Source organism: Cryptomeria japonica, chromosome 1 (genome assembly GCF_030272615.1).
Source record: "Cryptomeria japonica chromosome 1, Sugi_1.0, whole genome shotgun sequence".
Lineage (NCBI taxonomy): Eukaryota > Viridiplantae > Streptophyta > Pinopsida > Cupressales > Cupressaceae > Cryptomeria > Cryptomeria japonica.
Window position 1 is genome coordinate 472,981,295 of NC_081405.1, and position 288,358 is coordinate 473,269,652.

Genomic DNA, 288,358 nt, shown 5'->3' on the forward strand with positions numbered 1-288,358 from the left:
TACAGAATTAACCTACTAAGATGTTACCATATTATAGTGAGTTCAATTACAAACATAGCAATCATACTATAAAATGGCTAAAAATGGAGCCTTTATATCTAACAACACTTTATATAATAAGGTTTAACTTTTTATCAAACTACCTATAAACTTACTTTATAACATTGAAAATTATCACTAGTAAACTAGATTGGGCCAAAAATGTGTTAGCAATGCAATTTTCTTCTATATGGGCAGACAAGCTATATATGAATAGTGAAAATATTGTTTTATCTATATTAGTCAATTGAGTTCTACATGAGAAGAAAAAACAAAAAATGTCTATTTGGGTGAATAAGTTCTATACGAACAACAAAATCAATAGATATTTGTTTAGATGAATTCCTATACGAACAACAAAATTATTATTTATCTATATGGCAGAAGAGTTCAACCCATAGTTTAGTTGCTACTAAGTCTTTATATGGTAAACTTAATGATATCATCATAATAATTTTAAATAGATCAATATCTATGTTTATGGATTTGACTTCTTGATACAACGATAAAATTAATGCAGTTTAATCATTCACTATTCATGCAATCGATTATGCCTATTTGTATATGTGCATGCACATGTGTACACATATACACATATACATATGTTAAATTTGTTTAAAATAATATAGGAATACTAGAGAGTACATATGTGAATGAACCATATATTGAATATTGAAATGAGCTACCTAATACAAATGGAAATGAGCTCTAGTAGCAAGGTAGTAGTCAAATGTGTTCTTAAAAATATTTATGTTCCTTAAAGAAACATAGTCTTTATCCTATGATATATTTTATCTATTTTATATATATATAGAGTATTATACATATAAATTTCATTTTTTTTCTCAAACTAGAAAAATATAAAAAGGAAGTATCCATTTGAGTTGTTAAGAATTACATCGCCCAACTTTCCTTTCCTCTCCTCCTCTTTTTTCTTTTCTAGGATCCTATTCGATCCCCACTGATGAGTCATGCTCCTTTTTCCCTCAATTTTTTCTTATTAATCCCCTTGATGTTTAGTTTCTCCTTTTCCTCTCTTACTACACCACCTTGATGCATGTCATAATTAACTTGATTCGAGTTATTTCCCACTCCTGCTTCAAATTCTCCCCTTCCCTTAAAGCTAAGTGAGAAACCAATGGAGTGACAACAATTAAGAGGAGTTTTAATTATTTGTGTAGGCACTTCGTCATAAAAAGGTTCACTCAATTTATCCATGTGTGCATTTAAGCATTTAAGACATAAATACAATATATGTAGGATTTAGTGGTTAGTTATTATATAACCATTTCAAGTATTACATTCTTATTAAAGATTATTGGAGTTATCGACCTTGAAGTGGATTAGGAGGTTGCCCCATCAACGTGGCTTATTATTATCAATTATTTTCAACATATTTCCTATTATATTCTTCTACTGTGCAAGTTGTTTTATTATAACTTATGAAAGAGAACCGCTAATACCGAGTAAAATTATATATTTTCTCAATGTTTGTGGCTACAATGTTTGATCTTGAGTAAGACAAAGAGCTCATAGAGAAAATCACCACAACCTTGATTACAAGTTAGGTCTTAGGAGGCTTGTATGATGCCCTTATGAAAGTAGTGCATGATGTAAGATTACCACCCTAGATGGGACATTGATAGTAAGTAATAGAGTGTTTTAGGCACAATATAGACCATTCATATCAATATGATAACCAAATAATGAAATTAAAAGGAAGAATAATGCAAGAAGATCATATTTTCTAAAACAATGTAATGTCCCTATTTAGTAAAAACCCTATTTTTCCCCCTAAATCACCATTTCCATGTAAAACAATAAATGGAATAGGATGCATACTTAATTGAGGTCCCACAAAGGGTTAGGAAACCATCTAAATGTATATGCTTAACAATAAAAATCAAAGAAAATTAAGAATAAATTCTCTATACTTAGGGTTAGGAACATTAACTTAACCATGTAGTTATGTCTAATTCCTTATCAGAACTCAATCATAAGAGAGTGGGAGTAAGGAGGAATGATAAGGTGTCGAAGACATCCTCCACCCTAGGCTCAAGAGAAGGGTAAAAGATAGAGCTCCCTTGGCCTCATGGGACCATTAGTCAATTACCATGAGGTGGTCTACCTAGTGAGGTATGCTGTCATCATTCTCCTTGATCATTTCCATCCTTATCGTTCTTCTTGTGATTGAAATTCCCCTCTAAGTCCATTTCTCCCAAATTAACCATGTCTTGTGGTGTTAGGTAGATAATGTAATTGGGTTACTTGACTCTTCCATGTAAGAGCCCTCAAGGTCCTGGATGCCACTTTGATCATTCTAGAACGACCTACTTATGATCCCCTCGCCACCCCTCCATTACATCTCACACCCTTCCTCTACAAGTATATATTTCTAATATGTAAGCATTTAAAGATGTATGTTATACATTTATGATGAATGATGCACATTACATTTAATACATTAGCATGACTAACTAACATAGCTATGATGCATAAGATAATTGATTCAAACTAAGACATGATTAACTCTAATTATTGTTACTATAATCCAACCTAATTTAATAATAACTCTAAACATGTTCAAACTTAATGTTGAGTCAGTAGTGATGGAAGGTAAATTCAAAATATTTACGTTACTTAGAATGTTGACCAATTTCTAATAACAATGATGTTGTGATATGGATTACTTCATGAATAGCATATATATTACCAGTTTGATCTTCCCGATTTGATGCAGATTCCCCTTCCTTTCTCTTGACTGGAATTGTTGTTGTCTTATGAAGTTATCTCTTACTGCCTTTGTGGGTTATTTGGATCAGTTTTCAAATTTCTTATGTTTAATGCTTTTCATCCACCACCATTCGATGGTCTTGACAGAATATGTGTCCACCTTTAAATAGGATGTGAGGAGGTATGCAATGAAAGGAGATGTCTCTTTACACGACCCTTGCCCATAACTCCTCATTTGTACTTTTTTGACTTAACTAATATTAACGACTACTTATCATTTTCATAGATTAAATATATTTCACTTGTTTATTATTATTTTCCTTTCACCAGTTGGGTAACATGGATATATCCACAATTGATTGCCCTCTTAAAATATATTCCTTTAGTTTTGATCAGATGTTTCTACTTGCTAGTTTGATCATGATTATTAATAAAGTCATATTACTAATATTATAGTGTTAAGTATATATTACACTTGATCATGGGAAATATGAAGGTTAGGAACGAGGCATGATAGTTTGTCTGAGATAAAAATTGTGATCTAATTGATAAACAAACTATAGTCTATTCTGATAGGGCTATGACAAACAAGTCTTAAGGTTGAAGGAGACATAAGACATAGCTTAACTCAACAGATCAATATATGAAAGCTTTGGTTTGAGAATGAATAAGAGATATGAACTTATGCTAGTTAAATATATAATTGATTTAAATATAAAACATCTAATGGATACTTGAATAAAGTAGACACCAAATTGATAGAAGATAGATAAAATAATCTATGAATATAGACAAAAAACCAGAAGTTTTTTAATGTAATTCCTTCCACATGTATGAGAATAATAGTCTTTCCAAAATATTGTTAAACAAATGAATATTTTAAGATATATTATAATTTAAAGAAAGCAACCCAAAACTATAATTTACTGATTTAGAAAAATAAAATAAAATAATTCTCAAATAAAATAAAATAACCCTAATTATAATGAAAGCAACCCAAAACTATAATTTACTGATTTATAAAAATAAAATAAAATAATTCTCAAATAAAATAAAATAACCCTGATATAACTTTTCAAATGTATGTCATTCCGCTTGGACTGTTGCATAGCGGAGGCCAAGAAAAGTTTCCAAGAGAAGTCCCTTCGTCCACTGTCCACAAAATCACCCATTTAAGAAACGTTTTCACAGTTTGTGGTTAAAAATAGAACTCACTGCATTTCCTGGTTATCTTGTGGGATGGTGATGGGTATCCGTGAGGTTCTATGGGGAGCTACTCGCGTACTTGGTACGTAATTCATCTCTCCTCTCCTCTACTGATAAGAAGGGATACCAATCACACTAGTTGCCACTTCATACTGCATTGCTATATAACGTATCTGAGACATTTTTAGAGAAACCAGTCACTATTATCAGGAAGATTGAAAATGTCCCATATAAAAATATCACTTCGATCTGTATGATCATTACTGGTTTTTAAATTTCTGTCCTTTGTAGAGTGGCAATCAACAAGTGGCATTCATTCAATACATAAACGTTGCAGCATTTTCTCGCGTGGAGTATCATATTATAGAACTTCAGCAGATATTGTTAAAGATCGACCTATTCTAGTAAGTTGGTACTTTATTTGGGAATGCCCTAGAATTGGGTTCATCGCTCTTTCGAAGTTTTAATCAAATAGTCTACTTTGTTACATAAGTTTTTTCATGCAACATTTTGTATGATTTTGCAGGTTAGGGAGTTTATTCACTCTGCATTATATGATCCTCAATTCGGGTATTTTGCTACAAGACCCGGTGTAGTCGGAGTAATAGAAAATTCTATTCAATTCAATACATTAGAAGGTATGCTGACTGAATTATAATCCTGCCCAAATAGGAGAACTATGCCCTTATATTTGTAGCTGTATCCGTACACTAAACTGCACTACATTGTTCTTTTTAAGTCTAGTTTATTTCATCGCAAAGTTTTATATATATCCTTGACAATTTCTTATTCTTTTCTATCTTTTTTGTTTATAATATTGCAGTTCTGGAGCATATCTCCACCCAATTGTTTGTACATGTTTCTTGAAACGAACTATTTCCAGTTTCGCCTTTGTGACACTCAAATTATTCAATAGCTTAGCCAAAAATAATTATGAAAAGTCAAAAGTAACAAAAGAATTTTTTTTTTTTTTTTGGCCCTGCATACCAGGACAACTATAGCACTTAAAGCAGAAGAGAGCAAAAAACTTAAGCAATATTGGAGTTGGTTGTAGATTTATTACTGAAAAGTGAAAACTTACCACAACTGCATCAAGTAAATTTTATATGAGCAAAGTCATGTTCAAAGCTTACTAAGATCAATAAACAAATGCCGTAATACATGAGAGCAACCTAGTAATAGAAATGGATAACATGGACAACTGATTTGAATGCAGGCGAAATTATATACTATAACAAAAACCCAAAAAGGCACTAGAAAAATAGTCAGAGAGAGAGAGGAGGAAAGAGAAGATGGCTTTACCTAGATAAACTGGATCAAGTTTTTAGAATATTCATGACATTTGAGGTAACAAAGACTCCAATGTACTTGCCAATGATGTACTCAAATAGCATCGTGGTTGTTATACTTAGATTTGGCTTGTACTTTCCAAGGTGAAGAGTCGAAATTATTTCAATACTTGGAAAACCATTGCATCAGCATTTGATTTGGGACACAAGAAATTAAAAAATCTGTGCAATATTGGATTTCCCCAAAATGGTTATGAGGTTTGAGATTGACCAAGTTTAGTTGAGTTTTCGAGGGCTAGTGAGCCAAGTCTAACTGAGTCTAGCTTATTTAAGCCATGCTTTTGCAAATAAGAGGACCTTAACTATTTCTTTGGGATAAGTTGAGTTGGATTTGCCGAGTCATGATGTGTCCTAGCCAAGTCCCATGACTATGGGTAACATTGTAACATTAAAATTTTTAAACCTTTTGATAAAAGATAAATCAAGTGACTATTCTTTGTCTCTATACATCTGAGAAATGCCCTATAAGCACCTCAAAAAATCAGTATTATCTGTTTAAATGCACAATCAATAATGTTGAGTTAAAATAGGAGACTATGCTCTCTTTTTATAAAAGTAGGAGGTGTTCATGAGTTCTTAGTACCCCATGTTTGATCTTGTAAGCAATGTTTCAGAAATGACAAAGAATCTTATATTCTTTGACAAAGCACAGCAGGGAAAATATCTTGAAATTGAACAAAGAAAAAGGCATCAGCATGATCTAATTCAAAATAGAATTTGGTGGATGCAAAGGTACAATGGGCCATCCATCATAGAATGTTGAAGCTATAAAAGAATTTGATGAATGGGCTACCCGAAAATCATTGAGCTACATCAAGTAAATATGACAATCCAAAATGATTAGAGGGAAAAACTTTTATGAAGAGAAGGAAGAGTGGGTCCCAAACGACGCAACATATTTATATGAAGTAGAGGCACAATGGGCATGCTTTACTATACTTATATAGATAGAAATGGCTCTTGGGCGATACATTTTTATTAAATACCAAAATGAAAAGTACAATACATGCGTTGAACAACCCCATATGGTCTACCACATGTAGTAGCTAGCATGCCACAACTACTTATTAGCGTTTAAATTTGCACCCTTGAGTACAACACAAAATGAACCATACTGTAAGGATAAACCTTTTTTTTAATTAGAAGGGGAAGTTCCCTTGGAATAGAAAACAAAATTGAACCCTAGAATTTAAGGAAATGATCTATAGCTATTTGCAATATGTACAAGTTAAATATTGGGGTTATGGAGATTGATTGTGAGCAAACTAAAGAAATTGCCCATGTTTTGATTCTTAGGCAATGGCACAAGGCATATCAACACCTTTTCTCAAGATGAGAAATTTTTAATATCTTTTTTCAAAAGGAAACAACCTAAACAGTTATGAAACTCTTTCTAGCTTGAAGGAGAGACTTAAAAGCACGAGGAAAACACAACTGAGAATTGGATTAACCACAAACAACATTTAGCAAATTAATTGGATGCTATCATATGCAATGGTATGATAATTTCTTTAGTGAAACCTATAATACGAAGTTTGCACTTTGCAAAAAAAGCTATTTAATATGACAAATGAACAAACACAAGATTACACAAGATAATTTAAACAATAATCTAGATAGAAAATAGCTGTAAAAATTACCATTTCATCCAATCTAAGTGCCTAAAACACTTATTTTAATGTTTTTACAAAGTTTTGCATAAGAAATAGTAAAAATGCTAACTAGAACTTATATGCTATGAGTATTTTGCTTGCTCACAAAGTAAGCTTATTATACAATTTTGGTCCACAAATCTAGTACCTAAACAAGGAAATCTTCAAATAGATTTTTGTTAAGGATAACTATAAATAGCCGTTCTAAAAACATATTTCTTAGATTATGATATCTTCTAAAAGTGATGATTATTAAAAGTAGCATGGGCTTAAAATAGCTAGTTTAATTTCTAGCTTGTGGTAGTGATTTTGATGCAGCTTTTCGACTTTGACCATTACATATCCATTGAAGAATGCGTGAAACCATAAAGATTTATCTTGGTGTGTTGAATTTGAATTCGTTCCTTGGAAACTTGTGTGAATTGTTGTTTAGTACAAGGATTTTGTTTGTGAGAAAGCAAACTATTAACCTTTGAAAAACTATGATGAAACTTAAAGAATTTGCTAGTCAACAAGATACCGATAAACTTGCTTCAATGGCATCTTTTTGCAGATTTGGAGCTCTCTGTGTAGAGGGTGTGCTTTTGATCCCTTCTTGCACCTTTTGTTATAATTTGACGTTCACTTTGTCATTTAAGTGTCTTTTCTTTTTGTGCACCCTTTTGGGCCTTCGAGAGCAATTTTCACATATGTTTTTTTTTTCAATTTTTCATTATCCAACCTCCTAGGGGTGTGCTTAAATACTTGGGAGCACTTCCCCATGTTTTTGTTATGGTAAATCGATGTATTAAACAAAGAAGACGAAGGCTCCTTTAATAGATTTACAAAGATGATGTTTCTAAATGAAACAATTGTGAACTGAAGACAGAATAGAAACTTCCTAAGGCAACTAAGATGACCATTAAAGAAACATTACATTATTTTAATACTTTCCCTTAATGGTCATCATTCTAACTACCCTACAAAAGGCATAATCTGCAGGCCTTTTGGTCACAAATGCAAAGAAGGCTGCCCCTTCTCTTTAGAACACTTTGCGACTCTCCCTGGATCTGCAGAATGTTAATGACCACAAACTAGGTATACTGAGTTCAACTTCTAAAACTGAAACCACGAGTTTTAGGAGAAATCGGTAAACTGGTGAGGGAGTCAGACCCAGACCGGCTCCCGCTCTGATACTATGTTATGGTAAATCGATGTATTAAACAAAGGAGACGAAGGCTCCTTAAATAGATTTATAAAGACAATGTTTCTAAATTAAACAATCGTGAACTGAAGACAGAAAAGGAAACTTCCTGGTGCAGGAGCACCTAGTTTTGAGTGCAATTTCTTCATTTTGGTGTGTTTGTTCATAGTTTGGTTTTGGATGGTGAATAAGAGTCCTCTCATAGGTCCTCATATGTTTTGGAAATGCTTTGATAGGTTGAATGTCTATAGGACAATGCATTTGCTCAATTTTGGCTTGAAAGCCATTGTAAGCCTAAAATGGCATAATCTTGCATTTTGATGTAAAATGTCTTGAATAGCCTTGTTTGGCATTGGGACATGTTAAAGTAGTGGTTTTTAGTCATCCTAGATGGTTTGGAGAAGGAAACAAAGCATGTAATGCAAAAATGCACCTTTTGGTAAAAGTTGTCAAAGTTGCTTGACTATTTTTTGCAATGTTGAGCAACTTTTTGCATTTTTGAGCAAAGGGTTGGTTAGGAAACCAATGGAGAGTTAGTTAGGCCAAAAATGGCATATAAATGCCTTGAGCATGAATGTAATGAGGTTGGTGAACGCCTGGAGCAGATTTGAATACAATTTGAAGACCATTTTTGAGTTTTTGCCATGTGTTTTCTAAAAAGTAGAGCAACAGTCCGTACCTAATGGATTGATTGCATTACTGTTCTTTGCTCATTGTTTTGTACATGTTCTTGTAGTGCTCAGGAAGCATTTTGATTAGTTTTAGTGCAGATTTGAATTGAGTTCTTAATTTTGTAAGCTCTCGGCCTGAGTAAGGGTTTGAGAGGCCCAAACATGGTTCCAGCTTGAAGTCCTTTGAGTTCTTCTCAATAACCCTTGGGACTCAAGCCATGGAACCATTGTACAGTGTATATAGTCTTTATTTTCCTTTGGAGGTCATTGAAAGGCCAATGAGCATCATTTCCTAGGCGAGCTCAGTCATAGCCCGGTTAGGAAATGAGTGAAATTATGCAAATGCTTGTAGGGATGAGCAGGGTTGGAGTTGCAGAGTAATTGGAATGAACAAGTGGGGTGTGGCAGAGCATATGTGTGAGTTTGGAGGTGAGGCAGATCAAGGAAGACACCAAACCCTTGGAAAAAGACCAAAACAAGCCTAAAACCCTCTAAAACAAGCATTTCTCGGGTTTCGTACTTGTACGGTCAGACTGAGTTTCCTCATTTCACAAATTGGAAAGTACTTCCAAAAGGGTACTCGGATCACCAAAGAGTTTGTGTCGGTTTTTGTGGATTTGTGAAGGTGGCCAAGTCTAGATTGAGAGGAGCAGCATTGACTTGGTGGAAATTTATCCAAGAAGAGAGGCAAAAAGAGAGCAGCATTGACTTGGTGGAAATTTATCCAAGAAGAGAGGCAAAAAGAGGGTAAGAACCCCATAGTTACTTGGAAGGGCATGTTAGCCAAGGTGAAAGAAGCATACATCCTTGAAGATTATGAAATCCAGTTGCACAAGAGGAGACAAAACTTGAGACAAAGAGACTTGGATGTGAGCAGTTACACTGAGGAATTTCAGAAGTTGTGTTTGAGATCCAAGGTGGTAGAGGATGAGAGTATCAAGGTAGCTAGATACTTGAATGGCTTGAGATGGAATATTCAAGAGGAATTAAGCTTGTTAAGCCCCAATACTGTGCATAAGTGCTATCAACTGGCACTGAAAGTGGAGGAAAAGAGCAAGAAGAAACAAGAACAAAGTAACAGAGGCAGAGGTAGGGGAAGAGATGGCAGAGGTCAGAGAGGTAGTTTTGGTGGAAGAAGCATAGACCAAAGATCCCAAGGGGAATCCAAGTTGGTTGAGCAAAGTGGGGATTCCAATAGCAAGAGCAGCTATAGAGGAAGGGGATCTAGCAACTCTAGTAGAGGAAGGTCTAGTGGATCAGGAAGAGGGTCCTATTTTGCCACCATGAAATGCTACAATTGCCATCAACTTGGACACCCGACCTATAGATGCCTTGAGAAGTCTTCTTCATCCCAAGGAGGTGAGAGGAGAGTAAATTATGCTCAAGAGGATGCAACAAACATGAAACCATCATAAGTGAGTTTGGATTTAGAGGTTGGAGAGAACCTCATGATAAGAAGAGTCTTGATTAAAGAACCAGTTAAGGAGGAACCTAGCCAAAGGAGATCCTTGTTTAGAATAAAATGCAAGATCATGGGAAAGGTATGTAGAGTGGTAGTGGATTCAGGATCCACAAACAACAGTGTCAAAGGAAGCGGTGAGTAAGCTCAATTTGCCAAGAATACTACATAGTGATCCCTATAGAGTTACATGGCTCAACAAAGGGCAGCATGTTCTTGTGAACAAACAAACTTGGGTGGAGTTCACTATAGGAGGCTACAAAGATAGAATCTTGTGTGATATCTTACCCATGGATGCTTGCCATCTTCTCTTAGGTAGGCCATGGCAGTTTGACAGAAAAGCAATACACCATGGAGAGAAGAATGCTTATATCTTCCAAAAGGAAGGAACCACCTAGAAAATCCAGCCCATTGGAGACCAAGTAGAGGGCAGATCCAAAGGTTCTAATGTGCTGCTAGTTGGTGAGAAAGAGTTCATCAACACACTCAAGGAGGGAGAAGGAGTGGGGTTTTCCATTGTTGTAAAGCCAAAAGAGGACAACAAAGAGAAGAAAGTGTACATTCCTAAAGAAGTGCAGCAGGTCCTAAGTCAGTTTAAGGACATCATTAGTGATGGAACATCAGCTACATTGCCTCCTCGACGTGCCATAAGTCACCAAATTGACTTTATACCTAGAGCTTCTTTGCCCAATAAGGCAGCTTATAAAATGACACTGGATCAGAACAAGGAGATAGCCAAACAAATACAAGAACTCCTAGACAATGGACTAATCAAGAAGAGCATCAGCCCATGTGCAGTACCCACCGTTTTGGCTCCAAAGAAGGGAGGTACTTGGAGACTTTGCATTGACTCTAGAGCCATAAACCGGATTACTATTAGGTATAGATTTCCCATCCCAAGAATTGAAGACCTGATGGATTGTTTGGGAGGAGCTGAATACTTCACTAAGATAGATCTCAAGAGTGGTTACCACCAAATCAGAATAAAGGAGGGTGATGAATGGAAGACAACCTTCAAGACTACAGAAGGACTCTATGAATGGCTTGTTATGCCATTTGAACTCACAAATGCCCCTAGCACATTCATGAGACTCATGAATGAAGGACTCTATGAATGGCTTGTTATGCCATTTGAACTCACAAATGCCCCTAGCATATTCATGAGACTCATGAATGAAGTACTCAAGGACTACATTGGTAAATTTGTTGTTGTTTACTTAGATGACATCTTAATTTTTAGCAAGTTTAAGATGAACATCTTAAGCATATAGAAATTGTATGCAGTAAACTATGTGATGAGAAACTAACCATCAATCTGGAGAAATGTGAGTTTATGAAACAGGAGTTGGTGTATCTTGGGTTTGTAGTCTCAAGAGGTGATTTGAAGATGGATACCTCTAAGGTGGAAGCCATAATCAGTTGGCCCACACCTACGACAGCAAGTGAAGTAAGAAGTTTCCATGGCTTGGCTCAGTTTTATAGAAAGCTCATCAGAGGGTTTATTGAAATATGTGCACCCATGCTTGAGACAATCAAGGGAGGTATGAGAACCAAGTTTGTATGGACCAAGGAAGCACAAAGGGGATTTGATACTTGAAGACAAAAGTGGCTACTGAACCGGTACTTATCCTACCAAGCTTTGACAAACTCTTCACCATTGAATGTGATGTAAGCAACATAGCGGTTGGAGTAGCTTTGAGCCAAGACAATAGATCGGTTGCCTTCTTCAGTGAGAAGATCAATGATGCAAAGAAAAGGTATTTCTCCTATGATTTGGAATTGTATGCACTTGTCCAATCTCTTAGGAAATGGAGGCATTATTTGCTGCCTAAGGAATTTGTGGTTTATATTGATAATCAAGCTCAAAAGCATTGGAGTGGAAAGTTTCAAAAATTTGTATGAAGAAGATGAAGACTTTGCTGCTGCCTACAAGGTTTGCCAAGAGTTTGGAAACCATTTTCATAGTGAATATGCAGATTACACCTTGCAAGATGGCCTTTTATTCAAAGGAGGACAGCTATGTGTGCCTAAAGGGTCTATGAGAGAAAACTTGATGCAAGAGAAGCACAATGGATGCTTGAGTGGACATTTGGTTTGAATAAGACTTTGAAACTTGTCCAAAGGTTTTACTATTGGCCTAAAATGCAAAGAGATATCAGGAGATATGTGCAGCAATGTGTAGTTTGTCAAAGAGCTAAGGGTACATCTTCCAATGCTGGACTTTATCAGCCTTTACCTATCCCCAACCGGCCATGGGAGTGTGTAAGTATGGACTTTGTTGTTGGTTTGCCTAAAACCAAATCAGGATTAGATAGCATCTATGTTGTGGTAGATAGGTTTAGTAAGATGGCTCATTTTATTCCATGCAAGGTCACTCATGATGCTAGCCACATTGCTCACTTGTTTTTCAAAGAGGTTATAAGAATACATGGTTTACCTATCAACATTGTGTCAGATAGGGATGCAAAGTTTATTGGTCATTTTTGGAAGACTTTGTGGCAAAGATTAGGTACTAATTTGTCTTTCAGTTCAGCTTATCATCCCCAAACGGATGGCCAAACTGAGGTGGTCAATATAACACTTGGAAATCTTCTTAGATGCCTGACAAAAGAGTATGGTCAAGCTTGGGATCAGATCATCCATCAAGCTGAATTTGCCTACAATGATAGTGTGAATAGGTCCACCGGTAAAAGCCCTTTTGAAATTGTGTATGGCATTCATCCTAGAGGAGTTTTGGAGCTTAGAGATGTGGGAAAGATAGGACAGCAGAGTCGACATGCATTAGACATGGCTCACTCAATGCAAGAGGTTCATGAGCAGGGTAAGACAACCCTATTGGACACTACTCAAAGGATCAAGGAAAGAGTAGATGAGAAAAGAAAGGACATCCAATTTGTTGTTGGTGACATGATGATGGCTCATTTGAACAAGGCAAGGCTTCATAAAGGTGTCCCTAGTAAGCTTCAGATGAGGAGGATAGGTCCTTGCAAAGTTTTGGCCAAATATGACAATAATGCATACAAGATAGACTTACCCGGTGATATGGCCTTATCACCTATTTTCAATGTGGTAGATTTGTTGCAATATAAGGGCACACTTCTAGCAGAAGCTAGTAGAGTCTCAGAGGTCTCTCAAGCACTTCCAGACCTGCCCTTACTAGCTGCACCCATTCCCCAAGCCAAGAAGGTGTTAGATTCTAGAGTTTTGAAGAAAACAAGGCATACCGCCTATATGGAGCACTTGATCAAATGGCAGCACCTTCCAGCATCAGAGGCTACTTGGATACCTGAGGCAGACTTCTCTAAGCATGGAGTTCCCCTTTCTTTGCTGCCTCAAGGAGTCACTTGACTTCTTTTCATTTGGGGGAGTATGGTGCAGGAGCACCTAGATTTGAGTGCAATTTCTTCATTTTGGTGTGTTTGTTCATAGTTTGGTTTTGGATGGTGAATAAGAGTCTTCTCATAGGTCCTCATATGTTTTGGAAATGCTTTGATAGGTTGAATGTCTATAGGACAATGTATTTACTCAATTTTGGCTTGAAAACCATTGTAAGCCTAAAATGGCATATAAATGCCCTGAGCATGAATGTAATGAGGTTGGTGAACGCCTGGAGCAGATTTGAATACAATTTGAAGACCATTTTTGAGTTTTTGCCTTGTGTTTTCTAAAAATTAGAGCAGCAATCCGTACCTAATGGATTGATTGCATTACTGTTCTTTGCTCATTGTTTTGTACATGTTCTTGTAATGCTCAGGAAACATTTTGATTAGTTTTAGTGCAGATTTGAATTGAGTTCTTAATTTTGTAAGCTGTCGGCTTGAGTAAGGGTTTGAGAGGCCCAAACATGGTTCTAGCTTGAAGTCCTTTGAGTTATTCTCAATAACCCTTGGGACTCGAGCCATGGAACCTTTGTACAGTGTACATAGTCTTTATTTTCCTTTGGAGGTCATTGAAAGGCCAATGAGCATCATTTCCTAGGCACGCTCAGTCATAGCCCGATTAGGAAATGAGTGAAATTATGCAAATGCTTGCAGGGATGAGCAGGGTTGGAGTTGCAGGGTGTTTGGAATGAACAAGTGGGGTGTGGCAGAGCATATGTGTGAGTTTGGAGGTGAGGCAGATCAAGGAAGACACCAAACCCTTGGAAAAAGACCAAATTAAGCCTAAAACCCTCTAAAACAAGCATCTCGGGTTTTGTACTTGTATAGTTAGACAGAGTTTCCTCATTTCACAAATTGGAAAGTACTTCCCAAAGGGTACTTGGATCACCAAAGAGTTTGTGTGGGTCTTTGGGGAAATTGTGAGCAAATCCACAAAAACTGGTTAGGTAGGGGTAATTGGGGCTCTAGGGCTACTAGGCCTAGAAAATAGGGAAAGGAAGGAGTGATGGGGAAATGGATCAAACCCCTACTCAAAACCAGTTGATTACCCTTGGAAAACATCATGAACACTTACTACAACCTCTGCAAGCATTTGTTAGGAGTTTGAGAGTGTAAGGTTGGATTTACCCTTGTGAATCTCAACCATGCTTGAGCAAACAATGAGCACATCTTGATTGGGAGCACTCCTAGAGAGTTGAGGTGTCTAAATTGGTTAGTAGACCACATGAACAATGAATGGAGCCCACTAGGACAACACTTGACTGCCTTTTAACAAAGGATAGACTCTCTTTGAGTATACCTCCCCATCACTTCCTTAAGCAACTTAGATGACTATTAAAGAAACATAACATTATTTTAATAGTTTTCACTTTGATATTTTGACATTAAGTGAATTCAGGCACCCCAAGAGGTCACAATGTACTTTTTCTTTTAATTTCCTATTGGCAACTCAATATCCAACCTCTTAGGGTTGTGCTTGAGCACTTGGAAGCACTTTTTCATGTTTTTACTTTGATATTTTGACACTTCAATAACAATTGGTGTCCTTAGAGGATATGGTGCACTTTTGTCTTTTTAAAGCAAGATTTTGACACTCAAGTGGTTAGGTGCACATTCAAGGGGTGGAGTGTGGTTTTTGTTATGTTTTCTCTATGACACTTTGAGGTAAGTCATCTGTGCTCTATTTTTCACTTAAGTTTCAAGAAGTTACCTTTTCATTCTAATTTGATCCAGAGTTTATCCTTAAGTGAAAAAATGCACTTGTTTTCTAATTCATTATTGATATTTGCCACTTTTCTGAAAAAGTGCTTTTAAGTCACTTAAATGATTTCATTGTTCATAGATATTGAATAGTGCAAGAAATTGACGACTTAAGCGAATCTTTGCCTTGCAGCATAACAATAATCCCTCTAGGAGTGTGGCCAAGATGTTTGGAGTCATTTCATGTGACTTGCTTTTTTTATTTGAATGGTTTAGAGTTTAATAGATCCATTGCTGCAAGGGGTTGTCAATGATGTTACTATAATGAAGAGACAATTGCTGCAAAGTATACCTATTCTTACAATTTTGGCATGCTTGAAAAACCCCTCTTGTGAGTCATGCATATGTGTTACTAGAATTGAAAATAACAACATTGGCAACTATTGATAAGGTCTGGGAATTGGCTTACAATCAACAAACAAGTCTATAATTATGAATTTGACTCAGTGTCAAGAAGTTACCTTTTTATTCTAATTTGATCCAGCATTTGTCCTTAAGTGAAAAAATGCACTTGTTTTCTAATTCCTTATTGATATTTGCCACTTTTGTGAAAAAGTGCTTTTAAGTCGCTTAAATGATTTCTTTGTTCATTGATATTGAAAAGTGCAAGAAATTGATGACTTAAGTGAATCTTTGCCTTGCAACATAACAATAATCCCTCTAAGAGTGTGGCCAAGATGTTTGGAGTCATTTCATGTACCTTGCTTTTTTTATTTGACTGGTTTAGAGTTTAATAGATCCATTGTTGCAAAGGGTGGTCAATGATGTTATTATAATGAAGAGACAATTGCTGCAAAGTATGCCTATTCTTGCAATTTTGGCATGCTTGGAAAACCCCTCTTGTGAGTCATGCATATGTGTTACTAGAATTGACAATAACAACATTGGCAACTATTGATAAGGACTGGGAATTGGCTTACAATCGACAAACAAGTTTATAATTATGAATTTGACTCAGTGTCAAGAAGTTACCTTTTCATTCTAATTTGATCCAGAGTTTGTCCTTAAGTGAAAAAATGCCCTTGTTTTCTAATTCCTTATTGATATTTGCCACTTTTGTGAAAAGTGCTTTTAATTCACTTAAATGATTTTTTTGTTCATTGATATTGAAAAGTCCAAGAAATTGATGACTTAAGTGAATCTTTGCCTTGCAACATAACAATAATCCCTTTAGGAGTGTGGCCAAGATGTTTGGAGTCATTTTATGTGACTTGCTTTTTTTATTTGACTGGTTTAGAGTTTAATAGATCCATTGTTGCAAAGGGTGGTCAATGATATTACTATAATGAAGAGACAATTGCTGCAAAGTATGCCTATTCTTGCAATTTTGGCATTCTAAACCCCTCTTGTGAGTCATGCATATGTGTTATTAGATTTGACAATAACAACATTGGCAACTATTGATAAGGACTGGGAATTGGCTTACAATCGACAAACAAGTTTATAATTACGAATTTGACTCTGTATGATTTTTTTTGTATGGGTACAATACTACTAATGGTGGGAGTTTTTGAATACGAGTTGAAATGATAATTTGATGTTGTTCTAACAAAGGAGACGAAGGCTCCTTAAATAAGCAATTACATGCAAAGTTTCTAAAACAGAAACAAAATACCCAAAAGAAACATTCTAAATAAGAACAAACCACGAAAAGGAAATATCCTAAACCAACTAACTAACCAAATGACCATTATAGAAACATTACATAATTACTTTAATACGCTCCTGTTGACGTGTCTAAAATCGCATTGCTACGACTCTATCCAGCCAACACAGAATAGAATGTTCTCGTTGAGTATCCTATCCTCTTTTGTATAAGGAATCCCTAATGCTGTTTTTAATTGATCAAAGGGGACAACCTCAAGGTTCCAAATGTCAGTTCTTGACTGCGGGATAACTGAACGGTTGATGTGTTTTGCTGGGAGCACAAGGGGACTTAGGTTTTGCAACAAGCTGGTTTGCATCTGATTCTCGAGCTGGGAAATAAAAGCAAAGGAGAAGGGTATAGGAGACCTAAAATTAATAAGACTGGTGTGTAGGTAGACAAATTTGACATAACCAATCCCTGCTTGGCTAGATTAACTCACAACCTCACAAGAAGGGTGCAATCTTCAAGGGGACTTAGAAGTTTTTTAGACTGTAGGTGCATGGCTAAGCACCCAATTCTGGCATAGCTCAGACGGACACCTGCAATTGAACTAAGCACGATTTTTAAGGCTCAGACTAACCATACACAAGGATACACAATCAACATATCCTCAATGGTATGAGCTTGAATCCATCAAATACCTGCACACCAAAAGGATTTATCTAAACTGCTGAAGGAAACCATGCAAACAGATTAAAACCAAGATGATAAAAACCAAATCAATGTCCATTATATTGATTCTAGCTGCTATTACAACAATTTCTGCAACATTTCTATGCTACTACTAACTACTAAATTCTAACCTTCTAACAATCTAACCTATTCTAACTGTCTACAAAAACTCTAACCCTTAAAATCTAACCCTTTACATTGAGAGACACCCTGCCTTTTATAGATTTTACAATTCGAACCGGTGGCCAGGATTGACTGCATCCAAGGGCCCCGATCTGCCTTCTAGAAGCTTGGTAGCTTTAACCCATGCCCCATTCAATTCTCAGTTATCCCTTCAACCACATTTTCAACTGCCTACCACTATTTGGCATTAATTCGGTCAATTTGGTAGCTGGAGATAACTAACCTGTGTCCCCTCACTTTGAATCCACTAGACAGGGTCCACAGGCAGCTCTCTTTTTACAATAAACAATTTCAGTTTTTTAATCTGATTTTCTGGAATTTCTTCGAGAAGTGTATTCTTCTGAGAATGCACATTTTGTAGCACTCCATGTTCTTTGTCTTCGGTTTGGCTATTGGACTTCAACTTTTTGGTTTGGTGGTGTGCTTCCCCGTGCTTGGTTTTTTGATCCTGCGCTCTGCAGCGCGTTCCTCATTTTGCGTCCTGACGTCGCTCGCGGTCGCGTCTCCAATTTGCGTTTTAGGTGGACGCCTTAGCCTCTCTCGATGTCGTTGATTTAGCAAGCAATCGATTTTGACTTAAATTAAACATTTCGAAAAATTAAATAAATTAATTTATCAAACATTAAATTTTAGGTGATGTCAAGCTTTGAAAACGAAAGATGAAAGACGTTCACTTTTAAAATATAAGTCCCCTCCTTTGCAAAATTAGGGCCTTAGGATTAAAATGCTCGAGTTCTCACTTGGTTGACTCTTTGGCAAAACTCGATACTACATTGAAATGGACGGATTTCATTTGACCTTTAAAAGCTCCCTTATAAAACTCGACATCTTTGGCTCGAAATGTGCGATTTGGGGGCTAAACGTCTTAACCTTTTCGGCCTATTGAGCCTTTTGGTGATTCTACATTTGAAACCTTTTCGGCCTATTCTTCTTTTTGTGCGCTTTACCTCCTTTTCACTTTTTTGGGCAAATAGGGTGAATTGCACGATTTTGATCTTATAAGTTTTTCGGCCAAACGAAGGAAAATGCATGATTTTCTATTTCGAACCTCCTTCACCCAATGATTTTCGGGCCATTTGAGGAAAATGTGCGATTTGGATTCTTAGTTCGGCCCTTTGAAGATTTTTGCGCGATTTTGTTTAAGGCATTTTTTGACTTGGTCGAATTTCTTACTTCTTCAGTTCATTCTCAGCCTTTAAGGGGTATTTGTTATTTTCGGCTAAATGGTTCGAAATGCGACTCTAGATGGTCTTGGTCAGTTTCGGCCTTTGAAGCAATTTTGGAGTTTAGAGCCTTTCGGCCTAAAACGTTACTTTGCGAGTTTGCACTTTTGTAATTTTCAGCTTGCAAACCAATTTTGCAAGGTTCTGATTTCACTTTATATTTCGTCCTCATAATTAAATCACACGACTTGGCCCTTCTTTGCTATTTTCGGCCCCTTGCTTTCCTTTGCGTGATTTTGCTTGGTATTTCGTCCTACTAAGCCGATTTTAGAGTCTTTGCTTGCATTTTGGCCTTAGAGGCCGATTTTGAAAAAGTTGTTGGCTTGTTAAGTTAAAATGCAAACTTGATGTCTTTTCCCCCTTTTCGGCTTATGAGACCATTTTGATAGACTTGCGCGAGCTAGGGTTTACCTTTCATTTTCGGCTTTTTAGCCGATTTTGCGAGTTCTGAACTTTTCGGCTCGAAAGACTTCATGCGTGACTTAAAGTTTTGTTTCATTTAGACGCCCTCTTTGATTTCGGGTTTTCTGAGTTAATGGCGTGATTTCAATTCTAACTTTACAAAAATCACATTTCGCTCCTTCATTGATGATTTTCGGATTGATGGGGCTTTTTGCACTATTTTCTCCTTCTCCTTACATTTCGGCCCTATGAGCCGATCTATGAGCTTTTGAACTTTGTCTCTATCCATTTTCGGCTTGAAGGCCGAATTTGCGATTTTGAAGCCTTCCCAACTTCTTTTCATTGGTAGCTTTCTCCTACAAGGGCAGACAAACATGGGGGTCCCGTCAAGATTGGGGTGTGTGCAGAACACACAACACCTCCCTTAATGGTCATTTTACTAACTATCCTACAAAAGACTTGACATAATCTGTAGTTCATTTGGCCATGAATGCATAGAAGGCTGCCCCCTTCTCCTTAGAACGCTTTGCGACATGAGCCTGCTGCTGAGACCCTCCTTGGTTTTGCAGAACTTCTGGATATGACCAAGTTTACCGCAATCCTTCCAACATGATTTTGGGTAACAAAGCTATCCCTCCCTTTATCTAGAGACACCGAGATTAGCTTCTAAAAAAACTTAGATTTTTGTTGACAAAATAATCGACAGAAAATCGACACCACGATTTTGTGGAAAAGTCGGCAAACCCTCCACCATGATTTTTTTTGGAAAAAATTAGAAAACCTACCACCATAATTTTCTACATGCAATATATCTTTGTCTTTAATTCAATGTGAGTGATCTCGACCAATGATTGCAGGGTTTATAATTTTAAGACAAGTTTTCTCTCATCTTTCATCACTTGAGAACTTAACATATATTAAGATAAGGATTAGAAGCATGACACAATGCAATATTCTTTTCTAAGTAAATTCACTCCTCTTTGGTTCATTCTAGTTATTCTCATATCCTAGATTGACCAAAAATAGAAATCTCACGATGATAGGAATATGTTTATAGTAATCATAGATACTGATGGAGTCGACATGCCAAACATGGAGCAGACATGCCAAACATGGAGCATACACATAAAAACACGAAGTATACACATGAATATATGCAAACATGAAGCATACATGTGAATATATGCTTTGCTAGATCCCTTCTCTTTGACTAGAATGTATCTATAGATTTATCCTTGTATCCAAACACATTAGGGTTTGGGGAAGGAGACATGATAGGTCCGCTTGAAGCCACTCCTACATTAAGCTCAAGAGTGTGCAATCTTTCAATCATGGCAGGTTGCTTGTTATCCCATAAGCGGTAGGAATGTCCAACTATGACCAGTTCCATCCCTTGGGGTAATCATTCTTCCACAAGTGGCAGGAACGTCCAACTATGGCCAGTTCCATTCCTTGGGGTAATCATTATTCCACAAGCCGTAGGAGCGTCCAACTATGATTAGTTCCATCCCTTGGAGTAATGATTATTCCACAAGTGGTAGGAATGTCCAACTATGACTAGTTCCATCCCTTGGGGTAATCATTATTCCACAAGCAGCAGGAACGTCCAACTATGACCCCTTCCATCCCTCGGGGTAATCATTATTCCACAAGAGGCAGGAATGCCCAACTATGACTAGTACCATCCCTTGGGGTAATCTAACTTGCTTCTTATCCCACAAGCGACAGATCGTCTAACTATGACCAATTCCATTTGTTGGGGTAATCTATTGTTTTTGATCCCACAAGTAGCAGGAATGTCCAACTATGACCGTTTCCATCCCTTGGGGTAATCTAACTTGCTTCTTATCCCACAAGCGATAGGAACGTCCAACTGATTAGTTTCATCCCTTGGGGTAATTTATTCGCCTCTTGCTCAACAAGTGGCAGGAACGTCCAACAATGACTAGTTCCATCCCTTTGGGGTATTCTATTCACCTCTTGCCCTGCAAGTGGCAGGAACGTCCAACAATGACTAGTTCCATCCCTTGGGGTAGTCTACTTAGTTCGGTGGAGTCGGTAAACCGCATCTCCATATCTTATTTCCTCCAAATAGGGTTAGGAACATTAATTCAATCATATGATATATCTAATTTCATTAATGGTGTTCAACCATAAAGTGTTAGGATAAGGAGGTAGGATACACATCTATGTTTCTATGGGGAAGTTTCAATTTGACATGTTACAAATTTTATCATGTAGATCCGTTGGATAATTTGTTTCTAGATTTTGAGGATGCAAGGGTGCCTTAACCACTAGATTTGTTCATCCACAAAGCTCCATTTGTTTGTTGTCCTTTCTTCCTTTGATTGGATGATTTTAAGATCTCCTTCATTGTACCTTATTTTCTTGTTTGGGTTTTCTTCTCTCTTTTCCTCTTTCTCTATTGGAAATTGCTTCTATATTATGGGCTTGGCTTCTTTTCCCACATATATGCCTTGGTTCCCATTTTTCTTTACATTTGAAACACAAGTTTTTCTTTTTATCTTTTAGATTACAAATGCATCCATGTCTCCATTCATCTTTGCATTTGTAGCACACCTTTTTCTCTCTACACTTGTCTTGCTCACAAATATGTCCAAGCCTCCATTTTCCCTTGCATTGGAAGCAAAAGTTCTTGCTTCTTAAGTCATCACAGTCATCTCTAGAGATAAAAGCTCTTTTATGCCCTTCCTTATCAAATAAGGTTTTGTCTTTTGATATTGTGTGTTTAGAGTATCCCTTTTTCCTTGTTTGGGCAGCATCAAGTCGTGTGGCTTTTAGGATTGCCTCTTGGAGTGTGGTTGGGTCGAAGGCACTTACAAGGCCACAGATTGTACTTGATAACTGTTGTCACAAAAGCTTGCACCCTTGCTGAGCTATCAACTCAACAACCTCGTGAAACATGGAAACAACCCCGAAGTGTGGGACCTTGCGCAAGGGGGTTGAATCTTCGGAGAAGGCCGACTTCCTTCTCAAACCAAGTGCAGGTGTTGAATCAACTCAACACTTCGAATCTTACTTCTAAGCCTATCCTAACAACTTGCAGGGGAAAAGGGAAGAGAGAAACGCTTAAAATGAAAGGAGGTGATGCACCAAGATAAGAGATGTTTCTCTCCCCACTTGAAATGGCACAAAGAATCAACTGAAATACCCAGGATATGCACAAACTTCAGTTGCATGAATGACCTCAACTCATGTATGGAGGTTAGAACTTGCTGAATGTCAAGAGGGGAGAAGGTTTCCCACAAGTCACACCCAGAAACAGGTTAACACAACATATATGTGAAAGAAAGCCACAAACATACACTTATAATGAAGGTAAGAACACATACACAACATTCATAAATTGAAGGTAGGCAAGAATGATGATTTCAATTCATTATAAGACCAATGGCCAAACTTATAGTTGCAGAAATGCAAGATAAATACAAGTTTTTAAGAGAAGTGAAAGAGCATAGAGTAGCTCAAGCTAGCAGGGAGAGAACCCTTTACAATGAGGCCTAACAGCCTTATATAGAAAACTCGTTGTAAGGAAGCAGAAGAAAGGAACTTTGGAACCTCGGGGTTATGGAGTTCCGGGGAAGAGAAGAAGAGAAGGCAAAGGGAAGAAACTTTGGAACCTCGGGGTTTCGGAGTTCCGGGGAAGAGAGAAAAGGAACCAAGAAAAGGAACTTCGGAACCTCGGGGTTTCGGAGTTCCGGGGAAGAGAGAAAAGGAAGCAAAGGAAAGGAACTTTGGAACCTCAGGGTTCCGGAGTTTCGGGGAAGAGAGAAAAGGAGGCTAAGGAAAGGAACTTCGGAACCTTTGGGTTCGGGAGTTCCGGACGAAGGGACTTCCTCCAGACAAGACAACACTTCACACTTCATAATTCCATTGCTTCTCTCCTTGATCAACTGGGGCAGCACTGGTCCATGGAACATATCTCTGATCGGTTCTCACTGATGGACCAAGGATGTCATAAAATGACAACATTTTTGACGACCTCTGCGAGATGCTTGCCTGCTAAGCATGAAGTCCAGAAGCCTTGAGCATCCATTGGGCACTGAGTCATTGAAAAGGCCCAAAACATGTGTGCACCATCACTTGGAGGGAAACTAGAAGCTAGAGCTCACACCCTCTTAAGGAGAATGTGGCAGGTGTGCAAGCACTTATGAAAGCAGACCAACTTCTAGTCTAATATTTGCATAGTCGTCAACACCCTTTAGAAGCAGGGCTTGAGATGAATCCCATTCATTGGGATTGGAAGAACTTCGCCATCAAGCTTGGAGAGATGAAATGCATTGGCCTCCTTGCAACTAGTGATGACATATGGACCACTCCAAATAGCATCAAATTTGGAGTGTCGCCCAGCTTTGGCTCTGTCTGCATCCCACTTTAGAACTAGATCTCCCTCTTTGAAGACCCTATTAGTAGCCTTTTTGTCAAAAACTCTCTTGACCTGTTCTTGATGAGTCTCAAGCGTATGCATAGCCTAATCTCTAACCTCCTCCAGCTCCATTAGCTCAACTAGCCTTACTGTCATGGCATCATTCTCTGTCAATTCCAGCTGATGTGCTAGTTCAAGAGAGGGCAACTCTAGGGAAGTTGGGAGTCTTGCTTCTTTCCCATATACCAGCATGAAAGGGGAGTTACTGATCGCGCTCTTGGGTGTGATCCTTTCAGCCCATAAGGCTGTCCTCAACTTAGTGTGCCACGACCTCTGGTTGTCTTCAATCGTCCTTTTGATTATCCTGATGAGGTTCTTGTTGGAAGATTCAGCTAAGCCATTACCCTGAGGTTAATAATTAGATGACATCTTCAAGTATACACCATGCTTCACTGCCCACGAATTGATTTGGGTTCCAACAAATGCCTTGGCATTGTGATATGATGGTGGAGGGGACACCGAATCTTGTCACAATTCCATCAAGGAATTCCAATACTGAGGCCTCAGTCGCATCCCTCAATGCAACTGCCTCTGTCCACCTAGTGAAGTAATCGATTGCGGCCAAGATCCACTTGTGGCCAGCACTAGAAGGTGGATTTATTATGCCAATGAAGTCTAAACCCCATTGCGCGAATGGTTGATCTGCTCGGATAGAGTGAAGAGGTAGGGCAGCTAGTCTTTGCTTTCCAGAGAAAAAGCACATTTCTTGCAATTTTTCACCCATCTATGTGAGTCATTGAATAAGGATGGCCAGTAATAACCAGCGCTCATTATCTTGATAGCTATAGTCCTTGCAGAGAAGTGGCCCCCTGAAGAGCCATCATGAAATTCTTCTAACAATCTGCTGACTTGATTTTGCTCGATACATCTTAACAAGACTCCAGTCTTTTCGAAAAAGGGTGCCATCCACTAAGACATAGGGGATGGATTGCAACCTGAAATGCCTTCTTTTGGTCCTGTCCAGACCTTGGGGGTATCTACCTTCCATTAAGAAGGTGGTCATGTCACTTACCCAATTGAATTGAGTGTTGCTGTTAGTTGGTTGATTCTCTTGTAACACAAGGGCGACCTCTGAAGTAGTCTCAAAAGATGAGACAAGCTGTTCACATAGGCCCTTGCCTCTTACAAGCTTGGTGATCTTGATGTTGATGTCGTATTCCATGACCCTGGTTATCCACCCAACCCTCTTCTCATTGATGTCCTTGTTTAGAAGGAAGTCCTTGACACTTGCATGTGCAACTAAGAGCTGGATCTTGTTGTTAGACAACATGTGTCTGAACTTTTTCAATGCCCTTACAACAGTGAGGCCTGCTTCTCTACATAGCTATACTTAAGCTCATAGTCCTTTAACCCCTCACTAAAGAAAGCAATAGGTTGCTCCAAATTATCATCGTTCAGTTGTGTTAGGACAACTGAGATGCTGGATTCTCCTTCGAAGGTATAGAGGATAAAATCCCTTTCATAGTTATGGTTGACAAGAGTAGGGGCCTCAACAATTGCTTGTTTATTCTCTTCAAAACCGGCCCTTCCCTCCTTGGTCCAACTGAAAACCAAATTTTTCTTCAACATGGAGGTGAGGGGTTTTACCATGGTGACAAGGTTGGGAATGAACCTCCTCACAAAGTTGATCCTACCAAGGAAACTTTGCAATCCCTTCTTGTGACTGGGGAGTGGGAGAGAAAGAGTAGCCTCCACTCGCTCTGGATCAATGGTCAAGCCCTCCTTGCATACAATGTGTCCTAGCAATCTTCCTTGATCAGTAGCAAATACACACTTGATAGGGTTCAAGGACACACCATACTCCCTGAATTTCATGAACACTTGCTCAAGATGACCAAGATGGTCAACTGCATGCTTTGAATAAACAGTTATGTCGTCAAGGTATATAAGCACAAACTTTGCTAATACACCCTTGAAAGCCATGTCCAGTGCTCTTTGAAATGTGGCACCTGCATTGGTTAGCCCAAAAGGCATCTTACAATAAGCATAGGTACCCCACTTAGTAGTAAATGTAGTCTTGTATTGGTCTATTTCTTGGACTAAAATTTGATTGTAGCCTGAATACCCATCCAAGAATGAAAATCTTTCGGAGCCACTGACCCTTTGGAGCATCTGCTCCATGGAGGGAAGGGAATAATGATCCTTGAGGGAAGCTCTATTGAGGTCCCTAAAGTCTACATAGTCTAATTTCCCCATTCTTCTTCCTTACAGGGACAAGGTTGGCCACCCCTGAGGAGTGCTTGGTAGGGAAGATGATATTGGCTTCTATGAGCTTGGTCAACTCTGTTTAGTCCTTAATGTAAGGTTGGTGAATGAACAGATAACACAGTGTTTTCCACACGTACCAAATACTTATGTAACAAAACAGTCATACATCACAGCATAAATAACAATGATACCAGTTAGATCAGAAGAGTTATATCTTTATTCAAGTGTCTAGAATGTCCATACATAATCTCCCTTGCCGAGGTTCCAACCAAACAATATATAGACTCGACGGTTGGTCAAGTTGCCAACCGTCACCAACTCCCGACTACTCGACGGGAACCTCTCAGCGACAAACATAATCATAAACACAACATAACACACTTATAAATATTATTCTTACTAACATACGTTATTTACCCCTAACAATAGCATCCCCCCAAAACGTAGTCATCTTCCAGACGACTAAGACAAGAAAAGATGAAATATATAAAACATAACTAGGACCGAGAAGAGGGAGGAGGCGTCCCTGTAGCGGCCGCAGGAGGAGGTTGTTGTCCGGCGTGAAGTTTCAGGTTCTTTTCTGTCAGCAGCTGCCGTTCCCGTGCTTTCTTTACCATGTGAGCCACTTCTAGTAGCTTTTTATCTTTTTGTTCTAGCTGTGAGGTGAGCTTTGCCACTTGGGCCGCTAGTGCCTGCGCCTCCTTCTCCTGTATGCTGCAACGGGCCTCATAGGTGGTCATCTTCATTTCCATCTTCCTCAGGTTCCTTTCCACTGTAGCTAACTGTGCTTGCTTTTCGCGTTCCTTCTCCAGTGTTGTTATGTGCATCTGCTGAGCTTCTTGCTCCACCTGGTGCTGCCGCATTTGTAAGTACACATCCCGGAAGGCCCTCTCCATGCTGCAGAAGGTGGTGCCCAAGGTTCCCATGCCTCCCACCAGGTGCCTGTGGGTCCAATTTTGAATCATCTCTGGCGTACTATGGTCCGGCCACCCTTGCTGCTTGAAGTGGCGCGCGAACTCATCCGTACACCCCATAGTCATGAAGTGACACAACTGTGTAGCGTCGGCTGAATTGCAGGCCTCCATCTGTCCAGTAAGCTGTGCCATGCTGCGTGCAACATCGGAGAGCCCCTGTAGCTCTCCCAAGAATCGTCAGAGTGAGCCTGCTGGATCACTCGGATTTGGTGGGGTGATGTGGAGCCCTGCGAGTGCTCCCTCCGGTCCATTGCTCTGCTTGTCACTCCCTGGGTTCTGATGCTCTTGATCAGCGGGTCTCCCTCTGTCCAGGTCTGAGATAGTAATATCTCTGTCTAGAGTCATGCGCGCCCCAATGGCCATGTTATGCGGTGCAGGGGAGGGGGGAAGGTGCGGGGCGAGTGCGAACTGCCCTAGCCATCCATCCAGCGAGGCGTCTATATCTTCGTCCGTGAGAGTATCCAGTGCTGCCATTGCCTCCAGGTCATCCTCAGTCATCCCTATATTCCCTGTCTCCTTCCTTGTTGGAGTTGTACTAGTACCTGCTGGGGTCGTACCAGTATCTGCTCGGACCGTACCAATATCTGATGAACCTGTACCAGTGCATGTACAGTACCAGTTCCTGTTGGGACCATACAGGTACATGCTCCTGCTGGTACCGTACCAATACTTGCCAATGTTGTACCAGTACCTGTTGGTACAGTACCATTGTCTGTCGTACCCAAGTTTGCCGTACCAATGTCTGTCATACCCTATGTGGTTTCTGCTGCAAGTACGACCAAGTTGATCTGTGGTAGTGATACCCGTCGCTGTGCTGGTGGTTCCCCTTCGTTGATTTTTCGGAACAACACCCTTACTGGTCGTACGTCTCCCATGGGGCTGGCCACCGCAAGCGCTTCCTGTGGTACCAAGTGTGTCGAGGATAATTTCAAAGGTGTGAACTTTACCCTTGTATTTTTCCATTGGGCCCGTAACCCTCCATGTTGTTCCTTCTCTTCCTGTTGCTGCAACTCTGTTTCCCCTTCCTCCTCTACAACTGCGTGTCCTGCCAGATGGGACCCCTCGTCACCACTTTCCTGCTCCTCAGTCTCTTCCACCTCCTCTGAATCCTCTGCGTTGCTGACATCTTCGACCTCTATAGATGCATCCAGTTTTCTTCTCTTTTTTGTCGGTTGCACGGTGTCACCTAGTGTGTCCAAGTGGGTATAGTAATACATGGTAGTTTTATTTGGTTCCACCCGTCTGCACGGTTCGAAGGTTCCCCACATTTTTGGTGGTACTTGCTGGCGTACGGTGTCCAGAAATAAGCTGATAACATGATGGCACATGTAGAACGTCTTGTGTTCCAGTCTCAGAAAATCATGGATTCGTTCTGCCAGGAGTTGCCCCCAATTGTACACCCTCCCACATTTAATCCCATTCATTAATCCTATCATCTAGATAGCTATGTCAGATGCACGACTGGCTCCGGTAAGGCGACTTTTGACCAGGTCCATTAACATCCTCCATTCTCCTGGTGCGATAAACGCACGCTTCATTCCTCTGCCGTCGGCCTAGGCACTTTTCCACTGTTCCTTCGTGAGATCGTCTCTGCATACCAAATCCATCAACAATTTCTTTTTTTCCTTGGTGAGTTTTTTGGTTGGTTTGGCCACAGATGCCCCTTTTTCGGGTATACCAAATACCCTCCTGAAATCCTCTAGTTTAAACGAAACTCGCACTGTGCACCCTTGTAACTGAATGATTGAAGCTCGTTCCTGTGGGTTGTATCCGGATACCATGGTACATAGAACTGCTCGAAATCCTTAATGCTGAATGTGGGCATTTGGATGGCATGGTCGACCTGGGCCTTCCTGAGAGACTCCTTAATCACATGGTCCGAAGGGGTTTCTTCCCACCAAGTACGACATTCACTGCCGGTGACACTTTCAAACGCTACATTCTTTGTTGTGAGCTCCTCTGGATCCTTCTGAGCCTTTGATCGGTTCCTGACTTTCTTGCTACTGGTTGGTTTTGCAGTCATGGCTACACTGTAACTGCCCTGTTTTACTTTCCGTCCTTTGACCCGTTCATGGTCGTTATTATAACTGTCGGAAAGAGTGTTTCGCCAGTTTGTACAGCGCATTGTACCACGCATGGTTTTCTTGTAGTACAACTTCCCTAATGTGCTTTGCCAGACGACCCTCTTGCTTCTTATATCTGCCTTTTGCCTGCTTGTACGGACTATTGCGTACTGGTCTTCGTACGATACCGTATGGTACTTGTTTTCTTGTTCGTACGACTTCCTTCTTCCCTGCGTCAGCCGCCGAACACTGGTGTACATGCTCCTTAGCTGACTGTACGGTATGTGTTGAGCTCCGTATGGAATATGGCACTGAGGTTGTCTGCTGTACGGGATACTTCATCGACTTTGCTGCCCATCGTACGAACCAAGTACGGCCACCGTACGCCGCACACCTTCCCTCTGGATGCTCCCCTTATACCCTACACTGTACGATTTATTCGATAGACTGCTTTTCCTTGTCGCATCCGTATGTGTAGGCCGTACGTCGTACGGTATAGACCTCGATATGCTTCTCGTGCACCATACACCGTACGGGTTATGCAACAATTCGTCTTCCCTTGTCGCGTTTGTACATTGTACGGTGTAGACCTCCGACGCTCTTGCTTGCCAACTCGTGCAACCCGTACGCCGTACGGACTTGTCACTACTTCTCCACCCGACTTTGCATCTGTACGGTTAGTCCGTATAGTGTACTGACTGAAGTTTCTTCCTCTGCTCAGCCGTACAGTTTTTTGCCTCCGTCCTCTCAATTCCGCCTGGCTGTCGGGTTCACTTTGCTACCTTCCCTGCTCTGTGCACAATGGGGTTTCTTGGAGGTTTTTATAATCACTTATCCTTGTCAGGGTTAGGGTTAGGTGCAAATGTTTTATTAACTTAATATAAAATAATTGCCTTTTTAGCAGTCTTAATTTTTCCATAGTGATTTTGCTTATATTTGCCTGGCATTTCGATTTTTTAATACTCGCCAACTTTGACTTTTTTTCTTTCTCCTTGTATTTCTCTTCCTTACCCTTTAGTACCCCCTTCTTTAACAATAGTTTTACTTCCTTTATTTGGCAAGGCTTTTTAAATATCAGTCTCCGTACCTTTAGTTTACCAAGGTATCCCTTGGTCAGGTTGTGCCTTCTAATTGGTCTTCTGGGGTCCATTGGCCAGTTTATTGCGTCTGCCCTTGCTGCTGAATGATCTTTCTGCCCCCTTTGTTTTCTCCTTGTTGGCCAGATACCATGCTTCTTTTTCACCTTCTTCACTGTTCCTTTGTTCCTCGTCCTGTCTTCCTTCCATTTCTTGTTTGGTTCCTGTTCAGTGTCTTCATCCCCATTGATTTTCCTCTTCACCCCTGAAGCATCGTTCGACGTCTTCATTCTTATCTCCGAGTCGTGCAACCACATACATACGTGTGGGAGTCTCTTATAACATTCTTGTGCACAACATGTCCCTACGTACTCTAGGTCCTATATCTTGTCCACCAACGGAGTGGGTCCCACACCCTTGTATCGGCCATCAATGTAGCGATCTCCGTACTGTTGGTACCATTTTACTTTCTCTCCATCAACCTTCGGTGGCCCCGTGGGGTTAGGGATCACTCGGTACAATGAATTGGGTCCGGCTTCTACCTCGCCTGACTGGGTGGCGATGACGAATAGATCTTCTGTTTTCAGCACCGTTTTTAAACAGGGACCTAGGGTTACCCCATATACCTCTAAGTCGAGTTCCCCCTCCAGATCCACCAGTTCCTCTTTATTTGTGTTCTCCACTCTCCTCCGGCTTCCGCTTCTTCATCAATATCATATGCTACGTACCCTTCCCGAAGTCCTTCGTATGGGGCCGCTTCCTCCAATGTCCTGAAACCTGCACCCACACAGTTGGGTCCCCAAAATACGCATTCGTGAGGTGCTTGTGGATCTTGGGAACCACCACACCTTCCACCCTTTTCGGTTCAAGTCGTTCTTCCATGGCCACCAAAGGCTTCGCTCGGTCGTCATCTCTTCGGTAGGGTTCTCCTCTCACCACTGGGTCTTCTTCGACTTCCTTGCTCTGGCCAATGGTCTAGTGCCCTCTGGTGGTGTATCCCACCCAGCATGTTAATCTAAATCACATGTTTATTCCGTTCTTTGTAGATTTCAGCTTGGAATCGTTCACTGGGTCTCTGATCGGATTGTTGTCCAGAGTCAAAAGCTTTACTGCCCCGTTCCTACCGACCTCTCTGATCTTATAGGGTCCGAGCCAACAGACCTTGAACTTCCCTAGTCGAAGTTCATTCTGACCATTATACTTCAAAACTAACAGCCCCGGCCGGAAGTTGGCCCTTCGTAGATGCTGGTCATGCCAATTCTTCCGTCGGCGTTGTGCCACCATCGTTGCCCATTGTACCATCAGTCTTTATTCATCCAGTTTTATTAGGCCACCAAACCTTGCATTCAAGCTTTCTTCGTCCCCGAGTCTGTTCTCCACCGCCACCTGAAGGCTCGGTACGACGTACTCAGCTGGTACTACTGCCTCCTGCCCGTAGATGAGCTGGAACGGGGTATGCCCGGTAGTGACTTTGTATGTTGTATGGTACGCCCATAGCACAGCTGGTAGTCTTTCCTCCTAGTCTTCCTGTTCCACCCCACACGATTTGTAGATTATTGATACCAACACCTTGTTGGTTGCTTCTGCCTGTCCATTAGCTTGAGGATAGTACGGACTAGATAGGTTATGGAATATTTTAAATTCTACGGTCATGGTACGAATTACTTGATTGACAAAGTGCACTCCCCTGTTGCTGGTGATTTGAAGGGGTATCCCGTACCTTGTGACAATTTGTTCGTACAAGAACCGTGTTGTACTCAGAGCCGTGTTGTCTGGCAAGGACCTAGCTTCTCCCCACTTGGTGAGGTTTTCTGTGGCTGCTACAAAATATTTACACCTGTGCATGTTACTTGGCATCAAAGGTCCCACAAAGTCCAGACCCCACCGTTCGAATAACTCCTGCGGCTGCGAAGGAAAGAGAGGCATGAAGTCCCTCTTGAGTGGTTTTCTTGCCCGTTGGCAAGTGTCACATGCAATCACCCACTCTCGAGCGTTGGTGTGTAGAGTTGGCCACCATAGACCGGCCATAAGCACTTTCCTGGCAGTTGCATTTGGTCCCATATGTCCCCCTGCTAATCCGTCGTGTGCCTCCTTCAATATGCCGCGAATTTCCTCCTCCATGACACACCTCCTCAGGATCTGGTCAGGACCCATTTTATATATAAGCCCATTAATTAGCTGGAAGGTCTTGCTCTTCAGTGCCAGCTTCCTCCGTTCCTCTGAAGGCATCTCTTTTGGAAATGTGGAGGTAGATAGGTACTGGCCTATCTTTTCATACCAGGCTTGTAGTATTGCAATTTGGAACAAGTGTGCATCTGGAAAGTCTTCGTTCACTCCCCCGGTTGGTTCCCCTGATCTGATCCTTGAGAGTTGATCGGCTATTACAAGGGACTTTCTTGGCCGTACGATAATGGTGAAGGTGAATTCTTGCAGGAGTAGTAGCCATCGACTTACCCTACCTGTTGACGTGTATTTTGTACACAATCATACACAGAATAAAATACCCAAGGGTACCTTATCCTCTCTTGAATAAAGCCTCTGATTGCTGAAGATGTCGCAAAAAAGGATCAATCAGGGTGACTCCAATGTTCTTTTATGTAGGGTCTCTACGTGTGGATAAGCACCAGTGGTCGTTGTGAATGCTGTTTCATCAAGGGGCCTTACGTTTCCATTCAGGAACAGATTTTCCTAAAACTAACAAGTTCTCAAAAAGATCAAAAGGTAGGGTTTGCAAGAGATGAATTCTAATCTGATCCTAGGAATGACTCAATGTAGGCTGGCTTGGTAAGATTCTACCAATTTCAATATTGCCATGAAATAACAACCCAACTGAAATTGATGCGATCTTCTAAGGTAACAAATGATTTTTTCAATTCATCAAGGGTCATAGACACTACCACAAAGGCACATATCCAAAACTCAATGACAATTGAAGGTTTAAGTAATTCAAGTCTCTCCAGTTGACCACACAAGGTGTTCCTACAATCAGTAAGAAGCTAGTGGTTTGGAACGTGAATCTCACCAAAATCAAGCCCAACACTTAGTCCTTCAAACTTAAATACTACTTCGACTGAGAATGATTCAAGAAAACAAACAACCATGAAGATAGCCACAAGAAATGCAATAAAACACCATAACTTCAATATTTTATTGATCTCAAAGCCAAAATAGACAACAATTGCTTGAAATTCTTTCTTCAAAACTCAATCTTGCTACAAAATAACTTTCTTCTCTCCAAAAGCTCTAATCTTCTAACTATTTCTTATTGCTCCCTATTTCTAATTCTAAAATGAAAATGAATGAGGGTATATATAGCATCCTCAATTACAATGAACGACCCAGCTCAAAAGAAGATCAACGGCTGAGATTCTGACACCTAAACCCTAATTAGGGTTTTATTACAAAAGTTCCCTTTTTATTGAACAATATTAAATGCATAGCCAAATATTTAATTTGGCACAAAAATCTAGGAAACATAGACCAATGACAATTAAGGTGCCATGTCATCTATAACAACCTCTCTTCTAGAACCTTATTCCCTTTCCAATGCTCCTTTTTAGCATATGCAATGAATCTGGACACGATTCCTTCAATCTCAGCAATAGGAATCTCGGGAAGATTCCTCATTCGTTCCTCTAAGTGAATAATCTGATCAAAGGCCTTGAGAAGAGCTGCGTCCCATTCAGGTTCGAGTTCCTTGATTTTCTCAATCAGGAGCATAGTAGCAAACATTTGATCTCTTTGCTCATCTGTAATAACATTCTCATCTTTGCAAAAGATGACCTTGACCCTTTCTTCCAACTCTTGAAGATCCACATCTGTCTCAACTTCGATCCTTCTGCCAAGAATAGTACATAACACCCCAAACACCTTGTCCTGGATTGGATGGATGACCTCCTCCACTTGATTACATTTGGCGCTGGTGTCCTCGAAAAGAACTTCCTTCATCTGAAGTAAAGTAGACCACTGGAGTAAATTATGAGCTCCTCCATCCATTATCTTTTCTTGTGCTAAGGTCTTCCTTGGTGTTTGCCTGATTACTTGAAGAACAGGAATGATAACATCTTTAGTATGAGCAAAGGCGGCTACTGTTATCATTAGGTTGTGGATGATCTCAAGGACCTGGATAGCCCGATGGATGGTCTGCATCATTCTTGTTGCAAACTCAACGGCAACTGTATGGGATTTGTCAATCCAAGAGCTCATAAGCTGGACCAAGCTCTTAACTCTATCTGCCTCACCAACTGATTCGAGGGGAAGTGCTTGCACAGGAGATACTGCGGGATCCTGACGTCTCAAAGGCTGACTGAGGTGGCTAAAGTTGCCTCTCCAAGCACCTCTCTCTCTCTCAAGTTTTCTATTCTTTTCCATTTCTTCCTTAAGTTTATCTTTAAGTGCCTCAAATGAATCAGTGGCCTCATCTAGTGTCTGCTCGGCTGTGAGTGGACCAAGCTCAAATGTTTCTACATCATACTCTTCTGCAAGGATTTCACCTTCATATTTGTCCACTGCCGGTGTAGCTATCTGCAACTTCCTGGATCCTGTCTCATCTCTGATCATCTTGGACATCTTGGTAGCCTTCCTTCTCTCTGTCACTTCCTGAGAATTTCCAACAAGGCTCTCTAAGTCAATTACATTATCTTCATCCTCAATCACAATTACCCTGGTTAGTCTCTCCTTCAACCAATCTGGAATGGCGGACCTTGTCTCTCTAACTTGTATTTCTTTAGGTGATGGCTCTTCTTTCCGGAGAGGAGATGTCGCTTCATCATCATTCTTGTCTTCATGCAGTTCATTGACCTGGGGAGATGGACTTGATGAACGTTGAGATGCCTGTCCTTCTTCATGTTTATCATTCTGAACCATTGATTCCATAGATTCCTCCACTTCAGGTGTCCTCTTCTCTTGTCGAGAAGATGTGCCGGATGAGCGATCTCGATTGGCCTCTTGCTTCTTCTTGGAAGATTCTCTTTTCTCAGGTCTTTCCTTCCTCTTCGCACCTCTAGGATGAGGATTGCCTTCACTTATGCTTCTGGGGTGAGGATTGCCTTCGCTTGTGCTTCTAGGATGAGGATGACCTTCACTCGCGCTTGCTCCTCCTTCTGCCGACCTTTCCTCCAAAGTAAAAGTCATAGGTGTGTTTTGCTCTCTCAACTTTTGATGTTGCACATCAACCCATCTGCGAGTACAGGACAAAACTGGAGCCATCAAAGTCTTCAAGTCCACAACCTCAGGCTCGTTCCAATCTATCTTCACTGCCTTGTCCTCTCTATCATAAGAGGACTGGAGGTGCCTGCCACTGTCCTGAGCTTGATCGGCCACCCTGTAAACTTTGCATTTCCTGATAAAATCCAAAGGCAATCTGGAATGCATCTTTCTTTTCACCTCTAAATCATCTAAGAGATTCATCCAAAAGTCCTCTACCTGACATTCATGCTTGTATTTTCTACCAACTGTCTCTTCTATATACCCATAAGGATCAAAATTCTCCCTCAATGAAAAGAATGAAAATGAATATAAGGCCAACTCTCTTTCTGCATCATCTAAAGCTGGAACATTAGGACATACTTCAACTGAATTCCCTAGTATGATAGGTACAGGAATCCCATTTCTATGCCTGTGTCTGAATGCCTTCGCATAAGCTGCCAACTGCCTAGTCACCTCAAGTAGTACTATCCTGTCTGTCGGATATCTTGGCAACATATATGGAGGTGAAGGACACCCATGAACTCTAATATATGTAAACTTCTGGAATTGGATAAACCAAGCACCATACCTCTTTACAAGTTCTTGTGCCTCTTGAGATATCCGATTGTGAATCCCGCCTTGTAGTGTCCTGGTGATGTTCATCGTGAAAGTATCATTGACTAGCTTGTAGTTGCTTCCTGGTGGATGATGCAAATGAACATAAGAATCACAAACTCTGACTTCTCCAGGCCCTCATCCAATCACTCCTCTGTGAGGTAGTCCTGCATACTCAAAACTCCTGATCAAGGCATACATGATGTACGAGCTCATGTGGAAGGATTTAGTAGCCTTCAGTCTTCTCAACTGTACGTCCAAGCAATGGCTAATAATTCTAGCCCAATGAATTGTTCCTTTTCCTTGAACTATCACTTGGATGAAGAAGAACATCCACTTCTCAAAATAGAAGGCTTGAGGAGCCCCTGTAACTCGATTGAGTAAGGTTATCAAATCTCTGTACTCCTCCTGGAAGTCGATCCTATGTGGTGTGTTGGGAATCTTGCTCAGGCGAGGACGACTTTTGAGTAACCAATTCTTGTTGATGATGCTCAAGCAAGTGTCTGGATCATCTTCATACATGGATCTAGCTCCTTCCAAGCTTTTGTAAATCATATCTTTATGTTCTGGTAGATGAAGAGCTTCACTAATAGCCTCATTTGAAAGATAAGCCAAAGTGTTTCCTTCCTTGGACACGATCGATCTTGATTGTGGGTCATAATGGCGGGCACACTCGATCATCAGCTCATGGCACTGGATTGCTGGAGGGAAGCCGGCCGCCTTGATAATGCCACTTTCAATTATTCTCCTTGCGACGGGTGATGGCTTTCCAATATAAGGGACCTCTCGAAACTTCTTCACACTGAAGTTTCCCAAGTTGGTATCTCCAATGTTGCTCCATTTTGACACGATCTTGGTCTCCATTTCTTCATTCCTTTGATCTTCCTTCATGAGGGCTGGACGACTGGTGGATGGGGGTCGCCATCTTGACACCTACACAACATTTCATAATGAGCAATATACCTTGGAACGTAGAAATATAGACTGGATTTAAGTTTTAAATTTAGGAAACTTCATGATAAGTCTTTGAATTATCATTTCCTAAATATGACTATGCAATTGGAAATTCAAAATTTGAAAATTTGAACAAGGAAGATCTTGCCATACCTCTCTTTGAGAACTAGCTCTAAAAAACGATGCAAGAATTAAGAAATTCGCTAGGCAAAATGAAGATCGAAGTCTTCTAGCAAATGCGCCTCCCTCATCAACTTCACCACCCTTTGGGTCTTCAACGCCTTGAGGAAAACTTGCTCCTTCTTTAACCTCCAACAAAGTTTGCACTCCTCCTTGGATTGAAATTCGCACTTCTTCTTGGATTGAAATTCGCACCTCTATTGCTTCTCCAAATCGCATTTAAACAATGATTGAATGATGGATTAAAAATGCTTCAAAATACCTTTCTTATATAGGCGCTCATGCATTGCAATTCCCATAGGCCGACTTGGAAAATAAGCCTAAAATAAATAAAAATTAAATAAAAGAGGAGGCCGACCTTTATAAAAATATTAAAATAACATCCCAAGCGCTCTCTTTTTTTATTTAATTTAATAATAATTAATTTAAATGCCTTTGCAATTAAAATTTTGATTTTTTAAAAGGCTTAAATCACTTATTAAATGCCCATGCGTTCTTATTAAATGCCAATTTTAATTAAAAAATATTTCAAAGTCTTAGCGGATTTAGCATTTAATGCAATTTGAAAAATCTTGGCGCCTAAGCATGGGAGGTATTTGGGACATCAACAACATCGCTCTGGTCCCTGGGTGAGGGACAGGAGCGCCCATGCATTTTAGCCTTGTATTTCTCGCTTTTCACGTTCAAAGTCTTATCTTGGACGTCCAAAATGGCCTTTTCGCTTGGAATCTTGAGTTTGATTTATTCCATCTTTGGAAGGATTGTATCTTAAAACACTTTCGCCCTAGTCCCTTGGTGAGGGACAGGAGCGATCCCACCTTTTGCCCTTGGTCCTTGTCTTTTCCAATCGCCAATTCATGTTGCAGGGCAATCAATGATCTTCCTTGTTTGTTCTACGCATGCCTAACTCGCTTCTCCGAGACAAAATGAGATCTTCCAAGGATATTCGCCCTGGTCCTTCAGTGAAGGACAGGAGCGATTTTTGCTTTTGAGCTTAAAATTGTCGATTCTTGAGGTTAACTCCTTGTTCATCGTCTTCCTAAAGACATTTTTGACTTTGCATGACCTCGCCTTGACGTGGTTTTGGAAAGGAATGATTGATTCTATAGAAATCGCCTTGGTCCTCCAGTGAAGGACAGGAGCGATCTTTAGTCCATGGCACAAATCCTTAATCATATCAATATCTAATTATCTTCAAGGCGTAAAACATTGTTCCTTAATCCATCTTGAGTCTTGCAAACGAAAGTGGCACTCCAAAATGTTAGGCAATCAGGCAAATTTGAAGATTTCGCTCTGGTCCCTTGGTGAGGGACAGGAGCGCCTTAGCCAATTCCATCAAGTTTTGTGGCCTTTCGCAACTTCGTTCTTCTTTGAAGCATTCCAAATATCATCGCCATCGTGTGCCTTGGCCTGGATTCGACCAAATTTGGGAGGGAAGACTTGATAATGCATTTTTCGCCCTGGGCCTTGGGTGAGGGACAGGAGCGCCTTGGCCATTATAGGCTCCACTTGTGTTTTGCAATCTTTCAAAATTATCTTCAATGGAGCGATTATGCCTTCCTTTACTCATCTCAAACGTAAAACTTGCCTTTCCCTTGGCAAAAACTTGTCTCTTGAGAAAATCGCTCTGGTCCCTGGGTGAGGGACAGGAGCTTCCTTTAAAAAATCGCTCTGGTCCCTTGGAGAGGGACAGGAGCGCTTTAGTTACTTAGGTTGATTTTATTCATTGTGGTCCATTCAAGTTATATTCAATGAATAAAACATACTTCTCTTGACCTCCTCAAATCGTGAAATCACTCAAATCCTGTGAGGACAATGCAAATTTGAAATTCAAGCTCCGGTCCTTCAGTGAGGGACAGGAGCGATTTTGCAAATCCAAGCTTATCCGTCCTTTGTTAGGCTTCCAAACTATCTTCAACGGGCTAAAAATACCTTCTTTCATTCGTTTCAATCACAAAACTACTTCGCCCTTGTAAGAAAATTGCACTTTTTAGAAAATCGCTTTGGACCTTCAGCAAGGGACAGGAGCGCCCTTTTGCAACTTGGTATATTTCCTTGCTTGTCGACTACTCAAATTATATTCAATGGACAAAACATGCCCTCCTTGATCTCTTCCAATCAAAAAATTGTCTTGGTCCTGCAAGGACAGTGCAAATTTGAAAATCAAGCTCTGGTCCTTCAGTGAGGGACAGGAGCGCCTTTGGTCCTCAAGGTCAAGTCTTTATAATTTTCATCTCAAATTTCCTTTGCTGGGGAAAATACCATCATTTTGCAAGCTATGAATAAAAGTCCAAATCCAAAAATGTCCAAGAAGGTGTGCTTTGAAGAAAATCGCTCTGGTCCCTGGGTGAGGGACAGGAGCGAACTTGTCTTGCTAGGCCCAAAGTTCAATCTTTCGTTGCCAACGACGAAGTCTGGATACTCCTTTATGCTCATTTCATCCTTAATTGCGTCCTTGATGCTTCAGTTCGATCAACCAAGGCCCAAAATGATCTAAGAAAACCATTTCGCCTTGGTCCTTCAGTGAAGGACAGGAGCGATTTGGTCTTAAAACTTTAAAAAACTTGTCATTTTTGAGTCTTCAAAATCTTCAAAATCTTCAATTTACGTCCAATCGTATCCCCTGGCGACCCTGCACAAAACAATCAAAACAAGTCAATAACCAAGATGCACCAAATATCACTTTCGCCCTGGTCCCTGAGAGAGGGACAGGAGCGATTTTGCCCTTATAAGTCAAAATATCAAAAATTTAGGTCTTCAGATCACTTCATCATGCAGGTTTAGGTCGTCTTCAAGTCCAAGAATCGGTTACCTTGCTTCCAAAATTTGGTTAAAGTTTGCCCAGACAAAACGTATACTTTAATCATTAAAATGCTAACACTTTAGACCTAACTTGAATTTGCCCTCAAAATCCTGACTGGACCCATCCTGAGACATACTCAACTTCCTGACAGACTCAAGTTATTTCAAAATTGCAATCCTCGGGAGGATGCTTAATAATCTTTCAAAATTTGACCGGACTTCGGCTTGAAAATATCAAAAGGAAACTCCTAAGGCTTAACCCTAGTCCAGACGACTCACTCACTTACTCAAAACCCTAAAAGCAGAGAGAAGAACAGGCAAAACAAAAGCAAAAGAGGGGGTCCCCATTTTAATGGGGCGATGTGTGAAATGGTCACAACACTACCCTGGATGATTGGTTTATTTACCAGGTACATTAGTGCGTGATGGTCCACATAAAATGTGAACGGTGTAGCCAACAGGTAGTGCCGGAACTTCTGTACCGTGTACACCATCCCTAGTGCCTCTCGCTCCGTTGTGCTGTAGTTCCGTTCAGCCCTTGACAGGAGTCTGCTTGCGAAAAAGACGGAATGGTCTAGTCCTTGCGCCCCTACCTACGCGAGGGTAGCACCAATTACAAAGTTGGAGGCATCGACGTATACGTGAAATTCTTTGTTCCAGTCCGGGTATACCAATATCGGTGCACTCACCAGCCGATCTTTCAATTCTTTGAAGGCTTCTTCCTGCTCCGTACCCCACACGAACGGCTCTCCCTTCCTTGTCAGCTTATCTAAGGGCCAAGACACCTGCGCAAAGCCTTTGATGAATCTTCGATAGTAGCCGACATGGCCCAGGAATGATTTCACCCGTCACATTTGTTGGGCTCTCCATGTTGACAATCCCTCCTATCTTATTTGGGTCTGTCTTCAGACTTTCCTTACAAACGATGTGGCCTAGAAGCTTCCCTTGTGGTACCATAAACTTGCATTTCCTTGGGTTTAGGGCTAGCCTAGCCTTCCGACATCTTTCCATGCACTCCCCCAGAGCTTTCAAATGGGTGTCCTAATCGCTAAAAATCGACCAGTCATCCAGGAATGCCCTGAAGTTTCCTACGGACATCTTGTCAAAAATGTGCAAAATTATTCTCTGAAAGGTTGCAGGCGCATTGCACAGTCCGAAGGGCATGCGATTATAGGCATACACCCCTTCCTCCACCACAAATGTGGTCTTCAGCTTGTCTTCTTCCGCAATACTTATCTGGTTGTACCTGGAGAATCCATCAAGGAATGTGTATATCTCATGCCCGACAACTTCTTCCAGGATGCTGTCAGTAAATGGGATTAGAAATGGGTCTTTGATGGTTACTGCATTCAGGTACCTGAAGTCTACGCATATCCTTATCTGATTGGCTTCCTTCTTAAGAGATGACTATTGGGGAAACCCAGTCACTAGTTTACACTTTGAATATGATCCCTGCTTCTAGCATTTTATTGATCTCCTCATTTACTTTGGCTGCGAAGTTTTTGTTCATCCTATACGGCCTCCTTCGTACTGGTTGCGCTCTTGGTACAAGGGTTATGCGATGTACGCATAGCTCTGACGGTACCCCCTTTAAGTCCTTGTAAGTCCGGGCAAAGATGTCCTTATATTCCAGGAATATCTTGAAGGCTGCTGCCTTTAGCATGGGGTTCGAGTCATCCCCTACAAGTATCATCTGTGGTTCTTCCTCATTGCCGAGATTAACCTTCTTTACTCCTCTTTCCTCGTACTTGATGGGTTTATCTCAGTCAAACTGGTGGGCTGGCGTGTCGTCCATCCGTGCCATTCCCTCCTGGTACCTACCGTACTCCAGGGGAAAGGATTGTTCTTCCATCCCGCCACTTGATTCTCCTGTCTCACATATTTGCAGCATGTGACACTTCGGGTGGAAGACCTCATAGTCCTCCATTTGCCAATGAAAGAGTCCGACCAGTGAACTAGTTCCATCTTCGAAACATTCGTCGAGTTCCAACTCTCCTTCCTCGTCGGGCTCTTTCCCTCCTCTGTCTCCTTCAGAACCCCACTCCCATCTATTTGAATCTTCTGAGTCGGAGTCGGATGACGCGAGCTCTTCATTGACGGACTGGTTCCTTAGATCGATTACATACTTATGACCATCACTCTCAATTGAGAGCGTATTCTTTTCCAGTTATGATTAGCTCTGGCCATGATCAACCATCCCCTTCCCAGGAGGGCGTCGTACACTTTTCTTTCTAGTGGGATGACTATGAAATCCAGAAGGAATTGTTGCTTCCCGATTACCACCTTTTGTGCCATGAGGGTACCGAGGGGTTTGATACCGTGTTGATCTGCACCGACTAGGTGAAAGGTTGGTGGCCAGAGTGTAGGCTTGTCGAGGCTTTGCCAAGTTTCCTCCGGTAGTACGTTGACTCCGGACCCACCATCCACAATGGTGTTTGTGAGCTTTTGTCCCATTATATCCATCTCTACTACTGCCGGCTTCCGTCCAACGCTTACCGCGAGTAGCATAGGGTTCATGGCGTCCCAGATCCCTTCACCGGGTCCTTACTACATGGTTCTGTCATCGTTTGGTGTTCCTGGCCGAGGGTAGTGTCCCCGGTGACATTTGTCAAAGCCATCCTCAACTGTGGCATGGTCTGCAGAAGGTCGGATACCCGTACGGGTACTATGGTTTGTAACATCTGCTTAATGATAGTTATCTTTGGTCCTGATCGGAGTGGTGTACAGGTAGCCAGGTGCGAGGCCCTTCGCTCTTTTGCCATCACTTGCTCGATATCCGCCATGGCTTCCTGAAGCCTTTCGTTTTTCGTGCGAGGGTCAGGATACATCGCTTTCTTGTTTTGCAATCTTGTGATTGCCAACACATCTTCTCTCGGTCCTTCCACGTCTAGCATATTCACCCCTTTTTGCTTTGGGCAATCTATGTCCTCGTGATTTTTTGGGCCGCACCATCTGCACAACAAACTTCCTGCATCACCCCCGTTTTGGCATTCCCGCGCAAAGTGACCCCATTCGTTGCACTTCCTGCATTGAATCATGGGTCGCCCCTTCGCGTCGTATTGAATTCTACTCCTTGGTGTGTTATTATTGGATCTATTGTTACCTCGCCGATTGTTTCTGTACCCTCCAGGGGAGGCGTCAAAGTTTGCTGTTAGCTTTAGAGGTGTCACCGGCGGTGTGGTTTGGTCGGGTTGGGCGTAGAGCACTTGTGTGCTCCGTGCTTTCAAGTTGTACGGGCATTCCTTAGTGGAATGTCCCATTACTTGGCAGATGTCACATAAAACTTTGCGGGGACAACTTCCTTTAATGTGTGCTTCAGTCTTGCAGTCGGTGCACCATAGTTCTTTTCCTTCCTTGCTACTTTCCTTGTCACCCTTTAATTCCTTCATCATCCTCATCATATCCTTCCGGAGCGCTTGCATGGTTTTGGACCCCCCATCGCTGTCTTCATCTGTACTGTCACCGTCGCTCATCCATCGCTTCCCCCGGGATGCCTTGTTTTTACTTTCAATATCCATCGGGCGGTTGTATGCTTCATCATACGATGGCGGAGGGACCACTTTCATTGTCCGTCTCAGGGACGGTACCAATCCTTCCACAAACCATCGCTTCTTGAGGCCATCCGCCAGCTGGTTCTCCATTTTGTTAAGTAGTTCCCTTAGCCTTCTGTTATATGCGCGTATGCTTTCATTTTTTCCTTGTTTGGTGTTGTAAATCTCCGCCACAATTTCGTTGTCATCTCGTAGGAGTTTGAACTCTTCCTCGAAGGCCTTCTTCAGATTGCTCCAGGACGTTTTATACTGGGCATCGAGGTCCATATACCAGTAAATGGCTATTCCTCGCAGAGTGGCTGGAAATGCCTTCAACCAGTAATCCCGATCGTCCTGGCCATTTGCCTCCCAATTGTTCACGCATGTCTTACAATGCCGTACGGGGTCCTTTGACCGGTCGCCCATGAATTTTGGAAGTTTTTGCTTCTCCGGGGTGTGTGCCATTGTTCTTGTCTGGATGGTTTTATGTAGTGCTTGGAAATGGCTATATGTCGGGTAGGTATTATGTGTCCGGGAGGTACCGTACGCTCTTGGTCTGGTTGGGCCCCTGTCAGCAGGGCTTTGGTCACCCTCGCTCCTATAGTCCTTCCTTCCCGAGGTTTTCGGATCTGACCCTCCTATTTTGATACCCTCTGATAAGGACAAATTCTTAATGCCAGATAATGTTGCTTCAAAAATAGTGGCGATCTCTTCATGTAGGTCTCGTACCGCCTCCTCTCCTTGTTCAGAATATTCTGATGGGTTGCTTTGCAACTCGGCTCCGGAGTCCTCTTCACTTGACGTCGAGTGTGGGGCCTGGTCGGCGAGATCTTCCTCCGCTACGTCTGGAAGTGGCAGCTTCCTGGCGGCCTCGGCCAACTCCTTCCACGTACACGGCTTTTGCCTCTCCCGACTACGACTTCGACTCACACTTTGACTTCTGCTGTGTTTCTCCGGACTCTTCGAGTCGGCAACCTCCCTTAGCCGCCGTCTCCTTTCGGCCTGCTCTTTTATGCGGAGAGATCTCCATACAGTTCCCTTGGCTACTCCTTTGGTGGTAGTGGAACGTTTGTCTTTGTTTGGCCGTAGGGGCATCAAGTGCCAGAGGTACGGCGCCGACTAGCCTCCCTCTCCTCTTCCTCCCTACGGTTCCGCTCCTTGTACCTTTAGAGTACTTGTTGCCGCCGAAGTTCCTATGCCGTCTCCTCCCTTCGGTCTTGGAGTGCAATCAGATTTCTGGAGAGTAACCTTGGAATACTTCCGAGCAGGTCAAAGACGGGGGTGCTGACTGTGAGTTCACCACGTACCGTGCCTTCCGAGATGGCTCTCTCCTGAGCCTATATCTGCATGTACTGCATGACCGACATATCCCACAACTCCACCAAGTCTGCCGTCAACTGATCCTCTCGTTCCTCTTCCTTGGTACTCTCTTCTTTATGCACCTAAAGAAACCCGCCTTCACCTCATCATCCCGAATCGGTGTCACTCTACCTAGTCTAGCCTTGTACCACTTAGGATTCAAGGCAAAGGCAGCAATATGCTAAGGAGTGTTCAACTTTTCCCATCTACGCTGAATGATAGGCCGGATTTGCTCATTGTAGAATGCTAGAGAGGGGTCCTTCACTCGCACAACAACCCTCATCTAGTCAAGCATAGAGTCAATGCACTCATACACCTCTCCAAGGTTAGGTGTATACCCATCTGCTTGCAGGAGCACCTAGGACTTAGGCTAGTGTGGGGCCTGGTCGGCGAGATCTTCCTCCGCTACGTCTGGAAGTGGCAGCTTCCTGGCGACCTCGGCCAACTCCTTCCACGTATACGGCTTTTGCCTCTCCCGACTACGACTTCGACTCACACTCTGACTTCTGTTGTGTTTCTCCGGACTCTTCGAGTCGGCAACCTCCCTTAGCCGCCGTCTCCTTTCGGCCTGCTCTTTTATGTGGAGAGATCTTCGTACAGTTCCCTTGGCTACTCCTTCGGTGGTAGTGGAACGTTTGTCTTTGTTTGGCCGTAGGGGCATCAAGTGCCAGAGGTACGGCGCCGACTAGCCTCCCTCTCCTCTTCCTCCCTACGGTTCCGCTCCTCGTACCTTTAGAGTACTTGTTGCCGCCGAAGTTCCTATGCCGTCTCCTCCCTTCGGTCTTGGAGTGCAATCAGATTTCTGGAGAGTAACCTTGGAATACTTCCGAGCAGGTCAAAGACGGGGGTGCTGACTGTGAGTTCACCACGTACCGTGCCTTCCGAGATGGCTCTCTCCTGAGCCTATATCTGCATGTACTGCATGACCGACATATCCCACAACTCCACCAAGTCTGCCGTCAACTGATCCTCTCGTTCCTCTTCCGTGGTACTCTCTTCGTGCGTGTCGCTGTCCACGACAATTAATTGCTGGTTGAATGGCCGACCCATTAATTGCTTCCGCCTGCTACCATAGTTATCTCCAGGTTCGTTCAGGCAACGGCGCCACAATGTTTAGTCCTTAATGTAAGGTTGGTGAATGAACAGATAACACAGTGTTTTCCACACGTACCAAATACTCATGTAACAGAACAGTCATACATCACAACATAAATAACAATGATACCAGTTTGACTAGAAGAGTTATACCTTTATTCAAGTGTCCAGAATGTCCATACATAATCTCCCCTGCCGAGGTTCCAACCAAACAATATATAGACCCGACGGTTGGTCAAGTTGCCAACCGTCACCAACTCCCAACTATCCGACGGGAACCTCTCGGCAACAAACATAATCATAAACACAACATAACACACTTATAAATATTATTCTTACTAATGTACGTTATTTACCCCTAACAAACTCCTTCCTCATTAGTGGCTCAATCTTGGGGTTTATTGGCCTTTGCTTCTGTTTAACTGGCTTTGATAATGACTTTCCACTTCCAGTGATAGGTTGAAATGTCACTTTGATACACTCAAACCTGCCCATACAAGCCACAACCAGCTATATTTCTGTCCAGCAAGTCACCACTTTAAGTCACCCAGTAGAAGCATACTAATTGCCCATCGCAAAGGGTTCTTCAATGCCTGTGAGGTTTTGTTTACACCAGATATTGAATGTTTAAATATTCGCCCAGGCAATAGTAATTCAAATGCCCAACTATCATTCATTATGACACCCAGCTGTGAGTGTGGTAATGCTAAACTGCAGAAAATGCTCATATGCCAGCAATTAATGTTTCAACGCTCAGCCTAGGCAAACAATCATGCCAAACCAACTCCATAGATCATGGTGTCCAATCTGGAACAGTCATTTGTATCAGTCACTCAGCAGATACCACTCTCACATCCCTCTCAAAACTGGTTTCTTCTTGCATGAAACTCACGACTAGCACTTCTCGTTCACACGCCTAGCATAATATGGTAAAGATGACCAGCATTGAACCTTTGAATGACTTCCAATCAAAGCACAACTCCGACACCCAGCTTCTCAAACTTCCACGCCAAATGCACAGAATGTAGGTGCCCAACAAAAAGAAATATCCCTCCTGAAAAGCTTTCAGACAATACTTACAAATGTTCCATCAATTTGTCTTGCCCGCAAGATTTCACAAATTGTAAATCTTCAATCATTGAATCTCTTGCATGAAACCTACGTAGTTCCACCTGTAACTAGCTAGGGTAGATATCCCACTACTGAAACTGATTTCTCTTCAGGTTTCTGTCCTAGGGTTTTTCTCCACAAGAAGCTCTAAACTCGCAATAGAAATAAATAATCATACCAATTGAACTTCAATTTCCTTTTTTAATTTTCCTTAGAACATTCCAAAAGGGATTTTCAACTTCCACTTAAAATTATTCATTAAAGCACATTTTCAATGTGACTTTTAATATTTCCTTTTCATTTTCACTAAAGTCACTTTATTAAATAAATTAAAATAAAACTATCCATAAAATTTACTTTATTGGACATTCAAATAATTAATTTAATTTATTCCTTTATATCCTGAATTTAGCCTACGAAATTTAAATAGGATAAACAGGCCATTTTCGACTATTCCTTGGAAGGGAACATTACATCAACTTATCTAGGGTATAAACTCACATATAAAGATCAATATTAACTTGTAAGAATAATCTCAGTATCCTTAAGATGTTAGACACATAATTGATAACCGTTTCAATATAATGTCATAACAATTTAATTAATTGTCAACACACATCAAACATGCTAAGGGGAGAAAGAGTAGCGATTGAGAGTGTATGCCATAAAAGCCCTTTGCAAGATCAATCTTAACAGCATAATTCAGGTACTTCCAAATGATTAATGTCAAACCAAATAAATATTTAGTGAAATGCATCAATTATAGAGAGAAGGTATCAACCATAGAAACTTCCTAAAAGTTATGATACGAAACTATGGGACCTAGGAACATGAGGATTATTGGGCAAGATTACATCCTCCTCCCCTGTAATTAAACTACAGCATAATTATGCAAGAAAATATACCAACTAGACCTCCAAATAGGAGACAAGACTTACCACATTAGCCAATGATTTAGGGGATCCAGGAGGCCCCAAATCAAAATCTCAGCTAGAGAATAGTCCACTACTAGAATAACTATGATATCCACACCAAGGCAGATTTAGATGAACATGATCTATTTATTATAGGGCTTGACTCTAAAGTAAGGTTCTCTTCAGTGTTCCATGGGTGTTGGGGACGGGGGGACGGGGGGACCAAGGGCCTATGTTTGGGGACGACGGGGGGAGGACAGGGGGGTGGCGGGGTGGTGGTGCTGATATAGTTATACATATACATATAGTACTTGAAAAACTAGTTTTGAAAAGATGTATGACACTATAACAATATAAGAATTACATTTCAAATTAAACTATAGGAAATTTGAAATACTAAATCTAAATACCAAGATTTCTTCAATGCGAATTGCTAGTTGTTAAATAAAATTTGACAAATGAAATTGTCAAATTGGAGATTTCTATTATATCGAAAAAGGAAAATATGAATATCTGATGCCATTGCAAAGTCTATAATAATAAACATGATTACATGATTCATCATTACAATGAGTAGCCAAATACAAATACTAATAGAAATAGCATTACAAAAGAGACTACAGTCAAAGACAAAATGACAAAACTCAAAATGTAGCTAATGGAGGCCTCTAATCATTTGCGAACTCCTCCTCACTGGAACTGCTGGACTCCTGATGATCAAGATCCCTCAAGCTCACACCAACTAGCCCTGCATTTGAAGTGGTAGGATCATCCTCATCAATCTGTGAAGGCTCCTCTGGCTCTACATCCCATCTTGCCGCTGGACTCTCCTTGTACACAAGTGTCTTGCGATCCATGAGATGCAAATCACTGTGGACGGCCCCCAAGCTTCTCTGCTCTCTTAGAGGTAAGTCTTATTCTCTTAAGAGAGTGGATGAAGCTATATGTAGACCAGTTCCTCTCAGTAGCTGAAGAACTGGAAACCTGGGATAGCAGACGGATGGCTAGAGTGGTGGTCAAAGATTTCGGGCCATGACAATTCCACCACAAAAGTGGGTCCTCCTGTGCCATAGTTTCTATATCCATCTTTGCTGCATCTGAATAACCTCTAAGAGTGGCAAATCTTCCCCACTCAGTGCGAATGGTGCCGGCATCTTTGGAATCAAACATCTTCTTTATGCACCTAAAGAAACCCGCCTTCACCTCATCATCCCGAATCGGTGTCACTCTACCTAGTCTAGCCTTGTACCACTTAGGATTCAAGGCAAAGGCAGCAATATGCTAAGGAGTGTTCAACTTTTCCCATCTACGCTGAATGATAGGCCGGATTTGCTCATTGTAGAATGCTAGAGAGGGGTCCTTCACTCGCACAACAACCCTCATCTAGTCAAGCATAGAGTCAATGCACTCATACACCTCTCCAAGGTTAGGTGCATACCCATCTGGTGCAGGAGCACCTAGGACTTAGGCTAGTAGTTTTCTCAATTTTGGCTTGTACTGACCCTAGCCAAGTCAGGTAGTGAATAAGGACTCCAGGAGGGTCCAAGTGTGAGTGTGATGAGTGAAATGTAGGCCTAGTAGAGTTAGTTTCTTCCTAGGTTTGCATTTTGTGCATAAATAGTGGTTTGAATAGGTAGTTGACCTTCTTGATGGTCAAAAGTGTCAAAACTTGGTATAAGCATTAGGGAGGGTTAAATTAGTCTTAGACATGTTTTAAAAGTCATGTGTGATGACTTAGAATAGGCCTCATAGGTTGAGAAGGCCAAAAAGTGAAAAAGTGCAAAGTTGCAAAAAGTTGTCATGACAACTTTTGTCCTAAATTGGTTAGCGATGGAGTTAGGGATTGTCCAACGCCCTAGGATGACTCCACACGTGGAGAATACTATAAGAACCCTCTCCTGCACGGTTACCATGGTTGGAGCTATTGTTTTGTAAGATCAACAATCTGAAACTACTCATTTTTCAAACTAGTCGGCAACATTTTGGCTTGTTTTGTTCATTTTGTAATTGCAAATGGATTGAATCCATTGATCCAGTAATGGATTGAGTTTCTTTGGTGTGTTACAGAGTTGTTAGTTCCATTTCAAGCTTTGTAGATAGTTAGTATTAGTGTTTTCTTGTTTTAGTTTGCAAACAGCCAGTTTTGGCTTGTATATAGCAGTTTTATGTAAAATGGTTGCCCCATGAATTCCACATGTGCTACCATCACAGCCTGTTGGGACATGGAAGACAACCACTTGTACAGTGTACATATGCAGGGACAAGTGCTGGAGATGACATTTAATATGACTGTCACCTTGTTCTAGGCGAGTCCAGGAGCAACTTGGCTAGAGGAGACAGGGTGAAATTGAAGTGCAAAGTGCAGGGGTGAATGCCAAACCACCAGCTAAGCTTTTGGAGGGGTGTATGAAGTTAGTACAGAGTTGCCAATGCAAGGGGAAGCCTTGACAAAGTCATTTGTTGCCCAAACACCAACTTGACCAGTCATTGCCGGTTAGAAGGCCCAGAAACCCTTCAAAACCCTCATTTTGGGGTTAGGACATTGTACGGTGGAGTAAGGAACCAAAACCACAAAAATCACTTGAGGTTAGATGAGTCATTGAAGAAAATCCAAACTTGCTATGGGGTCTTTTGGACCGTTTTCACTCAAGCCCTAAAAAACCGGATTTTGGAGGCCTAATAGGGCTAATTCCTTGTAGCCCTTTTCTAGGCAAAATATTGAAATCGGTAAGAAAGCTAATGATTGCAAACCTCAAATGGACCCAAAAGCTATTCAAAACATGTTAGAAGCCACCTCCACACCTCTGCATCAACTCATAACAGTAGGAGGTCAATTTGACAAGTTGAAGCCAAGACAACCATGATGAGCACATGGGAAGCATTGTGAATTGGTAGGGTTCCTAGCTAAAACACTTGAAGCAAACACCTTGGAATGGTTAAGAAGCAAGCCTTAGAAGAGAATGAGAAGGACTTGGAGGTCTAGAGTGCAATTAGGCCTGGAGAGTTGGTGGAATTGAGCAACACCAACTAGGTGAAGTGTTAGCAAACTAGGTGAACCCCATCACCATCCCCATATCTGATCACCTGGAATACTGGAGAAATGATGGAGACAATGTATTTCGCATCAGTCCAAAACACATCACTCTTCACTATCTCCTTCACCCTTCTCCCCTGTTTTGTCTTGGCCTCAGCCCACCTATTCCACTCATTAGTCATAACCATGAGTTGCAATGTCTCTTGCAACTCAATCATTCTCTCCAAGAGAATGAAATAGGATGCATATCTGGTCTCAACTGGTTTCAAGAACTCCTTCTTTGCGAAGGTCCTGAAGAGTGCATGTGAAGTGTGGTGGTTGCAGATAAACATCTGCACATCTCTCGCATCGGTGACCACTCCTCTAACCCAATCAATCTTCCCCATGTCCTTGAGTGCATTGTTCATGGCATGCACACAACATGGGGTCCACCAAATGTGTCTATAGGCTGCCTCAATGAGTCTCCGTGCTGCTCTACACACATGGGCTGCATCTGTCACTACTTGGACCACATTTTGTGGCCCAACCTCCTCAATAGCTTCCCTGAGGACCTAAAACTGGAAATCAACATCTTTATGATGCCTTTTACAATCAATTGCTCTAAGGAAGTATGGGCTCTTTGCACATGTGACCATGATGTTGATGAGTGGACGATGGCTAATGTCCGTCCATCCATCCATAACTATGCTGCACCCCAATGCCACCCAACATGCCTTCATCTTCTCCATCAAAATATTGATCTTGGAATAGCATATATCCAAGATCTAGGTCCTCATTTTTGTCTCCCTTGGTGGCACATAAGATGGTCCTCCCTTCGCCACCATAGCCATCATCTCCCTATAATAAGGAGACCGTGTAACATGAAATGGAATGCCATTGGCAAAAAAGAACTTGCCAATGGATTCATCTATCTCATCTCTTAGCTGCACATTAAACATATCAGCAATGGGGTTACTCTGTGGTGTCTGCAACCTACGTTTCCTTGCTCTAGTGGCACTAGAAGTGGAAGTGGATGCAGATCTAAACATCATTCCTCCCGTCTACGAAGCATGAGAAGTATGTGGCGGATTCTGGCTGTGCTAAAGGGCTGCCCTAGCAGACAAAGTAGTAGGCATTGAAATATTTGTGTCATCTGGAACCCCCCAAAGCCTGTTAAACTCAATTTTGTACTGTATATTTTTAGCTTTCTCCAAAAACTTACAATGTCTCACACCTTTTCCTCTCCAAAAAAGAAAGTGTGCATTCACCCTACTAATGCTACCAGACCATTCAGTGTCACAAATGTTGCACTTCCACTTCTTTGTTCCCCCACTTGACCGTGATGTGCCTTGTACTGATATACTTGAAGCAAACTATTTGAGAGGAGACTTAGGATCAAAAGGACCCCTAGCATACGGTGCCAACAACTCTGAAGGGCAACCTGTACTAGTTGGTGCACTCGCCATAGAACTAGATTGGGCTCCAGGATCAGCCCCATGGTCACCCCCCTCATTTTCAGGTTCAAATTATGAATCATTCTCACTATTAGAATGGATTTCCATCTCATCCTCACTCATGCCTTGGGAGCTCATTGTGAAATTGACACTGCATTTCACAAAATAAAAATAAAAATAAAATCAGCCTAGTTTAACAAATAAATTTATTTTCCTATTCATCTCAAAATGAGATTTGATGTTGAATCTTGAGGGCAAAATGATGCCTTCAAGATACAACATCAAATTTTATTATTTTTATTTTTATTTTTAAATAAAAAAAATCATAAATTGTAAATTTTATTTAAAAATAAAAATAAAAATAATTAAATTTGATGTTGAATCTTGAGGCTAAATGATGAATTTTTAAATAAAATTTACAATTTATGATCCTATTCATTTTGAGATGAATAGGAAAAAAAAAAACAAATTTAAAGCTAAACAAACAAAGAACAAAATATGACATTGAAAATCAGAAAAGAAAACCAAAAAAACAAGAAAAACCCTACCTTGTGCTTGAAAAATCTCTCCAAAACCTTGAAAAACAAATTTGAAATTTCAATTTTGAAAATAAAATTTACAATTTATGATTTTTTTATTTAAAAATAAAAATAAAAATAATTAAATTTGATGTTGAATCTTGAGTGCAAAATGATGAAATGATTCATTCATCATTTTGCCCTCAAGATTCAACATCAAATCTCATTTTGAGATGAATAGGCAAAAACAAAACAAATTTAAAGCTAAACAAACAAAGAACAAAAGATGACATTGAAAATCAGAAAATAAAACCAAAAAACAAGAAAAACCCTACCTTGTGCTTGAAAAATCTCTCCAAAATGCAGTAGAATCTTCTTCCTCTTCTTCTTCTTGCTTCTTCTCACTCCTATCACACTCACCCCTTCAATCAGTCTTCTACAAGTTTTTCCTCCTCTTCAGCTTGCTGGAAAAAAAATCAGTCTTTCAAAATGACAGTGAAATGAACAAAAAACATGGTTTTGTGTTGTTTTGGGGGAAAGGGTGGGGCCCACGTCCAATTAGGGTTACCCCTTAACCCCCAAAAAAGTCAATTTTTTTTATATTTTCACTTTAGGCCAAGGAAAACACGTGTGGCGACATGAGACGTCTGGGCGTCTTCCCGTCCCTCGAGAGACGTCTGCACGTCTCTCGACGGACAGGGAGACGCCCAAATGTCTCCCAAGGAGATTTCTCCATGTCTCCTTGGGAGACGCAGAGACGTCTCCCCGTCCCCAACGGCGTTTGGGTGGCGGTGGCGGTGGCTGGACGGCAGGGGACGTTGCGTCCCCGTCCCCCCATCCAGGAGACCTCCCCGTCTCCGAGACGTGGCCAAAAAGGGGGGGGGGGTGCGTCACGGTGAAACACTGGTTCTCTTTCACACGCAAAGAGAAAAGTAACTCATAGCTGAATATAATAAAAAGAATAGGTCCTTTTGTTAGAAAATTGTATACAATAGAAATTAACATTTATAACATTTGCAACAATTAGCCTTCCAATCAGTACATTTGTCATTTTTATTAAACAGACTGTCACTCAATGGTTTACTAAAAACATTACTTCAAAACATTTACAATTACTCATCATTGGGCTATTGCCACGATAACTCTTGCTTTCCTATATTGGGAGGAGACATATTATTGTAACATTTTTCTACAGTTTGCAGGTGGGGGTGGTATCATATCTTGTCATTCTTGTCCCCTAATGTTTTTGCAAGATATTTCTTTTTGATACTTTTGTTTCTTATTAGTTGTCTTTGTGTTCAACACATTTAAAAATGTTGATATACTTATATGGAGAACGTTTTGCTCTTTAAGTCATGTAACATATCTTTATGTAGAAATACTAGATCTTAAGACGTTTGTCCCTTCCTTTTGCCCCTGTATTATCTTGGATTTTATTTGAAATTGTACAATAAGTAGCAATGTTATCAACTAGTTATCATAACCAAAGGAATTCACTATCATAAATAAACACAGTAGCCTCTGCTATAATTTAGAAAATATTGTCCTACAATACAAAAAGAAGAATATTTTGAGAATATATGCCAATTCTATACAAGAGCAGAAGGCTTGAGATGCTTCTGGAAGCTTAGTTCTTACATAAATGTTTGGCCTTTCCATTGGTGATTCAGGGAGGAATGCATATATGCAATACTTAGATTCTCTGTACAAGAAGAGCGATACGGCTTGGTTTACTCCTGTTGAAATATTTAAGGTGAACATTCTTTAATCTTGTTTTCTGTACTATGAGAATCATACCTCCTTTATGATAAGTAATGGTAATTCAATTGATAAAAAAACTGATTTCAAATGTAGCAATAGACCATGGTGCTAGTGAATATTCAAGGGTTCTGGAAGTTCGAACTCCTTTTGATATGACTCCAAACTACTTTGATAGGCTCCTGAATTAACCTCAAATAGTTTAGTACGTGGAAGTACTGTTAGAATAGTTAATATAATGGTCATAAATGTAAATCACATGTACTTATATCATAAAAGTGCAACTATGGAGGAAATTAATGCACAATATCAAGACTTAAGATTGTGCTTTATAAAATTAATCAATAAGCTAGGCTCAATCTCATCAGATTAGAGCATTTGGTTGCTCGTCTTTCTCACTTTATGTATTTTCTATTTCATTTTCTGAGGGAATGAAGGAATAGCAAAGCCAGTCTTCTATCTCCATTTTCTGTGTTTTTCTCCTACCCTGTTTGTCTTTCTTTCTAATACTCTGTATAGTGATTTAAAGTGAGCATCACAAAAATTTGTATTGAAATGAAAATGAGCCAATAATTTCTTTAACCATAAACAAAAGTGCCACTTATAGCATAGTAGTGCTCAAATTTCCACATTAGTTTATGTTGATTTTCAGTATAGAACTTTTGCATTTGTATGATACACGTTAGTTCCTAATTCTTTGTACTTAGTAATTTCTGTCTAACCATTTTGAATTGATGTGTTTATGAACAAATTTGGCCTTAGCCATGGTACGGCTACAGTATTGCAGAAGCTATATTACGCACAGCCAATTTATCAGTTCCACTAAAGGTAAGAAGCTTTATTGATATGGTCATTATCATATCTAAGAAGTGTAAATAATCGTACTTTTTATTATATCATTTCCTCTCCTTTCTGGTTAAATGTATTGTAAACAAATGATTCAATGCTAGATGGGTTAGAGCCAATGGGGCAGATGTCCACACAACAGAGCAAATTATCAGCTATATTCACTAACTAGACATTTTTGGATTGATGCATGGTAATATTAGTGTCCATATTTATGCAATTGGATCACCATTGTGGAGATTCTAAATTCTGGCTGCATATGAGGGGCTGGCAAGAACAAATGCTAAGTCTTACATACTCAGAGGCAATTACTTTACTAACAAGCTATGCTACTGGATCAGAAGTGTGAAACAAACCATGAAAAAGGAATAGTATGATTTCAAGATATAAAAGATTTTCCCCATCCTGACCTTCCCCTTCACAATCCCATCAAATATACCTATATATATGTGTGTATATATGTATGTATGTATGTGTGTGTGTGTGTGTGTACAATTCTTCCCCTCATAAGGGCTTTTTTTTGGACCCACACACAGATTCCCACATTGTCCTCTATCCTGGATCCTTATGACATCAACGTTTTTAAAGAATGGTACTGGACTGCCAACATGAAGAATGACACAAAAGATACCATTAATGAAGAGCAGGAGGAATGCGAGGAAATTTTGAAAAACATGAGGGATCTTGGTGGAAAGATCCTCCGATCAAATGGTTCTAGGCTGGAAAAATAGTTTGTGCGATGATCAAGTACAACCAGATTGGGAGGATAGATTGAGAATTGATAAGGTCGCATACTCCATAGAGGACCTAGAATTTGTCAGTGGGTTGCATTCGGACATATTAAGTTTTGAGGCTCATCGGTCCGACTAGACGGATGGGTTAAAGCATGTAGATCACCACTTGGAGGGTATGCAATATAAAATACGCCATCCTCCTATGCCCCAAAGCATGGTGCTGTTCCAGCTATGCATCAGATTTTAGGAATATGTTTGGGCAGAGCGTACAACAGGTTGCGACATCTGGAAGGAGTATTTGCACAACAAAGATGAATTTTTGGAAAAAGGGTCTACATCAGTAAAGGAGAAAGTGCTTTCCTAAAGTGCAAGTTTCTTTTTAAAATCTTAAAAAACACTTTTTAGGCATAAAGTTCATTTCTAACTGCCAAAACAGTTGTAAATCTTGAGCTCCGTGCATGTGCACTTTTGGAGCAACTTTTTGGGTAGTTATTGATTACCATTTTGGTAGTTATTGTTTCTCCTTTTGTTGTTGCTGATATTTTGCCTCCCATTTATGGGTATGGGCAGTTTTGATAGAGGATGAATCTGGCCCACTTGTTTAAGTTTAATTTTGGCCATTCATCCATTTTTGGAATTCTATATAAAGGAGTTAGTTCCTCCTTTGTTAGGGAGAAAAAAAAAGATTGTTGCAAAAACTCTGGCGAAATACATACAAGATTTAATGGATGTTAAAGCTGTGTTTGTTTTACTGTGAGTGCATGGTCCTCTTCATTTATTGCATATTTCTGCAACTGTATTTAATTTCAGACAGTTATTTATGCATATATTTGATGGAAAATCTTGGTTCATACCATTAGGAAATAGTTGATTATTGTTTCTTCTGCATGGTTAGTCTGAACCCTTTTGTGCTAAGTTCGGTTATTAGATTTGGATGAATGGGTGTAAGAGTCCATTGTTCGTATCTAATAAACTTGAAAATTCAAAAATCCTTAGATGATTGCACTGGTTTTTACCTAGTTGTGCTAATTAGCTGGCAAAGTAATTTCTAGTTATTTTGAGATTTCCGTCTGTGTTGAAATATGCTGTCTTAGTTAAAACTAGTTAGTTGTTCTTATTCACTCTTCATCCTTATCCCTCCTTTTTCCCTTTTCATTAAAGAAACCCTCCAGTCAAGCTGAAATAACATCAATTAGAAGCAAATCAGATGATATAGGACTGTAAAACTTTAGGGAACCTGTACAAAACCAATTCCGTCTAACCGTAAGTCCCCTTTGTGTTTCCAACAAAACACATCAACTACTAAGCTATCCTACAGTCAAGACCTGACAACCAAAACATTGAGGTCATCCCCATTTTTCAAATTCACACAGCATTAGGGATTTCCTTATCTCAAGAGAGGATAAAATTCTTAGTATTCTATTCTGCGTTGGCCGGATGAAGTCGTAGTTCCGCAACTTTAGACACGTCAATAAAAATGGGGCTAGAAGAAGGGCAAGCTGGAACAAATTGGATCCTTCTCTCCGGAGAGATTTGAAAGAGTCCTGAAGTCCAGCCCAGAACGAGAAATATTCGCTGGATTTCAATTCTCTAGGCGTAAAAGTTACCGTATGGTTGCAGACCCCAGTGAGCCCAGTTCGTCAGACCAACAGTTTGCTGTCCTAGAGAGCACGGTTTTCACGACCCCAGTTGCTACAACTCCAGTTACCCCTTTGGTTCCATTAATTCAGCCACAGATGGTGCATAATCAACCTGCTCCAAATGGTGCAACCTGGTTGGTGGACAAGCCGTCCCCAATAGTTTTCACTAATTACCTTGATATGCCTAAAAGTCCGGATAGGTTCTGTTCGATCTTTCACGTAAATGATTTAAACAGAACAGCAGAGGAGCATATCAAAATAATTGAAGATGCGTTGCGTAACAGATGGATTGAGTATGCAGACGTTGCATGTAGACTCTTCCCTTACTCTTTAGGAGAAGACACATTTTACTGGTTTATCCACTTGCCAGTATCGTCTATTGATTCTTGGGAATAGCTGAAGACAACTTTTACAGGAAAATATGGTATTCCCACAACTCCCACTGAGCTATACAGACAGTTCGTGGAAGTGAAGAGACAGGGCCATGAGCCAATTAGTTCTTTCAATAACAGATTTCACAAGGCCTTCACTCGGTTGCAAGATCCGTATGTGGTAAGTGATGCTTTGGCAAGGGAGATTTATTATTCAGCTGTAGATAATCTGACAACAATGTTTGTCCGACTGTCCCAACCTGCACCAACTACATTAATAGGGGCATATGCTTAGGCCATGGAGATCAGTAAGGGTTTAGGCCAAAATATTGCGGGACCATTGCTGCAATTAGGACCCCCCGCGATTCCCAATCAAATTCAAGAGATTAGTCAGGCCTTGGCCCACCAAACGTTTATCATGATTCCAATCCCGCAATTGGCATATCAACCCTCGCAACCTGCAAATCAGGTGGTGCTCCATCCAGGACCACCTATATCTCAAATCCCTCCTAAGCAACCCGTATATCTGCAAAATACTGCAGTATCTTCTCGAACGCAGGAGGAAAAAGATGAGATGCGAGAGTTGACTAATCAAATGAAGAAGCTTTCCTCTGAAGTTACTTATCTACTAAACCAGAATAATCAATTGCAGAGTAACCAGAGGAATCATCATCAAGGCCAACACCAGTATCAATATCAAAACCAAGGTTATTAGAGGCCTAATAGAACATGGAATACCCGTCCTAACAATGGTGGAGTTCCTACTCCACTAGATAACCCACCAGCACCAGAAAGCAGGCCGACAGACAAGGTATTTTTGGCAGAGGCAGCTCTATCCAATTGGTGCAGGTTACATAATACCAACCAACACTTAGAGCTGCAGTGTGATGAATTTCAGGTGGCAGCTAACATATTCCAACGGGAGGTTGAAAACACAGTATCTCAACCAGCGCTTCCTCCTACCGGATTTGAGATAGTTCCGTCACCTAGGTATGATACAACCCTTGTTCTAGAAACCTACATTCCGCCCTCCTTCCCTAATCAGGACTAAAATGAATTGGCAGATCCAAACCAACCCGCAGATGTGAACGCTTTTCAACAGTACTAATGCGGCAACCGGGGGTATTATAACAATAACAATCAGAACAACAACAGTGGCCCATATACTATTTCCACGCCTCCAAAGGATATTCAAGTTCCCCTAGACCAGAACGCTAATAATAACCCAAGTTATCCTAGGGCGCCGTAGTAATATGCAAGCCAAGGTCAGCCGCAAAAGGCGCATGCTTCCCCAAAGGCACCTATTTTTCCGAATCCACCAACTACTGCTGCAAACCAAAGCCCAAATAGTAAACCCTCTCAAGTAGAGCAACCGTCCAGTAATGCAGAAGTTATCAGGCTAGGCCAATTGGTGGCGGATAAATTCAGGAAGGTCAAAATCAGTTTGTCCCTTGCTGAACTAATGAAGGTTTCTGAGGTTAGGGATACGGTCTTGGGCAGCCTTAGAGAGTCATTGCCGGCTCAATCCAGGGGAGGCGATGAGAACTCGGGACAAAGAGCTCCACTAGAACAACCCCAGAAAGTCAATAACGAGGCAAGAGAAAGAGGACTGACAAATCTTGGAGGTGCAACAGTGAATTATGTTGCACAGTCAAAATCCTCAGTTAGTCAACCCATGGAAACTGGTTTTGGAGTATGTGCATGGGGAAGAGCTTAGGATATTTCAATAATGAATAATGATACAGTCCCACTAGAACCCACCATCAATTTGTTCACGGAAAAGTTGGAACCTGTTGACGTGTCTGAAATCACATTGCTGCAAACTCCATACGGCCAACGCAGAATAGAATAGCTGACTGATTATCCTACTCTCTCTTGAGATAAGGAAGTCTCTAATGCTGTTTTCTAAGTTTGATCAAAGGAGACTACCTCAAGGTTTCTTTTGTCAGGTCTTGACTGCGGGATCTCTCAGTGGCTTGATGTGTTTATGCTGGAAACACAAGGGGGCTTACGTTTGATTGGCAATTCCATGTACGAATTCCCAGGGACTTCTTTTGGTTTTCTTTCAGGTGATGTTGGTTAATTTGAAGCTGATTTAGCAGGACTGCAGATTTCTAAAAAAAGGGGATAAAATTGGGAGGAAAGAAAGGAAGGGTAGGGAGAAAGAGAACTGTAAATGTTAACTAGGACAACATATTTACCCAAGCAAACAGACACCTCCAGGAAACCAAATTAAGCATCATCAGTCATTCAGACACAATGTTTGCATAAACTTAGTGCAATCTTCAAAGGAGAAACCAGATTTTCATATTACCAAATACAATATTAGAACTTCTACATTCATGATATGTATACATTTGATAATCGAACTGAATCATAAAATAGCCCAGATTAACCATGCAGAAAGGAAAAAAGCAATCAGCTATCCTCTAATGGTATGGACTGTGAAGGTTCTGTCAGATGCTTGGTAAGAACTGCTGTGCAAAATGAACAGACATAATTTAAAAGCTTTCTAATTTAAATGAAGAAGGAGACCATGCACTCACAAGGAAACTTGAAGGTAATTTTAATCCATTGTATTAATTCCTGCAAAATTTCTTCAGAGCTTTCGCAACAATTCAAGAACTTCCTCCCAAATGAGGGAAAACCAGTCCCCTTAAATAGGTTTCCAAAAATGGATGAATGGCTAAGATCTAATCTAAACAAGTGGCCCAGATTCAACCTTACAAAAAGAGGGACCCACACTCATAAATAGGGGGATAAATATCTACAACTATCCCAAAAGGAGCAATAACTACCAAAGGATAATTACAACTTTGAAATAATCCAAAAAGGGGAGGTGCACAAAAAACTTTACAATATGTTGACCAAAAGTCAACTGTCACCTTTTGGGACAAAAGTGCACTTTTTAGGACTTGGAGGGAAAAAGGCATTTTTGAGAAACTACTTTCTCTATCCTGGTTTCACATTCCTTTTGCAGAAACTGGTCTTCGCCATGCAGGTATTCTCGCCATAAATCACGACCTGCTGCTCGTTCCTCGCGGACATATTCCTGAAACTTGATGCATAATTGGAAGAGGGGATTAAAAGGCGGCATGGGAGGGTGGCGAATTTTGTATTGCATGCCTTCGAGATACTGGTCCACGTGCCTTAAACCGTCCTTCCAGCTGGAGCGATTACGCTCAAAGCACAATATGTCTGAATGGAACTGACCAACAAAACTCAAGTCTTCAATGGAATAAGAAACCTTATCTGCTCCCAATCTTTCCTCCCAATCCGGCCGGATTACACTGTCGGACAGGTCATTTATCCACCCCGAAACCATTGATTGGAGGATGGTCTTGCCTAGTTCTTGCATGTTCCCCAGAATTGCCTCACATGCGTCATTTTCTTTGTCAATAATTTCCTGGGCGTCGTTCTTCATGGTGACGGTCCAATACCATTCCTTGAGAACACTGATGCTATGGGGATTCAGGATGTCAGGCAGTGTGGGAATTTGTGTATGTGTCCAGAAAAGAGCTCTTAGGAGGGGAAGGGTAGAGGCCGCTACTTCATGCATGTGAAGGGATTCTCTCTTTACTTCCAACAGCCTGACAAGAGTGAGCTCTCGAAGGAGAGCCATTTCCTTTACTTCTTTGAGGATCTGTTCTCCCTTTTTCTTGATGTCTTGCACCCATTCCTTAACGGCCTTTGCGGTATCCCGGATTCCTTCAAATTCAGTTGTGGTCCTCTGCGCCAATGCCATTGGGGGAATATGGGATTCAGAGGGGTTGTGTAGTGGCCGTAGGAGCTTATCGATGTATCCCTCGGCTTGTTCAGCACGGGCCCGATACATATCCTTTTCAGCCGTGACTTCCTTGAGCTGTTTGAGTATGTTCTGCACTGAGTCCTTAAATTCCTCCTTTTCTTGCTCTTTTGTAGCTCGTCCGATGGGGACAGTCGTAATGCTATAATCTGCCAGGGTTATTTGATCTGCTGGCTTGTTTACGGGCGGGGTAGCAATATGAAGAGTGCGGTTCCTTTGCCCATCCTTGGTTATCTTAGAGTATGTTCTTGGTTTCTTCTTCCCTTTTGCTTTTGTTTGATCCATTCGTGAGAAGATGTCTTCAAGGTCGATGGGCGCCTTGGTGGCGGCCCTGCGCTGAGCTCTGGCGATCAGCCACTCTTGAGGCACTGTCTGGGTTGAGGATAGGGTTAAGTTAGCACCTTGTGCTCCCATGCTTCCAACTGGCTGATCACAAATTAACAGCTGTCCCGCCATCGGAGGGGTGGAAGAAGGAGGAAGCTCCTTGTTTGCATCTGAGTTCTCCCCTATCTCACTGAATAATTGTCTGACATCTTCCTGTGATGGTGGCTCCTTGGTTCCCTCGAGCTCATGGATCTCGTCTGTTCTTTGTTCCCCTTCGACAGTTGAGTCGTCCTTGGCTGCATGGAGGAGTAGTAATTCATGGCGGCTCTGCTGGGTAGGTTCATGCACTTCGATCCCCTGGGTGGATGGGATTTCTCCTTCCTCTATCTGGTCACCCGGCTTAGTCGGATTGGGGCCCTTTTGCTCGGTGTCCGGCATATCTGGAGCAGGAGGATCACTGGCTTGGAATGCCTCTATGTCGCTCTGGGAAGGAGGAGCAGGTATGCAATCCAAATCTATGGCGTCGTCGGACGAACTGGGGTCCCTTGAAGATGAAGTGGTTTCTGGCCTTCTTATGGGAATCTTCTCCCTCCTTGTTCTCTTGGACGTCCGAGTCCCTCTGCAAGCCTTAGCTTTCTTCCTTTTCTCTGGTTTTTCAGCTGATGTCCTTTCGTCTTCGGAAGACTGAGAGTCGAAACTGCCCATCAGATGGTAAGTAAAATGGACCCCTTCATGGACTAGCCTCTCGATCTGGTGTTGTAACCACTGATCTGTGTATCTTGCCGGTGCTGCCATGACTGCTTCGAAATCCGTGATTGGGTCTTGAGACCAATCAACGCCTAGCAAGAGATGCCTTACTGCTTCGAATTCCCGGACTTGGAGACGGTTCCCCGAGTCTATGAGCTGATCCGGGACCCGACGGTACTCAAAGAGTCGCATTTGCTGCACACTCAATCTAGAATATTCCCGTCGCCTGACTTCGTAGTCATCGGAGCAATTTTTCCAGTAATCTTCAATTGACTCCTTTGCTCTGTAGCGCCTACCGTAAGCTCTCTTTGCCAAATTGTCATGATCAAAACATTTTCTTGGAAAATGTTCCTGTAGGCCATAGGAGGCTAGCTCTGCAAGGGACTCTTCTGCTAGGGTGGGAGTTCTCAATTGGACATCATGGTTGCCTATGATCATTGGAAATGCGAATCTAGCTTGCTTGCTCTCTCGTAACAATATGCCGACAGGGCGTGATTGTCTTGCCACCTCCATGAGGACTACTTTATCGGTCGGGTACCGCGGAAGTCGAAGGGGGGCACCTTCAAAGCCAGCAATTCGGATGTAGGAGAATCTTTGGAACTGAATAAACCAGGCCCCATACCTCTGCACTAAAATGGTAGCTTGCTCTGAGAGCCTTATGTGTAACCCTCCCTGCATTAGCCTGACTAGGCGCATTGTGAAGGCGTCGTTGACGCGTTCGTATTGTCCAACCGCGTAAGCCGGACTGCTCTTTTCCCTTTGAGCTATATCCTGGTAGTGCAGCTGCGGGTAGCAATCATAAACTTTTACCTGACCAGGCCCATTCCCGATCCCTCCTTTCATTATTAATCCTGGCAGTGGCTGGTTCTTTGCGAATATATAGACCAAATAGGAGGTCATGGTGAAATACTTCTTTGTCTCAAGCTCAATCAGCTGAGCGTGGATGTTATCACTTATGATCTGGGCCCCGTCAAACTTAGACTTTCCGGCAAAGACCTGTTCTGTAAAATAGAACATCCATTCTTCAAAGTAGTTGGACTTAGGGAGTCCCATGACTCGACTAAGTAAGGTGACCATATCGCCATGTTCATTATGAAAGTCACTTCTGGGGGTCTTTTTCACAATCCTGGTGCTTGAAGGCCTTTTCTCTTTGAACCATTCTTCGTTAATCAATGCCCTGCATCGGGCTGGGTTCATATCATATGCCCCCTGTGCCTCGTCCATTGTTGTAGCTATGGGATTATTTGGAAAGGGGATATCAAATGCATCACCGATAGCCTCAGGGGAGAAGTCGGCAATAGTGATATCTTCCAGAAGCACTAATCTGGACTTTGGCTCGTAATGCCGAGCAGCTTCCACTACTAACTCATAGTTCTGGATTGCTGGAGGAAAACCTGCCGCTTGGGCGATGCCAGTTTCTAGCATTTGCCTAGGCCTGCCATATGCATTGGGTGAGAAGACCCGATCCCTGAAATCCTGAATATCAATATGGCCAAGGTCGGTGTCACCAATGTTGTCCCAGATGCTCTGGACCTTTGACTCTCTTAACCCTCCTCTCTGGTACTGATACTTCATTCTTTCAACTTTCCGTGGGACGTCTGATTTGGATGCTCGTGAGGTTTCTGCTGCAGCGGGTGTTTTTGATGATTCTGCCGCTGATTTAGGCATTTATCCTGCACAGCCAGACATGGATTACAAGGTGATACGAGAATGACGATGCGGGTTAGATAATAACAGAAGTGTTTCAACAGACCGAGATTAGTTTAAATATCATTCTGGGCTAACAATCTGATTTACTTCAACAGCATCATATTCCTGAAGATTTATGACTAAGCATTCTTACTCTCGAATTTTTTGGATTAATTTTAACAAAGGCAAAACATGAGAATTTTGAAAAGAGACGCAGTTTCCGGCCAAACCTTGGGAATGAGTCCTAAATTTTGGATGTTCGAATAACGAAGATGCAGACTCTAAGCATTTCAAATTTTGCGTATTTGCTTATTTGATTCACACATTTTAAATGACCGTACGCGATAAGGCGTACTTACCTGATCGGAGTGAATGATGGGTGATTGCCCGACCTTGTTGCGGTGGGGCGAGCGGATGACCCTGCAAAATTTGAATCCCAACGGTTATCCTTCCTGTTTAAATTTTCGCAGTTTGGAAGATGAAAGAGGATTTATCAATTTCACATGGTTCTGTGCCTAGCAACCTGAATTTTAAATGGTTGATGGGAGGACGATGCAGTGTCTTACCTCCTTGTTTTCGGATTTAAGAGTTCCTTTCGAATTTTGAATCGGAGGTTTTCGAATCTAATCTTCTTTGCTCGTCCTAACCTCCGCGTTACACACTGTGCCTTCTGCGTTAATGTTTTGCTTGCTTTTTGGACTTCGTTTTTAAACTTTCACCTTGGAATTTCGGACGCTTAGGGTCCGAAAACGTTGTTTGCCCGACCTTGTTGAAGTTCGAACGCAGGGGTCCGAAATGCGTTTTGTTTGCACTGCGTTAAATCTTTGCACTGCGTTAAATCTTCGCACTGCGTTAAAACTCAACACTGCGTGTCGTTCGGAGCTTAGGGTCCGAAGTACGCATCTTAATGTCGCTTTTAAAACCTAACACTTGGTCTTTTTCGGAGCTTAGGGTCCGAAGTGCGTTTTGATATGTTTTAAAACCTTAACACGCCCTTGTCATTCGGACGCGGGGGTCCGAAGTATGCATTTCGATGTTGCTTTTAAAACCTTACTTCGCCCTTTTCATTCGGAGCTTGGTGTCCGAAGTGTGTGTTTGATATGTGTTTTAAAACCTTACGCTTTTTCTCCTTTTCGGAGCTTAGGGTCCGAAGTGCATGTTTGATATGGTTGCTTTTAAAGCCTTACGCTTTTTCTCCTTTTCGGAGCCTAGGGTCCGAAGTGCGTGTTTGATATGTGTTTTTAAAGCCTTACGCTTTTTCTCCTTTTCGGAGCCTAGGGTCCGAAGTGCGTGTTTGATATGTGTTTTAAAACCTTACGCTTTTTCTCCTTTTCGGAGCTTAGGGTCCGAAGTGCGTGTTTGATATGGTTGCTTTTAAAGCCTTACGCTTTTTCTCCTTTTCGGAGCCTAGGGTCCGAAGTGCGTGTTTGATATGTGTTTTTAAAGCCTTACGCTTTTTCTCCTTTTCGGAGCCTAGGGTCCGAAGTGCGTGTTTGATATGTGTTTTAAAACCTTACGCTTTTTCTCCTTTTCGGAGCTTAGGGTCCGAAGTGCGTGTTATAATGTGGTTGCTTTTAAAGCCTTACTTCGCCCTTTTCATTCGGAGCTTGGGGTCCGAAGTAGGCATGCGCCTGCGTTAAAACTCAACTTTCACCTTGGTTGACATTCGGACGCGGGGGTCCGAAGTGGGCATTCGCCTGCGTTAAAACTCAACTTTCACCTTGGTTGACATTCGGACGCGGGGGTCCGAAGTGGGCATTCGCCTGCGTTAAAACTCAACTTTCACTGAAGTTCGGACCTAAGGTCCGAAATGGATGGGTAGTGTTATGTTTTTCGAAAATTTTAACCCTTTGGAAATTTCGGACCTAGGGTCTGGAATGCGATTGCCACCTTATGCTTTCAAAATTTTGAATTTTCACCTTCGGACGCTTAAATCCAAAAGGGGGAGCACATAACGTTTCCCTTTTACCTCAACTTGACTTTCGCCAAGTTCGGACCTGGGGTCCGAAATGTTTGCATTACGTTAAGCTTTGAAATTTTGGAACAAACTTTCGGTATTTACGCCCGAAAGCCAAATCAGTCAAGAGGACTCATTGGTTCATTATTCCAACGTTGATCAGCTTACGAACTGATCACGAACTCGCTCGAGGAGACACGAGAAACTCTGCTTCGATTCTCGGGATGACGATCAAAAAACTCAAAACTGGAAAGGGGGGACCCTGTCGGCGACAGGGGGCGTGTGCAACGCACAACAGAACCCCCACCTTTCTTGCTGACACTCAAAATCTTTGGCAAAAATCTACACAATTGTCTTATAGATTCCGGAGCTTCAGCTAATGTTATGCCTTTGTCTGTATGCACTGCTTTAGGCCTAACCCCCACCAAGACTAATCGGAAAGTGACCCAATTAGATAAATTTGAGGTAAATGTGGTGGGTGAGTTAAACAACATCCATATGCAGCTGACAGCAGACCCGCGCATCCAGATGTACATTGATATCCAGGTAGTGGACATTCCAGGAGCATATGGTATGTTGCTCAGCCGAGACTGGACCCTCGTCCTTAACGGCTGGCTGCATTCAAGCTTTACCCATATGTGGCTGCCATGGAGAGGAGTAGCGAACCAAATCCGAATTGAGTCTGAACCTAGGCTTAAACTAATGATTACTGAGTATAACCAGACCAATGAGACTCTGTTTCTGGAGTTTGATATGGGAACTTACAAAGCTGACATAAGTTCCATGAATGAAGTTTTGTTGGTTCAATGCTCGAATCCAGTTCTGAATCTGGAAGGAATTGCAGAAGATCATGATGATGTGACACAATCACCAGAGGAAAACGAGCTGTTTAGCAGCTTCAGAGACTTTTTCTGCAAATGTGCAAAACAAATACAACACTTAAACTGCAAAATTTTCATTGAGGACTTGCTTCTACCCAACTGGTGCAGGGTCCACAATGCTGCCCATTCTGAAATAACGTGCTCATTATGTAGAGCAGCATTAAACCAAGTATGCAAGAAACGCCCAGAGGTGTTAGGAACCCATACATCTAACCAAGAAGGTATTGCTTCGCCCGTAGTTCCTGGAAAGGAGGTCCCTAAGCAAGAAAAGAATGGAATGACGAGCCCAAAGATTCCAACCCGTAGGGTGACTGACCCAAATCAGACTTGGACATTGAGGTTTGATGGTTCGAAATCCAAGCGAGGAGCCGGGCCAGGAATAGAATTAATAAGCCCTACTGGCGAAATTTATTTGGCTGCCTACAGACTGCAATTTCATCGCACTAACAACATAGCAGAGTATGAATCTTTGGTTCATGGATTGCTGTTGGCCATTAAAAAGCGCGCCCAAATACTACATTGTTTTGGGGATTCAGAGGTAGTAGTCAGACAAGTTAGGAAGTAGTACACATGTCATGATAAAAGACTCAATGTTTATCGCAATCGTGTGTGGGATATAATGGAAAGTTTTGATGCCTTTAACATCAAAGCCATTCTCCGATCACAAAATCAGGTCGTTGATTCATTGGCGCAAGTTGCAAGCTCATTAGAACCCTTGTCTATGCAGAGTTTAAAGAAATTCACGGTTGAGTTGACATCAGTCCCATCTATTTCGGACAATGTCACTAACTTCCAGGTGTTTGATGACGACAGGCACATCATCGACTTCATCACAAGCTTAGATGTGTTTGCAACACAAATTATCGATGAGGAAGAACTTCAGGAAGCTGAAATTAACATCGAAGGCGTCTTGAATGTCAAGACAAATACTATTCCTAGGGGTATGGTGCAACTGGAAAGGATCTTTGACTGGGATCAGCTCAAGTCTCATAAGGAAGGTAATTCCGAAGGAGGCATCTGTGATAAGATCAACATTGGCATGAAAGAAAATTAGAAGAATGTGTTGATTGGGAAGGTGTGCACATCTCAGGAAAGAGATGGAATCCTCAAAAATATGAAGGAATTCCCAGATATTATTGCTTGGGGGTATGAAGACTTGAAAACTTACGATACTTCAATCATAATGCATACTATACCACTAAGGCCAGACTCAAAACCATTCAGGCAAAGGCAACGACAAATAAATGCCCTCCTAGAGCCTCTGATCTATCAAGAAGTTAAAAAGTTACTGGCTGCTCCTATTATTTTTCCAGTAAGGCATTCTACCTGGGTAGCCAACCTAGTTCCAGTAACGAAAAAGAGTGGTGAAATCCGACTATGCGTAGACTTACGCAATTTGAACAGAGCATCAGAAAAGAATAACTACCCACTACCTTCGCTAGATGAGGTCTTGTAGATGGTCAATGGATCCCAGATGATGTCTTTTCTGGACGGATACTCCGGGTACAACCAGGTAATGGTTGAGTACGAGGACCGGCTGAAAACTGCATTCACCACTAAGTGGGGAGTGTTTGCTTACAGAAGAATGCCTTTTGGTCTAATCAACGCCGGGGCAACATTTTTGTGGATTTTGCCATTTCGTGAATTGCAAGGGTCATCAAAATTTCTTGGATTTTACAAACCCATGGATAAGACTTGCATTTCATTACATTTTCATGGATTTTTGCATCTCAAGGAAAAAAATTGCTTCCTATGAAAAAGTCGTGGATTTTGGTGAGTGAAGGACTTATTTGAGGCATTTGTCAATCCATGATTCATACCTTTTGAGCCTCAAGTTACTTTTGTCGTGGATCTGGTTAAGAGGTGGACAAATTGTGCTTTCCATCATCAAGTCGTGGATTTTGTTTGTGTGTGGATTTTAGGAGGTCGTGGATTCCTTGACATCATGGACAATTTCAGTTGCATCATCAAAAAGTTGTGGATTTTAGCCCAACATGGATAAACTTTCACTCCTCTCCCCAAGTTGTGGATTTCAAGAGGGCGTGGATTTCTTGACCTCATGGAATTTTCAGCTACACCTAAACTTCATCTCTCATGATGTCGATCTTTGTCTTTGGTGAGGGTTTCACCCTTGAATTTCCTTTCGGAAATCCAAGGAAAACAACTCATACTTCACTTGAAATCTGCTTTCATTCATCTCTCATCTTCACTGATATTTGATCGATACTTGCTTCATCTCCCTATCTTTAAGACACCCTGCTTGCTTTGAGGATTATTCATCTATCATAGAACTCATGTCTTGACATAGCCTAAAGGTTGCATTGTGAAACCTTGCTCAATGAAGATCTTTACTCCCATCTAACTCTTGAGCACTAAAGCTGAGAAGAGTCCAAACTAGCTTCACTGGAGACCTGATTGTTGCCCAACTACTTGAGACTCCTAAGACTACTAGAAAGGTGGGGGTCCCCATTTGCAACGGGGCAGTGTGTGATTACATCACAACAGGTTACAAACCAAAGCATATCGAAGTAGTTCAAAGATACATATATAGCATAAGTTCAATATTGTCAATTACCGTTTTTATCAATCATTATTATTATCGTTATCACTACCAGTATCCTGTTCATTATCATTTTGTTCTTCATCCACCTATTACTCTTTTCCTTTTCTTTCTTTTTGGCTTGGATCTTGCTGAGCCGAAAGGAGTCTACTCCCGGGAAAGATCCAATAAGGGGTGAGATCCATTTCCAATTGGAGCATTCAAATTTCTGGTGTGTAATTTATGTTAGAGTAATTAATTACTTATTTAATGGTCATTTAGTTTATTTAGTCGTCTTTAGTTTTCTTAGATAGTTGCTAAGTTAGTTGTCAGTTGACGATTATTTCGTTTAGAAACATCGTAATATAAATGCCTATATGTAATTCATTTCTATTCATTAACAGAGCACACATTTACCATTTCATACCATCAAAGCCAATTTTATTTTTTGGTGAATTTGGTGGGCTATCCTAAGCTTTTTTTTTGAAAACCGTTGAGAAGTTTTTTGGCAATTTAAAATAAAAATAAAAATTGAGGGCTTGTTTTCATAAAATTTGAAGCTTCGTTTTGAAACATCCAAGGGAATTTTCTCAAGGTCGTTTTTTTCCGTTAAAGCAAGATCCTTTTGAGCAGTTACAAGTGTTTGGAGATAGGTTCCTATTTTTTAGAGTGAGTCCCTACTTTTTAGGAGGAACTGTCAGTTGGCTTGCAGGACTCAGGCAACATCAGTGATCACAGTGCTTCAAACGCAATTCAAATGTGAGTCGCGGATTTCATTTTATGAATAAATTAATTTGGATTAAATAAATAGTAATAAAGTGAAATAATATAATCACTTTATATTAATAAAGTGGCCCCTTGGCACATTTTCTTAGAAGTTATAACTTAAAGGTTATTGTTGTTAAATATGGATTGAAGAATAATGACAGCGATTCTGGAAGACTGATTGCCGTGAGTTATTGATCGTCTCCATCATTGAATCTGGTTTAAATACAAGAGGAAAGGTTGCCTACGTAGGGACATGTCCATACGTGGCAGTTGCCATGTATGGACATGTCCCTACGGAGGCAACCGTTCATAACAATTAGTTTGTTTATGTTTAATTTCCAAACTGTATGCTCTGTTAATGTATCACTCTCCAGATAATAACCGATTTATCATTAGTTAGATTCATGAGGGCTATATCTTAACACTCCCTCTTAGCAGGAGTGGATCTAAGTAATTTTCTTGGGAGCATATTCTGTCATGACTTCGACACAATTCGGGACAACATTTAATATAGTCTTGTCATGACAATAAACTCAATATCATGATATCTGGCTCAGTCCGGGACAATCACTTAAGAAGTCAATCATGAGATGATCACATACTTTAGGATCAAGATATCCGGCACAGTCCGGGACAACAACTTAATGTAGTCAATCTTGACACTTGGTCAACTATTGTCAAGATCGTCACCTTGAAATAGTAACCTTAAACATAAGAAGATCGTCATCTTCTTGAACACAGTTAGAATATTGTAATATACATTTTATTTATTTAATCATGAACAAATTACACATGGTAGGAATTTCATCCTAATAATCTCAATTATAATCTAGTCATACCAAGTTTAAGTTGTATCATCTGATTGTGGGTAAGGTTTCCCATCGTGGTTTTTTCCCTTTTTTCCCTTACAGGGTTTCCACGTACAAATATATGTGTTATGTGTTGTGGATGTTATTGTCTTTATGTTTCATACATTAATCTTTACCGGTACTACAATTAACTATTAAAACTATCTATCGACATAAATTTTGGTTTACCGGTATTAAGCATTATGTTTGGTTAAGTTAGTTTTGGTTTTAATTTATTTGATAACTGATTCACCCCCCCCTCTTAGTTGTCTCCAGGACCTAATAATTGGTATCAGAGCTTAGTTCTTTTTTGTAGAAGTTTAACAGCTTGAGGAGATCCTATGGCTTATAACTATTTCAGGAAGGACAATCTTAAACTTGATGGAACTAACTATGGCATATGGAAGATCAGGATGGAGACACATTTGAATTGCATTAGAAAGGACATATGGGAAATTACAAAGAATGGTTATGTTTCTCCTACACAAGGTCAACCTAATCCACCAACCTTGGCTAAAGATGAGGAAAATGATTGCAAAGCAAGAGAAGCACTTTTGAGCCCATTATCAAATCAGCAAATCATGGGATTATCAGATAGATCTACTACTAAAGCTATTTGGGACAAATTGGAAACATTGAATGAAGGAGATTCCATAGTCAAAATTGCAAAACTTGAATGCTTCCAGGTCAGGTATGAAAATCTGAAAATGGAAGAAGATGGAAGGATTTCTACTTTTATGGAGAGTAAATGAAATTGTTTTAGGTATAGAATGTTGTGGAGGAACCTTAAGTGAAGATGAAATTGTTTCTAAAGTTTTAAGAGCATTTTCACCAGCATATAAAATGAAAGTAACTACTATAAATGAATTGAGAAAAATGCCTAATACATCAGTATCTAGAGACACTTTGGTTGGAAAACTTTCATCTTTTGAACTTGAGGAATTTGGTCTTGTTGCTACAATTAAGACAAATCTAGCTTTCAAGGCATAAACATCATCTGCAACATCATCATCATCATTTGATAAATCTGATTGGAAAGCCTTTTATGGAAGAGAACTTGAAGAAAGCAGGAGAGAAAATGAAAAATTGGAAGAACTTGAAGCACTATTTGCAAGGAAAATGCCTAAAGGTCCAGTTGGAAGTAAGTTTGAAGGTAAAGCACCATTTAAATGTTTTAACTGCAATAAAGTTGGTCACATGGAATGTAGGTGTCCTGATAGACATGTAAGATTGAAAGAAGAAGCTAAAAGGACATATAAGCGTAACCATGATTATCAGAGATATAAATTTAAGAAGAATAGAGACAAATCTTGTTACTATGCTGATGAAGGAGTTATTGATGATTCTGATGAGGAACCGGTAGACAATAGATGGGATTTTGTTGCTATAACAAAAGATCAACCGACACCTACTATTCAACCAGTAGAGCAGGACCTGACAGCTAAAATTGAAGATAAGGATGAATGGATCATTGATTTAGGATGTTCATATCATATGACGGGTGATAAAAGTAAATTCTTAACCTTTCAGGAATACAATGGAGGTCTAGTAAGAGTTGGAGATGATAAAGTTTGTTTGATCAAAAGAAAAGGCACTATATCTTTTGATGGTAAGCACAATACTGATAATGTTTACTATGTTGAAGGTTTGAAGCATAATCTTTTGAGTGTTGGCCAATTAGTTGAAAAAGGTTTTCAGTTACAATTCAAGAATGACAAATGCACAATCATGAACAGAACTAGTTTGGAAATTACAACTGGTAATCAGACTAGAGGTAGTATCTTTCATTTGAATAACTATGAGAAGGCATGCTTGATTACACATATTGATGAAAGTTGGTTATGGCATAAGAGAATTTGTCATGTAAATTTTGATTGCATTGTGAAAATTAGTACAACTAAGGTAGTAAGTGCTAGGGTTTCAAGCAGATCTGAAGCAAATATGAACTAACAATTATATGTAGATTTAAATACAAAAGATAAAGGAGTAAAACAGGACACAAATAACACAGAGATTTAACGTGGTTCATCTAGAATGGGTTATGTCCACCATACACAGCTGTCCAATCTTTCTTATTATCCAGCAAAAATAGTACATCAACCTTACAATGCCTTAAGCATCCCAGCCGCTTATAACATGCATTTTTAGGGCAAAAACAAAGTCGGCCTTTTTAGGGTTTAATTACAATGTCAATTTTCATAAAAAAAAATGCAGTAGTATCATCTGATTGTGGGTAAGGTTTCCCATCGTGGTTTTTTCCTTTACAGGGTTTCTACGTACAAATATATGTGTTATGTGTTGTGGATGTTATTGTCTTTATGTTTCATACATTAATCTTTACCGGTACTACAATTAACTATTAAAACTATCTATCGACATAAATTTTGGTTTACCGGTATTAAGCATTAAGTTTGGTTAAGTTAGTTTTGGTTTTAATTTATTTGATAACTGATTCACCCCCCCCCCTCTTAGTTGTCTCCAGGACCTAATAATTGGTATCAGAGCTTAGTTCTCTTTTGCACTCTGAGGGCTGCCCATTACTCTATTCAGCAGTAAAATGATATCACCATAGTCCTCGTTGAAGTCAGTACGAAGCAATTTCTTCAACACACTCTTGAGGGTGGGCCTTGGCTTCTGTAGCCACAACTTGTTGACATTTGTCATGCAATGCTCAAGCTGGTCTTCATAGAGCCTTTTGGTTATTGATCTAAATGGGTTTTTCCAAATAATCCAAATAATAACTTTCTTAGCCATACCGCTTCACGAGCTCCCATGGAGGCTGCCATATATTCTGCTTCGGTGGAGCTTTGTGCAACTGCTGACTGTTTTCTACTGAACTAAGAGATAATAGCAGAACCAAGACTGAAGCAACACCCTGTAGTACTTTTACGGTCAGTGGTACTTCCGGCCCAATTAGAATCAGAATATCCTTCAAGTTGAATGTCAACATTTTCATACTTTAAGCCAAGTCCGATTGTGCCTCGTAAATATCTTAGAATGTGTTTAGCAGCCATTAGATGTATCTTCTTAGGTTCACACATGAAGTGACTTAATACATTTGTAGCATAGCAGATATCAGGACGAGTATTTACCAAATACATGAATGAACCGACGATTTGTCTGTAGAGTGTGGGATCTGTAGGTTCTGAATCTTCTGCCTCAATTTTCAGCTTGTGCAAATTAGTTTCCATTGGTGTAGCTAATGGCTTACACTCCATCATCCCAAATCTAGTTAGAATATCTGTGGTGTACTTTCCTTGATTTAGGAAGATGTTTTTCTTCTGCCATACTTCTAATCGCAGAAAATAATGTAGAAGCCCTAGATCCTTCATATCGAATTTTGTTGCCAGATCTTGCTTACATTTCTCAATGAGATTATCCTCTTCTGTTATCAAAAGATCATCCATGTAAAGGACCAATATAATCATATTGCCATTTGAAGCCTTGAAGTAGATGTTGGGATCTGCTAGGTTCTTGGAGTACCCTAGTTTGGAGAGATAGTTGTCTATCCTTGCATACCAGGCCCTAGGTGCTCGCTCATGTACACGCCCTTAATTTTGTTTTAACACATAGAGAGCTTTCTTTAGTTTACAAACATAGCAATTTTTATCACGTATGGTGAATCCTTCTGGTTGTTCTATATATACTTCTTCTTCAATTGAACCATTTAGGAAGGCAGTCTTTACGTCCATTTGGTGAATTTTCCATCCTTTGGATGCTGCAATTGCAATGATTGTTCTTACTTACGTATACCGGGCAACTGGGGCAAATGTCTCTTCATAATCAATTCTTGCTTTCTGAGAGAATCCCTTGGCCACAAAGCGAGCTTTACGTTTTTCAATGCTGCCATCAGATGCATATTTGATCTTGAATAACCACTTGGATGAGACAACTGATTTGTCTTTTGGTCTAGGCACTATATCCCAAACATCATTCTTTAGTATAGATTGATATTCTTCAACCATAGCATCTTTCCAAGCCTGTATTGATAAGGCTTCTCTGACATTTGTTGGTTCAGAATTTGTGAGTTCGGTTAGAAGTGTAGCATAACATTTTAGAGTTCTTGTTCTCTTATTTTCTTTGGAAATTTCATTTGATTCTACATTATTCTCTTTAATCATTTTCCTTGCCCATAGAGGTCTTTTCTTGTTATTGAGTGTTTCAATATTTTCATCAACAAGAGGTTCAGAAGCTCTTATGATGTCCTCCCTCTCAGTGTCTGAAGGTTTGGAATTTTCTATGATATTCTCCCTCTCAATCTCAGTTATGTGATCTTCTTCTTCTTTAGTAATGTTATCATCCCCAGGGTCTTTGAGTGTAGTGTTTTCTTCAAACTTTACATCTCTACTTATCTCAATAGATTTTTTCCCTGGAATGTAAATGCGATATCCTTTAGTATTTTCACTATAGCCAATGAAGATACCTCTTTTTCCGGATGGTTCTAGTTTTGTCCTCTTTTCTTTAGGAACATGTATATATACGAGACAGCCAAATATCCTTAAATGACTTAAGTCTGGTTTGTTCCCTGTAAAAGCTTCTTCAGGAGTTATGTAGTATAAGGATCCAGTTAGGGATGGTGTTGACATGGGACCGCATAGGTCTGAGTGAATTAGTTCTAAAATAACTTTTGATTTGTGCTCGCTTGAGGGAAAAGAAACTTTCACATTCTTTCCCAAGGCACATCCTTTGCAAATGCCTGTGTGTTCAGATTTTAGTTGGGGCAGTCCTGAAGTAATCTTCTTTATGTTGGATAGAGCACTATATTTTAGGTGTCCTAATCTTTTGTTACATAATTCATTATTATTTGAAACTTCAAGATTTAGTGCTTCTTTTTTGATCACTGCATAGTTTGTATAGGCTACCATCTCTTGAACCTGCTGTTATGGCATTTTTGATATTTGTATTTTTAGGCCAGAGTAGAACTTTATCTTCATTGAAGGTAACCTGATATCCTTGATCAGCTAGGCCTGAGATTGAGACTAGATTTTTTTTTATTCTAGGTACAAACAGAACATCCTTTAATTGTAGAGATACTCCATTTCTTAGTTTGATAGTACAGGTCCCAATTCCTTTCACAAGATATGTGGAGTTATCTCCAATAGTAACCTCTTCACTTGAGTGCCCGTTAAGTGTTTCAAACTGATTTCTGAATCCAGTTATATGCTTGATGCTCCACTGTCTATGATCCAAGTGTTTTTATTTGTATTTCTTTCGCTTGATAGGGCTAAGAAGAAAAGTGAGTTTTCTCCTTTGACTTTGGCTAGACTAGCTTGTGTTTTCTTCCTTTCTGGACAATTCCTGTGAGTGTGCCCATATTTGTCGCATTTGTAACACTGAATTTTAGACATATCTCTTTTCTGATGGTTTTTATTTCCTCTCTTCGGTTTGGAGAACTTTTTCTTTTTGTTGAAGGTATTTGTATTAAGTGCTTGGATTTCTCGTTCTTTATTTGTCCCTAATCCTCTTGAGATTAGTTGAGATTCCTCTTGAATGCACTCATTCTTAAGTTGTTCAAATTTGGGTAAGGGGGGTGTTCTGTTAATACATTGAATGTAGGATTCCCATGAAATTGGTAATCCTCTAAGGGCTGTGAGAGAGATTTCTTGATCATCTACCTCATTTCCAATAGTTTGTAATTGGTCTTTTACTTCAGATATCCTTGAAAAGTATGTAGATATTGTATCATCTTTATTCATCTTTATGTTTAAAAGTTGTTGTTTCAAGGTTAACATTCTGCACGCATTGTTAACTTCATATGTATTTTTAATGGTTTTAAATACTTCATATGCTTTAGGCAGTCTGGCTATAGATGGAAGAATATGATCTTTGACTGAGTCAATAATTATTTTCTTTGCTTTATTATTATGCCTTTTCCAGGCAGATTTCTCTGGTTCATCATTTGGCATGTCTAGATTTTCTTCTATGTAAGACTCTAATTCTAGTTCTTCAAGAATGGCAATGATTCGTATCTTCCAGGAAACGAAGTTGGAGGCTCCTTCGAGTCTATCTTTCACTCTCATATTACTTGACATTTTGAATATTTTCTTAGTTGGATATATCCTCTGCGTATATAGCCTCTGCGTTGATTTGTTATTTACTTCCGATAAATGCTTATGAGTAATATGGCTGTCTAATTTATTCTCTTAATATGCTGGCTCTGATACCATGTTGTTAAATATGGATCGAAGAATAATGACAGCGATTCTGGAAGACTGATTGCCGTGAGTTATTGATTGTCTCCATCATTGAATCTGGTTTAAATACAAGAGGAAAGGTTGCCTACGTAGGGACATGTCCATACGTGGCAGTTGCCACGTATGGACATGTCCCTACGGAGGCAACCGTTCATAACAATTAGTTTGTTTATGTTTAATTTTCAAACTGTATGCTCTGTTAATATATCACTCTCCAGATAATAACCGATTTACCATTAGTTAGATTCATGAGGGCTATATCTTAACAGTTATAACTTAATAATATGACCACTTTTAATGAGGAATTAGACCCTCAATGGGTCAAACCACTTAGGGGAAGTATTTTTTTAATAAAAATAAACATTTTAACATGTTTTATGATGCCAAAAGTTCAACCCTAAAGCCAAATTCGAATTTAGGGTTTGAGGAATGTTAAAAGAGCATTTGAGAGTTCATTTGTGCATTATGTTTTGATGAATTTTTGGAGAATCCTACTTTCAGCAGGTTTGCGGCAATTTGGCAGAATTCTGGAGCAGATTTGAAGACGAAAACCTTCAAATTGCAGGTGTAGGACAAAAACCCTTCCACCTATCATGATATTGATCTTCATTGGAGGCTCTTTTCAGGTCATTGGGGCCAAATTTTAGAGCAAATCAGAGAATTCAGCTTCACAGGGGAATAAATTTCAGATTTGAGCAGAGAGGTCACAATTCCAAGCAAGTTTGTAACCCCAATCAGCAGATTGTACCTTTCCCAGGCTAGCTGTACCACCAAATCTTGCCTATAGTTTTCAATATAATAAAATAAGGGGTTTAACGGTAGTATTTCTGTTCAAAATTTATTGTTAGCAGTAAATAAGAAGAATCCCGATGTTTATTTGGTGAAATTGGTTCATTCTGGAGCTACACGAGAAAATTAGTGGGTAGCGTTGTCCATATTTTTGTATTCACAAAAATAGACAATGAAAATTTTACTCTGAGGCAAATTTTGCTTCGCCCTTGGATTGGCTTAATCCTCAGTCCATCCTTGATCCATGTTTCAAATTTCATTGCATTCTGAGTTCGTTTGCTATATTTTTTCTTCAATTTCAGATTTTTTCTTCCTGACCACAGGTGAAAATTTTTCCTTTGATTGCAAGTTTTATTTTTCTTTTGTTTTAGTGTTGTAGGGAAATTTTAAAACAATTACAAGTGCACTTCATTTAAAACTTGTCACTTGTAACTTACTTTTTATTTCCCTCTTGTTTTTTATGTCTTTTAACTTGTTGTAGGAACTTTTTGGACAAATTACAAGTGAATTTAAAATTATAAGTTTAAAAAGAACTTGTAATTTCTTTCAAAAGTTCCTACTTAAGTGATTTTGAGATGTAAAAGGGATTTTATTTCCCTATTATTTGTTTTAATGTTTTTGGTCATTTGCAAAGGGGATTTTATTTCCCTATTACAAGTTATTTTGACATGTCTCCTTGTCTTTTGTTCTTGCAAACCTGAATTTGCTTGGGAGATGAAAAAAGTGAGCAAATTAAAAGATGTAAAGGGGTTTTAGAAACCCGATTACATGTCTATTACAAAGCATTTTAAACTTGTTTCTTTTCCTCAAGAACCTGACTTGCTCTTCTCTCTTTAGAGTTCGATTTTGCCACAACTTCTAACTGATTTTGGTGGAGGAATCTATGGGATGAGGGGGCATTTTGAATTCAATATGAATTTGATGCTTTTAGAAACACGTTGCAGCTTGTATGGTTGCCATTGCATTGTTCTTTGACTGCATTTTTATCTTCATTAGCCGTTTTTTGAAATGCCATGATTTGGAGTTTTGGTTCCTATTCTTCCTACGTAGGTTTTCCATGAGGTTTTGACCTATTCTTCCTCCATATTGAAAGCTGTTTTGGCTGCAATTTTGTTTCTCCTCGGATGTGGCTAGGGTTTCAACGATTTTGTTTTGCCTTCTATTTAAGGAGTTGATTGTTTCTTCCAAAGTTATTCCATCTCTTTGGAGGGCATCTTGATCAAGCAAGGTATGTTTTTTCTGTTTTGTCTTTATTTTATTTCTGTTGTTTTGAAATTCCTTGATTGATCATGATCGATGTTTGTGTTGTTCTTCTTCATTTTGGGTTTGAGAGAGATCTTCCCATTTCTATCCAAGTTTTGAATGTAATTTAAGGATTGCATTGTCTTTCCCCTTCCATTTTTCCCTCTTTACTTGCATTTGGGTTTTTAAAATTCGTTTGCAAGTAAGATGAAAGAGTGAGTTTTCCCCCTTTGGCTGAAAAGACTTCATCATCTTTTGCCAAAAGTTCAAGTTTCAAAGTTGTAAAAGCTTGTCTTTCCAATTTTGGGTTTTAAAAACCTGATTACAAGTGAAGATTTCTCCCATTCACTTGAGGTTAAAATGAAGATGATCTTCCAAAATTCTTTCCTTATTAATCTACTTTCATTACCTTTGTTCACACATTCCATGTAATGCCCCGCCAGGAACCCTAAAGGAAACAACACAACTAGGCAACTAAAGGGTTAAATCATTTTTTTTTAAAGACTAAGTGCACTAACTATAACCATTGCACGTTTAATAACACAACAGAAGTCTAACATCTGATTTCCTAAGGGTTACCAACGAAGATTAATTCATAGATTACATTAACACCATAGTTAATCCAATTGTCCATTTACTTAGATAAATTAAATACTTAAGTTCACAACTACACATATATCTAAATCTTCATAATGAAAGAAATCAAAGTATTCCAATGCATTTAATTATCCATATTTCATTTATACATAAGATCAAAACAACTAAATCAACATACATTCCACTGACATAATATTACAATATCCATAGCTACATGGCTTCCAATGATGCCATAGATTACAAAGTTACACTATCAAGGTTACATAAAAGTCTGATACAATGACCACAAGGTCGCAACTGAACAATGATCTCGAACAAGAGTTGGTACATAAACCACGAACCAAAAAACACCAGCGAAGCCTTTCCTCACCTGAAGATACAATCCAGAACATCCGATGGGAAGTGGCACTACCACCCGACCATGTGATCCCGAAATGGAACCACCCCACCGTGCTAGGAGATAGTAGAAAACCCTCAAGCAAGCAAAGTAAGACAAGTACGAAAGGACTACAAGACTCCGCAAACATCCATGTAACTCAACTCACAAAACACAAGTGACTCTAAGGAGAGAGTGTCATCGCATGTCTTATGGTAGATACCATGGTACAACCTCCATAGGTCCCGGCCCCCATCCTAGGTTTCTCCTGGTAACCTCTCCCGAGCCTGCGGTTCCAGCTAAGTCTCATGCGGACCCTACCAATCCTTTCGTGAAGACAAGGTGGTAAGTTTGCCATTCCAGGCCTTCTCGTAGCATTATGAGCCCTGTACTAGCACTACACCTATGCACGGGGTACATTATCTTAATTAATATTTATCTCACTCCCCCCCAATATATTATTAGGTTATCACTTTTTAACTGACTTTCGACGGGTTATCCTGTCATCCACTTCGGGCACCGCCCCCGCTCGAAAGCCACTCTCTCTCATAGGACACTAACAGGAAATCTCTCTCTCTACGAGAACTCTATGGCGAAACAGACAACCATAAACAATCTTGACAAAGCACAGGTGAAGGATACATAATCACTAACCCAAGATTGACCATTTGGACAAACACACACAATGACTCACATCAATAAGGTTTTACAACAACACCTGACCAAGGAGAAATAATAACATAGGACACAACGACAAATCAACCAAAATTGCAATGAAATTAAGCTTGACTAAGAACACAATATACGCAAGATCCTATTACAAGCAATCTTTCCTTAAAAACAGTCAAAAGCATAAATAACAAGCAATTTAAGAATTTCCAGATAACAAGAATTTACAACCATTTAATACATAAACTTGTCATTTGTCCAATAAAGTTAAATAAATTCACATATGAATTAATCTCCTAATGTATTTCCAACATGAATATCGAATTTAAAATTATAAGCTTTTTTTTTTCTAAAATTACTAAATTCTAAATTCTTTATTCATATAACAAAATTTTTTAAATTGATAATTAAAAATAAAACAAATATATATATATAACACATTTATAATTATTTAATTATTATTTATTTAAAAAAAAAAAACTAAATAACAAATAAAATTTAAAAATTAAAATTAAATTAATTTTAAAAAAATAAAATAAAATAAAAAAATAACAAACTAACTACCCTAGGGTAGCGGTGCCACCATATGGCAGCCAACGCTACCCTTGGGTAGTGCTGCTGCCCTATGGCAGCAGCTGCTACATTTGAGTACTGCTGCTGCCCTAAGGCAACAGCCGCTACCCTTGGGTAGGGTAGCGCTGCTGCCCTATGGCAGCAGCCGCTACCCTTGGGTAGCGCTGGGCAGCAGCCACTACCTAAGGTAATTGCTGCGTGGGTAGAGGCATAGCCTCCCCACATTTTTTAATATTAATTTTTTTTTATATATATTTTTTTAAAGCATTAAAAATAAATTCCCCATTTACTAAAAATTTCTGACAGCAAAAACATAAATTTCCCCATATCAATAAAATTCATTTCACAGAATTTTATTCTAATTATATATTTTTTTAAAATTTCAGATAATCCAATAAATTTAATTCCCAATTAAATTTATTTCTAAAGTAATCATATAATTTCACAGAGACGCCATTATTTAAAAGACTATTTAAACAAGAGAGAATAATTTCCCTCGTAAATACTATTTCTCTCAACTTCTGCAATTTTTCACGCAATCATGAGGATCTTGACTATTTTTTTTTCTCCATAATAATTTTTCCTAATTTTCTCCAAATTTTAATCTAAAAATACCCAGAAAATAACTTCTTTTCATAGGCCAAAAATTAACTTTAGGAATGGACTTTAGCCAAGAACAAGAAATAATCAGACAGGATTTTAGATTTGACAAACATCTTAACACACACATCATTCAGAAAGAAGAAAGAAATAAAATATTTTTTTAAAACAACAATCAAAAGAAGCCATCCAACCTGGTATAGCTTTCCTGGAAGAAATCTGTAGAAGAGCTCTAATCCTTTCAACAAGCTTCCAAATAAATTTCTTCACCTAAATCCTTGACCTGTTTCCTGTGTGTCCCTAAAATAAAGACCTATTCCCCTTTTTAAACTAAAATTCTAGGTTCAATAGCTTTTTCTCAAAAACCTAAATTTAGAATAAAAGTAATTTTATTTTATTTTCTAATTTTATAACAAAAGATAAGCTAACATGCAATAATTAAAAATCATTATTCTTTCTTTTCTTTTCCCGTGCAAATTAATTAATTTTCAAAATAAATAATTAAAACAATACTTTAATTCTAATTAATTCTTTTATTCATTCATTTATTTATCCTTTTATTTATTTATTTATTTAAAATTCTAGGAAACAATAAATATAATTAATCTAATTAATTTTTCCACTAAAATTCCAATAAAATATATTTCTAATATCATGCAGCTTGCAACTTAATTTAATTATTTCTTTTAATTAATTAAATTTATAATCTCAATGCATAAACAATTCAACTATGAGACAATTCCATAAACTTAATTAATTAATTAATTCAAATCCACAAAAACACACAACTGAGCAAATCAAAGCAAAGACTCATAAGAAGATCAAACGACAAAATACGAAGGCCGAACTAATTGACAGGATGACCAGCTGACGACACTCACACGAGTGTAACTGAGTAAAATAGGGTCAACTACTATCTCCTCCACTTCCATCAGAAAATATAAGGCACGCTCAGACCTGTGAAGCCAGGTGGAGACGATACCCCGTACCTGCCCGATATTTGTACCTGCAATATCCTGCATCACCGAACCACACATGCAAATATACAATATAGAAAACACGGCATACACACTGATGAAGGAGAATCGCGACGTTCCCTGTCTCACCGAAATGAGTGAAAGAAAATCGTCCCCTTGCATCCAATACACTCGTAGACACACAACATGTAATTACACATTGCATAGATAAAGTAAAGTGTCAGTACATAGTAATAATCCATAAAATGCTATAAATCACAAGTACTGAAATACTGCAAATAAATTATGCATATCATATCCAGATAAAGCATGAAATAATGTCATAAAAATCTGAATAACACATCATGGTAATGTATCTTCTGAAAACAAATAATAATAAAATATGAGTCTAAAGAGTTCAAATGAGTAGGGGTAGTACATTCCATTCCCATTCTCTTTTCCATGTCAAAATTCCATTTTTCACACATCCTTCCATTTTTCTTATTACAAGTATACTTGCATTTTGGTTTTAAAAACCCGATTGCGAATATGTCCTACCCCACTTGCATACTTGTAACACATCTCCCAAGATCCAAAATTGACCAAAAGCCAAGTTTCAAGTGTTCCTATTTATTCACCATTTTCCTCTCAAGAGGGATAGAGTTTTTTCCCATTGAAAAGAAGAAATTTTTTTCATTCGGCTGATCTTGATGTTGCTTTGACACTTCTAGATCTTCGTCGCATCGTGCCAGGCTCTTGTTCAATGACTGATTTACCGTCATCTTCCTCTCAAAATAAGATGAAGTATAAATATGATAAGTACCAAAATGAGATCTCTCCATCCCAAGTTTCCACTCCCATGGAGCACATCAAAGATACGGAAATAGGGCATGTTGATATGTCAGAGTTCGTTAAACGGGTGGAGGATCCCAAGGATAGCAATATGCAAGGCCTGTTGGACAGCCACATTCACCATGCTTCTTCCTTTCCAGTGGCTGCCTTAGAACCTGAGTTCGTTCTTGCTTGTGCCAATCATTTTGTCAAAGAAACAAGAACTATTAGGAATGATGATGGGGAAGTGATAATCCGTCTTGATGCGGACACTATTGAGAAGGTTTTCAGAATACCACCAGCACCTGTGTACATAGAGATCTCCAAAGACATTGCTGCTGAGCACTATGCTTCAAGAGAAAAGGATTGCAAACGCCATATCAATAGATGGATCAGTAAGCCACGAGTTGTTTTTACAAGGTGGACAAAGTTGTACCATAGTAATTTCAAGTGGGAAATTAGAGACACAATCACTCTTCTCAGCAGGATGATGGGTTTAGAACATTCTAATGTTTATGAACCATGGATGTATAAGTTCATCATGCTCATAAGGCAGTCTCAACACATCTCTTGGGGCGAAATCATCAGTGATACCCTTTGTGAACAACTTGCAGCAGTTCCTTCCACCATGACGTTCTACATGAACTCATATGTGGTGTATATAGCAGCATCACTCAGACACTTCCCTGGTCTTTCTACCAAGGGTGATCACTCACTTATACCAGTGTGGTATTACTATGACCAATTGCTTTTGAGACCCAGTAGATTGCACTTCAGGAGGGTCTAGGATGCCTTCTTTGGTCATTATATGTGCCTGTTTGATAAGACATTGAAAAACAAAAGAGTGTCAGATGCCACCTGGGAGAAGGTGAATGAATATGGCTGCTTATTCCTTCAATTCCCAACTTTCACTTACATGAGAGTTGGATGTTATGGCGGCCAACCATATATGCTTCCTAGATATCCAACTGATAAGATCATTCTTATGGAGTTGGGAAGACAGATCATGGCTATTCATGCACATCAATCTGTGAAACATAAGGTTGGAAGGGGAATTTCTACAAATAACGCTGTTGGAGTGCTCTACCACTGAGCTACTGGCCCTTCTTGGACCAGTCCATCGTCGGTCCAGGTGTGGCTTATTTCCAACACCAACAACCTGAACTTGGTAAACATTCCTGAAGGAATGATTGCTGATGGAGAGATACTTGATCCTGAATATGATGAAAAGAGAGTTGATGAAGCACCACTTCCATCAATTCAATTGTCGCATAAGGAATGCACTTCCATTCTTGATAGATTTCAGCCTATCTTAGTTAACACCAATACTTGGCTCAAGGGTAACGGTGTTAGACTCCTTAAGATCAAGGTTGGAAAAGAAGATGATTCTACAGGACCTGTCAGACTCAAGTCTGAAATCAAAGTAGACAACAAGGAAGGTGCATCATCTTCAAGCGCAAGAATCAAGTTGAAGGTTAGCAGAGCAATGGAACTACCTCCTGAAGAAGTGATAGTTCGAGGGAAAGAAAAGCCTCGGATTCATATTCATGTAATTGATGCTGAAGATCGAGAGGAGGAACTACAATCAGATAATGCTCCCGAGTCACCCATTTCGGAGTCACCTCATGAAGTTCTCCCTCAAATTCCTCTAGAATTACCTATGGCTTCTCTTGACGTGAATGTGGATGCTTTTTCCACTATTCATATTGTTCTTGTTTCAGTGGGTCAATCTCCTCAGGGAGTCATTCCGATTTCAGCAGCAGAGCCATCTCTTGATCATCCTCAAGGGAATTTGATGAATATCTTTGAGGATAATCCTGCATGTGCCCCTTTGTCAGAGATTGATACTTCTGCTTCTAGTTTTGATGAGTTCATGATGCAGTCATCAGGACCTTTGGTTAATGAGTAGTCTATAGTTGCTGTTCAAACAGTAACTTCTTCCAGGATGACGACTGTTGTTCAAACAGAAACTGCTTCTCCCTCACTTTCAGCCATTGCTCAAGGAGAATCGATGGCTTTACCTCCATGGCTTAGTTTTTTACACCTAAAAGAAAGAAGCAAGAAATCTCTTCTGACATCTTTGATTTGCAACATCTCAAGCAATCAAAACCCAAGGTTGCCAAAAGGGCTAAGACGATTTCAAGGGTAACAGTTGATAGTAACAAGATGAAGGTGGCTGAAATTGTTGAGCCAATTGTAGACAAGCCACATGAAGAGATGCAAGCTGCTGATTACAGAATCACAAGGGTGGAGTTGAGCAAACAAACGCATGAAGTGGTCAGACATGATGCTCAGCATTCTGTAGCCTCATTGGTGCAGCGGTATGATGAACTTCTAGAAAAGAAGGATAAGCTAGAAGAGGAAAATGTGCAACTTGTTGCTGCAATTCAAAGGATCACCAAGTCTTCTAATGAAGGGGACAATCCTTTAACTTCGTCAAATGCAAAAAAATCAGTCCAAGGAGTTGAAAGAGTTGCTCAAAAGGTACAAGCGCTGGATTCTTGGGTAAATCAACTTCAGGATTTATGTACTCAAGTATTGAAATATGTGTACCAAATGATGATCAAGTTGGAGACCATTGAAGAAAAATTGAACCAAGCTTCTGATGTTTTCAAACAGAACCTGGAATGGGTTGAGGCAATTTGACGGTTTGGCACAAGATGCCTCAAGAAAAGTTGAATGTTCTCCAAGAACATGACATTATTCCTTCAAGAGTGATGTACCTAGAATTTAAAGAGCTTTTGGAAAACAAAGTCCTTGTTCTCAAGTCACTCATTGAGGATATTGATGATGCCACAAAATTACGTACTGAAGCGTTGCGAGATGTTGTTTCTTAATGTGAGAAAGCCTCTTGTAATATTATGGATCAGAATGGGGAATTGTTGCTAGAAGAGGAAGTTCTCTCAGATCTACAGATGAAGATTCACTATGAATGGAGTAACGAACAATTTTCAGCTGTATCAATTCAAGCTTTGGTGAAATACCAAATCTTATTGCAGGAAATCTAGTCGTCTCTTGAGAAGAATAACATCATAATTTTTCGTTGCAGCGATGTTGTTGTGAAAACCATGATCGTTGCAAAGAATACTCACGAACGGAATGCTGATAAATTGCAAATGATCATCCAGAAGTTTGAAGGGTTCATGGCCAAATATGTTGTAACATAAGTGTTTTTCAACACTTAGTTGTAGTCTCAAAGTTGTAATTTTAGTTTTGTAGTTTCCTTGTTCACAAGTTTACTTGTGAAAGAAAGCAATTTTGTAAATTGCAAGCTAAGTCATTACTTGCATTTTTGTAATTACAAGTTGGCTGATTACAAGTCAAATCAAAATAGAACTTGTAATTTTGAATAAGTCTTAGTAGTTGAATAAGTCATGTGGTTGAGAGAATTTCTCAAGTTAGTTGAGATCCTCCCACCTTTTTCTCAAGACTTCTCTCTTATAAATACTTGAGGGGGTCTATTGTAATCTTTATCTTTTGAAAAACAAGCAAGTAAAATCTGCTAAAATTTGCATCAAGAAAGACTTTGTGCTTTTTATATGTAAATTGAAGTTGAAAGAAATAGAAGGAGATTGCTCAAGGATTGAGACTTTGTGCTAAATATCTTGAGCTTGTGTTCAATATTATCTTTCTTGCTTGTGTTTCTATAAGAGCTTAATCAATTTTGACTTGTAGACTTTGTGTTGCAAGTATTGGAGATTATTATCAGTTAGATTAGATATTCTATTGAGAGAAGCTGTAGGACTTTGTGTCTACACTTGTTCTTGAGAGAAAGTAGAAGTAGATTTTGTGATAAGAAATAGCTGAGAGACTTTTAGCTCACACTGGTTCTTGTTGTTTTATGTAGAGAAGAATAAGATATTTCAGACTTTGTGCTGCCATACTTTGTTCTTGTTATCATTAATTTATAAAAGGGTAGATAGGACTTCACATATTCAAGACTTTGATCTTGATATTGCTGTCTCGTCCTGAAGGAAGTGACGGAAGTCTTTGTCCTTTCAGGAAACTTCATTTCCTTTCTCTCACTTTGTTTTATAAGTTGTTACTGCTGTAATTTTCAATTGCTACTTTTCTGTGAAGAGAAAAATATATAGTTTTTCTTGAAGGAAGAAGAAAAAACTGTTGTCTCATCCGTTTTTAGTTTAAGAATAGTTTATAGGTAGGGGGAGGCTTCCCTTAATTAGGAGAGTATCATACTCACACGTTGTGGCTGAAACCACAATTTTGTACATTCCCCAGGTGTACAAAATTTTCAACCAACAGGTAGGAAGCACACCAAATTGGAGTCTCTCCTGGGAATAGTTCTGGAATTGCATTGGAATCAGGATTTCTTCACAAATTTGTTTTAGATAATTATTTAGTAGGTGAATAAAGCTCATTGGAGCCATTAGTTGCAGCTGGAGGTGTTTCATTCAATCTTTCCACTTGTTCAGGCCAATAAATCACCTTCAATTCCCAGCACTGGACTCCTGGTAGGCCATTATTGGCTTGGGTTGTTAAAAATAATCATTTATTTCCATTTGTTCTTTGCTGATAAATAAAATTAGAAGTCTGAAATTCATTTTCAGTCAATTATTTTATGTATTGCTTTGGTTATTCATTTTGCATTGTCAAATTCCAAAAGTCAATAACACACAAGTTATCCTAAAAAACTGAAATTGCATTAAAAAAATCAAATTCCAACCGCTGGTCAAAGAAATCAGATTCTGAAAAACATATTAGATTATTCCAATCAGCATTCGACATCTTTCATAATGTGGAATATGTTTTGAATTTCACTGAGCCCATCATGAGCATGATTAGGTATGCTGATACTGATTGCCCATGTTTGGGTGAGATTTATGATGGCATGGATTGCATGGTGGAGAAAATAAGAGAAGTAATAAAAAGAAAAGTAAATGACCCAATGGAAGCATTTTTCAAAGTTGTGTAGAATATTGTTGTTGACCGTTGGAACAAGGTGACCACCCCCTTACATCTCTTAGCATTTGCTCTGACGCCAAATTTTATAGTGCAAAGATGCTTGCAACACCAAGGAGGGTACCACCATATAGAGATGCAGAGGTTGCTTCTGGCTATATGTGATCGTTTGGGTGCAAAGAGAGCTGAGGATTTGGTCTACGCACACTCCAACCTTCGTTTTTTGTCACATAAGGACCCTGAATATAGTGTGGGTTCAACAAGGAATTGGGATCTAGCCCCTGAGTGTGGTGATTTAGATGCTACAGTTGCACAACTTGCCCAAGTCTCTATAGATGAGGCAGCTATGGAACTTGAGAGAGACATGGCTAGTGGGAGTAACATTCCAATTGGTAGTGGTTCAATGGATGCTGAATTTGAACCACTTGATGACCTTGGGCTTGGGTTGGATGCTTTAGATGAAGATGAATATGGAGTTTAAATCCCATAGATGGCTTGTAATTTGAATTTTTATTGTGTCATGACATTTTCACATTTTGAAACTTCAATCAGTTGAAAATTGAATATTATTTTTTTTTTGCAAATTATGAATATGATATTAGTTATTACATTTACGATATATGAATATTTATTGGCATTGACAATTATGGATTTATGATTTATGTATGGAAAGTCACATTGTATATTTCATATATGTATGGATTGTATCATTGTAAATTGTAATAATCAATAATGGTAGTGATAGTTTATAAATTATATAATTATATTTTATAATTTTGATGCTTGAACATACATATATATACACGGACATACTTGTATCCGTACCCAAGGAGTTTTTTTTTGTCGAATCCACAAATCCGTACCCGATTCTGTATCCGTATCCGTATCCGTACTCAAATTGGTAACTTAGATTTCAAGGCTTGTTTTCCCCCACTTGACATTCTATACGAAAAAATAAATTAATATTAGAACCGTTTGACAAATCAGAACCACAGTTTCAAGTTTTCATTTTTTGTTATTTTTGATTCTTTGAATTTTGTCCATATTAAGTTTAGCAAATATTTTTCATCCTGAGAATAATAAATACATGTTATTTTATAGTCTAATTGAGGGAAAAAAACAGCAGAAAAAAGCAAGACAATCATTCGATTCATCTATAAATTTTAGTTTTATTTGACTAAATTTTAGATATTAATGTCCACTAGTTACCAGAAATTAGAAATATAATTTATTTAAGCTTTAATGTGCTTTAGCCTTTGGCTTTTCCTTTAACTTATTCTGAAATCTAGTGCATTCATAGAATACAATCCTGAATCCTTATTACAATCATGAAATGTATTAAGAAAATGAACTATGATTGAAAATGAAGGCAATGATTCAATGAACTATGTTTGAAAATGAAGTTGAACTATGCCTGAAAATAAAAAATGTCTGGGTGTCTACAAAGGAAGACAAAATCTGAAAATCAATAAAAATCTGGCAGTTTTGATGTCTTCCTTGGCGGCATTGATGGCTTCCTGCTGTGGGTAATTGCCACTTAAAGCATTTAGGTTTTTTATGTTTCACCTTTTTAATGCCTTTGTGGTTGGGGTACTCGCGGGAGATGCCAGGATTATTGGCGTGAGATGAGACATCGAAGTTCTTCATTAAGCAGTCTTCTTTGCAATGTGATGTTTTACTGGAGACATGTCTCCTGGTTACCTTGATATATATATATCACATTGTTATTATCTGAAAGTTGCAAACTGATATATAAGAAATGCAAATGGTTACAAAATTACAACAGCTTAAACTCCCTCTCATTTAATATTCAGAGTCAATGATTTCAGCATACTGATAACAATGACGCATGAACACCAGATTGATTACACTTCAAAAGATCATGAAGCCCTACAAATGTTGGTACAATAGTATTTTGATTCAATTGTGCAATGCTTTTATTCGCTTTGTACCTTAATGGATAGTATGAAAGCCATCATAGACCAAGGAATATTCTGTATGCAGCAATGACAGCTTACTCTCAATACCCAGCTGTTAAATAATTACTGGTGACTTGATATTGGAAGACTGTGGTGGGCATGAAGCAAACAAATGCTGCCTCCTGCGCTTCCAATTCCTTAATAACAGAAGTTCAAATAATATTTAAGGATGAGAACACCATGTGGGACCCAAGTTGAAGCTGTGGTAGATGCTGTTTCACTTAATATGACTCACAAAATAATAAAATATCCTAAACCATAAATAATATATGGCTGGCACTTGTTTGGAAGATCATGTGTTGGTCCTAAATAATACTAGGTTGCGTTGACATGTTGTGACTTGTGAGCCCTCAATAATCATCAGCAATTTTCCTCACACATCATTCATAATTTGCAATGTCCATTGTACGGATTACAAAAAGACTGAAGCGGTAGATATCAGAGATTGTCCCATTTAAAGGAAGCAAAATGTATAATATGGGCCCCACTAAACAAATTCAGACTTTATTTCCTTGTCTTTTGTACCAGCAGCTTATTAACAAAGATGGAAGTAGTCCACCAATGGTACAATAGGACAATGGTACGGCTATTATTTGTAGCCAATAATAACAACTGTCAACTGCAATTTACCTCATATGAACATAATTCTTTCACAGATATGCAACAATAATACATGTAAATTGCAAATTCAACAAATGAGATTCGAACCAGCGACCCACACCAAACCTTGGATCTCCAATATCTTCATCAATATCGCTGGTATGAAAATTTGCTTGCAAATCCAAATTGTTTCGGCACAATTGCGAATCTAGAGTAGAATAACCCCACAATGAGCAAGAGGGTTTTTGTCCTCAAACTCATGATGGAGAATTGAAGGATTTTCATCCTTGAATGCACCAAAACTCCAAATTGGCAAAAAAATAAAATGAAATGACATAATTGGATGATTTTCTTTATTCTCTTGCCTACTTTTTCTAGTTCTTTTTTTTTTTGGCCCGCCATTGTTTCGTTTTAATATTAATGTTATTTTCCCTCTGGGGATTCGAAAATACTTTTTAAAATTACATCCAGTGGCCCCTTTTGAATTATATTTCAAACAAGCATTTTAATAAGAAAGTTAAACATTAAATAATATTTAAGTGGCCTTGTTTAGAAAATGAAGTGATCGGGCCCTACTTAAAATATTATCATTTTTTTATTTTTATTTTTATTTTGAAAAATGGACATGACAAAAGCAGCTTCAATGATTCAATTTTGTAAGTGAGATAGAGCATTCTTTCATATGTGTGATGTTAAGATCTTTTCTGATGTTGTGGGGCTAGACAGTTGGGAATGAAATCCTTTGAACTAATGCACATGTGCTTTAATCCAGATATACGAAATTGGTGGGGGTTCTGGAACCTGTGCAAAGTGTATATTAGACTACATGATGCTGCATGCACCAGCAAAGGTGTACAATAATATGACTTACACGTAAAACTCTTAAACTCAGTATACTGATTTTTTTTTGGTAAAAAAGATTCATCTTATGCTAAAACTAAGTAGTAGTTTTGCATTGAAATTATAAAAATTTGGATTCATCACAATTTTTTGATGGCTTTTTCTGATTTTTTAAATGAATTCATTGTTGCTTGCATATACAAATAATTTTTTTTATTTTAACCTTTTTTATGGAATAAAATGTTCTAGTCTTTATATTTTATTAAATTTTTTACTTATTTAAACTAATTTATATTAATTTTAACTATTTTATGCCAATTTTTAGTGATTTATGTTAAATTTAGGTTAATTTCTTGTATCTAAATTTTAAAATGTTGTGCTTTCATTTTGTATGTGTAGGTTAAATACATCATATAATGGCAAATAGAGAAGCTTCTAGATCAGGTCAGCCATAGGCTCCACCCCATTAGTGCAGCCACCGATTATAGACACTTGTCTTGTTGGAGTTAGAGACTTTTCTTGGAAATATGGTGTGTAGGGACCGGATCCTGGGTTAGTTATCTGCAAATGTCAGAAGCTATATTATGGAGGCATAGTTTGCCTCAAATACCATCTTGCTGGCATTGCTCATCGTGATGCCAAACCTTGTACCAAGACTAGTGAAGAGATAAAAAGAGAGATGTACTTTCATTGGTAGAAGAGAAAAAATTGCAAAGGGAGAAAACATGGGCAGCCATAGCTAGTGGTCATGGTCCTCAACTGCAACCAGAATTAGATGAATATACGACACGTCAAGGCATAGTGGGCTCTCTTCGTGGCCCATGCATCCAAAGCACATTGACCTCCATTTCATCTACTTCAAGTAGAGTGCCAATGCCTACACCTACAACATTCCACAGTCTTTTGTGTCCAAAAACACACTTGGAGCACATCTATCTTTGAAAGCTGCAGGATGGAATAGGGAGGTGCATGAACATGTAGATATGGCATGTGCCAATTTTTGGCATATCAACATTCCTTTCAATGTGGTGAATAGTCCTTATTGGGAGAAATTGGTAATTGCATTGACAATTGTGCGGAAAGGCTGCAAGGCGCCTTCTTGTAAAGAGTTGAGAGGGAGGTTAATTTATACTTACAGTAATTTATGTTGAATTTTAGGTTAAATTTATGTTCAATTTTATAGTAATCTATGTTGAATTTAGGCTTTTTTTGGTATTTAAAAATAAAAATTTTGTACTTTCATTTTGTACTTGTAGGTTCCTCACAAATGTGACCTAAAGGGCAAGGCTAATAGTGGGAGAACAAAAGAAGCAATGGAAAAAATATGGCTGAACTATTCCATTAGATAGGTGGACAGATGGGAAAAATTACACCATTATCAATTTTTTGGTAGCTTTTGATTTTTTTGAAATTGATGGATGCCTCTATCAAAGTCAAATTGCAAAAACATTGTGTCTAAATGTTGGAAGAAGTTGTCATGGAGGTTGGTGTAGATAGTGTGGTACAAATCATAACTGATAATACAACATATGTGGCAGTTGGGAGATTGCTTCAAAACAAGTGTAAGACACTTTTTTGGACACCTTGCATAGCACATTGCCTTGAAATTCTTTTGGAGGACATATGAAAAACTTGAATGGGTAACATCAATTGTAGATGATGCAAGGAGCATAACAAAATTTTATTTACAGTCACCCTTGGGTTCTTAATTTGATGGGATATCGCACCCAAGGGAAATAGTAGGTAAAAGATAGACTATCACAAGGTTTGCAACAACTCTCCTAACGATGCAAAGTATTATTGGTTTGTTGACTTCTTTGAAATAGATGTTTGTGATTCAAGCATGGCTAGACTCATCTTTTTCAAAGAAGCCTAAAGGAGACATTATTGCAAGCATAATCTTTGACAACTTTTTTGCACAAAGAGCTAAAGAGATCGTGAAAGTAACTTGAAAACTTTTAATATAAATTCAAATTGAATATTTATTTTATTTTTTAAATTTAAGTCTTTCATTATAAATTTGTAACTTTAATCTTCTGTATTTGTAAATTGTAGGTGTTGGGGCCCTTAGCTAGAGTTCTTCATTTGGTAGATGGGGATCAAAGCCCAATGAGGTATATATTGAGGCCATGGATAGGGCCAAAGAATCCATCAGAAATGATTACAAGGTGGACAACCTCAAATTTGATCCCATTTAGGAGATCATTGATAGCAGGTGGAACAATCAACTCCACCACCCCATCCATGCAGTAGGGTACTTCCTCAACCCCTTTCTTTTAATTCAAATAGCTTCTCAAATCTTAATGGAGAGGTTATGGAGGGCCTCATGACATGCATTGAGAGGATGAGACAACAACTTGAGGTGAGAGACCTCAATATCCAAGAATTGGAAAGTTACAAGGTTGGAAAGGGTAGATTCTTTTCTTTGGAGCTAGCTACCCGAGGAAGAACCACCCAAAGACACCAGGTATAAAATTTGGAGTCTTTATATCATATGCATCTTAGATGTTACAAAATTAAAATTTACAACTATTGATAATTTGATAAAATGTGTTAACTTTTCTTTCTAAGTCATCAATATTTTATTTTGTGGATTCTTGGTGGACAAATTGGGGTACAAATAGCCCAAATATTCAAAAACTTGCTTGCTGCATTTTATGCCAACCTTGTTGTGCATCTAGTTTTGAGCGCAATTGGAGCTTGTTTGAGGCCATCTACATGAAGAAGACAAACAATTTAGCTAAAAAATGCATCAATGACTTTGTCTTTGTGTAATACAACCTTTGGCTGCACACAAGGGCAGAGCAAAAATTAGAGGATCCCATTGATTTGGATGAGATAGATCCTTATAGCGATTGGATGGGGCGGGATGAGTATTGTCCTTTCTTAATTGAAGATGAGCTGTGTTATTGTTAACTGGGATAGAATACTTTGCGGTGGAGATGCATTTGAAAATTCATTCTCGCCATGGTTTGAAACCAAACTTCTTTAGGATTAGTAACAAGAATCTATAGTAGACTTGATCATATGCTTTAATTATGTCTAGTTAGACATACTTTTTTGTCAATGGAGATGATAGAGTGGACAACTTCATGGGCTTTTATTATTTCAGCCATGATTGTTTTGTTTAGAGTGAAGCTACTTTGTTCGTTCGATATTATCATAGGAACTAATAATTTTAGCCTCTTTGCAATTAGTTTGGAGATGATTTGATACATATTATTTGCGTTATTTTCATTTTTTTGTCAATAGTCATTTGAGTGGTTTTGGCATAGTTGGGACTCTCTTCGGTATTTTTTCCAAAGTCATTTTGTATCTTATTTTGTTTAATTGATTTTTTTTCTTTTTTTTAAACTTTACTTTTCTCTTTTGCTTAAGTTGGCACATTGGTAGAACTTTTGTGGCTTTTTGCTCCTGGGTGAATTTTTCTAAATTCTGATTGCACTTGTGGACGTAAATTGAAAAATGGGTTTTGCTCATAAAATTTCATAAAAACATTTGAAAATTGATTTTAGCATTTTGGTGTGTTTGAAGGTGATTTTGCCACATTCATATGCTGTCATTTTGGTTACAAAACTCCTCCCTTTTCCTTCATTCTTGATTTTGTATTTTAATGATAGCGAAGATATTTAATGGCATTTATTTGGCGAAGATATTTAATGGCATTTATTTGACTTTAAACACATCCAGATTATAATCACAATGCCAAAGGCATCCAAAATGGCTGACATGAGGGGAAAAGGAACTAGTCACAAGGGTGAACATGGTTGTTTCAGTAGGGGTACATCACTCTATTATTTATTCCATACACTGGCTCTTCAAGAGCTTGCTTCTATAGAATTGCATTTTTTATTGAGATAATAATCATTAGCATTCTTGGACGTTGTGTTTAATTTATTAACTCTGTCTATATCCTCGTGAGCTTTTGATTTAATTTTTATCCTCTATTTTGCATTCTATTTTAAAAAATACTGGGGTCATGGGTTAATATGTTTTAAGTTCTCACTGAATTGCTTGATAGGCTATCTTGCAAAGAATAGTTTTGAGGGTTTGGTTATTGCAGTCTGTTTTTAGATTGGTCTATCTAGTTTAGATGTTGAACTTTTTAGTCCACATTGTTTGCAGGTCTGTAGAGATTAGTCCAGCTTTGGCTAGCAAGCAAGTTGAAAGAATTGCTGAAGTGAGCAGTCATTTGAAACGATTTAATGTTGAATGTCGAAATGCAACTGACAAAAGTGGATGGGGTGAGTATAGAGTTACTTCATCCCGAGTATATGCTATTTGTAAATTCCCAGATCTTTGACTTTAAGACAAAATTTTAGCCTTTATAAGGGTATTACTCTGTAATTGCAATATTTTCAGGGTTATCTCAAATTATAAGGATAAACTCCGTGAATGTGATCCTATCTTATCTGAAATAGAAACATTAGAAGCAGCAATTTTTGCATGTATATTCCTAGTTTTGGTGTATTATATTATTGTGCTGAAAGAAAGTGTTTAATTTTCTAAGAAGGAATTTTGCATTTGGGTTTTAATGAGGCTGAATGGTCATTCAACTAAGTGGATTCAAAGGATTTTAAGGTATTTTTAAACATCTTGGATGTATTACTTCTTGGATCAGTGGCCCTATGACTTCATCCCTTGAAATGATATTATGAACATCTTGTGGTCCAGGCTTGCTTAATGATGTTAATAAGTTTCCTGTGTTCAGCAAGTTGTCAAAGAAGGTTTTAGTTATACTTCTGTAGATTCTATTTGAATTCATTTGTGCTTTTGAAAGAATGTTCAAGTGATAATTCTAGTGTAGGAGTGCTGGAAATTGGTTCTCGACATCTTTTGAATCCAGAGGAATTTTTAATTACTCTGGTGTTACAGAGAATTTTCTTCAATGTCTTGTGTAAAATATTTTTATCCTTATGGCATATCTTTTTCACTAAAGATTCAGGCATTTTTCATTAAGGCATAGTTTAGTCAAATCTGAAATGGTGACTGTGGGCATATGGTTTTGCTTTTAGTTCAGATAACAGTGATATGGCAACTCACATCTGGTAACCGTAAACCTTTGCAAAACTTTCATGAAGATCCAAGGTTCAGATGGGTAGGAATAATATTGGAATGAAAAATTAAGGAAAAAATAATTGATGTGCACTGGTTTTCTTTTCTATAAGGAAAAACCTTTTGAGCTGATGAAGATATTATGCCTCCTCAAGATATTTGGCAAGATCTCGCTACTACAACATATCTATAAGGATAATGATCTTTACCTATTTGGTCGGGTCCTCCACACCCTTGAGGGTCATGACTATTGCATACTCAACCTTGAACTCAGTTTAAAGTACCATCCTTTGGGACAAGTTGAAGATGTTGAAGAAAAAATTTAATCACTTGATCTTGACTGTCCAATTCTATGGTGGGTATTGATTGTGCAAATTGTGCTTGCAACACTTGTTCGACATTTTCCTCCATTGAGTTTTCATTTGATAACTCTCCAGGTTTGAAATTTCAAGCATATCATTATCAAAGTATGCGTGTTGAAGCAAACAATCATCCTTGGTCACAAACTTTGCCATTCATCATTCCATAGTGGTGGACCTTGCACAAATTGGTGAGAATTGTCGTCAAATAATATACCCTTAAGTAGGAGGAAACAATTACACTTTATTAATTCCACAGATACTATCTTCATTGATCAACCATTTTTCTGCTTCAGGCATACCCAAACCCCGCGTTAACTAAATGACTGCTATCAAATGCTCAATTCTTGCTTCAGTATTATTTTATGCAAGTTCCTCAATTAAACTGAAAAATATAAAGAGGAACATTTATGGTCCATTTTCTTATGTTGCGAGTCAATGCATTGTTTCCCCAAAAACGTTACTAGATTCTAATCATGCACAATAGACACAGGAGATTCTATCTTCTTTCACAAAACAAGTGATATGTTGTTTCTTCCAACATAGGAGCTTTTCTTCCATAGAAAATAGGCATGTCTTGAGAGCTAGACAGGAAATCTAGCAGTTGCTCCTAATTAGCTACTTAAGGAATAAAGATAGGCTTTGAAAAACAGGTCAGTTGGTGGCTTTTCCAACAGATATTCCTTGTGTACTCTCTTCCTTGCAGCTCTTCACTTTTAAAGCTGTTTGATTCTATGAATATGTAGAATCATTAAATTTATTTACTTTTTCGGCACAAACTAGTTGATTGTGAATATATCTTGTCATAGAGTTGCTATTAGGCTCATCTCAAAGATGTTAAATGTTGCTCAAAAACCTTTGATAATCTAACTTGGAGGCTGTCATGAGCTATATCATGCAATGCATTTTGGATAATGTTGAGCAACGTGGTTCTTGCCTCATTGAAAGAACCAAAATGTTGTAGTAGGTGCCCCCAAGGCAAGCTTGTTAGATAGAGAAGGTAGTCTAAATTTATCACTTCTGTTATTCCTTTGAAGATGCCACTAATATTGCTGCATTGGGCTATTTTGCTGAAATTGCCTCTTCATGTTTACTATATCTATCACTAGTTTTTAGAACAAAGGATCAATGGAAGCTGGAACCATAGGCTTGATGGAAACTTTTTTGGTTTCGTTGGTAGTGATTGTGTCATCCTTTAGCCCGATTGCTTGGGCTTGGGCTTCTTCAAGCTCATCATTTCACAAGTTTTGATTAGAAATGAAACATTTGATTGGTTGTTGATGGTGTTTTTATGCATGATCGAACACAGAATAAAGTATTGAATGCTCTATCCTCTCTTGAACAAAGACTTCTCAATGCTGAATATGGAAAAGGATCACTTGAGACAACTTGAAGGTTTACAATGTTAGGTTTTGATGTGTTGGATAGCTTCAATGGTGTGATGTGTTTGCTCTTATCAATTCAAGCTCAATGAATGCTATTCTTCGAATGATATTGCAATATCAGTCTTTCCTACGATTAATGATTTTTGATAAAAAAAGTGAAAAAGGAGCAAGGTTTAGGAATGCTATGCTAATGCTAAGAATGCAAGACAATGGACAACTTCAAGCGAGCTCAACTAAGCTTTGCTTTAACATGCTATGAACATCTCCACAACGCTAGTGCAATCTTCTAATGGTAGGTAGCTTGATGATTTTCAAATCACTTCCACAAACATAGATACCTTCAAGATGAAGCATATCAATGATGGATAGTAATTGAAGTTAAGCTTTAGCTATAATAGGTTCAATTGACTATGTAGGATACTTCACCATCGATGGAGTACTAGTAGTATGAACAATGAGAGCTTCACTATCAATCATGCATATGCATCTTTCATTCATCTAAAATACTTAAAGAAAATTCTATTCTAATCTTGTTTGTCTTTTCAAATATTAAGTTCTCTCATAAAAGGATGAAGAAACAAGCAAATGGTCCAAAACACAATAAGTCACCAATACTTAAATGATTTTTTAATTTTGTAGTATCGAGCAACAATTCTTCGAAACTCCTCTAATCAATCCTTTACAAATGAAATGAGTGGAAATTATATAGTGCTCCCAAATACAATGTGTTGACGTGGTTAAAGTTGGATAATCGACTCCTTCCGGTCAACGCAGAATAAAATGATTCTTGCTGAGTATTTCTATCCTCTCTTGTATAAGGAAATCCCTAATGCTGTTTTAGCTGATCAATGGGGACAACCTCAAGGTTCCAAATGTCAGTTCTTGATTGCAGGATAGCTCAGTTGTTTGATGCGTTTTGCTGGTAACACAAGGGGCCTTACGTTGACAACAAGCTGGTCTGCATCTGATGATGCTGCGATTCTCAAATGGCAAAATAAAAACAAAAGAGAAGGGTTTAGGGATCCTAAGTGCAATGATAGGAATGACTAGTGCTGCGGGTAGATAGATTTCCATAAACCAATTCTTGTTTTGCCAGAGACACCCTCACAACTCGGCAAGAATGGTGCAAGCTCCAAAGGGATGAAGGATTTTCAGACTATGGGGATTCATCTAGGCACCCAATTCTGGTGCAGCCTAAAAAGAATACCAACAGTTGAACTAAGCACAGTTTTAGGTTCAGACTAACCATGCACGGCGACCTACAATCAACATGGTATGAACCTGAAATGCATCAAATACCCCCCACAATTCGCCATTAAAACCATTGAACTCTACTTCTAACAAGCTGGAAGAAAACCATGCAAACAGAATAAAACCAAAATAACAAACACCGGATCAATGTTCATATATTGATTTTAGCTGCTATTACAACAATTTTTGCAACAGTTCTATGCTACTCCTAATAATCTAACTACTAAAATCTAACCTTCTACAAAAACTCTAACCCTTTACAATAAGAAGCATCCTGCGTTTTATAGATTTTACAAATAGAACCAGAGGCTAGGATTGATTGCATCCAATAGCCCTAATCTGCCTTCTAGAACTTGGCAGCTTTAACCCATGCCTAGTTAATCCTTTGTTATCCCCCCAACCACTTTCTCAACTACCTACAACTGTTTGGCATCAATTCAGGTCAATCTGGTAGTTGGAAATAACTGCCCTGTGTCCCCTCACTTTAAATTCATTAGACGGGGCCCACAAGCAGTTCTTTACATTAAACAATTCAGTTTTGCAAACTGACTTTCTGGAATTAATTCCAGCTGTGCGTTTCTGAGAATGCATAGACTTGTAGCATTCTGAGTGTTCTTTTTGTCTTCGGTCTTGTTGGGACTTAAACTTTGCGGTTCAGGTGATGACACGCTTCTCCGTGCCTCGTTTTACGCTCTGCGGTGCGTTCTTTATTGGTAGCGCCTGGGACTGTCATTTTGATCTTGCACTTTGCATCCTCTCTTCTCAGTGTCAATTATGATCAAGTCTCCAATTTGAGCTTCCTGTTGACGCCTTAGCTTTTCTCTACGTTGTCGACCTGCAAACAATTAATTTAAACCAGGATTAATTACTTTGAAAAACTAAATAAATTAATTTAACAAATGTTAAATTTTTCACGATGTTGGGCCTTGGTTCGGCAAAGACTAAAGACGTTCGCTTTGAAAACAATATAAGTCCCCTCCTTTGCAAAACTAGAATTTTAAAAAGCGACTTTTTAAACATGTACGCCAAGATTCATTTTAAACATCGCTTTGCCTTTAGCACAAAATTCGGCCAATTGTTGAAGGATGTGCGATTTGTTTCTTTAAGTAAAAACGTCATTCTCACTTAAAACAAAATTCGGTTGATTTGTGCAAAATGTGTGATTTTGTTTTAACGTTTTAAAATGCCTCTACATTCAGCCATAAAATTCGGCCCTTTAAACAAAAATGAGCGACCTCTCCCTTCTTGTAAATTTAACAAAAATGCCTAACTTCTGATGATTTGATTTGTTGCTTTTGAGAGGGTTTGGAGAGAAAATACAAAAGAGATGCTTTGAAACGCCCAAGCTTATAATGCCAAATTCGGGTTTATCAAGAGAATTGCGCAAATTTTATTTTATTGGCTTCAAATACCCTCCTTTGATATGAAATTTGGGCATTCACATTAAAAAGTGCGATTTTTAGTTATCACTTAAAGTGCCTAACTTTGGCTTGAAAAATTTGGCCATTTCTTATGGAATTAGCGAATTTCCACCAATTGCATTTCTACTTAATGAATTTCGGGACTTTTCATAAAATATGCGATTTTGTTTTACCAAGTTTAACGCCCCATATCATTGAATGAAACTCGCGCTTTACAGGAGAAATGCGCGACTTTGGTCTTTGCCTTTGAATCAAACTTCGGGCATTTAGGCTGAAACCCGCGATTTTCCACCAAGTGCCCTCGCGATTTTACATTTTCGGCCAAATTAGAGGTTCTATGCGATTTCGCGAAGGCATTTTGACATGCGATTCTCACTTGGTTTCAAACAAAACTCGCGTATTTAGGGAGTTTTGCACGATTTTGCGCCTTCTCTCTTGTGCTTGAAAACGCGCGACTCTGTCCCTTCGCCAAACTTTCTCAGATGTCTCACCAAACTTGGGTGCTACTTAGGGTTTTGATTATGCTCGGGTATTCTAGGTGAAAAACTTGATTTTGCTTCTTGAACGCCCTTCACTCGATGATTTTAGGGTTTTTGAGTGAATTTGGGTGATTTCCTTTCTTTTGTTCGCCCTTTCAACAGACTTACAAACTCGGGCATCTTAACCTACATATGTGATTTTGCTTTTCTAACTTCTTAAACACCCATTTCATTTTTGTGAAATTCGGGAATTTCTACGTTTTGTGCGAATTTTAGGCTTCTTGGTTCTGGTTTAGAACAAACTTCGGGTTTTGATACTTAATGCCTAACTTGCCAGTCAGGCATTTTGATTTTTCTGAGCGATTTTCTTTTTTTTGGTAATGCATGGTAGCTTATGCAAGATAAGATCTTCCTAACCTTGTTCTGTTATTTATCTACATGCTTCATGTCTGATTTATATTGCATATGATTATCGGATTGTACAAATATTGCTTATCATTATGCTATTGGGCTAACAACCCGATAGCATGTTAATGTCAATTGTTAATTGGCATTAATATGCTATCGGGGTATTAACCCGATAGCATATTAAATGCCATAAGTTATCGGGTTAAATTCGCTGATACATACTTGCTATCGGGTGCATAAACATTGGCACCGATTCACATCTGTTATCGGGCTTAATTATATCAGGTATATTTGTTATCGGGTTTAATGAATACACCGCTTCATTTGGCATTAAAATTGGTTAACAAATGCATCGGTTGGATTATATACATCGTGCACTTTGAATCATCGGTGTTTATATGAACTGATTCATTATATTGATCAGTCATTATATTATGATATTACAATATGCTATCGGGGGTTTTTGAACTGATAATCAGCATTGTGTTAATGGTATAATTGTAAAGGCACCAATCAATGGGTGCATTGATCGGTCATGCCTAAAAGGCATGACCGGTTAATACACCAATTGACCGGTTGCCTAAAGGATATATATGCCAATTGAATTCATTTGGAGAAGACATAGAAAATATTAAATGATCTCTCTCCTTCAGACCTACAGATAAAAATCAGAATTATTAGACATTGACATAATTCCTCATATCCATATATAGCATTCATAGTTCATAACTTGTTCTTTAATTGAAATTGAAATAACTTTACAGTTTTGAGTTTACAAGTCTAATAGTAGACTTGTAAACTCAGGTGTTTGGGCTTTGACGAGTTTATGAAGGCATGAAGACGAACAAGGCAAGACTTTCTCTCCTTTATAAGGGCAATTTGGGGGTCCCTGTCAAGGGTGGGGTGTGTGTGCAAAACGCACAACACAATGAATGGCCAAGATTAAATTAGAATCAAGGGCCAAGATTATGCCACCTAAACCCTAATTAGGGTTTGTACATCAAAACCTAATCAAACCCTAATCTTATTGCAAATTAATTAAATACTGGCCGATGGGAATGTGACATCCATTAGGCACAAACATCGAGGAAAAATCCTTCAATAAGAAGAATGATGCCACATGGGATCTTAACAAATTCTCTTCTAGAAGCTTGTTTCCCTTATTGTTTTCATTTGTTGCAAGCTCAACAAATCTAGACGTCATGAACTTAATCTCAGTTATTGGAACTGTGGGGAAGTTTTTCAACAGTTCTTCCAGGAAGCTCACTTCATCTAAGGTAGAGGCAAAGGTTTTCTCCCATCCTGGCCCATAATCTTTAGCCTTGCTGGCAAGTACAATGAATGCATGTATGTCATCCAGCTGTCTCTCAGAAGGTGATTTGTTTGTTCCAAAGAATATGATCTTCACTCTTTGAACTAGCTGATTGGCATCTATATGAATTCCTTCATTCATCTCCTTCTCAAGAATGATCTTAACTACCTCTACAATTTTGTCATGCATCAAGTTTATTGCTTCGACTTGGGTGTATCCATTGTTGATATCTTTAGAAATAACCTTCCTCATTCGGAGCAAATTACACCATTGTTACAAATCAGGCGACTGTCCATCATCTAACACCTCCGTTCACCAAAGTTTGCTTAGGTAGATTCTTCATCGCTTGCAGTCTCGTCATGGCATAGTCTTTCGTGAAAACGAAAGTGTCATAGGCTGCCATGATGATTTGAGTTCTTTCAAGGACACTTACGATTTTATCAAATATCCTCACTACTTCCTTCAGAAATGCATTTACTTTCTTGAAAGTCTTATTTATCCAAGTCTCCATCAGGTTTCTTGAAGTTCTCATCTTTTCCAAATTGCCAATTGAGTTTGGAGGAAGCAATGGTGGTGGTGTAGTTGAAGGATCATGTTGCCTCAACGGTTCCTTGAATTGTTGGAAGTAACTTCTCAATGCACTCACTTCTCTTTCCAATTTCTTGTTCTTTTCTACTTCTAGCTTCAACATGTCGTGGATTGTCTTCACTGTGTTATTCAAATCTTCCAATGGTGGGAGGACCTAAGTCAATAGTCTCTAAATCATACTCTTTTGTTGTGATCCTGCCTTCTGGCTTATCTACTCTTGGAGTGGCAATCTGTATCACTCGAGATCCTGTACCATCTCTTGTCATCTTTGACATCTTAGTTGCTTTCTTCTTTTCAACAGTCTCTTGAGTTCTATTCAGGAAGCTGTCCAAATCAATAGGATCTTCCTCTACTATTATCATTTCTTTTGTCTACCTCTCCCTGAGCCATGTTGGGATAGCAGATTTCTCTTCTCCTACTTGCACCTCATTGAGCTATTGATGTTCTCGGGGTGGAGAGGTTACTTCTTCATCTTCATTTTCAATGTCCAAATATACATCTTTAACTTCCTTGTTACTGGCTTGCTTGTGTGGAACTGAATTATCTTGACCTAGTGGTTGCTTACCTTTGTCTGTTTTCTTGCAGGTGCTATTCTGGACTATAGATTCCATGGATTCATTCTCTCCGTGATCAATGCTCTCTCTAGGTGGGTGACTTCCCTATCCAACTGCTTGATTCATCTCCACTTCGTGTACAAAAGAAGTACCAGTGGAAGGGTGGCCTGAACTTGATTTATGCTTCTTGTTTGATGGCTCTTCCTTGTGACTTTCTTTTCTCTTTGATCCTCTGGAGTCAGCTGACTGGGTGGCACTTCCGCTTACACTTGCACTTTTTTGTATCTTCATCAAAGGATTCTATCTCTCTCTTCAATTCGGAAGTTAGTTGTGTATTTTTGCTTGTTAACTTTTGGATCTGGATGTATACCAATCGTTTTGTATATGCTAAGATTGGCTTCATCAAATCTTTCAAATTGGTGATCTCTATGTCAATCCAATTGACTCCCACCTTCTTGTCTTTGTCTTGCTCATATATGAGCTGAAGGCGTTTTCCACTATCTTGTGCTTGATATGGAATGTCGAAGACTTTGCACGTCCTGACAATGTCAATCAGTAGTCTTGAGCACATTCTTCTTATCTCGAAACCATCTTGAGCATTCATGAAATGATTTTCCAATTGTAGCTTGTGTTTGTGCCTTATTTCATTAGCTGTTCCAATATTGCCACAAGGATCAAAGCTATCTCTGAAAAAGTATGGGATGAGAAGGTGAGATTTCAATTCTTCTTCCACTTTCTCCATTGCTTGTAAGGACGGACATAGTTCCAATGATTGCCCAATTGAGATAGGAAAAGTAATTCTAGTCGTGTCTCTTCTTCTACACTTTGTTATATGTCATTAACTGCCTCACCAATTCAAGCAATACTATCTTGTCAGTAGGGTATCATGGTAGCATGTAGGGCGGACAAGAGCATCCTTGGATCCTGATATAGGTGAACTTAGGCAACTGGATATACCAAGCACCGGATTTGTTTATCAACTCCTTGGCTTGTGGGGATACCTTGTGATGAATGCCACCTTGTAAGGTTCTTGTTATGTGCATGGTGAAGGCGTCACTCACCCTCACGTAATGTGCTTTGCTAGGATAGTGCAGCTATGTGTATGACTCGCATGCTCTCAACTCTTCGACTCCCATTCCAATTGGACCTCTATATGTCAATCCTGTGTACTCACGAGCTTTTGCAAGCGAATATATGATATATGAACATCCAATTCAGCTATTATTTCCATGAAATAGAACATCCAATTCTTGAACTGGGATGCTTGAGGGGTTCCACAATTCGGTTGAGCAAAGTAATCAAATCACCGAATTCTTCCTTAAAATCAATCCTGTGAAGTTTGGTCGGCAGCTTGGATATGCCGAGCTTGCTCTTCGATAACCAATACTTGTTAATTATACCAAGGCATTTGTCGGGGTCATCATCATAGAACGCTTGGGCTGCTTCTTTGCTTTTGTAAACCACGCTGTTGCGTTCAGGTATGTGGAAAGCTTTGCTGGTAGCTGTCTCAGATAGGTGGGCAAGTACTTTGCCATCAGGTGCCATTATTGTCCTTGTGCTAGCATCATAGTGTTTGGCACACTCAACAATCAACTCATTGCACTGTATAGCTGGAGGGAAGCCTTCTACTTTCACTATCTCGCTCTCGATCATCATCTTTGAAAATCCGAAAGGCTTGGTAGTAAACAAGGAACCTTGGAACTTCTTCATGTTAATTTGGTCGAGATTGGTGTCTCCTACATTGCTCCAAAACGATGTAAACTTGGATTCTAGTGCCTCTCCCTTTGAGTCTTCCTTGCTGAGGTCCTACCGTGTACTTGTTTCCGTCTTTGGGGCTGCCATGCTCTACCTGCAAGAGTTGTCTAAGTTAGGATTTTCATATGATTTCAATGTCAACAATGTTCAAAATGCATATAGGTTAGTAATTCATTCTAAAAAGATTATATAATCATCGAAATGATTGATTGATTATTAAAACCTTGGCATATAACCCTAGACTTGTCTAAATCTGAAAAATAATCATGAAATTAAAATGCATTGCATTCAAGCATACTAGGTGATCAAAATGCAATAAAAGAAGCATCTTGTGAATGAAACCTCATAAACATAAGGAACCCGAAGCTGTACCAGCATCGAATTAAGGTATGATTTTAATGGAAATGATGAAGTAAAATCTCATTTAGACCTGCAAACAAGTTCTAAACTGGCTGGTAAATCAGATTGCTTTCAATAAAAGAGGCAAGTTGTGTTGAGACTTTGCGCCAATTCAAGTTATGTGATGACATTTTTTGGAGTTGATTGTGAGTTTTGTTCTATTGTAAAAGAGGGATTTAAATTCAATCTTGCAGACTTTGAACTGCTAATTGTATTTAGAGTTATATTTTTGGTTTTCAGATTTTATCTTGCAGACTTTGAGCTGCTTATCATATCTGAAACTAGTGTGGAAAGATAAAGTGAGAAGATAGCTTGTAGACTTTGTGCTGCTTCTATTTTTAAGACTTGTGCATGTAAGGTGAAGTGCATCATGTAGTTAGACTTTGAGTTGCTACATATTGTGCTTAGTTAGCGGAAAATCATCTAAAAAGGTTGATAGGAGAATAGATAGTTGAAGTCTTTTAGCTTTCTTTCCGTTTTCCCGTCTCGGGAAAGTGACAGAGGTCTTTGTGTTTTCATGGAAACTTTGCTTCCCTTTATGTTCCAAATCCTACAAAAAGTCTCATTTCTATATTTGTTGTTATTTATTTCCAATTGCTATTATTTTATTGTGAAGAGAAAATAGTATAGTTTTTCTTGAAAGAAGAAGAAAGACTATTGTCCCATCCATATTAGATTAGTTTAGTTTGTAGATAGGGGGAGCCTTCCGTAAATTAGGAGAGTATCATACTCACACACTGTGGCTGAAATCACAATTTTGCACATTCCCTACACCGTATTAGAGCGATTTGACTCCAAAATCTGGCGACTTTCAAACCGCCAAAATGACCAAGGAACGAAAGGACTAGCTGTTGAAGTTGGTGTATCGGAGCAATTTGACTTTTGCTGAATGGAAAAGTTTGTGGGCAAGCAGCAACAGCCAAGGACTGAAACGTTCCTTCATTGCCACTCGTGACTGGCGGATGCTGATGGACCTGGTGAAAAGAAGGTTGACAGGGGCAAGCAAGGCTTCAGACATAGCCATTTGGATGATAAGCCTCATGAATGGACTCAAACTGGGCACGTGTATAATTGGGTGCAATTGCTCTCAGATAGGATTAATGACTTCTTTGCCCTGGAACACAAAACGTTCTACATGTGCCACCTCGCATCAGCTTGTTCCTGGAAGCTGTTCGTACCAAGGTACCCTCTGAGAAGTGGGGAAGGTTTTAGCTGCAGAGAAGAGTGGAACCGAATAACCCTGCTATGTACTACTGGTTGCATTTGGACACACTTGACAGTAGTGAGGCTACCCAACCAACTAGGAAGAAGAGGAAACAAGAAGTAGAAGAGGAAAGTTCCAATGATGATTCCGAAGGGGAAGAGGAAGAAACAAAAGATTTGGAGAGTCAGAGCGGTGAAGAGGGGTTTCAGATGGCACTGCACAATGTAGGCTTAGACGAAGTTGAAGAAGTAGAAGGGGTGGAAGTGTAGCTGGAAGGAGGGGAAGAGGTAGAGCGACCCGCGACATAGGAGAAAACTACGACACGGGTAAAGTTTGCAACCCCTAAGCTACCCTCGTCGGCTCACCTGGTACCCTCGCAGGCATTGACAGTGGCTATGCTGGTGGGAGATGTCACCCCAGTTGACGTGTTGTTCTAGAAAGTTCCCGAAGGATCCCCATGGGCCCCAGTTCGAGTGTCTTTGCCCCAGGTTGGGCTGGCTATCGGGGGAGTAGTGCAGCCAAGAGGAAAAGCTGTACAAACAGCTACAGCCGGGGCAGTACGGTCATCTGAGGCAACCGTATGCACACCTCTGACAATTCACCGTACGGAGGACACACTTGCAGCCATACGTGCACCTTTGATAGTTCACCGTACAGATGACACACCCGTACAGATGGCAGCACCCTCAGGAGATGTAACAGTGGCAACACCCTCGGGTGGGGGTGTACAGACAACAATACCGTCAGGTGGAGATGTACGGATGATTGTGGCCGAAGGAGTAGATCAGAGTGTAGATGGTGGCGTGCATACAGATGAAGGGCCATTGCAGGAGGAACTGGCCATACTGGATGCTCTTGTGGCAGGTGAGATTGATCATGAACATGTTGTGGATGCATCATTGGACAATTGGTTGGGAAAGTTTGCCCTTGCACCCCTTGCACCCCTTGCACCCTCGCCCCTTCACCACGCACGATGGTAGTTGTCGAGGAATAGATCCAGGAAGAGGGGATTGGAAACATAGAGTAGACCCCGAGGATAGGGGAGAGCGAACAGGAGCATACGTGAAGTATTATCAACGTGGAGGACGAGAGCTTCCAATCCAAAAATAGTAGGATGAGGGAAACAGAGTCACCACTGGGGAAGGATTCATCTGGGAGCCTCTGCATCTCACAGCCAAACGTACAGGACCCCATCGGTTCTATTCAGCTGTTCATGATGGAGCTGCAGGGCTTTACAGAGGTAGCATGCGACGTCGTCGACTTGGCCTTACGCGTAGACGCAGGACCCTAATAGAAGCAGAGAAGCTTCTGGCATTTATGACCACTGGATGCCAAGAGGAGTTCACACAACAGTTTGTTCAACATGGCTGGCCAGCAGCCGAGACTCCTGAGATGGTGGCAACTTGGCGAGGTACACACATCATGCATGGCCAGGGGGCCCTTGGCCCCACCTTGCAGGGCACAGAGAGCTCCTATAGGGAACTATATTTTCAGCTGTAGTAGGCCCAGGCTGAACAACGAGCTGCTAAGGAAGAGACCGCTGTACTTCAGCAGGAGTTGGATAAATGTATAGAACTTGCTATTGTGGAGAAGCAGATTTGAACTGAGCTGGAGGAGGCGGCTGCACTACAGAAGACCCGTATGGCCAAACAAAGTGTTCAGATGAAGGCATTGGAGGAGAGGGTTCGGTCCTAACACGTGAGGTGGAGCAAAAGGATAAGGATTTGATGGAGGCAACTCTCATGGTGAAGAAAGCTTGTGAATGCCAGCTGGTTGCCAAGAGGAACTTATGGCTCCGTGCGGAGCAACTGCAATAGTCTCGACAACAAACTTCGGCTTCCACCACTCCAGGGACGTCTTCTCATCCCTCTCAGTCTTAGTTTTCAGTTGTCCAACTCTCATATTGTCTTCGTCGTCTGGAAGACGACTACTTTTTTGGGGGGCAGATGTTAGGCAGTAATTAGGCTAATACTTATATTTTGCTAAGTTATGTTTTGTGTAATAAGACAGCCGTTGGTTCCCGTAGGGGTGAGTCGGCAGTTGTGACGGTTGGCATCTCTGCCAACCGCTGGGTGTCTTACATAAGTACAATGTAAGGGAACCATGGCAATGTTGTTGTTGATGTACTAGCTTTGGAATGCAATAAAAGAAAATATCTTTGAGCCATATTGTTGTGACCACTACTTTTAATTAATGTACTGAGTACAATCGTAGTTGCTGGTTATATGTTCTGTGCACATTTACTGTTTATTTCGTGAACTTGAACAACTCACTAGGGAGTAAACAATAAGCATGGGAACTTCTCACTTATTTAGTGAAGTGCAATTACAATAAGCATAGGCATTTCCCACTTATTCAGTGGAGTGCAGTTACAATAAACATGGACACTTCATGCTTATTCAGTGGGGTGCAATTACAACAAGCACAACTACTTCAACTTATTCAGTGGGGCGCAATTACAACAAGCACAACTACTTCGACTTATTCAGTGGGGTGTGCAAATACATTGAAGCGAGTATGGAGCAACTGGCACTACTAATATTCAGGATATTATAGGATAATATAAAATGCATTACAAATCTTCATAAGAGAATATAAATCCTTTGATTGATGGTGATATAAAGTTCTGATCACAAATGTAAACAACTGCAACAACCGAGAATGAACCAAAAAACATGGAAAAACAAGATACACATGTGCGCAATAAAGGTATACCCTTGATAATGACATTAGGAGCTAATTGAAGGTCTGATATCACTTGATTCTGCTGATAACCTGTCAAATCAGAACTAATATAAAGTTCTGATCACAAATGTAAACAACTGCAACAATCCAGAATGAACCAAAAAGCATGGAAAAAGAAAATACACTTGTGCCCAATAAAGGTATACCCTTGATAATGACATTAGGAGCTAATTGAAGGTCTGATATCACTTGATTCTGCTGATATCCTGCGAAATCAGAACTGAACACACTGAGAGAATACTATAAACTACTGAAGACAATTACCTGGTAGCACCCAACAAAAAATAGAATTGAAACACCACTCCACATTGTACGTCCAACAAAAACAACCCAAAACACCAAGGAACACCTCCAAAATGCTTGACAACATTGGATAATGGTTTGGCACTATTGAAGATGATAAGAGTTTGTTGATTACAAAAATTTGAATAAGATTGAAAAATCATAAGATCCTCCAAAAACTAGAATTTGCGTTGTAACTCCTAAAGATTGGAAACCCATCTCAAACATCCTGAAACTATGTACGTGAAATATAACTTAAAGTATAAGGAAGTCCTTATACTTAAATGCTTATTTAATCCCTCACACCCCCTCATGATGGATACATGTACGACCAACAATAAAGGTGGTATAGCCTTCGAAAACCAAAATTTCTCTGAAATGTAATTCACTTAAGCAACATCAAACACACTCTCCAAATAAATTTCACTTGCTGGCACAGTTGTGGCTTCTGTATGAAACCACCAAACAAGCTAGGGGGGTTTTCATCCTTGAAACTAGTATTTTTAAGAGCCTTCTTGTCCTCAAGAAAGTTGGAGATTAACACGAGTCCTCTTGGAGAGACAACTTAAAACACATTTTTTATAAATAGTTATACTTCATTTTTTAATGTTTCCTCCTTAGTACAACTTAAGAAATAATTATTAATAATTCAATAAATCACTCAAGTTGGAAAAAGCATCGAAATGTGATAAATATGAAAATTTGACCATACCAATATGTCATTGATTACTTAGGATGATGAACTGAAGCAACTTGGTGATTGCCTGAAAATAGCACACTTCTCCAAGAAGTTTGCAGAGATCCCAAAAGGCCAAATTGCATTTCGAAAGCATCATGAGGCTTAACAAGACTAACTGAACTCACTACCTTGAACAAAACCCATGCTTGATTAATCTTGTGCTCTCCAAGAAAGTTGGATCTCTCCCTTTCTCACCAATTAGCTTGTGGGAAGACTCGAAAAATTGATTAATCATTCACAAACCAATTATGCTTGAAATGGGGACATTACACAAGATTGGGCAGTCTTGCCTTTCACCATGATCTATTGTACACTTTATTAGCTAGGATGGAAATTTGTCAAACAATAGTAGTAAGATTTTTTGCTTTTATGCTCAACTTGTTGTATCAAGTTGCTTAATAGAGTCACCAAAAATTATATGTTGTTTTCTAGTAGAGTTTTGAACTATTCTTAATGTTTTAGTATGTCCTTTCTATTAGGACAAGTCAAATCGGATCAACATGCATGTTAACCCATTCTTCAAATTGTATGGGGAAGTTCCTATGGATCTAATTAAACCTAAAACTAGTAAAATTTACATTATGCACATTGTACAAGATTTCATGGGAATTTTTGCATTAAATGCAAATTGTCAATTGTTTATGTTTTTGCCTTGGATGCAAGCAATGGATTGCCAATGCTCACGACTTGTAGTGATTTTTTTAGATTTTGGGAGGGTAAACTATCAAGCATGAATAGAGACAACTTTATATTGGCTAAAGTAGAGATCAACATTCAGTTGCAACATAGATTTGAAAGAAAATCACAAATGAATGCTGATTGTTGGCTAAATACAACACTAGTAAATTAACATTAATTGGAAATGGTTAACAGATGAACACCATAGGATTTCATCAAGGAAATAGTTAAATTACATTCAAAAATTACAATTTAAATAGATAGATTTTGTCAATATAAAGTTTGAATCAAAACTATTCTCTCAATTTACATTAGGGAATTGCAAACATAGATTTAACAAGTATTGAAAAACAACTCAAAAATAGTTTCTGTAACATAGGCTTAATATCCACCATCATTCATTAACTGTCAAAAAAATACAATAACTTAACAACTTCTGCAGCATAAGTTTGACATCAACTATCATTGTAGATAGTATGCTTAAGACACTAATTTATAAGATTTTAGAGGCAATTTTTTAGGATCAAATAGTAATAAAATAATCTCAGAAAGCCTTACATTAAGACAATTCTACTTCAATCATTGGAAAGAGGAAATAAAACATTCTATTTAGCCTTGAATAGGCTCTTCCTGTTATAAATATTTGCTTTCTTCTTAACTTAGGCCGCATGGTGATAAGGTATGGCTATGATTTGTTAATTTTGGTTTTAACATTTGACTTGGCATTGAAAATCTGAAGTTACTGATTTAAGAAGCAAGGTAGAGTTTTTATGTGGTGTTGTCACCTCAAAATGATACTTAAGTTGCCTTTTTTCTCATTGTCGGAATTTTCATGTGCCAAGCCACTTATTTAATTGGCTTTTACTTGAGTCACATTTTTAGGCTATTTTGCCACCTTTATATCATGCTTTCTTTGTGGCTTTGCCACGGAAATGTGCAAAATTTACCAAGTTGGATCTTTCTTTGGGCTGTCATATATCACTAACATGTTCACTACATGTTGGTTGTGGGTTCATGCGCACTTTGCCTCTTTTACAATCTCTTATCAGAATTTTTTAGTAGCTTTACCACCCCAAAACGGTGATTTTCTTATGACTTTATACCTCCTCAAATGTTCGGTGCACTTTTATGAGCCATTTCCCACTTCTTTGTCATCATGTTTTTAGGTTAACCTTGTCATATCTACTTGTAATGGTTTGATGCTGGCTGATCAATCTAAAAAGTGTAACTTAAATTGATTTCTTCCTCTTTGTGGTTTGTGACTGTCATTGCCACTTTTCAAGGTTCGTGAGAAGAGATCATATTGGGGATTGCCACTCTCAAATGATGTCACATATGATTGATCCCTTCCTTTTCTTGTTTAGGCACACTTTTATATGTCCTTCACAACCTTTTCGTCTGGTATCAAGTTGTCATAGCCATCACGAATGGCTTGTCAACCTGGTCATTCAAGCATCTAAACATTGAGTGTGATTTCATCCATTCTTCTTTTTGTATTGGAGCTATGAAACTATTGGGATCTTTATCATTTTGTTTGGCATATCTCGCTCTTGAGCAATTTGCAACCATTGTTGATTGACAAGCTAGACCATGACCTGGCGACATTCCAAATTGATAGTGGGGTTAATTCAGTTGACATTGATAACACAACAAGAATGGCATGGCCACTGATTGCAAACTTGATCACAGGCAAAGTTTTGTAGGGGTACCAATGGTGGTAATCATGCCTCTTCTTGTACTTGTTTTGATTCTCATTCAGTTTTTTATGTACTTGTAACTAAGTTTGCTGAATGTGTTCAATGAACTTTTGAGCTCTTTGTATTTCTAAGTATTCATCTTTGCCATCCTCATTTGGCTGAGGCACTGCAAAATTTATGGGACTCGTGGTGAGTAACCAAAACACATCTTGAATGGTGATAAATTTGTAGAAATGTGTGTATCTCTGTAATAGGAGTGCTGAATGTAAGGAGTAGCCTCATCCCAGGTTCTTGAGTGCTTTTGATTATAACCCCTTAGCAGCCGTACGAAAATACTATTAACACCCTCAGTCTGACAATCCATTGGTTGATGGAAAGGGATGGACCTTTTCAATCGAGTCTACATATTTTTCCATGGAGCACACCAAAACTTGCCTAGAAACCTTGAATCTTTATTCAATACAATACCTTTGTGCCAACTGAGATAAAATCACACAAGTGCAGAGAATAGCTCAATTGTATCCTTAATTGAGAGTTTCTTCATGCATGGAATAAGAACACGTCTTGTAAAACACTCAACCACTTCAGAAAGATAATCGCACCCTTTCTTTGACATGTGAACCTCCTGCAAATATAGAAATGCCTTCTGAAAGATGAGAAGGTATGGGTTATGATTGATACTACACCAATTTCCAGTTGCTTGGTTTTTTTACACTACACAACTTGCAAATCCTAACAAATATTGAGACGTCTTCTTGCATATATGGCCAAAATACATACCAGTAAAGGTTTGAAATGATCTTGGTGACTCCAAAATGTACAGCCACCTTGGAGTTATAAACCTCCCTCAAGAACAACAACTTCCTTTCCTTAGACACAAATTCCTAAAAGTTTAAGCAGATCATCTTTCCACTTCATCCATCTTTACATTTATTGATTCCAATTAAGTCAAAATGCTTTTGAAAGCATCCAAATGATCCGGAACAACTCATTACCAATTGTCAAGAAATGCAATATTTCCAAAGTATGCTTATGCAGGTGGTCACCGAGTGGAACTGCACTTTTGGAGATCTTTTGTCACTAAACTTTTGATCCCAACAAGAAAAGCACACAATTTTAACAACTTTAGCCACTTTTTTTTGACTTCGTGAATTTTAGCATTTTTGGCACTTATACCCAAAGTACACACCTTGGTCACTTAGGCTCTTAGCCAGGGGAGGCACACAAAAAATGTGCACTTGTGAGTTTGTAACCTTTGCATTTTTGGCACTTATACCCAAAGTACACACCTTGGTCACTTAGGCTCTTAGCCAAGGGAGGCACACAAAAAACGTGCACTTGTGAGTTTGTAACCTTTTTTGGTACTTAATCACTTTTTCCAACTCTGACAAAGTGCACACTAGGAGTCATGTCGTTAGTTTATCTTATAGTTAGTCAATTTCATTGCTTTGACTACTTTTTGATATAGACCATAACCACTAGAGTTTGAAGTTCATCCATTGTCTCAATGAAAATAATCAACGCATTCGTAGAATGATGGATTTCACCTATGACATACAAAAACAATGAAGTGATAACCATGACACTCAAGAACTTATCATTTCAGACTAACAAGATGAATGATCAAATTTTCAAAATGGACATCAATAAGCAATGTTTTGTAGGTGCACAAGAAATTTGATTCTGTAATTTTTGCTTAAATATATTAGAATTCTCTCTCTCTCTCTCTCTCTCTCTATATATATATATATATATATATATATATATATATATGTATGTATGTATGTATGTATGTATGTATACATACACACATATCTTCATGTATATATGCACATACATACATAACAAACACACATTTTGAAACTTAGCTAATAAGATGGTAGATCTAGTATCATAGCTGACATGAAAATGCTTTAGAAAGAAGCTTTTTTGTGATTGAATTGGCATAATTCTTCATAATCATTTTGTGCTTCATAATGCAGGTAATGTAAATGAACAGCCGTGCTGGGTTATAATGCTTGAGGTGTGTTTCTCCCTCAGTTTTTCATCGCTGCATTTATTATGGTGGGGTGTAAGAACCTACAACTTGCTAATAGATGTTGCTTTGGCAATTGTAGAGTCTAGAAACATAGCGGGGAGTTTCCATTGGCTAAATAATCTAGATGAATCAAACGAAAGTAATTTGTTGACATGGTCCTTGAAATATATGGCATGCTTTTAGTATTAGTATCAACTATATCCATGACTGGGGTAAAATGAAAAATAATGTTACATATAATCTCACTTTCCACCTATTCTCAAGTTATAAATTTCTGTTGCACATCCTACTAAGTTACTAACAACTGCAATGGTAAAAATTGCCCTATCAACTGCTTGCCTAAACCAAAAATGCATTCCAAGAGAGTTGTCCCATCTATCAACAGTCTTTGAAAATCACTACTTGATGTTAATTTGAGGTATTCTGATACAGAAAGAAAGCTGCATACCATGCAACTACATACTGATACAGCTATTTCAAAACGAGCTATTGATTTGAGTGTATCAGATTGTTTTGATTCCTTGTATCTGAACCACCATCGAGAAATGTATGGAATTTGCAAAGATTATAAACAGCATTTTAGCATTCTGTACCTCTTTGAGTTCACGTTTACTATTGTTTGCAGTGAACCAACACAGCATAAATTACATTGCAATGACAAATATTATCATATTCAATGAATCGTACGATCATGTAACCCAATGCAATTGATTACTTAAAATAAGATGGATTATTTTAACCATTGGAATCTCATGACAACTGATTGCTTAGGTGGAGAATGAGGCCCATTCTGGGGTCAGAATTGGTCTTCACTCAAAGCACACCTGTTTTCTGTGCGCAGGTGTGGGTGCATCTCTTATACATCCTAGTAGACATGTGCACCCTAGTCAAGGATCCTGAATCAGAGGTGTGTGAAATTCTGCCAGGCTGAAATACACAAGATAATATACAGAAAAAAGAGAAAAAGAGGGAAAAGGAAAAACTAAAAAGCAAGTAAAAAGGAGTGTCATGGGCATTGGTGCCTCTCCTTGGGAGAGGGTTTGAGTTAAAAATTGAATTTTGATGGAGCTTTTTCAGATACATGAGGTGAAGGATTGTGTAAATAAGAAGCAGCGGGAGCATCATGGGCATTGGCGCCTGTCTTTGGAGGAGAGTTTGAGTTCAAAATTGAATTTTGATGGAGCTTCTCAAGAAAATGTGGGCTGTGCTAGTGGGGGCTATGTAATAAGAGACATTTACAGTTCTTCAGTGTTGGAAGCATTCTTTTCTTCCCCCCGTAGTATCAAGAATGAGGCTGAAGTTATGGTTTTGTTGGAAGATCTTACCAAAAAGCTGGGAGTCCAAAGTTTGTTGGTGGAATGGGATGCAAAAGTGGTTTGCCAAGAATTGGAGGTTGGATGGATTTGTTAAAGAAGGCTTCCTTTTAAAATGTTCCTTTTTCCAGTTCATTTTTGGAAGCTAACACATTAGCTGATTGTTTGGCTAATGCTAATTTTAATCAATTCCCATTCTTTATTGAGTTTAGTGTAGATTCTTCTGCTTGGTTCATTCGTTAAAGAAGACAAGGTTTCACAAATGTTTGTAGAGAAAAATGATTATCCAAATTTTTATGTTGAGTAAGAAGACACCAACTATGCCATGGATGAAGATGCATCGAAAGAAGTTTCATATGCATTTGAAGTACTGTTTGAAGAACTTGCGTAGGACAAGGTCGAGGAAAAATCACAGCTGAATGAAGAATATATATATTTTGTTGTAGGACAATTTATTATCTGAAACACATCTTGTTTTAAGATTGGATACAGAGAACACATTGCAAGATCTTGACATTTTCCTACAACACCTTGAGAGTGGAGGACATAGTGAATTTTCTTTTGAAGCTTGAATCATTATCACCGTTGTTGTCAATAGCTGTCCTATATAGCAATGAAAAATCAAGAGTTGAAGATACATTAGTGGTCAATAAGCTACAAAAGTGGATACTGTGGAAGAAATTCTATTAGAGAATCATGTTCCCACTTTAGTCCTTGTGACAAAAGCTAGCAATTGCACCATACAAATGATATATTTAATTGTTTGCTTCCTTTGTTTGATGGATTCTTTGAAGCAAATTATCATGATAAAGATTCAGAATGTGAGTTTAGTCAAGGTTCATGGGCACCTTATGAGGAATGCAAAAATTGTTATAGAATTCTCTATACCATGCAATATTTGGCTGAAGATTGTAGCCACCCAAGATCTAGGTTTCTCATGAAAGCACAAGAAAGATCAGCTATGAGAGAATAATGCTATTCTATCAAAGGATGCAAATGATATATTAGAATAGATTGAGATTACAAAGGGAACCCTTTGGTTATATAGGCCAAGGTGAACATGGGATTGCATAAGATTATGACACGTGTCTTAATCTTTTGACTTGAGACATAAAGTAATAATTATCCTACGTGTACCCTAAGTAAACTTAAGTAACAAGTGTGAATAGGAAGCTAGGTGATGAACTAGTTTGTATCATCACTAATCATTTGGCATTGATATTTCAGATGTTGATTGTGTTCCATCACTCGTCATATTTTTTTTTTCTAATTTTTACTTTTGGTTGATGCACTTTATAGAGGCTGATCACACTTTTCTTAATTTTTAATAATAATAATTATTAACAATAAACAATTCTATTATATTTGATATCTTTTGATTTTTTAATAACAATAATATCAATTTTTAGAAATATCAATTAATAACTAATAATAAATTATTAATTAAAAATAGATAATTGTTGAAAAGAAAATTTAAAATGATAGACATGCTAAATGATTTGACAATTTGAAAAGCTTGACTTTGACTTGACAACTTGTTGTTTGACCAAAAATGACCATTTTTCGAGTTCGTCTTAACACAAACAACCAATAAATTGATGATGGAGGAGTTGTACGTAATACAATCAAGTTTGGAATTGGGTACAACACTAGTTAAACATTGATGGAGATCCAAATCCATTTGATTCGATTTTTTTATGGGAAACCATTATTTGACCCTACAACAAGTAGATAGATGGAACAACATAACAAATATTGATGTAGTTGCTAGAAATTTTTCTAGCATAGCTCAAAATTGGTGGACTAATTTAGTTGTAGATGTTGAGGATGATATTAGGATAAATGGTTTACAATATCTAGTAATAACACTTAGTAAAGAATTTACTCCTAGTTGAGATTTAAGAAAAAAAGAAGACTAGCTTCAATTGACAAAAAGAGCTGTTATTTAGGTGATTTGGGAAATGTTTGATGGATTATTGAAGGGTTGCATATAATCTAAACTTAAAAAGAAACAATGCTGTAAAAGTTTACTATTTAAATAGGATACCTCAAGGAATAGGTAGTTTGGTGTTAGAAAGACTAAACAATCTAAAGAAATTTCTTCCGTGTATTTTGTAGGTAATTTATGGGGGTTGTATCAATAGGGCCTCATCCTTGCAACAAGCTTACATAAGCACAAGAAATCTATAAAGACTGCGTTAACAACTCTATGATTAGATGTAGCAGTGAGGCACAAATATTACACAACCTTACATATACTATTTGCTATTCTAAGCAACAAAAAACCAGCAAAGCAACCTTGACATAGAAACTCATAGCTATAGAGAAGCAATGTCTCAAGTTAAGGTAGAGATGACCTATCATGCCATACCTTTTGGACACATGTTGTCATTGATGTCAGAAGGATGTTGTCTCTAAGAGATATTGTTGGACAAATGTTATCAGTTGAGCACCAGTATGCTGCTTACTTTTATGGCATCCAGAAGGATGAGAAATTATGTTACTGTCTTGTCATTTCAGAGCATTTTGAGGTGTGGCAGTACCATTAATTGAGATGACTATGGAATTAATTGGGATATGTCTATAATATCTTGTCATCTACTCATGTTGATGGAAGTGTTTCGAAAGTCTGTTTCAAAGTGATTGAGGTATGTTACTCAGACAGTGAGCTTGGTTTGGTAACCTGCTGTATTTCACATTTTCTCATGCTTAGGAGTTTTGTCTTGAAGTTTGAATGGTGAGTATACCTATACATGTTTTTATCATATTATCCAGAGTTTTCAGAATTATGGTGCAACGAAACATAATAATATCTTGTCATCTACTCATGTTGATGGAAGTGTTTTGAAAGTCTGTTTCAAAGTGATTGAGGTATGTTACTCAGACAGTGAGCTTGGTTTGGTAACCTGCTGTATTTCGCATTTTCTCATGCTTAGGAGTTTTGTCTTGAAGTTTGAATGGTGAGTATACCTATACATGTTTTTATCATTATCCAGAGTTTTCAGAATTATGGTGCAACGAAACATAATGTTTATTTTGTTAGTTTGGTTCCTGTGTTGTTGGCTGACCCGGTTTGTGTTCCGGAATGATGTGGTAGCAGTTTGATGTTGCGTTGTTGATTAAGGGTGGATGTTCCTTGAGACCAGACAGATCCTCAGTAGGATCTGCATGATGTGATTCCTTGTGTGGAAATGTGTGTGAGCTTTTTGGGCTAGACCTATTACATGCTTGATGAGGCCGACTTGCAGATAAAGTGTAGCATGCGTGTTCGCTGGAGATTGTGTGTGGACAACCTTTGGGACCAGATTAAGCTACCCTATAGAGTGTGTGGAGTGTTTCCTTGTTCTATCGATTGTGTGGGCTAATTGGACTTGGCCTATTATGCATTTGGTGAAGACTTTGTGTGGCCGACTTGTAGATGATTAATTATGTATTGAGCCGACTTGTGATTATAATTGTAGTTGTGACACACACACACACACATCCTAGATTCATTTCTATGTGTGGTTCTTAATGTTTTTATGTAAATTTGAGGATACAAGGTCATATCATGTGAATTGGAGAATGAGGTTGAGTATAGTTTCTTGATTCATCTGTGCCATTAGCAGAACATCATATGTTGTGTAGGAGAGTGTCTGTAGGTTGATCAGATTAGATGCAAGTTGTATGTTGAAGTTGAAGGTCCTAAATTCATATCATTCATATTGTTGAGATTGAGGTCCTACTTACTAAGTTGTTGCTTAGACCTAGGCATGTGAGATTGGTGTGTCTAGTGGGTTGGTGCTCACAAGTACATTAAGGGGATTGGTGTCTCTAGTAAGTTGGTGTCTACTTAATCATTATAAGTGATTCATTACTTTGTGAGGTTGGATTTGGGTAGTAGATCTTGTTGTGACGTTATCACACATCACCCAATTGCAAATAGGGAACCCCACTTTTTTCTTAGCTTAGGTGTTTTGCTGGGTCGTTTTACCTTGGCAGTAGTCTCTTAGTCGTTGGCCTTTTCTTTTGAGAAGAGGTTTATCTTGTGAATTTAGAGTTGAAAGTTGAGTTATGTTGCAAAAGCTGTCAAAATTGCTAAAGATTGCTATGTTGTCATATTGTTAAAGTTGTTTAAGTTGCTAAGTCGTTGTGGTGGTTGATGTTGTTTGAGTGTAGGGTGTCATTAGGAGTAGATTAAGGGGCATGTAATGCCAAATTGGCGTGTAGTTCCGTTAGGAATTGCAAGCATATCATCAAGTGTCTTGGATTTCAAGTGTACACTACATTGGACCAAGGAGGTAAAAATCATCAAAATTTGCCCAAGTAAAATTCAACCCCCTCCTAACACAATTCTAAGTTGCAGGTACGACAAGTTTGCCCTACCATTTCTATGTATGATACGTATTGGAAACTGGTACGCCCAAAATACCTTGTGGATTCCAACAGGGTTCGTTTTTTATTAACTTCAATCGTTTCCAAGGAATTTCCTTCGAATCCCAACAAATCCAACATCTTCAACGGAAATTTCCAAAACGAATCTGACTGACTTGTGCGAATTTAGAATATTTTTTTCCATCTTTTTTCAGCAGCAAATAAAAACCTTCTATTTTATCCCACAATTTGCATAATAAAAAGGGCAAATCGAAGAATAAAAAAACATAGCAAACACAACTGAGGAGGATGCAGGAGCTAAGAAAAACACGAGCAAAACACAATGAAGGAGGACTAGTTGTAGAGAAAAAATCCCACGATTTGCACCGCCAAATTTGCAAAAGAATCTCGCAGTAGAGCCCATCTACAGTTCACATGCAAAAGCCATTACCGAGTGTTTTCCAGAAGCCATCTGTTGTGACGTCTTCACACATTGTCCCATTGCAAATGGGGACCTGTTGTGACGTATTCACACATCGCCCCATTGCAAATGGGGACCCCTGCTTTTTGCTTTCTAGGGTTTGTTTACTGGGTCTTTTAGGGTTTTGTCTGTTAGCCTTTCCATGATGAGTGCTGTCAGGGGGATCACTGGATAGCAGGCTCTGCTTGAGCTAGGTTGAGTCAGTAGATGCTCCAGGTAGGGTTTCTTTGAAAGTCTTCCTTAGGGCCTGGTTTTGCTCTTGTTGCTAATTGTGTCTTGCTTGGTGAGTGAGTATCATCCTTGAAGGTCCGAGCTAGGTCAAGTTGGTGAGTGAGGAAGTCTGGAATGTCATCCTGATCTTCAAATGCCCTGAAATTTGGCTAAGTCTGGAATGTCCTGATCCTGAAATTTGTCTGTCTGGAAAACTGAAGAATCCTCCAAAAACTAGAATTTGCATTATAACTCCTGGATGTCCGCAACCACTCTCAAACATCCTGACAATATATATGGAATATAACTTGAAGTATAAGTCTTTCTTATACTTAAATGTTTTATTCCATAAAATGATCTTGACAAAGAGGCTAAAATGTCAAATTTCGCTCATGACCCTTCCAAAGGGTCCAGATCGAAAATTCACCTAGGACTCAGGATCTCACCTAAGTCAAAAAGTGGTTGAGCGAATGGGCAAGGATATAGAAGGAAATGGATCTAGGATCAAGTCTAAGACAAAGTCAAGTCAGTTTGAAGGTGAATTGAGCCTAGAATAGTAATTTCGCTCCTGACCCTTCCAAAGGGTCCAGAGCGAATTCCTCTACAAGACCCTCCACCTTGACCCAAACTATAAGCTAACCCATTCCTAGGTTTGAATGAAGGAAAAGGCACTTGTTTGAATGAAGAAATGTGAAAATGAAGCCAAGACTTGAGCTCAAAGAGGAATTTCGCTCCTAACCCTTCCAGAGGGTCCAAAGCGAAATTCTTAGAAGACCCCTTTTTCTTCCTTGTTTGCACTGAAAGTCTTGTTCCTTGATCATAGTGGGGGTAGATGGATATGTTCTTGCCTTAGGGAGTGACTAAAAGAGATGAAGTTAAGGATTTTGGCCTAAAACACAGTGTTCCACGGGCGTTGGGGACGGGGAGACGGGGGGACGCGTTTCTGGGACGGGGGGACCAAGGACCTAAGTTTGGGGACGGCGGGGGGACGGCGGCGGGGGGGTGGCGGGGTGGTGGTGCTGATATAGTTATACATATACATATAGTACTTGAAAAACTAGTTTTGAAAAGATGTATGACAGTATTACAGTGTAAGAATTATATTTCAAATGAGACTATAGGAAATTTGAAATACTAAATCTAAATACCAAGATTTCTAAGTTGTGTTGTTATATGGAGCCTAATCAGACTTGGAGGTTAGATTTTCCCTACTTCTATCGGCGCGGTTTCCCCCTATATTTTTCAACGGGGGTTTGGGGGCAGCGCCCCCAAGTTGGGGTAAAGGGGCATCGCCCCTTGCGGGGTCAAGGGGCAGCGCCCCTTGCGCGTTCCCTGTTGCGATACAGGGCGGGGTCGAGAGGCAGCGCCCCGCGAGGCCAAAAATACTTTTATTATTTTCTAAAGGCGTTGGGTGTTATTTTTCTTTTGGCCCACGTCCAATTAGAGTTACCCCTTAACCCTCAAAAAACTTAAAAAGTCACTTTTTTTTAAAATTTTAATATTAAATATTGCATATATGTGGGGGCGACAGGAGACGTCTGGGCGTCTCCCCGTCCTTGGAGAGATGTCTGCACGTCTCTTGAAGGACGGGGAGACGCCCAAACGTCTCCCAAGATACGTGGAGGCGTCTCCATGTCTCTTTGGGAGACGCCCAGACGTCTCCCAAGGAGACGTCTCCACATCTCCCTGTCTCCTTGGGAGAGCGGGGACGCGGGGACATCTCCGTGTCCCGGCAGCGCTTGGGTGGCGGTGGCGGGACGGCGGGGGACGTCGCGTGCCGTCCCCCCGTCCCCGAGACGTTTCTGACGGGGGGACGCTCCCAAAAAGGGGGGGGATGCGTCCCCGTGGAATGAGGCTAAAACATGATTTTCGCTCTTGACCCTTCCAAAGGGTCCAAAGAGAAATTTTTCATAATCCTCATTTGCCTCCTTGCTTAGACTACCAACCTAGTTCCTTGGTCGTAGTTGGAAGGAGAATGATATGTCTTTACCTTTTGAGGTGATAGAATGTGGAAGAATGGAGGATTTTGACCAAAACATGAATTTCACTCCTGACCCTTCCAAAGGGTCCAAAGCGAAATTCACCTTTTCCTCTATTTTGCTCTTTCATATGGCCAAAGTTTTGGATTTTTGAGGCATAGTTGAGGAGACTTGGATACATGTTTGCCTTGGAGAGAAGGTTTAAGACTACAAAATGATGGAAATTAGCCTAAATCAAGATTTTCGCTCTTGACCCTTCCAAAGGGTCCAGAGCGAAAATCCTTATAAACCTCAAATTCTCACTTGTCAAGACTAATTTCCTAGTTTCTTGTGTGGAAGTGTTAGACATATTTTTGCCTAAGGAAATGACTAGAGGTGGAGGAAATGGAGGATTTTAGCCTAAAACAAGATTTTCGCTCCTGACCCTTCCAAAGGGTCCAGGGCGAAATTCTTGAAAACACTCATTTTCCCTTTAGCCAAAGTCAGGACCAAGATGGAGATACAAGTAGAGCGATCTATGTTTGCCTCCCAAAGAAGATTAAAGTTGGAAAAATCAAGAATCAAGGTCAAAAACATGATTTTCGCTCCTGACCCTTCGAAAGGGTCCAGAGCGAAAATCTTTATAGCTCTTGTTTTCTTCCTTGTTTTGGCTAGGTGTTGACATGATGGAGGATGAATGGGTATGTTCTTGCTTTGAGAGGGAGTTGGATGCTTTGGATGATCAAGATTTTGCCTAAGAGATGAATTTCGCTCCTGACCCTTCCAAAGGGTCCAGAGCGAAATTCATTATAAACCTCATTTGCTACCTTGTTTGGGCTTGAAACCTTGTTCCTTAGGTGGAAAATGATCTATGTTTGCCTCCAGAGAAGATTGAAGTTTGAAAAATGAGCAATCAAAGCCTAAATCAAGTTTTTCGCTCCTGACTCTTGGCTAAAACACTCACTCTCTAACGTTTTCAAACATCCCTAAGGGCAACAATATGCCCATTCTCTCTTTCAACATGCCTTGGACATCAAAATTTGGTCAAACTAGGGAGGAAATGAGTCTTAGGTGGATTTTCGCTCTGGACCCTTCCACATATTGTTGCCCTTAGGGATGTTTGAAAACGTTAGAGAGTGAGGGTTTTAGCCAAGAAAGGGAAATTTTGCTCTTGACTCTTCCAAAGGGTCCAGGGCGAAATTCCTTGCAAACCTATTCTTTTGACCTTGTTTAGGCTTAAGACCTTGTCCTTGGGGTGAAGAATGATGTTTAGTTGCCTTCTAGAGAGGTTTGGAGTTGAAGAGATGAAATATCAAGTCAAGAATGAGATTTTCGCTCCTGACCCTTCCAAAGGGTCCAGAGCGAATTTTCTCAAAACCTCTCTTTGCTCTCGATTTTGTGCTAGATCAAGTGTGGGCTAAGGTAAAATCAAGGAGATGTCCCTAAGAGTGACTTCAAGTTTCTAGAAATCATTGGAATTGAAGGAATTGAGCCAAATCAAGGATTTCGCTCCTGACCCTTCCAAAGGGTCCAGAGCAAAAATTCTACAATCACTTGTTTTCCTTGCAAAATCAAGTCAACTTTGAGTTCTTATAGCTTGGATGAGTGTGAGGAGAGGTGTTCTTGCCCTTTTGAAGTTGATTGAGGTTGAAAGATGGAGGAGTAAGCACAAACCAAGGATTTCGCTCCTGACCCTTCCAAAGGGTCTAGCGCAAAAATCCCAAGAGCACCTACTTTCTTTGCAAGGCAAGTTAAAATTTTGATTTTTATGGCCTAGATGGGAGTGAGGTGATGTGTCCTTAGTCTTGGAGGTGAATTGAAGTTAAATGATGGAGGAACATGCTAAAAAACTTGAAAATCGCTCTTGACCTTGGACCACCCTAGACTTGGCATAAAATTGAGGGAAAAGATAGGTTTTGCACAATTTCGCCCTGGACCCTTCCAAAGGGTCCAGGGCGAAATTGTGCAAAACCTATCTTTTCCCTCAATTTTATGCCAAGTCTAGGGTGGTCCAAGGTGAATTAGGATTGGGAGTGCCCTTAGGTGTGACTTTGAGTTGCCAGAGATTATCAAATTTAAAGGAATTGAGCCAAATCATGAATTTCGCTCCTAACCCTTCCAAAGGGTCCAAAGCGAAATTCCTAAAATCACTTATTTTCCTTACAAAGTCAAGTCAAACTTGGGTTTTTATAGCTTGCATGAGTGTGAGGATTGATGTTCTTGCCCTTTTGAAGCCCTTGAGATTGCCCTTGAATGGATTGTTGTCTCCAATAATGATGATTTTGGGCTGGAGGAAGAAATTAGCTCCTGACCCTTCCAAAGGGTCCAGGGCGAAATTCATTATAGGCCCTGTTCCTGGCCATGATTCCTAGCAAAATTCTCTTTTCTAGTCATTTTGAGGTCAAACAAAATGTTGCAAGCATGGGAAAGGGATCCAAGGATGAGATTTCAAGTAAAGAAAGTGAAAGAAATGGAGTTGAGTGAGGGAAAACAAGCATAGAGAGAAATTCGCTCCTGACCCTTCCAAAGGGTCCAGAGCGAAAAACACTAAAACCATCCTTTTCTCCAAATTTTGAATAAAGTCAGGCCTAGACTAGGGTGAGAGAAGCTATTTGGAATGCCTTGGAAATATTTTTGATCATTAAAAATGCAAATTTTGAACTAAAAGGAGAATTTCGCCCCTGACCCTTCCAAAGGGTCCAGAGCGAAATTCTTCAATCTACCTATTTCCTCCTTGTATCATGTCAAGACTTTGAGTCCTAAGGCGTGGTTGAGGTTGAAATGATGTTACTTTGCCCTGCAAGATGAATTGAAGTGAAGGAGATGAGGAATTGAGACCTAAAACTTGAATTTCTCTCATGACCCTTCCAAAGGGTCCAGAGCGAAATTCCCAATTTCACCTAAATTGCTCATGATGAAGATCAAAAGATGGATTCCCAGACCTTGGTGGAGAGAAGACTAGTGCATGCTTGCCTTGGAAGGCATTTTGGAGTAGAGACATGAAAGATTTTGTCCTAAAATGCAAATTTCGCTCTTGACCCTTCCAAAGGCTCCAGAGCAAAATTCTTAAAACCTCTATTTTGCCCCAAATTTACATCAAGCTTGGTGTTGGTTGAGAATGAGGGCATCCTTGGGCATGTATCTAAGCAAGTACGGTCACAAAGTGAGAAGAATTTGAGCCAGGAATGCAAAATTCGCTCCTGACCCTTCCAAAGGGTCCAGGGTGAAATTCTTATAGAGCCTGTCCCTAGAAAGAGTCTTGAGAAAACTTCATTTTGATGTCTTCTTGTTGATGATTTAAGGTATAAAATGCTATGTTAGAATAAATATATTATGTGTCCTTAATCATCTTATTGTTTGTCTTGTAGATGAAAGAAGACCAGGCCAGATCAAGGACGACCTCCTCTAGGCCAAATCAAGGACAACCTCCTCCAGTCCAGCATCATCAAGGACAACCTCCTCCAGTCCAGCATCATCAACGATGACCTTCTCCAGTCCAGCATCATCAGGGACAACCACTTCCAGTCCAGCATTTCAAGGAAAGGTACACCATCTATCCTGCACATCAAAGACAAAGCATCCTTAGGGCCAATAGTTTCAGAAGAGTTAATTAAAGTTATATTCTCAGCATCATCAAATTGAAACATCAACCAAGTTACAAGTGTCAGACAGGGTGGCATCCCAGTCATCATTCCTCCAGTTGGATTGGTCCACCTCAGCTTGTCCAGATTCAATGTACCTGACTCATCAAAGATGGCACAAACTTCGATGTACCTACCCTGGTTATCCATTGGTTGAATATTCCAAAGAAGACATGTGTCCAAATAATGCAATTATTTCATTGGCTAGAATTGAGTTTGTTGTAACAAACTCTAATTAGGGTTTTCATTGTAAAATCTCGGCCATTGATCTCAAATTGATCTGAGCCATTGAATTGTATTGAGAGCACTATATAAGCCCTGGCTCCTCATTTATAAAGCACAATAGTTAGTCAATAGTCAGTAGTGGAGTCAATAGTTAGAAATAGTGAATAGTCAGCTGATAGAATAGCAATTAGAGTAAATTAGGAGAAGGCAAGAAATTGCTGCCATTGATTGTAAATAAACTCCATTTTCATTGTAGTTATGGTGAAGTATGTTGTTTCTTTGCAATATGCATGGTCTCTTGTTGAATCTTCATTTTAGATGATAGATAATTAAATAGAATGAAAGAAGTTACTGAATGCACTCACGTGGAATCCACCTAGTCCAAACCACTAGCCTTTTTGCTGAGTGCAAGAGCGCCTTGTGTGGTCAATTGGCATAGAACGAGCTTAATTCCGAGTCATAGTACCTCTGTTGTTCACGCATTATCTTGAATGGTGATCAGTATCTGATGGTGTACGATTTGGACATATTTGAAATATCCCTTAGAAGATCGCACTGAGTTGGTGTTGAATTGTTCAACCTGATGATGAGACCCAGCCCAGTAGGGCTCCACCTAGTCATTCATCCATCTTCTCGCATTCTAGGTAGTAGAGTAGACTTCTTGAACCCTGCATCTTTTATCATTTGTTTATCTTCCAATTAGTAAATAGGATTTGTGATTCCAGCAAATCAGACGTTCAGGTCATCGAGTGTAAGTCCCCTTGTGATTCCAGCAAAATCACATCGTACCATGAAGAGCTTATCCATGAGTAGAGATCCTACATAACAGAACCTTGAAGCTTCTCCGATTGATCCTTTTGCGATATCTTCAGCATTCGGGAGCTTTATTCAAGAGAGGGTAAGGTACCTTTAGGTATTTTATTCTGTGTTTGGTCGTGTACAAAAGACACATCAACAGGACCCCACTTTTTTTCTCGTTTCTTAGTGTTTAGCTTGCTAGATTTAGTAGTTGTTCGCCCTTGCTTGTGAGAGGGGATGAGTTTAAGGATGCGGTTGTGTCGAACTTGCAAAATTGCTAGGATTGTCAAGATGCAAAAAGATTGTCAATTTGCAAGTTAGAGGGCATCAAGGGTTTGAGATGGCATGAGCTAGGGTTTTGATGTGAAACTTGACAAAGGCATGAGTTTACTCAAAAGATTGATTTTGGTAAATGTTAGCTTAACAATTTCAGGTTTGTATAAATGAAGCTTTGATGAAGTCAAGATGCTACGAATGAAAGAGAATTGCAAAGAACTTCAAAGTGCAAAGGTTTTGAATGGCAAAAGTCACAAGTTGCAAAGGTCATAAATTGCAAAGGTAATCAATTTGGCTTCCCAAGCTTTGGAATGCAAAGGGGACTGATTTGGCCGCCCAAGTTAAGGAGTGCAAAGAGACTCCAAAAGCCCACCTAACATCCTTGAAGTGCAAACAAAGTTCAAAAATCTGCCCAGGGTATCACTTGTAAAGGTCGGTCAAATTTCCACTTTCGAGCAAATGTGGCAAAGGTCCTTCAAATTTCCGCCTTCAACCAAATGTGGCAAAGGTCCTTCAAATTTCTGCCTTCAAGCAAATGTGGCAAAGGTACCTTAAATTTCCGCCATGAAGCAATGTTGCAAGGGCCTCCTAAAAATCCGACCAAGTGAATAAGTGCCAAAGGTGCTAAGAAAAGCCGCCACAATCCAAACTTGCAAAGCTCCCTTGAGTTGCTGCCACAAGCAAGTGTTGCAAAGGTGTCATGAAAAGCCACCATGATGGAGTTGGAAAGGTGGCTTAGAAATCCGATCTAAGTGTTGAGATGGCAAAACTCCCTCGAAAATCCGATCAAGTGATGAGATGGCAAAGCCCCCTCAAAAATCCGATTTTTGTGATGCAAAGGTATCACAAAAAGCCGCCCTCAATCAAATATTGCAAAGGTACTATCAAATGCCACCTAGACAATGATTGCAAAGATCATTCAAAAATCCACCCAGGAGTACATATGGTAAAGGTCATTCAAAATTCCGCCATGATGCTATGTTGCAAAGGTCATTTAAATTACCGCCAAGAGAAAAGGTAGCAAAGGTTTTCCAAAAATCTGCTCAAGGGGCAAGATGCAAAGGTCTTCCAAAAAGCCGCTTTGATGATTGAATTGAAAAGCTCACTTCAAATGCCGCCTAGATCTCATGTTGCAAAGGTATCTTAAAATGCCGCCAAGATCAAATAGTGTAAAGGAAAGTTAACAAGTCGTCTTCGAGTGTGTGTAGTATCCCTTGCTAGTTCTGACCTCAAACTGCTGATTAGAGGCTCAAGGAATATCATCAAACACTTTGCATACAACCTCTATGCTTGCTGGATTTGTGTTTCAGTTTGTTTATGCTTGCTTGGAATGATGACGAATGTGATTGAAATGCTTGCAAATGATGTTTTTGAATGCTTCTAATATTGCATGATTGGTTGATAATATAATAGAAATGATATACTAACTGTTTTTGACCTTTCTCATACATATAAGTGACTGAAATCAACTTGTACAGCGAGTTGACATATTGCCAAACACTTTCCATGCATCCTAGGAAAACCAATATGTACCTACAGAAACTAGGCATTAACTCAAACAGTTGGCATGCAAACTGTTATGCTATTTATGAAGATTATAACCATAGACATTACATCAAACATTTATCATGCAACCTCTCCTTCCTTTCATTGATGTTCTATCTCATTCAATTTATTCAACGGCTTACAAACCAAATGCATTCCCAAAGGGATGAGTAAGCATTTTTATCAAAACCTGATTATAGGCAGCCACTGCTGAAGCTAATTACAAATTCAATCTGCTGCATATAAGTCACTGCTGGGACTGATTACAAGTTCGAATTGCTTGGTTTGAATAATGGTACAGCTGGAGATTAGAGAGCTGTACGACCTGCAAATAATGTGTGTAACAATTAACGATCGCTGCCCAAAGTAACTTGCTCCTTACCATCAACAATCTACTTGATGCCCTTGATTGATTCTTCTTTAATTCGCACAAATGTGACCTCTGAGTGAAGCCTTTCCAATTACTGCCCTCGATGGATATTTCACCACCTTAGAATAGCTGCAACACTAAAGAGTTGACGTTCTTCAATGGCTGCAAGTGTTGGAAACCCTTGGTTTCTTCCCACCGCTCAAGAGTGAAGAATAACAAATGCTCAATGATGGAATGGCTCAATTCCCAAGGTTGAATATATAAACTTCCCGAAGAAGTCGATTTCCCTCCAAAAGCATATTTTTAATAATAATTAAATGTTATTACATTTGCATCTTTTAATATTTAATATTAATACCTTGGTCTTGGTGGCTCATAAATTAATTCAATAAATGCCCTCCTTTAATGATGACTTGACCGTCAAATTACAAAGTTAAGTTATAACTTTATAATATCTTTTTTAATTATTTTATTATCATTCTAGCCATTAAAACATTAATTACTCCTTTAATAATCATTATTTTTTCATTCTGTCTGCACTGGGAAGTGACCATTTTATCCTCTGTCCAACCCACCGAGTTACTAAAAATAGGAAGGGTCCCTCTCGATCGTCTCCAGACTTACTATAAATAGTAAGTATATGAAACTGTTGACGTGTATTTTGTACACAATCATACACAGAATAAAATACCCAAAGGCATCTTATCCTCTCTTGAATAAAGTCGCTAACTGCTGAAGATATCGCAAGAAGGATCAGTTAGGATGACTCCAATGTTCTTTTTAGTAGGGTCTCTACGTGTGGATAAGCACCAGTGGTCGTTGTGATTGCTGTGTCATCAAGGGGCCTTACGTTGCCGAAGATTTTGCTAAACTAAACAAGCTTTTCAAAAAAATATCAAAAGGATAGGGTTTGCAAGAGGTCTAATCTAGTCTAACCCTAAGAATGACTCAATGTGGACAAGACTTGGTGAGATTCTACCAACTTCAATATTGCCATAAATTAACAACTCAATTGAAATTGATGCGATCTTCTAAGGTAACAAATGATTTTTCAATACATCAAAGACCAAGGACACTACCACGAAGGTACATATCCAAGATACAACAACGATTGAAGGTTTAAACGATTCAAATATCTCCAGTCGACCACGCAAGGCGTTCCTACAATCAGCAAGAAGCTAGTGGTTTGGAAAGCGAATCCTACCAAAGATCAAGTCCAACACTTTGTCCTTCGAATTAACACACTACTTTGATTGAGAATGATTCAAGAAAAATGAACAACCATGAAGATAACCAAGAGAATTGCAACAAAACACCATAACTTCAATATTTTATTGATCTCAAAGCCATCATGTACAACAATTGTTTGAATTCTTTCTTCAAAACTCAATCTTGCTACAAAAGTAAATTGCTTCTAAACTCTAATTTCTCTAATACATCAATAATTTCTAACTCTCTGATTTTCTAGTTTTTTCATTATTGCAAAATGAAAAGAAATGAGGGTATATATAGCATCCTCAATTACAATGAATGGTCCAGATCAAAAAGAAGATCAATGGTCAAGATTATGACACCTAAACCCTAATTAGGGTTTTATTACAAAAGTTCCCCTTTTATTGCACAACATTAAATGCATAGCCAATTATTAAAATTTGGCACGAAAATCTAGGAGACATAAACCAATGACAATTAAGGTGCCATGTCATCTATAATAACCTCTCATCTAGAATCTTATTCCCTTTCCAATGCTCCTTTTTAGCATATGCAATGAATCTAGACACGATTCCTTCGATTTCAGCAATTGGAATCTCGGGAAGATTCTTCATTCTTTCTTCCAAGTGGATGACCTGATCAAATGCCTCGATAAGAGTAGCGTCCCATTCAGGTTCAAGTTCCTTAGTTTTCTCAATCAGGAGCATGGTAGCAAACATCTGGTCCTGTTGCTCATCTGTGATAACATTTGCATCTTTGCAAAAGATGACCTTAATTTTATCCTCCAATTCCTACAAATCCACATCTGTCTCAATCTCAATCCTCCTGCCAAGAATGGTACGTAGGACCTCAAATACTCTGTCCTGGATCGGGTTGATAACCTCCTCAACATGGCTACATCTAGTACTGATGTCCTCGAAGAGAACTTCCTTCATCTGGAGTAAGGTTGACCACTGAAGTAAACTGTGAGGTCCTCCATCCATAATCTTTTCCTGCGCTAAGACCTTCCTCGATGTTTGTCTGATTACTCGCAAGACAGGAATGATAACCTCTTTGGTATGAGCAAAAGCAGCTACTATTATCATCAAGTTGTGGATAATCTCAAGAACCCGGATAGCCCTATGAATAGTCTTCATCATCCTTGTTGTAAATTCTACGGCAACTGTATGAGATTTGTCCATCCAAGTACTCATACGCTGGATCATACTCCTGAATCTCTCTGCCTCACCAATTGATTGAAGGGGAAGTGCCTGTATGAGTGATCTTGCTGGATCCTGACGTCCTAAAGGCTGGTTGAGATGACTGAAATATGTTCTCCATGCACCAACCTCTCTCTCAAGCTTCCTATTCTTCTCCATTTCTTCCCTAAGCTTGTCTTTCAAGGCCTCAAATGAATCGGTGGCATCATCTAGTGTCTGCTCGGCTGTGGATGGACCTAGCTCAAATGTCTCTATATCATATTCCTCTGCTAGGATCTCACCTTCATACTTGTCCACGGCCGGTGTAGCTATCTGCAATTTTCTGGATCCAGTCTCATCTCTAATCATCTTGGACATCTTGGTAGCCTTCCTCTTCTCTGTCACTTCCTGAGAACGTCCAACAAGGCTCTCCAAATCAATTACATTGTCCTCGTCCTCAATCATGATCACTTTCGTTAATCTTTCCTTCAACCAATCTGGGATGGCAGATCTTGTCTCTTTAACCTGTATTTCCTTGAGCAATTCTTCTTCTCTGGGAGGAGATGTTACTTCATTATCTTCCCCATCTTCATGCAACTCATTGCCTTGAAGAGATCCACCTGGTGCTTGTCCTTCTTTATCATTCTGTACCATTGACTCCATAGACTCCTCCACTTCAAGTGTCCTCTTCTCTTGTCGAGAAGATGTGCCAGATGAACGATCTCGGTTGGCCTCTTGCTTCTTCTTGGAAGATTCTCTCTTCTTAGGTCTCTCTTTCCTCTTCGAGCCTCTCGGATGGAGATTGCCTTCACTTGCACTTCGAAGGTTGCCTTCACTTGAATTTCTAGGATTAGGATGGCCTTCGCTTACACTTGCTCCTCCTTCAGCTGGTCTCTCCTCCAAGGTGAAAGTCATAGCTATGCCTTGCTCTCTCAACTTCTGATGCTGCACATCAACCCATCTGCGAGTACAAGACAAGACTGGAGCCATCAAAGTATCTAGATCCACAACCTCGGGCTCATTCCAATCTAACCTTACTGATTTGCTTTCTCGATCATAGGATGATTGGAGATGTCTGCCACCGTCCTGAGCTTGATCGGCCACTCTGTAAATCTTGCATTTCCTAATGAAATCCAAAGGCAATCTAGAATGCATCTTTCTTTTCACTTCAAGATCATCCAATAGATTCATCATAAAATCTTCTATCTGAAATTCATGCTTAAATTTCCTACCGACTGTCTCCTCTATATATCCATGTGGATCAAAGCTTTCTCTCAAAGCAAAGAATGAAAAAGAATACAAAGCTAACTCCTTCTCTGCGTCATCCATGGCTAAAGCATTAGGACATACCTCAACTGAATTGCCTAAGATGATAGGTACCGGAACTCCATTTCCATGTCTGTGTCTGAATGCCTTCGCATAAGCTGCCAACTGTCTTGTTACCTCAAGTAACACAATTCTGTCTGTCGGATATCTCGGCAACATGTATGGGGGTGAAGGACATCCATGAACTCTGATATAAGTAAACTTCGGAAATTGGATAAACCAAGCACCGTACCTCTTTACTAGTTCCTGTGCATCCTGAGATAATCTATTGTGAATCCTGCCTTGCAACGTCCTGGTGATGTTCATCGTGAAGGTATCATTAACTAACTTGTAGTTACTTCCTGGTGGATGATGCAAGTGAACATAGGAATCACAAACTCTGACCTCGCCGGGTCCTCTTCCAATCACCCCTCTATGAGGTAGTCCTGCGTACTCAAAGCTTCTAATCAAGGCATATATGACGTATGAACTCATGTGGAAGGATTTGGTAGCCTTGAGTCTCCTTAACTGTACGTCCAAGTAATGGCTAATCATCCTAGCCCAATGAATTGTTCCTTTTCCCTGAACTATCACCTGGATAAAGTAGAACATCCACTTCTCAAAGTAGAAGGCTTGAGGAGCTCCTGTGACTCGGTTGAGCATTGTAATCAAATCTCTGTACTCCTCCTGGAAATCGATCCTATGTGGTGTGTTCGGTATCTTGCTCAGGCGAGGACGACTCTTGAGTAACCAGTTCTTGTTAATGATGCTTAGGCAAGCTTCTGGATCATCTTCGTACATGGACCTGGCTCCTTCTATGCTCTTGTAGATCATATCTCTGTGTTCTGGAAGATGGAAAGCCTCACTTATAGCCTCTTCTGAAAGATGAGCTAAAGTGTTTCCCTCCTTGGACACGATCGTTCTGGACTGTGGATCATAATGACGAGCACACTCGATCATCAACTCATGACATTGAACTGCTGGAGGGAAGCCGACCGCCTTAATGATGCCACTCTCAATTATCTTCCTGGCGACAGGTGATGGCTTGCCAATGTAAGGGACCTCTCGAAACTTCTTCGTACTGAAGTTGCCCAAGTTGGTATCTCCAATGTTGCCCCACTTCGACACGATCTTGGTCTCCACCTCTTCGTTCTTTTGATCTTCCTTCATGAGAGCTGGACGACTGGTGGATGCTCCTGCCTTCGGGGTCGCCATTGTATCACCTACACAACATTTCATAATAATTAATAGATTTTGCAATGTATAACTATAGACTAGAGATTAAATTTAGGAAACTTCATGATAAGTCCTTGAGTTATCATTTCCTAAATACGATCGAGCTACTGAAATTCAAAATTTAAAAATTCAAAATTTTAAGGCTATGACGATCAAAAATTCAAAACAAGAGAAGACTTCGCCATACCTCACTTGCGAGCTAACTCTAAAAAGCAAAACAAGGAAATTCGCCTAGGCAAAATCAAAATTTGAAGCTTTCCCACGTGATCTTCCTCAAGCGAATGTTCTCCTTAGCACTTCACCACCTTTGGGGGGGTCTTTGACGTGATGATAGCAAGTTCGCCTTACTCCTAGCCAAGGTTCGCACTCCCCTTTTGATGATGCTCGTACCACTTCCTTTGCTAAATTCGCACTTCTCCTTATTCTCCAAAATCGCATATGAATGAAGGTTCAAATGATGATTAAAAAAATGAAATTTTCACCTTCCTTTATAGGCGCTCTCCTCATTAATCCCCATAGGCCGACTTTGTAAAATAAGGTAATTAAAAACAATTTTTAAATAAAAACCAAGGGCCGACTTTGTAAAATAAAGCAAATAAAACCCAAGCGCCCCACTTCTTATTAATAATTAATTAATTTAATGCCTTTATAATTAATTTTTTCGATTTTTTAAAGGCAACAAATAATTAATTAAATGCCATGCGCTATTTTTAAATGCTATTTAATTGAATATTCAAATTTTATCGATTTTTAGCATTTAATAAAATCCAAAAAAAAAAAAAAATGTTTTAGCGCCAAAATTTGGAGAAGTGGAAAGATACAAACCATATCGCTCTGGTCCCTGACTGAGGGACAGGAGCGAATTATCATCTTAGTCTTGATTCTTTTGTTTAAAATCTTCATCTCCATGTTGAAACTGGCATATTCGCTGGGAAACTCGAGCTTGATTGACTTGATTTTGTGGATGAATGTCTCCTAAGGTTAATATCGCCCTGGTCCCCTGGTGAGGGACAGGAGCGAACCTTGTATTTTCTCCTTGATGCTAGCTTCTTCGATCACCAATCTTCATCATGAGGCAAGCAACAACGCCATCCCTCAATTCCACGTTTGCTTTATTCGTCCTTAACAAGGCATTTTGATGTTTGAAGGATTTTCGCCCTGGTCCCTTGGTGAGGGACAGGAGCGAATTTTGTGCTCTAGCCTAATTTTGTCGTTTTTACACCTTGGCTTCTTGTTCATCGCCTTCCAAATGACGTGCTCGATCTTGTGTACCCTGGCTTTGACGTGATCTTCAAAGGAAAATGATAGATTTAATGAAAATCGCCCTGGTCCTTGCCTGAAGGGCAGGAGCGATTTAGCTTCTTGACTCAACTTGATCATCATTTGACGTTTGGTTTCTTTGCACATCATCCTCTTAAGGACACTTTAACCTTTTGCAACCTTGTACGTCCTTGACTTAGCATGATTTTTGAATGAACTGGCTAGTATAGTGAATATCGCGCCGGTCCTTGCCTGAAGGACAGGAGCGATTCTTGGTATCCTGGGCTCATCTTTGTTCTTATCAACTTGCAATTGCCTTCATAATGTAAAACGGTGTCCTTTGATCCTTCTTGAACATACGAAATGTGATTAATATTCAAAATTTAAGCCTTCATAGAAATTTCGCTCTGGTCCCTGACTGGGGGACAGGAGCGAACTTGAGCATATAGTGCAATTCCTTCATCATATTAACTTGCAGTTGTCTTCAAGGCTCAAAATGATGCTCTTTACTCCCTTTCGAACACTTAAAATGTGAGTGGCAACTTAAATTTGGACACATTTGAATATTTCGCTCTGGTCCCTTGGAGAGGGACAGGAGCGAATCTGGGCATTTAGTGCAAATCCTTCATCCTTGGCGGTCTTTGCAACTTCATTCTTCGTCGAGACACCTCAAAACGTCATTGCCTCCTTACACCTTGACTTGGAGTGACTTGAATTTGGGTGGAAGGCAAGATAATTAACATTTCGCCCTGGTCCCTGGCTAGGGGACAGGAGCGAATTTTCATTTTCAAGCTCAATCATACTTTGCCAACTTCCAAAATTATCTTCAATGGACTCGTTGTGCCCCCTTTCATTCATCTTTGGCCTGGATTTCGTTCTAACTTGGCAAGAAATTGATCTAAGGAAGAAATCGCTCTGGTCCCTGACTGAGGGACAGGAGCGCCTAGGCCAATATGGAGTTCATCAGGCGTCTTGCAATTTTCAATTTGTCTTCAACAGGTTCGTTACACTTTCTTTGCTTGCCTCAAAATCAAAACTTACTTGATCTTTGCCCAAAACATGCCTTATGAGGAAATTCGCTCTGGTCCCTGGGAGAGGGACGGGAGCTACCACTGAATTTCGCCCTGGTCCCTGACTGAGGGATAGGAGCGATTTAGCTTCTAGATCAAGTTTTCCTCATGTTTGTGCTTTCAAATTATATTCAAATGATGAAATATATCTCCTTTGATCTCCTCAAATCGTCAAATTGTTCAAATCCTGCAAGGACAAGGCAATGTTTGATTTTGAGCTCCGGTCCTTCAGTGAGGGACAGGAGCGATTTTTGCTCCTGGCACATTTACGTGTTTGTGAAATTCTTCAAATTATATTCAACGGAAAGAACATGCCTCCCTTTATCACTTCCAATCCAAAAATCATCTTGATCCTGCGAGGACAGTAAAATTTTGAAAAACAAGCTCTGGTCCTTTACTGAGGGACAGGAGCGATTTTGCTCCTACAGGCCAAAATATCATGATTTCAAGGGTCAAATCACTTCACACGGCAAAAACAAGTCATTTCCAATGCCCGGGATCAATTATCAAAATTTTCAAAATTTGGTCAAAATTACTCAAAAAAACAAAAATCTCATCATTCACACTTAGACAAATTTGGACTTTGCATTCAAAATTCTGACTGAAACTAGACCAACTTACTTAGCCTCTGGCGAACTCACTTTATTTCCAAAATTGCATCCCTCGGGAGGAAGCTCTCAAATTCAAAATTGGACTGGACTCTGGCCTGAAAACGTCAAAATGGAAACCCTAAGGCTTGACCCTAGTCCAGACAACTGGCATACTAAACCAAAACCCTAAAAAGCAGAGAGAAAGGCGAGCAAAAACGAGCAAAAAGAGGGGGTCCCCATTTTAATGGGGCGATGTGTGAAATGGTCACAACAGAAACTAAGCCCAAATGAAGTCCAATCTGAACCAAACGGAGACCAAACTGGAACATACTGAATTTTGGAGAAGACGAGAAACCCCATTAACCAAGCCCTTGCCTCAGAAGACCCTCTATCCACAATTATTAGCCTATGAGGGTCAAAATGATAGGCTAATCGTTCAAAAATAGGAACAAGCTAAAAAGGGGACATTATAGTGTGGAGCGCTCAGCATAAAGGGCAATTAAAACATTTGTTTTAATAATATGTAAGTCGGCCTAGGGGGATTTGAAATGAAGAGACACATCTATAGACTTCAGCGCCTCTATAAGGGAGTATCAATGTTCATTTCAAAAGCATCATTCAAGACAATCAACTCTGCAAATTCAGGAAGCCAGCGAACTTCATAGAGCAATTTTCAGATTTGCATCTCCAAACAACATTTTTTGAAGGGCGAATTCTCTCATTAGCGATTTTGACATGAGATTCTGATCATTGAATTAATCAAAATGCATTCTCAAGGAAGGCAAAATTGATTTTGAAGATCTTTTATTCTGACTTAGAAGCATTTTCATTACAAATTGAAGGCAGCTTGGGCAGAATTGTGTGAAATTTCACATTGCATTAGACCTATGGCAAGCACAAAATAAGGCCTTTAAAAGCAGAAGGTAAGTGAAATTAGTATGTATTCAATGTATTTGACACAACTTTGTTTGCTTTGTAGGTGATTAAGTAAGAAATCAAAGACAGTTCAACATCAAGATCAAGCTCGAGTCATGGGATCAAGATCAAGGCATTAGAACCTGAAGGAAAGATAACTTGCATGGTGAAAGAAAGTTTTACAATCTTGAATTCCCTCCAGGAATCCAAGAATCAAAGTCAGTACATTGAGGAGTTAACCCTGACCAGGTGCACCATTCATCAAGTGTATCATGAACAAGGGAGGATCAATCAAGGTCATCACACGGTCTACATCAATCATGATCAAGGAAACAGATAGTTTCAGAATAGTTAATCAAAGTTTGTTAGATCATAACGATGCTTCTCATCATCATCACATTGAGCAAACTGGGTAATGTTGAGTATCAAGAGATATTGCTCAACATTCCTTCATGATGACATATCAAGTCTACAAACAAGTTGAGATGGCATCCTAGTCATCATCCCACTAATTGAGGAGTTCCACATCAGCATGTCTAGAGTCAACAAACCAAGCTCACCCATGGGGGCACAAACTTCAGTGTACCTACCCCCACCATCTATTGGTCAACTATTCTAAAGAGGACATGTGTCCAAATGTTGCAATTATTTCATAGGCTAAGAGGAGTTTGTTGTAACAAACCCTAATTAGGGTTTTCCATCATGTAATCTTGGCCATTGATTGGGAATCAATCTGAGCCATCGAATTGTATTGAGAGCACTATAAAAGGATCAAATCTCTCATTTGTAAAAGGGAATAGAGTTAATAGCAAGACAATAGAAAATAGAGAATAGTTTAGTAGCAAATAGCTGCTAGAGTAGAATAAGAGGAGAAGGCAGAGATTGTTGCTGAGTTGTAAATAAACTTCCTTTTCATTTAAGTTATGGTGGAATGTGTTGTTTCTTTACAATTGCATGGGTTCTTGTTGGATCTTCATGTTAGATAATGTTGATTAATTGAATGATAGAGCGTTGTGCATGATTAATGGTGAAACTCTTAATCCATACCACTAGCAGTTTGTTGATTGCAAATTCGCCTTGTGTGGTCAACTGGAATACTTGAAGGAGCCTAAGTTCAATTGTTATTCAATCATTGATATGCATTTAATTAATGGTGTCTATGCTTGATAATGATTTTTGAAAATTATCTAATTTACTGAGAAGATCGCACTAAGCTTTGTGGAGTTGTTGCTTTACATGTCAAAGCAAGCCTTAGTCGAGTTACACGAAAGATTGTCCATCGTTCCTACATTCTTAGAATATCTAAACCCTATGTCTTTTGCCCTTTTTTCAAACTCAAGCTAGTTTAGGATAAAAAACATCACAAGATTGTAACATCAGATGATCAAGTTCCAACAATTCAAGCATTCATGTACAACTTAAGTCCCCTTGAAAAAACAACAATCACAACGACCAACTGTGCTTATCCACACGTCGTGACCCGACTTAGAAGAATCTTGGAGTTATCTCGAGTGATCCATGTGTGAATCAACATTTGAGAAACTTTGATCAAGAGAGGATAAGATACTTTTGGGTATTTTATTCTGTGTTCGCATGTGCATGAAAAACACATCAACACCATCACCAGTTTTTTATTTCTTTCATGATATCAATAAATGCTTTGTAAATCATTAGTCAAACTTATAATACTTTTATAATTTTAATAGTTTTCCTTTTATTCCAAGTTTCCAAATATTAAAATTTAATATTAAATTATTTTTTTCTTTATTTTGTTTATTAGATTTAATAATATAATGATTATTATACAATTTATATATAATTGGATTTTAACTTATTTATTTTATAATTATTAAATTGTTATTAGCATTTAATAATTTATCGTTTATGATTTACATCTGTAACTTTAATTAAATGTTATATTATTTTAATAATATTTAAAATAAATAGTAATATAGTATAATTTTAAATATAAATTTATCTATGTTATTGAAAATACAAATTATAAATTTATATTTATAATTATTATAATTAATATTTAAAAATAAATCAAATATTTAAGCTTTATTTATATTGTTTAATAATTGTTTTTTGAATTTGTTTTTAATAGTGTAATTGCAACCAATGCTAGTTCTCCAACCTTCAAAACTGATCCAAACTCACCTTTATGGAAATATGTACAAATGATAGAACAAGTAAAAGGGGGTGGAACATTTGTTTGGATATGCAATTTTGGTAATGTGAGGTACAAAAGCTCATACAGTCGTGTGAAAGCCCATTTATGTGCAATTCCGCAACAAGGTATTAAAGCATGCCCAAGAAAGGATAATAATGGATTACCACTTCAACAAATAGCAGGATTCATTAGAGAGCAAGACGAAGCATATGCGAGAGTTTCTTGTGGCGCAAACCATCCTTTGAGGAAAGGAAGGGGATCAAGTAGGCCTCCTCTTCCATCTCATAATGACTTTTCGGATGTCGTAGTAGAGAGCCACCCATTTTTGGGTAGAATTGAAGAACCTGTTAGTGTGAAGAGAAGCAAGGGGTCATTAGAGAGAGCATTCAAGAATGAAGCCAGAGAGATTGCAGACCAAAGTGTTGCAAGATGTTTATATGCTAATGGTTTGTCATTTAATGTTGTGCGGTCACCCTATTGGCAGGATATGCTAAGAAAAGTAAATGAGGCTCCACAAGGATACACGGGGCCATGTTATGAAAAGGTGCATAGCACCTTACTAGCTAAAGAGGTAAAAAGCATAGACAATGCATTGGCTCCCATTAGAAATTCATGGAAACAAATAGGGGTGTCAATTATTTCTGATGGATGGAAGGATGTCAAAAATCGGCCATTAATTAATGTTATTGTAGTGTGCCCGAAAGGGGCAATGTTTTTGAAAGCCGTGGATTGTGAAGGACAGGTGAAGGATGCACAATTGATTGCTGACATTTTGATACAATGCATCCAAGATGTGGTTCCTCAAAATGTTGTCCAAGTAATAACAGACAATGCAAAGAATTGCAGAGCTGCAGGCATGTTGATTGAAACATGGTTTGAACATATATATTTTGGACACCTCGTGCTATGCATTCTCTCAACCTTATGCTATAGAAGTTGGGTAGAAAAATAAATTTGATCAAAGAAATCTATGCTGAGGTTGAAGAGATCCAAATGTTTATTACAAACCATCACATGTCATAGGCCATTTTTAGGTCATTTTCATAGTTGGAGTTGCTAAAGGCAATTGAAGCATTTCAATTTTTAAATTCTACATTTCACTTTACTAATTATAAATTTAGTTTTTAAATTTGAGCATATCTTTTAATTTTAACTTTAATTATTTATTTTTGAATAGGTTGCTGAGACCCGATTTACATCCAACACAATTGTCTTGAGGCGACTTGTGAAGGTGCGAGAGCCACTTGCTAGCATGGTTATTAGTCAAAGTTGGTCCATATGGAGGCAATCCAATACTGAAAGGGCATCAAATGTAAAGTGGATGATCCTAGATGACACTTGGTGGGAACGAGTGGAATATCTTCTTAGTTTCACTGAGCCCATCATGAGTATGATCCGTTATACCGAAATGGATTGTCCATGTTTGGGAGAGGTATATGATGGCATTGATTCCATGATTGAGAAAATGAAGCATCAATGAAAAAGAGCAAGACCCTGAAGAAACTTTCTTCATAGAGGTGCAGACAATTTGTGTTGAGAGGTGGAACAAAATGACCACCCCACTTCATCTTCTTGCATTTGCATTGACTCCCAAATTTTATAGTGATGAAATTCTTGCTATGCCGTCAAGGGTGCCACCATACAGAGATCTAGAAGTTAGTGATGGGTGTAGGAAAGCACTTACAAAACTCTTCCCCGATCGTGAAATTTTAATTACAAGTGAGTTTGCTGATTTTGTAGCCTCCAATGGTCAAAGTGCTTTTGCTCTTCGTGACAAGTATAAAAAGGATGCTCATGCTTGGTGGTACCTCAATGGCCATACATCACTATGTTGTGCGTTGCACACACTCCTTGTCACCGACAGAGTCCCCCTCGTTGATTTTCCAGCCTTCGTCCTGCCTAGTTTACGAATTTGATTTTTTTTTTTTTAAATCCTATTTTGGGATCCAACAAGTAGTAGTGAAGCAATGAGCTATGTAACCATTAGGAGATGGGGCGTCTGTTAGTTTTAAGTCGCATGGCTTGGGAGTCCTGCGTAGAGAGTCTCGCAATCTGAATGCTTAAAATCAATCCAAGGGAGACTAAGTTTTTAGCACAAGCCTGAAAATCTGCTAAATAGGCAAGGGTGTCAGTTGTCCTTGGGTTTGCAAAATCGCTTTAAGGGCCAAATTTGGTTTCAAGGTCAAGCTTTTCAAAAGGGTCTTCTAGCCCGAAATTGCAAGCATAAAGGGCGTTTCACTTTCTAAGTTTTCAAACTCCCTGTTTACCCCGAAAATCGCCTGATAGGGAGAAAATTCTAAAAGTTTAAAGCTTGCAAAAGTGCTTTCTAGGCCAAAAATGGAAAAGATGAAGCAAAGCATTTAAGTTTGAAAACTTTTCAAAATCTCTCTCTAGCTTGAAATTGCAAGGGGCGTTTTACTTGAAAACTTTTCAAAAGGCCTCTTTAGGCTGAATTTCGATATAAGACAAAACGTTTAAGTTTGAAACACTTTTCAAAAATCGCAAGTAAAGGAGAAAGGCGTTGAAAATGAAAAGTTTGCGAATCGTCTTCCCAGCCCAAAAATGGGCAAACATCAGTGAAATCGCGAAGTCGCCAAAGGGGAAAAGGCGTTTTAAAAGTTTACATTTTAGTCTTTCAACCCGAAGAACACCAAATTCGCGAAAATGCCCATCTTGCCGAAAAGCTCATGAAAAAGGTGTTAAGTCTTAAAACTTTTCAAAATAAACTTTTAACCCGAAAATGACAAGCAAGTGAAAAGTGCTTTTTTTTAACGTTAAAACTTTTCATACTCCCCTTCTTGGCCGAAAATCGCAAGTCGATTGAAAAGGGGATATAACTTTGAAACACTTTTAAAAAATCGCTTCCCAACCCGAAAATACCAATATTTTGAAAAGGTGTTAAAGTTTTAAAGTTTGCAAAAAGGTCATTTAGCCCGAAATTGGGCAAGGGCAAGTAAAATCGCGAGTTTTTGCATTCCCTTCTTTCTTGCCAAAAATGCCAAACCAAGTGAAAAGGCGTTTTAAACTTTAAACTTTGCAAAAAGGCCTTGTGGGCCGAAAACGTGAACCAAGTGAAAGGGCGTTTTCATAAAAGCTGTCTCCTACCTCGAAAATCGCAAGCAATGTGAGAGGCGTTAGACTTTGTAAGTTTGCAAATAGATTTTCTAGCCCGAAAATGGGCAAACATCGATGAAGCTGCAAAATCGCGCGAAGGGCGATTTAGAGTTCGAATTTTAGCTTTTAGGCCCGAAATTGGGCAAAGCAAGCAAAACGTGAAATTTGGCAAAGGCCTTCCTCAGCCCGAAAGTCGCGTGATAGGGCGTTTTCGTTAAACCCTTCATTCTTGCAGAGCCTTTCACAACCCGCCGCAGTTGAAAATTCGCGAGATACTAGTCGGAGGAAGAAGTTTTTAAAGGTTACAAAAGGGCCTTACAAGCCGAACTCGCACAAAGCTTTTCTAACCCGAAGTTTGGAGAAATCATGGGACAACCACCTTGTTCGCCAGGTAAGTTCGTTTTTGTTTGCTTTAAAGTCATTAAATGAATGCAAACTGGTCGTAATGTTTAAGCAATGAATTGAAGAGTGAAGTTTTGTAGGTTGTAATTCTGCAAAGCATTAAACATAGCGCAAAGGCAGAGCCAGCTAGGCAAATTTGACCTTGAAATGTAAATTTCAGACTTAGGGAAATTTTGAACATTTTGAAAACTGAACTTAAGCAAGACTTTTCTCCGAGTGCAAAAAATTGGCAATCATTAAACACCCAAGCCTTGAACTGCAACTAAGTGGCAAATTTTAAAACGGAGCCAACTTAAATTCTTCTTTCAAATAAGCATTTCACTTCCAGTTAATCAAGCTCTTTTATTGAAGCGTCATGTTTTTTCTGAATCTGGTGTTCCCATTGATCTTTGGTTTTATATGCTAACATCATCCTCTATTTTGGCTAACCTGTTCACTTCCTTCGTCTCGTCTTGTAATTCGTGTCCGGTTGTGCAGGATAAATGCCTAAATCGGTGGTAGAGTCCTCTAAGACACCGGGTGCAACCGGAACATCTTGGGTCTCTAAATCTGACATTCCCCGTAAAGGCGAGAAAATAAAGTACTGATACCAAAGGGGAGGAGTTAGGGAGTCGAAAGTCCAGAGCATATGGGAGAGCATAGGTGATACTGATTTGGGCCACACAGACATTCAGGATTTCAAAAACAGGGTATATTCTCCTAACGCCTATGGCAAGCCCAGGCGGATGATGGAGAGTGGTATTGCTCAGGTAGCAGGTTTCCTTCCATCCATGCAAAATTATGAACTAGTAGTTGAGGCTTGCAGGCATTATCAGCTAGAGACCAGATTTGTGGTCCTAGAAAATGTGGTGCTAGCTGATTTCACACCTGAGGCCATTGGGGAAGCATTTGACATCCCATTTCTCGATAATCCCATTGCTACAACTATAGATGAGGCACAGGTTGCTTACGACATGAATCCTGCTAAATGCGGGACATTGATAAACGAAGAATGGTATAAAGAGAGAAGACCTTCGAGCATTAGGATCAGTAAACAGACCCCCAGAAGTGACTTTCATAACGAGTATGGTGATATGGTCACCTTACTCAGCCGGGTTATGGAACTCCCTCAGTCTAACTTTTTTGAAGAGTGGATGTTCCACTTTATGGAGCAAGTCTTTGCTGGGAAGTCCAAGTTCGACTGGGCTTAGATCATCAGTGATAATATCCATACACAGTTGGTCGAACTTGAGGAAAAGAAGTACTTCACCATGACTTCCTGCCTGATTTACATGTTTGCCCGACACCAGCCACTGACAGGATTAATCAAGAAGGGTGAAAGCGGGAACGGCCCAAATCAGGTCAAGGTGTATGAATGCTACCCTCAACTACATTATTATGACATAGCTCAAAGAGAAAAGAACAGCGTTGCTTACGCAATTGGTTAGTATGAGCGTGTCAATGACGCCTTTACAATGCGCCTAGTCAGGTTAGTGCAAGGAGGATTGCAAATAAGGCTCTCAGAGCAGGCTATCATTTTGGTACAAAAGCATGGCACATGGTTTATCCAATTCTCTAGGTTCACCTATATCAGGATAGCAGGCTTTGAGGGCGCACCATTCCGACTTCCATGCCATCCAACAGACAAAATAGTCCTTATGGAAGTCGCAAGGCAGGCACATCCAGTGGGCAACTTACTCAAAGATAAGAAACAGTCCGGATTCACCTTCCCCATGATCTTGGGAGACCTCGATGCACATTTCAAGAATTCGGTACAAGCCGATGAGTCATTCGCTGAATTAGCATCTTATGGCCTACAGGAACATTTCCTGAGGAAGTGTTTCGATCATGACAATTTGGCAAAGAGAGCCTATGGCAGGCGCTACAGGGCGAAGGCATCAATTGAGGATTACTGGAGCAACTGTTCCGATGACTATGAGGTCTGACGGTGTGAGTATTCTAGGCTAAGTGTGCAGCAAATGCAGCTTTATGAGTACCGTTAGGTCCTAGATCAGGTAACAAATTATGGCAATTGCTTGCAAGTCCAAGAGTTTGAGGCAGTTAAATACCTCTTGCCAGGCATTGATTGGTCTCAGGATCCAATTATTGATTTTGAGGCGGTCATGGAGGCTCCAGGAAGGTATATCGATCACTGGTCATCCTAGCAAATTGAGAAACTGACCCATGAAGGGATTCAATTTACATACAATATGATGGGCAGTCTCGATTCCCAGTCTTCGAAGGATGAGGGAACCTCAAGCGCACCCAAAGAAGAGATTGAGAAACCTGAAAAGAAGAGGAGGAAAGCCAGAGCCAATAGAGGGACTCGGACATCAAAAAGAACTAGAAGGGAAAATATCCCTATCAGGATGCCGGAAGTTAGCTTGTCATCCAAAGACCCCAGTTTAGAGGATGATGTAGTTGAACTTGACTATATACCTGCTCCGCCTTCCCAGAGTGATGTTGATGCATTCGAGGCTAATAATCCTCCGGCACAAGGAGAGCCAGATGCAGAAGTAAGGGTTGTTGGCTCCGATGAACCTAAAAATCAAGTTGAGGGGGGAGAAATTCTGCCTAATCAAGAGGCTGGTAAGCATGAGCTAACACAGGGAAGTCGGCATGAATTACAATTGAATAGCGTCGACAAAGATGACACTACCGTTAAGGGAGAACAAAAGGGGGATGAGACCCAGGACCCTGACAAAACTGAAGAGCAACTAGCACAAGGGGATACGCGACAGTTGTTCAGTGAGGTAGGGTTGAACGCAGCTATGAGTAAGGGATTGGATATTGCATCCGTTCCTTCTATGACAAATCAATTGTAGATAGGCAGTGAGCCAGCTGAAACCTCCAAGGAACAAAGTGGGAATTTGGCAATAACATCTGCACAGACCATCCCTCAAGACTGGTTAATTGCTCGTGCACAGTGGAAAGCAACCATCAAGCCACCTATCAACTTGGAGGATATCTTCTCTCACATTGGAGAGATAAAGTCCAAAGGTAAGAAAAAGCCCAATAATTTGCCAGTGGGTTGCATTCGGACATGTTAAGTTTTGAGGCTCATCCGTCCGACTGGAAGGATGGGTTGAAGCATGTAGATTGCCACTTGGAGGGTATGCAATATAAAATATGCCATCCTCCTATGCCCCCAAAGCATGGTGCTGTTCCAACTATGCATTGGGTTTTAGGAATATGTTCGGGCAGAATGTACAGCAGGTTGGGACATCTGGAAGGAGTATTTGCACAGCGAAGATGAATTTTTGGAAAAAGGGTCTACAATGGAAAAGAAGAAAGTGCTTTCCTAAAGTGCAAGTTTCTTCTTAAATCTTTAAAAAAGCACTTTTTAAACATAAAGTTCATTTCTAACTACCAAAACAGTTGTAAATCTTGAGCTTCGTGCATGTGCACTTTTTGGGTAGTTATTGGTTACCTTTTTGGTAGTTATTGTTTCTCCTTTTGTTGTTGCTGATATTTTGCCTCCCATTTATGGGTATGGGCAATTTTGATAGAGGATGAATCTGGCCCACTTGTTTAAGTTTAATCTTGGCCATTCATCCATTTTTGGAATTCTATATAAAGGAGTTAGTTCCTCCTTTGTAAAAAGGCAAAAAAACAAGGATTGTTGCAAAAACTTTGGCAAAATATATACATGATTTAATGGATGTTAAAGGTGTGTTTGTTTTACTGTGAGTGCATGGTCCTCTTCTCCATTTATTTCATATTTCTACAACTGTATTTAATTTGAGACAGTTATTTATGCATGTATTTGATGGAAAATCTTGGTTCATACCATTAGGAAATAGTTGATTATTGTTTCCTCTGCATGGTTAGTCTGAGCCCCCTTTGTGCTAAGTTTGGTTATTAGATCTGGATGAATGGGTGTAAGAGTCCATTGTTCGTATCTAATAAACTTGAAAATTCAAAATCCTTAGATGATTGCATTGGTTTTTACCTAGTTGTGCTAATTAGCTGGCAAAGTAATTTCTAGTTATTTTGAGACTTCCGTCTATGTGTTGAAATATGCTGTCTTAGATGCCAAGCGCTCCAAGTTGGATTCCAAGAGTTAGAAAAGTATGTTCACAGGGTACAATGACAACCACAAGGCTCACCAGTTGATTGATGTAGGCATTGATCGTCTCATTTTCAATCGTGATGTTGTCTTTGATGAAGATTAAGGACCTTTTCAGCTATCCTCGATTGTGCAGAATTCTGAGGATTATCCTTTGAAGGCTACTAATTTGGGTTTCTGTCTTCCATTAGGTTCATCTGATGGGAGGGACGATGCACAATCTAAATTTGATGATGCACTACCTGAATTTCCTCCAGATGATGTTAATCTTCCACCTGTTCAACCTGTTCCAGATCTAGTTCCAATTATTCCTCCTGCATCTGATGTTGGTCCTACTCTCTGGCCTAAATGGTGGGATAAGACCATTAGTGATCTTCGACTTGATGAGCTCATCGAGGGTAGATCTTCCAGAAACAAGAGCAAGCAGCAAAATACAGCCAACTTTACTCTCATGGCCAACATTCATAGTATTTTTGAACCCCACACATTCTGAGGGATCTTCCACCAGGGAAGAAGCTCATTAGCTGCAAATGGGTGTATAAGGTTAAGTACAAAGCTGACAAAACCCTAGACAAGTACAAAGCTCGTCTCGTTGTTAGGGGGTTCTCACAGAAGGAAGGCATTGAGTATGAGGAGACTTTAGCTCCTACAGCCAAAATGAGTACCATTCGACTTGTCCTTGCCTTAGCAGCTCAGTTTGGTTGGAAAGTCCATCAGATGGATGTTAAGAGTGCATTCCTCAACGGTGAGTTGCAGGAAGAAGCCTACATGACGCAGCCTCTAGCGTTCAAGGTTGCTGGAAAAGAAAATTAGGTGTGCAGACTGGTGAAAGCACTCAATGGCCTGAAATAGGCTCCTCGATCTTGGTACATCAAAATTGACAAGTACCTCATAGATCATGGCTTTTAGAGGAGTCCATCTGATTCTTATCTGTATGTCTAAAACACTAGTGTTGATATTCTTATTCTTTTTTTTTGTTCTCCACAGGTTATCCTTGCGACTTAGCCCAACGCTCCTGAGAAGCAAGCTGAGGCGAGACTAGTCTCTGGGGCTGCACGACAATCAGCATTCGCCCCTGAGTGTGCACCACAAATTAATATTCGTGGGCTAGGGAGTTGAACCCAAGGCCTCGGGGAGCAAACCCAAGACTCAAACCAAATCCGCTAGCCCGTGGGGGCTGTGATATTCTTATTCTTGTTGTCTATATTGATGACCTGATTATCATTGGTAGTTCGATGCTTTTGATCGATCAAATCAACAGAGTTTGTGTCAATTTTTTGACATGACAGACTTGGGACTTCTTCACTATTTCTTAGGTGTTGAACTTTGGCAGATTGAAGGTAGTATCTTCATATCTTAGTCAAAGTATGCCCGCGATTTGTTGGATAAGTTTCGGATGCAAGACTGCAAACCTGCATCCACACCTATGTAGAAAGGGTCGAAGTTGACAACTAAATCAGATTCACCTGTAGTGAATGAATCAACATTCAGGCAACTGGTGGGCAGTCTCATCTACCTTACTACTGCTAGGGCTGATCTGAGTTTTGCAATGAGCTACATTTCACGCTTCATGATAGCTCCCAAGGCTAATCATTGGGTATCTGCGAAGTGTGTGCTACGTTATGTGAAGTGCACTTCTGAGTTTGGGGTTCTGTACAACAAAAGTCATGATCCTAGCCTCATTGGTTTTACAGACTCAGATTGGGCAAGTTCTGTTGATGATAGAAAATCAACATCTGGGTATGTTTTCAGTTTGGGATTTGGTGCAGTCACATGGACTAGAAAGAAGCAACATGCAGTGGCTCTTTGCTCGACAAAAGCGGAGTATTGAGGAATAGTTAAGGTAGCTTGTGAGGCAGTTTGGCTTCGGAGGATGCTTTCAGACATGCAAATGTCTTAAGCAGATCCTTCTCCCCTTTATTGTGACAATCAAGGGGTGCTCAAACTGGCCAAGAATCCGGTCTTCCACAAGAGAACGAAGCATGTTGAACTTCATTGTCACTTCATTTGGAAGCTGGTTGAAGACGAATCAGTTCAGTTGCTGTATGCTCCAACAGAGGATCAAATAGTAGATATTCTCACCAAGTCTCTGAGTCTAGAAAAGTTTGTAAAATTTAGGGGGCAACTTGGTGTAGTTGATAGATTGACCATTAAGGGAGGGCATTAGAATAATATCTTTATTATTTATTATTAATGGTCAATAATGTAACATAATGTATATATTAGTTAGTTTCTATTTTTCTTCTGTTTACGATTGTTTCTTTATAGAAACATCATCTTTATAATTCTTTAAATGATTGTTTGATCATTTCATTTAATTCATTCAATATTTACCAAATCACTTTTGAACTCTTGTAACCAAAATTCCCAAAATGATGACACAACAAAAGATAACCAACACAAAGCTTAAAATCCCATAGAAGACCTTCTAACATGGATGCACATGCCTATTGCTCATGAAACCTTCTATTGAATTTTCCCTTGCTCTATATGTGCAAAGGAACATGTTTTCACAATGTTTGCATCTCTATTTTGCATCATCAATATTTGCCCTTATCACTGTATTAGGCAACTCCCTTACACATTAATCATGAAGTCCATTCTTCATTTAGAAGATTGGCAAATTTTGAAAATGTTTATGTACTTTCTTTCCAATGTTTGCATATTCGATTCAATTTACTCCCTGGTTGGCAAGATAATTTGCTGTTCTATTTTGTTCTCTATAGCAATGCTTCCCTTAACATTATTAAATTTTATTTGTCAAGACAAAATTTCTTGTAAAACTATCTGAGTTTCCAATTTGGGCAATATGCTTTATTCACTGCATTAACTACTATTTGTGAGTGCCCTTTATGCTCAATATGTCTACTTGCCATATATGCCATGAAAACACTAGCAAGGAGGACATCCCAATACATTTTATTGCTAGTCTTGTGGACTAAGTGTTTTGAACCTTTGAGCATTAAAATCACCTTTAGAATCCCTTGACACATACAGTACACCCGCCATCCCTAGGTTCCCTTTTGAAGCCCTATTAAAGTTTAGTTTAATTCCGTTCCTTGGAGGCTGCCAGTTTGCATTTCTTCTAGAACTTGATTATACTCTTATCTTTTGAATGCTTTATGTATTTTGTAGATATTATTGAGGAAGCTAGAGTAGAAATAAGAAGGCTCCACTTAGATGTAAATATGCATAGACAATTTCTTGGAATTGCTAGATCAGTATTTTGCAAGGTTGCATCGAGATGGGGGTACTTGGAGATTCCAATTTTTTATAAAAAAACTTAATAATTTATAGAAAATCTGAAAATAGGTGTATATTTGTAAAACTAATTATGAATATAGACAGTGTATAAGGAAATTGAAGGCAAAAGCCCAAACCAACAAGTTGAATATTTCAACACTGCAAATCATTTTGCTATTATATTTGATTATATATATGATAATCTGAATATAGATTATATATATAAGAATATGAATATAGATATACTCACAAGAATGAAGAAAGAAAATGACAAAATGTATATTATAGGAAAATTCTCGATCTCAAGGATCTAATAGAATTCATCTCCATTGTGCATACCACAAAGTCTACATAAAGGAATTAAAAGAACAACAAGAATATAGAAAACATGAATGTCTTTTGAGTTTTGCATCGAATTGCAAATAATTGAATGGCAAATACTTGTCGTCTTATTAGCTCACGTTGACTCTTGCCTTGCGTCGGCTTATGTTTTCTCTTTTGTGGTGTGTTTATTTTTGAGCTTTCCGGTGCATTTAACTTTTAATTTTTAGGGGTTTTTGTTTCATTTGTGTAGGAATCAGTGCCTTTTGCATGGGAGACAGCGAGAGTCTTTTGGAGACCGCAGTTGAAAGTCTCCTGCAATTGGAGACATTTGAGGCAAGGTCTTCGGTATTGGGATGCATCTTAGAGACTTCTTGGTCTCCAAGACGCGTCCCAGGGGATCGGAGACGGGTCTCCGTGCAACTATGGCATTTTGTCAAATAGATGGACCATATTCCTATGAATGTAGAAATTCTCTTCAGACTAAATTTAGATGCAGCAAACCTTTGTAGTTTAGAAAAACTTGACATTTTTGTTTATTCATTTTTTTTCAAAGGAGGGTTCAACCTAAAAGAAATATGAAGAACACTGCTATTTTTTCAAGGAAAGGGTCATTATGCAAATAAATGTCCTTCTAAGGCTTCCGGACAAATCAAAGCTTTGTTTGACAATGATGGAATTGATGCAAAATGGGAAATGATTGAGATAGAGGAACAACTATCCTTTTCTTTGAAGAATAATGAAGATATGTATAGGTTTGTTGAAATTGTGGAAGAAGCATCTAAAGAAATTCCTCAATATGATTTAGTTGATAAGAAAGATAGTGAACACTTAAAAATAGAAACTGATGCTATAAAGTGTATATTCATGATATCATTAATCAATTCAGAAAAAAGAGGATTAAGAATTAGAAATGGAGAAAGATTCTAATCAATATCATGAAGATTATAATAAAAAACATAAAATAACTTTTGCTATGATTTAGAAGAATGTTTTGATTATCAAACAAAAAACACTAAATCAACTTTAGAATATATTTCTAGCTCTTTTACTTTAAAATTAGATAGATCTAATGAAAAAATTGAGCAGTGGAAAGTTTTATCTCCATATCCAAAGAATGTAAATATAAGTAGTTCTAATAAGAAATCCATTTTACCGTCTAAATGTAAATTATCCTTTAAGGTTGAGCAACATAATGTTTGTAAAATGATGCAAGTAGAAACATCTATTATCATTTTTATTAAATTAACTGAAAAAAAATATAATGGATTCAATATATGCAATGCATTTGTGGATATTGGAGTAACAATTAATTTTGTTGCACTTTATGTATTTTCTGATTGTGTCTACCATCTGGTACCTTAATGGTTGCTATGAATGGTAGCATAAATATACATTATTTTATAACACATGTTTTGGTCATTTTTTGGCAGTGAAGTTGTGTCAATAGACTTTGTATATATAGATGTTGTCTCAATAGACTTTGTATATATATATATATATGATATGATATTGGTTTAAATATTAATTTGCCTCTGTGGTTGAGCAACACGGTACTCATAAAATTATGCAAGTAAAAACATCAATTAACATTCCTATAAAAATAATTCAAACTATAGTAGATGACGTGAAGAAATCCTACCTTTGTGGGTAGTGGAACAGTTAAGTTAATTTTGCTGTACCTAATGTATTTTCTGTATTGGTCTACAATCTTGTACCTTGTTAGTAGTTACCATTAATGGAAACATAAATTTATATTATTTTGTAACACATATTCCAATCACTTTTGGCAATGAAGTTGTTTCAGTCGACTTTGTATAGATAGATAATTCAAGAACACTGCTATTGGTTGAAGTGGTCCTTTTACAGATTTTATTGGACCTTGTAATATTGGTGAAAATTGTATAGTAGCAAATGTCCAAGGGTATAGAATAACAATTTGAAGGTTGCAGTTAGCAATCCAAAGACAAAAATTAAAAATATTTGCAATCAAAAGTAACGGCTAAAACTATGAGTGACTTTAAAAAACTTGCAATTTAAAACTCTTCATTAGTTAGAAGAAATTTCTCCTCTAAAGCAGAAAATCAACTCTCTGTGTTGGACATCCACTTGAACACTGGTGTAAAGATTCTCCAGAAGCAGATATTCCCACTTTACATAATAGATCAAGAGAATGAGAAAAAATTCTTAAATAAACAGGATGATGATGAAGTCAGGTAACAAACATAGGAACTTCTAGAAAAATGATTAATTCAAAGATTTTCTTAACAATGGTTATGCTTCATCAGTTCATTGTATGAAATCTTTCAAAAATAAAAGGAGAAAAAAGCATGAATGGTCATCAATTACATCCTATTTACTGTTATAATAATTGATAGAAAATAGTCATTAATAGAAATAGAATGGTTGACTCAGAGAATTGACTTAGGCAAAATATTATTAAACTTTGACTGGAAGTCTGGTTCCCATCAAATTTAAATAGCTTAGAACAATATTCATTATATTTAACTTTTTCTATGCCTAGTTTGTTTGAATGGTTAGTAATGCCCTTCGGTTTAGATAATAAACTAACACAATTTCAGCAGCACAGGGGTAGAATCTTTGCACTAGTATATTTATTGCTTGCTAATTATATTGATGATTTTTTAGTTTTCTTTGACACTATTGAGAAACTTAGTAACTATTTACTTGTTTTTGCTAAAGTCAACTTGTTGAAAAGAGAGTAATATTTTCACCTTTCGAATACAAGTATGTTCAGCATGTCATATGTTGGATGTTAATTTTAAAGCCATATGTAAATGCATACATTTAATATTTAACTAAAGGATGAACTTATGTGTTGAAACTATTGCTGTCATTTTATTATCGATCATTGACACATTCTGATGATCTTAAATGTAATGTCTATAGGTTCTTGATAACCTTCCACATGATGTTGTCTATTGTGAAAATCAAAGTTCTAGCTGGATGGAGGTTTTAGTTGAGAGGAAAAAGCATGAGTATGTTATCATTTTTAACGGTAACTTACTGATTTTGTCATCATTTTCATCTAAAGTATGCAATATGTTATTTGATAATATGTTCAAAGTTTCAATTTGGAAACTCAAAGGAAGTTGTCATATAAAACTCAAAATATGTTTTGAAGGAGTTTTGGTTTCTTTATGAGAGTAACCTAAAGCCCAAATGACCAAAAGAAAATTGAATGATTTGCTTTGGTGTTTTTGATTTGGTTGTAGTACAATGATAATAAAAACTAAACATACATAGATGGTTTCATTTCTTTTCTTGCATGACAATTTCAAAGAAAAACACCCCTTCTATGCTACAAATCAGACCCCTCAAAACCCCATCTTAGAGCTTTCTTTTTCACATTTATTCCTCTTCACTGAGTTGATTGTTTACAACATGGAGTGATGTATGGTGCATGTGGCTTTTGGATTTCTTATTGTGCATTAGCATCCTTTGTTTGGTCACAGTGTCAATGTTGCCTCAGAGTCATCATACAATGTCTATTGTTATGTTTAATAATATTGGTTATCCGACAATGTATTAATTGTTCGTGTTGAGTTGTTTGTCACTCTTGGGTAGCTATAAACTTATAAGCATCTGTTGGTTGATGTTTGTGTTCCTCTTGACAATCGTTGGGTCCTCTAACCATATTGTGTATCTCAAGGAAGGTAGTATGATGTAGTCAAATCAATTGTAATCCTTGGTTGACCATCCCTGGTCTTTTCTTTGTAATAATTTTATGTATGAATAAAGATATATTGCATTCTTGTATTTGGTATGCGTTGCCATCTTTATTGTTGCTTCATGTATTTAATTTATCAGATATAGTAGTAAACATTAATCTTCACCAACTACAAATACTATGTGCATATTTCTTAGCACACTGCCAAGCTATTATTATCTCTTTGTTTTAATAAGTGAACACGCTTAAAGGCTTGCCTTGATTTTTGAAATCTTGGCCTTTGTTGTCTCATTTTTGATCTATTCTACTCTATAGGTCTACAATTTGCCATTGTTGGCCCATTGTTGATAATTGATTGTAATGTCCCTCTTGTGGCCTTTCTGAGATTCCCCTAGGAACCCCGACTTGTTGGGAGAGCATCATCCTTATTGGTTTGGAGTTTGATTATTGGCATTAAGTTTTGGATTTTTTGTTGAGTCCATTGATGCTTTCGAGGAGCAATTTCTACTTTTAAAGCCTCAGTCTCAACCCCACTAGCAAGGAAAAGCAGAGAAGTAAGTTATAGTCATGAATCTAGATCCAACAGAGAGGTAGATGATGATGATAGCCTTATGGAATTGGAAGCATTGTTGGCCAAGCGGTTACCTAGAGGTACCGGTAAGTATAGAGGTAAATTACCACTGAAATGTTTTGCATGTAACCGGATAGGACATATTGTTGCTAACTGTTCTAATGGAGATAACGAGGAAAAACGAGAGAAATATAGGAAGTTTAAAGGTAAAGCAAAAATAAATTGTCTCATTGCAGTGGATGAAGGTATTACAGATAAAGAATCCGAGGAAGATACAAATGGGGACATTGTCTTTGTTGCTATCAAAGAAGACATATCAGATTAGAAGGCATTGGTCTCTCACTTGGATAATTCAGATGACTGGATTATTGACAGTGGTTGTTCACACCACATGACTGGTGATCGGAGCAAGTTCCTAACATTGAATGAATTTGATGGAGGTGTTGTCAGATTTGGGAACAACTCTCCCTGCATGGTGGAAGGCAAAGGATCTATTTCCTTGAATGGTAAGAGTAGTGCAGATGATGTCTACTGGGTTGAAGGTCTGAAACACAATCTTTCGAGTGTTGCTCAACTCAATGACAAAGGTTACCTGTTAGAATTCAAGAATGGAGTATGCAAGATCTTTGGAAGCAAAGGTGAATTGATTGCAACCGGCAAACAAACCAAAGGTAACCTATTTCACTTAAACTCTAAAGTCAATAGCTGTTTGATTGCAAAAGTAGAAGATAGTTCGCTTTGGCATCAAAGGTTTTGTCATATGATTTTTGATAACATTGTAAGAGTCAGCAAGTCAAAATCAGTAAGAGGATTGCCACAGTTGGACAAACCGGTGAATGCTCTGTGCAAGGAATGTCAGTTAGGGAAAATGACAACCTCAACCTTCAAGAGCAAATCCTTCTCAGTTGAACATTTGCTAGATTTGGTTCATACTGACCTATGTGGACCAAGGAGGACTAGGAGTATTCAAGGTGATCGGTACTTCATGATATTTACTGATGACTGCTCAAGAATGATGTGGGTCACATTCTTGAAAGACAAGACAAAAGCATTCAACAAATTTAAGGCATTCAGAGCCTTGGTTGAAAATGAAAGTGGAAGGAAGCTGAAATGTTTAAGGACTGATCAAGGTGGTGAATTTACTTAAGAGGAATTCACTAGATACTGTGAAAACAATGGGATCAAGAGGCAACCATCTGCACCAAGGAGACCACAACAGAACGGTATTGCAGAAAGAAACAACCGGTCAGTGGTTGAAGCTTCTAGCACTATGTTAATTCAAGGAGGTGTAGCTAAGACATTTTGGAGAGAAGCTATCAGCATAGCTGTTTATACAATGAACTGGATACTGGTCAAAAGAGGTAAAGACAAAACACCCTATGAATACTGGTATGGTAGATCACCGAATGTCAGTTACTTCAAAGTTTTTGGTAGCAGATGTTTTATTAAAAGAAGTGAGTATATTGGAAAGTTTGATGCCAAAAGTGATGAAGGCATATTTCTTGGTTACTCCACCAAGAGCAAAGCATACAAGTGCTACAACAACCGGACTGAGAAGATCATTGAAAGTGTCAATGTCTGAGTAGATGAATTTCCTGAAAATTTTGAAGAAACCAGCAAGGAAAAGGAAGAAGAGGAACCAAACACATTGTTTTTGGAACCGGAACTGGTAAAGCCAGAAGTTGGAGAATTGAACATAGAAGCCCCAGTTCAACCGGAACAGGAAAGTCCAACAAAAGATGAAGAAAGTGAAGAAGAAGAACCTGAAAACCAAGATCATGTTATTCCAAGGTATGTCAGACTTAATCACAACCCCAATCAGATTATTGGAGACAAGGATGCAGGTGTGTTAACTAGAAGAAGGCTAAGAGAAAACTCTTGTATGATCTCCACCATTGAGCCTAGAACAGCAAAAGAAGCCTGTGCAGATGGAGACTGGATCAAGGCAATGGAAGAAGAACCTGATTAGATAGAGAAGAATAATACTTGGTCATTGGTACTGTTGGTATCTGTTTTATCATCTACCAAATGTTAGAATAAGATACCCGAAGGTATTCTATCCTCTCCTGAAAAATCACTGCTGATTCCAAGGTCTATATGTGTGAACAAGCGACTTTAGTGGGATAGCTACTTGGGTAGTGTATGCTGAAAATCTCAAGGGGGACTTACGTTTATGAACGTCTTTCAAGCTTCTGGACTTAGATAGATTTATCAATTTTAGGCTCTCTCTTTTTTTTGGATTTTTCGGGATTTAGATTTTCAAAAAGGGAAAAAGGAGATAGGGTTAAGAAAGGTGATCTAAACCTATGAACTCTGGAGACAGTATTAACTAGGTGTTCTCGGGAAACCACACTTTGCTTCGCCACACTGAGGACAACTACACAAAGCAGGTGCAATCTTCAACGGGTTGTGCTTATGATCGAAATGTTGGCATACATAGGGGATAGGCTCAGACTAACTTTGCATAGTGAAATAGAAATCATCCATTCACCAAAAGTATGAGCAAAGATACACCGTTAATTAATACATATCAAATCCTTCATTCAATTCTAGCAACATGAAAGCAAATCTAAATTAACTTTTAACTAATGTGTTGAGGAAATTGAAACCATGCTAATCACTCAAACAACAGTGATTACAAAGCCTTAAGAGAAAGCGCACATGTAATGTATTATTTGAAAAATGACCTTCACAGAACAATATATCAAAAACCTCACACTCTCCAAATGAGAGGAGGTAGCCTTATATAGTTTTTTCAGAAAATAATGAACGACTGAGATCAAATAGTGATCAAGGGCCCAGATTGAAAATTATAAACCCTAATTAGGGTTTCTCAAAACTCTATCAGTTAGAACAAACAAAAGAGTGACATGTGGCATAGCTTCTATTGTCACTGAGGTGTGTCCAGTTTCCCTTTTTGCAAATTCAATGTATTTGGACACGATGAGCCAAACCTCTTCCATAGTGACACTTGGCAGGTTACTAATCTGGAAGTCGACGACGTCCACATCATTAGTACATGTGGCGAGGATGCATTCCCACTCAACTGCCTGTGCAAGAAAGTTTTCTTCAATGAGGAGAAAACTTGCGATCCTTGAAAAATCGCCCTTATCAATTGTCCACCACTTGGAGTATTCGACCATTGATCTAATAAGGTCTGCCAAATCTGACCTTTCCCTGTCTGGCCAATCAGTCAAGGCCAGTGGCTCATTTCTTATCTTCTCGAAGCTCGGCTGCTAAAGCTCAAGACTGTCTTCTATTTGATCAGCAACCCTAAATACTTCTGTTGCTCTCACCATACTTAGGGGAATCCTTGACCAAAATCTTCTTTTGATTTCAAAACTATCGGCTGCATTAGCCCAATAGTTTTCCAAATCAGTTCTGTGTTCAAATGCCATTCCTTCTACCTTTTTCATCTTATGGAATGGATCAAAGTTCCCTCTTGCCTTGTATTGGTAGAAGGGGTACCAAGCCAACTCTTTCTTTGCAGTGGCAACAACTTGTGATGACAGGCATGTTTCTAATCCATTTCCAATAGTGAGAGAGGATAGTCCTGCCTTCTTTTGCTTCTCTCTTTGAACTGTCATATAGCTTTCTAGTTGCCTCACAACTTCCAGCAGTACAACTCGGTTGGTGGGGTAGATTGTGAGCTTATAGGGAGATCCGGAAAATCCCTGAATTCTGATTTAGGTGAATCTTGGGTATTGAATATACCAATACCCGAATGTGCTTATGAAGTCCATAGACTCTTGAGAGAGTCTCTGATGTAATTCACCTTGCAGCGTTCATGTGATATACATAAAAAATGTATCATTTACCCTCTTGAAATGTGACTTTTCTTGCATGTGTAGCTGGGGGTAACAATCGTAGACAGGAAATTGATCCTCCTTGCTTCCTACCTCCCCTCAATAGGTGAGGTCTCTGTATCTATAGGTTCTAGCAAGGGAATAGAACAAGTATGAGCTCATGTAAAAGATCCTATTTGCCTCCAAATTTCTCAGCTGGGTGTCCAAGTTATTGCTTATCATTTGAGCCCAATCAATCATCTTGACTTCATTCATTATCTCGTTTATGAAGTAATACATCCAAGGCTCAAATGGAGCGCCTTGGGGATTACCCATTGTTCTGTTCAATAGGACAATCATGTCTCCAATATCCTCTTTAAAATATGCACTCACCAAGCTCTTCCTTGAGAGCTTGGAGGCACCTTTTCTTGGTTTGTCCAACCATGAATGATTGATGGTGGCGTCGTACTCCTCCATATGGTCTTGATACATTTGATCAGCCTCATCTTTGGTCACGTATACAACATTATGATATTCTGGAATTCTAAAAGCTTCCCTTTGGCCACATCATTGATATTGGCCAACACTCTCCCATCTGGTGCCACAACATCTCCACTGATAGGGTTATAGTGCCTAGCGCACTCAACTACCAACTCCGTGCACTGCATGGTGGGGAGAAAGCCAACAGCATGCACGATACCACTCTTCATCATCTTACGTGCGGTCACGGTAGGCACAAGGTTATGCATGCCGAACATCCGCTTCTTAAACTCCCTCAGATTGATATGCCTGAGGTTGGTATCACTGACACTCTTCCATTTCGAGTTCATCCTTGATTCAGGAGGAGCGTCCTTGTCTACTTGGAACTTCATCGTGCCTGAAATCTGCGAATAAACATGAAGCTTAAGTTAGAAATCAGAACTTAGATTAAATATTTAGGATCTTGATGACTAAGTGGTTGGTATTTTCACTCTATTCTTGACACTTAGTCACAAAATGGATTTTTCACATGTAAACTCCACACTTTTGGGATATTTATGATTTCAATCCAAAAACCAGGTCTTATAACCTTGAAAACCCTCATCCAATTCAGTCCAACATGATCTTTCTTATTGAAAATTTGGATAACTATAAAAATCACCTTCAACGAACTTGGAAAAATCAGAAAATTTAATAAATCTGCCTTCAAAACCAACTTCACCTTCGATGGAGAGAGAAGAAAAAGACAAGAAAATAGAAGGATCTTTAGAAAAACTCAGAAAATTCGAATGCTCTGCCTCCTATTAGCTGGTTATACTCCAGAATCTGTCAGCGTTTATGAAGAACAAGGTTGGAAAAGATGAATAATGCCTTCAAAACCTCCAAAAATATGCTCAACCTGTGAAAATCTTCTTTGAAATTCCTTCAACCTGCAAGATTAATTCTTATTTTTGCTCTCAATACTTTAGAAAACTCGAACTTGTGTGCAGAATTGAAAGGAGAAATGTCTTATTTATATAAGAGTTGGTTTTCACAATTAGAAACACGCAAATATCTTTCCAATTCATGTTTCTAAATCAGTTTCAGTCTTGAATATCCATGGAGACAGTTTCTAATTTTATTTGAGTTGCACAATCATCTTCATCTAGTTCGAACTTTCAAGTGCAAGTTTCTAATTTGAGAATCAGTCCTAAATTCGAACTTGATTTCCAAATATCTTCTTTTTAGAGCTTTCTAATTTAGTTTAAAGTTCGAATCTCTTCTCAATCTGCAATATCTCTTCTCCAAAAAAAACTTTCCAATTTAATTCAAAGTTCGAATTTCCTTGGATCATATGCTGACATCACCCTGAATCTTACCTCATTTTTCAAACTTGTGTTGACTAGTTTGACTCCTTAATCATATGGCGGACTTATTTGAGTTTAGGTGCCAAGCAATATGTTATAGGGCGGACTTTATTGAAACTTTTGCATGCACATCACCCATAGGGCGGACTTTGAAAGCCTTGTGTCACAAGATGGGGCGGACTTTATTGTGTACTTGACACAAGTCTTGGCACCGACACTTGTCCAAAATGTTACAATCTTGCCTCCAAATTCATCATTTTACCTTCAAATTTTCTTGTGTTGCACTTACCAATAATCACTTTTAGCTCTTGTCTGGGTCTTGTTTAGTGATTCTATTACTTTTCAATCTCATTTTGCCATCTTAAGGCCTAACCAACAGGGCGGAGTTTAGAGAGCTTGTGACACAATCATCTTCAACTTAAGGGCGGAGTTCTTCTTACACTTGTAACTTGCCTTGACACCACAAGGCGGACTTCATGAAACATGTGCACCTTGCATGTTAACTAGATCTCCCTCAAGGCAGACTTTTGAGGGGTTGGATTTGTGCACTCAAAACCTTGCAATCAATACAAGGGCAGACTTTAAGGCATAGGCGGAACAAACTTGGAACAATCCTCAAGAAGGCGGACTTTAAACCACTCCTTAAATTGCATATGTTCATCCTAAAACGGACTTTGTAGGCTTCATTACACAAGGCAAGGAACTATTTTATTCATCCTAAGGCGGACTTTCAATAGGTCAAGGCAAAACACTTGGAAACTTTTCTTCACTTTACAAGGCGAACTTTGGGAGATAAGTACTTTGGGCGGACTTTTCTTCCTTCAACTTTGACAAGGCGGACTTCTTTGGACTCCCTCTGCATCACTTTGGGCGGACTTTCTCATGCACACCACTTTGCTTGGGCGGACCTTTTCCTTCTTGAGCACTTTTCACTTACAACCCAGGCAGACTTTTTGCTTCTTCATCTCCAAGGCAATCAAGTCTAAGGCGGACTTTGGAGGGGTTGGATTACAATTTGCCTTAAGGCGGACTTCTTAGAAAGTTTTCTTATCATTCATAGGGCAGGGTTTATGATCATTATGCACCTTTGCAGGGCGGACTTTTTCCAACTTAGGAACCATTGATATACATCTTTCAAGGCGGACTTTGGAGTTATGCACCTTGGGCGGACTTTCTACCTTATGCTTCAAGGTGGACTTTGGAGAGATCAAGAAGGCGGACTTTTGGAAGCTCAAGATCATCACCAAGGCGGACTTTGGTGAGTCTTCCTTTAGGGCGTACCTTTGGAGTGTTGAAGGGCAGACTTCTTGATGGCCATGACCATGCTGACCTTACCTTGAGGCTGGACTTTTTGGAGAGTTCAATTTCAGGGCGGACTTTGGAGGAACCATGTGCTTTGGAAGACATCATAGGGCAGACTTTTCTCTCCTCCATGGCAGACTTTTCATGTTCATGCCACTTTGAGGGCGGACTTTGGATCTTTCCTGTCATAACATTCACCATCACACATTGATTAGCCAGACTTAGAGAAAAAAACTTGGAAAACTCCAAAATTTGATAACTTCATCAATTTAGCCAGATTGACATGAAATTTGAAATCCAAACTTTGGTAACCTATTTGAAGCATCATGGCCCCTGAAATGTAGGAACTTAGCTTTTTGGGTCAAATCTTTGATCACGATTGATGCAGGCCGATGGTACCAGTGCAAACCCTAGGTCCCCACTCCGAAAAAGCAAAAAACAGACATCCCTAAAAAATAGGGAAAACTTTCTAAAAGTAGCCATACCGGGGATTAGGTTAAAAATGCCAAAAATGAAACTTCCCAAAAAATCGGAAAAAAGCAAAAAAAAGCAAACTTTCTAAAAATAGAACGTTGTTCAAATTCGTTCAAATGAATTGTGTTCTTCGTCCTTTGGCCTTTCTAGGCACTTTGACGGTGTCTAGACTTTGTTATCACTTGGCTTGCGCAAACCGCCTTTCAATCTTTAGAACTCAAACCGTTCAAAACTTGACAAACTGAAGCAGAAGGCCACTAGGCACTAACAAAAACCCTAGAAAGTAGGAAAGGAGAGGCTCCCCATCTTCAATGGGGCGATTTGTGAAAAAGGTCACAATAGGTACTGAGACCGGAAAACAAGAATGTCATAGGCACAAAGTGGGTATTCAAAAACAAATTGAATGAAGATGGAGTAGTGGTCAGGAATAAAGTCAAACTGGTATGCAAAGGATATGCACAAGAGGAAAGTGAAGATTATGGTGAGACATTTGCACCAGTAGCAAGATTGGAAGGAGTAAGGAGTCTACTTGCATTTGCAACATACAGAGGATTTAAGGTATATTAGATGGATGTGAAATCAGCATTCCTAAATGGAATAGTGGAAGAAGAAGTCTACATAGAATAGCTAGATGGTTATGCATTAACCGAAGAAAAGGATATGGTGTGCAAGCTACTTAAGGCACTATATGGATTGAAACAAGCACCAAGAGCATGGTATGAAAGATTGCACTCTCACTTAGTAAAGATAGGTTTTCAAAGAACCAGTGAAGACAGTAACATATATCTCAACACAAGGAGATAAAAGACTGGTGAGGTATTTTTTGATGATATCATTTTTGGAGGTAATGATGATATGTGTCATGATTTTGCTAATGAAATGAAGAGTGAATTTGAGATGTCACTGTTAGGTGAGATAAAATTTATCATAGGTTTGCAAATCCAATAGATGAAGGAAGGAATTTTCATCACACAATCCAAGTATGTGAAAGAAGTGTTGAAAACTTTTGGAATGGGAGATTGTAAACCAGTTGGAACACCAATGGTTACAGGCTGTAAATTGTTAAAGGAAGATGATTTTGCAACAGTTGATGAAAAGGAATACAGATCCATGATAGGTAAGCTACATTATTTGTCCACAACAGACCGAACATTGCTCATGCAGTAGGATTGGTTGCTAGATTTCAGAAAAATCCGAAGGAGTCACACATGATTGCAACCAAGAGAATTTTCAGATACTTGAAAGGCACAATAGATTATGGATTATGGTATCCATATGCAGGAAACTTTGACTTAAAGGTCTATACTGATGCAGATTGGGCAAGAAATGTTGATGATAGGAAAAGTACAACCGGAGGAGCATTCTTTCTTGGAGGCAAATTAGTGTCTTGGAGCAGCAAGAAACAAAGTTGTATCTCTCAATCAACAACAGAAGCTGAGTATGTTGCAACTTACATGAATTGTACACAAGCAATCTGGATGAAATACATATTGGAAGGTTTCAAGCTAAAGATATCAGAACCGGTAAGAGTTTTCTATGATAACACTAGTGCTATAAATATTTCTAAGAACCCGGTGTTGCATGCTAGGACTAAGCATATAGAGCTGAAGTATCATTTCCTGAGAGAGAAAGTTCAAAGCAAAGATGTATCACCAGAGCATGTTTCCACTAAAGAACAACTAGCAGATATTTTTACAAAACCTCTACCTAAGGCTACATTTGAATATCTTAGAGGTGAGCTAGGGGTTGCACCCCTACATGAAGTCAATTAAGCAGATATGGGAGACATCAATCCCAGAGTCTATTGAAAATCTTGAAGAAGGATTGGTGAAGAGTGGAGCTACTCCACAGGGGGAGCAACTAATTGTAGATTGGTGAAGCATGGATAAGAAACATAATGGTTTACCTTCACTTTGGCATTGCTGTCAAAGGGGGAAAAAAAGTATATGATTGAGGGACAAAAAAGACAGGAGAAGAAAAGTATATGATTGATAGCCTTATATGTTAAGGAGAGAAGACAGATTGCAGACTAGTTACCAGTTGAAGATATGAGCAGACCAGTTACCAGCTGAAGATATGAAGATGCAGTTGAAGGAAAATGTAAACTAGGATTCCTATACAAAATATAAACCAGGATTCCTATACCTGAATCATTTGAAGGATAGTATATGCTTTGCTCTCAATCATGAAACTCAATTGATATTGATATTTGTATTGCCATCATTGCCAAAGGGGGAGAATGTTGGCATTGCATGAAGATTGCATTGAAGAAAGGTATTAGGAAGTGTTGTCATTGATGTCAATTGCAACCGGTAATGAAGCAGTAAAGCAACTGGTAATGATGCAGTAAAGATCAACCGGTAACCTTATCCAGTTGAGAAGCATAACCCTAACCGATGAAGCTTGGAGATCGGTTGTGATGATCTATGGCCGAATGATGATCGGTGATGAAGATGCCACGTAAACATGTTGCACGTGATGATTTTCAAAATGGTTTTGGCGCATGAAGGTAACCGTTTATCTTGCGAACGATCAAATGCATAGTATGAAGTGAAAAACACCTGATGAGTTACAGGATTCAAAGTGCGATGATCCAAGAGCGGTTGTAGATGTCTAGAAGAATGTAAAGTCAATTGCATGTAATCTAATGGTCAAGATTGAGCCGATGTGTTTGTAATCTCTATGAGATTTCTAGGGTTTTGTTGTGACGTATTCACACATCGCCCCATTGCAAATGGGGACCCCTGCTTTTTGCTTTCGAGGGTTAGTTTTCTTGGTCTTTTAGGTTCTTGGCTATTAGTCTTTTCGTTGAGGGGTCGCCAGAGGGCTCATTAGGATAGTAGGGTCTGCTTGTATTGAGGTGGGTCAGTAGGTGGTCCAGGTCAGGGTCTCTTTGAAAGCCTTCTCTAGGTTAGGCCTTGCTCTTGTTTCTAGGTTAAGTCTTGATTGAGTTTGAGGAAGTCCTTATATCCTGCTAAGAGTCTCGCCTTTGAGACCTATGTCATTAAGTTAAGAAAGTGAATGGAGGTATGTGAGCAGGTGTTCTCAAGGATTCTTCCTTCTGAGGGTTTTGAGATTGGTCCGGTTGATGAATGGTGAAGTTCTAGACATTGATTGATGTGAAACTGACCTATTTATCCTTGGAAAGCGCCTAATGATCAAGTCTAGACTTGAGAATTTGGAGAAAGGTCAAGAATTTGAGCATTTTAGGAAATTTCGCTCTCGACCCTTCCAAAGGGTCCAAAGCGAATTTCCTTAGACTCCTCTCTTGCTCCCAGTGTAGACCTCAAAGCTTGCTCCTATGTCTTGACTGGGTGAGGAATGACCTATTTATGCCTTGTGAGCAAGTTGGAACGAGATGGGATGAGGAAATTGAGCCTAAAACATCAATTTCGCTCCTGACTCTTCCAAAGGGTCCAAAGCGAAATCCTTAGAAAGGCCTAATTTGTCATCAAACGCATTAAGTTGACATCACCTTGAAGGCAAATGGACTTGATTAAGATGAAGGAAGGACGCAAAGGCCAAGAACAAAGTTGAAGGAAATGAGGAGAATTTGTGCAAAAAAGCAAATTTTGCTCCTGACCCTTCCAAAGGGTCCAGAGCGAAATCCTCCTAATGACTTATTTCTTCACTAGAAACATTGAATGGTGGTCATGCATGGCAGAGAGAAGGATCAAAGATCAAGTCTAAAGCAAAGATGAGTGAAAATGAGGAAGAATTGAGCCTAAAAGAGCAAATTCGCTCTGACCCTTCCAAAGGGTCTAGAGCGAATTTCTCAAAAACATGTATTTTCGTCAATTTTAAAGCAAATTGCCCTCAAGATATTTTCCTAAGGTGGTTTGAAGCTAAACAAGCGAGCTAAGAGAAAACTCTATCCAGGACAAGCCCTATTTTCCAAATTTCGCTTCTGACCCTTGGAGAGGGTCCAGAGCGAATTTTTCCATAAAACATTATATCTTGCTCAAACCTATGAACTAACTCATTCCCAAGCATTTTTGAGGGCAAAAGACTTGTTTTTGATGATTAAAGAATGGGAAATGGAGTTTTGTGAAGGAAAATCAAGCAAAATGCAAATTTCGCTCCTGACCCTTCCAAAGGGTTCAGAGCGAAATTTCTGAAACCCCTATTTATTCCTTGTTTGAAGACCAAGATCTTTGTTCCTATGACGTAGTTGAGAGCGGGTTGATATATTCTTGCCTTAAGAAGTGAATGAAAGTGAAGGAAATGATGGATTTGAGGTTAAAAGACAAAATTCGCTCTTGACCCTTCCAAAGGGTCCACAGCGAATTTTCATGGAATCCTCCCTTTTGCTTTAAATCTGGACTAATTTTGTTCCTTGGAGCCTTAGCTAGGATGTCATCATGGCTTGGAAGCAATTGAGGGGTGAAAAGGTGGAGGATTTTGGCATGAAATGCAAATTTCGCTCTTGACCCTTCCAAAGGGTCCAAAGCGAAATCCTTAGGATAGCCTAATTTCTTGCCAAAAACGTTGAAATGGAGATCACTTTGAGGGTAGATGGGCTTGATAGTATGGGGGGAGAACCCAAAGGCCTAGATTAGGAGCAAAGTTCAAGGAAATAATGAAAGGTTGAGTGCAAATGCAAATTTTGCTCCTGACCCTTCCAAAGGGTCCAAAGAGAAATTCCTTAAACCTCTATTTTGCTCCATGTTTGAGACCAAGATCTTGGTTCCTGTGGTGTAGTTGAGGGAAGATTGATGTATTCTTGCCTTGAGAAGTGATTTGAGGCAAAGAGATGATGAAATTTGAGCTAAAATGCAAATTTCGCTCTTGACCCTTCCAAAGGGTCTAGACCGAATTTTATTATAGGGCCTATCCTTGGAGAGGATCCAGAGCGAATTTTATTATAGGGCTTGTCCTTGGAGAGGGTCCTGAGCGAAAATCTCATTATAGGTCCTATCCTTGGAGAGGGTCCTGAGCGAATTTCATTCTAATGCCTTCTTGTTGATGATTTAAGGTGAGAAATATCATGTATACTTAATCATCCTTTGTTTGTTTTGCAGGTCAATAAAATCAAGATGGAGAAGGAAGAACAAACAAGGAGGACCTATTCAAGTTTCATCATCACTAAGGATGCCTTGGATATATATATATATATACTAGACAAGGTGGCATCCCAGTCATTGTTCCTCTAGTCAGATAGCTCCACCTCAACATGTCCAGATTCAATGTACCTGACTCACCAGTGATGACACAATCTTCGAGGGACCTACCCTTGCTTCCTATTGGTTCTCAAATTTTGAATGTAATTTTCTCATTGGCTAAAGGAGTTTGTTATAACAAACCCTAATTAGGGTTTCCATCTTGTAATCCTAGCCATTGATTGTAAATCAATCATTGCCATTGAAATGTATAGAGCTCTCTATATAAAGCTCTGGCTCTTCATTTGTAAAGTTTAATAGTTGGTTAATAGAAGTTAGAAGCTAAGAGTTAATAGCTAGAATAGTGAATAGAATAGCAATTAGAGTAGACTAGGAAGAGAAGGCAAGAGATTGTTGCCCAAAATTGTAAATAAACCTTATTTTTCATTGAAGTTAAGGTGAAATGTGTTGTTTCTTGCAATATGCATGGTTTCTTGTTGAATCTTCGTTTTAGATGATAAATAATTAGACTGAATGCACTCACGGGGAATCCGCCTAGTCCAAACCACTAGCCTCTTACTGATTGTAAGGGCGCCCTGCGTGGTCAACTGGCATTGAATGAGCTTAATCTCGAGTCGTTACCCGTCTATTGTTCATGCATTAACTTGAATGGTGATCAGTGTTAGATGGTGTAACGATTTGAATATATTCGAAGCATCCCTTAGAAGATCGCACTGAGCTGGTGTTGAATTGTTTAGTTTGATGGTGAGACCTAGCCCAGTAGGACTCCACCTAGTCGTTCATTTATCTTTTTGCATTCTAGGTCCTAGAATAGATTTCTTGAACGCTCAATCTTTTGCTATTTCCTCATTATCGCAGTGAGTAGCTAGGACTTGAGTTCCAGCAGATTAAATGCTCAGGCAGTCAAATGTAAGTCCCCTTGTGACTCCAGCAAAATCACATCATACCACAAGAGCTTATCCACATGTAGAGACCCTACATATCAGAACCTTGGAGTTGCCTCGATTGATCCTTAGGCGAAATCTTCAGCATTCGGGGAATCTTTGTTCAAGAGAGGATAAGATACCTTGGTATTTTATTCTGTGTTCACATGTGCATGAAAAACACAGCAACAGGTTTGTGTTGTGTTACTGACCTAATGTATTTGTTTATAAGGTCGATGAATTGATTGAATGAGGGGTTGGCGAATTTGATTAAGTGTGAAAGAGATTGTTGCTGAACCAGGAGTGTATCTGCAGAATGATGTGAAGGGAGATAGCAGCGATAAAGGATCTGATTCAGCAAGGAAGTGCTATTTCCAAATCAGTCAAGAACTTCTTGTTCTCTAACCATTACAGCAGTAAAACCCCTTAACCGGGTAAGCTTTAACAGGCTTGTTGTTGAAATCCTCTAACCAGGTAAGCTTTAACAGGCTTGTTGTTGAAATCCTCTAACCAGGTGATCCATTAGCTTGGATTTGAAATCCTCCACCGAGGTTACCTTTAACAGGGTATTTATAGTCAATCTCTTAACCGGGTTGTCCTTAACTGGATCTGTTCCTAACAGAACATTATTGTATAAGCTTCTAATTGGGCTTGGCTCCTAATAGGGCGAACTTCAGAAGAGTTCAAAATACTTGTGGGTATTCATCCCCACCGTGGTTTTTCCCATTTGGGTTTCCACGTGAAAAATCATTGTGTCAAGTGGTGAATGATTTTGTGGATGTGTTATTGATATGGTTGATATGAATGATTGGTAAATCTGCGTAGATATATCTGAATGATTGGAAATGATCTGAAATATGTTATTATTGGTATTAGTGAAGTGGTTTAAGGTTTTGGTCAAAGGATATTTAAGTTTCAGATCTGTTGCATTATATCTTTGAAGTATTAGGTCAACCGGTAAGGTTTGACAGTGCTGCTGTAGATTTGTTTAAGTGACTCAACCAGTAAACTTGGTGAGTTGTTTTTGAGTTGGGAAGGAGTTTGGAGAAAAGTTAGTTTACTCTTCGACTACTGATTCACCCCACCCTCTAATTAGTTGACCAAATCTTTATAGTTTCATCATATTATCATGATGGCGACTTCATTTTGTTTCATTTCGCGCCCTAATCACTACGTGGCCACTTTCGGGCATTCTTCGGCATTAGCAGAGACGTGAGTAAGCACATCATGTTTTTTATTTGTCCTTGGACGCAGGTTGGGATTACTATTGGCAAAAATATGGGCGATAATAATGCGTGATTTTGATTTACATCACTTGCCCTTGGGATCACTTTTGCCTGAAACTCTCCCTTCGCAAATTCCCATTCGGCATTTTGACGAGCATTTTGAAGGTAAAGACAGTCAAAATTTTCTCATGTGAGATTTGGAGTAAAAAGCCCGAACCTCTTTCTCGATCGAGCAATGAGAGGGCGTCCCCTGTCCGGGATAGGGGTGTGTGTGCGTGCACAACAGATCCACTCTTGTAGATTCACATGCAATCAAAGATGCTTTGGAAACAATGAAATCAGATTTCTTGAACTTACTTTCAGATAGGGATCATACCATCAAATTTGCTGAAGAGATCCTTGATGCATTGAAAGGAAAAGAGAAAGAAGTTGATAAGCTCACCTTTTAGCTGAAGTCAACTAAGGATTTATTAGAGACTACCCAAATGGCACTCCTTGAAGTAGAAACCAGCTTGATAATGCAGATCAATTTAGGAAGGAAAAACATGAGGAAAGAGGTAAGGAAATCAAGCAAGCGATTGATGAGCATGATAGGATCCATGCAGATTTTGATTTTGACCAGTTTCAAAAGTTTGTAGGTGCAGAGTTGGAACAACAGGAAGGGTGTTTCGATCAAGAGAATATTAATAATTTTCAGTTTGCTAATAATCCTCTCTTTGAGATGGATGCAAATTCCACTTCCAATAATCCACTCTTTGTGATAGAGGATGAAACACTTCTTGATTTCGGTGTCGGTGACAATCATAGTATATGGGATCTGGGTGAAATTTTCAGTTTTGAGGTAATGACTCCGGATTGGGGTTGTGGACTTCTAGAATCAAATGCATAAAAAAGATGATTTCTATCATCGTTGGTCCCTTAATTCACATGTAGACAAGAGATCAAGTTTGAGTGATGTGCATAGTCATGCAACCGGGAATGAAAACTTTTTGATTTGTGATCTTCTAGATAGACCACCTAACAAAGAAAGAAGGATTGAGGTTGTAGTTTACAAATGAACCATTCTATGGAGAGGCATTGGACAATATATCAGATTTGGAGCTTCTGTCCACCTTCGAATCAGCCAGCACATGATTTTTATTACTTGCATATAGATGGATAGACTAGTATTTCCAGCCAAGGACTGGAGTGTTTTTCGGTTGGAGTTGCATGGTAGAAGTAATCTAGTCATCGGAGAAGTCCTTTCAATAATTTCCATGCTCAAATCTCCTATGCATACAAAATATTTCATCATTGCATTTGCTGCCGCTGTATTACAATGCTGATTTCAATAAAGTTAGTTAATTAGCAGATTGATTTGGAGTACTTGTAGGTTTTATGGGAGCAAATTGTAGGAGACTTTTCAAACATGGTTCAGTCATTTCTAATTTCCACATTGGTGAGTATTGGTTGTTGCAATCACTTCATGTTGCTAGCCTTTGTATTTTCAAATGCCGCATTGATGATTGTAGTTGATTGCATGAATTGGTGTACACGGGATTGCCTTTTTAACACTTGGAGATTGAGTGTTAACGAGGTACTACCAATTTATGACAATAGAAGCATTTTGAGGATAGGTATGAATTTAATTCTCAATTTTAACAGTGCTGTCATCATTTGTATCAGCCACTTGACAAAGACTGATCCGCATCATTTCTGGGACACCATAATGAGTTTGTTGGTGTAAATAATTATTCATCATGGATATTATTACACTTAAGTTTACTTAGGATAATGCATTTCATAGTAGTTTGGATATGAGACACTTGGGTGTTTGTGCCACATTGGGATAGTGTGTGTAGGAGAAATTCCACCTTTTATGGTGTTGATCTTGTTATTACACTATCATATCCACTTATTGTGGAGTGATAATTCCACCTTCGGTGGGTGATCCACCTCATGTGGACTATTATATTATTTCTCCTACCCACCCACACCTATTTCTTACCTACCCTTGTTTCTCATTGAGCCACATGTCATATTTGTGTGCTCATACATCCATATGGCCTTGCCTATATAAGCAGGCCTCTATCCATTGTATTGTTAATCCAATTGATTATTGTTGATCATTTCTATTGATGAGAATACAGTTTATTCTTGTCCTATATTATGTCCCTATTTTGTACATTTCATTGAGCTCTTGATCTTGGCAAAATCCAACATGGTATCAGAGCCATTGGGGCTTCATTGATTCATCTTGAAGAGGCATTATTGCGATGTCAAGAGGCAGATCTGAGGAGCAGCATCTTTTGGAGGCGTCCTAGACTAGATCCGACCCCGCCATTGCGTCTAGAAGGCTGTTTCCATGAATTTTGGTTATAAAGTCGGCCTATTTTGGTGAGAAAATTTTTTTCTCCAATTTTGCTATAATCGTACGGATTTCCATATTTTTTTGATTATTTTCGAAAATTTTTATTTTTTATGTTTTTGAAAATATTTTTCAAAAAGTGAAAAAATCAAAAAATTCGAAAAAAAAAATTGATTGAAAAATCAAATAAAAAAAATAAAATCAAAAAAAAAAAAATTTGTTTTTTGGGGGGTCTGCAGACCCCCCCGTGATCCGCGCGTACCTGCAGGTCTGCAGGACTGTACTCGCCGCTGCGCTGTTTCCGTACCCTGCGCCTCGTCCCGTCCTCTCGCTGCTCGTCCGCCGTCGCCGGCCGCACAGTACGTCGCCGACAGCACACGCCTCGTTTCGCCCGCGCCACGACCCGAAGGTTCCTGCCGGTCAAAGACTTCCGGCGCCCAAGTCCTCCGCCAGTTCACGACGCCGTCGACGGTCTCTGCTCGCAGCCGACGCCACCTCCGGCGAGCCCACCGTCGACGGTCGTCCATTCCGGCGGTCTCCTCCGACAACCCATCACCGGCAGTTGCCACGTCGTAGTCCAGTCAACGAGATCGGAGGACCCGCGCCCGCCATGTGGCAGGCGGCCACTGGCCTGCGGGTACAAACCCTTCCACGTCATCATCCGTACGGCCTGCACTCTCATCTGCCACGTCATCTGTCCGTACGGTACGGATGCCCAGTTAGCAAGGGGTGAATTTTTTGCGACGGTCATACAGCCGTCAAATTTAACACAGTGACTTGCAGACGTCAGCATTTAAAAAAAATTTGGCAGACCCCTCTCATTTGCATTTTTGATTTTGCAGTTCAACTTTAAATGGCCATAACTTGCTCATTTTTGCTCCTTTTTGGGTGCAATTTTTTTTGAAATGGGCTAGAATTTCGTGCTCTCCACAATGGTGAAGAAATTTTTTGCTTTTGATGCACTGATTTTTCAGAAAATGCAGTTTTTGGTGACTGTACCTGAGTAATCCCAGTTTTTGCAACTTCAGAGGCTTCGTTTGGGGTCATACGACCTCCTTTTTAGGTGTCGTTTTTTTTGAAAGTGCGTATTTTTTCATCTACTTTCACATAATGCTATCAGATTGATGCCATTGTAAGTAGAAATTGTACTTTGAGATTTTGGCCATTTTTGGCTCTCTTGGTACTTGTATATTTGCTTGAATCTCAGTTAGATTCATTGCACTATTGATTGAAGTCTCTTGTATCTCATTTGAGAAGTTGTAAAATTTGCATCATAAGTCCACTTTGCTTTGTTTTGCAAGTGGCTCATTGTAATTGCACTAAGTATAAAGTGCCAAAATCATCACTTTAGGGGGGGGTACATTGATTGAGTGAATTTGGGGGGGTGTCTCTTGTGCTTTTGTGCTCTTGTGTTCCTTTCTTTTTGCTGCTATGGGTTCTTCTAAGTTTCCTCTCTTAACTCCACATAACTATGCTACTTGGAAAATTGATGCATAGAGTAAACTTATGGAAAAAGGACTCACTCATTACATTGATGGAACTATTGTTGCTCCAGCTGATCCTAAGGCTGATCCAATTGGTCACTTAGATTGGCTCACTAAAAATATCATGGCAATTGTTACCTTAAGAAAGTATGTATCAAAGGATCTCATTTTTCATATTGAGAAGTGTACTCTAATCAAGGATGCTTGGCAAAAGTTTCAAGACTTGTATGGTCAAGTTGATGAGATTAGGGGATATCAGATTGATAGTGACCTCACCATGTTAGATCCCAAGAACTTTGATACTATACAAGATTATGTCACTAAGGCAAATGAGTTGAGGGCACAACTCAAAGATTGTGGCATTGATAAGAAGGATACTCAATTGATATTCAACTTGATAGGCAAGCTTCCACAAGAATATGCAGCATTTGTTTCTAGTTTCCAAACCCATAGGATGACAATGGGTTCAAGCTACACAATGCCTACATTTGATGCTTTCAATGAAATGTTGATGATGGAACAAACTAAGTTGATAAGCATGGGCATTCTTAAGGCTTCTAAGTCTCAAGCATTAGTGGCAAATCAAGGGAACAAAGGAAATCAAGGAAAGGACAACTCAAACAAGAAGAAATGGCAATCAAAGCCTAAGGACAAAACATCATCTTCTCCACAACAAGGAGATTCATCCTCTTCCAAGAGAGATAATTCACCAAAGAGGGAAAGACCTACTTGTGCTTATTGTAAAAAGATTGGTCATGAGGAGCATCGTTGCTATTCTAAGAAGATTGATGAGCTCACACATATCATCAAAAAGCATAACATTGATTTGCCTAAAGTCTACAAGAAGGATGATTCATCAACTTCCACTTCCTCACATTCAAAAGGAAAAGGGCAAGCATTCATGGCTTCTACAAGTGGAAAGACTCACTCTTTTGGAACAAGAAAAGGAAAAGCTCTATGTGCTACTACTAGTCATGATTCAGAGAGATGGCTTCTAGATTCAGGGGCTTCTCATCATATGGCATCTTCGCAGTCTATGTTCTCTACATTTGAGCCTTGCACCATGCCACAGATTTTGATGGGCAATCATACATACATGGATGTGATTGGGAAAGGATCTATTGACATTGGGGATAACTCCTTCAATGATGTGTTGTGTGTACCCCACTTGACAAACAATCTCCTTTCTATCTATCAAATCACACATGGCGCAACTAAGAGAGTTGTGGAGTTCACACCTGACTCAGTTTTCATTAGAGACATGGAGACTAGAGCTATCATTGCGACTGGGGTGGTTGATCATGCATCTCAGTTATACTCCTTTTCAGATTTTGTTGATGATGATGATTTCACATTTGATGATTCTACACATTATGATCACACTTATTGTGATAGTTCAGAATTTGAGGAGAACTTTGGACACTTGAACATGGGGATTCTCACATGTGAACCCGTTCTTGAGTCTTGTATTTCATCTCCTCATATTGATATCTTATCACCTATTGCACCTGATGATGCGGATAGTGCGACAGTTTTGCCTTCATGTGATTCAGTGCAGCAGTATATTCATTGTCTTCCAGCTTCAGATTCATGGGATGATTGCTTGACAGATATTACAGGTTTGTTTGTGGAATCCTACATTGCAGATTTGGGAGACATCATTGATGACATTCCTCTTCTCTTTGATGAAGGTGATCCTTCTTCGACTTTTGCGAGGGCACACTCTGACCCTCTTGTTCATTCTCTACATGATCATTCTTTCGAGGTTGACATGATTGTGGATACTTATGTACAGCAGTTGGAGGAGGTCTCTTTATGTTTTTAGGAGACATGTGAGTCTTTGGAACATGTTCTACATCCATCTCCACTAGATCTTGGAGTGCCTTTTTCAGCAGTGTGGCACAGTTTACCACCTTTGGAAGGGGTATCCTTCAGCATCGACATGGGGACACTTGAGCAGTTTTCAGAGATTCCTTTCATGATGAGTTTTCTTCATACATCTTCCCTTCATGATTGGGGAGACTTCATGGATACACCTTTGTTTTTGTTTCTTCTTAAGGGGAGGAATGTTGTTTGACGCTCGTGGAGCAGTTTCTTCATACATCGAGCTTCTATCATTGGTGCAGATTCTTCATTGAGGGGGGGTCACAGTTTGACTTCTCTTCTTCTCTCATATGGGGGGGGTTTTTTCCTCACAAGGAGTATTGTTCTTCACATACTTCTATGAGAGTTCTCTTGTATGTTTTCATCTCTCTTTTGGGGGAGGGTTTTTTCCCATTGGGTTTTTCTCTCTTTCCCCACTTTGTGAGAGATTTTATTGCATTGGTTTGCATGCATTTGAATTTGTACATGGGTACCTAACATGGCCTCGTAGCCGGGACCCATCTTGCATTGCTTAGTTGCATTGTAGACTTAAGTGCATTCCCCTGAGTTGCACTTAAGGGGGGGTGTTGGTGTAAATAATTATTCATCATGGATATTATTACACTTACTTAAGTTTACTTAGGATAATGCATTTCATAGTAGTTTGGATATGAGACACTTGGGTGTTTGTGCCACATTGGGATAGTGTGTGTAGGAGAAATTTCACCTTTTATGGTGTTGATCTTGTTATTACACTATCATATCCACTTATTGTGGAGTGATAATTCCACCTTCGGTGGGTGATCCACCTCATTTGGACTATTATATTATTTCTCCTACCTACCCACACCTATTTCTTACCTACCCTTGTTTTTCATTGAGCCACATGTCATATTTGTGTGCTCATACATCCATATGGCCTTGCCTATATAAGCAGGCCTCTATTCATTGTATTGTTAATCCAGTTGATTATTGTTGATCATTTCTATTGATGAGAATACAATTTATTCTTGTCCTATATTATGTCTCTATTTTGTACATTTCATTGAGCTCTTGATCTTGGCAAAATCCAACAGAGTTATGTTGAGAATCATGCTTTCTTGTTTAAAACATTAATTTTCCTATTGCCTAACATCATGTTAGACAGTGGGATTGCAGATGTTGACTCTACCGAGGTACTTTGGAATGAGATCTTCTATGTAATAGAATCTAGTCCTTATAGGTATCCCAATTTGGTTTTTGAGGATGATTTCTTTTTTGAGTTAGAAGAGAGGAGAGTGAAGACTTGCCACGATGGTATTCTAGTCTAAATCATAGTGGTGTAGTGACAACTTCGTGGGATATTCCTGAGTTTGACTTGGGATCTTGGGATCACATTAGGCTTCATTCTGGATTAGTCAAGTGTATTTGAGGTTGAGTTGGTATTGCTTGAGGGCAAGCAATCTTTAGAGAGGGAGGACTGTAATGTCCCTCTTTTATGCTTTCCAAAATCCTCTAGGCCTCCAACTTTCGGGGACAGAAACATCTTTATCAGTTTGGAGTTTGAGTATTGGCATTGAGTTTTTAGGGTTTTTGTCGAGTTTGTTGATGTTTACCAAGAGTGGTTTCAAAATGTCGGGTGCATTCTAAACATCATGGAGGAAAATTCTATTTTTTGAAAGTGTTTATTTTGAGTAAGTCAGATCTCTAGTGAGCTCTTGAGTATTATGATGTCTTCAGATTTCACTTTCAGACTATTTTTGCATTTTCCGTACTTACAATTGGTTGTGTGAGAAATAATTAATAATGAAATATTTAACTTTAAGTGGTTGGAAAAGCATAAATTAAAAGACAAATTAATCATTTATAAGGTGGATGTAAAATTGACTAATGTCCTGAAAATGTTAAATAATTAAAGAAGGTCAATTTTAATGAGCAATAAGGATTATTATTATTAAAAGGCGATTTAAAATATTAAATTCTCGAAAATTTCTAAGGAGTTTACAAAATGTGATTGAGGCATCTCATTTCATTCATTTTGGTTATTTGATATTCTCTAAAAACCACCGATGTGGAGATTGAAAATGTATGTTCAATTACAACCCTAGGATGAAAACCCCATGACAAAGATTGGGTTTAGTGGTGAAAGATTCCTCCCTAGCCGATACAATAAAACCCACTCAAGGTTTTAGTTTGCATGGATAAGGATTTGTAGGTGGAATTATTCAAGTTTCATGCATGTTTAAATTGATTGAAGTTTCACAATTTGTGAAGTATTGCAGGCACACAAATTGCCAAGAATATTTGCAAAGAATGTGGGAGTTTTTAGGATGGACAATGGGCACCATTTTGATGAAGATTGTTGAGTAATAAGTTGTGTGAATGTAATGTCCCTTTTTGAGGAGTAGTCGGAGGTGACCATTTAGCCTATTTTATTCTCATAGGCTAAAGTTAGACTATAAAGGAATAAATTTAATTCATAATTTAATGTTATTTAATAAAGTGCATTTTACGGGTAACTTTATTTATTGGACTTTAATGAATTATTTTAAAGAGGGAATTTAGAAAGGTCTTCGGGAAAGTTCCATGGGTTATTATAAAAAGAGATTTTCGAGCTCATTTCTTCATGCTTGGTTTATTTTCTCTATTTGGATTTTGAGAGCTTTTTGTGGCGCATAACTTCTATGATGAAAATGCTTAGGGAAAGTCAATTTCAGTAGTGAAAGATCTACCCTAGCTAGTTATAGGCAGAGTCATACAAATTTCACATTTGGATTCAAATGTGGATGTTTCATGAAATTTGTGAATTCTTGTTCCAAGACAAATTTCTGGATTTCAAGGTTTGAGAGTTGCCAGGAGAGTAAGATTCATTTCATTCTTGGGTCAATGATGTTTTAGAAGCTTTGGAACAAATTATAATATCATATGTCGATGCCATAGATTGTTTCAGTTGGGTGATTGAGTTGGCAAATGCCAAATGTATTTAGATGCCTACATTCATCTTGGATGTGGAAGGTATTTTGTTCGTGATGGGCATAGAACTTGATAACCTTGTTGGACATGGTGTTTAGTGGCCTTGTTGGTGCATGGAAGCATAGTTGTTGGGTGTCTTTTCCCCATTCTGTGGTGTGAGACTATATTCAGCAAGTCGCAGCTCCAAAGGGTAGACATACTGACCATATCGTTGTTATTATGGCTATAGCACAATTATACCCTTTCGCCAAAGGAGGAAGATAATTGTAATTGTTAGTAGGTGGATGTGGGGACTTTTGAATTGTTTTGGGGAGTCAGTAACAGTAGATAAAGTTTGATCATTGAGGCATTGGAAGTTCATGTTGGTTGAAAATTTTGTACACTTGGGGAAATATACAAAATTGTGGTTTCAACCACAATGTGTGAGTAAAACTCTCCTAATTAAGGGAAAGCTCCCCCTATCTAACTACAACTTTGAAAATAAAATAGGATGGGACAACAATCTTTCTTTTTCTTTCAAGAAAGACAATATCCTTTTCTCTTCACAGAAAAGTGATAGCGATTTGATATAAAACAGCAGTAACAACTTTCGAAATGCAATGAGAGAAAGGAAATGAAGTTTCCTGAAAGCTCAAAGACTTCCGTCACTTCCTTCGGGACGGGACAGCAATATCAAGCTCAAAGACTTGATTATGTGAAGTCCTATCTACCCTTTTCTATACTAATTCTATCAAGAACAAATTATAACAGCTCAAAGACTGGAATATCTTATTCTTTTCTACTTAAAACAATGGGAAGTAGTATAAGCTCAAAGACTCACAGCTATTTCTCACAAAATTTGCTTCTAAACTCTCTTAAGAATAAGTGCAAGCACAAAGACTTACAGCTCCTCTCAAAACAATATTTATTCTAATTTATATTAACCTCAAATACTTGTAGCACAAAGACTGCAAATCAAATTCGATTAAGTTCTTTGAAGAAAAACTTGCAAAAAAGATAATATAGAACACAAACTCAAGTATGTAGCACAAAGACTCAAAGCTTGAGCAATTTCCTTCTATTCCTTTCAATTCTTGAATTCACACATGAAAGCTCAAAGACTTCTTTTCTGTAAATTTGGCAGAGTTTTTGCTTGCTTTCCCAAAAGATAAAGATTACAATAGACCCCTCAAGTATTTATAGGAGAGGAGTCATGAGAAAAAGGTGGGAGGATCCCAACTAACTTGAGAAATTCTCTCAACCACCAAGACTTATTCAATAACTAACTATGACTTATTCCAACTACAGACCTAATTGAACACAACTTGTAGTTGCTTTACATGTAATTACAAAAGTGCAAGTAATGAGATAACTTGCAATTACAAAGTTTTTTTTTTTTACATGTAACTTGTCAAAACAAAATTACAAATGCATAACTAAAACTATTCTATGTGTCTAAAGAGACGACTCTAACTGCATCATCCTTTGTCTGTGATGATCTTCATGTTGCTTCAGGATGCTAGAACTTGAAGTATTTAGGATCAGTGAAGGCGTCTTGAACCGGAACGAGAATTTGTATCCTTAATGATCTTTGTGTCCTTGGCCAACGAACTTCAACCTTATCTTCTTGCTTGGGGTAGTACTGGATTTTCAAGAGGGAAAGGGTTGCCTTCCTCTTTTCATGTTATGACCATCTTTGTCTTGAAAGCATTCTATGTTCTCAACCATGAATTGTTGTTGTATCTCTTCTTTGTATCATCCTCCAATCTTGAAATCTGCTTGCAAAATAAGGCCCATGCTTTAATCCATTGATTTGGTAGATCGTGTGTGCAAACCGGACTGACAAGGGAAGAGATAAATTGATGCAAAAATGGGCTCACAAGTGAATTTCGGGTTTTGGAAGCTGTGTTACATGTGTGGGAAAAACAAGAGCATTAACTTGCAAATGTGGGGAGCAAACATGCAACTTCATATGCCTAATGGGTAACTACAAGTTTTCACTTGTAATTGGACCTTTAAAACTCATTTTCAAGTGTTTTTTGAGTGCATTTTGGACCAAGTTCGGGTTCTGGATGGTTGACTACAGGTAGATTTTAAATGGGGAAAATGAATGAAGGTGTGAAAGGTATGTACGGATGATGACAATAAATATGGATGAAAATGAAAGGATTTTGAGAATGTCGTCTTCAAGAAAATGGGAAGAACTTTCCACATGTAATCCGGTTCTAAAAACCCGATTTTGAAAGGACGGGTATTTTTCATCTTTGCAACTTGAAATTTCAACAGAAGATGGATAAATTCCTATAACCATAAGGGAAGAACAATTATTTTCATCCAATGTGTAATCGGGATATAAAATCCCGAATACAAGTAAAGAGGGAAAATGGGGAAGAACAATGCAATTCACAAATTGCTATCAAAGGGGAAAATCTCTCTCACAAAACTGATTTTTGGGGGCAAAACCAACATATACACAAATTTACAACTAGAAAGGAAAAACAAGAAGACAAGAAAACAAGAAAATGAAACAAGAAAAGAAAAGAAATCATACCTTGCTTCAAACTGAAATGGCACTTCAAAAAGATGATCAATATTTGAAAAAAGGGAGGAAAACTCTTAAATAGAGATTAACCGTATTCCAAAACCCTAGCCACGTTTTTACCAAAACGCCATGGGCAGCAAAACGCTTTCCAAAAGCATGAAGAATCGGTCAAATAATAACTTCATCCTCCATGCCTAGATGAAAGAAGCCAAAACGACTTAGGAGAGGTATGATTCGTGGCATTTGAAGAAGTAAAACATGGCATTTTCAAAAACGTTTTTTGCTGTTAAAACGCCTTCAAACCAGCAGACAAATCCACCAAATGGCATGAGAAGAGTTTCAAAATGCATGAAAATAGTAAGGAAACCTAAACGCCTTTCTCCTCCAAAGATTTCTCCACAAAAATCGGTGGAAATTGTCAACAAAATCCTCCAATATTGCTGGTCGGGTTTTTGGGAAAGAACAACAAGTTTCATTTTACATGTAATAGTGAAAATCGGGTTTTAATTCCCATATTACAAGTTTAAAATGTTACTTTCCTCTCAACAAGGCAAAATTGGGTCTTAGAAATCCAATTGCAAGTTTAAAGTTCCTCAATTTACACTTTATGGACAAGGAAGAGGTAATAGCGGACAATATTGTCTTTGAGGGTCTTAATGGAATAGACTGCAGGAATTGGTGGGCGAAGACACCTCACGACGACCTAATAAAGAAAAATCTTTGCCACGCACAGGTACATTGGGCGGTTCAAATGCCAGTTTTTTGCATAAAAGATTTTGAGGTAGTTTTGTGTGCCATGATTGGCACCTATGATAGATACCGCCACCAGTCTGTATTTGACTACCAGCACCAGTGGATAACAAGTTCCTTTACGACAAGCGAGTTCAGAAGGGTTTTTGGCTTACCTTGGGTGAAAGGGAAAAAAATTGATACTTCGTAGAAAATCACTCCAGATGTCCGTGCCACCGTGCTACAGTTGATGTTGCGGGATAACCTCACAAAGGCAAAAAAAGATAGCCTCAAAAGTGCAAGTAAGAGTAGGGGGGTAAAGAAAGCATTTTTGGCGAAGGGAGTATGGAGATGCTTGTTGTCCGTAGTAAAGAGTCGCCTTACAGGTGCCAGCTGCGCGTCGGACATAGCTATCGCACAATTTGTGTTGATGAATGGGTTGCACAATGAAGTGGTGTATGATTGGGCATCATTGCTGGCGGACCGGATGGACGAATTCATGACCCTCGAGTATAAGAAATTTTACATGCCACATCACGCCATTGGGTTATTTCTTGATATAGTCCGCACGCAGATTACCCCAGGCTCACAGCCATTGGAGCCACAAGGTCGTGTTGCACCGAATCAGTCGCCTATATTTTACTGGTCGCATTTGGATGTCTTGGCATGTGCGCTAAAGCACGGTTGGGCAAGAAAAGGAAGAAGCCTGCCATGTTAGAGACGGAGTCCGAGACAGATGAGTCTGACGCAGAGGAGGAGGATGCTGATAGCGGCAGGGAGGAATCCACCGACACCTCCTAGGTGAGCGGAGGGAGTTTCCGGTTGGCGGGTAGAGGGGGTGACTAGTTGCCCAAAGAGGAGGCAATGGAATCGGTAGGCACAGAAGGGTCCGCACTAGCCAGTACTGCTCTAGCATCGCACCCGGCTCGGGTCCATTTTACACCATCACGCCTACCGGAGACTTGTCAGTTGGTGGTGCCATAGTCATTCAGGACAGTTAGCGTAGTCACCACGGTGCCAGTACCTAGCTTTGGGCAGCCTTGGGTGACGATCGCTATGACACCACCGAGGGTCTAGACCACAGCAGGGATCGACACTGGGGTGGCCTCAGTTCAACAGGATGGGCCGAGTATCTTGGTGAGTGAAGGGGCCTCCATGGAGCAGGATGTGCCAGTGTGCTAGGTTATATGCAGTAGGTAATGATGGAAGCAGGCACTCTCCAGGATGACCTCAGTGCTTGGTTAAGCCGCTACCAGCTCACACTCGTGACACCTCTAGGCAAGGCTGCTCTATCTCCAGGCAGGGAGATGCATTCTCTGGATATCATTGATCTCGATGAAGGGAGTTCTCCCAGTAGTAGGGCACTTCAGAGGGCTGCTTCACCCTCGTCGGTTGTAGTAACCAGTCCCTACAGAGAGGAGGGGATGACTGTGGGAGTGTGTTGATGTGGATGAAATCGCATTGCTGCAAACTCCATATGGCCAACGCAGAATAGAATAGCCGACTGATTATCCTACTCTCTCTTGAGATAAGGAAGTCTCTAATGTTGTTTTCTAAGTTTGATCAAAGGAGACTACCTCAAGGTTTCTTTTGTCAGGTCTTGACTGCGGGATCTCTCAGTGGCTTGATGTGTTTATGCTGGAAACACAAGGGGGACTTACGTTTAACTGGCAACAAGCTAGTCTGCTGTGATTCTCGAATTACGCAATAAAGAGCAAAAGGAAAGGGTTAGGAGATCTAAAACTAACAACACGGGTATGCGGGTAGACGGATTCAACATAACCAATTCCTGCTTGGCCAGAATAGCTCACAACCTTGCAGGAACGGTGCAATCTTCAAAGGGACTTGGAAGATTTTCAGACTGGAGACGCACGGCTAAGCACCCAATTCTGGCGCAGCTCAGACGGACACCTGCAATTGAACTAAGCACAATTGAAGGCTCAGGTTAACCACACAAAAGGATACACAATCAGCATATCCTCAGTGGTATGAGCCCGAATCTATCAAATACCTGCACACCCAAAACATAAAGATCTATCTAAAATGTTGAAAGAAACCATGCAAACAGGATGAAAACAAGACAATAAACACCAAATCAATGTTTATATATTGATCTCATCTGCCTATTACAACAATTTCTGCAGCATCTCTATGCTACTGCTAAGATCTAACCTATTCTAACTCTAAAATCTAACTATCTAACCATCTCACTATCTAACAATCTCCAACTATCTAACAATCTAAGCCTTTACAAAAGAAAGGCCTCTGCCTTTTATAGATATTACAATTTTGAACCGAAGGCTAGGATGGACTACATCCAAGGGTCCTGATCTGCCTTCCAGAAGCTGGTAGCTTTGACCCATGCCGAATTAATTCTCAGTTATCCAACCAGCAACTATCTCAACTACCAACCACTTTTAGCTTTAATTCAAGTTTATCTGGTCTTCTTGGTGGTTGGGAATAGTTATCCACAAAAATATCTTGCACGGGACCCATAGGCAGTTTACAATAAAGCAGTTTCAGCTTTTTAGGAATTGAATTCCTTGAATTAAATCCAGCTGTGCACTTTCTTGATAATGCATAAACTTGCAGCATTCAGAGTGTTCTTGGTCTTTAGTCCCGATGGTGGACTTCATCTTTGTTCAGCGGCACGATTCCCAATGTTCAGTTGTTCTTGCGCTCCTGCATCTTTTCTTTTCCAATCTTTAGCGCCTTCCTCGATTTGCGATCCTTCCTCGATTTGCGTTTCAGGTCTTTCTCCTGGTTCTTCGATGACGTCCTGCGATCAACCAATTTCACTTAATTAAATTAATTTGGAAAATTAAATAATTTAATTTTATCAAACATTAAATTTAATTACGACGTCTGGCTTGAGAAGCTCTTTGTGAGATGTATCTTGAAAATGCTTCTCTTTCTCTTCGATTGTGAAATCTGATCCTTGGTCTTTTACTTCTGCGTGATTTTACCTTTGGAGTCTTGGGCGTTTTGAAATCTTCTTATGGCGCGATTCTGGAGGTTTGAAGAGCTTCTGCAAATTTTAAAACTCTAACTCTCATGCTTTTCTGGTGAATTTCGGAGAAAGGAGGGAACCTTTTGTAATTTCATCATATTCTCCAACTTAGCCTCCCAGGGTCCGAAATTGGCGTTTTAAGTGAAATTTCGGACCATTTGGGGATTTTGCAACTCTTCCAAATATTAAATTTCGGCCCCATGGTCCGAAATTGATGTTTTGGGCGAAATTCGGAGCTCTTGGGGTTTCGTACAAACTTTTAAAGCATTTTCGGACCTAAAGCACCCTTTTGGGAAATTTCGGATTGTTTGAACCTTGCAACTTCATCATTTTCAGACCTCCTGGCGTTTTGGAATTTCGTGATTTTAATGCCAAATTCGGAGCTAAACGCGTTCGCAAATTTCGGAGGTTTGAAGGCATTTTAACCCTCTGGCGAATTTCGGAGCGCTTGGGGTTTTTGAGACTTAGGCTTTTGGCGAGTTGAAAGACTTTCGAACTTTCAAACATGCTTCTCAATAAACTTCGGGCCCTATGACGCCTTTGTTCGCAAGCTTCCGCCTTTTCGAATTTCGGAGCTAAAGGAGTTCGCAAATTTATAACAAACTTCGGAGCTGGGGGGGGACTTTCGCGATTTCCTTTTTATCTTTCATTTTGGAGCTAGGGTCCGAAAACAAGCTCTAAGGCGAACTTCGGACCTGGAGGAGCTTTACAAGATTTCGCACCTTTATACCTTTTTTTTTCGATTTCGCCCCATGGTCCGAAAATAAGAACCTTAAGCGATTTTCGGGGCTTTCACAATTTTCGCCAACTTTGGAATTTTCGGACGTTAAACGCCTTTTGTCGAATTTACCCAGATTTCGGACCATAAGGCATTTTTCGCAATTTTAGAAGAATTTCAGACCTATAAACACGTTTTGCAAATTTAGAGGAAACTTCGAATTTCGGCCCGAGGGTCCGAAATTGGTGCTTTAAGTGAAATTCGGACCTGAAGGCACTTTTGCAATATTTCACTTTTTCGGACCTCCTGCCAGTTTTGTCAACTTTTTCACTTTTTGGCCCAGGGTCCGAAATTGGACAACTTAAGTGATTTTCGGACCTCTGGGGCATTTTCGTAACTTTTGAACTTTTTCATATATTCACCCCAGGGTCCGAAATTGGGCATTTTGGGCGATTTTAAACGTTTTCTCAAGAAGTGCGAGCTTGGGCACTTGGGCAAGTTTGTCCAGTTCTCCTCGGAGGATCATATAATGGAATATAACATTTAAGTATAAGTGACTTATACTTTAAGTTATATTCTTGTTGACGTGTATTTTGTACACTATCAAACACAGAATAAAATACCTAAAGGTACCTTATCCTCTCTTGAGTAAAGCCTCTGATTGTTGAAGATATCGCGAAAAAGGATCAATCAGGATGACTTCAAGGTTCTTGTATGTAGGGTCTCTACATGTGGATAAGCTCTTTGTGGTATGATGTGATTTGCTGGAATCACAAGGGGACTTACACTTGATGCCTGAACTTCTGATTTGCTTTGAATATTGCTGGAACACAGGCTCTTTCTAGCTTTGACTTGAAAAAAAAGGAAAAAAGATGAGGGCGAGGAAAGGATCTAATCCTAACACTAAGAATGTAGGAGCAATGATTGATCTTTGATGAAATTCTAACTAGGTCTTGTTTTGACATCGCAGGACCATCTCCACAAGGCTAGTGCGATCTTCGAAGGAAAGCTTTATGATGTTCAAATCATCACTACAGGCATAGACACCATCAGGTTGATGCATATCAATGAAGAGGTGACAATTGAAGTTAAGCTTAAGCTGAATGATTCCAGTTGACTACACAAGGCAAGTTTGCAATCAACAAACTGCTAGTAGTATGGATATACGAATTCCACCATCAATCAAGCACATTTCTTTCACTCATCTAATAACATGAAATCAAATATGAGAAGTATAGAGACCATGCAAATTGTCGAATTGACCCATAAATTTCACCATTTCTTCAATGAAGTTACAAGTCTTTTACAACAACATCTTGGCAACAATCTTTGCCTTCTCTCTCTACTCTACTTTAATTGCTATTCTATCAACTAGCTAACTACTCTCTATTCACTAATTTCTATTAACTGCTTCTAACCATTCTCAAACTATTGCTAATTATCTTTACAAATGAAATGCCAGGGCTTATATAGTGCCCTCAATACAATTCGATGGCTTCGATCAATTCGAGATCAATGGCCAAGATTCAACAATGAAAACCCTAATTAGGGTTTGTTACAACCATTACATAACATTTAATGCTCGACCAATGATAAAATTGCATTGCTTGGACACATGTCCTCTCTAGAAAATTCCACCAATGGATAGCTAGGGTAGGTACATCGGAGTTTGTGCCACCTTCCATGAGTTAGGTACATTGAATCTGGACATGCGGAGGTGGAAAAATCCGACTGGATGAGCGATGACTGGGATGCCACCTTGTTTGACACTTGTAACTTGGTAGATATTCAACTTAATGTTGTTGAGAAGCTAGTTTTAATTAATTCATCTGGAACTATCTACTTCTTCAACGAACCCTTTGCTTTGACTTCTTGTGTCCTTGATGTGCAGGACGATTGATGTACCTTGCCTTGGAATACTGGATTGGAGAAGAGGTCGCCCTTATCGACGTTAGTCCAAAGAAGGCCGTCCTTGTCGATGCTAGGCTGGATCGAAGAAGGTCGTCCTTGTCCTTGCTTGATCGTCCTTGATCTGGCTTGATTTTCCTTTAGGAGAGTCTTCCGACTTGTAGATCTTTCGAGCTTGGAGTCGCCATCTTGATACCTACACAACATTTCAAAATTAGTAATATATCTTGAAATCTAAAAATTAAACTTTAAAGGAAGATTCAAGATTTTAATTTAGGAAACCTCATGATAAATCTTGAGTTATCATTTCCTAATTAACCACGTAATACTTAGATTTTTCCAAAAAAGTTCTAAAAAATCAAACCTTGAATAAGGGTGTCGAGATGATTTCGCCATACCTCCTCTTGAGTTTTAAACTCTAAGAAATGATGTAAAAAAAATAGATGAATTTTGCTAGGCAAAGTGTAGATCAAAGCTCTCTTTAGCAAAATGCGTCCCCTTTAGTCTTCACAAGCATCAACTCCACCACCTCTAGCCTTCAACACCTTCAAAACATCTGGAATTTATCCTCCAATCTAGCAAGAAATACGCCTCTCGAATAGCCTTCAAGATGAATTTCGCCTTCCTTAGTCTCCACACTTGGTAGAAATTCGCTCCACACAAGCTAGATTTCGCACCTCCTTCCTTGCTTCTCCAAATCACACTTGAAACAATGAGTGAATGATTTGAATATTGAAAAACACACCCCAAATATATAGAGCGCTCACCTTCTACATCTCTCCATAGGCCAACTTGGAAAACAGGCCAAAAATAATTAAAATTTAATAAAAGGAGAGGCCGACCTTTATAAAATATTAAAATAATATCCCAAGCGCTCTCTTTTTAAATTTAATTTAATAATAATTAATTTAAAATGCCTTTACAATTAAAAAATTTCAATTTTTTAAAGGCTTAAATTAATTATTAAATACCGACGCACATTTATTAAATGCAAATTTAATTAAAATATTTCAAGGATTTGGCGAATTTGGCATTTAATACAATTTGAAGGATATTGGCACCTAAGCATGATGAAAATATCACTTTGTTAAGAATCTCGCCTTGGTCCCTGGGAGAGGGACAGGAGCGAATTTTGCATTTGTGCCCAAGATTGTCGATTCTTGGAGTCAATTCCTTGTTCATCGTCCTTCGAAAGACATTTTTGACTTTGCATATCCTTGCCTTGACATGGTTTTTGGAAGGGAATGGTTGATTCCATGAAAATCGCCTTGGTCCTTGAGTGAAGGACAAGAGCGCCTTAGCCATTTTTATCAAGTCTTGTGGTCTTTGCAACTTCGTCCTTCCTTGTAGCGCTTTAAATATCATCGCCATCTTGCGTCTTGACTTGGATTCGCTCGAATTTGGAGAGGAAGGTTAGCTAATGTGTTTTTCGCCCTGGTCCCTGGGAGAGGGACAGGAGCGATTTTGCATTTATAAGCTCACTTGTGCTTTGCTAGTCTTCGAAATTATCTCCAATGGACCGATTATGCCTTTCTTCATTCACCTCAAACTTGAAATTCGCTTTACCTTTGCCAGAAATTTGTCCTGTGAGAAAATCGCTCTGGTCCCTTGGAGAGGGACAGGAGCTTCCTTTAAAAATCGCTCTGGTCCCTTGGTGAGGGACAGGAGCCCCTATTGCAACTTGGGTTGATTTTCTCCATTGTGACCTATTCAAGTTATATTCAACGGGCAAAACATACTTCCCTTGTCCTCCTCAAATCGCGAAATCACTTAAATCTTGCAAGGATAATGCAAATTTGGAATTTAAGCTCCGGTCCTTCAGTGAGGGACGGGAGCACTTTTTCATTTTTAAGCCAATTCGTCCTTTGCTAGTCTTCCAAATTATCTTCAATGGATGAATCTTGCCCTCTTTCATTCATTTCAATCACGCAACTTGCCTTGCCTTTGCAAGAAATTTGTATTTTTAGAAAAGAGGGACGGTCCTTCAGTGAGGGACGGGAGCACTTTTTGTCATTTGGGTTGATTTACTCCTTTGTAGACTGCTTAAATTATATTCAATGGACAAAACATGCCCTCCTTGATCTCTTCCAATCATAAAATTGTCCTGATCCTGCAAGAACAGTGCAAATTTGAAAATCAAGCTCCGGTCCTTCAGTGAGGGACAGGAGCAATTTTTGTCCTCAAGGCCAAATCACTACAATTTTCATCTCAAATTTCCTTTGCTAGGGAAGATTTCACCTTACTTCATGCTATGAATAAAAGTTAATGTCCAAAAAAGGTCTAAAATTGTGCATATGAAGAAAAGCGCTCTGGTCCTTCAGTGAGGGACAGGAGCGAATTTGACCTTCTAGGCAAAAAAACTTCATCATTTCATTGTCAAGTCTGGATGCTCTATCATGCTCATTTCGTCCTTCATTGTGTCTTTGATGTTTCAATTTGACCAAACAAGGTCAGGAATGACTCAAATAAGCCTTTTCGCCCTGGACCCTTGGTGAGGGACAGGAGCGCTTCGCCTTGGTCCCTTGGAGAGGGACAGGAGCGCTATTCGATCTGGATCCTCAGTGAAGGACAGGAGTGAAATTTGACTTTTTGAACTCTCTATCAAGATAATTTTAATGGAATATAACATTTAAGTATAAGTGACATTTCCTTCTATCTTTCTTCCTTCTATCTTCTACTTTCAGGATGTTTGAGAGTGGTTTCAGACCTCCAGGAGTTATATTGCAAAATCTAGTTTTTTGAGGTTTTTCAGTTTCCAGACTTAGTCAAATTTCAGTATCAGGACATTCCAGACTTAGCCAAATTTCAGGATCAGGACTTTCAGACTTAGCCAAATTTTCAGGATCAGGACTTTCAGACTAGCAGGACCTGCTATCCTATTGATCTCCCCGACAGCACTCAAAATGCAAAGGCTAACCAACAAAACCCTAAAAGACCTAGAAAACAAACCCTAAAAAACAAAAAGCAAGGGTCTCCATTTGCAATGGGGCGATGTGTGAAATGGTCACAACAATTCCATATATACTTTCAGGATGTTTGAGAGTGGTTTCAGACCTCCAGGAGTTATATTGCAAATTCTAGTTTTTGGAGGTTTCCTCAGTTTTTCAGACTTAGCCAAATTTCAGGATTAGGAAATTCCAGACTTAGCCAAATTTCAGGATCAGGAAATTCCAGACTTAGCCAAATTTCAGGGCAGGACAGAAAGGCACAAACTGGGGGGGTCCCTGTCCAAGATGGGGATGGGTGTGCGATTCGCACAACAGAGTGCAGCAGGGTGTGGGAGAGTTTGAGCAGTTCATTGCCAAGATGACCCTAGGAGCACAACGGCTTATGACCTCTGCGAGACTCCAGGAGGATGCTGCTGTGGTCGAGCGGATGGAGAGGTTGTTGACTTTTGTCCGCACCGGATGTAGAGAAGAGTTTGTGAGGTGTTTTGAGTCTGTTGGGTGGCCTGAGACGGAGAACTTGGGGATGCTGGAGGCTTGGCACCTCACTGAGGGGGTTGGCGAGACCCGGATGCAGTCCTTATTGAGAGAGGTGGAGCAGGCCTTCTGAGAAGGCTATCTTGAGCTCCGGAGGACACAACATATGGCATCCACAGTCGAGGCCTTGCGCGTAGCAGCAACAACGGCTCGGGAGGAGTTGGCTGCCAGGTTTCAGGAGGTTGAGGCTACAGTGGCACAGACTCGGATAGTAATGGACATTCTGGTAGTAGATAAGTCTGCCTTGGTTATGCAGTTGGAAGAGGAAAGGGCATACAAAGCTCTGGTAGAGACTCGATTGGTGTTGGAGGCAACCTATATGGTTAAGATTGCAATGGAGAGGCAAATGGTGGCAGAACGAGATCTGAAGAGGAGGACTGAACAGGTGTACGAGCTGCGTGGGTGATTGGCTTCCACCACTACACCACCACCGACACCTTCTTCATCAAGGACGCCCTCTGCACCCCCTTAGTTTTTGATTTTGGGTTCTGTTGTAGCAATGTATTCCCCATTTTGTTTTAAGTCGTCTGGAGACGACCTTTCTTTTTTGGGGGGGATGATGTTGGCAGCAATATTGTACGAGAATAAAACTAGTTAATTAAGTTGTAGTTGTCCTTGTTAGTTCGGTAACCGAGGGATGGTAGTTACGGGTGCGACGGTTGCCCCTCGCACCCCCTCGGTACCTTTATATACCTTGGAAGGTAACTTGTAAAGACACATGATTATGAATGGAATAATATCTCTTATATTTGCGTGATCTTATTTGGTATTTATGGCATTATTATTTTGCATTGAGTATTTCATCTGTATGTTCTAAACCGTTCACCCAGAGGGTAAACAAGGATGGACTGAGGATTAAACCAGTCCAAGGATTAGGCGAAATTTTGCATCAGGAAGCGTGCCATAGAGTAAAATCTTCAACTTGCAGTGACTGTTCTGAAACCCGAAATTGCACAGAAAGCTAGGAAAAGGAAGACCAAAACTCACCAAAACTTGGACAATGATGGCAAAGACACCCCCCAATGATTTGACACTATCAAATGTGAGTTTTGTACCTCATAAAACGTGCCTTGGAGAAAAAAATGACACTTTTTAGGCAAAAATTTGTAGGGGTTGTCACATTTTTGAGAATCCAATAATGAGGAGAACAGTACATGCAAAATCTTTTTTCATCTGATGACTAATGCTGGTTGTCAAGTCGATTTCCAGATAATTATGAGGTAGATAAATTGCCATATTATTTCTGTAATTTGTACTGTATCACAACAGCTTATATATGACAAACTATTCATTGGTCAGTATAAAAATTTGGTACAAACTTGGCATGAAATTCTACACAAGTCTTTATTGTTGGGCGATTGAATGCATAAGTGGCCACCATTACTCTTGCTCTGTGTGTGAACTAATGATCAGGCCAAGGGTTTTTGAGTATTCAAATACCAATCTTTTGGTGGCGTTTAATTCATCTTGACATTAGGCATTTTGATGCCTAGGTTAGGAGCAAATTGGAGGCAATTTGGGCTTCTGCTGGCCATTAACCACTAGCAAATGAATGTAAGAGTTGTAGGTGTAGTAGGTGTAGAGGCATTGGTGTTAGGCACTAAAGTCTACTTTGCTGGGAATACAAATTAGATAGCTGGGCGTGTGAACTAATGGATAAGTGGCCACCATTATTCTTGCTGGGTGTGTGAATTAATGATCAGGTCGAGGGTTTTTGAGTTATTCAAATACCAATCTTTTGGTGGTGTTTAATTCATGCTTGCTATTAGGCATTCCAATCCCTAGTTTAGGAGCAAACTAGAGGCGATTGGGGCTTGTGCTGGCCATTGACCACTAGCAAATGAATGTGAGAGTTGTGGGTGCAGAGACATTGTTGTTCAGCACTGAAGTTTGCTTTGCTGGGAATACAGATTAGATAGCCGGGCATGGAATTGCTGGTATTTACTAAGCCTGAGGAAGCTAGATGTTGGGCATGTGAGAAACGAAGAGTTCGAGAGTTTAAAAAGCATATAACAAGTGTTTAACCTTGCCTTGCGGGTGGTGAGGTGATGTATCATCTCAATTCGAGCATATTGGGGTGGTTGGAGGTCCTTATAACTGTAGATCCAAGTCAGCTAGCTGGGTGTGCATTCTATCAATGCACAGTCCAGTCTTGGACAGAGTTGTGAGGTGCTCTATTTCCTTAGTGTTCAGCATCTATCATTCCTGGAGCTGGCATGAAAGTATGGCAGCACTCTAGTTTCCAAGTCTGCAATCCAATCTTTTTTCTGAGTTTAGTACTATCATTATCACATTGTCATTCTATCAGCGCACAGTCTTGGACAGAATTGTGAGGCATTCCATTTTCTTAGTGTTGAGCATCTATCATTCCTGGAGGTGGCATGGAAGTACGACAGCACTCTATTTTCCAAGTCTGCAAACCATTTTGTAACAAGCAAATTCTAACAACTTTTAAAATACAACATTTAACCAATTATAACTTACTAGCAACTTTTAAGTATGCAATATTGTAAATGAAAAACCTAGATAACTTTAAAAAAAATAAAAGCAGGAAATTAAACAAGAAAAGATGTAAAGCATTTCCGTATGATTGAAACATAACCAAAGTATGGTGCAACATAAACAAATATAGAAGAGGGGTTTAGTGATTATAGTTTCTTGGATTACATCTTGACTTTAGATACTCTTTGCCATGTTGTAAGAGGGAAAGTATCATCAGGGCGCTTTTTCGCCCAACCACGGACTTACTAGTCCTCTGTGCCAATTCCAAATTGGAAAGCCCCGGCCCTTCGCAAGGAAGTAAAAGAAGTTGGTTCTAATGCCATCTGAGACTGGTGCTTGACCCTACAAAATCCCTAGTCGATCACACTCCATAGGCTACTCCTAACTCGTATGACGTCAGACTGGCTTGTATATTTGGACCAAAGAACTGACTGACACATACACTTTGTATCATCACCTTGGCCAAAGGTTTTAGTAAGTTGCAACACATCAATGCGTGTAGTCTTTGTTCATCATCCTACTTGGCAAGACTTAAACTAGTGTAGGTTTTCCAAGCTATCATGTCTGTATCTTATGCTAACTGCATACCGACTTTAGGAGGCTTACTTCCTGGTTTAGACTCAAATAAACGTTCTGGACAACAAGCTTGTGGTGACAAATACTCTAATTGTCAACCTTCCATTGACAACTTCTTAAGTTAATTAAATACTGAATTCATGCTTGCGTTCTTGAGCAAGCAACCTGTTCACTCATGAGCACAAGAATGAATTCCTTCGCTCAATGGTAATGCTGAATTATCCATTCCTCTTTTTCAGAGACATATTTCTTATCAGATTTAAACAATTCTTTAATTGCAGTAGTTAAGGTAATTACAATTTGCAGCAGTCTCAATGCTTGTTTGCTATGGAATGTAGCCAATACTTGGCCATTGTTAGTTGCTATTTGTAGTTGAGTTGCATATGGATTAAACCCTACATGGCTGTTCTATTTACTAACTTGAGCCTTAGATCCCAATGGAACACTACAGGTTTTAAGTTTCATTCCACAACAGTTCATTGGTCTCTGTTTTATGGCTTTCTCTAAGCCATAATGTTCTTTACGTAAAGAATGATAAAAAATACTCATTATAACACCCACTATATTCTTCCTATAAGACTAGTGTGATAATTTATTCCCTCCAACTCATATTAGATTCCAGATATACATATGATTGCAGACAGTGTCTTTCTGTTTATGCCATAATGGCTAAACTCATTTTCCTATTTCTTAATTTCTATCGACCTCATTAAACTACTGTCTAAGCAGAGGTGAAGAGCATTTCAAATTAAATCAAGGAAATTTTTTTCTCTCTCTTTAAAATTGTAAAGCTAGACAATAAAATTCCTTTCACTTCCTTTCACACAACTCAAAAACCAAGTATGTGACTTGGAGATGGTGTTGACTATTTGAGATGCAGAGCTTTTCTTCCTAGTTGATGAGTTACGTGCAACTTCCTTCCCAGTTGGCTTTGACAAGAGTAATGCTGGTTTATCAGAAATTCTTCTAAAGCAAGAGCTCCAATCTTTTTTTTTTCACAAGTGATTTATTTTATTGAAAGGTTCTTTCCAAAATGAAAACCGGTGCCTTCAAAATAACTCAGTTCCCCGTATATATCTAACGGATTCCAAACGGTTCCCATTTTCATTAATGTAAACAGTTGTTTGCATTTTAAAACATCTGAAGCTAATTTCGTTTTAATTTGAAACTAAATTCCTTAACTTTATCGGATTCCCATCCTTATGCTGTTTTCCCATTCCTCCACCACGTGAAGGCAGTGATATGGTTTTGAATAATAGACCGAGATATAAATTCTTTTTCATTTCATCGGCTAAGAGCTGATGGCTCTCAATTCTTTAGCCATTTAAAAATTTCATTTAAAGTTGAATGGTTCAATTTAATCAAACTTGCTTTAGTGTAAGAAAAGTCCACATAATTTGTGGCATGGTCAATAGGTCTTGCAAGCTTGTTTTAAGTGAAAAGAATTAAAACCTTTACTTATATATAAGTATATAAATATGTATATATATTTACATAGGTACGTATATGTGTTCTTCCTATTAACTAGGAATTACACACATATATTTATCTCTCTCTCTCTCTATATATATATTCTTAAAATTATATTTTAATAATAATTAACACATGAAGATATTCATTGGTCATAAGAAACATATAGAGATAAAAAATTAGGTCTTTATTATTTGTTTGATTGTTTTAGATTATACTTTGTTTTAAATGAATAACATAATCCAAGACAATGATGAGAAAAATCTACTCATCTTCTACAAGTCTCAACTTACAAGTTAGGGTTCTAGATGGTATTAAGTCCTTCTATTACCTCCCAATATGATGATACTTTCCCTCCCTTCTTGGAGGATGACGACCTTCCTGCATCCACTAGGTTAAAATCATATATATAGTCCGAAATCTTAGCATAGCGTTAACGTTTGCATATATTGATAACTAATTAACTCATATGACATAATTATTAGACCATGCCTATTGGCTTGCGGGTTTTAACTTTCTAATTGGACCATGCCTATTCCCTTAGTTTTCCCTGCAAAGGTTTTTTCTAGTTGAAAGTCCTCGCAAAAGGAAGGAAATGAATGAAAAAAGCTAAGTTATTATTGCGAGAACTCAACTTCTTAGGAACTCCCCGTCTTAAAAGCTACTGGGTTTGTTCAATGGGTTTTTCTCACATGGTCTAGTTTAGTTGAACTTTTCCCCACACTTAAACCCTTTACGAGATCTTGATGCCCATGTAAACCTCCCCATTCAAAAGTAAATATCCGATTCAGTTAATTTTTCCCTCATTTAATGCCTCATTAATCATATTTAATCGTGTTGCGGAAATCTGAGATCCATCTAAACCCAATCATTGGCATCTGAATTGAAGTTTGGTTCACTTAGATTTCCCCATGCTCAATAATTCATAAGTCAAAATTGAATGTCTGCCAAAGTCCGACATCCATCTGATCTTGATCATTAACCTTTTGCATTTGTCTAGCTCACTTGAAATTTTTGTAGGCCATCTTTTGGTGATGTCACCTTGACATCATCATTTCATCATCAACTCCTCTTACAGTAATTCCTTTCCCATCAGAAGTCACCACCTAGAGTTGGTCCCACTCCTACCCATAATGAAATTTCTATTACTCCTCTTGGGAGAGCTTTACACTTTTCTTCTCCTGGTACCAAATCAGTGACAACTCCTACTTCCCCTTCATGGCTTGAGGAAACTCTTTCCAAGAAGAGAAAACTAGTCCAAGTGAATCTTCTAGATAGAGATGTCATGGGGCAATTGTTACAAAGGACTCCCAAGGCCAAGAAATTTAAGACCACATCTAGGCTAATAGAGGACAGCAACATGGGAAGCTTGTTTGTAGAAGTAGCCCATCCTTCTGCATAAAGGGATCCAAGCTAGGCAACTACCAAGGATTTCAACATAACGAAGATTAACTTGGGGTCGTCTACTAGAGATGGGGACGTGCATAACTTTCAAGTAACAACTTCAAAACTTGTGGAAAGGACAACAAAGGATAAACAAGGTAAAAACAAATTGAAGCAACTAGTAAAAGTTCTAACTGATTTTTTAAAGTTTTAGTTGATCCATCTCCTCATACAATAAGCCAATTAGATGCCTCATTTGACCCAAGTTCATCTGTTGGAAAGGAGATGGTCAGCAAAGTTCATGAGTACATGGAGAAGTCACAGAATAATGGATTAAGGATATTGTACTTAAAGGAAACAAGTTTATCCAAGATATAAAAATCTTTGATGATAAAAAATTACTAAGGATATTGATGCTGAAGTTGCGAGTATTAAACGTGGGGAATCATTGTGGCAGCAAGCAAATAATGACCTTAAAAAAAATTGTTGACGTTGGAATGGATAAGTCAGTGGAAGAAAAGATCCTACCAAGTATTGATGATACTAGATGCATCATGTGGAGGAAAAGCATTGAATGGAAAGCCACTTTCTTGAAGCAAAATATAATAGAACTTAACAAATTGATAAAAGAGTGAGCAAATCAGATTCGATATTTGAAAGGACTTGTCAAATGTGTTAGTTTTTAATTAGGGCGAAGAGCGGATTCCAATTGCCTAAGGCAACATTGGAATCCGCCCTTTAGGGCTTGGCCCTTTCTCACACGCCACCCTCTAGGGCTGGGCCCTTTCTCACACACCATCCTCCAATAGGGCTGGGCCCCTTCTCACATGCCACCCTCCAAATAGGGTAGACCCTATACCTCACGTCACTTAATGAGCCCTTCATGAAACGTGTTAAGGAAATATTTAATAAATAAAATATAATAATGCTAGCCGACCTAGAGGTCTACCGCCAAGAAGAAGATATATATATGATGCAAGTCATTCATTCAAACATACAATCAGAAAATATAATCTGCTCTGCTCCTAAATGCGATCTGCTCTCCTACACTTGGCGAATCTGCTCCTTGGTGAACTGCAACAAACATTTGGTTATATGCTGCTTCAGCCTGTTGGAGTTATCTTCTGCTGATTGGTGTCTTGGTCATCTACAGCTAGGGCATCATTCTACATCACCTTGGCAACTTGCTGTTTGGACAACAATCAAAGATAAGTGTTGTAATAAGAACATTGTGTTTAAATCATAATCAGATCTGAGGATCTTTCTTGCTGGGTTTTTCCTCCTAGGAGGTTTTCCCAGGGTACTTGTGTGTTGTGTGTTCATTCTGTTCATTTCTCTACTTTTGCTTAATTCTGGAAATTCCTTACACTAACAACAATTAATATTAATTTGGAAATTAAGATAAATTTCTATTTTCCGAGTATTGTATCAATCTAAAAGACTAAAATTAACATGGTATCAGAGCTATAGGCTAGATCAACTTTCAGATTTCAGAATTTAGTACTCTTTTATTTCTAGATTGTTGTCTCATTCACAGGTCAGGTCAATGTGGCTGAAAGTTGAAGATAGGTTTGATGGAAATCTCAACTTTGCTGTATGGAAGGTTTGCATCATGGTTGCCCTAGAGGAAGAAGATCTTTTCTTCATAGAAGAGAAAGAGCTAACTGAACCTACAGATGCAGCTGAGCTAAAGCAATTCAAAAGGAATGCTGTCAAGGCTAGAAAGCTCCTTATTGATTCAGTTAAAGATCACCTAGTCACCTCCATTGCCCCATTCACTACTACAAGAGAAATATTCAGTCATGTACAAGGTACTTATGAAATTAACAATCTCAGTAGGGCAATTACTTTAAGGCAGCAATTACTTAATATCAAGATGTCAAAAGAAGATTCTGTTATGTCTTATTTTATGAGGATTTCAGAACCAAAGAATCAGCTAGGTACAATTGGACATAACATGGAAGACAAGGATCTTGTTATGATTGCTCTAAATGGTCTACCACACTCATGTGAGTCCTTTATTCAAACCATAAGTGGAAGAACTAATTTACCTACCCTTGATCGCCTTAAGAATGATTGCATTGAAGAAGAGTCGCGTCTTATCACAAGGGGGCAACTCAAAAGTCCTCAAGTAGATGATCAACACATGCTTACAACCCAATGCAAGAAAGGTGGTAATTGGAAGAGGTATTATCCCAAGAGGAATAGAGATTTTAGACCACCTAGTTCTCAGCATTCTTGGAAGAAGCCAAGAGATATCTCTCGTGTTCGATGTTTCAAATGTAACAAATTTGGTCACTATGCTAAAGAATGTCAGAATGATCTCACGCAAAGAGAAGCCAACCTAAATGAAGTCTCAGAATAGAATGATGACTTCTTATTCATCTCCGCCCTGTCAAGCAGCATACCCATAGATAGTAACACATGGCTGATTGACAGTGGTGCTTCCAAACACATCACAGGCTACCGTGCTCACCTTTCAGACTTAGTAGAAAAGGATACCAGTCTACATGTGGTAATTGGTGACGATGCTCGATATTTGGTAAGAGGTTCTGGCACTACTTCTTTAAATTTAGACTTTGGTATTTCACTTCACCTTAGTGATATCTTATTTGTTCCTGGAATTAAAAGAAACGTAATTTCCATTTCTGCTCTAGAAGATAAAGGTTATCAAATTGCATTTTTTGAGGGTAAAGTACTTGCTTGGCCTAAGAAATCTAGTTTTAAATCTGCTCGTGTAATTGGAAATAGATATGATAGTTTATATAAGCTCTCTACTAACCCTGTTCAAGCTCTCATTAATGAGGCTCCCGAATCCTGTGAGCTATGGCATAGAAGACTTGGACACTTACGCTATCAAGCACTTCCCTCCCTTGGAAAGTTGGTCAAAGGTATGCCTAAACTCAGTCAAATTCATGATGATACATGCAAAGGTTGTGCTATAGGTAAAAATGTTAAAAGCCCTTTTCATAAAAGTGAAAGTAGAGCTAAAGATAAACTAGAACTTGTTCACTCTGATTTATGTGGTCCTATGTCTATAGCATCTCCTAGTGGATTTCTTTATTATGTAATCTTCATAGATGATTTCTCTGGGAAAACTTGGATCTACTTCTTGAAATCTAAAGAATCTGATGAAGTCTTAAGTAGATTTAAAGAGTTTAAGGCATTGGCTGAAAACACCTCTGGTAAAAGGATTAAATGTTTAAGATTTGACAATGGAGGTGAGTATACCTCTGGTAGCTTTCATGATTTTTGTGTTGAGACAGGAATTAAGAGGGAGTTCTGTGTTCCATACAATCCTCAGCAAAATGGAGTTGTTGAAAGGAAGAATAGAACAATTGTTGAGGTTGCAAAGGCTATGATTCATGATCAAGATTTGCAGACCTTTCTATGGGTTGAGGCTTCTAGAACAACAGTATATATTCAGAATAGATGTCCTCACCATGTTCTAAAGAATATGACTCCTGAAGAAGCCTTCACAGGATCCAAACCTGACATCAGCCACTTAAGAATTTTTGGAAGTCCTGTATATGTTCATGTGCCCAAGGAAAAGCGAACCAAGTTGGAGCCCTCCGAGAAGAAAGGCATGCTAGTTGGATATAGTGAATCCTCCAAGGCCTTCAGGATCTATGTTCCAGGTCAAAGGTATGTTGAGGTAAGTAGGGATGTTACTTTTGAAAAATATATTGCCTTTAAGAAATCAAAAGGTTATCTTGTTATTGATGAAGTTAATGACAATCAAGATATGAATGTTGATACTAACCCTGAGATTCAGAGGGAGCTTGTTGAACCTCCACCTCAAGAAGAGCATAATGATCCACCTGAGCCTATGAATCCCATTGATATACCTAGTGACATTGTTGTTAGCAAAAAGAGGCCACTTTGGTTAAGAAACACCATTCAAGAAGCTGAAAGATTTGCAGCTCCAAGTGGCACTTTCCGAGAAACCAAGAGACCTCAAGTATTCTCCAAGTACGTTGCATTGTTGTGCAATCTCATTGAGTCTGAGTCATGCAATGTTGAAGAAGCCTTGAACCATCATGCCTGAAAGCTAGCTATGGATGAAGAGTATCAGTCAATCGTCAAGAATGATGTTTGGGACATTGTGCCTAGACCCAAAGGTAAATCTGTTGTTTCCTCTAAATGGTTATTTAAAATTAAACATAATGCTGATGGTAGTATTGAAAAATATAAAGCTAGATTTGTAGCTTGTAGTTTTTCTCAAAAGGAAGGCATAGACTAAGAAGAAACGTTTGCTCCTGTTGCTAGATATACCTCTATTAGAACTATAATAGCTATTGCTGTAGTTAGAGGTTGGAAGCTACATCAAATGGATGTTAAGACTGCCTTCCTTAATGGTGTCATTGAGGAATAATGAACAACCCGAGGGTTATGAGATTCAGGATAGAGAAACTCATGTGTGCAGATTGAAAAAAGCTCTATATGGCCTCAAACAGGCCCCTCGTGCTTGGTATGAAAGAATTGATAAGTACTTGTTAAGTTTAGGGTTTTGTAAAAATGATGCTGATTCTAACATCTACTTTAAAATATCTTATGATGAAATGCTAATTCTAGTTCTATATGTGGATGATTTATTTCTTACTGGTAAAGATGAACTTATCCTTAGGTGTAAGAAATAATTAGCTTCAGAATTTGAAATGAAGGATTTAGGTCTAATGCATTATTTTCTAGGTCTAAAAGTATGGCAAAGATCTAACGAAATTTTTCTAAGTCAAGGAAAGTATACTATTGATATTTTAAAAAGATTTAGACTGATAGATTGTAAACCTATGTCTACTCCTATGGAATCCAACTTAAAGAAGTTGAGTGTTTCTACAACTAACTCTGATTTTGCAGATCCATCGGAGTATAGGCAGTTGATTGGATCATTGATGTATCTAGTTAACACTAGACCAGACATATGCTATGCAGTGAATGCTCTCAGCTAGTTCATGAGCATGCCCAAACATGTTCATCTTGTTGCAGCCAAGCACATCCTAAGATACTTGCGAGGCACAATTGGTTAGGGGCTGAAGTATCCACTTAACACTTCAATAACCTTGGAAGGTTATTCGGATGCAGATTGGGCTGGAAGTGTCAAGGACAGGAAAAACACTTCAGACATTTGTTTTAGCTTAGGATCCGCAGTGATCTCTTGGGCTTGCAGAAAACAATCCTCTGTTGCACTAAGTACTGCTGAAGCTGAGTATATTGCAGCAAGTGTTGCTTCTAGAGAAGCAGTGTGGCTTCGTAAGCTTCTTGCTAGGTTGTTTGGACAACCTTGGGTACTGTTGATGTGTTTTTTATGCACAAAACATTTCAGAATAAAGTACCAAGGTAATTTACCCTCTCTTGAACAAAATCACTTCAGATGCTAAGAATGAGATCAACTAAAATGATTCCAAGGTTTCTACATGTCAGGTCTTGACGAGTGGGTAACTCAATGGTTGATGTGAATTGTTGTGTTTCATTTGGGGGCTTACGAAAATGTTTGGATTATCATGAATGATGCGGAATAGGTGTGCTGACAACTTAAGATTTATCAATATAGCTCTGGATTTACTTCTTACTAAAAAAGGGACAAAAAGAATAGGGTTCAGGAAATCTATTCTAAGACTAGAAATATAGGAAATGATGAATGGATTTAGTGGAATCAAACCAGGCAAGGTCTCACAATCAGGTATTGACACAAGCTTAGTGCAATCATCTAAGTTATACTTAAAGATTTTCAGGCTATCACCATCAAACGTTGACACCATCCAAGTTGATGCTTGTCAAGGGACGAGTGATAGTTGAAGTTATGCTTACTTTAAATTCCAGTCGACCACACAAGGCGCACTTACCAGTGGCAAAAGGCTAGTGGTATGGACTAAGGATTTCACACAAATAAATTCAACAAATCTTTCACTCAATCTAACATACATGAAAATAAATTCTAATCTAAATTCTAATCTAACTTGGAGGAATTGAGAACCATGAATGCAAATACAACACTTGAAGAGCAAAATCACCAACAATTGAACAATGATTAGGATTCAAATAGCTGTAGCATATACCAATAGTTCTACAAAAACTCTCTTTTACAAATGAGAGACAAGGAGGCATATATAGAGTCTCTTACAAAATGGATGGCCAAGATTGATCTAAGATCAACGGCCGAGATCATGCCAACAAAACCCTAGAATTGCCCTAATTAGGGTTACATAAAAAATGGTGCCACCAACATATGGCCCAATGAAAAGATACCTAGTCATCAAATAGGGAATCTTCTAGAAGATTCCTCCCTGTATCTCTCTCTCTCCTAGCATACTCCAAGAATCTAGCCAATACTGAATCTAACTCCTCCATGGAAATGCTAGGCAAGGTATCCTGTTGTAAATCAATCACGTCCAATGAATCTGAGCAAGCATTCAAAGTGTTCTCCCATTCTGGCATGAGCTTCTGTGAACTATGAACATGAATCAACAAAGAGACCAAGTCATCTATCCGACTCTTCTTCAAAGAGTCCAATTGGCGAAAATACATAAATTTCATCTTGTCTCTTAATTCGGCTAAGTGTAAACCACTAGCATCACTAATATCAACACCCAATAATTCCTCAATCGAGGCAAGGATCTTCATCTAAATGTCCTGAATTAATCCTTCCATCTCCATACAACTCGACTGGGCGTTCTCATAAGTTGATTTCTTCACGGCTAATGAACAATACCAGCCATGGAATTCATATTTGTCTCCATTGTGCACAATGTTCTCGCTAACCAAGGTGGAATTAGGAATCTTCTTCGAAGCTTGGAGGCGTGGAATAGTCTTGTCTTGGATAGGCCGAAATTCTTCCCAAACTCCCTCCAAATACTGGATTTTGAATACAAGCCCTGTTGTCCTATCATATGCATGGACAAACTGAGTAAGGAAATCATCTGCCTACTTTCTTGTGCTATCAATTCTCTTCTTCACCTCCGAGTGTGTACCTCTCGCTGCCTCACAGTGTGAATGTATTCCATTGTCAACTGCAATAGGGGAAATAACAGTGGGATTTCCATGCCTAGTCCCTGCAATATACTCTCTAAGTCTGATATTCTCTTCTCTGTACCTTTCTTTCTTCGCAACCTCTCTGCCTAAGCTTGCATCGATTGCCTAGAGGTTTTCACCAATCTCCTGGAATTCCTGCTTTCTAGATGTACGACCAAGGGCAACTGAAGTGATCTGGAAATCCATAGGAGTAGCAATGTCCGTTGTTACGCTTGCAATAGGAACAACAATCTACGCAATCCGTATTTCTATCTCATCTCTAGCTATGTGCGACAAAATCTCTGCTCTCTTGGGCTCCTTCCCCTTAGCACTCCTAGCTAGGTAGTCATCAATATCATCAATAGGCTGCACCTCTATCATTTGTTTACTTTTCTCCATACTTCTCATCAGCCATTCAGGAATAGCTACCATCTCCATACCATCATTGAGACATATTTCTCGATCAAGCTCTTTCAATGCCGAGATAACATCATCATCATCATCAGGATTATTCTTGGTCCAGTCATATACCTTATTTACCAAGCTAACTTCCAAAACAACAGTAGGGGATTTCGGCTGATCATTATTCTCATCAGGAGGTGCAGATGTCGTTGTGGCATGGAACTCCTGAATATTCTCTGGTAGTATCACTGTGTTGGAACACTGCTGAGTCTCCTTATTCTGTTCTGTTACTTCAATCACTTTGAATGATGAGACACTGGGAGGGGGTGAAGGAATGATAAGTGGAGGAATGATAGTCTTTTGTTTCTTCTTCACCTCCTCAATCTTCTTCCCTTTGGCCTTGACTTCTCCTGACGTGTTCTTCCTTCTCTTGGGAGCTTGACTCTCTTCATCTGCATGAATCCTAACATCACTGATAGTCCTCTGATCATCCTCGGAAGTAGACTCTTCTGGCTTCATCCTTTCATAAGTGAAGGGAACACCCATTTCAACTAACTTATTCATCTGCATATCCACCCATAGGCGGGATAAATTCAAGACCTCTCTCATTAATATATTCAGGTCAATCTCTTCTGACTCTGACCAATTAGGCAATAGGATTGCCTTCTTCATTTCACTCTCATACTGTCAAAATCAATTACGTTCAATGTGTGACAACAATGATTTTTGAACTTAATTGCTAAAATTTACCAAGTGCATGGATTATTTTCCTGACTCCATGCTCTAAATTAGCTAAATCTTTAGAAAATCGACTTGGGTTGGGATTGAAAAATCCCTTCAAAAATCATTAAAATGTCAAAATTTACCACATAAGGGAAAATCGACCTTAGCTTGGATAAAAATCCATACATAAATTCATCAAAATTGTACACAAAAACCTCCAAGGGGAAAATCGATATGAGCTTGGACAAAAATCCAGACAAAAATACACTCTACTTGCAAAAAATCACCCCCAGGAAAAATTCGATGGCAGTCTGGATTGAAAAATCCACACTCCAAACTCACTTAACTTGGAAAAAACCTCCCTAGTGGAATTTTGACCTTAGTCTGGATGAAAATCCGGACTCAAAACTCTTCAAAATACTCCCAGTGGAAAATCGATGTCTGTTTGGATGAAAATCTGGACAAAAATCCTTACAAATGCTCTTAGGGTAAAATCAACCTCTGTCTGGATGAAAATCCGGACAAAAATCCGCACTTAGTTGTCACAAAAATCCTCGTGGAAAATTACCCAGGCATGGAATCATCCTCAACGTTGTCCGCACTTAGTCTGCACTCCAGTCCGCACTTCTGGTGGAAAATTGATGGTAGTCTGGATAAATCTTGACACTTAGCTAAATTTTAGCACTCCCAGGGAAATTTGATTTGGGTATGGATAAACAGTGGGGGAAAATAGTAGCCAGTGTGGATTTCAGGGGAAACCCATGTGTACTGTGGATTTTGAGTGGGGGAATGGGTTGGGTAGTCTGGAATGTGAGGAGAAAACCACCTCTAGCATGGAATTTGACCCTTTAACCCTTGGAATATTGATTTCCCTTAGGATTTTATCATTTTAACCACTCAAAATCACTTAGAAACATTAAATTTAGACTGGACTTAGGCTAATTTTCCAAAAAATATGAGCAAAACGCTAGGAAAATATTGGAATAAACTGCAAAATCAATTTAAATAATACCCTCAGAGTGAGAAAACAACTCCAAAAGGTCTGTGAATGAAAGATCCCAAATGGATCCTTTTGTTGTTGCTGCTATAAAATCTTAATTAAACATACTATATTTTTGTAATTTTCCGGTGATCTTATAGAATAGACAGAAGTTGCAGAAAGGGATTGTTTATTTTTGGGTTTTGATGTTATAAGTAAAGTAATTGATAAATAGCAACAACTGTGAAATAAAACAGTAAACAATGTTCATATGTAAGAACACTTAAGCAATCTGAAAATACTGCAAATCATACCCGACAAATAACCTAGTTTTGTATTCAGCAAGAATCCATACATTTATTTGGAGTTGTTCTCAATCTAGATCGATGCCAGATGGAGGAATATTACTGGCAACGAACAAGGAAGACCAAATAAGCTGAATACAACCCTTCAAGCCAACATACAAACAAGGCGTGGTTGCAAAAGAGGCGTGGAAGCTGCTGCAAATCACGTGCCAGCTGAAATATACCAGCCGCCTTGTTGAAACCCCCAATATGCACGCTGAATCTTCAGGACAAGAAGATGTGTCTTCTACCTCTGACAATCTCTATGCAATCCTGGATAAATCCACTGTCAACTCTTGCTGAGGGCTACGTCCCAGCAAGCTCAGACCTGGGGTTTGTGTCCCAGACCAAAATCACTCTTCCAGAGCAATTCCCAAATTCGCAAGTTTCAAAATGATCAAAGATGCTATCAATTAGGTTTTCATCTACTTATAACTCCTTTCCCTTTGCAAGTCGAACCCTAAAGAATAATAAAGCTTGCGCTTTATAATTAAAGTGACACTTTCCCAATTATGGCGTCAAACTATAGAAAAATATCACTTTATTGCGAATAAATAGCTTCAAGCATCCAAAAATACTCCGGGAGGTGAGAATCATGTAGCAAAGTTCAAGACCTTTCCAACGAGCTATAACACATAGGCATATCATACCAGATGAAGTCAAAAACCCCTTATTACTCCGGAATGGCTATATACATAGCCTTATTTTAATTTATTTAATCGCTAACTTAGGAAATATTTAAATATATTAAAATATTTCTATAGATCCAATAATAACCCAAAATAACCAACCAAACATGAATCTGACTTCGTCACCTGTCTGTGACTGATGCTAGACAATATGGTCCAACTGGCAGTCCCATCCTTAAAATCTAGGGATACTCCCAGAAACTAGGAAACACACCCAATCTTCCTGAAATTGAAACCATGGGCTGGTCCCGTGGAACCTCAAATATGGAAATTGCCACAACCTCCTAAAAAGTAAGGAATCACCCTAAAAAGTAGGAACCTCTCTCCAAACACCTGTAACTACTCAAAAGGATCCTGCTCTACTCCTTGGTCCCCTAGGTGGTCTTTCAGCCAACTGCCAGTTCTCCCTAAAAAATAGGAACTGTTGTCTGATGGTCCAAAATGGCTCACAGAGCCCCTGCAAAGCTCCATGACCCTCAAAATGAGTCTCCTAACCATGTCATTGACCTACGGGAACTCGAATGGTAGGTCAACCCCTGCTCATCTCATGTCACCTAGAAAAGGGGACATTACAAGCTTTCCTTCCCGAAGATTGCATGCCCTCAAGCAATCTGCACCTGCATGCTGAAACCAATTCATTGGATCCCATATCAATCTGATAAACGTTGCTTCACCCAACCGCTGCGCTACTCTGATATAAACATTTTTATACCCAAAGTGAAACAACTCATCATGGATCCACTGAAGAAATACACCACACATGTCAATACGAGGATCGCAAATCTTTGCATTGTCATATCCATCCATCATGTCAATACTCATTATACTACTGCTGTGAACCTGAACATCATCTAACCAGCTAGGAACTTCACTCCAATTGAAGCCACAAGTACTACCCACCATCAATGCTGATATGAATCTATCAATGAGCCAATTTCCAACAAGTAAAGTGTGTTGAATACTTTTCCAAGACCTCCAAACAGTTGTTGTAACTTTACCTATATTTCCACAAATTAATGTACCTTCATTAAAGGTTGCTAAGTGAATGTTTTGTTGAGCCATGTAACAAATGAAGTCCCTTACATGCTGATCTTCATAGCCGACTGTCAAATCTAAGAAAACTAAGTCACCAATCAATAAGTACAATGCTGCCTTATCATATGAAAGAGGTGACAAAATGAAAGGTGCATTGGGAACACCTTCTATGCCAATAAAGGATAACTCATTAGTGGCTGGTCCACTATGAGCCTCATTATCAGTTCCATCACCACCATGTAAAAAATAACTAATATCAGCGGAAAAATCAGAATTAGATAGCTTGTGTTCCTCCTTACCAATATGGTGATGAGTATCATGAATGTGCTGAAGTTGAAGCTTGGCTTGATGAGCTATCAACTTGGCTTGCTTGGCTCTTGCCAACCATCCTTCATTCATCCTCTGAGATTGCTCTATATCAGCTGTCCCAAAATGCACAAAATCTGATTTATGATGGATTGTATTATTCACATTATCATAACCCATGATTGCACCATGTGTACCTTCAAGTCTAGAATGCAAATCATTATTCTCTTCTTGACCAAAGGTTGCCATATCTTGAGGAAGAGAAGTTATATCACTTTTGCTATGAACCTCGTGGGGTGGCTCGAATGACATGCTAGAGGCTGCTGATTTTCCAAGTTCAACATACACCTCCCCTATCAAGATAGACTCACACACATCTGTCAAATTCTCCTCGGAACCATCACCATTGGGCACATTTTCTGTTTTGTTCCCATCTTCTAAGGTCTGATTTGAAAAATCAGACTCATTATGACATGTATCTTCAATATCAAAAGCATCAGTAACACCCAAACAATGAGTGTTTGCATGAGATGACCCCTCACAACCATCATCCTCATGCACCAAAGCATCGAAATCTTGATTATGCTCAATAGCAAGACTGCTGTCATAAAAGTCAGGGCTGCTATGGCTTGTTTTCCCCTTGCATCCCTCTTGTTTAACACTCATATATTGTGTGCCAACTGTAGGAATCCCTCCTACAACTTCCTCCTCATGTGCCATGACCTTTGAATCATCATTGTGTTCATATGAAAGACTGCTGTTATAAAGATCAGAATGGTTGCCATACCTTTGTGACATGTTTTCAACATTCATAGGTACCACTTCATCCCTTGTAGCATGTTCATCAAATTCCTCATAGAGATTTTAACAAACCTCATTTATGGATGAGTCAATCGGTTCTTCTCTTTTTATTTGCAGCTGATATGAATTCATAGCATCTTCAGCTTCATCTGGAATACCCATAAATTGGGTGAAGGTAAGCATATCTTGTAGCTTTTTTGGAAGGGAGGAATACCCATGATAGTTGCTTATGACTGTATCGTTGAATATTTTAATAGGGGGCCTCCTTGTACTTTTAGATGTAGTTGTACCTCTAGTGTGTCTTGAACTCTTTGAAGGTGTTTGATCAAATTCCCTTCCTGCTTGTTTATTTTTACATAACCCTGTCATGATGATTCTTTTTATGTCCAACTGAAAACCAAATCCAATCACACCAAGTGAATGCAATTACCACCCCACAGGCAGGCAGGATTATGCTCTGATACCACTGAAAGATCCCAAATGGAACCTTTTGTTGTTGCTGCTGTAAAATCTTAATTAAACATACTATATTTTTGTAATTTTCCGGTGATCTTATAGAATAGACAGAAGTTGTAGAAAGGGATTGTTTCTTTTTGGGTTTTGATGTTATAAGTAAAGTAATTGATAAATAGAACCAACTGTGAAATAAAACAGTAAACAGTGTTCATATGTAAGAACACTTAAGCAATTTGAAAATACTGCAAATCATACCAGGCAAATAACCTAGTTTTGTATTCAGCAAGAATCCATACATTTATTTGGAGTTGTTCTCAATCTAGATCGATGCTAGATGGAGGAATATTACTGGCAACGAACAAGGAAGACTAAATAAGCTGAATATAACCCTTCAAGCCAACATACAAACAAGGCATGGTTGCAAAAGAGGCGTGGAAGCTATTGCAAATCACGTGCCAGCTGAAATAGACCAGCTGCCCTGTTGAAACCCCCAATATGCACGCTGAATCTTCAGGACAAGAAGATGTGTCTTCTACCTCTGACAATCTCTGTGCAATCTTGGATAAATCCACTGTCAACTCCTGCTGGGGGCTACGTCCCAGCAAGCTTAGACTTGGGGTTTGCGTCCCAGACCAAAATCACTCTTCCAGAGCAATTCCCAAATTCGCAAGTTTCAAAATGATCAAAGATGCTATCAATTAGGTTTTCATCTCCTTATAACTCCTTTCCCTTTGCTAGTCGAACCCTAAAGAATAATAAAGTTTGCGCTTTATAATTAAAGTGACATTTTCCCAATTATGGCGTCAAACTATAGAAAAATATCACTTTATTGCGAATAAATAGCTTCAAGCATCCAAAAAGACTCTGGGAGGTGAGAATCATGTAGCAAAGTTCAAGACCTTTCCAACGAGCTATAACACATGGGCATATCAAAGCAGATGAAGCCAAAAACCCCTTATTACTTCGAAATGGCTATATACATAGCCTTATTTTAATTTATTTAATCGCTAACTTAAGAAATATTTAAATATATTAAAATATTTCCATAGATCCAATAATAGCCCAAAATAACCAACCAAACATGAATCTGACTTCGTCACCTGTCTATGACTGATGCCGGACAAGATGGTCCAACTGGCAGTCCCATCCCTAAAATCTGGGGATACTCCTAGAAACTAGGAAACACACCCGATTTTCTTGAAACTGAAACCATGGGATGGTCCCGTGGAACCTCAAATATGGAAACTGCCACAACTTCCTAAAAAGTAGGAATCGCCCTAAAAAGTAGGAACCTCTTTCCAAACACCTATAACTGCTCAAAAGGATCCTGCTCTACTCCTTGGTCCCCCAGGTGGTCATTCAGCCAACTGTCAATTCTCCCTAAAAAATAGGAACTGTCGTCTGATGGTCCAAAATGGCTCATAGAGCGCCTGCAAAGCTCCATGACCCTTAGAATGAGTCCCCTAACCATGTCATTGACTTACGGAAACTCGAATGGTAGGTCAACCCTTGCTCATCTCATGTCACCTAGAATAGGGGACATTACAGTGAATACCTTGGCACTTTAAAATCACCGATGTGCGTGTTTAAAAACACGTTAATGCTCAATAGGTCTACACTTAGACAAAACTTAGGATCATTAAAATATTAATGTTTGCAACTTGTTCCTATAACTTCAAAAACCCTAGACGGCAATAGGCATGATCAAAACTCCGAGAATCGGGCACGGGAAGCGCAAAATTGCCCACTAAAAAGCCAAAACCCTAACCTAACAATGCAGAAAGCCGACAAAGAGGGGGTCCCCGTTAGCAATGGGGCGATGTGTGAAAAAGGTCACAACAGGTACCTATAGTTATACATTGTGATAATTAGAGTTGTATCAAGATGTTTGTCAATCCAGTGTTTCATGAGAGGTCAAAACATGTGGAAACTCATTATCACTTCATTCGAGATATGGTGCAAAGAGGTGCTATTCAGCTAAAGTATGTCAGCATTGATGATCAGATTGCAGATACCCTTACCAAGCCTCTATCCAAGGTGAAGTTTGTGTACTTCAGAGACAGGCTTGTGATTTCAGAAAATGAGACCTTGGTTGAGAGGGAGTCTCATCCCCAGTGATGCATTGTGTTGCATCAACCACTCTCTACAGGCAATGTAAGGTGGTAGTCTTCTTTGGGAGAAGAGTAATTGTTACCATCCTCTGCGGGCAATGTAAGATGGTAGAAAAGATCCTCACCACCCTTTGCGGGCAATGTAAGGTGGTTTCAGTCTTTGCTTGTGTGCAAGATGAAAAGATCTTTTGTTATGTAATTCCAATATTTGCTTGTGTGCAAGTTGGAAGACCTCTGATTATGTAATTCCATTCTATGCTTGTGTGCAAGATGGAAGCCTACTATGTTTTGATTATGTAATCCATTCTTTGCTTGTGTGCAAGATGGAAGATAGCGATGTTCTGATTATATTCTCTTCTCCCTAATTAAGAGGGAGTGTTAGTTTTTAATTAGGGTGAAGAGTGGATTTTTTATGCACATAACAATACAGAATAAATTACCAAAGTAATTTACCCTCTCTTGAACAAAATCACCTCAGATGCTAAGGATGAGATCAACTAATGTGATTCCAAGGTTTCTACATGTCAGGTCTTGACGAGTGGGTAAGTTCAGTGGTTGATGTGAATTGCTGTGTTTCACTTTGGGGACTTATGCAAATGTTTGGATTATCATGAATGATGTGGAATAGGTGTGCTGACAACTTAAGATTTATCAATAAGGCTTTGGATTTACTTATTACTAAAAAAGGGGGAAAAAGAATAGGGTTCAGGAAATCTATTCTAATCCTAGGAATGTAGGAAATGGTGAATGGATTTAGTGGAATCAAACCAGGCAAGGTCTCATAATCAGGTATTGACACAAGCTTAGTGCAATCATCTAAGGTATACTTAATGATTTTCAAACTATTACCATCAAATGAAGACACCATCTAAGTTGATGCTTGTCAACGGACGCGTAATAGTTGAAGTTATGCTTACTCAAACTCCAGTTGACCACACAAGGCGCACTTACCAGCGGAAAGAGGCTAGTGGTATGGATTAAGGATTCCACACAAATATACTCAACAAATCTTCCATTCAATCTAACATACATGAAAATAAATTCTAATCTAAATTCTAATCTAACTTGGAGGAATTGAGAACCATGAATGCAAATACAACACTTGAAGAGCAAAATCACCAACAATTGAACAATGATTAGGATTCAAATAGCTGTAGCATATACCAACAATTCTACAAAAACTCTCTCTTACAAATGAGAGACAAAGGGGCATATATAGAGTCTCTTACAAAATGGATGGCCCAGATTGATCTAAGATCAACCGCCGAGATCATGCCAACAAAACCCTAGAATTGCCCTAATTAGGGTTACATCAAAAATGGTGCCACCAACATATGGCCCAATAGAAAGATACCTAGTCATCATATAGAGAATCTTCTAGAAGATTCCTCCCTGCATCTCTCTCTCTCCTAGCATACTCCAAGAATCTAGCCAAAACTGAATCTAACTCCTCCATGGAAACGCTAGGCAAGGTATCCTGCTGTAAATCAATCACATCCAATGAATCCGAGCAAGCATTCAAAGTGTTCTCCCATTCAGGTATGAGCTTCTGCGAATTATGAACATGAATCAACAAAGAGACCAAGTCATCTATCTGACTCTTCTGCAAAGGGTTCAACTGGCAAAAGTACATAAATTTTATCTTGTCTCTTAATTCGGCTAAGTGTAAACCACTAGCATCACTAACATCAACACCCAATAATTCCTCAATCGAGGCAAGGATTTTCATCTGAATGTCCTGAATTAATCCTTCCATCTCCATACAACTCGATTGTGCGTTCTCATAAGCTGATTTCTTCAAAGCTAGTGCACAATGTTCTCGCTGACCAAAATGGAATTAGGAACCTTCTTCAATGTCAGGAGGCGTGGAATAGTCTTCTCTTGGATAGGCCGGAATTCTTCCCAAACTCCCTCCAAATACTGGATTCTGAATACAAGCGTTGTTGTCTTATCATATGCTTGGACAAACTGAGTAAGGAAATCATCTGCCTGCCTTCTTGTGCTTTCAATCCACTTTTCCACCTCGGAGTGTGTACCTCTTGCTACCTCGCAGTGTGAATGTATTCCATGGTCAACTGCAATAGGGGAAATAAGGGTGGGATCCTCACGCCTTGTCCCTGCAATATACTCTCTGAGTCTAATATTTTCTTCTTTGTACCTTTCATTCTCCGCAATCACTGTGTCTAACTTGGCATTGATTGCTTGGAGGTTGTCACCAATCTCCTGAAATTCCTGCCCTGCGGATGGACGACCAAGGGCAACTGAAGTGATCTGGAAATCCATGGGAGTAGCAGTGTCCACTATCACGCCTGCTCTAGGAACAACAATCTGCGCAATCCGCATTCCTGTCTCATCTCTAGCTATGTGCGACAAAATCTCCGCTCTCTTGGGCTCTTTCTTCTTAGCACTCCTAGCTAGGTAGTCATCAATATCCTCAATAGGCTGTACTTCTATCATTTGTTTACTTTTTTCCATACTCTTCCTCAACCATTCAGGAATAGCAGTCATCTCCATACCATCATCAAGACATATTTCTTAATCAAGGTCCTTCAGTGCCGAGATAACTTCATCATTATCATCAAGATTATTCCTGGTCCAATCATATACATCATTTCCCAAACTAACTTCCAAAAGGACAGTAGGGGATCCCGACCGGTCATCATTCTCATTAGGAGGTGCAGATGTTGCTGTGGCATGAAATTCCTGAGTATTCTCTGGTAGTATTACTGTGTTGGAACACTGCTGAGTCTCCTTATTTTGTTCTGTTACTTCAATCACTTCAATTGATGAGACACTGGGAGGGGGTGAAGTAATGATAGTCTTCTGCTTCTTCTTCACATCCTCAATCTTCTTCTCTCTAGCCTTGACTTCTCCTTGCATGTTCTTCCTTCTTTTGGGAGCTTGACTCTCTTCGTCTGCATGAATCCTGACATCACTGTCAGTCCTCTGATTATCCTTGGAAGTAGACTCTTCCGTCTTCATCCTCTCATAAGTGAAGGGAACACCCATGTCAACTAATCTGTTCATCTGCATATCTACCCATGTGCGGGAGAAATTCAAGACTTCTCTCATCAATATATTCAGATCAGTCTCCTCTGACTCTGACCAATTTGGCAATAGGATTGCCTTCTTCATTTCATTCTCATAATGTGGGTGTGTATGATCTCTATCATCTAATACCTGATCAGGGATGAGGAAAAGTCCACACTTCCTCATGAAATCCACTGACATTCTGGACCACATTCTTCTCTTTACTGCTTGTTCATCCATTAAGTTAGCCCAATAATCCTCCATGTCAACCTTGTGAGTGAACTTCTCTCCTTTGATCCTTCCGACTTTCTTGTCTAGATCGAATCTTTCTCTTTTCTTGTAGGTAGCGAATCCGTAGAATGCAATCTCCTCACCTGCAGTGCTGGCAGCTATGGCGGATTGGCAGACCTCTGACGTCTTCCCAACTGAAATAGGGAATGTCATTCTTGCCCTGTGCTTCTCTCTCTGGATAACATCGAACTCTAGAAGCTGTCTTACCACTTCCAACAATATCATTCTGTCAGTAGGATACCTAGGAAGTCTGTAGGGTTCAGATTGAAACCCATGAATCTTGAGGTATGTGAAAGTGGGAAACTGTATATACCACAATCCATATTTCTCTATTAACTCTGTTGCCTCCTTGGACAATCTTTTGTGGATTCTGCCCTGCAGCATCCGTGTGATGTACATAGTGAATGCATCATTCACTCTTTTATAGTCTTCAATTCTGTGCATACTCAACTGGGGGTAGCATTCATAACTCTTAAACTGTCCTTGCCCATTCCCGACTTCACCTTTGCATATTAATCCTCTGTATGAAACAAACCGTGCAAGCAGGTACACCAGATAAGAAGTCATGGCGAATGACTTGGACCTCTCTACATTCCTCAACTGAAAATCCAGATTGTCGCTTATGATCTTAGACCAATTCACTAGTGTCCCTTTAAGACAATCCTGGATGAAGTAGAACATCCATCCATGAAATATTGCTCCCTGCGGCATTCCCATCACTTTGTTGAGTAGGAATATCAAATCACTATATTCCTCCTTAAAATCTACGCACATAAGTGTCTTGGGAGCCTTGGAATGATGATTTCTAGGTTCAATCATCCATTCTTTATTAATTAAACTCTTGCATACACCCATCTTCTTCGTGTATCTGTCTGCATAATCTTCCTTGGTCACATCCTTCATGTCTGTACTGCGTGGAATTCCGAATACCTCAGCAATGGCATCCTCAGCAATGGCATCCTTAGCAAGGTAGGCGATGACAACACCCTTCAGACTCTTGATCATTCTTGTGAGCGGATCGTAATATCGTGCACACTACAGGATCAACTCATTGCACTGTATGGATTGTGGAAACCCAGCGGCATGGAAAATGCCACTCTTCATAATATTTGCATATGCTGGAGAAGGAACCTGATCTCTGGATCCGAACATCCGACGCTGCATCTGGTCGAAGTCCAGGAAATGCATGTTGGTATCAGTGATCTCCCTCCATCTGGATGAAATCTTGAACTCTGGATAAAATCCAATCTCCAATGTCTTCAGCAGCTCTTTCCTTTCCTTGTATCCTGACTTCGACATCGCACCTGTACGAAACTGGAAGTTAGTCCTAAGATAAAAATAAATACTTGTAATAAAATTCCTGACTTTCTAGAGATTTAGCTAGTTTAGAGCATGAAGTCAGGAAAATAATCCATACACTTGGTAAATTTTAGCAATTACGTTCAATGTGTGACAACACTAGGGCATGGAAGCCTTCCATAAAAATTCATTTATACCTCCTTACGCTTAGAAAATATGCAAGCAAAGAATGCAAAGGAGTATACCGGATTGATGATGACTTAGGAAAGGTGTGAAAGGTTGTGTTTTCACACAATGAATGTCTGAAGACACCTTCCACAGTCAACAATGGAGGTCACAATTTTGAAGACAACCTGAAAATTCAGACTTTTAAAATATGTTGTAATCTTCAAAATGTGCATAAAATCAATAGAAATCAGTTTTATTGATGAAAACAATCATTTTCTGGAATGTAAGTATGGCTGGTAAAAATTAGTTTTCTGAGGACAAGTCTAAAAATCGAACATTTCAGACTTACCAACACTTTGCAAAGTGGTTTAAATCCCTGAAAATGATGAAAAAAGGCTTAGGAAACAGCCCCAAGCAAATTCGCCAAAATTGGTTAGGTGGCTGGAAATGAAATTTCTGAGGACAACCGCCTAACAATGGAGTTTCAGACCTGCAACAGCAATAAAATGGTCTAAAAAGTGCACAGAAAACTCCACAAAATGTCTCCAAATGCTAGATATTTAAGTTAAAATTGGCTGGGCAATAAAAACTTAAGTCTGAAAATTAATGGCAGCCATTAATGGAGGTCAAAATTTGAAGCAAACCTCAGATCTGAATCGAATCAGCAGGCTGGAAATGATGACAGCCAACAAACATGCATGAAAAATCCACCAAAATGTGGCCTCCAAGCAAAATCGAAATTTTCCCAAGTCTAGTGCTAAAATGGAAATCTGAAAATTGATGCCAATGGTAGCTCGGATGTGCAATAATGGAGGATGGCAATAATCTGGAAAAATCGCCCAAGTTGGGATTGAAAACCCCAAACACAAAAATTTGCTTGCCTTAGCAAAAAAATCGAAATTTTCAAAATTTTGAAAATTGTTGTCAATGGTAGCAATCTACAGAAATGAAGGTCTGAACAGCAAGCAACAATGGTGGAGGAAAAATCGCCCAAGGTCTCCAAACACAAATTCGCCAACTTTCACCAAAAATTGCTAAATTTGGAAAAAATCGCCAAACTTAGCAAAATCGAAAATCTGAAACTGGTCTTTAATGGCAGCCAAGAGGAATAAATCAGCAAGCTGGAAAAAAATGGAGGAAAATAAATCCTCAATCCCACACTTCACAAAATGCCTTGCTAAAAAAATTCGCCCAACTTGAAAAAAAATCGCTCTCATGGAGACACCTGGCAGAAATAATAATAAAATAATGCTGAAGTTCCTCTCATATACTTGCTTTCAGCTCCAACTTTCACCACACAAGCAATGTGGGATTAAAAAACACTTGTATAAATACTTGCTTGGTGAAACCCTAACTTGCTTCTAGAAGATTCAAACATTTAATAATTATTGCAAGTTATTAAATTTGCTTTTAAATTTTAGATAATCATTTAATAATTATTTAAAAGCAATCAAAATGGGGCTTTTATTTAAAATATTGCAATTTAAATCCAAAATAAAGCCTCCAGGGGAAAATCGCTATAGGTTGGGATTAAAAAATCCCTTCAAAAATCGCTTAAGTGTCAAAATTTGCCCCATAGGGGAAATTCGACCCATGCTTGGATAAAAATCCATGCTCAAAATCATCAAAATGCACATAAATCACCCTCCAGGGGAAAATCGATGGGTGTCTGGACAAAAATCCACACTCAAAATTCTTCATAATGTTCCCAGTGGAAAATCGATCCCTCTCTGGACAAAAATCGGGACAAAAATCCTAACTTAGTTGTCACAAAAATCCTGGTGGAAAAACGACCCAGGCATGGAATTATCCTTGCACTCCAATCCGCACTCCCAGGGGAAATGCGATGGGTGTCTGGATAAATCCTGACACTTAGCCAAATTTTAGCATTCCTAGGGGAAAATCGCTCCAGGTGTAGATAAACAGTGGGGGGAATTAGTGGCCAGTATGGATTCCAGGGGAAACCCATGTGTAGTATGGATTTTGAGTGGGGGAATGGGTTGGGTAGTCTGGAATGTGAGGGGAAAATCACCTCTAGCATGGATTTTGACCCTTTAACCCTTGGAATATGGATTTCCCTTAGGATTTTAACATTTTAACCACTCAAAATTACTCAGCGACTTTAAATTTAACTGGACTTAGACTAATTTTCCAAAAATATGAGCGAAACGCCAAGAAAATGTTGGAATAAAGTGCGAAACCAACTTAAATATTACCTTAGGAGCGAGAAAACAACTTCAAAAGGTTTGTGAATATCTTAGCACTTTAAAATTATTGATGCTCATGTTTAAAAACACGTTAACGTTCAAATGCTCAAACACTTAGCAAAACTTAGGATCATTAAAAAAAATATCATCTTTTGCAACTTGATCCTAACACTTCAAAAACCCTAGACGGCACTAGGCATGATCAAAACTCTGAGACTCGGGCACGGAAAACGCAAAATTGCCCACTAAGCAGCCAAAACCCTAACCTAACGACGCAGGAAGCTAGTAAAGAGGGGGTCCCCGTTAGCAATGGGGCGATGTGTGAAAAGGTCACAACAGGGCCCTTTCTCACACGCCACCCTCTATGGCTGAGCCCTTTCTCACACACCATCCTCCAATAGGGCTGGGCCCCTTCTCACACGCCACCCTCCAAATAGGGCAGACCCTATACCTCACGTCACTTAATGAGCCCTTCATGAAACGTGTTAAGGAAATATTTAATAAATAAAATATAATAATGCTAGCCGACCTAGAGGTCTACCGCCAAGAAGAAGATATATATATGATGCAAGTCATTCATTCAAACATACAATCAGAAAATATAATCTGCTCTGCTCCTAAATGCGATCTGCTCTCCTACACTTGGCGAATCTGCTACTTGATGAACTGCAACAAACATTTGGTTATATGCTGCTTCAGCCTGTTGAAGTTATCTTCTGCTTATTAGTGTCTTGGTCATCTACAACTAGGGCATCATTCTACATCACCTTGGCAACTTGCTGTTTGGACAGCAATTAGAGATAAGTGTTGTAATCAGAACATTCTGTTTAAATCATAATCAGATCTGAGGATCTTTCTTGCTGAGTTTTTCCTCCTAGGAGGTTTTCCCAGGGTACTTGTGTGTTGTGTGTTCATTCTGTTCATTTCTCTACTTTTGCTTAATTCTGGAAATTCCTAACACTAACAACAATTAATAGTAATCTGGAAATTAAGATAAATTTCTATTTTCTGAGTATTGTATCAATCTAAAAGACTAAAATTAACAAAATGTTGGTGTCGACTTGTGAAAGGAAGATAGAATAGAGGATGAGACATTAGAAACGTTAAAGAGTGGTTCTGAAAAGGCAATGGAAGGTCTATTAAATGAACAATCATTCTGCACATAAAGCATCAGGAAAATAGCCATGATCGAATCTACCCTAGTGCATAGCAATAGTCATCCAACAGCCTTGACAGCAAAAATGGATCAGATCAAGGGAAACGAAACTCTTTCCTCAAAGTTAAGGACCAAGATTGTCATCATTCCTCAAAATGCTAACATGCCAATAGTGACTCAGGCACTTGGAGATTATAAAGCCAGGTGTACAGCCCAGTCATTACAGAAAGAGGGCAACAAGGTCAATTTAGCAATTTGCCACACCAATTTTATTTGCTCGATGATTTACTTAAAGACTTCTATTGTCATTTAATGTTAAGTATTTCTAAATGTTTTAAAAGACTCTTTTAAAGATTCAGTTATGTGATTACACTCGGAAGTTTAATTATGTAACCAAAGACTTTATTGGGGGGATTATTGTTTCGATACATGACTAAGAGAAAGATAGTAATAAAATTTTGTCAATATCTGAGGAAGTTTTTGAGTCTGTGTTAGCAGATTTAAATATTTAGATTTTAGAAATTCATTGTGGTCTGTGTGCAACAATAAAGTTGTGTGTTATCATTCTTCTAAGTAAGCATGATAGCAATTTCTGAATGTTTGATTTCTTCTCAATTTGGCAAGTTTTTGATTAAAAAGATTTTCATTTCTCAGTTGATTTTTTTTCTCGTGTTCTGAAATATCATTTATGAGATCTATATTTACATGTTTAAAATTCTTCGATGTTATTCATCTTTTCATTTTGAATAAATGTTTGAATGCCTTTCCTGCTTTCTGTTTAAAAGCGTATAACCAATTTCATTATTTCAAAAATAAAAACAATCTTACGAGGGAGCTGTACCTCTAAAATTCGGAGGGAGGTTGATAATTATACAATTTACCCAACTGTTGGTGGAGACTGTCTTTATAAATAGGGCAAATAGAGTCAAGAAATATCAAATTTATATAAGGACAAATCTGTTAACCAGCAAATAGATATAGATTGTCTTTTACTTTATTGCAGTGAACCTGTTATGCTTCACTGAGTGGATAAAGTATTTACTCCAATTCCATTCAACTGAAGGACTTGCAACTTGTTGAAATTGGAGGAAAGTCAATACAACTTAAAAATAAAAATTATAGAAAAATGGTAAGGACTAAGAACGTAAAAAAAATAAATAAAAATGCTTGGTTGTGATAGAATTTTGATTGCAAGAGGTTGGAGGAACAAATAATCTTGCCTCTGGAGGTACTGCCTTGTATAAGCATCTTCTTTGTATTGGTCTCAAATACCACAAATACTATGATCTCGTAGTGAGATGATCTTTCCAAACTCTTTCCTAATTTTGAATGTGAGAAGATTCTTCAGAATGCCCACTTGGACCCATTAACAATTTCACTATCTTTATATGGTGTAGTTCTCCTTGACAAAAAAGGTATGTCTATGCTATAATATTTGGGGGATGATGCATATGCAAGGAGATGCAAGGGTGTGTTTATCTTGTTCTAGTGACCAAAATGATTTTTTCCACACTTGGGAAAAATATTTCTTTGAGTTCGTTCTTGTTTTGCGTTATTATGGCCTTTGCTTTTTCGATCATTGGAGTCGATGCTATCATAGATCTCCCCCAAACATTGTTGATCTATATCAGCAAATCTAATCGTATTCATGATAAGATTGGTGAAACTCAAGACAGTCTGCAAATCATCATCCAAGATCAACGGCCTGACCTTTTGGGCCCTCTTTGAATTTGATTGTTTCCAAATAGTCCATTTGTGGCTAATGACCATTGTGCCCAACACCTCTTGCACCTTCACAAGTTGTCTCAAAATGATTATGTGTGATGTGAAATGGGTCTCACCAACCTAAAGTTGTTTAAAATAATAGGTTAATAATGCATTAAAACCTAAAAATGTGAGTAAATATGGCATAAACTAACTTCATTTCAACAACTCCAAATTCAAGAAAGTCCTAAAGATGCATTGTGACATATGGTTTATCTTAAACATTTGGATCTCCTCAGCTTTAGTGTATATATATTTTTCACCCACACTAGCTGAGTGCCAATTGCTTGCATGGCCAAGTTAAGAGAATGTACAATTGATGGTGTCCAAAAAATGCTCCCATACCTTTTCTCAATGTAAGCATCTGCTGCCTTAAAATGTTTTGCCTTGTCTATAATGACTTGGAAAATGTTATCAAGATCCACCATCTCATGGACTCAATGGGAATTTTGGAGATGAATTATGCATCCTTGACTTGCCCCTCACAATTAACCACCTTTAAAAGCATTGCCTTTTTAGGGGACATTGCAATTACATTTATTAAGAATTAGTTTTTGCTATGTTTCCATCCATCAGAAACAATGGACATTTCTGTTTCAATCCATGAATCCTTAATTGGTTTAAGTGTTGTCTCTACAAATTGTTTTTGTTTTTCCTATAAGGTGGTGCATACTTTTCATAATTAGGACCTATGTAACTAGAGGGTGCATTACTAATTGTTGCCACCATTTTTTAAATTTAAAAAAATTAACCATACAATATGTATAAACCAAATAAAGTCCAATTATATCCACTTCCTATGTCTAACATACCATGTGAAACACTACCAAGAGGTTTTGATTTTGTGGTTGATTGTACTGGGAAAGAATGATGTCCACATCCTATGTCTGAGATTAAACTTTAGGTTTAAATTTATGTTCTCTGACATGTAAAACCCTTGCATGAAAATGTATCTTGCAAGTATTCATGTGTAGTGACCCACCCCGGATCACAGAAGCAAGTCTGATTTAAGGTCTGATTTTTGTTTCTGATTTTCTGATTTTTTTCTTCACCAACAGCCTGTAAATGAACCTTTCTTGTGCCCTTGTTGATGAGAACCTGTGAGAATACCCTTGGGTGATAGTTGCACACCTGTAGCTACTCAATCCTCTGAGAAATTCTGTTCCCAGAAGTCTGATCACTGCTGAAACCCCTCTTCCAGAACTCAAAAATCCAATTTGCTGATGTAAAAATGACCTCTTGAATGCCAAAAAGAATGCTCCAAATGTTACTTTATTGACCACAACCCTAATCCAACTCTTTTTGTGAGCATCTTGGATTTTTTTTGGAATATTCTAATTCTTTATTTCATCTTCCTTTCTCCTCTTAAGGCTGATCGAACCTTTTTATGAAACCCCCGCTTTAATTTATTAAGTTGTTTTAAAAACAACTTATTAAGGGTCCTAGGGGTCATGCCACTAGGTGGTCCCCTTGGACACTTTATTATAATATTAAGAAAGTGATTTCCAATTCAAGAATCACTTTTTCTTTTATTAAATTAAAATTTTAAAGTAAACACTTTGTTATTTAAAATTGTTATTCTAAAGTCATCACCTTGCCTCCAAACTGAAAACCGAAGATGCAACCAGTATTAGGGTGATGCCCGAGTGAAGCAAGCCAATTGCTAGTCAGCTCCTAAAATAAGGGATTCTCCTAACAAATAGGAAACTGATCCAAATCATCTGGAAATGCTCATAAGACCTTTTGCAACACTTCATTGGCCTTCGGGTGGTCAACCGGTCAACTGTCAATCTCCTCCTAAAAAATAGGGGTCCCTCCTAAAACATTGGAGACTGGCTCCCAACATGCAAAATGGCTCATAAAGCCTCCTACTAAGCTCTACTAGCTCTGGGTCGTCAACGAGTGAACTAGTAGTTACTCCCTAAAAAATGGGAGCAATAGGAACCCTTCCTAAAAAGTAGGAAATTGGCTCTAAGCCCTAGAAATGCCTCATAGCTCTCCCCAAAGCCTCTGAATAGGTCCCTTGTTCACTACATTAGCCTACAAGAACCCCTGTTGATAGGCTAACCCTGCTAGAACACATCTACCTTAGGAAGGGGACATTATAGTCTGCCCTCCCCAAGATTGCTTGTCCTTAAGCAACCTCAACTCCGAGTGCTATAAGATTTTCTCACTCTCCCATGTTGCATCCTCCACTGGCAAATCTTTCCACTTCACCAGATACTCCCTGATAACCCTCCTCAATTTCCTCTCTCGAGAATCAATTATGGCCTCAGGGACAAGAATTAGTTTCCCCTCCTCATCAAGGGGTGGTAACACTGTAGAAGGAATCACATTATGCCCAATCGCCTTCTTGAGGCTTGACACATGGAAGACATTATGTACCCGGCTATCTGCAAGTAATTCTAACTCTCAAGTCACCTCTCCAATACGTTTGATGATCCTGAATGATCCATAATAACGTGACCTAAGTTTATTTGCTCCACTCTTCCTGAGAGTGGACTGTCGGTAAGGATGCATCATAAGATATACCATATCACTGACCTCAAATGAACGCTCAACCTTGTGCTAATCAGCATACTATTTCTGTTGATTTTGTGCCGTTTGAATGTTTTCCTTAAAGGACCTCATGATATCCTGGCTGTCTTGCAACAAGTCCTTGGCACTAGGTACTCGATTGTCTCCAAATAGCAAATCCAGGAAGTTAGGCACATCATACCCATATAGCGCCATAAATGGAGTCATCTGGATGGACATGTGTTAGGTCGTTTTATAGCAATACTCACACAAATAGAGCCACCTAACCCATGCCTTTTGTTGCTCTGATACCACTATAGTGACCCGCCCCGGATCACGGAAGCAAGTCTGATTTAAGGTGTGATTTTTTATTTTTTTTTTTGATTTTTTTGGTGTTTTTGATGTTTTGCTTGGTTTTTTGCAAGGTAAAATGAATGCTAATAAAGATAAAGTGCTGATATTGAAAAGTACAAATAAAAAATGCAACAAATGACAAATTTGAAGAACTTTTATTGAGCAAAGTTGCTGGTTACATACCCTATAATAGTATACATAAGTCTGATATAGATCTGGAACAGCCAATATGTCCTGATGAACTTGTTATTTTATCCTAGAGCATTGTCTCTAGGTCTAATCTGCATTATCAGTTTTGATATTTGGCTTGATTAGTTCCAATAGGATCTAAAAAAACACATGCCCAGCTAGGGTTTGGCTGCATAAACTCGAATAGGGTGAGGCTAGCTGTAGTAACACAAGAAATGCTGATCTATGGTGCCAATTGGCCCAGATCTGCAATTATCCTTCGTAAACTTGCTCTCCAACACTGCTGATCTTTGATTTTATAATTCCGAAGGTATCCCTCCACCCACTTATTGACAATCTTTGTCTATCCATCAATTTGGGGGTGGTAAGTGGTGCTCGGGGTGAGCTCGGTGCCACTGAGTCTAAAGAACTCCTACCAAAAGTGACTCATGAACCTGCTGTCCCTGTCACTCATAATACTCAGCAACCCATGAAGTCTGAATAGCTTCCTAAAGAAGAACTCAACCACCTGCACTGCTCTAAAGGTAGTGGTGATCGGGAAAAAGTGTGCAAACTTCGTCAATCTTCCACCACAACATAAATGCGATCTTGCCCTTGGGCTTTGGGTAAGCCCGTGATAAAATCCATCGAGATGCACTCACACTTCCTACTAGGAACGGATAGGGGCTGCAATAAACCTGCCGGAAAAGTGTGCTCATGCTTATTCTACTAACAAGTAGGACACTCACGACATACCTAAGAACCTTGGACTTGAGCCCCTTCCAAGTGAACCTCTCCCGTATCTACTGATATGTCTTGAAGTACTTGGGGTGTCTTGCCATAGGAGCATCATGGAAGGCTCTCAAAATTTGCCTCTTCATCTCTGAACCTAGGACGAAGAAAATCCTCCCTTTTTAAATCATGAGATCGTTTACAACTGTGTATTTGTCATCTTGTATTGTCCCATCAATAATACCAGCGGCCCACGTGTTCTTAGCATACTCAATAGAAATCAGCCCACACCAATCATCTGCAATCTCCCCAATTGAGCACAAATGGGGTCTCCTAGAGAGGGCATCAGCAACAATGTTCTTCTTGCCCTTCATATAGGCAATGTCAAAATCAGAAGCCTGAAGCTTACTCACCCATTTCTGTTGGCGGTCATTGAGGTTCCGCAGATTGAGGAAATGTTTCAGGCTGTTATGGTCCATCTTAACCACAAATTTACTCCCTACCAAGTACTGCCTGAACTTAGCCAATGCATGCATGATGGCTAACATCTCCTTGTCCTATATGTTTAACTCCTCTCTGGCCTCCTCAATTTCTAACTCTCCAATGCTATAGGGTGCTTGTTTTGCATCAACACTGCACCAATTCTCTCTCTTGAAGCATCACATTGTAACTCAAAAGGCTGAGAGAAATCAGGTATTGCAAGAACCAAACACGAGCTCATCAACTGCTTAAAGTGATCAAAACACTGTTGTGCCTGCTCTGTCCAAATGAAGGCCCCCTTCGTCATCAAATCTGTGAGAGGTGTTGCCCTTTGTGAGAACCCCTTAACAAAGCGTCTATAAAAATCACAAAGCCCAAAGAATCCCCCAAGTTGAATGAGATTCTTGGGTGGGGACCAATCAACGATAGCTCGGACTTTATCCAAATCAACCTTAACTCCCTCTGAGCTAATAATGTGCCCCAAGTAGAGAAACTTTGTCATCCCAAACTCACAGTTGGACTCCTTGGCATACAAGGACTCCCTCTCCAAAATTCCCAATACCTCATCTAGGTGCCTCACATGCTCCTCTCAAGTCCGATTGAAAATCAAAATGTCATCGAAGAACATCAAAACAATCTTCCTCAACTGATGCTAGAAGACCCTATTCATGCAAGACTAGAATGTGGCAGGTGTGTTGGTTAACCCAAAGGGCATAACCAAGAACTCAAAGTGTCCATAATGGCATCTAAAAGTTGTCTTCTCCACATCCTCCTCTCTCATCCGTATCTGATGATAACCAGATCTCAAGTCGATCTTGGAGAAGAAACATGCCCCATGTGACTTATCAATCAGCTCATCTATGCGAGGTAGGTGGTACTGGCTATTAATTCTTTTCTTATTCAATGCACGGTAGTCGATGCACATGCAAAGGGTCCCATCCTTCTTCTTAACCAATACCACGACTAATGCAAATGAACTCTTACAAGGCTGGATATGATCCATATCTAGTAACTCCTTAATCCTCTTTTCAATTTCACCCTTGAGCCTCTTTGGGTGGCTATATGAAGTGATGATGACTGGTTTGGCCCCTTCCTCCAACTCAATAATGCACTCTATTCCCCTATCTAGTGGTCTATTAGGTGGTATGTCACTAAACACTTTACTGTGTTTAGTTAAGATTCTCTGCATGTCTAGAGAATATTCCCGCTTCTGCTGCTCTCCTATGGTAGGCATCTTGACACACTTTGCTGCCCACTCAATCTGATCATGCCTGAGCAACCTCTCGATCCTCCTCAAGGAAACCATGTGTAAGCCACCATCTGACATCCCCCTCAGTACACATTTCTTGCCATTCACCTCAAACCCCATCTCCATGCTACGTAGGTTGAGTGTGAACTCCTCAATAGCATGAAGCCACTTCATGCCCAAAACAATGTCCATCTCACCAATACCCACTACATAATAGTCCGCCTGAAAGACATAATCATTAAATTGTAAAGTCAAGTTAAGGATCCTCTTGGTACATGTGAGAGTGAAACCATTTGCTACCCTTGGAATCTCTCAAACTCCTTGGCCTTGAGTCCTCTCTTGGCCACTAACCCCTCATCAATAAAATCATGTGTAGTTCCTGTATCCAGTAAGGTAATCACTTGCTGCCCACCAAGAACTCCATGAATCTTGAAAGACCCCTCATGCTGAATGCTAGAGAGTTGTGCCATGGATCTATCATTCTCCTGCTCCTTCATTGAATCCTCATAAGTGGTCTTTGCTTCGCTATCACAAATTTGAGTGTGCTGATCTGAATTTTCAGATTTGAATCATCTACTGAATAATATTTCATTTTGTTAACCTTCCCTTTTAAAGGGCATTTATGTTTAGGATCCCATGGCTCCTTGCACTTGAAACATAGTTTCTTACGTCTCAAGTCATTCAAAGTCTCCTCATCGTTTTTTTTGGAAAGGCTTCCTTTGCTGGTCTGTGGTTTTATGAAAAGGTTTTTTATCCTTACTGCTGGAAAAAGGTTTTGATGAGAATCTACTGGTCGGGGCAGCAAGCTCCATGCTATAAGCCTTCTTTATGGCCTCCTATAAAGTGGGTGGATCAAAGGCCTTAAGCCATCCACGTAAGGGTTTTGAAAGTCCCTCAATGAAAAGAACAACCAACCATCTCTTTGAAGTATCTGATACCATTACTGATAACCGCTGAAAATCAGCAATGTAGATCTCTAAAGATCCATATTGCTTGAGTTGTGCAAGCTCTCTAAATTACATCTCTAGGTCCTTCTTGTCAAAATGGTCAATGAGTTTATTTGTGAACTCATCATAAGAAGTAATGGAGCGATGTCCCAGAGTAATCAGACCGTGGTACCACCACTCAAGAGCCACACCATCCAAATGCAAGGTAGCAAACTTAATCGCCTCCTCTATCATAGGTCTTAAGGAAAAATAATTATCGAGCTTCTGCACCCAAGCCCGTGTTTTACACTAATCACTCCCATCATAATGTGGTAAGGTCAACTTACCCACCACCTGTTGAAAATCCCTATGCCCCTATGGAGTCTTGTAGCCCGATCTACCAGATGAACTTGCTCTAAGTCACTTCTGGCCTATGAACTGGTCAAGGGTCAACAACACCTTGACCTCTGGTGACAAGGTCATATACTCTGTATAATGATGTCGGATTTCCTCTGTTGCAGATGAATGGAGTTCAGGCTCTCGCCCCTGATGAGTAGGTAACTCCTCATGTTGAGTGAAAGTGGGCTGTAAGGGTTTGGGTATGGAGCTGGAGAAAGAAGGGTGTTCTTGGAAACAATTATTCTGACCATTGTCTTCTTTTGTTCTACTAGACTCACTATTCAGAGTGGTGTGTTGAGATTGATCCTTGTGAGTTTGGTTTTGCTAGTCCCTTTGTCCCAACAATTGAGAGATCATGTCCATCATGGCATCAAATTTCTTCTCGATCCTGGTGTTAGGGCTGATTGACCTAGCCCTCCCCTTATCCTTCTTGGCCATGGTACCTGTATTGCTCTCACTGTCACTAGAGTCTTTCCTGTGAATCCCAATCATGCTGGAAACTGTCTCACCCTCTGGAACCTGTGGTGGCTGCTACTGTACATGATACTCTTTGGCATAAGTCTGCAATTCTTTGTCACTCATCAAAAGGGTTGTGAATCACAGGATGGCAGGAAGATCTATGCCCTGATATCACTGTAGTGAACCACCTCGGATCACGGAAGCAAGTCTGATTTAAGGTTTGATTTTTGTTTACGATTTTCTGATTTTTTTCTTCACCAACAACCTGTAAATGAACCTTTCTTGTGCCCCTGCTGATGAGAACCTGTGAGAATATCCTTGGGTGATAGTTGCACACCTGTAGGTACTCAGTCGTTTGAGAGATTTCGTTCCCAAAAGTCTGATCACTGCTGAAACCCCTGCTCTAGAACTCAAAAATCCAATTTGCTGATGTAAAAATGACCTCTTGAATGCCAAAAAGAATATTCCAAATGTTACTTTATTGACCACAACCCTAATCCAACTGTTTTTGGGAGGCATCTTGGATTTTATTTGGAATATTCTATTTCTTTATTTCATCTTCCTTTCTCCTCTTAGGCTGATCGAATCTTCTTATGAAGTGCCACACCCCCCCCCCTCCCCCCCTCTTAATTTATTAAGTTGTTTTAAAAACAACTTATTAAGGGTCCTAGGGGTCATGCCACTAGGTGGTCCCCTTGGACACTATTATAATATTAATAAAGTGATTTCCAATTAAAGAATCACTTTTTCCTTTATTAAATTAAAATAATAAAGTAAACACTTTAATATTTAAAATTGTTATTTTGATGTCATCACCCTACATCCAAACTGAAAACCGAAGCTGCAACCAGTATCAAGGTGATGCCTGAGTGAAGAAGGCCAACTGCCAGTCAACTCCTTAAAAATAGGGATTCTCCTAACAAATAGGAAACTGACCCAAATCATCTGGAAATGCTCGTAAGACCTATTAACACTTCATTGGCCTCCGGGTGGTCAAGCGGCAAACCGTCAGTCCCCTCGTAAAAAATAGGGACCCCTCCTAAAACATAAGAGACTGGCTCCCAACATCCAAAATAGCTCATAAAGCCTCTTGCTAAACTCCACTAGCTCTAGGTGGTCAACGAGTGAATTGGCAGTCACTCCCTAAAAAATAGGAAACGGGCTCTAAGCCCTGGAAATGCCTCATAGACCTCCCAAAAGTCTCTTGACCCCTTTGAATAGATCCCCTGTCCACTGCATTAACCTACGGGAACCCCTGTCGATAGGCTAACCTTGCTATAACACATCTGCCTTAGGAAGGGGACATTACACCATGCGATGCACTTTTATAGAAATAAAAATAGTAGTTAATTTGTGAATTACATGAGAAACTTGCTTCTGACAGTGTATGCTGTTTAACTGATAGATTGAAGTTATGATTATTCCTCGGAGTCTGAGAGTAAGGGCAATCATCCTTATTATATGCTTTAATGAATATCTGATGGCTAGAAGTCCACCTCTGGAATCATATTGCTTGTGTTTACTTTACATGTGTAGTTCCAGAAAGAACTTACATATTCGATTGATTGTTATCAAATTTCAATTATGTTTTTGTTCTTTTGAAATAAATGGAAAGGAAAAATAAGGGTAATCGTTTATTATTTCAGTTTGTAAGAACTTAGGCACCAAATTCCCTAAAAGAGCTCATAGGTAGAAGTGTTGAATATATTTTTAATTCACTTTAATGTACCTTAAATATTCAAATTATATCAATTTTTCACAGGTCTTCCATATCAGAGATTTACCGACCCCTGCAAGATCCACTAATAAAGAAGTGCATTAACATTATTGAGAACAAGGAAACTGATGTTGGCTGGGGTGCCAGAGCATTTTCAGCTGCAAGAAGCATAATGTCAAAAGTTGTTCCAAAGTCCCGAAGGGCTTGGGTTCCAACAGGTTGCCTGGTACAGAAAGCTAAGCATTTATCTAAAATTCAATATGTTTTAAATTTTTTGGGTTTTATTGCTTTTCTGGTGTTATCCTGGGCATTGTTTGACTGGTAGACGTTTTGTCACTGGGATAATATATTAATTAATACTATGGAATAGGAACAGTCTTTTGTGTTTTATGAATTTAAGAACTTGACTAGATTGCAAGCCTTCTTGTCTGAGGTATAGATTTCTTTAAGCATTTTTGTTTTAAATAATTTCCAATGTTTAATGATTCTTTTACCCACTCACCATGAATTTGTACATGTTGAACATGCTGGCCTGGATGTGCAGCAACTACTAGAGGTTTTGCACAGAGTAGTACCAAAGATGTCTTTAATTGCATCAGATTTCAGCTATCTTCCAGATGTAAGAATACCTGGTGTGAGGGCACCTCTTGTATCAAGCAAGGTATTTGTGTGATTTCAACTAATTGCAATATCAATTGTTATTAAGTTAATTGTTATTGTCACGTAAGTTTTATCTATGTTTATTTTGTAGCAACTTATAATTTTCTCACGACTTTGATGCATTCAAATGATAAGTCTGTAGGCATTAGACTTATTTGCATGAATAATGTGTTTTTGAATCTTGGAGGCCAAATGCTAATTTTGTACGATTCATACTGTCAAAATTGAAATAATTTATAGTTTTTATAAATTGGTTAGTAATACTTATAGTGTCAATATATATTTTTATAGTTTGTATTCTTGTTATTTTTAGTTATAATATTTTTAGTGTCAATATATGTTTTTATAGTTTATATTCTTATTTTCAGTTATAATTGGTTAGTAATACTTATTATAATTTATACATAGTATTAGTAATTTATTTCTTATCTCTCTTTTTCTTGTTATTTAAGATAAGAAATAAATTAACTCATCGTGTCAATTTTGTAGGATTTATACTGCCTAGTTTTGTTTTCAATTTTTGCACTATGATATTTGTCTTGTAATCTGATGAACAAGCAGGCTTATTTATGACACAGCAAGCCAAGGTTTGCATATTCTGTTGAAGGTTTCAAGATTATATCTTCTTGCTGAGTTATCATTTCTTTTAGGTTTCTTTTGGTAAGGAGTTTGATATTTTCACGTTCTATGTTGTACCAAGCTCGGTATGGTTTACAAGTTCCATGCTGAAGCATAATTATGACTCGACTTATTGTATGTGTTCTATGTCTGAGCTTGTTTTCTTTTTCATAATGTGTAAGTCACTGTGTACACTTAAGTTGTGTGGGCTCCTCCAAATGAAGATTTGCAGTCTTCCAGAAGACTCCAATGGCCATAAAGGTTTAATAGAAGTGAAAAGGATGAAGGAATGGGATGTTTTTGTAAAAGATAAAAGGAAGTTGGAATGCTCTGGTGTTAGGACAGACTTTTCTCTCTAATCTTTTGTAACCAGGAAAATGTAATAATTAATGACTTCTAAAATGTATTAAATTGTGTAGAGAATAAGCATGCATATTAGATATAAATGCTTGTAAGACAAAAACAATGAGGATGAACTGCAACTAAGCCCCACAATATAGAAGCGCAACCCATCTGTATTAGATGAGTCATTTGACTACCCTTATTGAAGGCGAGAAAGGTGTTGAAAAATAACATTAGTTTATTACTTAAACATGAGAGATAGAGGATTGATTTGGCTTTAGAAAAAGTATTTATTTAGGCTAAGAAATTTAGAAAACTGATTTAGTCTGGGGAAAGAATTAATGATTCAACCAGAGGAAGATAGATGCTTGAGAGTTGTCACAAGAAAAATAGGAAGATAATTTAGAGGATAAATGGTAACAGGTGCTAGGGAATGGAATAATTTGTGAAGAATTTGTATGACTACAGAATTGGTTCTTGTGATTGAACAACTTTGAGTCCTGGGATTTTGGACAGCATGAGTTGGCATAGCAATAAAGAGATTCATTAGTTTATTAAGGATGATTGCAGAGAATCTACCATCCTGATTGTCAAGTCTCGAGATGGATGAAGGAAGCACAATTGCCACCAATGCTGTAGGTGGTTGTGTCTGACTAGCCACAGTAACAGGTGTGGTATATAGATGGTTAGACATTGATAGTATCTAAATTGTAATCACAAGTAACCTAGGACCCAGAAATAGATATCTTGTGCCATGCACTAGTTGAACCGAGTGACACTTAGGCTAGAGGATGCTGGACATGAAGTCTGGCTATCAAACTAGACTGGATGATCATATACTTGGCACCATAAAGAAATATCAGAGCTCTTATGTTTTCAGAATCATGGATCTATGAAACACAATTGCCACCAGTACCATACATAGTTGTAGCTGACTTACTATAGCAATGGTTGATAGATAGATGACTAGACATACTGATGGAATCTAGATACACGAGCACATGTGACCTAGATCCTAGAAGTAGACGTCTTGTACCTTGCATTAGTTGGACTGAATCAAATTAAGTAGTTGGGGTAGAAAATGGCTGATATTAATTCAGGCTATAAAACTAGACGTGAGATCATATAGTAGGCATCCTATAGGCATCCTAAGAAAACTTCAGAGTTATACTGTTTTCAGAATCATGGAGCAGATTTTTAGAATCTGTAGAGTTTTTTCTCAATCCTTGTCTCTGATATGAACAAGTGACTTTAGATTGTTTCCTTCTTTTTTTTTTTTATTGTTATATGTTTAGATTTCTTAGTCTTAAGCTTTAATCTAATGTCGCATATAGTGATCCATTTGATGTGGAAGTTTCACCACCTTGAGGTTAGGACTATTTTATTTAAGGTGTAAAAGGGATATGAGAGAAACTTGGGGATTGGCAGACTAATTATATGTTTTGGAACAGCATTGTCAGGCTTTCACCATTCATATTCTTCAAAAACTATACTGTACAATCAAATATGTCAATTCTATCATGGGATTCTCTCTTCATGATTTGCTCTTGAATTATTCTATAATATCAATAAACATTCTGCCACTTATAGATATTACAGGATAGGGTCCAGCAGAATAGATGTATGCAAACATCAAGGCATTTACAGGTCTTTCTGATATAAGTCTCGAATCCACTGCAATAGGATGGGTGGTTCCACTTAGGATTCTGACTGCATCACTTCATTAAGACATTTGTGTATTTAGTTATTCTCAATAAGCTTGGCAAGCTGAACAATTTGATTTTTCTGTACAAGAAGAGTGAGCTTTACCTCTTCTGGCTTCCTATACAACTGCTGTACTGTGCACAGGTTCATCACAGTTATAATTGCAGCTAAACACTACTATATACTAATGAAGCGAACATTGATGGCACAAATCTACTTTAGTGTTGACACAATGTTGATTAGGGATTAGAACTCCATATGAAGCTTGGCTCATCTTCAGATTTATTTCCTATAACAATTTTCCATTATAGAGTATGTGTAAGATCAGCAATTGTAATTCATAAATTTCCATTATATAATATGCTGCTGAATACAACTGCAAGTTACAAATTTCCCTTATGTAATATGTGGTTGATTAGTAACTGCAAGCTGATTTCCCTAAATTTGTCTTTTATGAGCTATTCCATTTTCATGAAGTATAAACATTTGAAACTCTTTCCTTTTATAGCTTCCATATTGAGTTAGAATTGTGGTAACAGGAAAGAGCGATTGCTTCTTTTTAGATATTAATTGATTACATTTTGTGATCTTGCAGAAAGGTGGTTGCACTGAAGATTACAGTTCTTATCTTGAAGCTAAGGTATATGTTCTAGGTGTCTGAAAGTAGTGAAGGTTTTCCAGTTTACTTGATTTGTCAAAATTACCCATGGTATTATACTTATGGCAGAGAGATAATATCATATGCAACTCTCTTGAGTTACTTTTCATTACTATTTCTGACCACTTTAGTTAATGCAACACATTGAAGAGTGCCATCCACTTTAATTTGTGATGGATTGCAAATCATCTGGAATGCCAGATGGAATGTATGTCTTGAGTGTTTTTTATCTCTTTTCTACTTGATAAATCTGATGTCTACAACCTGCACCGCTGCCAATGTTAAGGTATTGGGGCTGATGTCTTGATCCGTTTTTGAACTGGCATCTCTCCGTGTTTACTTTCTTTGATCTTTAGAGCTATTTTTGTAATTCTTACTTGTTTGAGTACTCTTATGTGCAACAGGGAGATGCAGACATATTTTTTCCAACAGATTTTTTCATCCTTGAACTCATTGATCATTACTGTGCAGAAGCTGGCAGTCAGTTAAAGGGTGAAAAAAATCTGAAACCCATAAAGAAAAGACGGTCAACAATAGTAAGATTAACTCCTTTTTCATCCCATTTTATTTATATGGGAATTTTTCTATTGTTTAATTTATTATGTTACAAATGCTTGTAGCTAGACATGGCTGGTTTTATGGAAGAGTTCGGTCTTCCCTCCAAGACAAGTACAAAAGATGGCTACAATCCTCTCTTAGAAGATTTTCAGAATACTAAAATTTACTTGAGCGTGCCCACTCATAATTTCATATCCCAAAAGAAGCAGCACTTATAAATTGAACTAAAGACGCATAAAGGCATTTCCTAAGGCGAAGGCATTTTTTGAACAGATGGAAGAGCAAGATGAAGCCAAATATAATTCCTAACAAGCAAATTGTTTCAGGCTTTGTATTGTGTTGTATATCCTATTAGTCAGTATTCTAAATGAATTTGAGATGAAAAGATGGAATATGTGTTGCCATGGCCTCCTTTATTGGATGTGCACTTTTTGCACTTCAGAGCTTACATTGTTCCATTTGCAAAGAATTTTCTATGGGAAACACAAAATTTGAAATTTTGATCTTTGAGAATTTGGTGATATTTTCTGCTCAATAGAAAAAATTTGAGCACAAAACACTCCATTAGATACATGACTGAAAATTTTCTCTCATTTTTATTCAATTAAAAAGGCTTGGAGTTTGAGAAAAGGTATATTTGAGGTTAAGGTAAAGATCTTTTTACAGGGATTATTTATGAACAAAGGAAGTGCCAGAATATTCTCAAGCACTAGAGTAGGAATAATGGGCTTAACAATAATCCCCAGTTGTTAGTTGCAAAGATATCATTTTTAGAAGTAAGCTCCTTTCTTTGATCTTCATGAAACTATCTTTTGAAAAAGTAATTAATCATATATGTGCAATTCTTAAGATAAATTTGATTCTTCCTTGAGACAATTTTTTTCCAGATTATATTTGCTTGTGGGAATGGTTTGTTATGACCCATTGATGCAATTTTACGCCTAGTTAGTCTTCAGCCTTACATTTGAAAGGATATCGCAATCATAAATCAATGTTTTATGTTTAACACTTTTTTTTTAACTAAGAAAAAAGTATCTGAAAAATGATTATTATGTTTTTAGGAGGCATTGCCTATTCTTATATATCTTTTATGCATCAACATTTTGTGATGTTTTCAGACAGCCTTGGCAATACATATAAAGATAATACAAATGCCTTGGGTTTTAGAGGCAGGAGTAGGTGGGTCTTTAGGGGGAATGATTGAATTATAATTGTCAATCTTACTCTATTCTTAGGATCAATGTAATGAAGCCAAAATGTAGCTCTATATCTTGATCTGCTACCCCTCTTGGATCATAGAAATTGATAGGTCAACATAGTGAGTTATATAGCATCTGTTGGAGGACATCTAGTAGGAGGAAAAGTAGACATGTTTAGCTAGCTAGGAAGATCTTATTGATTTCTTGGACTCTACCAAAATAAGAGAGGAACTTGCTTCCCTAGTGTAGGAGTTTAATTTTAAATATATTCACAAATCATTTCTATATTTCTTCTATTGGATGCTTGAAACTAATAGACCAACGAGAATTCCTAGATACCTGATGATCATGCCATATTCAATGTATTTCTACTTCATAGGTGTTGATGTGTTTTTTGTGACACTTTCAACACAGAGTAAAATACCAAGTATTCTATCCTCTCTTGAACAAGGAAACCTCATATGCTAAACAATGTGATCAAATAAGGCAACTCCAAGGTTTACAATGCAAATAATTGACTTTAATTACTGATAAAGTCAGCGATTCAATGTGATAAAGTTGGTAATCATAGAGGATTTATGTTTTGCTAGAATGTGGAACACTTAACTAACTTTCGAAAATAAAAGACAAAAGATGAAAGGTTAAGGAAATCTAAGCTAACACCTAACAATGCAAGAAATGATTGTTGACTTGATGAAACCAAACCAAGTTTTGCTTCACCATGAGGGAACAACTACACAAAGATGGTGCAATCTCCCAAGGGAAGTCAATGATTTTCATATCACTTATGTGCACCAACACCATGAACAATGATCATAAAGCAATTGAAGTTAAACTTTCAATTAAGTTAGTCTAACCATGCACTGCAACTTGCAATCAACAAGTCACAAATGGTATGAACATGTTAGGCTTCACCATTAATCAATAATAAGATCTTTCATTCAACTAATCAACTTCATATAAACAAATCTAAACTTTGAGAAGTAGAAACCATGCAATATGTTTAAACAACACACAAAATCTAGCATATCTTCAATGAAATCATATGTTTATTTCAACATAGTCTTTGCAACAATCTCTTGTTTTCTCATCCTACTACTATTCTAACTCCTAACTGTAATCTTGTTACTAACTATTAACCTTTACAAATGAGAAGATTGAGCCTTATATAGAGCTCCTGATTACAAATGAATGGCCTAGATTGATTTGAAATCAATGGTTAAGACAATTCAAGACAAACCCTAATTACGGTTGGTTATAATGAGCACCTCACTAACCAATGAGAAAATTACAACATTTTGGACACGTCCTTTGAATGCAGACCAATGAGAGATAAGGTTAGGTATGTTGAATAATGTCTAATATAGCTCCAAGTATCACTTGTTCCTTTGCTAGATGAGTCAGGTTCATTAAACTTGGACATGTCAACTTGGAGTAACTTGATTGGTTGATGATGATTAAGTGCTAGCTCGACATGCTTATCTTGTAGAACATCACAAAGATGTCTTTGCGTTTTGGGCAATATCTCTTGTTACTCAACATTTTCAATCCTCGATGTGATTGTGATGATTCATATTCCCAAATTGCATCATCTTGATGATGAAGTTTCTAACTTTGTTTAACTCTTCTGAAACTCCTATCTATTCCTTGACCACACTTCACTTTTCATCTTCACATTCGAGAATCCTTCTTGTGATGCTTTGCATTTCATTCTCATGTTTGCAAATCTTGAAACACTTCTTCACCTTGGAATGTAGTGTTAATCATATGAGGATCCAGTTAATATTGAGAGGGGGGATGAATTAGTATTAAGACAATTTATAACTTCAAATCAAAATACCATTCACAACAGATCTGAAATCATTTAATACATGAATCTAACCCTTTAACAGATCTCATACACCCACTTATGCAATCTTATTAATCAGAATATTCACCAACTAAATATTTGATCAACACATACTCAAATTGGCAAATTATTAGATCAAAATACTTCATCTATCAACTCATTAACCTTACCGGTAACCATTTACAGATATCTGATAAACAACAGTAAACTTATCATAATCGGTAATCAGAAATAATGCATGAAATCATAAATACTATGAAAAGTCATTCCACACATGCCACTAAGACTTTTGACGTAGAAGCCCAAATGGGAAAAATAGCGGTGGAGATTGGACCCACAATAATTTGTACTCTTTCAAAGTATGCCCTGTTAGGAGCTTAGCCTGGTTAGGAGCTTACAATACACTCGGTTAAGAGCATACCCAGTTAGGAGTCACCCGATTAAGGGATTTACCTATCACTCTAGCTAGGAGCTTAATGATCTGTTAGGATCAACTTGGTTAGAGGATTTAAACACTCTTTAGTGAGCTGTCTTGTTAGGGGAATTAGATGGCAAAGGCCTGTTAGGACCTACTCGGTCAAGGGATTTTAGTTGTTGTAATTGTTAGAGATCACCAATGAAAGATGATTTGTTACTTTGCACTTTTAGCTTGCTAGATCAGATCCAGTTGTGCTTCACAATCTCCAACACTCAGGCAGATCTCTATCTTCTTTGGAACAGCTTAACTCACTCTCCTAATGCCACCGACACATGAAACATCAATTGTGTCGCCCTATATAGACATCTCAACTAGGTCGGCCACAAAACCTAATTACATCTTGAATTTACAATTAGATCACAAGAGATCATCATAGATTGCTATCTAGATAATTACAACAAATTACAATGCAATACAAACTATTGGTTGATCATAACCCATCACGGAAATCCGATCTGTATCCTCAAAACACTCTACTAAGCGTTTCGCTGATTCCCAAGAAAATCTTCATTGAATCGCACCAAAACAACTTTCAAACTCATCATGCGGGTTGTGTTGTATTACCAACTTTATGTAGACTCATCGCCTATCACCGTCATATCAAAAATCATTGCCAGTTGAGTGAATTCATCACCGCTCTTAAAACTCTACTAAAACTTTAGCACAACTCCATCAGAAATTCAAAACATGCCTTTTGGTAATCAACATAGAATGTGGTTCCGATCACATACACAAGTCCATCATAAAAGCTTATGTCTCAAACCACAAGTCTCCAACCATCACCGATTTACCGATTCCATCAAAATCCAGTTGTGCTTCACAATCTCCAACACTCAGGCAGATCTCTATCTTCTCTAGAACGACTTAACTCATTCTCCTAATGCCACCAACACATGAAACATCAATTGTGTCGCCCTATATAGCCATCTCAACTAGGTCGGCCACAAAACCTAATTACAGAGGATCAGATCTAGTTGTGCTTCACAATCTCCAACACTCAGGCAGATCTCTATCTTCTCTGGAATGGCTTAACTCATTCTCCTAATGCCACCGACACATGAAACATCAATTGTGTCGCCCTATATAGACATCTCAACTAGGTCAGCCACAAAACCTAATTACATCTTGAATTTACAATTAGATCACAAGAGATCATCATAGATTGCTATCCAGATCGTTACAACAAATTACAATGCAATACAAACTGTTGGTTGATCATAACCCATCACGGAAATCCGATCTGTATCCTCAAAACACTCTACTAAGCGTTTCGCTGATTCCCAAGAAAATCTTCATTGAATCGCACCAAAACAACTTTCAAACTCATCACGCAGGTTGTGTCGTATTACCAACTTTATGTAGACTATCACCGTCATATCAAAAATCATTACCGGTTGAGTGAATTCATCATCGCTCTTAAAACCCTACTAAAACCTTAGCACAACTCCATCAGAAATTCAAAACATGCCTTTTGGTAATCAACATAGAATGCAGTTCCAGCCACATACACAAGTCCATCATAAAAGCTTATGTCTCAAACCACAAGTCTCCAACCATCACCGATTTACCGATTCCATCAAAATCCAGTTGTGCTTCACAATCTCCAACACTCAGGCAGATCTCTATCTTCTCTGGAACGACTTAACTCATTCTCCTAATGCCACTGACACATGAAACATCAATTGTGTCGCCCTATATAGGCATCTCAACTAGGTCGGCCACAAAACCTAATTACAGAGGATTAGATCTAGTTGTGCTTCACAATCTCCAACACTCAGGCATATCTCTATCTTCTCTGGAACGGCTTAACTCATTCTCCTAATGCCACCGACACATGAAACATCAATTGTGTCGCCCTATATAGCCATCTCAACTAGGTCGGCCACAAAACCTAATTACATCTTGAATTTACAATTAGATCACAAGAGATCATCATAGATCGCTATCCAGATCATTACAACAAATTACAATGCAATACAAACTGTTGGTTGATCATAACCCATCACGGAAATCTGATCTGTATCCTCAAAACACTCTACTAAGCATTTCACTGATTCCCAAGAAAATCTTCATTGAATCGCACCAAAACAACTTTCAAACTCATCACGCGGGTTGTGTCGTATTACCAACTTTATGTAGACTCATCGCCTATCACCGTCATATCAAAATCATTATCGGTTGAGTGAATTCATCACCGCTCTTAAAACCCTACTAAAACCTTAGCACAACTCCATCAGAAATTCAAAACATGCCTTTTGGTAATCAACATAGAATGCGGTTCCGGTCACATATACAAGTCCATCATAAAAGCTTATGTCTCAAACCACAAGTCTCCAACCATCACCGATTTACCGATTCCATCAAAATCTTTTCTTTTACCAGTTGAAGTCCTAATTCTCAGTCGTGCCGGTAAACCCTGCCATACTTAAAAATTCTAAATCCGGTAAACCAAATTACTTATCCAACAAGTCAGACATCAAAGTTCATCTGTAACCATCATCAAACATTAATTGACATAGGTTGCCATCAATGACAACACAAATAATTGATCATGTCATTATCATACTTCTACTGATACAACAATCAACTCATCTGCATTAGTTATGCCAATCATGCCAACAATCTGCCCCTTTGGCATTGATGGCAAAACCAATCAGTTATACAATCAATATACAATCATCTATGCCAATCATCTGCATCTTAGCACATTAACTGTCGCTCTCTGCATCTGCCAATCTTCACTATCTTTTCTTCTCCTCAAATTTGATCATCAGATTTCTTTTTCTTCTCCATAACTGATTAACTGATTTCTTTTTCTTCTCCCCCTTTGACAACAATGCCAAAATTAAAAATGCATCACTTGACTTCAATCTGACCAGAACTGTAAATCATATCATACTGCATTAGAGTGCTCCCCCTACAAAGTAGCTCACATTTTCATCAATCCTTAGTGAAGAATAAACATGAAATCCACAAGATTGATGCAACTCCAGCATCTTAGTTCTTCCGGTGTAGGGGTCTAACCCCTAATTTACTTCTGAGAAACTCAAAAGTAGTCTTTGGCAATGGTTTAGTAAAAATATCAACTAATTGATCTTTACTCCTCACATACTCCATCTTTACCTACTTCTCATGAACTCTTTCCCTTAAGAAATGATACTTCAACTCTATATGCTTGGTTCTTGCATGAAGTACATGATTCTTGGAAATATTTATTGCACTCGTATTGTCACAATAGATAGTCAATGGTTCAGACACATCTATCTTGAATCCTTCTAGCACATGTCTCATCGATATGGCCTGTGTGCAATTCATGGATGCAACAACATACTCAGCTTCAACTATAGATTGAGAAACACAAGTTTGTTTCTTGCTTGTCCATGCTACAAGTCTTCCTCCAAGAAGAAAAGCTCCACTGGTTGTGCTTTTCCTATCATCCACATTGCCTACCCAATCTGCATCATTACAAACATCTAAAGTGAAATTTCCTTTGCAGGGATACCATAATCCATAGTCTAATGTTCCTTTAAGATATCAAAAAATCCTCTTAATAGCCACAATGTGACTTTCTTTGGGCTCTTTTTGAAATCTTGCAACTAACCCAACAACATGAGCAATGTCCAGTCTGCTATGTACAACATAGTGTAGTTTACCAATCATAGACCTGTATTCTTTTTCACTAACATTAGGTGAATCATCTTGCTTTGTCAACTTGCAACCTGTTAACATTGGTGTACCTACCAGTTTACAGTCTTCCATGCCAAAAGTTTTCAGCACCTCTTTAATATACTTGCTTTGACAGATAAAAATACCACCATCCAGTTGTTGGATTTGTAATTCGATAAAGAACTTTATTTCACTGATTAGAGACATCTCAAATTCCTTTTTCATCTCATCAGCAAAGTCCATACTCATATTATCATCTCCACCAAAAATTATGTCATCTACAAATACTTCAGCTATTAGCATCTTGTCTCCATCAGTTTTTATATAACTATTATTGTCCTCACTGGTACGTTGGAATCCAATCTTGATCAAATGTGCATGTAATCATTCATACCATGCTCTCGGTGCCTGCTTTAGACCATACAAAGCTTTATGCAATTTACATACCATGTCCTTATCATCGGTCAAGGAAAAACCATCTGGTTGTTCAATGTATACTTCCTCTTCAAGAATTCCATTCAAAAAGGCTGACTTGACATCCATTTGGTAGACTTTGAATCCCTTATATGTAGCAAATGCCAGCAGCATCTTTACTCCTTCCAATCTTGCAACCGGTGCAAAAGTTTCACCATAGTCATCACCTTCTTCGTGTGCATATCCTTTGCAAATTAACCTTGCCTTATTTCTTACCACTTTTCCATCTTCATTTAACTTATTCCTGAAGACCCATTTAGTTCCAATCACATTTTTGTCCTCCGGTCTAGGAACAAGTGACCATGTCTGATTTTTCTCTATTTGATCTAATTCCTCATTCATTGCTTTCACCCAGTCGTCGTCTTTGAGTACTTCCTTCACTATCTTAGGTTCCATTGTAGAGATCAAACAAGAATTTTCTCTAATTTTCCTCCTGGTTTGCACACTTGCATTCTTATCATCAATTATCTGGTCCTGAGAGCGATTTAATCTCACATATCTAGGTATAGTCTGTGTCGGTTCTGCATCTTCCTCATTAGATTCATCAGTTGATTCACTACTTTCTTCTTCACTGTCCTTGCTTACCGGTTGATCATTATTCTGTGCTTTTGGTTCAAAGATCACCAATCTTTCTTCATTATCATCTTTTTCAGGTTCAGACCTGCTTGTTCCTTCAGATTTATTTGACAAATCATCCACCTTAACATTAACACTTTCAACTATTTTCTTAGTTCTCTTATTATAGCATTTATATGCTTTGCTTTTAGAAGAATAACCAAGAAATATTTCTTGATTAGATTTTGCATCAAACTTTCCAGTGTAGTTATTCTTTTTAATAAAACATTGACTTCCAAAGATTTTGAAATAACTAACACAAGGAATTTTACCATACCATAGCTCATAAGGTGCCTTATTGTTGTCTTTCTTTACAAGTATCCGGTTTAATGTGTAGATTGTAGTGCTTACCGCTTCTCTCAAAAACATCTTAGGCATATTACCTTGTAATAACATTGTTCTAGCAGCATCAACAATCGTTATGTTCATCCTTTCTGCTACACCATTTTGTTGTGGTGTCCTTGGAGCAGACACTTGTCTTTTGATACCCTATTCATCACAATACTTGACAAACTCATCAGATGTGAATTCTCCTCCTCGATCAGATCTTAAGCATTTCAAGTTTTGATCGACCTCTTTCTCAACTAGAGCTTTAAATGCTTTAAACTTACTAAAGGCTTCAAATTTCTCCTTTATGAATGAAACACATATCATCTTAGAATAGTCATCAGTAAAAAGCATGAAATATCTATCACCAAAATAACTTTTTGTTCTCATAGGACCACAGAGATCAGCATGAACCAAATCCAAAATATTTTCGGATGTACACTTCTTTCTCTTAAATGAAATAGAGGCCATCTTACCAATTTGTCAATCTTTACATATCACATTACCCGATTTAACAATTTGGGGTAATCCTCTCACAACACTAGACTTGCTTACCTTCACCAAGTTATCAAAATTCATATGACAACATCTCTTGTGCCACAACCAGCTGTCATCCATCTTTGCAACTAGACAACTGTTGATATCAGCATTTAAATGAAATAAGTTACCTCTTGGTTGTTTTCCGGTAGCAATCAGTTCACCATTTCCTCCAAGAATTCTATAGATTCCACCATTAAACTCAAGCAAATAACCTTTATCATTGAGTTGTCCAACACTTAACAGATTATGTTTCAGACCATTAACCCAAAATACATCATCAGTATTATTCTTCCCATTCAAAGAAACAGAACCTTTACCTTTCACCATGTAGGGAGAGTCATTTCCAAATCTAACAACACCTCCATCAAATTCATTAAGGGTTAGGAACTTACTCTTATCTCCGGTCATATGGTGTGAATAGCCACTGTCTATAATCCATTCATTACTGTTTTCTACATGAGAAACTAGTGCCTTCTCATCAGACAATTCCTCCTTTACAACTACAAACACAATCTCTTCATTGTCATCTTCATCTTCAGATTCTTCATCAGTCACACCTTCATCCATTGCAACACAACAGTGTTTTTTGCCTTTCCTTTTTAATTTCTTAAACTTATCTTTCTTATCAGTGTTAGGACAGTTAGCAACAATATGGCCAATCTTACTACAAGAGAAACACTTTAAAGGTAGTTTTCCTTTATACTTACTAGTGCCTCTTGGAAATATCTTGGCTAGCAGTGCTTCGAGTTCCATTACTTGATCTTCATTGTCTTCACTTTCCCGGTTACCTCCATGATTAGATCTGCACTCAAGACTTTGACATACAATCTTTCCTTTTCTAGCAGATGAACTGGTAATAGAAGCTTTAAAATTAGATTCAGTAGATTTAGCCACACTATTGTCAAAACTATTTAACTCAAAGGATGTAAGCTTACCAATCAAAGAGTCAACAATTACCTTATCCTTTGAAATGGATCTCAGTTCTTGGATTGCTGATACTCTAATAGCATACTAAGGTTGAAGAGTTCTGAGCATTTTACTTACCACAACATGATCATCAATTTTACCACCAACACCTTTTATACCGCCAACAACTTCTCTAATTCTTTGACCGTACTGTGCAATGTTTTCTCCTTCTTGCATTTTCATATCATCAAATTTTCCTCTCAAGATTTTCTCTTTTGCTCTTTGGACATGCTCATCTCCTCCATGAATTGTTTCTAATTTTTCCCAAACATCATGTGTAGTTTCCAATCTTTGAACATCAATATATTCAGAATCAAATAAAGTACTTACAATAGCTTCAAGGGCTTGCATGTTCTCCTGCTGATCTTTAAGCTCATCCGATGTCAAGGGAGCAATAGTAGGAGCCACATATGCTTTTTCAACATGTTTCCAAAATTGAGTACCAAGACCTTTGAGATATATCTTCATTCTGTCTTTCCAGATCTTATAATTATCCTTGTTGAATTTCAAACCCTCTTTCTTCATCATCTGGTCTTCCTCAAAATCTTTTCCTCAAACGGTTAAACTTTTCTGCACACAGAGGACTACAACTCTGATACCAATTGTTAATCCTATGAGGATTCAGTTAATACTGAGAGGGGGGGTGAATCAGTATTAAGACAATTTATAACTTCAAATCAAAATACCATTCACAACAGATCTGAAATCATTTAATACATGAATCTAACCCTTTAACAGATCTCATACACCCACTTAAGCAATCTTATTAATCGGAATATTCACCAACTAAATATCTGATCAACACATACTCAAACTGACAAACTAATAGATTAGAATACTTCATCTATCAACTCATTAACCTTACCGGTAACCATTTACAAATGTTTGATAAACAATAGTAAACTTATCATAACCAGTAATCAGAAATAATGCATGAAATCATAAATACTATGAAAAGACATTCCACACATGAACACCAAGATATTTGACGTGGAAAACCCAAATGGGAAAAACCACGGTGGGGATTGGACCCACAATAATTTGTACTCTTTTGAAGTACGCCCTATTAGGAGCTTATCTCGATTAGGAGCTTACAATACACCCGATTAAGAGCAGAACCTGTTAGGAGTCACTTGGTTAAGGGATTTACCTATCACTCCAGCTAGGAGCTTAATGATCAGTTAGGATCAACTTGGTTAGAGGATTTATACACTCTTTTGTGAGCTGCCCTATTGGGGGACTTAGATGGCAAAGGCCTGTTAGGACCTACCCGGTTAAGGGATTTTATCTACTGTAATTATTAGAGAACAACCGTGAAAAATGATTTGTTACTTTGCACTTTCAATTTGCTAGATCAGATCCAGTTGTGCTTCATAATATGCAACACTTAGGCAGATTTCTATCTTCTGTGGGATGACTTAACTTATTCTCCTAATGCCACCGACACATGAAACATCAATTGTGTCTCCCTATATAGCCATCTCAACTAGGTCAGCCACAAAACCTAATTATATCTTGAATTTACAATTAGATCACAAGAGATCATCATAGATCACTATCGAGATCATTACAATAAATTACAATGCAATATCAACCGTTGGTTGATCATAAGCTATCACGAAAATCTGATCTGTATCCTCATTACTCTGCTAAGCGTTTTGCTGATTCCCAAGAAAATCTTCATTGAATCGCACCAAAACAACTTTCAAACTCATCACGCGGGTTGTGTCGTGTTACCAAATTTATGTAGTCTCGCCGCCAATCATTGTCATATCAAGAATCATTACTGGTTGAGTGAATTCATCACCGGTCCTAAAACCCTACTAAAACCTTAGCACAACTCCATCATAAATTCAAAACATGCCTTCCAGTAATCAACATAGAATGCGGTTCCAGTCACATACACAAATCCATCATAAAATCTTATGTCTCAAACCACAAGTTTCCAACCATCACCAATTTACCGATTCCATCAAAATCTTTTCTTTTACCGGTTGAAGTTCTAATTCTTAGTCCTGTCGGTAAACCTTGTCATACTTACAAATTCTAAATCCGGTAAACCAAATTACTTATCCAACAAGTCAGACATCAAAGTTCATCTGTAACCATCATCAAACATTAATTAACATAGGTTGCCATCGACGACAGTACAAATAACTGATCATGTCATTATCATACTTCTACCGATACAGTCATCAACTCATCTACATCAGTTATGCCAATCATGCCAACATGTAGACCTCATCCAAAAATTTCCTTGATGTAGAGTTCCTTCCTTTGAATTGTTGAGTTTTTTGGTGTTGTACATTATTAAAGTTCCTAGCCATGATTCACTTTCTCTTGCACACTAGGGTGGGATTAGGACTTAGTCACAAATTTCCAAGCAGAAATACATGACCACCAAGGAATTCTGACTTGAAATCGATTCACTTCCTTGATTTGTTTCCTTGTATGATTTGATCCTTACAATCATTCCTTGGTTGTCTTGATATTCGGGAAAGTCTTGATGAAATGTAGATCTTGATGATGCAATCCCTCCTTTGTGTTCCATTCTTTGAGCTTGTGTTGCCTTATCCTTCTTGAATTCCTCCTTTTGAAATGTGAATACTCCCCTTCTTTGCTTTGTCATCTTCCTTGGATCCACTTCCTTGAACTTGAGCACTTGGACTCCCCCATGTGGTTAAATCCCCATTTCACTATTCATCCTTGGATCGAACTTGAAAAGGAAACATTATTAATAAAGAAGCATGTAATAATAAAATAAATTCCATCCTACACATTCCTAACTCATAAATGAAAATAACATTAATCACTTCACCAATCAATTGTTAAAACCCTTTTCAAGTTTGGAAAAAAATCCTCTAGGTTTTGAAATGATGATGCTAATCAAATTGTAGAAAAGATTCACCCCAAATTAGGATGCACCAGCTAGAAAGTTCGCCTTCAACTAGGTTTGATTAAAAATTGCTCCTCAAGGTGATGAAATTTGCACCAATGTTGGCTAGTAATTTGATTCCTCTTGGTTGGAAATCTACTTCCTTCCAGGTTTGATTGGAGAAGTTGAACGAGCTCTGTCAAAATTCGCACTAGAGTTGCTACTCCTAATGTTCACTTTGCTCCTTAATTATTTAGGAATTGAATTGTAATTTGATGTTTATGAAATGAAATTTGATCTCATACTTATAGTGCTCTTGAGTCTGAACTCACAACTCCCTTATTAGGCCGACCTTCCTTTTTATTGTTTGAAATTGAATTCATTGCAATCACATTAGGTCAAATATGCTTATGTTTTGCCTTTTTTAAATGTATGAATTTGCCTCCAAGAGGGAAAACCTAGGATACACACCACCTTGATGGTATTTAGAGGGGTATAAGTATGAAGTCAAGTGTTGATGTTTCTCCAACATAATTCACATTCAAAATATTTGATTTACTTTGCTATGTGATCTTAGGTTTGCATTTTTTAGGTCTGAGTGGATTTTTGATATGTTTGAGGATTGCTTAAGGTGGGTTTAAGGAGGTGTTAGGGACTAGGTGAAGAGCAAAATTCCCATGTGCATAGGAATAAACCTTAGGTGCTGATTGAAGATTCACAAGGACTAACCTTTGAGCAAGTTCTCCATGTGAACAAGGATAAGATGCAAGAGGCTAAGCAAGTTTTGAGGGTAGTGAGGGACATGATGTTAGGTGCATTTTGAGGGTTTACAACAACAATTTATGGGAGCTCTTAGATGGCTATGAGGGACTAAAGGTGGGCACTAGTAAGGGTTAAGATGGATGAGTAGAGTGCTCAATCCACCTTGTCAAGGAAAAGTCATGGTGGCCTCCTATGAAATGCAAGGATTTGGTGGATGCAAGATGAAGGCTTTGTCAACCTCAATGCAAGGTGGGATTCTTTGATTTCCAAGGATAACATAACACATTTCCATAGTGCACAAGGAATATGCACACTACAAGATTTCATGGTGTGTAGGGACAAACCTTGCAAGGGCGCATTTTCCACATGTGAAGGGACTAAAGACAATGCAAGTTGGGCCCAAATCCATTGTAGACAAGGACAAAACACTGAATATCAAGATCATTTTAGTAAGGTCAACAAGGACTATGATTCAAACGTGAAATACACAAGTGCTAACATGGACACAATTTTCAAATGCTCAAGGACAAGGTACAATGCAAGAGCAGGTTGTTAAGGAAGTGAGGGACAACCCTAGGTGCATTTGAGGCATGGTGAAGGACAAATTCAAGAGTGCAAATTAGGGATGTGATGGACTAGGGAGCAAGGTGGATACCTAAAAAATCATGCTAAGGGAAATCTCCAAATGGGCCAAGGATTCAATGAAAGATTTTAACTTTTTCATATGTGAACCTTAGATTCTAGTTCTCAACTTTGAATTTCCAAATTTAGACAAGGATTTTTGAAAAAAATATTCCTTAATCCCTCATCCTGCCAAGGTTGGAAAATCTAACCTTGACAAGGAATCCCCTTGTCTAGGCATTAGGTCTTTTGATATGTCATCTTTGATCAACACCTAACACTTTCAAAACCTTAATCCTCATGACAACTTTACTTGACAACTTTGCAACATCCTTTTGCAATTTTCACAACTATGACAATATTTTACAACATTGATAATATTGACAACTTTTCTTGCTCTATGAAAACATTCTGCACTCCCTACAATCTTTCCCTCAATACTCAATCTTGACACCCACTCATGGGATTCAAAATAAAAAATTGAGTTCTTGAATTAATTTGACACCTTAAGGACAAGACATTGCACCCCTAAGACATTCCAAAGGTCACTCAACACACCCTATCTTGGATTGACAAGACAAACCCTTCTCATAAGAAAAAGGTAAAAACTAATGCCAAGCTAAGCAACTAAGAAAAAATGCCTAAGCTAACCAACAAAAAGTGGGGGTCCCCATTTGTACAGGGGTGATGTGTGAAAACGTCACAACAATAGGAATTTAGGGGGAATGGAAAATCTTAGGATGAATTTTGAGTTATGCATGGGGAGATTGGATCTCAAGTACTATAATGCCCGCCAAAATACCCTAGAGAAATTAATCAACTAATATGCAAATAGGGATTTTATTATTATTATTTAAACATCACTTAAAGCAACATATTCAACTAACTAATCATGTGTTCTTAACATCCATTAACATACATACATATATTCATTACAAACATAATCACAAAATCACTATACACAAGCAGAAATAAACACAACTCTATAATTATTCTCCCCTAAGGTATCTCAATGCCATTACTCAATCTATCCATAGAACATATCTACATAAGCATATCATCATTATCTCTTTTCATGGATACATATGATTCTTTTCTAACTATCTATCATGATTTCATTCATTAATAATGCAAATCTCATTAAACCCCCCTTAGATTCATTTTAAGTGCATCAATCCAAATGTTCCTAATCCCAATTACTTATTCAATATCTTAACATCATTATTCCATTTCCAATGCTAACTACCACATTGCTAATCCAATCCTAACTATTATAGACATTCACATAACACTAAATGCATATCCATAGAACTAAGTCCATTAATGAGCATTATCCATGATACAAGAAGTTACAACATTACATTCTCTTACAAGTATTATGATCATGGCCTAATACATAATCTAACATTACATATACATCAACCATTTTACATCAAGAAGCATAGCTCTCAACTTCATATAAAATTACATCATGAATTCTACACATACATATGCCATACGAATCATATACATCAATCTGCTACAAGTATCTATCCATAGCTGAAGAGAGAAGAGTCCACATTACGTGCAAGAGCATCCAACGAAGAACATCCCAATGGAAGAAGGCATCAAACCACCTGACCATGTGGAACCATAAGGAACCACCCCCTCATGCTAGGAGATGACATAAGATCCCACACACACTCTAGATCTAGGTTGACACCTAACAACCAAAAGATAGCACTCCATACATCACGCAGCTAAATCAAGGCTCAAGAATCATAAGACCTCTAGAGGCTACTCTCAAATCAAGACTCGCGGTGCTAGGACCTACATGTAGGAAAAGAGTGTCATCACATGCAATCACCATCAAAGGATATCCTAGAACTCAATCCCGACATCCGTGATACACATGTGAAACCATCTCCACCTTTGAGAAAATCAAGGTAGTCTAGTTTATTCGGTTACCAGATCTTCCCATACCTCACTTCAGTCTTGCAAGCCATGAGATGGGGTACCACGTATATATATTTCTTATATTATCAAGATTGAGTTACTACTACCCAACCCACCTATGAATAATTTATTATGTTATCACTTGATTATTACCATAAACCTCCACTAAGCTATCCCAATAGTATAGACCCCGACTCCATGACACAAAGAATCCTAGCAGTCCATTCCTCATGACCTTGACAGACTCAAGGAAGCACCTAGACCTTAGGGTGACAACACACACATCTCATAATAACAACGAGGAGGCTCAACCAATACAATTCACCAATGATATTTACATAAACATATACAAGAACCATAAAGGCAAACATTGGATCAAGAGCCTCATACTATCAATTACACATATAGGTAAGGCAAAATCATTTTGCATAGCCAAATCACAATCTCCTCTAAGGCAAGGCATTAGTTCTCTCGCTGGAGCCAAAACATATACCCTTCACAACAAGGAACACTCATCTTGCTAGAGCAATGCAACATTAACCTCAACAACAAGGCACAAATCAATATTACAATCACTAAATCAGTCCCAGATCAACTTCAAGACTCAGATGACAACAGAAAACAACCTCTAGATAGACTCAAAATCAAAAAAACCAACAGAGAAAGCCAAAAAATGATCAAAATACATAAACAAAGAAGATTAGCACATATGTTAGATATTTTAGTGCATATGAAAGGTAATTCAATGCTTCCAAAACATTTTGCACCACTTCAGATAGTCACTGTAGTGCATCAGAGAATAATAATGCCGCATATACAGATTTCTGTAGTGCATAGGGTACATAAAATGACACATATAAAGAATTATGTAGCGCGTAGGGTACACAACATGAAACATATGACATAGAATAGTGCATATAACCCAAAATGCAAAAGACTCAATAAAACGACCCAAAAATATTTGACCAAGTCTGAAAAATATAATAAATGCATGTACCGAAGTCTGTCTATGCAAAACAAGGCATAAATAGATCATAGACATGAATAAAATGTCAGATATTGTTGCTGCTAGGATATGTTGTTGTCATTGATGTCAACATATTTCTATGTTTTGGTGTTGCAGTGATGATTTGGTGATCCGATGATTGTAGTGAGTTGATCTAGTTGGTTTATCTATTTACCATGATGAGTCAAATATAGATACTTCATTCTTTATGATGCTATGTGGTGATTTGATCAAATTGTGGATTCCGGCATGGAGATTGGTTTTCAATGTTTAGTGTTGTAGTGTTTTGGTGTTTGATTTGTTGTGCTCCGATATGATTATATCTTTGGTTGCAAAATTTAGAGAGTGTTTGGGCTATTCATGTGTATCTTCGTTTCAGATGGTTCGTGATTTGATGCTCTGTAAGCTATCTTTCTTGTCCAAGTTGTTGCTGATAAGTGTTCTTGAGTGTTAGCATGTTGATCGATGAAGATTTGTTTAAGTGGTGTTGGTATAGCTATTGCAGATGGTTTTAACATGCTTGTTGGTGTTTCCTAATCATGTCCTATTTGTTTTGGTGGTCCACCCTGATCATTGTGCATGTTCTTGAAGAGTTTATGGGTTTGGTGATATTCTTTGTGTTATGCGGTATTTTCAGTGGTTTAATGTGTTGGGGTTGAACGTGGCAAGATTTTTGGCGGTGTTACATGTTCAAGGAGTTGATTTGGGTCAATGCTATGCTGTCTATGGCATTGTATTGGTCCGGTGGTTGATTTATGTATCGTGTGATGTAATTTTGTAATTAGGTGTTGAGGGTTTGGTTGACCTTGTAGTCAAGGTTGATGATCTGTATAAATAGTTGTTATGTTCATGTAATTTGGGTGTCGGTGTTGAGTCTGCATTATTAGAGAGTGGTGTATGTGCGCATACGCGAATTCATCTTTCAATGTGGTGTATTGAGCAAAGTGTGTTGCAGGGAAGACAAATGAGCTTAACCAGAACTGTTGCCAGGGATTAGCATATGCTATCTTTGTAGTTCATGTAATCTGGATTGTAGTCCGAACATTATTGTACGATAGTGAACCTTCCCTAAGGGTTGTAGCCTTGTAGGTCATTGTATTTTGAGCAGTGAGCTCTAGGAAATGTGCCTAAATGCATGTGCATTCCCCATTGTAATATTTACACATACTACTGCAAAGTATCATCTCATTGTGGGTAGGTTCCCACCATGTTTTTTCCCTTGATTGGGTTTTCCACGTCAAAAATATTGGTGTTGTTTGTGTTGTTATTATTGTTGCTATCTTTCTTTTTGCTGTAGTTGATCAGATCTGTGATTGTGCTTAAATTGTTTAATCTAGTGAAAACTTATTCACCCCCCTTCTCAGTTTTCCTTCTTTCTTGTTGCCAACATAAAACAAATTGTCAAATAACAAGACATGGGGTTCATCGACAAGCTTATTTACAACATCACATAGAGATAAACACAACCATATACGACAGACATAATCGATAACCAGACACCAACAAATAAATTCATAGTAAACAACAGTTTTTCCCCAACATTATATTGATAATAAAACTATGCAAATAATTTAACAATATTAAGCATCTTCCCATTCTTGCAAGCAATCTTTCACAAGCATGACGCATACAAAAATTTCAAAATCAAATGCAAGAAAGATAAAGCCCCCAACTTGGATGTTTGAAGTTATGGCAACAAAAAATCGAAGAAGAGCAATCTGCAACCAAGCCAAGCTCCACAACCAAAATCCAAATCTTCAATCAATTGCAAAAATGCATCTAAAAACCCCACCTGAGCAAACACACAAAAAACTCAATATATAGAAAATCTTCTAAAAACTATAGAAACATGTCGGCCAATGAAAATAATAAATTAAAATATGTTTCTTACTAACCCCTATGCAAATACGAAGGTAAAAATATAAAATATTATTTAATTAACTTATCCAATATTCTCATCTAATAGCAAAATAGGGTAGGTAGAATAAATATTATATTAATTAACCCAAAGGAGTAAAAAGAGAAATAATAATATAATCAACCAATTAATTAAATAAACCAAGACACAATAAAATATAATGGCCCAATTAAATATTAAACCATAAAATAATATAAATAAATAATTAAATAATAACATCTCACAAGCACAACTCCCAAGGGGGTCCAATCATAACAAGGGGTAAGTAAATAAATAATACGAATAAATAGCCAATAAGCAGATAAATCAACAATAAATAATAAATAAATAAACACTAAACAAATAATTAAATGTATGAATAGATATAGATGCTCCAGCCAATATAATAAATAGATAATCTTTTATACATAATTATAAATGCCAAATACTATGATCCACAAAATGAAATTAATAAATAATAATCCCAATAATAATAATCTCACATTAATATTAAATATTAATATCAACTTTTAAATGAATTTATTATTACAAACTATATGAGCCAATTGAATTAGTTAATAATTAATTAACCAAAAATCACAATACCTCAAGACAACCCAACATACGATAATATAAATACCACAAGATAATTCTAAACACAAATCTAAGACTGACAGGGTACCAACTTAAACCTAGAGTGTAAAATGGGATTTCATGTCACCTCCAATCAACTTGCCATTGGGAAGAAGACGCGCTCAAACCTGTGAGGCAAGGTGGAGTCGATGTCTAGTACCTACAAACCTGTCACCACCAATACAAACATAACAACATATACAATAACATATATCATGAATTAGACAGACAAGTGAAAGGAAATCACAATGTCATATTGTGTTCATGAATGAGTGGCATGACATCGTCCCTATCACAAACACATTAGAAGACTGTCATGACAACCAAGCACTATCATTATTATCATCATATTCAATATAATCATGAAATAAGGTTAGTACATAGTATTATTGTTACCTATTTTCGCTAACAAGCTCAATCAGGGAGAGCTTTTGTGTTTTATAGAAAAAACGTACATTTTTATTCTGTTGAATTGCATTCATGAACATTTAGAAAGAAAGAAAATAGATAAATTACTATCATTTTTCATTATGCAAGTGCATATGAAGTAGAAAGAGAAAACATTTTTTAATGAGAAAGTAATCTTTATTAATATGAATGTATAATGTCTCACACAAGACGTGAGATTGACTGATATGGTGCAAATAATGAAAAAACTATTTATTTGCAGATGCAAAGTAAATGTAAAATGCACATAAGGAAAGGAGACTCGTCATTGCCTGGATGATGAGTCCTATCTGAATAGTCTTGTGTTGTCCATCTTGCATGCAATTGTCTTCTCCTTGTTGCTCCTGAGTACCTTCATTTGAGAAAGTATTGTTAGAGAAATGAAGGGTCATAATTCCATATCTGCATATGTACCTACAAATATATATTCTATCCCTCATGTGCATCATAACATCTAGTTTGTCATTTAGGTCCAGAAAACAAATATCAGATGAAATCGTCAAGGAGAAATAAGATATGCACTATTGTTTGTCTAACTTGTCTTCTTCATGTACAGATTCAGGAAAGTATCATGGTTGTTTATCAGTTTTACATGAGTGGTGTAAAATGCGGCTCCCACAAGGGTTGACCCCAACTTTTCGATTATAGCAAAGGGAAAACATAAATTAGGGACAAACAAATACCAATCATTAATGAGCAGTCCACATATCAAATAAAGGGCAGTGATCTTGATCAAGTTGTAGACCAGTTACAACAAAGCAGTCACATGAAAGGAATCTACAAAAAAGTATAGTCAAATAAGATGGCATATAATGGACAGTAAATCTGCAGTAGTCACAAGAGATCTAATATTCAAGGTTCTCAACGTAAAACAGTGATAATAATGTTTGCTAAAAGACATCTACAAGTGATTAAGGGTAGTGGTTTTGTGGATCACAAATATCACAGTCACCATGAAGGAAATAGTATGACAATAAATGAGAGAAACAACCAAGAAAGAATAAAGGTCATAGTAGTCTCAGGCCTATTAAAGTTACAAAGTCAGATGTAGTCACTAAGACATAGACCATGGTATATAACATCTATCATAGCAAGCCATCAAAAGAATAGATTAAATGATCCTCAAAGACACCTTAGAGCAGACATTGGGAGTTGAAAATCAGACATTGAAAGGCTAGGGCAGCAACCTTCTTGGATAGTGAAGTGATATTGACAGTGAATACAAGTGAAATGATTATCACAATCAATACATAGAGACCCATGCCTAGTCAAAGAGTATAGAAGAAAAGACCAAGTGTGATTACAAGTTGAATGTGTAATGAGAAGAGCAGTCCAATGGTGGAAGTAGTCACAAAGGCAAGTATATCAGGTCAAAGAAGTTCATAAAACCCTGAAGAAAAGCTATATTGAGGGTTTTAGTAGCAAATGCATTCATGAAGACAGTCCACCAAGTGCAATCACCCAAGAAGCCATGACATGTCTATCACAGATGATTTGAGCAGTCCATTAATTGAAAATAGAGATAATAAGGGTTTTGTGACAACATATGACAAAGGCATCTAGTTGATAAAGTTATAGCAAGGCCCAAGCCATTCAAATAGCAGAAACATTCTTCATTATGGCAGTCTCAATTACAAAGAAGGTGATAGCCACATATCACATGATGACAAAGATAGGAGCCAATGTTAGGAAATAAGCTTGCAACCTTAAGAGCAAAGAATGATGTGCAATCATGAGGTATCAGTGATAACGAAATAAGGGTGACTGGTAAAGTGCAACATACATGCCCCAAAACAAGGAGACAATGCCCAAAATTATCACACAACCAAATCAATAAAGAACTATAGCTATGCATAGTCATAGTAGAAAATTTTCAAAAGAGAATAGAATCATTGACAGTTCCTTAATAGTCACTTTGAAATGAATCAATGGACAAAAGACAAAATATCAGTCTTAAAGCAGTTAAGTTAGTGAAATAACAGTTAGGTCTCCTAAAGGAATATAGCATAGAAATCATACCAAGATTGCAACATTCATCTTCCTAGTCTAAGCATTCATCTTGCTAGTAACAATTATGTAAGTCAACGAGATGAAAGGTGTGTCATCAAAGATACCAAAATATAATCACAACATAAGGTGAATTGTGACAAGTACTTTCAGTTGACAGTCTTTTCTAAAATGAAATAATCATTCATGATTGATACCAATTCAATTAGAGATTAAAGACTATCAAAGTAAGCATTATAGGGCCTCAACATGATTGGAATGTGAACAAATACATGTCAGAGCAGCCTTAGCAATAGGTGAGTATTAGTCAAAAGATAGTAATGTCTCATCATTCAAGGAATAGAGATAACATGAAGTTACATAATGAGCAGTCAAAAATGTCACAATGTTGCAACAGAAGGTGGTGCAGGAGCACCCCATTGTAGAAGCACAATCAGGATGTCCAAGGTCACTATCTAATTATATTTGGGTCATTTATGACTTGTAAAGAATATATGTATGTATTTGAGTTCATTTTTATCCAACAGAGTAATAATGTAAGGCTACTTGAGCCATTTGTGTAAAAGTTGCATAGTTGTCCATTTAGGACCTAGTGGGGTCAAAGAGTCAAAATGATGTAAACATACCATGAAAGGGCATACATGCTTGTGAAAGGTAATTTAAGGGTTATTTGATATGTTTATAAGGTTTTTGTCAAGTTTTTGGGTCATTTGTGAAAATGTCACAAAAAGTTGTCAAAAAGATGAAAAGTGGCAAAAATGCAATAATGCAAAATTGCATTAAAAGTTGTAAATGGGAAGTTGAAAGGTCTTGGAGGTAGTTATAAGGTCCAAAATGACCAAGATTATATAAAAAGGCATTTTATGGTCATTCCAAAAGAAAAAAGGAAGAAAGGGAAGAAAGAACATTTTGATACATTTTGGTGCATTCTACTATTGCTATTTTGATTGGCTTTCCAGTTTTTATGTTGGTTCTAGGCCTTGTACGACCATGTATGGCCTGGAAAAATTTGTATATGTATAATAGATAGTTATATATGTGAATCACCTTTCTTTTACTTTTGGTTTGGAGTGATTATGTTTATAAATGAAGAAGTTATGGAATTTTTGGTGAAAGTTGTTAATTGTAGATTTGATATTTCCTGAGAATAGTCGTGTTGCAGCGTATGATATGAACTCATATGGGATGATTAAGATTTATAAATAGATTTATTGGAAATATATGTGAATACTCTTTCTTTTCCCTTTGGTATGAGTCATTTTTGTTTATATTTGTGGAAGTTATAAAGATTTTGGTGAAAACTTGTTTTAAACCATCTTCAAAGGAGTTGGAGGCAATGGTTTATCTTTATATAATGATTAAACCTTTGGAAAATTTAATGGATTGCATATTATGAAATTAAATACATAAAGGGTTCATGTGAAATTATTTTGGGATCATTTTGGTTTGTTTTTTGAAAGATATTTGATGCCCTAGGCGGACTGGGCATGCACATGATTTGTTTGGGACAACAGAAATGGGTCTCAATGCAGCGGACATAACTTTTAATATAACCGTTGGATGTGGCTAATTTTTGGATATTTGTTTTGTAATTCAGTTACTTAGGGTTGGACCGAAGGGATTGAGGTATTTAAACCTGGTTAGAAAATTATATACCTCTGTGTACAGGTCTATCCAAAGGGAGAACAAGTTGGCAAGTTTGATACCAAGATTAAGTTTATGTTTTCTTGATTAATTGATTGTTGAAGAATGATGAAATATGCCTCTAATAAATTTTTATCATTATTAAAATATAGATGGATCAATATGATCCTAGAGTTGCGATTGGTTTTCTTTGATGCTCTGCATCAAAAGGCCTAAGACATTAAAACACAGTCAAGACCTAACCATGATACAATATCAAAAGTAAAAGCCAAATCAACATTGATATAGTAAATTACACAGTGAATGCCAGTGAAATTCAGTCCATGAGATTGCATTGAATGTTTAAAGCCCTAAATATAGTCACTTTATAGCTTAGCACATAAGTGTTTGTTGTCAAGGAGTGGTCATGCAATGACTTGTTCAATATGAGCCATCATAGTAAAAAATAAGAATACGAAGCAAAATCATAATAGAAGGTTTATGTGATAAATCAGTCAAAAGTTATTAGATGCTTAGAGGGATCAACTCACAGTGAATGCAGAGATTTTGTATAAAGTTGTTTCCCAGTCACAAGAGCATTGGAGCAACATACAATAAGTTTGAGAGTCAAAGGTTTGAGGAAAGCCATAGTCATAAACCTCGAATGGCCAAGAACAATAAATTCATTCCTCAATCAAGAAAATATATTCCAGCTCGAGCAAATGATGCATTCCTCACCAAATGAAAGTATAGCCATATATAATTAAAGATACAGCTGCAGGGAAACAAGAGTGATGCATAGTTTCAACAACAATTATGAGAGAAACATGTCGCCTAGAGAATCAATCAATAGCAAGGTTATGCCAATGATGGGAAATATAGTCCCAAAAGAGAAGAAAAGACAATCACCAAGAATGCGTAGGGATAGTACAATGTACAGTCACTAGAGTCTCAAAGCTACAAAAGAAACTCATATCGAATCATTATCAGAAGGACAGTCAAAACACTATGAACACATAAATACTAGAATAGTTAGATGGAGGCGTAATGTAGTCTTATTGGAAAGATAAGCACAGTCAAAACATAAAGAAGAAGAGGTGTTCACTAAGAAAGATAGTATGAGACAGTCACACAACTGATGTGCATAGGTCAAGGGCTAGTGACAGAATAAAGCATTAGTCCTAAAGTCAGAATCTTAAAGGTAGTGAAGAACCTCCATGAGGTCTCAGATCAGTCATTCATTAAGAAACAATGAGCTTAAAGACAGAATATCATCACCATAGTGATATAGAATAGTGAGAGCATGCATATCTTACTTTTAAAAGGTAAAACAATATCATCAATGAAGCTAGACAATGAGCAATGAGTATGATAGATTTTTCACTATCGTGAAATAACATTCGTATAAAATCTTGAACAACAAATTAAGGTTTGGCAATGTGAGTTGGATTGTAATCACATGCTAGATTGATTCTTGTTCACAGAAGAGCAATCTAAAGTACCATCTATAGAGCTTGATATATTCATCACAGACAAGAGAAACCATGAGAGGATTCTTTTTCTTAAAATCAATAATCAAATCAAACCAATCTCAAAGTGCAGTAGTATCAATCTCCATGGCAGAGAATAGGGATATTATGGGTATTTGCAATCCAAGAATAGAGGATCAACAATAGTCTTTCTGCTAGTCATGCCACGAAAAGACAAGGTACCGAGATGTAGACTATGATGATAGTGAAGAGCAATACGATGACATTATAAAGCTTCAAACCCTTGCATGTAGAGAAAACCACAAGCCAATGCATCAAGGCCATAAGGATGAAAGATACCTCAAAGAAGTATTAACACAGTGACAATAACAATCAAAACCATTCTAAACAGTCCGGACGATTGCATGGACAATAATAGGGGTTTCATAGTGCATCAAGATTGAAGAAAGATCATGATAAAACTAAATGAAGCCATTTGATACCTGGAGGAGATCCCTTACCAGTATCCTCCCTGCAATAAAATCTTCATCGAATATCCAAAAACTACAGCAAATGAAGTGTATCTCATCTCAAACCCTAACCTCTATGGTGGCAGAAGAGATGAAGATCAAAAAGAAAAATGAAATAACATGCAATACTTTTCATCTTTTTCTTTTTTGTTTAGGTTTTGAAAACCCTAGACTAACCCGTAAGAAGGAAATATTTTCTTTCTTTTTTACAAAAGGCTTTATTTTTATCATGCATTAATTTTTACTATTTCTCTAAGTGTTTGATTAATACTTAAATAAATATTAAATTAGCCTTTTAGGGTTCCTTATTTATGCATTGGATTTAAAACATTGTAAAACTTTTATTAAAGTGATGAAATGAATCACTTTATTAAAAGTTATTTGACAATGCAAATAGGATGTTACGTGCTTTTCAAAATCATAAGTCATAGTAAAGGCTTAGTTGCTTTTAGAGTCCTAGCTTGCATCTATGAGTTTATCGAGGTGATTTGAAAACACAAGGAGTGAATTCAAGTGATTGGAATCCTAATTAGCAGTTTGACTTCAGTTAGAGAGTCCAAGTGGGTGAAGGATGAGTCAATGAGTGTTTTGAGGCACTTAACTACTTGTTTCTCTTAGTTACATCCCTATTTTGATGGGATTCTCAGTTGCATTCGACCCCAAGGAGTTGTGTTCAATTTGAAAACTCTTAATGTGGTTTTACAATAATTCTCTTTTAGTCTCATGCATGATTTGAGGAAGGGGTTGAAGGTTTCGACAATTCATCATTTTGGAGCCAAAATTTAAATTTTAAATTCTAGGATGGCCGTATTGTATAAGTCATTCTTTTACACTCAGTTTTTTGGGGAGAGTTATGAGTTTGTACCTGTAGTGGCAACAAAGATTTCATGCTTTGTAACTCATTTCTTATGAGTTTTTCTAGTTTTGTAATGCAGATAGCTCCTATTTATCAATAAAGAAGCTTCATTCCTTCTCTATTTTTCTGGTTTTTCACCATTGTTTGTGAGTAGTTTGTTAAAGATATTGTGATTTCATCTTGAAATCATTTATTTTTTATTCATTCCTTCTATGCTTGATTCATAAATAGTATGTTTAGTGCAGGTCTCTGATTGGGTATGTGATTTTGCTGCATCAAAATTGTGAGAACATCATTGTTCTCCTTTTTGTGAACATCAGAAAGATAACCTTTCACATGAAATTTTTTTGCAAGCATGTGCATTTGAGATGTGAGTCAAAATAGATTTGTTATTTGAGTATCTTGTGAGTTTGTAAGCATTTTAGATCATTTTTAGTCATTGGTGGATCACCTTAGTAGTTTAATTTTCAGTGTATGCATATCCTTCTATCCTTTTTCTCAGTCAAATCTCAATTAGTTTTAGGTGATGAAAAAGAAGGCCAACTTATAATCTGGAGGTCTACTCTCCCAATGGGATACCCACAGCCTGAGAGTAGTCCTATGTTTCATGAGATTGCAGGTTTTTCACACTTGCATTAGGTGCAAATCCCCTTGACAACAATTTTTGGCAATGCCCGGTGGGACCGTTGAACTTTTAAAAGTTCATAGAAGGCCAGCTTGGCTACTATTTTGGTGTGAGCAATACCGTTTCTATCTTTTGGAAGGAAAGGAGTCATCACACTTGGTGATTCAAGGTTCAAATCAACTGGTTTCAAAGATCAAGTGTTGGAATTTTTCCAAATATTTTCTTTCCATTTTAATTTCCAACTTTTTACATGATTAAAGATGTCAAGTTTTCAAGGAAATCCATATTACTACCCTCCATACCATGAGAATGTTGTTCCTACACCATCTTACCAGCCATATCAAACCAACCAAAATGTTGGTTTTATCCCAAATAACCCTATTATAGCAGCCAATTAGCATATTCATCATGCTTGTCACCCATCTACCCCTGCTCAGTCTTTCAATCAACCCCAAAATGATGATTCTGGAGTTAGTGATGTCAAGAATATATGGATAGATTATACTAAGTAGATGGATGATATCAAGAGACAACGAGAATTTGATTTATAGCAGTAGGAGTGGGCTTATCAAGCATATATTCATGAACAAGAGGAGCTGGCTCTCCAAGCCCAACTTTATAAGGAAGAATTGGGGGAAAAATTTAGGGGTTTGCAAATCAGTTAATAGCACAAAAATATCAATATGAAGAAAAACTAGCAAAGGAAATAGCAACAAAAGATGAGCAGATGAAGGTGTTTCTTGCTCAAGTTTAGAGGCAACAAACTCAAGAAGCTTCTTGCATCCCAAGTTTCAACCAACCATCATTTGAAGTTGCAAACTAGCCTATACAGGAAGAGGTTCGTGAGTACAAGTTTCAAAGTTTTAAACAAGACTTACCTTCTGAGTCCATAATGCCACATAGTAAGCCTCCTCATGATCCTCCTACCATTCAGATTCTAAGTTGGAAAGGATAATTTTTTCCACCCAGTGAGATTCCTCCATCAACCATGCAAATAGAATTGTGCATACAAAAAAGAGAAGAGCAACCCATTGATCAAGATAGATTGCTTCTTTGGGAGAAGATTAGAAATGTACATCCCCTGCATTTAGCTATAAAGTGTCATCAATTGCAACAACAATTAATTGAGCAAGGGAAGACCTCTCAAGATGAATCTCCTATTGATTTAGCTAATTATCCTCTTACTTATGTTGAAAATGGTCCAAATGTAATAGTAGTTTCAGAACAATGAGAAAAGGGAGAATTGCACCAAGTCAAAGAAGAGGAGATTGCATTGTGTTCGATGCCATCAAATCAGTTGGGACAACAAGATGATGAAGGTAATGATGCTGATGTTGACAATTCTCACTCATCCGATGAATTCTGGTGGTTTCTGGTGGATGATTATTGGTTTATGGTTGTCATTAATGACAACTCTTCATGGAGATCTGATCCAGCGGTCACAATTCTTCTTATCCAGAAGTAGGTGCTAACCAGTAGCTGATTAACAGGCATTTCAAGTAGAACAAAGCATTTTTGGGTCCAAAAGCTTTCCAGTGATTGCGGTGCATTGAATCATGTTCTTATTGATTGGGCTGACTTAGAAACATCATTTTATTATTGTGTTGATGATTAAAACTTCTTTTTGGATCCTATCAAGCCGACATGTGACTACACGTTACACCTTCAGGCTAACATGATGTATGACCTATTTTGTGGGTGCTGGTATATAAGTTTGGTGTAGATGATCTTTTTAGTGAATGATGCAAACATATGTGAGTGAGAGGTGATCGAGAATCCATTTTGGTGTAGTTTCACATGCACATTCTTGATTAGATAGTTGAATGAGACAGTGAACATGGCGGAACAAGGCAGAACAGAGAAGGTGCTCCAATCAATTCATTTGTGCTCAATCGAAACTCATCCAAGAATAGTAAATGCTATCACCGAGTTCATACATTATAATTATCTTGTAAGTTAGTGATGCTTCCCTGAGGGTTGTAGCCTTCCGGGTTATTGTAATTGAGCAGTGAGCTCTAGGCAGTGTGCTCGAATGCCCGTGCATTCCCATTTTGTAATATTGTTTTGCTACTGGCCATATTGGAATAATATTGTGGGTTCAAATCCAACCATGGTTTTTCCCATTTGGGTTTCCATGTAAAAATACCAATTTTATGATCTTGTGGCTATTTGTCTCATGTTTCTGCATTTCAGTTTTAAGTGTTTGCATCTAGTGGTTGAAAGTTGAGTTTGTAAATCTATTAACCGATACATCACTGATTCACCCCCCCTCTTAGTGATCCCTAATTCCAAAAATTGGTATCAGATCTTAGTACATCTGAGGAAGCTTAACCGCTTGAGGAAGGTCTGGGAGATTGATTCGATGGATTCCAATTTTCATAGACAACTTAGTGTGGCACTTGAGGATCTTGATGTAGCTAGAAATGAGATCTGTACCTTGAAGAAAAACCTGAATACTGATGATGACTTCATTAATGACCTAAAGGATCAAGCAAACATCTCTAGAGAGAAGAGGAAGGAATTAATGGACAAGCTGAAGGAGAAAGAAGACCAAATCATGAAATACTAGGATAAAGCCGATGAAGTTAACAAGCTTTAAAGAGATAATGTTGCCTTGAAGAATGAGATGCAATGTATTGTGATGAGGCTGACTAAGGAGATTGAGGATCAGAATAAAAATGAAGAAAATCTAGCACAATCATTGAAGGAAAGATCAGATGAATGCTTTAGGCTTACCTATGAGAATGATCCGTTGAAGCTTGAGTTGACACAGTCAAGGAATAATGGTCAAGAAATTGAAAGATAGATTGCTACCTTAAGGGATGAACTTTCTACTGCTAATGAATACAAAGACAAATTTAAAGCTAGCTCAGCAAGGCTTGATGAGATGCTGGAAAGTCAGAGGCATGGAAAGGACATGCGAGGACTTGGATTTGAGAAAGGTGCATCCTCCAGATCTAGACAAGGCAATGCTAAACTTGATCAGAAGAAGAGCAAGAATCCTTTGGTAAGACAACCTATTGCTCATAAATTAAATGGTAGATGCTTTACATGCAATAAATTTGGTCATATGGCGAATCAATGCAGAAGTAAGATGAATAATGGAATGAACAACATGAATAATGTTCCTACCTTTATTGGTCAGTGTTTCATATGCAATAATTTTGGTCACAAGTCAAATATGTGGAGAGAAATAATAGATAACTTCCAAAACAAAATATGCTATTCTTGTGGTATGTTTAAACATATCTCTAATCAATGTAGGATGAGACCAAATTAGATGAACTTCAGACCTATGCAAAGCAATGTTGTTTGCTAAGCATGCAACAAAACTGGTCACATTACAAAGTACTGGAAAAGCAAGAACATTGTTCTGGTAGACAAGAGCAAATCATATGAGAAGGGAAAAGAGAAATTAGAAGAGATCAAGGAGAAGCATGAGAAGATGTGGGTAAGAAAATATGAATCTAGAAATGAAAATGGGTCTGCACCCGAATCCGATGCAAGATCTTCATCTGATAATTAGGGCTTTATTCCTTAAGGGGATCTTTTCATGCAGATTCTAAGAACCCCCTCTTCGGTGATTTGCAATCGATTCTGGAAGATTGCAGAAGGCTTGAATCATGAGTGTAGATGTTATTCAGAAGTCTAAGATGATTTGGTGATCCAGTATGCGATTTCATGAAAATCATGGTAACCGGTTGCTACATTTATTATAGTTGAAAATTAGGTTTTTGAAGGATAAAAGTGCTTTTTGAAGTTTCATTTATCACAATGCGATCAAGTGAGTAGAGCGGAGAAAGAGAGAAAGCGATTTGATGATTTCAACAATGATTTCAGTGACTCCAAAGCAAATTTCAGCGTCTAGTTGTGAAGCAAGGTATTTATCTATTTAGGCTTTCTGTTTTCACAAACCCTAGCATTTGAAATGGCTTCAACTTCTGGTGTTGCTACCCCATTTGTGGTTGATATTAAGGACAAGGCTCAACCAGTTTTCAAGAAACACCCTTTTAAGTTGGTTGATGATGATCTAGAAGGTGCATTTTCATTTGTTCCCTACGACGTTCTCCATAACGAAGATATCAAGACTTACATTCATTGTGACCTTGAAGAGCTTGGGAATGAGGACATGCTGGACCTATACAACAAGCATTTTTCTGATGGTTTGGGCAATATCAAACCCAAATACAGGGTGCTTGAAGATAAGGGTTTCTCGCAGTTCATGCATTTTTTGTTGTTCGATGAGGCATAATGGATCTAGTACAATATTATTCGCGTTCATGATGAATTCATATGGATTGATAGGCCACACAAAATCACCAAGAAGGAGATTCATGTCGTGATAGGCCTAGCTAAAAATGGTGATGTTCCTAGTCTGAGGAAAGTGTCAAATGACATGGTCATAGCCACCACAAGATCCAAATTTGACAGTAGAGCAATGACCATTAACGACATCCTAGAGAATGATGTGAAGTTTGCATCGATGGTAGTCAGTTACAAGGTTTACCAATCTTGTAGGTACAACTCTATCTCTGGTAGTGTTATTTACTCTACATACCAGATGCTTAAAGAAGATAAAAGGTATGATTTGTGCACTGCCCCCTTGAATGAGCTATTGAGAATTTTGAAGAAGATCAAGCAGGATAAAAAGAACACATTCAAATATGGTACACTTCTAATTTTCTTGGCTTTGCACTTCTTAAATGAGATACCCGGTATAAAAGGTAAGGGCCAATGGGCCTATGATAGTTCGATAGCTATTCAAATCAAAGAAGGATTATGGGGAGTTGGAGATGCAACCATGAGGATATTTGATCTTTGGGGATACTTCAAAACCTTCCAAACAAAAATGAATAACAAAGAGAGGATCCCTAAGGAGGTTGTTGAAAAGTATGAGCAAACCATTTGCTTCATGATCGACAAGGATCAATGCCTAATGGAAGCAGTGGAACCTTGAATAGTGTAGATCATGCCCATGGGGTATGAAGTTGACTCTGTTACACTTGAGGCATATGGCCAACATATTTTGACTCAACCAATGGATCCCAAGGAAGGGAGATTTGGGACTTTCAAAGAAAAGGACCACAGTTTGCACATGCAATTCACTGCACCATCCCGAAAAAGAAAAGTTACTAAGATGGACAAGGAGGTAGCAATTCAAATGGGTTTCACTCGGGAGGTGATGAAGAAAGAAAGGGAAAGTCATTTGCCAAAAGAGACTAAGTCTGGTCCTACTCCGGTGACTCAATCTGCAAAACCTAGCCCATTTGGGAAAGGTGTGTTGAAGCTGAAGGAGAAACATAAAAGAACCTATGTTGCAGTATATTTGGTAGCCTCAGAGACAAAGTTTGAGGAGGAAGAAGGAGAGGCAAAAAAGAAAGGAGAATTTGTGAGAATGGTGAGGAACACGCAGACTAGTGGAGCCCAACAATCCAAGAAAGCAAAATCTGATCCTACTCCTACCAATAGATCCAAAAGAGGTAGACAGGTCAAAATTCAACTTGACAAAGACCTTGAGGCTAGTAAAATACAAGGTAAGTGCACAATTGTTCCTCCACTATCAACAAATCAGTTGATAGATGAAACAATAGTTGATGGCAATTTGAAAAATATTGGAGTATACTTTGAGAATTTTGATGAAGGTGATAAGAGAAAAGTTGAAGAAGAAGTTGTTTTATATTTACACAACTTTAGTAAGACATTGATTGAATTAAAAAAGTCCATTCCAAATGATTTTCTTAATTTGATTGATGCAAGAGGAATGGCTGCAAGTAAGATTGACAGGGAGATGAAGGAAAGAGAACTAGTAAATGTCTATACTTGTATTACTCATGATGAAGTTAAGAGACTCATTGAAGAGGAAAATAAGAAGGAATTTAGAAGTAAAAATAGTATTAACAGATTGATGATTAGAAATGTGGAGGAGATGAGGAAAGAAACAAAGGATATATGGAATAAGATAATTCAGAATGACCCTCTGTACAAGGATGCATTCAAGTCATCTTAGCCGGAAGAGAAGAAAAGTGTTTTTGAAAGCCAGAAGGTTGAAACTCAGTCTGAGGATCATCCAGAAGACCAGGATAACACTCCACTTGATGTTGAGACTGGTGATGCTCCTCTAGTGGTGGATAGATTTGCAACCCCTAAGATTCAATAAGTTGATACTGCACAAAGTGACAACACTGATGCAATAGATAAGGGGATAAGGGAGAGAAGAAGGATGCTAGGACAACAGAGGCTAAGGTTACTAAGGTTGACAAAGGAAGAGGTATAACTAATCCGACAATTGTCACTCCTTCGGTTACAGGGACCCTGTCGCAGATTCCTATCAATCTTGATGGTTCTGTTGATCTTGGAAAAATGTCTCCTGCTGAAAAACTCATGCTCATAGTTGCTGTAAAAGCTCAGGCTAGGCAAGATTTGGTAAAGTCTGAATTAGAGGATAAAAAGATAATTTTGATGTCAATAGATGTTTTGCAGAAGGTGGCCCCTAATGTACAGATAGATTCAAGTAAATTTCTATAATTGATTAACAGTGTAAATACCAGTTTTGATTCCTTGGAGAAGACGACTTCACAAAAAGTTTTGGATAAATTCAAGGATGTTAGAATTCAAACATTCTAGATTATGATTGAAGATGATAGAGTAAGATTAAATAAGATATTGCAGATTATTTCTGACACATTGTCAGAAGCTGAAAAATTGTACAAATCCTGCCTAATTTTGCCTAACTTCACTGTAGATATTGATAAGAAAATAGGTGTTTTCCAGGGAAAGCTTGCTGGTATTTCTCAGTCCTTTGATTCAAATACAATGTTAACTAGAAGTGTTGAAGGGGAAATTATAGCTCTACATGATCAAATCTCAAGCCTCCAAGCGGACAAGGAGAAAATTTTGAGAAAAGTAGGTGAATTTCGGAACCAGATTGCCACTCGGTTGAACACAATATTAAGTAATAAGGTGGATTATATGAAGGAGATGGATCGAAATGTATCATATGATCTGAGAGAGTTATAAATTCATGCCACTATATTCAATGCTTTCATCACATTTTTGGATAGCTTGAAGAGTGGGTGGGATACTCACCTAGGATTTTTGAAGACTACTTATGCTGATATCTTCAAGTATTTATAAGTATCTATGTTTTGGACAATGCCCCATCTTTGGCATTGTTTTCAAAGGGGGTCAGGAATGGTGAAAATGTACAGTAATTAGAGAGTGGAATTCTTTGTCTAAGGGGGAGCCTTAGAGATTCTTTTACTTCTTTTGAATCGATGTACAATGCTCAAGACTTAAGTCATTTTTCTCGAGTGTTTCCATCAATGCCAAAGGGGGAGATTGTTGGAAATTGACACTCATCCAATGACTTCTGGTGGTTTTTGGTGGATGATTATTGGTTTAGGGTTGTCATCAATGGAAACTCTTCATGGAGATCCAATCCGGCGGTCGCAATTCTTCTTATCTGCTGCTAATCGATAGCTGATGGTATTTTAGGTAGAACAAATAATTTTTGGGTCCAAAAGCTTTTCGATGATTGTGATACATTGAATCACGTTCTTGTTAATTGGGTCAACTTAGAAACATCATTTTATTACTGTTTTGATGATCCAAACTTATCTTTTTGGATTCAGTCAAGCCGACATGTGACTACACGTTACACCTTCAGGTCAACATGATGTATGACCTATTTTGTAGGTGTCGGTATATAAGTTTTGTTTAGATGATCTTTTTGGTGAATTATGCAAACATATATGAGCGAGAGGTAATCAAGAATCTATTTTGGCACAGTTTCACGCGCACATTGTTGATCTAGTAGATGACTAAGACAATGAACAGGGTAGAACAAGGTAGAACAGAGAAGGTGCTCCAGTCAGTTCATTTGTGCTCAACCAAAACTCATCCAAGCATAATAGATGCTATCTTTAAGTTTATACATTGTAATTCATCATTGTAATTATCTTGTAAGTTAGTGAGACTTCCCTAAGGGTTATATCCTTTCGAGATATTGTAATTGAGCAGTGAGCTCTAGGCAATGTGCTTGAATGCCTATGCATTCCCATTTTGTAATAGTGTTTTTCTACTGGTCATAGTGGAATAATATTATGGGTTCGAATCCTACTATGGTTTTTCCCATTTGGGTTTCCACTTAAAAATACCAGTATTATGATCTTGTGGTTGTTTGTCTCATATTTATGTATTTCAATTTTAAGTATTTGCATTAGGTGGTTGAAAGGAAAGTTTGTAAATCTATTAATCGGTAGATCACTGATTCACCCCACCCTCTCAGTGATCCCTGATTCCAACAGTTGAAGTTTTCAACTTCATAGCTAATGAAATTCGTTGTTTTTATGACCAAGATGAAGGAAGTGTGCATACATCAATGGCAAGTCAAGTTCTTGAGCAACATGAAGAAGAAGATGATGATCTTGTGCAAGAGGTTGTTGTTCAAATTGAAAAAAATTCTCAAATCAGAGCCTATACTTGAAGAGAACATTATTAATGTTTTATCAGAGCCTGATGAGAGTTGCATTAAGCCTAAAGTTAGTCCTCCTACTCAGAGAAGTGAAGAAGAAATTGAGGAGGACATGTTTTGGAATGACTTAGATATTTTTTGTACCAATTGGGATGCCAAACAACCACCTCTAAGTGAGGTTAGCCATGGATAACATGATCATACTGAGGAGGTTGGCATTTTTTCCCTAATTCAGCCACATGAGATAGACCTTTCCAACCAACAAGATGATAAGATGGTAGTCCATGAACAAGAGGTCAGTAAGAAAAGCTTGAGCTTTGTCCTTACAAGAGGTTGTCCTATTAGGTACTCAGCCAAGATGGAGTTCAATAAAGCACACACACATGAAGCTTTAGTGGGAGATGGTATCAATGATGCATTTGAAACTAGAGAAGACTTTGTTCAACTCTCTTATCCTCTTTGGGACAACAATTCATATGATCAATTTGAACAGGTAGGTGGGCTTGTTCACCTCTTTCAAGAGATAGTACTTCATCTTGTTAGACATCTTTATGTGTCTCATTTCTCCTTAGCTTCCCTTAAGAATGCCAGTTATTGTAAATTGAGAAGAAAAGGCAGTTAATTCAGTCATCCTATACATGGTTTTGTTTAGGTAGTTTTGTTGTGTTCTTAGTGTAGGTTAGGTTTTTAGTTGTATTTTTCATTTTTCCTAAGTGCCTTGTGCATAGTTCTATAGGAGAAATAAATTTTATATTGTTGTAATGCATTGTAGTTACAGAAGGAAGGTACCCATTATATGAAACAAAGAATTTAGATATTCTCTATCACACACAACAAATATCTCCTCCTTATAGCTATAATGAGCTATAACAGTATGCAGTGAGTAGTGGATGTTTGTTGTTTCCTTTTCCTAATCTATCAATTACACATGTATAAGTCATGACAGTAAGGTGTTGAGCTCACTGCCATAAACCACACACCTATACTCAGTAGATTAGGAGAGATTAGCAAAGAAAGGTGAGTTTCAACAAGTGTTATGAAGTGTTTTCAGTTTTGACAAGCTACAGTGACTTTGTGCCCAATGGATAGGCCTAGGGAACTGGTCGAAATGTTTAGCAGGCAAAAATATAGCATATGTCGCCAGAAATGTTACCTTTTTTTCGCTAACAAGCTCAATCAGGTAGAGCTTTTGTGTTTTATAGAAAAATGTACATTTTTATTCGATGAATTGAATTCATGGTCATTTAAAAAGAAAGAAAATAGATAAATTACTATCATTTATCATTATGCAAGTGCATATGAAGTAGAAAGAGAAACACAATTTTTTATGAGAAAGTAATATTTATTAATATGAATGTACAATGTCTCACACAAGATGTGAGACTGACTGATATGGTGCAAATAAGGAAAAAACTATTTATTTCTAGATGCAAAGATAGTGTAAAATGCACATAAGGAAAAAAGACTCATCACTACCTCAACGTCGAGTCTTGTCTGAGTAGTCTTGTGTCATCCATCTTGCATCCTGTTATCGCCTCCTTGCTGCTCCCAAGTACCTGCATTTGAGAAAGTATTGTTAGAGAAATGAAGGGTGATCATTCCATATCTGCATATGCACCTACAAATACATAATCTATCCCTCATGTACATAATAACAACTAGTTTGTCATTTTGGTCCAGAAAACAAATATCAAATCAAATCATCAAGGAGAAATCAGATATGCACTATTTTTTGTCTAGCTTGTTTGCTTCATGCACAAATTTAGGAAAGTATCATGGTCGTTTATTAGTTTTACATGAGTGGTGTAAAATGCGGCTCCCACAAGGGTTGAGCACAACTCATCAATTATAGAAAAGGGAAAACAAAAATTCAGGGACAAACATATACCAATCATTATTGAGCAGTCCACATATCAAATAAAGGGTAGTGATCCTGATCAAGTTGTAGACCAGTTATAATAAAGAAGTCACAGGAAAGGAATCTACAGAAAAGTATAGTCAAATAAGATGGCATATACTGGAGAGTGAACCTGCACGAGTCACAAGAGATCTAACATTCAAGGTTCTCAATGCAAAACAATGATAATAATGTTTGCTAAAAGACATATATAAGTGATTAAGGGCAGTGGTTTTGTGGATCACAAGTATCACCATCACCATGAAGGCATAATATGATAGTAAATGAAAGAAACGACCAAGAAAGAGTAAAGGTCAGAGCAGTCTCAGACCTATTAAAGTTACAAATTCAGATGTAGTCACCAAGACATAGACCATGGTATATAACAATTATCATATCAATCCATCAAAAGATTAGATCAAATGATCCTCAAAGACACCTTAGAGAAGACACTGGGAGTTGAAAATCAAACATTGAAAGGCTAGGACAGAAACCTTCTTGGACAGTGAAGTGATATTAATAGTGAATACAAGTGAAATGATTGTCACAGTCAAAACATAGTGACCCATGCCTAGTCAAAGAGTATAGTAGCAAAGACCAAGTGTGATTACAAGTTCACTGTGTAATGAGAAGAGTAGTCCAATAGTGGAACGAGTCACAAAGGCAAGTATATCAGGTCAAAGAGGTTCATCAAACCCTAAAGAGAAGCTATATTGAGGTTTTTAGTAGCAAATGCATTCATGAAGACAGTCCACCAAGTGCAGTCACCCAAGAAGCCATGACAAGTTTGTTATAGATGATTTGAGTAGTCCATTAATTGAAAATAGAGATAATAATGATTGATAAGGGTTTTGTGACAACATATATGACAAAGACATCTAGCTAATAAGGTTATAGCAAGGCCCAAGCCATTCAAATAACATAAACATTCTTTATTATGGTAGTCTCAATTACAAAGAAGGTGATAGCCACATATCACATGATGACAAAGATAGGAGCCAATGTTAGGAAAGAAGCTTGCAACCTTAAGAGAAAATAATGATGTGCAGTCATGAGGTATTAGTGATAGCAACATAAGGGTGACTGATAAAGTGCAACATACATGCCCCAGAACAAGGAGATAATGCCCAGAATAATCACAAGGCCAAATCAATAAAGAACTATAGCTATGCATACTCATAGTAGCAAATGTTCAAAAGAGAATAGAATAATTGGCAGTTCCTTAATAGTTTCTTTGAATTGAATCAATGGCCAAAAGACAAAATATCAGTTTTAAAGAAGTTAAGATAATGGAATAGCAGTTAAGTCTACTAAAGGAATATATGATAGAAATCATACCAAGATTGCAACATTCATCTTGCTAGTCTAATCATTCATCTTGCTAGTAAGAATTATGTAAGATAGTGAGATGAAAGGAGTGTCATCAAAGAAACCAAAAGATAATCACAACATAAGGGGAACTGTGACAAGTATTTTTAGTTGACAGTCTTTTCCAAAATGAAATAATGATTCACGACTATTATGAATTCAATTAGAGCTTAAATATTGACAAAGTAAGCATTATAGGGCCTCAACATGATTGGAATGTGAACAAATACATGTCAGAGAAGCCTTAGCAATAGGCGAGTATTAGTAAAAAGACAGTAATGTCTCATCATTCAAGGAACAAAGATAACATGAATTTATAGAATGAGCAGTCAAAAAAGTCATAGTGCTGCAACAAAAGGCCAAAGATAGTAAAACACAGTCAAGACCTAACCATGATACAATATCAAAAGTAAAAGCCAAAGAAACATTGATATAGAAACATTACACAATGAATGCAAGTGAAATTCAAACCATGAGATTGCATTGATTGTCTAAAGCCCCAAATACAGTCATTGTTATAGCATAGCACATAAGTGTTTGTTGTCAAGGAGTGGTCATGCAATGTCTTGTTCAATATGAAAAATTAGGATACAAAGCACCATCATAATAGAAGTTTCTGTGATAAATAAGTCAAAATTTATCTGATGCTCAGAGGGATCAAATCACAGTCAATGCAAAGATTTTGTATGAAGTTGTTTCACAGTCACAAGAAAATTGGAGAAACATATAAGAAGTTTGACAGTCACAGGTTTGAGGAAAGCCACAATCATAAACCCCGAATGACCAAGGACAATACATTCAGTCCTAAATCAAGCAAAGATAATCCAACTCAAGCAAATGATGCAGTCTTCACCAAATGGAAGTATAGCTATATATAATTAATGATACAATCAAAAGTAAACAAGAGTGATACATAGGTTCAAGAATAGTTATGAGAGAAACATGTGGCCTAGAGAATCAATCAATAGCAAGGTTATGCCAATGATGGGAAATACAAACCCAAAAGAGACGAAAAGACAATCACCAAGAATATGTAGGGACAGTACATTGTACAGTCACCACAAAAGAAACTCATCGAATCATTGTCAAAAGGATAGTCAAAACACTATGAATACATACATACTAGAACAATTAGATGGAGGTGTAATGCAATCTTTTTGACAAGATAAGCACATTTAAAATATAAAGAAGAAGAGGTGTTCACTAATAAAGATAGTCTAAGACAGTGACACAACTGATGTGCATAGGTGAAGGGCTTGTGACACAAGAAAGCATTAGTAGTAAAGTCACAATCTAAAAGGTAGTGAAGAACCTCCATTAGGTCTTCAAGCAGTCATTCATTAAGAAACAATGAGCTTAAAGATAAATAATATCATCACCACAAAGATCTAGAAGAGTGAGAGCATGGATATCTTACTTTTAAAAGGTAACACAATATTATCAATGAAGCTAGACAATGAGCAATGAGTATGATAGATTTTTCACTATCGTGAAATAACAGTCCTATAAAATATTTGAAGAACAAATGAAGGTTTCGCAATGTGAGTTGGATTGTAATCACAAGCTAGATTGATTCTTGTTCATAGAAGAGAAATCAAAAGTACTTGTAGCTAGGAAATGTGGAAATCATCACAAGCAATAGCAAATTGGACTAGTTCAATCATGAAAACTAAAATGCAGTGATAACAAACCTAAAAACATTCAATGAAAACATGAAGACACGACATTCTAAATGAAATCTAAGCAAACCAAATGCAGATGTCTCCTTCATGTGGCTCCATTGTCCTTCTTTCTCCTTCAAATTGCTTTGTTTTGTGGATCTCACCTTCAAGTGCATAAACCTAATATGAAAGAAAGATTGATGAGATGACAACATAAGGGTACTAGAAGCGTGATTGATTTGACCAGGGACTTTGATTGAAGAAATTCATCCAATTTATAGACAAATTGGAGAAAATATCAGATTAGCATGAAAGTGATTCGAATGGAAATTCAAATCAGGAATAACAAAATTATGACAAGTGTATGACAAATTGCTATGCAAGGATTTATGACAAGTTTTTGAAATAGAAAAAGACATTAGAAGCAATTAGAAAATTAGGTTAGAAATGATGACTTGGAATTTAGGAAATTGATGAAAATTAGGTAAATTAATTAATAATTTCTCATTCATTAATTAATTTACAAAAATAGGAGGAATTAATTAGCTAATTAAATAAACATTTAATTGTGACAAGAAGACTTAGGATAAATAAATAAATCATTTATCCTAAAGAGAAAATGGAGAGAAAATGACAAACAAGGTTAAATGAATAAATCATGAAACCCTAGAAGATAAATTAGAAATGCAAGGACGACAATTAGGTCTTGATGTAAGATTGATTTGATGTCGATTCGATCATGATTTTGAATTGATAAATGATTCATACTGATAAGTGATTTGATTGATAAATGCACCAATTGACGAGGAACAATGACTAATTGATCCAAATTGACATGATTGAGAAGGACGACGATCGATGACAAATTGATCGTGAGACAACAAGATTGAAAATAACAACGATCGATGACAAATCAATCGCAAGTCAACAAGATTGAAAATGACAACGATCGATGACAAATCGATCGCAAGTCGGCAAGATTGAAAATAACAATGATCTATGACAAATCGATCGCAAGTCGACAAGATTGAAAATGACAACGATCAATGACAAATCGATCGCAAAATGACAAGATTGATAAGAGGACAACGATCGATGACAAATCGATCACAAAATGACAAGATTGATAAGAGGACAAAACCCTAATTAGGATTGATGATGTCCAAAATGATAACAAATGAGCACGCACATTGATGCGACAGGATAAGATTGACCAAAATCATGACTGAAGATTGTTGTCGACAAGACCAAATTTGAGAGTGAGATAAATGAAGAATGCAGAAGAAGGACTCGATGCTCACAAATGATAAAAACCAAGTGCGTGACATAGAAGAAATGTTAATGCGATGCAAAAACCCTAAAATAAGGCAATGTGCAAATGTTAAAGTATGATTCCACAAGCATGGACCAGTTTTAGACGTCTACATTTTGCCCCTCTTTGAGACGATGCGATATTAAGTGTTGTTTCAAAGAACAATAATGAAAATGCCATAGACAATGACAATGACATATGCATGCCCCCTCGAGGAATTGGCCGGAAACATCCAGAAAAGAGGCCAATTGATCGATAATAATGATAGAACATGATAGTAGCAAATAGACTGACAATCAGAGACCGGATGCACGAAGGACAAGCAATTGAAGGTGCAAAAGACCACGACCAACATAAGATGGAGAGGGTGCATGTCCATCTATGCACTGACAAAGATCTATAAATGAGACAAAGAGAGTGAAAAGTGCTCATTTGCACTAGCCAAAGAGGAGGATTTGTTGCTCTGGAAAAGGACACTTGCAGAGAGATGGCAAACATTCCAATGACAGATCACCTCGAGGAACATGTACGCACCCACAGATGACTGGACGATGTGGGAGAAGTGATATGTATCTCAAAAACCCATATTGTCAATTTCATGAATTTGACTTGCTTGCGGGACATTGCGGGGCCCACTGAAAATGCAGAAAGTGACTTCTGCGCCCGTGTGAGTGCATCCTACGCTTGTGTAGGGTATCCTGCACTTGTGTAGGGTACATAGATGCAAGTTGATGCAACACAAGTGTAGGATACAACACACAGGTGCAGTTGTGCACTGGGAGCTCAAATTTGGTCAAAAACAACATGCGAAGGGTCCGAAAAGGTGGATAAGGGTAGGATAGATCAAAATAGATTAGAAACACCCTGATTTGGACATGAAACAAGGAAATGCAGCTTGTAGAAGGAAACCCTAAAACTAACAAAGTGTGCCCCAATTGTGATGTAGAGTCAACAGTATCCATTGATCACGCGGGAGAACCGACCTGACTACTTTATGTTACAACATAGACTCAGGAGCACGAATAGAGATACATTAGTAGGACTTGGAATATACAATATCACATTCATGCTCGAGATTAGGGCAAACACAGGACTATTGACCGCATTGGCAGAGCGATGGCATTCAGAGACTTCCTCCTTCCATCTGGCAACTGGAGAGGTGACTGTGACACTAGAGAATGTATGGCATATCCTTCACATTCCGATTCATGGAGAGATGATAGAGTATGACCTAGTGATAGGGAGAGATTATTTGTGCAGATTATTTGAGTGCGACACAGATGATCTGGATATCGTAGAGAGGGAGATTGGCCTGGAGACCATGGCATCAGAGTATGATCGACGATATGTGGTGATAGCATGTCTACTAGCAGGGGACAGACGAGGAAATGGATTCCCTATTGGATGGGGAAGAGTGCTAGAGCGGATGGCGACAGAGGGGATGGTGTATGCATGGGGACCATGTGTACTTGCTATGCTATATTTTTAGCTGCATCAGATAGCATATCAGGGAGTGCAGACTTTGAGCCGTGGAGTTACACTACTACAGGTATGGGCATTTGAGCACATAGCCATATGTCGACCGATTGCAGAGAGATAGGTAGTACCACACCGACCATATGTGTACTGTTATGGGGGAGCACTGAGACAGGGTCCGTTTGGATACATACTATATTGGTGACATGAGCTAGACAGATTGAGAGAGTTCACATGAAGGCCATATATTGATTGCCCTGGATGGTTAGATGATAGTGATGAGCTATTGTATTGTAGATAGGAGAGATACCTGATTGGGTGACCAGTGAATTGTCAGAGAGTGATTGAGATGTACCTGCTAGAGAGAGTCAGATGACAATTTGGAGAGAGGTAGGATGTACCTAGAGGGACTGCACACTTTGCTCGATCTCACAGAGAGACGAGTCAGTGGGGGAGAATGATTCAGACACACATAGCATATGCTGACTTCACATAGCTATAGCAGAGATAGTGGGATTGGAGATCAGATGTGGTGGATGCCGGGACGACAGAGGAGTATGAGTGATGATTTGCACGATGACAGCCAGTGCCATTGACAGATCCTGATATTCCAGTACCAAGGAGATAAGAGGACTTCCCACTCACAAGAGAGGAGGAAGGAGATGATGAGGATGAGGAGGATGAGGGTGGTGATGAGGATGAGGGGGATGACAAGGACAAAGATGATGAGGGGGATGGCAATTATGAGCCAGATTCAGCCAAGCAGGATTCATTGCAGGATATACCCATAGAGCCGGAGACAGCTAGGATAGAGGAGATGGAGATGTGCAGGGATACCATAGCGAGTCAGCATGATCACATTGCAACATTAGAGAGACAGAATGCCATCTTGAGGACAGAGCAGGATCAGTTCAGAGCGGAGATAGCTAGACTTACAGCGGCTCGAGATACAGCAATAGCCCAGGCACAACAAGAAGAACAAAGAGTCATTGAGTATATTAGGTCGATTAGGGATGCCAGTGCACGTGAGATGGCACAGATGTTGGTAGAGACTGGAGAGGAGATACACCATTGGAGGACACTATATGAGAGTGCAGTTCCACCAAAGCAAAGAGCATTGTCATATCGGGCACGATCGAGGATAGAGAGTAGGGCATGCTCTCGGAGGTCAGTGAGCAGCATGGGGGTGAGTGGACCTATGATATCACCACAGCCAGGACCTAGGGCAGGAGGGACATCATCCTTGAGACATGGCAAGGATGAGGAGGACAGAGGGAGCACCCAGTGACAGAGGCACGTGCTCCTTATGACAGACAGTTGACATTATGTAGTGTGACATTATGTAGTCAGCCTGTGGGCCATACTTAGGACAGACAGTCCAATGTTGTACTCCTATATTATTTTGGCATATGATATGATATGCAGCGCTATGATGGGATGCAATGTGTTATGGCTTATGGTTATTTTCGATGTATGGATGGCTTATGCAAGGTTTTATGTACCATTGTGGAACATGTATGGATATATTTATTTTGTGTTTTTGATGCATTTATAATATGAAATGGATAAAATGCTTGATATGATGCTCGATGTGATGTTTGATATAATGCAAATGTACTAACCAATGAATGCAGGATGCAACATATGTGTTTAGGGAAATCAGAGCACTAGACCGAACTGACTATCTGAACTGACGGAAGAAATGTTAGTAAGAAGAAATGAGATAGAGGACAGTTAGAGACGAAGAAAAACTTGCTTTCAGTAATGCACTTTGTAGGTGAGAACCTTTATTTAATGTAGCAAAACGGATGCATAGCATCATGGCATTGAAGGCTAGAGCTAAAATGCAACCCCTTTTTGCAAAAGACAGACACATCGCACACAAGGAATGAGTGAAGCATCCTAGGGTGCATACATCAAGGGTTGAGGTATGTGTGGCGTTCACCAAGCGAACGTACTTATCACAGACACCCAATGATATAGGTGCCCCAGGTTGTAACAAACATTCCACAAACAACAATCACAACAAAAAAAAAGAAAGGGGACCATGAACCATCCCGGTCACTCTAAATCACTCAGTGACATCATTGAGCAACATAGGAACATGATCGAAAATAAACCAATAAATGATAAGACTCGCTAATTCCAACAAGTCAAACAAACATCTTGATCTTCATTGTCAAAAGTTGAAAGCGTTGATAGGATGATCATGCTGTTTGGTTTCAAGACATGCGGTACCCTGTCTAAGACAGGACACAGTCTAGTTTCGAGCATACCACACCCTGTATAAGACCCATGATAGTAGTGACAAGGACAAATCATATTGATGCTGACGTTCAATTGAGAAGACAATTGTGATCAGTTTGAATGTCTGGTTTGATTGAAAAAGTTCATCTGTTTATGCATGATTTCATTAAAGCATAGTGTGTGATTGCGTGTCGTTGGATGTATACTCAGTGATCTGTCTTATGCACCAAGAGGATATATTTTTTTTTGTTTTTCTTGTCGAGTGTGTACAATTTTTTTGTGTTCATTTTTTTTCGGGACTTTATTTGACTTTTTAGGGATTTTTTTCAGGACATTTTTCAAATTTTTTTTGGATTTATTTCAGGACATTTTTCAATTTTTTCTTGGATTTATTTTAGGACATTTTTCAATTTTTTTGGATTATTTCAGGACATTTTTCAGTTTTTTCTTGGATTATTTCAGGACATTTTTCAATTTTTTCTTGGATTTATTTCAGGACATTTTTCAATTTTTATGATTATTTAAGGACATTTGTCAATTTTTATGATTATTTCAGGACATTTTTCAATTTTTATGATTATGCCCTCAGTGTCTAGCAAGGCAAGGAATATGACAGGTGGATAAACAATCTTGCTGAAATGTTGGTGGATAGAGGGAAGACAAAGGCCTTTTATTATGGACACAATACGGATGCAATTTTCAAGGGCTATTGCGTGATGGGACAAGAGACTGGATATGACAATGTAAAGTAGTGATATGGCATGAGGGACATGTCAAGAGGTGTTTGAAACCATGTTTAAATTTTGCGTCCTCATATCAGATCAAGATCAAGGAATAGAAAGAGAGTATGGATAGTGATAAGATATGGATAGGATAAGCAAGACTAAGAATGGATAAGGGACATGGACTGAAGGTCAGGATTGGATAAGGGATAGTGGTAGAAAGTTGCAATAAGACAGGGAATATGAATGAAAGGTTGTAATAAGCAAATGGATAAAGACCAAAAGCTACGATGGACTAAAAGCTGAAAACAAGATGCATGATGCTCATGACGATCCTCAACGTTGTCAAGATCAAAGGTGGAAAGAGGAAATCATCACAAGCAATAGCAAATTGGACTAGTTCAATCACGAAAACTAAAATGCAGTGATAACAATCCTAAAAACATTCAATGAAAACATGAAGACATGACATTCTAAATGAAATCTAAGCAAACCAAATGTAGATGTCTCCCTCATGTGGCTCCATTGTCCTTCTTTCTCCTTCAAATTGCTTTGTTTTGTGGATCTCACCTTCAAGTGCATAAACCTAATATGAAAGCAAGATTGACGAGATGACAACATAAGGGTACTAGAAGTGTGATTGATTCGACCAGGGACTTTGATTGAAGAAATTCATCCAATTTATAGACAAATTGGAGAAAAGATCAGATTAGCATGAAAGTGATTCGAATGGAAATTCAAATCAGGAATAGCAAAATTATGACAAGTGTATGACAAATTGCTATGCAAGGATTTATGACAAGTTTTTGAAATAGAAATAGACATTAGAAGCAATTAGAAAATTAGGTTAGAAATGATGACTTGGAATTTAGGAAATTGATGAAAATTAGGTAAATTAATTAATAATTTCTCATTCATTAATTAATTTACAAAAATAGGAGGAATTAATTAGCCAATTAAATAAACATTTAATTGTGACAAGAAGAATTAGGATAAATAAATAAATCATTTATCCTAAAGAGAAAATGGAGAGAAAATGACAAACAAGGTTAAATGAATAAATCATGAAACCCTAGAAGATAAATTAGAAATGCAAGGATGACAATTAGGTCTTGATGTAAGATTGATTTGATGTTGATTCGATCATGATTTTGAATTGATAAATGATTCATACTGATAAGTGATTTGATTGATAAATGCGCCAATTGACGAGGAACAATGACTAATTGATCCAAATTGACATGATTGAGAAGGACGACGATCGATGACAAATTGATCGTGAGACGAAAAGATTGAAAATAAAAATGATCGATGACAAATCGATCGCAAGTCGACAAGATTGAAAATGACAACGATCGATGACAAATCGATCGCAAGTCGGCAAGATTGAAAATAACAATGATCAATGACAAATCGATCGCAGGTCGACAAGATTGAAAATGACAACGATCAATGACAAATCAATCGCAAAACGACAAGATTGATAAGAGGACAACGATCGATGCAAAATCGATCGCAAAATGACAAGATTGATAAGAGGACAAAACCCTAATTAGGATTGACGATGTCCAAAATGATAACAAATGAGCATGCACATTGATGCGACAGGATAAGATTGACCAAAATCATGACTGAAGATTGTTGTCGACAAGACCAAATTCGAGAGCGAGATAAATGAAGAATGCAAAAGGAGGACTCGATGCTCACAAATGATAAAAAACAAGTGCGTGACATAGAAGAAATGTTAATGCGATGCAAAAACCCTAAAATAAGGCAATGCACAAATGTTAAAGTATGATTCTGCAAGCATTGACCAGTTTTAGACGTCTACAGACTATCTACAAAGCCCAATATATTCATCACAGACAAGAGCAGCCATCAGATGATTCTTCCTCTCACAATCATTAATTAAATTATACCAATCTCAAAGTGTAGTAGTATTAATCTCCATGACAGAGACTATGATGATAGTCGAGAACAATAAGATGACATTATAAAGCTTTAAAGCCTTGCATGTAGAGAAAACCACAAGCCAATGCATCAAGGCCATAAGGATGAAAGAGACCTCAAAGAAGCATTAACACAGTGACAATAACAACCAAAAGCATTCTAAATAGTCAGAACGGTCACATGGACAATAATAGGGGTTTCATAGTGCATCAAGGTTGAAGAAAGATCATGATCAAACTAAAAGAAGACATTTGATACCTAGAGCAGAGCCCTTACCAGTATCTTCTCTGCAATAAAATCTTCATCAAATATCTAGAAATTGCAGAAAATGAAGTGTATCTCATCTCAAACCCTAACCTCTATGGTGGCGGTAGAGATGCAGATCAAAAAGAAAAATGAAATAACATGCAATACTTTTCATCTTTTTCTTTTTTGTTTAGGGTTTCAAAACCCTAATCTAACCCGTAAGAAGGAAATATTTTTGCTTTCTTTTTTACAAAAGGCTTTATTTTTATCATGAAGTGATTTTTACTATTTCTTTAAGTGTTTGATTAATACTTAAAGAAATAGTAATTAGCCTTTTAGGGTTGCTTATTTTATATATTGGATTTAAATAATTGTAAAACTTTTATTAAAGTGATGAAATGAATCACTTTGTTAAAAGTTATTTGTCAATGCAAATAGGATGTTACATGCTTTTCAAAAGCATAATTCATAGTAAAGGCTTAGTTTATTTTAGAGTCTTATCTTGCATCTATGAGTTTATTGAGGTGATTTACAAACACATGGAGCAAATTTAGGTGATTGGATTCCTAATTAGTAGTTTGACTTCAGTTAGAGAGTCCAAGTGGGTGAAGGATGAGTCAATGAGTGTTTTGAGGCACTTAACTACTTGTTTCTCTTGGTTACATCCCTATTTTGATGGGATTCTCAGTTGTATTCGACCCCAAGGAGTTGTGT

At 38.5% G+C, this 288,358-nt stretch overlaps 1 protein-coding gene across 5 annotated transcripts; it reads left to right on the plus strand.

Moving 5' to 3' along the window:
* The first annotated feature begins 3,865 nt into the window (after window positions 1-3,865).
* LOC131071320 (uncharacterized) lies at window positions 3,866-239,399 on the plus strand. 5 transcript variants are annotated; one of them, XM_058007113.2, is made up of 14 exons: window positions 3,866-4,060; window positions 4,270-4,382; window positions 4,505-4,616; window positions 54,731-54,813; window positions 55,581-55,646; window positions 93,066-93,166; window positions 97,259-97,377; window positions 117,427-117,467; window positions 157,630-157,718; window positions 234,398-234,578; window positions 234,897-235,013; window positions 238,272-238,316; window positions 238,739-238,870; window positions 238,955-239,399. In XM_058007113.2, exons 1-14 carry the CDS (start codon window positions 4,012-4,014, stop codon window positions 239,108-239,110), a joined length of 1,404 nt encoding a protein of 467 aa, XP_057863096.2. In that variant the 5' UTR covers window positions 3,866-4,011; the 3' UTR covers window positions 239,111-239,399. The 5 variants fall into 5 exon arrangements, with proteins under 5 accessions (XP_057863096.2, XP_057863113.2, XP_057863108.2 ...); XM_058007130.2 differs by having other exon boundaries at window positions 238,959-239,399; XM_058007125.2 differs by having other exon boundaries at window positions 4,316-4,382.
* The last annotated feature ends 48,959 nt before the right edge of the window (window positions 239,400-288,358 follow it).

Coding starts and splice junctions, on each gene's coding strand:
- LOC131071320 (XM_058007113.2), top strand. CDS start 4,012: ATGGTGATGGGTATCCGTGAGGTTCTATGGGGAGCTACTCGCGTACTT. Junction 93,167..97,258: donor TACAATAATATGACTTACAC/GTAAAACTCTTA, acceptor CATTGTTTGCAG/GTCTGTAGAGATTAGTCCAG. Junction 234,579..234,896: donor GGGTTCCAACAGGTTGCCTG/GTACAGAAAGCT, acceptor CTGGATGTGCAG/CAACTACTAGAGGTTTTGCA.